This window comes from Vitis vinifera, chromosome 18 (assembly GCF_030704535.1).
Source record: "Vitis vinifera cultivar Pinot Noir 40024 chromosome 18, ASM3070453v1".
NCBI classification, from domain to species: Eukaryota; Viridiplantae; Streptophyta; class Magnoliopsida; order Vitales; family Vitaceae; genus Vitis; species Vitis vinifera.
The window spans coordinates 5,087,507-5,358,378 of NC_081822.1; the positions used below are offsets into that span (position 1 = coordinate 5,087,507).

The following is a 270,872-nucleotide window of genomic DNA, read 5'->3' on the forward strand; positions in this document are numbered from 1 at the left end:
GGAGCTTTTCTTGCATAATCTGGGCCATTAGCCTACAACAATGGACTTCTATTTCAAAACTAAGGGCGACGACAGTAGTGTTGTTTGCTCGGAATCCCTTCACCCGATTGCCAAGAGGGTGGCGATTGTGTTCTCTTCTTTCCCCAAGATGGCTGAGAAAGTCCCCTTCACCCTGAAAAATTAAAGAATGAGATTCTACATTAAAAGTTTTAATAAAACGAGACCCAACGATGAATTTCGGGTTTACAGCAGGCCCTTTAAGGGATAGGATCATAGGACAAACTACAAGTAGGAGTTTGAACTTGGAAGGTCCAAATCCAGACTTTTTCATGCACTTCAACTAAGCCCATCAAAGGTGTTCACTCTCAGTCTCAATTAGTGAATAAAATAAAGAAATGTTGAAATGGGTCTCAAATTCCTAATATTTTCTTATCCAAGAACTCAAAAGTCATACATAATTTTTTTATAATATATATATTATAGTAAAACAATTCCTCTTGATTGTTAATCAAATCATATTAAAACCTCATGTATCTTTAATTAGATTGTTTTATATTTATGTTTTCAAATTAATATTGTTTATATTAAGACTTTCGATACCACAAGAAAAAATGATGATGAATTAATCAGGCGTATATGAATTAGGCCCACATGAAAAAGATGGTATTTATAAGATATATGGATGGTGAAGATGCTCTATCTAACATTAATGTAACCCAATTCTGGATCTAGGTTTCGGTTGCTAGCAGAACTATTCAGGTTCAATGGACTCACTATTTTTGGTGCCAGTCTTCAGTTTAGGCCTTCAAAAAAATTATTATGATTGAAATACCTTCAGTAGTTACAGTTTATAATTTATGATTTGACATGGTTTACCTTCAATTTTGAGGTCAAAATTATAGCCTTTTCAGCCTCTGTCCAGCTTCTAAAGGAACTATTTTTTCTATAGAAACAAATTATTTAAATGCTTGAAGCATATATTGCAGGGTAGGTAGAGATTCAATGCATAGGACCAACCCCCATAGAAATAAGAAACCCCACAAATTTAACCAAGAGCCTTTCAATCATTGGCACTATCCCCTTGCAAGCATCGAGTCAAGTACTTGGGTTCGATTATGTGTGTCTTTTTAATGTCTTTCCATATATATAAATTTTACAGCCACGCATGCAAGGAGAGGCCTTGGCCCAGAAGCAATACACTACTATCCCGAATCTAACTTCATTATACACGGAAAGCTTGAGGCTGAAAACTAGCCTATTATAATATGTAGGCGTGTTGCGGACATGAAAACAAATACAGGTACAGACCAAAGTAAAACCCGTGGAAGAAAGGATTTTGGATAAGAGTATGATAGTTTAAAAAAATAATTCCTAAATTACCATTGTGGAAAAAATAATTCCAAATTTACTGTATTTTAAAAAATTTACACATGAAAATCGTCTATTGAAGAGACAATTTTCTCAAATTTTTATTTTATTTTTAAATAATAATTTGGGAAAAATCGTCTCTTGAAGTAACGATTTTCTTAAAAAAGTGATGATTCCCCGGTGCCCCCCCCAAAAAAAAAAAAAATCATTTTTTCATTCCTTATAAATTTTTTAATTAATGATATATTTTTTAATAATATAATTATTATAAATTTAATTAATTTTATTTACTAAATTTAATATATAAAAAAATTATGATTATTGAGATATTTATCTACAATAATATTTTTTAAAAATATAAATTATGTTTAATATTTAGATATTGATTTTAAAAATATTTTCTTCTTAATCTTCACTTTTTTCTTTAAATTAATTCAATTAATTATAATTAATAAAATTAATTTACTTTGATATTGTTTTTTATTTATAAGATAAATAATATTTATCTAATAATTTTTATTTCTTTTGCTTTGTAATTTAAAAAAATTATTATCAATTTTATGTGAAAAATGCGTTTATAAAAAAATTGTTATTAATTTCTCAAATAATTATTACAAAATAAATAATTTTGTTATATAAATTTTAAAATTAAAAATATTAATTTTTAATTTAAAATTTAACTGTAAAAGGAATAAATATAGAAAAATAAATTAATTTATTATTCAATAAATTAATTTTCAATATGAAGAGATATAATTTTTTAAGTATTAATCAATTTAAAAAGAAATAATAATCATTTGTATATTAAAATATTTTATTTAATAATTATAAATGATAAACAACTAAAGTAATTTGAAAAAATAATAAAATATTTCTTTAAAAAATAATTTAATACACTTAAAATTAGAAATAATTAACTATTTTTTATTAAGAAAAAAATTGAGGAAATATTTTGTTATATAAAAATTTTTATTTGTTTTTAATTTTTAAAGTTATAGGTTCCAAGAAAATCCATCAAATAAAAAAAATCATTTTTTCAAAAACTATATATCCAAATAAAAACCTTGAAATTCAAATATATAATATCATAAATATAAACACCAAGTCAATCCTTAATTATCAAATATTTTTTATATTAAATAATCTAAGTCACCAACTATCATGATTATAAGAAAACCAATAATATTGTTCATATAAATACTAAAAAATCAACAAATATCCCAACAATTAATAAAGTATCAACCATAATAAAAAAATCAATTATTATCATGAATGCAAAAAACCAACAACTTTGTTCATATGAACCATCAACAAATAAATAATAAAAAAAATCAATATCTAAATATTAAACTTAATTTATATTTTTATAAATATTATTTATGATAAATATCTCAATAATTATAATTTTTTATATATTAAAATTTAATAAATAAAATTAATTAATTTTATAATATATATTTATATTATTAAAAAAATATATCATTAATTTTATTTTTTTGTGGAGAAAAATACGATTTCTCCCTATTTTTTTTCTTTTAAAAATCATATATTCAAGAGACGATTTTAGTGTGTAAATTTTTTTAAAAATAAATGTTAGAAATCATATTTTCAAAAGATGATTTTTTTATATATAAATTGTTTTCAAATAAACGATTTAAAAAGGAAATAACGTTCTCTTTCATATTTAGCAAAAACTATGGTAGATTTGAAATTATTTTTTTAACCACGGTAGTTTAGAAATTGTTTTTTTAAATTGTCGTACTTTTATAAAAAATCAAAGAAAGATATGGTTTGGCCCTTCATTCTATTTTAGCTTAAGATTTACAAAATCTTTTTTGAATAAACAACTCTATCTGAACTAAATAAAGTATAACAAAAATCCAATATGATACTTCCATCTGTTTCTAATAAAAACTGAACTCAATCAATGTGATCAACTCTATATATCATAGAAATCAAATTAACTAGATATAAAATGAAAAATCAAACCAAACCAAATATTTTAAGATCCATTTGGTTTGGTTTTTAATTATAGATTTGTATTTGTTTTGAACTTAAAAATTATTAATAGGAGTTTATATTAAATCTTGAGTTTTATTTATTTTTAAAATTATTGAAACCAACTTGAATTTGATATTAAAAATCTATCAAATCCATTTAGAATTGATTTGATCATAATATAAAAATAATGAATTACTTTAATAAAATCTAATATAGAAAAATTTCTCAAATATCAAATAATTATGTATAAATTTTAAAATATTGGTTTGATTTCGTTTTTATCTATTAGGAAATAAGAAAATCGAAAATTGAACTATCAAGGCCAATTTCAAAATTCTCAAATCAAACCGATTTTTTTTTTTATTAAAAATTGAACCAATATCATAGGTTTTGATAGATTTTTTATTTTTTTATTTACTTTACCTAGACCCGAAATAATAGTGGGCAAGTCACATGAATACATGAATCAACACAAACAACCCAAAAGTTAGGATTTGAAAATCGAAAATCTGTTGTAAGCTATAAGCTTGACAGCAAACTGTAAACATTGTCCATGGATTTTTTTTTTTTTTTTTTTTTGTTATTAGAGTACCCTAAACAGGCGGTTAGGGACCTAATAAAATAGCCTTCTTTTTTTCAAGGTACTTGATCAAGAGTTTATTTGATTATGTGATTTAAATACAATTTTTATTTCTAATTAAAAACATATTTTTTTAAAACAAAATAAGATAGGGAATAGTTTTAAAGAATAAGTAAAAATCATTTTCAACTATTAAAAAATAAAATAAAAATATAGAGAAATAAAGAAATAATTTAAAAAACCTATAAAAAAAATGTTTAAATATGAGTTGTCTCTATATTATGTGTGTTTTTAAAATTTCTTTTAATTTCTCTAAATTTTTTCATGGCTAATTAAATAGATTTCAAATAAAGCAGATTTGATAGATAAGATTTACTCTATTTTTTTAAAATAATTTGAAACTAAAATATTGATTAATATTAGAAGGAAATATATAATAGACTAAAACTTATTTTGAGTGACTTTACTAATTTTTTTCTTTATATATCATTTTTTCATAATTAATTTTTTTTTAAAATTTCAATTAGATAAATAAATTCTAAATTAAGTAAAACCAAATTATAGAATTTGTAAATTTATGAACAAAAATTAATGGAGAATAACTTTGTTGCTTCTCATTTGGTCAAAACATATTTTTTTTTCAAATTTTCTTAATAAATAAATAAACTTCAAATCAAATAAGATTTAATATATTTGATTCTTTCACCGATAGATTATTTTTAAAAATAATTTCAAATTTTAAAAAATCAATCAATTATTAGAATTTTACAAATGAAAATTGGTCTGAAATAACTATTCTGATTCTCCTTAACACTTTTATGATTTTTCATGAACTTCAAATAAAATAAGGCTTTATGCATTGTGCTTATTAGTCTAATAATTTTCAAAAAATAATACAATATCACTAAACAGTAATCCGGATTAATGTGTTCCAAGTACTACTTTTATTCAATTCCCTTAAATCATTAGCCACCACATCAAAATTTTAACCAGCTGATTACATCCATATTGATCTTAATAAAAACAAACAGCTTTATTAATTCGATGAATGGGGAGGGGGAGGTTGTCTATTGCTAAACAGACAAATTGCAGTAGCCGGTTTTGAATAAGTTGATGGCGAAGACAATTCCACAAGAACTGATAGCATGTCAGCATGTGGCTGTGTTATCTTCATTCTTTGGAAGACGATTAAAGTCTGATTTTGGAGCAGTAGGAGTGAGAATTTCGGGATAAGGACATCGATGCCATCCACGAATTATGTTTTTGTCATGATTTGGCTGTCTGGTCAAAATAATGGAGCTGGAGGTTGCAAATATCAACGCATGCCTTTTTCATCTCAAGGCTCTGACACAGATATTTATGTCCTTGGCTCCATCCCTGTATCCCACAAAGCTAACCAACCAACCATGTTTTCAGGGGGATATTTATCAGAAAGAAAATAAAAAAATATTAAGTGAGGCATATTTTTCGGACTGGCCCGTGGAAACCACATGGCTGATGTTGACAAGTACTCGATACTCATTAAGGAATTCAAAGTCCCGATGAAGCAAATTCCCTCAATATCTTCCCTGAAAATTTCTGAAAAACCATTCCTCAGATGAAGCAATCACGGAAGCCTTTGATTTGCAACATGCGCGTATTCTCCCTCAGATTGAGGGTAAAGGAGGTTGGAGAGCTACTGACTTTCATAATTATGTAAAATATGCTACTTCTGGAAGAGAAGACTTGGAGCTACAATCCACCGAGCAAGTGGGCTCATTTCCCGATAATGAAAACCTTATTTGTTTTGTTATATCCACCGATCTTGACTTGATAAACATCCAAGTCAAGTACTCAACATCATGGTCTTTTCGAAAGGCCGGTGGCAAAAAAAGTAAAGTATAGGCGTGGGTCAGGCTTGCACCACTTGCAACTCCAATCAACCCAATCAAACAAAACAGCCAACCCACTCCTTACCCGTCACTCTTCTCATTTTCTTCCTTCATTATACTTTTCCAATGTTAATCATCCACTACTACGTAAAATGTCAAAAGAGCGCAATCATATACTACTATCAATTGATTAATATAGAGAAAAAACGCCACCCTCATGCCCGAAATTCAAACTGGACTTGATTACTTTACGTCGGTGGTCAATTAAAGGCCACCTCAAACTCCATCGAACTTGTGTATTGAAACTATGTATCCTCCAAATCTCTCACTTACTTGATCTCAATCAAACACTAGGAACGTTAAGGGAATTAAGCCAAATTTCCAACATGCGAGAAATAAAAAATATAGAAAATACACGTCAAAGAAAAATAATTATACACACAAGACAGTATTTACGTGATTCGATAATTTACCTATGTTCAAGTAGTTGTAAGGATATTACTATTATGAGAGAAGAATACAGAGTACCACATTTTGCTACAATATTTTCTCTCTATATAAAACACGATAACGACACCACAATAAAAAACCCTAATTACAAAAGACGGTTCCACAATGAGTTAAATGGACCCAAAAATCATATTTGGCTATAATATTTTTTCTCTATATAAAACACGGCAACGACACCACAATAAAAAACCCTAATTACAAAAAACAATTTCACAATGAGCTAAACATACCAAAAAAATTTTCTCAAGGGCAACGCCCCCAAACCCCCAGAAGACTTGTCCATGAGACGCAATATTATTCGAGTCAAGTCATCAAATCAGATCAAATAAAACTAAGCTCCATAAAACCCGACAGAAATGTAGTTAGTTCTAGAATGTGCATGAAAACTATTTCGCCATGAGTAGATCTACTGAGAGATGACAAAGTCTAAGAGATGCCTAATTCTAAGTTCTCATTCCGAGCACGCGCTTTGTTTTAACCACCACCGAAGAATCCCCCCGAGCACGCGCTTTGTTTTAACCACCACCGAAGAACCCCCCCCCCCCCCCCCCCCAAAAAAAAAAGGAAAAAAAGTCAAACATGTCTTGTAAGCCGTCTACTACACATTACTTTTTTATAAAGAAAAGTGTTCCACGACTAGCATAAATATGGAGTACTACTGCACCAAGAAAGAGCACCAGATCAGGCTTAACCAGTTCCAAACACAAAGGTTCCTTTGTTTGTGTCTCAACACATCCAAATTAAGCCATGGCTTCCCTATCCTTGTTTTCCTTATTCTGTGTGTTTTCGTTTCTATTGGGGATGGCACATGCACAGCTCTCCTCCAACTTCTATGCAAGTTCATGTCCTAAGGCTCTCTCTACCATTCGAGCTGCAGTAAACAATGCAGTGGCCAAAGAGCGCCGCATGGGAGCCTCATTGCTTCGCCTCCATTTCCATGATTGCTTTGTATTGGTAAGTCTCCTCCTCCATATTTAACTCCTTTTTACTGCATTTTTTTCAGTGCTTGTTCTGGTTACTTCTGACTAGTCTGCAAATTAGATTTGAAATCCAGAAGTCAACCATGATCATGTGGCACTGGTTGACCCTTAAGATATTAATAAACCTCAATAATAATCCCTTCATACATGACATGTCACATGCATACGTGCATAAGGCTGTTTAACAGGAAAATATGTACTAATAACATCTTCATGTACAAATTTAACAGGGATGTGATGCTTCTATATTATTGGACGACACTGCAAGCTTTACCGGAGAGAAGACAGCAGGACCAAATAAGGACTCTGTGCGAGGATATGAGGTGATCGACACCATTAAATCTCAAGTGGAAAGTTTGTGCCCTGGGGTTGTTTCTTGTGCAGATATTGTAGCAGTGGCAGCTCGTGACTCTGTTGTTGCTGTAAGAGACCTACTTCCTTCACAACTACTATATAACCATTAATCGTGACCTTGCAGTCTATAATAGGGTTCAAAGATACAATAATCTGTCTTCCTTATTCTACAAACACCATTATTTTAGAGTATTTCGGAAATACTATTTCCAGCCAGCCTTCATTAGCCACCATGGAAACCTTATCATGGACAAACTTTTAACATAGGAGCTAATTAAACATGGCTATGTATACCGGCGTTTACTGAACTATGATACAAACCATACCAAAAAAAATTGATGTTTTTATAAAATATTTATGGGCTAAGACCTTTCAAATAATTGGTTAATTAACTAAATTAATATTGCGGTTTACTGATTATATGTTTTTTCAGTTGGGTGGCCCAACATGGACCCTGCAATTAGGCAGAAGAGATTCAACCACGGCGAGTTTGAGTACTGCTAACAGTGACCTCCCTGGCCCGGCCTCAGATCTTAGTACTCTTATATCTAGATTCTCCAACAAGGGCTTCACTACTAAGGAAATGGTGGCTCTCTCAGGTATGCTCTGGCATTTGGTAGCAAAAATGATTAGAAAATTGATAAATTAGTATATTTTCTGTTTTAATATTAAAAAAATGATATCATATTTTTTCATTTTCGTTGTCAAATGGGCCGTCTACTTCACTACTTCGTGTCTTTGACCATATCCTTAACTACTCATGCTTTTTCCCCACAAAGTGAAGGCATCACTATCATTGGAAGAAAGTGGAAAAGAAAAGACAGCAAAAAATGACGCTTATTAGTCACCTTAGAAGTCAAAATATTGTTAATTTTTTAGAAGAAGTCACATACGACCTAGAGCAAGTTGAGGCACAAGTACTCAATTTTATATTTGAATTTATTATCCGAAATTCCTCCTAATTTGAAATATATTTCGTTTTATTTTTTTATTTTTAGGAACTCATACCATAGGTAAAGCAAGATGCACAAGCTTTCGGAGTCGAATTTACAACGAGACCAACATCGATGCAGCATTTGCAACATCAAAACAGAAAATCTGCCCAAGCACGGGTGGAGATAATAATCTGTCTGATCTGGATGAAACGACTACTGTTTTCGATAATGTTTATTTCAGAAATTTGAAGGCGAAGAAGGGTCTGTTGCACTCAGACCAACAACTCTATAATGGTGGTTCCACAGATTCCATAGTTGAAACCTACAGCACCAACTCTGCCACTTTCTTTACGGATGTGGCCAATGCCATGATTAAGATGGGAAACCTGAGTCCCCTAACAGGAACTAATGGAGAGATCAGGACCGACTGCAAGAAAATCAATGGATCTTAGTCAATTTATGAATGTCTTTAATGTTGTACTACTTCAATAATATTTGGAAGTAGCTTATCACAGGTGATTTGCAAAATTTGCCTTGCTTATGACATTTGTATAATAATGTTCATCAACTCAAAGGTTTATCCCAAATAAAGTTTTTAGTTGGTTTTGGATCATCTGAAAAAATTAAATTTCCGTGCGCCAGACCATTTGCACCATAATTTTGAATGATTAAAATTATTTTTCAGACTCTTTTGATTACAACTAAATTTAATAACGAGAAAAAGAAACGAACGGGAACGAAAACACCACAGGGTGAATATTTTTGTATTTATTTTTTAAAGAATTTATTTTTTAAAATAATACTTTTTAAAAAAATCCTCCTTTTCTTTCACCTAAATTTGCGGATAAACCCGAGAGCAGGGTCATCCCACGAGGAACACACACTCGTATATAAATATATACATGGAATATCTAAAAATAAGTAAGATAAAGGAAAGGGTTGAATCATTTATGATACGGACGACAGTAAGGCCCATATGATAATTGATAGCTTGAATAAGATTGGTGGTGTTAATGTGAAAGCTTCGTCCTTCATCTAATTCAACCCTACCTAATAGTGCAACACAATGCCGGGGCTAGATTTTTGTCGCTAAAAATTAAACAAGTCTGACTCAGCGGGCCCACTATGTGTGGACTTTGGAGCACCATTCAGCACACTGTTCTGGGCCTCTGTCATCGTCACCGGCTGTCTCTCTTAAATTTATCATTATCTGAAATCCCTCCCGTAAGAGCTATTTATGATGTATGATTTGACATGTTTTACTTCTAATCTTGACTACATACTAAAAAATTATCACTGAAAGGAATTGAGAAATACATAGGATCTTTCCTTTATAGCCTCTGTCTAACTTGGAAATGAACTAATTTTCCTATAAAAACAAAGTAATTAAATCCTTGAAGCAGATATTAGTGTAGGCGGAGATTGAATGCAAAGGAGAACCATTATCAAATGAAGGAACCTCTCAAATTTAACCCAGAGCCATTCAATCGCTGGTCATGTTCCTTGACAAGAATCGGTTCACCTACTTGTCTTCCATTATATGATTCGTTTTAATGGCTTTCCGTACTCTAGTGTTTCCACACCTCAATCAAAATATTGTCTTCCATTATCAAATGAAGACATTATCAAATGAAGGAACCCCTCAAATTTAACCCAGAGCCATTCAATCGTTGGTACTGTTCCTTGACAAGAATCGGTTCACCTACTTGTCTTCCATTATATGATTCGTTTTAATGGCTTTCCATACTCTCAAGTGTTTCCACACCTCAAACAAAATATTGGTAAGTCATCTTTACTTTACAGTCGACAATACTATTCATCACCCCCCTAGGGTAATTTTAGGAATAAAAAACACAACTTTCAAATATCAGTCCTAATAGTTTGGGTAGATATATATGTTTTTTCTAACCCAAAACTTCATTTTAACCCCTTCAAGGTTTTGTTTATGTCGAGCCAAACTCCGTTGGGCACAGATTGGGCCTCCGTATGCAGCCCCATCGAAGCTTCCTTATGCATTTGGGTTTGTTACAAGGCATTGCACTAGATGACCAAGAAAATCAATCATCACATGGTCTTTCTTGGGGGGTTGAAAATTCAATCCGCCAATTATGCTAGAAACTGGACTCTCAACTCCAAACCAACACAAACATACAAAAACAGCCGACCCACACTCCTCAGCCGACATCAATGTTAATCCTACACTACTACGTAAAATGTTGAACTCAATTATTTATTAGTATCGAGTGATTAAAGAGGAAAAATATCACCCTCATAACCAAACTTCAAACTGGACCTGGGTTACTTTTATGTCGGTGCTTAGTTAAAGCGTCAAACCCCACCAGACTGGTCAATTAAAGTTTACTAAAGAATATATTTAACTATCCTCTAAATCTTTCAATTAATTGATCCCAACGAAAAACTAGGCACGTAATTACTTTCAGAATTTTTAGCCGTAGGCCATGTACGAAAACTGTTTTGTAATGAGTAGATCTACAGAGAGGAAGACCAAGTCCAAGAGATGCCCAATTTCAAATTTTCAAGTTCTTCCCAGCATGTGCTTTGATTTAACCTACAGCGAAAGGGCATATGCCAAAACTGAAAAATCCAACATGGCCAACTAAGGTGGCTTCGATAGACATTTCTACCTAGAGAAAAAAAGAAAAGAGTTCCACGATTAGCATAAATATGGAGTGCTACTCCACCAAGAGAGAGCACCAAATCAGGCTTAACCAGTTCCAAACACAGAGGTTCCTTGGTTTGTGTCTCAACACATCCAAATTAAGCTATGGCTTCCCTCTCCTTGTTTTCCTTATTCTGTATGTTTTCGTTTCTATTGGGGATGGCACATGCACAGCTATCTTCCGACTACTACTCAAGTTCATGCCCTAGCGCTCTGTCTACCATTCAAACTGCAGTAAACAATGCAGTGGCTGACGAGTCCCGCATGGGGGCCTCACTGCTCCGCCTTCATTTCCATGATTGCTTTGTATTGGCAAGTCTTTCTCCACATATATTTAGCTCCATTTTTCTGGATATTCTGTTTTTTACTACTTGTTCTGGTTGCTTCTGACCAGCTCTCCAATTTAGGTTTGAAATCCAGAAGTCAACCGGATCATTTGGTACTGGTTGAGCTTTAAGATGTTAATAAACCTCAGTCAATCCCTTCATAAAGAGAAAAATATTAGTAACATGCATGCACACATACAGCTGTTTGACAGGAAAATGCGTACTAACAACATCTTCATGTATAAATTCAACAGGGATGTGATGCTTCTATATTATTGGATGACACTGCAAACTTTACTGGAGAGAAGACAGCAGGACCAAATAATAACTCTGTGAGAGGATATGATGTGATCGACACCATTAAATCTCAAATGGAAAGCTTGTGCCCTGGAGTTGTTTCTTGTGCAGATATTGTAGCTGTGGCAGCTCGTGACTCTGTTGTTGCTGTAAGAGACCAACTTCCTTCGCAACTACTACGTATATAATCATTAATCATAACCTTGCAGTTTATAATGGGGTTCAGAAATATAATAATCTGTCTTTCGTATTCTCCAAACACAATTATTTTAGAGTATTTCTGGCCAGGCTTCATTAACCATCACAGAACCCTCATCATGGCCAAACTTTTAATTAACATGGGTGCACGCTAAAACATGGCTCCGTATACCGTTGTCCTGCTGAATTACGATAAAACTCATCCCAAAAAATCTTGATGGTTCTATTAAAGATTAATAGGCTAAGACACTTCAAATAATTAGTTCATTAACTAAATATTGTTGTTGATTGATTATGGGTTTTTTCAGTTGGGTGGCCCAACATGGACTGTGCAATTGGGCAGAAGAGATTCAACCACGGCGAGTTTTAGTACTGCTAACTCTGACCTCCCTGCTCCGACCTCAGATCTTGATGCTCTTATATCTCTCTTCTCCAACAAGGGCTTCACTACCCAGGAAATGGTGGTTCTCTCAGGTATACTATGGCATTTGGTAGCACAAATAATTAGAAATTTGATAAAAATAGTTTTTTTTTTTAATATAAAAAAATGATATCGTACTTCAAGAGTGGTTTTCATTTCCGTTGCCAAATGGGCCCTATATATATCACCATTGTATTTATTATGGAAAATTCCTCATAATTTGTTATATGTGTGGGTTTTTTTTTATCTTTCAGGAACTCATACCATAGGCAAAGCACAATGCTCAAAATTTCGGGATCGAATTTACAACGAGACCAACATCGATGCAACATTTGCAACATCAAAACAGGCAATCTGCCCAAGCTCAGGTGGAGATGAGAATCTGTCTGATCTGGATGAAACGACTACTGTTTTCGATAATGTTTATTTCACGAATTTGATAGAGAAGAAGGGTCTGTTGCACTCAGACCAACAACTCTACAATGGTAACTCCACAGATTCCATGGTTGAAACCTACAGCAACGACTCTACCACTTTCTTTACCGATGTGGCCAGCGCCATGGTTAAAATGGGAAACTTGAGTCCCCTAACCGGTACTGACGGAGAGATCAGGACAAACTGCAGGGCAATAAACGGATAAATTTAAATGTCTTTAAAGTTGTACTTCAGTTAATATCTGGGAGTAGCTTATCACAAAGTGATTTGAGATATATATCTTGTTTATGGCATTTGTATTTTGCTCATCAACTTAAAGGTTCATCTCAAATAAAGTTTTTAGTTGGTTTTGGATCTACTGCAAAAATTAAATTTCTTTGCATGCGACATACTTTGTGCACCATAAATTTGAATGATTTAAAGTATTTTCGTACCCATTTGATTACCACTAAATTATAGCAAAATTTCACAAAAGACTTTCATAGCCAAGCCAATCAGCAGGCCTTCAGAGGGATTGGATGGACAGTTAGCAGTTTGAATTTTTGAAGCATCAAATCCAGACTTTTCTACGCACTTTAACTAAGCCTATTAAAAGTGTTCTCCCTGGCCCCACCTTAAACCTCAGTCAGCTTGTATCTGCCTTCTCCAATAAGGGCTTCACTACCAAGGAAACGGTGGTTCTCTCAGGTGTAATATTAGAAAATTGATAAAATAGTACGTTTGTTGTTTTATTTTTTATTTTTTAAAAAAATGATATCAAATTTCAACGGTGGTCCGTAAGGTTTCATTTCCGTTGTCAAATGGGCCCTCTATGTGTATTTCACCAATATCCTTGACTGTTGATACTATCCTTCTTTTTTTCCGAACTAAAGGCATCACCGTTATTCGAATAGAGTGGAAAAGAGAAGTCAGCTAGTGATGACACTTTTCTTCTATGGTATCTAAAAGCCATTCACTTTACAAGTCAAGTATAATATTGTTAGTTTTGTAGAAGAACTTATCCACGATAGACGAGTTTAGACCCAAGGATCTGCCCAAGATCGGGTGGAGATGATAATCTATCTCCTCTAGATAAAACTACTACTGTTTTTTATTATGCTTATTTCAGGGATTTGAAGGAAAAGAAGGGTCTGTTGCACTCAGACCAGCAACTCTACAATGATGGCTCCACAGATTCCATAGTCGAAAGCTACAGCATCAACTCTGCCACTTTCTTTAGGGATGTGACCAACGCCATGGTTTTAGATGGGAAATCTTAGTCCTTCAACCGGAACTAACGGAGAGATTAGGACCGACTGCAGGAAAGTCAATGGATCCTAGTCAGTTTATGCCTTTTATTTCTTTCTCGTTTTAATATACTACAATTAATAATTGGAAGTAGCTTGTCACAAAGTAATTAATTAAGGAAATTTGTCTAGTTTATGGTATCTATACTTGTTCGTCAACTTAAAAATTTATGTTAAATAAAGCTTTTAGTCGGTTTTGGATCTATTGCAAAAGTTAAATTTCTGTACCATCAATCATGGGCACCATAATTTTGAATGGTTAACGTTATTAGATTACAAGAAAAGGTTTTAAATCATTCTAAGCCCATCAGAAGACCTCTAAAGGGGTAAGATGGACAAGCAACACTTTGAATTTGGAAGCCTCGAATGCAGACTTTCTATGCATGCATGCATGCAATAAATAAACCTATCTACCAAAGTCGTTGGCTCCCCGGTCTCAATTTGCCAGCAACATAAACAAAGGGTGATGAGTCATTATTGATACTTTTTGACTTATGGCCCATATAATAATGAAAGTATGAATAAAGTACTTGATAATAGTGATGATGTGAAAGCTGCCTCTTCCGTCTATTCAACCCTAGCAAATAATGTAGCCCCAAGTCGCTAACAAAACAGTTCGGCCTTAATTAATAGGCCGGTCGGCATTGTTGCATTATGCAACATGCCTTTTTGAGCTTGTAACGAAGATGTGTTCATAGATCTAACTCCTACAGCTTTAAACCATGTACAATAATCGAACAGGTATCTGTCCTAAAATTTTAACAACTATTTATCATACATAACTCCTAAGTTAGTAATATAATTTGTTTTATAGTTCCAATCCCTTTCTTTTATTTTTAATTTTTGACTATTTTTTAGAATAAGAGTGGGGGATATTTTTTATTCTGTTCTCTCTGTTTCATAATAAAAAATTTAAAAATTCTTCGAATTTATTTTCAATAATCATTCTATTTTAGAGCAAGATTTTACAAAATCCTTTTTTGAATAAAAATAATAATTAAACATGTCTTTTTTTACTTAAAAACTGTTTCAAGAACAGTTGAAAAGAAGTCAGACTTTTTCTACTTTCCTTTTTATTTTTTTTGGGTAAATTATTCAATTAGATATGACTTTTAATTTTTTTATTCATAATCTTAAAAAAATAAAAAGGTGATACTCGTTTCTTGGGCTGGTACCCACCTAATTAATATGAATTTTTCTGAGTCAAAATCATGTCAGATGGGCTCAATTAAAAATTTAAAACTTCAACCTAACCTAACCCAACCTATATAAAATATAACAAAAATCCAATATGATAGCAAGTCACGTCGATTTAGGAACCAACACAGAAAAGCCCAAAGTTAGGTTTTTGAAAAACGAAAATCTGTTCTAACTTATAAGCTTGACCGTAAATTGTTAACATTGTACATGCAATTTTTTTTTTTAAATTAGTGTACCTAAATAGGCGGTTAGAAACGAAACAGTGGTAATTGTTTTATATCATATTTCTGAAAAACAATTTTTGAAAACTCTTTATCTAAATTTTAAAATGTAAAAATTTGTTTGAAAAACTAAAATATTTTAAATCTATTTTTAATATTTTTAAAAATAATTTTTATATGTAATGTTTTATTTTTAATAATTTTATATACTTATATAATTATTTTTAAAAATAATTATAAAAAATAAGTAAAAATAATAAAAAAATATTTTTTTGAAAGTATTTTTTTTTAAGAGTAAAAAACATAAAATAGTTTTTTATTATCAAATATGTTTTTTTAATTTTTTATTTAAAAAAATAAAAAATATTTTAAAAAACAGTTATCAAACATATCCATAACCTTCTTTTTACAAATTACTTAATTTTAAGATTCATTTCCTTACAAGGATCAAGAGTTTATTTCATGCTATGATTTAAATTCAGTTTTCATTCTTAAAAATTTATAGTATTATGTGTCATTTTTTTTTAAAACAATTTTTAAAAAAGAGAATAGTTTTAAACTAGAAGTAGAAATGATTTTCATCTATTAAAAAATAAAATAAAATGTAAAGAAATAAATGAGTTTTGTAAAAAAATTAAACTTAGGTTAGGTATAATTTTGTTTTGCCTCTCATCTTCTAATACATAATATTAAATAAAAAAATATTTTTCTTTTCATAAAATAAATTATAAAATGTATAATATTTTATAAATCATATTTACTCTTATATAATTTAAAATTTTAAAAATAAGGTGAAACCAGTATGAAAATTCTCCATATTCACTCTACTCCGCTGTGTTCATTTTTTTTTTTCTTAATTTTTTAGGTATGTAAATAAAGAGTACAATCCCTATTACTCGCAACCGATAAAAATATATCCACTTATAAATCAAGATACATTGCATTCGAGATATAGCAAAGGTCCAATGGGCTTTAAACAATAACTTATTTTCTACTTAAAACTCCTTTATTTTTGTTGGTCCGCAATATTGTAAGACTAGTAGTTCATGAGAAAAATAATCAACAATTGAGACTTATGTATACATGCGCTTGTTTGTATAATACAATATCAATAATATGTTCCAACTACTACTTTTATTCGATTCCCTTAAATCATCAGCCACCACATCAAAATTTTAACCAGTTGGCTAAATCCATTTTGATTTTAGTAAAAACAAACAACTTTATTAATTCAATGAACGGGGAGGGGAAGTTGTCTACTGCTAGACAGACAAAATGCTATAGCAGGTTTTCAATAAGCTGATGGCGAAGACGATTCCACAAGAACTGACAGCATGTGCCCATGTTATCTTCATTCTTTGGAAGGCAAAGTCTACTTTTGGAGCAGTAGGAGTGAGAATTTTAGGAAAAGGACATCGATGTCATCCATATTATCAGTTTGTCATGATTTGGCTGTCTGGTCAAAATAATGGAGCTGGAGGCTACAAATATCAACGCATGTTTTTTTTCATCTCAAGGCTATGATAGATATTTCTGTTCTTGGCTGCATCCGTGTATCCCACAAAGCTAACAACTAACCATGTTTTCAGGGGGATATTTCTCAGAAAGAAAATAAAAAAATATTAAGTGAGGCATACTTTTTCAGACTGGCCCATGGAAACCACATGGCTGATCTTGACAAGTACTCAATACTCATTAAGGAATTCAAAGTCCCGATTGTCAGAAATATAGAATAATTATATTCTATTTCATGATCAAAGAATATACATAAGTGTCTTTATATACAAGGCATATGTGTGTGGTACAAGTAAAGTGTACTATACAAGTAACCTAACTGGGCCTAAAGCCCATAACATAATATACTAACTGGGCCTAAAGCCCATAACATAATATACTTTAACAGCCCCCCTCAAACTCAAGGTGGATGTGAGACCAACTTGAGGTTGTCAACTAAATCACGAGTGCGTCTCTTAGGAAGTGACTTGGTGAAGATATCTGCAAGTTGATCTTTGGAGGAGACGGAGAAAAGCTTAAGAGCACCATGGACAAGATGATAACGGATAAAATGACAATCAATCTCGATGTGTTTAGTCCGTTCATGAAAGACATCATTGTGAGCAATATGAATGACACTCTGGTTGTCACAATAAAGAGGAGTAGCAGAGGAGGTGGACACACCCAAATCCTTAAGAAGCCATCTTAGCCAAATGAGCTCAGATGTGGTATCAGCAAGGACACGATATTCTGCTTCAGTACTGGAGCGGGCCACAAAAGTTTGTTTCTTACTTCTCCAAGAAATCAAAGAAGAACCAAGGAGGAAGCAATAACCTGTAGTGGACCTGCGATCAGTAGGATCTCCTGCCCAATTAGCATCAGAGAATGCACGGAGTACAAGAGGAGACTGAGCTAAGTAGAAAAGGCCATGAAAAAGGGTACCCTTCAGGTATCGAATAATGCGCAGAACAACAGCATAGTGAGTTGATCGTGGAGCAGACAAATACTGGCTCACCTAATGAACAACATAGGAGATGTCTGGACGAGTAACTGTGAGATAAACTAAGCTGCCAACCAATCGTCTGTAAAGAGAAGGATTAGACAATGGTTTCCCCCCAAGGGTGTCAGATGCGCATTAAGTTCAACTAGAGTGTCAACAGTCTTGTTGTCAGTGAGTCCAGCTTGAGACAACAGGTCAGAAGCATACTTGGCTTGAGTAATATAAAGACCATCTGTGGAATGAGTAATTTCAAGACCCAAGAAATAGCTGAGATGTCCAAGATCTTTCATCTCAAACTGCTGACTGAGAAAATCCTTGAGTTCTTGAATGCCACTAAGGTCATCACCAGTTATGATCATATCATCCACATATAGAAGAAGCAAAATAGTGTCTTTATCAGTACGACGAAGAAATAAGGCAGAATCATATGGACTAGCAGTGTAACCCAAGTGAAAAATAGTGGAGCTGAACTTGGCAAACCAAGCTCGTGGGGCTTGTTTAAGATCATAAAGTGCATGTCAAAGATGACAAACCTTGTTTGATTCAACAGAGAGACCAAGAGGAGGTTGCATATAGACTTCTTCACTCAGATCCCCATTAAGGAAGGCATTTTTAACATCCATCTGAAAAAGATCTCATTTACGAGCAGTAGCAACAACTAAGAGAGCACGAACAGATGAGATATGAGCAACTGGAGCAAAAGTCTTTTCATAATCAATCTCATACTCCTGTGTAAAACCTTTGGCAACAAGACTAGCCTTGTAGCGCTCAACGGATCCATCAGAGCGAGTCTTGATCTTATAGATCCACTTACAACCAACCACAGACTGTCTAGGAGGGAGAGTAACTAGGTCCCAAGTATGGTTTTTGGTTAATGCATCAAGTTCCTCTTTCATTGCAATCTGCCATAAAGGGTCAGTAGAGACCTCACGATAGGTTTGAGGCTCGTGAAGTGTAGCAAGGGCAGTGTAACAATGATAGTCAAGGAGGTGTGGAGGAATGGATCTTACTCGGGTTGAGTGGCGAGATGGAATGTCTTGTGGAGGATCTTCAGGCAAAGTAGGAGCAGGGGACCCAGGCTCAAAGTGGGGTAACTCGTCATCAATCTGTTCATCTGCAACCTGTCTAAGAGAAGCATCAAAGATATCTGGAGAGAAGTCCAAAGGAGGATCAAAAGTATTTGTAGAAGGAACAAGAGACTCATCTGGAAAGATTTCTAAAACAGAGGAGTTAGTCAAGGAAGAACGAAAGTGAGAGAGTTCAACAAACAATTGGTGTTCCCAAAAGACAACATTACGAGAAACACGAAGACGATGAGAGACAGGATCATAACACCTATACCCCTTTTAAGTTTCGCCATAACCAAGGAAACAACAGAGTCTAGATCGAGGCTCAAGTTTGTTGTGCTCATGAGGCTGAAGAAGAACGAAACAAGCAGATCCAAATGAGCGAAGGTAATAATAGTTAGGGGGTGACCCAAAGAGACGCTCATACGGAGTCTGATTATGGATGACAGCACTTGGAATGCGGTTAATTGCATGAACGACATGAAGACTAGCTTCACCCCAAAATGGGGCAGAAACTTTGGCAGAAAGAAGTAGAACATGAACAGTGTCAAGAATATGACAAAGTTTTCTTTCGGCTTGACCATTTTGCTGAGAGGTACCTGGACAAGTTAGATGATGTATAGTGCCATAGGCATGTAACAGAGCTTGAAACGCATATTGAGTATATTCAAGAGCATTATCAGATCAAAAGATTTTGATACGTTTGGAGAATTGAGTTTCAACCATTTTTGCAAAATTGCTATATATTGGTAAAATTTCGGAACGAGATTTCATAGGAAAAATCCAATTATAACGAGAATAATCATCAATAAAAACAACAAAATATCGAGATCCACCAATACTAGCAACAGGAGAAGGTCCCCAAACATTAGAATGAATTAACTCAAAAATACTATTAAAAATGGATTCACTGTTATTAAAAGGCAAAGTTGGCTGTTTTCCTAACTGACATGAAGTGCAATCAAAATTGTCTTTAGACACAGAACCCAACAGACCCCTAGACACTAACTGTTGTACCCAAGAAGATGGTGCATGACCAAGACGAGAATGCCAAAGTGCAAGAAAAGGTAAGGAAGAAACTGCAGCCGTTGCAGCAACAACAGAAACAGGAGCAACAGGTGGAAGATGAAGATTGTTCATGGGAAACATGCGCCCAACTCTAGGACCGGTCCCAAGCTCCTGCCCCGTCCTTGGATCCTGCACAATACACCCAGAATAGTAAAAAATAAGGCGATAACCTAGTTCAACTAATTGTCCCATAGAGCACAAATTATAGGATAGGGCAGGTACGTGGAAGACTTCAGGAACAGAAAGATTAGAGGTTGAAACAAAACCTAGACTATTTCCATGCATGGTGGAACCATCAGCTATATGAATATTTAGAGGATGTGGTGCAGGGTCAAGGTTGGAGAACAGGGATGAGTGAGGTGTCATGTGATTGCAGCAGGCAGAATCAAAAGGCCAAGTTTGAGACTTACCAGGTAAAATAGATAAGGTAGTGGAAAGAGATGCATTACCAGCCATACGAACAGCCTAAGCTATGATCTCCTATAGTTCAGTGGATGAGAGGTTGATAGTATATCCAGAAGACTAAGACTCAGCTGAGGTGGAAGCCGTTGGCGGAGTAGGCTTAGTATTAGCAACAACAGCAGTAGATTTGTTACGACGGTAACAAGTCTCAATGGTGTGTCCAGGACGCTTGCAATAGTTGCAGAACTTCTTGTTGGTCTGCTTGCGACGATTGCTAGAGCCAAAAAAATCACCTAATTGCTGAGGTTGCTCTATGAGTGAAGTAGATGGAGTAATAGCCAAAACATTGAGCTTATTCTAGGCTTGAAGGGTTGCAAGACGAGCTTCTTTTCTAACCAACTCATTCACAGCAGTATCAAGAGAGGGAGCAGGACTGCAATTTAGCAGCTGACCACGAATGGGCTCAAAGTCCTTGTGAAGTGACATCAGAAATTCATAGAGGCGAAATTCATCTCTGATGGAAGCATATTGCTGAGCATCTTTTGAGCATGCCCAAGTTGGATCAGAAAGGTCAATTTGGTCCCAAATGAAGCGAAGCTGATCATAATAGTCATTGATGGATTGCCCCGGTTCTTGCCTGAGTTGATGCAATTCAACCACTAACTGATATTTCATGGATCCATGAGTATTGGAATACCTTTTGGTCAACATATCCCATGCAGATTTTGCATCGTCAAAGTTGCCCAATAGATTGGAAATAGAGGGAATGGAAGTGTTCCGGATCCATGTGAGAATCATGTGGTTATGACTATCCCATTCAATCATGCGACTAAGAAAGACAACATCTTCTTCACTTGCTCCCTTGACAGGAATATTCATTGCACCAATACAATAATGTCAGAGCATGCGACTCTTAAGAAAACTGCGCATAGCTTGAGACCAGGGTAAGTAATTTTTATTCCCCTCCAATACAATATTGATGGGGCGAGGAAGAAAAACATCATTTTTATCCATTTAGAGACACAATATGCAAAAACCGACTGCAAAAATGAAATCTACACGAAAAACTGGGTAAGGAGAACCTGGACAGAAAAAGTCAACTAGAAAAGTCAACGGTCAAAGTCAACGATCAACGGCTGGTCAACGGTCAACAACTGAAGCCATAGGATGACGTGGAGATGACGTTAGCAGATCAGTGGATGCTGATGCAGCTAGGGCTGACGTGGCAAAGATGATAACGTCAGCAAACCAGGCCCTGGCGCGTGAGAGCGTGTGATCAACGTCACATAATCTTTGAGCGGCGTGTGGGGGCGCGTGCGGTCTCCGATGGCGGCGAGGGTTCCACGAATGTGTAGATCGGCGCTGGACGATCTCAGTGGTACCTTCAAAAATGAAATCGAAGCAATATTCGCAGCGGTGATGCAAAGAGCAGTGGTTTGTGCAGTGTGAAACTCCTTAACGACGGCAGCTGCAGGTCCGGAACCCAAGGACGACGGTTGGATGACGTCGGAGGTTCAACGGCAAGAGGCTGCGGCGGCAGTTGTGATGGCGGAAGAGTTTAGTGAAAGAAAGAAAGTCACACTAATGAAGACAAGATTGTTAAGAAAATGTCAGAGCAGTGGCTTTGATACCATGTTAGAAATATAGAATAATTGTATTCTATTTCATGATCAAAGAATATACATCAGTGCCTTTATATAGGAGGCATATGTGTGTGGTACAAGTAAAGTGTACTATACACGTAACCTAACTGGGCCTAAAGCCCATAACATAATATACTAACTGGGCCTAAAGCCCATAACATAATATACTTTAACACCGATGAAGTAGATTTCCGTAATATCTTCCCTGAAAATTTCTGGAAAACCATTCCTCAGATGAAGCAATATGGAAGCCTTTGATTTGCAATATCCACGTATTCTCCCTCAGATTGAGGGTAATGGAGCTTGGAGAGCTATTGACTTCAATAATTATGTAAAATGATACTACTTCTTGGAGAGAAGACTTGGAGCTGCATTCCACCAAGCAAGTGGGCTCATTTCCCTATAATGAAAATCGACCTTATTTGTTTTGTTATATCCACCGATCTTGACTTGATAAGCATCCAAGTCAAGTACTCAACATCATGTACCTTCGAAAATAGGAAAAAAACAAAATGTAAAGGACATTACAGGGTGGGTCAAACTATGATTCCTTTAATAATTGTTAATCAAATCACACGAAGAAAAATGAGACATTTTCAGCGTGGTTTAGTAATCAATAGGACACCTACGTTTTCGGAGTATACCAACACTCAATAATCTCGATTAATTAAAATAAATTAAAAGAATTATAATAATAAAATTTAAAAAAAGAATTTCAGTTATGACCACATGCTCTAGAAAACAAAACCCTGTGAATATCTTCCTCGAGTTAACAGTAAACTCTCAAGAGTTATAATGAAGAGTTCGACTTCCGCAAGCTGATTGGGTAGCTCAACCCCTAATATCTCAAGTGAAGTGTAATAATGCTAATTCAAGTTTCATAATCCAACAATCTCTCACTTGAATACTAAAATATAGGTAAACAAGTAAACATCTCCCTTAAATGATTAATAGGTATGATGCACTTAAACAACCTATCCTCACCCTTGACCTACTAATTGCTTTGGTCAACATGTTAACTAGATTCTTACTACCTTATATATTTACAAGTGTTAATACTCCATTTTCAAGTAAAGACTTAATGAAGTGCTATATGTTTAGTCCTAGAATGAAATGTTGAATTCTTAGCAAAATTTATAACACTTTGATTATCACTATCATGCAAAACATCCATCAGTTGTTTGAATCCTAACTTAGCCAACAAACTCTGCAACTAAATCATTTCTTTGCTAGCTTCTATCATAGCCACATACCTTGCTTCAGTTGTAGATAAAACAACAATCTCCTGTAATTGGGAAATCCAACTGATAACGATAATGCCCAAAGTGAATACATACCCTATAGTGTTCCTTCTGAGATCTGTCTTGCCAAAAAAATCAGTGTCCACATATCCTTACAATTTCAACTTACTCGTTCTAAAGCATAAACACTTTTATGTAATACCTCATAAGTACCTAAGTATCCAATTCGATGTTTCTTAATGTTGCTTGCCTGAATTTGATATAAATTTGCTCACAACTCCCACTACATAGGTAATGTCTGGTCTTCTACATACCATAGCATACATCAAACTTCCAATGGTCGAAGTATATGAGACCTTAGCCATGAAGTCTTTTTCCTCATTTGTTCATGGGCAATGCTCCTTACACAACTTAAAATGATTTGCTAATGGTATTCTAACTGTCTTAGCATAACTCATGTTGAATCTCTACAATACCTTACGAATACACTTAGCATGATATAACCATAAGGTGCCCATTTGTTTGTCTTTACTATTCGTCATCCCAAGTATACGTTTTGCTACACTCAAGTCCTTCATTTCAAACTCATTGGACAACTGTTGCTTCTTCAACTTGTTGATTTCATCTAAATATGTGTCAACTACTAACATGTCATAAACATAAAGTAGCAAAATGATATAGTTAGAACCAATCTTCCTGAAGTAACAACAATGGTCTACATTGCACTTGAGATACCCATTATTTTGCATGAAATTGTTAAACCTTTTATATTACTGTCTCGAAGCTTGTTTTAAACCATATAGACTCTTAGTTAATCTGCATATCAAATTCTCTTTACATTTCACTACAAATCCTTTTGACTGTTGCATATATATTCCCTCTTCCAAATCACCATGGAAGAAAACCGTCTTCACATCTAAATGTTCAAGATGTAGACCTTTTGCTACTACAATACTCAAAACAGATTGAATAGTATTCAATTTCACAACTGGAGAGAAGATGTCTATGTAGTCAATCATTTCTTTTTGCTGAAACCTTTTAACCACCGATCTAACCTTATATCTCTTAGAACCATCATGGTTATATTTGATTCGATACACCCAATTATTATGAAAAGCTTTTTTACCCATTGGTAACTCCACTAGCTTCCAAGTCTGATTAAAAATAAGAGATTTCATTTCCTTTTTCATTGCAAGCTCCCCTTGCTATTATGTTCCACCTGACATGCTTCATCATAACATTCAGGGTCACCTCCATATTTCAATAGCAAATAATTCAAATACTTCTTGTTTGGTACATGTGGCATGTTGGATCTCCTTAATGTAAGAACTACGGCTAGATCCTGTGGTATATGATCAACATCATATGCAATGTTTTCTTCAATTTGATTATTCTAACCTGTCTTATCTACCATACTACATTAGGATATCATCTAAGCTCAAAGTAAACAGGTTTGGGTTATATCAGTCTAATGGACTATGTTGCATCTCTATCTTTATACAAAACTTTCTCATTGAATATAACATCCTTACTTTTAATCACTTTCTTATTTTATTCATCCCAAAACTTATAACCAAAATCATCAACACCATAACCCAAGAACAGGTCTACCACAACACACAAAATGTACATGGTCAGAAAGAAAATCAATCATCACAGGGTCTTTCTTGGGGGGTTGAAAATTCAATCCGCCTATCATGCAAGAAACTGGATTCTCAACTCCAAACCAACAAAACAAACAAAAACAGCCAACCCACACTCAGCCGTCACTCTTCTCATTTAATTTCTTCCTCCATTTTACTTTTTCAATGTTAATCCTACGCTAGTACGTAAAATGTTGAACTCAATTATTTATTAGTATCAAGTGATTAAAGAGGAAAAAATATCACCCTCATACCCAAACTTCAAACTGGACCTGGGTTACTTTTTTTGTCGATGCTTAGTTGAAGCGTCAAACCCCAACAGACTGGTGAATTAAAGCTTACTAAGGAATATGGTAAACCATCCTCTAAATCTTTCAATTAATTGATCCCAATAAAAAACTAGGCACGTAATTACTTCCTGAATTTTTAGCCGTAGGTCATTTACGAAAACTGTTTTGTAATGAATAGATCTACAGAGAGGAAGACCAAGTCCAAGAGATGCCCAATTTCAAGTTCTCTTTCCCAGCATGCGCTTTAATTTAACCTACACCGAAACGGCACATGCAAAAAAATCCAACATGGCCAACTAAGGTGGCTTCAACAGTAGACATTTCTACGTAGACAGAAAAAGAAAAGAGTTCCACGATTAGCATAAATATGGAGTGCTACTCCACCAAGAGAGAACACCAAATCGGGCTTAACCAGTTCCAAATACAAAGGTTCCTTGGTTTTTGTCTCGACACATCCAAATTAAGCCATGGCTTCCCTATCCTTGTTTTCCTTTTTCTGTATGTTTTCGTTTCTACTGGGGATGGCACATGCACAGCTCTCCCCCAACTTCTATGCAAGTTCATGTCCTAGGGCTCTCTCTACCATTCGAACTGCAGTAAACAATGCAGTGGCCAAAGAGCGCCGCATGGGGGCCTCATTGCTCCGCCTTCATTTCCATGATTGTTTTGTATTGGCAAGTCCTCCACATATATAGAACTCCTTTTTTCTGGATATTCTGTTTTTCATTACTTGTTCTGGTTGCTTCTGACTAGCTCTGCAACTTAGGTTTGAAATCCAGAAGTCAACCAGGATCATTTGGCACTGGTTGAACTTTAAGATGTTAATAAACCTCAATTAATCCCTACATACATGAGAGGGAGAGGAAAATATTAGTAACATGCATGCATACATATAGCTGTTTGACAGGAAAATGCGTACTAATAACATCTTCATGTATAAATTCAACAGGGATGTGATGCTTCTATATTATTGGATGACACTGCAAACTTTACTGGAGAGAAGACAGCAGGACCAAATAATAACTCTTTGAGAGGATATGATGTGATCGACACCATTAAATCTCAAATGGAAAGCTTGTGCCCTGGAGTTGTTTCTTGTGCAGATATTGTAGCTGTGGCAGCTCGTGACTCTGTTGTTGCTGTAAGAGACTAACGTCCTTCACAACTACCATATATATAGCCATTAATCATAACCTTGCAGTTTATAATGGGGTTCAGAGATATAATAATCCATCTTTCCTATTCTACAAACATCATTATTTTAGACTATTTCTGGCCAGGTTTCATTAACCACCATAGAACCCTCATCATGGCCAAACTTTTAATTAACATGGGTGCACGATAAAACATAGCTCCGTATACCGGTGTTCTGCTGAACTACGATAAAAATCATCCCAAAAAATCATGATGGTTCTATTAAAGATTAATGGGCTAAGACACTTCAAATAATTAGTTAATTAACTAAATATTGTTGTTGATTGATTACGGGTTTTTTTCAGTTGGGTGGCCCAACATGGACTGTGCAAATGGGCAGAAGAGATTCAACCACGGCGAGCTTAAGTACTGCTAACGCTGACCTCCCTGCCCCGACCTCAGATCTTGATGTTCTTACATCTCTCTTCTCCAACAAGGGCTTCACTACCCAGGAAATGGTGGCTCTCTCAGGTATACTATGGCATTTGGTAGCAGAAATAAGTAGAAAATTGATAAAAATAGTTTTTTTTTTAAATATAAGAAAATGATATCGTACTTCAAGAGTGGTTTTCATTTCTGTTGCCAAATGGGCCCCATATATACATCATTGTATTTATTATGCAAAATTCCTCATAATTTGTTATATGTGGTTTTTTTTTTAATTATTATTATTATTTTTGCCTTTTAGGAACTCATACCATAGGTAAAGCACAATGCATAAAATTTCGGTATCGAATTTACAACGAGACCAACGTCGATGCTGCATTTGCAAAATCAAAACAGAAAATCTGCCCATGGACAGGCGGGGATGAGAATCTGTCTGATCTGGATGAAACGACTACTGTTTTCGATACTGTTTATTTCAAGGATTTGATAGAGAAGAAGGGTCTGTTGCACTCAGACCAACAACTTTACAATGGTAACTCCACAGATTCCATGGTCGAAACCTACAGCACCGACTCTACCACTTTCTTTACCGATGTGGCCAACGCCATGGTTAAAATGGGAAACTTGAGTCCCCTGACCGGCACTGATGGAGAGATCAGGACAAACTGCAGGAAAATCAATGGATAAATTTAAATGTCTTTAAAGTTGTACTTCAGTTAATATTTGGGAGTAGCTTATCACAAAGTGATTTGCGACATATATCTTGTTTACGGTATTTGTATTTGCTCATCAACTTAAATGTTTATCTCAAATAAAGTTTTTAGTTGGTTTTGGATCTACTACAAAAATTAAATTTCTTTACATGCGACATACTTTGTGCACCATAAATTTGAATGATTTAAATTATTTTCGTACTCATTTGATTAAAACTAAATTATAAGAAAATTTCACAAAAGACTTTGCAAGAAAAGGTCATAAATCATAGCCAAGCAAATAAGCAGGCCTTCACAGGGATTGGATGGACAGTTGGCAGTCATATGTGTATATATATATATATATATACACATATATGTCTCTTATGATAATAATAGTACGAATAAGATTGATGGTGACAGTGTGAAAGCTTTGTCTTTTATCTGCCCAATAAACCCTAGTGAATAATGCAACCTAATGTTGTATCTAGGTTTTGCTAACAAAACTATGCAAGCTCAACGGACCCACTACATTTGGTGTATCGTGCAGCATACTGTTCTGGGCCTCTGTCTTCTTAATTGGGCGTCTCCTGTAAATTTATTATTTTTTGAAATTCATTCAGTAAGAGCTAAGTTTTATATATAATTTGACATATTTTATTTTTAATTTGACTTCACTCTCTGAAAATTAATATTCCTAAAGTTCGATAAAATGGAATGACAGTCAAGATTAGAATGGGGGAGGATGAGAAAATGACAAAGTAATGCTTCTATTTTTATTTCTTTAGAAGAAAAATTACATTACACTTCTGTAGCTTATATGTTTAAGTAGTTGTTGATGCCTATAACTAACTTGAGGGACTAGTTTTAACAGAAGTGATCAGTTGAAATTGGAAACTAACTCAACTGAGTTCACTAACAGCCCTCCTCAAACTTAGGGTGGACTTGGGTTGACACTCAGTTTGGCACGCATGGTGAGGAATCTAGAGTTAGGAATTGCCTTGGTGAAGACATTTGGTAACTGATTAGAGAAACGAACATGATGGATGTGGATTTGTTTCTGAAGAACTTTTTCTCAAACAAAATAAAGATCAATTTTGATATGCTTAGTATGAGCATGAAGAACAAGATTAACTTAGAGGTATACTGTGTTGAGTTGTCACACTAGATGATCGGAGTTCTGGATGAAGATATGTTCAATTCTTTGAGGAAAGATTGCAACCAAGAAATTTCAGCAACTAAGGTAGCTACACTCCGATATTCCACCTCAATGGAAGATTTAGAGATTGTATGTTGCTTTCGGGAGTGCTAGGAAACCAAGTTTTGACCAAAAAAGAGGCAGTATCCTGATGTGAAGTGGTGATCATCAACATTTGAGGCCCAATCAACATCATAGAATGCTGTTAAGTTGAGGTGTGAGCTGGAGCAATATTGGAGATGGAGTCCATGCTGAAGAGTACCAACTAGATAGTGTAGGATTCTCTTCATAGCTTTCCAATGAGTAGTAAGAGGAGCTTGCATGAAGTGGCAAACTCGGTTGACACTATAGGTGATATCTAGACATGTGATGGTGGCATATTAGAGGGCACCAACAATGCTTTTATAGAGTTGAGTGTTGCTGAATGGAGCACTTCCAAAGTTAGATAGGGACTAGTTAGATACCATAGGTGTGGGAATTGGCTTGACATGAAGCATATTGGTTTTTTAAAGTAGATTGGAGATATACTTGGCCTGTGACAAGTGCATTCTAGTACATGTATGCTTGACTTGGATATCTAGAAAGTAATCAATATCTCAAAGATCCTTGAGGGCAAATTGGTTGTTAAGCTAAGTGATCACATGTTGAACAAACTGATCATTGTTGCGTATGATAAGAATATCATCCACATTTACTAGAGTGTAAGTGGAGTGAGTAGGTGTGATGTTGATAAATAGGGATTGATCGAATTTAGTTGATGAGAAACCAAGAGTGTCAAGTGCTTGTTGTAGCTTTTTGAACCAAGCTTTAGGGGCCTATTTGAGGCCATAAAGATATTCATTTAGCTTGCAGACATAGTTCGGGTTAAGAGGGTCGATAAAGCCTTCAAGTTGATGCATGAATATTTCTTCATGAAGGTTGCCATTGAGAAATGTGTTATTAACATCTAGTTGTCAAACTTTCCATTGAGAAAGACAGTGGTGAGAACAATGCGAATGGTAGTCGATTTGACAATCAGACTAAAGGTTTCCTTAAAGTCAAGTCTAGCTATTTGATGAAAGCCCTTGTCAACTAAACAGCCTTTGTATTTGTTTATAGTTCCATTGGGATTCTCCTTGACTTTGAACACCGATTTGCAGCCGATCAATTTGCGATTAATGGGGGGGGGGGCAAGATTCCAAGTATTGTTTCAAAGGAGAGCAAGATATTCATCAGCCATGGTCTGTTTCTAATGGCTAAGTTAGAGAACTTCAAGGATTGAAGTGGGAATGGTAGAAATAAGATAAGCCTTTGGTTTAAAAATGTCATTCTTGGATCGAGTGATCATAGGATGGGTAGGAAAAGGAGAGAAAGTGATGCTACATTTTGGTTAGAGGTGGCAGGAGGTATTGGTGGGTTGGTTGGAGAAGAGGTTGAAGAAAGGAGAATCATTAGTGGAAAAGAGGTTTGACAAGGAATGGAAGTGGATGAAGAGCTGAAAGAAGAAGTTACCTGTTCTTTGGACTGCAATTTAGCAAATAAGAAGGTATGTTCATCAAAGATAACATCACGGGATATCAATATGTTACCATAAGAGAAGCTTAAACTGAGCCAACCAGTTGAGAATCGATCAAATCAATTGCTTTTTCTTGATCAAGGACCAATCAAGTGTGCAAAAAAATTCTCTTTTTTCTAGGAAGTTTTCATACCTGATTTAGGCTACATTTTTCCTAATTGAGGTATAGTCGAGGCCCAGTCGAATTTAAACAAAGACTAATGATCACCTACTATGCATTTATTATCCAATGACTAGTGAACCAATCAAATTGGAGCTCGACCAATCAAGGCTTATTTATGTTTTTTTAGGTGTCCAACGTTAAAAACTTATAAATAGAAAACTCGTATGCATTTATTAATAAGAGAACACTTACATTGGATTGTCCATCTACCATTTTCTCTCTTTCAAAGCTCTTATTCATTTCTGTATTAATCTTTCACTTACAAATCATTCTTAGTGCACCCTTTGTATTCATCCTCCATTTTTCTGTACTTATTCATTTATTGAGCCAGGATTAAGTAAAGTTAAAACCTAAATTTCCTTTAGAAATGTTGAGTGTTAAAGCTTCAAGTTAAGATTAAACTTGAAGAGCTTAGTTGTACGTGCCCATTAGAAGCATTGAATCCAAGTCATGTAAGAGTTGAAGCTTGGGTTAGAAGCCTTGATCTAGTAGAACTCTTGAAAGGAAATTGAAAAGAGTGGACATAAGTAAAAATTATCAAACCATTATAAAAATCAAGTTTAGATTTTTTTATCTCTATCTCTTTACATTCATTTAGTGCGCTAATTGAAAAAATTTTAAATTCCAATTCCCTCCTCAATGTTGTGTTTGACTCAATTGACCATGTTTTACAAATCTCTTAAACCGATTAAATGTAATAGTTAATTTTGGTTTTCATTTCTTCAATCAAAAACACATATCCATCTTTTAGATTCGACTATTAGATTTGTTAACAATAAAGATTAAACTAAATTAGAAACCAATTAAATGTAATAGTTAATTTTAGTTTTCATTTCTTCAATCAAAAACTCATATCCATCTTTTAGATTCAACTATTAGATTTGTTAACAATAAAGATTAAACTAAATTAGAAACCAATTAAATGTAACAACTAATTTTGGTTTTCATTTCTTCAATCAAAAACTCATATCCATCTTTTAGATTCGACTATTAGATTTGTTAACAATAAAGATTAAACTAAATTAGACAATAATCCCCAAGAATCACTAATACCTAGTAAGAATCCTCCATACCTTATTTGAGGTAAACTAACAAAGAGGATTTATTCCTATCAATTTAAAGTTGAAAACACAATTAAATTATTTCATACACTATTGTTTTTTATGACACTGCCTTTGGATTCTTCACTTTCATGTTAACATCTTTGGATCACACCAAGTTAGCCAAACATCGTGGATGATTTTTCCTTGAAACCCATGTTTGATTGCCCAGAAAATAAAATAAAAAGAATTAAAAAATAAAACTTTTATTCAATATAATTTTAAAAGAAGTGATCAATCTCTCTCCTTACTTCCCGCATCGCAAAAACCTTAAAACAAAGTATATATATATATATATATATATATTATTTAACTTATAAATAATCTCTTGTAAAAGTGTTTATAACTCACCATAACTAAATATGAATCTCATTTGACTAACCAAAATAGCACAAAAGGATTTTTTTAAAAGAAAACAATGAAGAAATTGGGGTATCAATGCCTCGGGTACTTGAGCTATGATTCACTGTATTGTCTAACTAGAGCCAAGATTTTATGACAACCCAAAACTCGGATCGGACAATTGGGTAGGTGTATCGTGTATGCAGCCCCATAGCCAATTCATTCTTTATTTAGGTTTGTTTTACAAGGCATGACACATAGCAAGCAAGAAAATCAAACCCCTACGATTTGTCAGTCATCACATGCCCTCTCATGTAGGGTTGAAAATTGAATCCGCCTATTATGTGTGAAACTGGACCTCGCATGTGCTTTTAATGCTGCCTCGATGATTTTTTTAGCATTACGAATTCAACAACTAACTCAATTTTTAATTACATTTTGCGCATTGACCTTCTTGTTTGCGTTACGGTACCAGTTTATACTCCCTTGGTAGATGTTCTGAAGTTTCATGTCATGTAGATGAGGATCAGACATTGTTCACCTTCCTCAAAATGTATTGACGTACTATGATATTATAAAATCCATTAATTATTTTTTAAAGAAGGCAAATTATATCATTTTTATCACTTATATGTCAATTTTATTGAAACTTCGTAAATTTTAGATTGTGTTCGGTTCCAAAAAGTGTTAAGAAGAGAAAAAATAATAATTTTATCATGTTTGATTATCCTATATAAAATAAAAAATATATAATTAAAATTTTAAATATTTTCAAATTATTTAAATTTTATATTAGAAAGTTAAAATAAGTTAAATGATTTAAAATAGGCTTTTATTTTTATTTTTATTTTATTTTTTCTTTTATTTTTCTTTTTATTTTCTTTTCCTCGTATTTTTTGAACCAAACATAATTTAATGTAATGACATACATATTAGTAACTTGAATGGGAGAATTAAGAAGCCAAAGGGTTAAGGATGTGAATGCAACTAAGCCGATTTAAATTGCAGCATCAGTCAAAGAATTAAGTTGTTAATTAAATTTTTGATAACTCGTCAATTGCTTCCTAAATGCGAAACCTATGTCTTACAATAAAATTTACCTTACTTAATACTATAATAATATGATCATCATTTCCAGGAAAAAATAATTATATATATATATATATATATATATGTTCTGAAATGTTCCTGGCAGGGGACATCACCCTTACCCCCAAGTTGCTGTTTTATATATGGAGCTTTAAAATATTCATCATGTTTTAGTGTTTGAAATGCACATTAATCACAATTTGGTCACGAGATACGAGTTTAATTAATTGAAAATTTGGGATGGGAATGAGCATTTGGGTTTCATCAATACTTGAGTCAAATTAGTATCATGGCTCCCGCTACATGCCCTTGTATCAGTCGCCACCTGCTGCTGATCCAGGATGATGAAAAAATTCTATGGATGTGACGAGAATATTTTGAAGTGTTTTCTTGCATGAAATGATGTCAATGCGCCATTGGAAGGCAATGAACATGTGGTACAAATTAGCAACACATCAAGAATTCAATGTCCGTACAAATCGACTTTAGACTTTAAAAAGAAGAATAAGGAAGAGAAAGATGATTGATATTCATTTCAAACAGCTGGTTGATTATTGCTTTTTGAATACTAATGAACATAAAAGCCCATAATGTTGCAAATATTTACCATCTACGTCATTGTGAGTAATCGGGGTGACCACTAGCAATACTCTATAGATGATTAATTCATTAATTAATTAGGAATACTGTCATCATGATCAGGCAACTTGATTATGTCACCATAAAAAATGGAAGATTTTTTATTCTCGATCTAATGTTCCATGAAAGGAGAAAACCCAAGGAGAGAGTTCTTCATAGAACAAGTTAGCAAACTGGGATTCCATCTGTACTCATCTGCTTCAAGCTAGACATGGGAGTTTACTCAACATTTCCATTATTATTTTGCATCACCTCACATGGGTTAACTAAGATTTGCGCAGATGTAAAACTTTGGTCAATGAATCCCCAACTCAGAAGGTGTATTCAACTTTGAGTTAGTTTTTGTGCAACTTGGTGGAATATATTTTTAAGGGAACAATGCTTCTCACTAACTACAAATTATTTGGACATATAAAACAAAGAGTTGCCTGACCCTATTCATGAGTTTATTATTTATATTCTTTTTCATTTTAGGCATGCGAATGGATTTAAGATGGCGTGTCGCCGACAACAAGGCTACTGCTTAATGGTGAGCCCCTACTGCTATGATTCGATTCAATTTTAAATGTGAATACAACTCAACAGGAACTTAGCAAGGGAGCAAGCCACTTAAGACTTGAATTGCTCTAAGACCTCCACTTAGTACAAATAGAGCTCACACCCTCACCTATTTTCTCCGTCTCGTTGTACTAAATTAAGTGCAATCTGCAGATCATACCCAATCTTCCAAGTCCTTTCCTACAATATGCGTTACCCGTACTATTCTCCCCCTCCACCACCTTCACCACCACCACCACCTCCTCCACCGCCGCCGCCGCCTCCATGCAACCCAGTCACGCCACCACCGCCACCTCCTCCACCTCCACCTCCACCTCCACCCGCATGTAACCATGGCATGCCGCAATCCCCACCCCCACCCCCACCCCAACATCCAATGCCACCATGTAAGTGTGGGTACCAGCCCCCTACACCAACCACAACACCAACACCAGCGCCAGCTCCTTATACTGCTTCACCTCCACTATCACCACCGAATGGAATACCACCAGGTGCACAGCCACCGAAGGGAAAACCACCAGGAGCACAGCCACCAAACGGAAAACCACCAGGTGCACAGCCACCGAAGGGAAAACCACCAGGCGCACAGCCACCAAATGGAAAGCCACCAGGTGCACAGCCACCAAAGGGAAAACCACCAGGCGCACAGCCACCAAATGGAAAACCACCAGGTGCACAGCCGCCAAATGGAAAGCCACCAGGTGCACAGCCACCAAATGGGAAGCCACCTGGTGCACAGCCACCAAAAGGAACACCACCAGGTGCACAACCACCAGTTGCAAAACCACCTTCTCATTATGGTTATCCCCCTTACGGTTCCCCTCCAATTTATGCCTCGCCTCCTTACGCTGCACCCCCAACTAATGGCTCAATCACACCAACACCACCAGTCCTGTCTCCGCCACCTTCCGGAGGCCACCACACCACCATTATTGCGGTGTGCGTCTCGTTGGGTGGCCTCTTCTTCCTCGCGTTCCTCGCAGCTGGTCTCTTCTGCTTAGCTAAGAAGAAGAAAAAGCCGGTGATGGTTCCAGCAGTACCCCCACCCCTCTGTGTTGAAGAACACGAACAAATCCAGGAGACAATCACCACAGGGGCTTATGGGGAGCAAACAGTTACAGGATCAGTTGAGGACGATGCCCAAATTCATCAAGCCGGAGGTCCTTCTGGTGGCCCACCTGGGGTCGCCGGAGCTTCCTCTCATGCTCCAGCCCAACAGCATTGCTAATGCTAGTACATCCTTTCCCCTTCAAACCAAAATCAAGTTGCCAGCATGCATATTGGTTCGATTTCAATTTACAGTTTGTTACACTAGTGATCAGTAATAAACCAAGTTGCCAGCACGCATGAACCCATATTGGTGTGATTTCAATCTGCAGTTCGTCACACTAGTGATTTCACTGATTTGTAATAAGTTCCGCGAATTGGGGCTTCCATGATTGTTTGTATTGTATTGTGCATATGAATTGGGGCTTATATAATTGTTTGTATTACATTGAGATATATTCATGGTGTGTGGATTTAAGTAGCAGAAAGAGGGCATCCTTGGACCTACCTGTGCTCCATGTGCTCCATGCGTCATTGTTGTCATACTGGTATTAAACAAAGTTTATATTTAGTAACAAAAAAAGCAATAGGGTTCATATGCCTGAGAAGTGGATATAATGATAGATGCACTTGACTTTATTGTTTAATAAGACTAAAAGACAATAGGATAGCCGATAGGAGCAGGTAGAGTGCTAGAAAAATGGGAAGGAGGTTCTGACAAGATTGCTGATGAAGGCGATGTCCAGTGGACCTTAATGGGTTTGGTAACTGTCATGCTACAATACTTTGACTAGCTAATTCTAATTAATTTATTCTAGCTTCGCGTTTAAGGAATCAAGACATTGTTTGGGCTGCGACAGAAAGGCGGAGGTTCTCTGCAACCGTATCTGCATCGAAGTTATATCACTTGGAAACGTGGCTGGAGACTGTTGGGTAAGCTCTGATGCATGTGGTTTGGCAGGCATGGATGTAACTTATTTGAAAGATATGTGTCACATGGAATAATTGTGGGAGCGTTGTTGACAAGTCATATTGCCACCATGATTACAGCTGCGAGTCTAAGGCTCTAAGCCGCCGGCAGGAAACATCTCCCTTCTGTTTTTCTCCCACTTTTTCCCTTCTTTTTATCTGTTTTGTCTGTTTCGCTTTTACACTATTTCTGGTGTCAACATTCCAGGCACGTAAAGATTCTCCGGTGGGCCAAGTTAGGGTTAGCGAAAAGTTTAAAATGAAGGATTTTTGAAAGGGAAAACGAAATTTAATCCAAGGCAATAAATTTTATATACTATAAGATAAATATAATCTGGAACGCTAACTAATTGTTAAAAAACGACTTAATATGACAGCGTTTTCACATTGTCACCATTTTTTTAAGCCCATTAATGCTCATAAAGGTCTAAAGAGTGTGCGTCAATTGTCATTAGATGGCCATCAATTAAATAAATTATCTTCGTGAACTTTTTTATTTTAGAGAACGTGGAAGGGCCAAGAAAGTACATACCCTTTTCCTATAAATAAATTTACAACTTTAGTTAGTGAGTTGAGTTGGCATGAGTCGCATGACATCGGCTAACAGATAAGAACAGTCTTTAATATTGCAATTTGTGAGCCAAGTTGTAATGATGATGATAGGTCTGGCTAGTGTTAGAGAATGATTATCTGAGGGAGTGCCTGTCGCCCATCCAAGGAATTGACAAGAGTTATAAGAATTAGAAGCAGAAGGAACCCTAATCCCAGCGCATAGATCTGGGTTGGGTCGCCCTTCAAAGTGCTGCAGCTGGGCTCTGTTATCATCCGGTTGGGCCTACTTTCAAAAGATAGACAGGCCCGTCTCAATCAAGAAAAAACTGGTGGATGGATTTGCAATGGGCACCTTTGAAGTTTCCAATTGCGTGCTATGCACGACTAAAGTGGGTTTCTTTCCGGTCTTGAGATGAAGGAATTCCAATAAAATATGGACAATAAGGTAAGATGGGGGAGTGCAAAATGTGAAAGTAGCTCATAATTCAAGGTATTGATATAAGAAGTGAGAATATAAAATAATATTTTTTATTTATGGATATAGATATAATTAATCAAATCACGCCAAAGCCTTAAATATTTTATATTGTTCCTATTGTTCTTTTCCTTTAAGTTTTGCGCTTGGTATTGTGACAGGTATCAAACCCTTTGTCAAATATTTTTAGAACCAAAGGTAACACAAAAGATTATAAAATGAATTTTAATTAAAAGTAAAATCAATTATTCTCTCATTAGGAAATGATATAAAAAACAAGGGAATCATGAGCTGGCAATATCATGCAAGAAAACTCTAACACACACTATGCGTAATAGTATATATTATCAAAACATGAAAGATTAACTAAATAAAATTTGACTTAAGATGGAGATTGATAAAAAAATGTTTAAAATTTTTATGTAGCATATATATATTTCTTTTTTATATTTTAAATATTAATTAAGAATTTAAGATATTTTTCAATATTAAAATCCATGAGGAAATGGTCACATTAAGAGAGAGGCCGAAGTCATCAACCAAGCAAAATGATGGGCAATTAAGGTTAGGGTTGCAATGAAACTTCGGAAATTAAATTTTAAGGTTGCGATGAAGCTTGATATGGATTGTTTTGTTAGTCCATACAAGTTAAAAGTTTAATTAAGTTATGCAATACTATAACTTAAAAGCTTAATTAAGTTATGCAATAGTGGACCAATATTGTACTAAGCACTTATTTGGGTTACATTTTATGGGGATTATTGACAAGAGTATGGTAATTTAAAAAAAAAAAAAATTTCAAATCTATTGTAATTTTTGTTATTTTCTTTTAAAATCGTCTATTCAAAAATTGATTTATATACCAAAAAAATCGTCTCTTGAAGATATGATTTTCTAAAATTCATTTTTAAAAAAATTTACATACTAAAATTATCTCTTAAAGATACGATTTCTTAAAAAATAAAATAAAATTGTCTCTTCAAAATACGATTTTTTAATTAATTTTATTTATCAATTTTAATATATAAAAAAATTATGATTATTGAGATATTTATCAACAATAATATTTATAAAATATAAATTATGTTTAATATTTAAATATTGATTTAAAAAATATTTTCTTCTTAATGTTCAAAAATTTTAAATTAATTCAATTAATTATAACTAATAAAATTAATTTACTTTGATATTGTTTTTTATTTATAAGATAATAATATTTATCTAATATTTTTTGTTTCTTTTGCTTTGTAATTTAAAAACATTATTATCAATTTTATGTGAAAAATGCGTTTATAAAAAACAAATTTGTTCTTAAATTATTAAATAATTATTTACAAAATAAATAATTTTTTATTTTAATTTTGAAATTAATTTTATTATACAAATTTTAAAATAAAAATATTAATATTTAATTTAAAATTTTAACTGTAGAAGGAATAAAATATACAAAAATAAATTAATTTTCAATAAAATTTTCAGCATTAAAAGATATAATTTTTTAAGTATTAATCAATTTAAAAAGAAATAATAATCATTTGTCTATTAAAATATTTTATTTAGTAATTATAAATGATAAACAACTAAAGTAATTTGAAAATTTAATAAAATATTTCTTTAAAAATAATTTAATACATTTAAAATTAGAAATGATTAACTATTTTTTATTAAGAAAAATTGAGGAAATATTTTGTTATATCAAATTTTTTTATCTGTTTTCAATTTTTAATGTTATAAGTTTCAAAAAAATTGATCAAATAAAAAATAATAAATAAAAATTAAGAAATTATTTTTACAAAAACTATATATCCAAATAAAAGCCTTGAAATTCAAATACACAATATCATAAATATAAACACCAAGTCAATCCTTAATTATCAAAAGTTTTCAATATTAAAGAATCTAAGTCACCTACTATCATGATTGTAAGAAAACCAATAATATTGTTCATGTAAATACTAAAAAACTAATAAATATCCCAACAATTAATAAAGTATCAATCATGATAAAAAAAATTATTTATTATTATGAATGCAAAATTTTATATTCAAGAGACGATTTTAGTATGTAATTTTTTTTTAAAATTCATGTCTTTAAAAGACGATTTTTTTTATACCTATATATATATATATATATATATATAAATCGTTTTCAAATAGATGATTTTAAAAGGAAATAATGTTCTCTCTTCTATTTGGCAAAAATTATGGTAGATTTGAAATTATTTTTTTTTGCAACGGTGGATTAGGAATTATTTTTTTAAACTGTCGTACTCTTATTAAAAATCTCATGTTAGGGTCGTAGCCTAAGTATTTTGATATATAATGGTGGTCAAGTTGACTTTGTATGTGAATAAATGGCTATGCGAATTTCCAAAAAATCAAAGGATATTTGTTTTTGGTTTTCCTTTTTTTTTTTTTTGTTGAAAACAATTTGATGTTACACATTGAGTTGTTTATTTTTCTAATTTTTTTTATAAATTATTATAATTTTTTATTGAATACAAAAATTAGAATATTTAAAAAATTTAAATAAAAAAATAATATATTGATTTTTTTTAATTTTTAATATTTAATAAAAATAAAATATTAAAAAATTTAAAAAATTAATACTTAATACTATTAAACACTATTTAATTTTAAATTATATTTAAAATTAAGTAAAAAATCAAATACCACTTGAATTGATTTCAACTTCTACTATTCCATCATAACTTTTGGGGGATATTGGCGTATGCATCTTCTCTCAAATGGGTGTCCAAGCTCCGTTCAACATACAGTTGAAAGATTATCAATTTCGGGTGCAGACATATCCTTTTTAGTTATCTCCGATGGTGAGACTTGAGGAGGAAAAACAAAACACAAGGTCATTTTGAAACTGTACTCTTCAGCCTTGGACATTAAGAAGATAATCAAAGATTGCAAAGCAGAATACGAGGAGGGAGGGTTGTGGTTTGGTACGTATTTGTGCAGCTTCTAATTTGGTCTGTCACATTGAGGTAAAAGTGATGGCCCCCCAGTCCATAGCAAACAGATAAGAGTTTATCATTGAATTTGCTAGGTTGAGAAGGATTCATCGTTTCAATATAATGCCAATTATTGATTGTTTCCCCGATATTCCAGACATGCTCTTGTTTTCATTTCCAGGATCAATGCATCTCTTTAGAGGCACTATCCTTAAGAAATAGCAATGTTCCTCCAAGCTGGCAGAAAATCCAAGGGGTATATGCTAGCTGTTTCTGAATTTTTGCAGCTGGAAAGTGACTGTAGAGAATGCACAAACTCATAATGACACTATTCCTTCTCATCCCCGATTTCCAAATGGTCCACCCAAGAAACATGTGGCCATCAAACGGGGAATTACATGATGAGAAATTGAAGAGAAGAGTTAAAGAAAAAAAAAAAGCTAACCAAAAGGAGAAAAAAGAGAAAAAAAGAAAAAGAAAGATCCATACCCCTCAATGAGTTTCAAGAAAAGGGGATGTGTACTAAGCAATTAATGCACTGAAGCACGAACCATGGCAGTCCTTCAACGACAACACAAGTTAATAGCATGTTTGGTCCCAGCAACCTTCTGGAAATGGATCCCTCCCACCAAATCTTGATAATCAAAATAAAATAGGTTATTGTCCTCGACTGCTTTGCATGCCCAATCAATTTTGTTTTCGATTACCAGTATAGTTCTCTCATAAACATTTCAATTTTGTCATTGACTTGTTCCTATTTAGCATTTGGTGATGGCCAAACGTGCATAACGTACACACAATCCTAATCTAAAGAAAAAGTATTAATTCTGTTCAAGAAACCTAATCAGGGAGAGCATAACCTTGTTTGAAACCTTGCACAAACAACATTGTCGACTGGTGGTTTAGGCCCGGATGCTTCTGAAAGCATTATGGATAGGTTCCGAGAGTTGCGGTTTGTGCCTACATAAAGCATTATGCATAGGTGGACCTCGGGAATTAGAGAGTTGCCATGTGTTACGTCATCATTACTAGTTTCCCACCCCAAAATTCCCAAAAAGGTGAATGCTACGGTATTAGTTTAATTATTGTTAGTATGTGGTTCATATTAGAGTTAAAGACATATATAAATAAAAATGGACAAATATGGGAGTGAAGACATTTGTTATTCAGATTTGTATTTCTATTGTTGTGGATGAATGATAGGTTGGGGGTGCGGGGGGCGATGTCCCTCGCGGTACGGTTTAGGGGTATTTTTGGAATTTCATTCCAAATGATTAATATAAATACCCTTTTATGTAACCCTAATTCAATACATAGTGAAAGTCCTTTTCCTTGTTCCCGTGGACGTAGGTAAATTGCCAAATCACGTTAAATCTACGTGTTCTTTCTTTCTCATTTTCCCTATTTTTCACCATAAATCATTGCACGGATTACAACATTATCTTATAATCACCACACTAGTCATCTAGAAGGTTTTACTACTTTGAATGGGTGCACAGGATTTACACAATAGAAGAAGCCAAAAAAAAATGGGTCCCCTTCACTAAAGCATAATTGGACCCTTGTAAGTCTAACCATTAATTTGGAACTGGTGGTGCTGCCCTTTTTTTTGAACTCTTATAATGAAGATAATGATTAGAGAGATCAATCTTTTAAATCTCTTATCTTTATCGGTGTCAAGTCAACTGGAGTTAGGTTTGTCTAGCTTCACTGAAGTCAAGCAAACTTCTTTCATTTTTCGTGCTTCTTAAGGAGTCTATCCAGTTGCACTAGAGTTAGACGAACTTCTTTTTTATACAAAATGATGTCCGGATTGGTGATATGAGCACGCCCCTCCGAAACTTAAAGTCAGATAAAAATAGCTTTAGCTATTTTGTGGGAGAGAATGAGCATCGTGCACACATATCTTATTCGTGCTTTTTAAGAGACTTATATAGAACTAATGGCACTACTATTGTAGTGCTGACTATGCACTCTAACCTTTCTTATAATGATGATTGTCCTTAACACGACTGGGCAATCATATCAGATAAAGGCGCTTGACAGGTGTCATCCGTTGACGTGCCAAAATCTTGGACCATACAATTGATTGTCCATTTAGTCTGCCAATGTTTGGGATTGTGTGCAACAATTAATTGACATTAAATTTTGGGTGTAATGGGATCTCGTCTGCCGCTTAAATATCGGGTGTCTAGGCTGACACTCAGAGGTTAGATGCGATTGATCATGCATACCAAAAATCCTAAGGACTTGATTAGACTGATTTTCCCGTCTGAGAGTCCAACGAGCCCAGGTTGTCGATTCCGTCTGACCTTGTGGGAGAGGGGAACCCTCTCACTTCTAGTGTCAGACGGAATTCATCTTGGTCCGAACGGAATGATTCCAAAAGGATTTCATGTCTATCCTGAATGACTAAGGGTCTTGAACTTGAGAGGGACAGGTGGAGGAAACCGCAATCTCTACACTTGCGTGTCCAACAAATTTTCAATTTTAATAACGTACAAGACAATCAAGGAGATGAAAAAATTGATGAAGCGTTTCTCAAACCAATTTCAGACACATACGGCATGTGCAACTAGATATTTTAATCCCAAAAAATCATGGCTCCTTTTGTCGTATTCTTTTGTTTGATGTATGCATAGGATCGGACCACATCTATGTTATTTTGATTCCAAATTTCAAATAAAGACGAGATTTCATTACTAAATTGTCAAGACCTTTGGGACCCATAAACCTTTATTCAAACAATGATAAAAGGCAAATTTTTGTATTGATATGGTTGTTACGATCGAGGAAGACAACGAGATTTCAAAGGATGAGAGAGCACCCCATGCATCAAAATGGCTTCTGGACCCACACTATTTTAGTTCGTCAGTCAAATCTCAATATAATAGAGGGGGGACCTAATGTTGTCGCTATAATTGACTCTTATTTCGACGTCATGTTTGTGCCTTAAAATAACCCGGATTCCTCATTTACACACTGCGGGGAGGGGGAGAGTGAGAGGGACCTACCAACCAAAAAATGGCGGCGGAAGTTCAGCTGAGCAGCAACATGAGGAAAGCTCTCCTGGTTCTGAATTGTGTGATTCTCTCAATTGGAAACTGCGGTGGTCCCTTGGTGATGCGCCTGTATTTCGTTCTTGGCGGCGAGAGAATATGGTTTTCCAGTTGGTTGGAAACGGTTGGGTGGCCCTTGATCCTAGTCCCTCTCATCATCACTTACATGCACCGCCGAACCAAGCAAGACTCCCATGCCAAACTCTTCTTCATGAAACCTCCTCTGTTCGTGGCCTCCGCTGTTATCGGTGTCCTCACCGGATTCGATGACTACCTCTATGCCTATGGCGTAGCAAAACTGCCCGTTTCAACATCAGCTCTCATTGTCGCAAGCCAGCTCGCTTTCACAGCAGCCTTCGCGTTCCTCTTGGTGAAACAAAAGTTCACCTCATACTCCGTAAATGCCATATTTCTGTTGAGTATCGGTGCCGGTGTCTTGGCTTTACACACTAGCTCCGACCGCCCTACTAATGAGTCCAACAAAGAATATTACCTCGGGTTTGTCATGACACTTGCAGCTGCAGCGCTCTATGGTTTCATTCTCCCCTTGGTTGAATTAACCTACAAGAAAACAAAGCAGGCAATAACCTACTCACTGGTCATGGAGATTCAAATGGTGATGTGCTTCTTCGCCACCGTCTTTTGCACAGTGGGGATGTTGGTTAATAATGACTTTCAGGTGCATTTCTCTTTTCTCTCCACTCAATTACCCTAACATATTCAACCAGATAGAAGATTGATAATTTATGTTTGCTTCTTCCTCATTTAATTTTGTAGGCAATTTCCAGAGAAGCAAAAGAATACGAGCTTGGAGAAGCTAAATATTATCTGGTGGTGGTATGGAATGGGATCATATGGCAGTGTTTCTTCTTAGTATCAATAGGAGTCATCTTTAGCGCTTCATCTTTGGTATGCGGTATTGTGATTACTGTCCTACTCCCCGTGACAGAGATCTTGGCTGTTATTTTCTTCCGAGAAAAATTTCAAGCAGAGAAGGGGGTTTCACTGGCTCTCTCTCTGTGGGGCTTTGTTTCCTACTTCTACGGCGAGATAAAGGATAGCAAGAAAAAGAAGAATCCCACTTCCGAGACGGAGCTGCCTCAAACGGTCAATCCATGACAAACAAATATCTTTCTTATTCCCCGGAAGGCAAGGGACAGGATTACATATAAGCATTTACCAGGTAATTTAAAGAAATACTTCGTCCGTATGTTAACAGGCAGTTTAGCTGATTCACCAAATCTGTGTAAAGGAAATGCTTGAATTTCGTTCCTAAATACATGCTTGAATATTGAATTTACTTGAATTCTACAACCGCTGTGAGCGGAACATGTTGAAAATGAGATCATTTAATTGTTCTATATAAGATAATTTCAAGAATGAGCAAGTCTTGTTTTTTTAGTTTTCAATTTTAGTGGTTTATGAAATCACAGAAAAAAGATCATGGGTGTTTTCAAATTTAGAGTTTTTATCTACCATCAACTCAACAACCTCTGATCCCAATAACCACTTGCACTCATTTGGAGGTAGGTGTCAACTACTCTCGTCAACTGCCACAGTATCAAATGAACCACAACAACTATATTTTCCATATTTTGTAGTGGATGATATTGATATGAAGCGAATAAGACGCGAGCTGCGCTCACAGGCTAGGACTTTAATTGGTGAAGCCTCCCAACTCATATAGTCAACTCGCTCGAAATTCAGTTGTTAAAGTTTTCTAATAAATAAAACAGTTATTTTAAAATATAAAAATTTAAATTATATCATAAAATACTAAGGTAAAGAAATTAGAAAATACTAAAATATCAATTCCATATATATCAAGCTTTCGATTTTGATCATTAAAAGTATATAATAAAATTTAAGCCTGTGAATAATGATTACTACTCAAAAAGTGTTATTTGATAGCCTGTAATTAATCCTTTTAAACACTTTTGAGTAGTAGTTTAGGCCTTTTAACTCAATTGGCATGTTAAGGATCCTTTAAAGCAATTTTGATCACTTTGTGTAAGTTTTGGTGTTTTTGTTAGTATTTTGATCACCAAAACAAGTCAAGACTGAGGAGAGCTATGAGGAATCTTGGGTAAAGCTTAGAAGTCATTTTCCAAGAGTGAATCCGGATTGCAAGGAGAAAAAGCAAAGAGAATCTGCCATAAAGCATATTCTTGATGACAGTCGTAGCAGCCACTTTTAGAGCACTTTATGAAGTCCAAATGATGCATGCTATATACCATTTTAAAGCTCAGGAAGTCAACAATCCAATGCTTCAAACGGTGTGCAATTCGGAGTTGAAACGAAGAAGTTGCAGCCATTACAAGCCAATCACTCCGAGCTGAAGAAAACATTTTGCAAAGTGCTGCGAAATCACCCTTTTGTTGCGAAGTGATTTCGCAGCATTTTTGTACAGTAAGGTGTTTCTCCTTCTGACGATGCACGAACCATGCCGCGAGAAGGGAGCTGGGAACCTCAAGGTGGAAGCCAACTTCGCAGCCATGTGAAGATAGCTCGGTGTTGCGAAATAATTTCGCAGCCCTCTTGGGTGTCTGCGAAATTTCGCAGACACCATATTTCTCCTGCGAAATGGTTCCTGAAGCCTCCCGAAGCTTGCTACCGACATTGGGAGATATTTTCCATTAGATTTTTGTTGTCTAAATCCCAAAATACTCCTTGTAAACCACCAATTACATGATTCCTTAGTTTTTAAGTTAGTAAAAAGACTAAATATCTTTGTAACAATTAGTTTTATATTATGTTGATATATATACCTCTCGAGAGCCTGTTCTCAGGGAGGAGTTCCTTTTGTAAACCGTTTGGGTAAGCAAGTAAAGGTCTTTTTCTTTCTACTGCCTTACCTTCTCACTTTGTATTTTCAGTTTATTTCTAAGTTATGAATTCTCTGAGGAGTTTTCCCCAGAGAATGAGTAACTAAACCTCTAATTCCTTGGAGCTAAGGTTGCCGGGGAAGGTTCCAAGTGCAAGAATGCAAAGCTTTGTGGTTTTAGCTAGTAATGAAGAGGAAGTGAAATCCTTTAGTGATTTCTATGTTTTTAGTTAACTTAAAACACCTTGGAGTTACCTGGGCCAACACTTGGTAAGGCAAGTGATTTTCAACCATGGAAATGCACTAGTTTACCCCTTGCGAGCCTCTGGGAGGTGACTTCAGGGTAGGATTTTCTAGAATAGCCAACACTTGGTAAGCTTTTGGACTCCTAGGAGGCATCCATTAGTTATCTCTTGCGAGCTTTTGACGGGTAATCCAAGGTTAAAGATCACCTTGAATGGTTAAGGCTTAGTGAGAGGCTTAAACCATTGCAAGTTGCATCAGTGAGAGAATTAAAGTGAAATCTAATTGAAGGAGTCTCTGTACATCACCGGTTAGAGAATTGACTATGTGTTGAATCTCTAATGCGAGGAAATGAACCATCTGACCAAAGCCGTGTCTTTTGCATGAGGAACCACCCCAGTGAACCTAAATCTCTAAGGAATGCTTTTCTTCCTAAATTATTCCAAACTTCTGTTAAGTTAGTTAGTTTAAGTCTCAACTTTTACCAATCAAAGTTTGTGTTTTACTTCTTAAGCTAACCATAAAATGAAACAAGACCAATTCACTTGGAATTGGTATCATTGATTGCTTGTTAGTCATTCCCAGTGAACGACCCTAGAGCCACTATACTATAGTAGCTTTTTCTTTGCTACCCTAGTGTATGGTGTTATAGGTAATAAATTTTGTTGATCACTTCCTCAATCAAGGAGCACCAGCTGAACACCAATCAGCTGAGACACCAATTGAGCATGAATCAAATAAGATTACGAATATATGGATTCAATATATAAACGAGTGGGATGGAACATGACTCAAATGAATAAGGCATAAAAAAGACAAATAATAATGATGCCAGACTATATATGTGATAATGATGATAGATTGTAGATGGAGATGGATTTCATATAAAAATAAGGATTTTATATTTAAAATTCATTTTTAAAGAATAAAATACATTAAAAAACAGTTAAACATAAATCGAAGACTTTTTTACTTTAAATTTCTCTCAAAAGGAAATTTTATAAATAAAATAAATTTATACGAGTATTAATCGACAAAATTTCAAATCAACAATAATTCTTGCATTTGTATCAAACTTTAAAAGATGTAAGTGAAATTAATCCTATTTTTGGATTGTTATTTATATCAAATCTTCCCCATCTTAATTCCAACCCAAACCAAACTTGACATGGATTGGGTGGAACAACTTTAACAAAACTTCAAGTTGTCATCTCTAATGTTAGTTTGGAATAGAAAATAAAAATGAAACAATTTCATTCTCCTCTATTAATGTATCCAGACTATTTATTACGATGAAAATTAGAATAAAAAGTTCATTAGTATATAAACCAAATCTGCCTATGAATAAAAAAACAGTAGATAAATACTCTAAGGTTACTTTGGAATAGAGAATAAGAATGGAAGAATTTCATTCTTCTTTATTAATGGATCCAGATTGTTGTTTACAATGAGAATAAGAGAATTAGAATAAAAATTTCGTTAGTAGGTAAACCAAATCTGCCAATGAAAAAAAAAGACCACAGATAAATCAAATCTCACTTTTACAATAATTTTGATTCATTCTTTTGTACATGATAGTGTGATTCACTTTCATTCTCTTTCTATTCCACTTTTCTACTTTTCCACCTACCACTCATCCTAGTCGTAATGTGATTATTGTGTCTCGTATCTTTGGTAAAGAGAACCAACCGACTATATCTCAACAAAGCGTCCATCATTTATGCCATGCAGCGTACATCATGCGAAAGAGCCAATGAGCGTTTCACATATGGTATAGCAAAACTGCCCATTTCAACATCTGCTCTCATTATCGCAAGCCAGCTCGCTTTCACAGCAGCCTTTGCATTCCTCTTGGTGAAACAAAAGTTTACTTCATACTTCGTAAATGCCATATTTCTTTTGAGTATCGGTGCTGGTGTCTTGGCTCTACACAATAGCTCTGACTACCCCGCCAACGAATCTAACAAAGAATATTATCTCGGGTTTTTCATGATACTAGCAGCTGCAACGCTCTATGGTTTCATTTTCCCGTTGGTTGAATTAACCTACAAGAAAGCAAAGCAGGCAATAACCTACTCACTGGTCATGGAGATTCAAATGGTGATGTGCTTCTTCGCCACCGTCTTTTGCACAGTGGGGATTGTTGATGCCTCGCGTCCCAGGGATCCACACAGCTGCCAAGTGGACGCGCGCTTTCAACCAAGAATGAATTCTGGCTCAGTCGATCCTGCAAAAGATGTCCGGACACATCCTCCGATGGTTTTGTTAGTCATGGCTCAATGGATCAGGCTGTTGCCCTTTTTTCTGAGTTAGCTGACTTACCTTCTTCTTTGCATGAAGGTTCTTTTATATAGTGTCAGAAGCTCCGCTCCCCTCTTTAATGGCGGGAAGACTTTTTGGCTTGTCATGATGTCCCTGAGGTGATGGCAGAATCATCATCACCTTCCAAACGGCTGTTAGAAATCGTGGGAGGTGACTTGTCATCACTCCTGTCCTTTCGCTCTACAGGCGGCGAAACGTGGGCTATGACAGGTTGTCTGGGGTGACTCAGCATGGCTTACTTTTTATGGTCAATGATCCGGACAATGTATTCGGATAGAATAGAGCACAGTCCGGGTATAATATTTGAGAGTGTCGTGTGTCTCCTTGAGGGACCTGGATAGAGCTGGCGTGCCATGTGGACTCTGAGGGGGTCCCTACAATGCCCCCCTTTTAACCTGGCGATTTTGTCCTGGCAGAATGGGTAGGTTAAAAAAAATGATGACTTTGAAAGTTTGGTTGTTTTTTGCGTTTATTGTGCCATGTGGCGGTGCGGAGGCGAAAAGAAGGAAGAGCATTTATGGCGAGCCGCCATCCTTGGGAATTCCTATGCGGCATGTCGTTTCAATAGCAGCGTGGCTGGGAGTTTGGAATACCGAGGGGTTGTCTCCCTTTAAATAGTAGACCCAGCCCCCACAACTGCATTTCTTCCTTCTGCATTTCTGTTGCTAGTGTTTTCGTTTAGGTTCTTTGTGTATTCTTGCCTGTGAGTGAAGTTCTAGGGCTTTTGCTAGCGACATTCGCGTCGTGAGGGTGACTGCATCGCGGCCTTCGTCCTCATTTGCCAGTTTGCACCAGGTACGTTCTCTATTTCTACCTTCTCTCCATTGGGTTTCTTTTTTATTTTATCTTGCTTGTTAGGTAGGTTGCTTGCGATTGAGGGTCGGTGCTGGTGTTTAGGGATTTTTCCGGGGGGGGGGGGGGGGGGGGGGTTTGCTTTCGTTTTGGGCCTGTTGGGGTTCCTGTTGCCCCCTATAGCCTTTGCGGGTGACTGGTCCTACTTTGGGGTAGAGTCAAGGGTTAGGTTGGGGATGTTGGCTATTTTAGGCTTTCTGGGCGTTTTTTGCTATTAGGGTTATGGGGCCGGGTCCTTCTATTTTACTGTTGGCATTTCGCCATGCAGGTTCCGTTTCGGCCCCATACTTTAAAATGCCTGCGAAAAAGGACGTAGCTTCGTCCAGTGCGGTTGGGCCCAGCGGAAAGAATGCGTCCGGGGTGGTCTATGCGGAGAAGCCTGTTGACAAGCTGAACGTGAGGCAGTTTTGTGAACGCTTCTGCATTCCGAACGGCGTATCCGTTCAGCTTGTGGACGGAGAGGTCGTATCCACCGAGAAATCTGTGGACAACGCTATCTATTTCTCTAAGGAGCAATTCAACGCGGGGCTTCGGTTCTTTCTCCCGTCTCTCTTCAAAGAGTTTCTTCACTTCACCAAGATCCCTCCGGCCTACATCCATCCCAACATAGTCCGGGTGTTGATGGGGTGCAGCATTTTGAACATGTTGTTCAACTTGGATCTTTTGCTGCTGGGGGTCCATTTCATCTACTCCATCAAGAAGGGGAAAACTGACCTCTTCAACTTGTTTACCCATATCCCGTCCCTCCAATTGGTGACTAATCTCCCAGATTCGATGAAGGGGAGAGCCAAAGGACATGTACTAGTCAAGGGTGTTTAGGCTGGACTGTCGGAACATCCGGAGAGATTGTTTTCCCTAAATCGTTCACTGGCGCTCCCGGGGTAGGGTAGATTTTCGAGTTTGTCCGGCGTGCATTTCTTGTTCTTTTACTTTCGTGTTATCAGATGGCTAACTTTTTTGGTTGTGGGCAACGTAGGTAAGTCCAAGAGGGACCGCCTAGTCGAGTGGGTGGAGAAAGCCTCTTTTGATCGCTTGAACAAGCTGTTCGAGATTACTGCTACTAAGAGGCATTATCAGACGTTGCTCACTACTCGGAACCTGTTGGCAGTTGTCCGGGAGCCTCACCCGTACGTCACCAACATTCTCCCTAGGCGATTGCCAAAACGTGTAGTGTCTTGGGAGCATTTTGTGTTGAAAGATTTGCCCTTCTACGAGAGGGCTCGCAAGGCTAACACAAAGGCGCGCCAGGAGCGCCTTAACCAGCAAGAGGAGAAGAGGCAGAAGGGGACATTGAGGAAAGCACCTGGTGAGAAGGGGCGCGACTCTTCCCCAGCCGCCTTCCCCCGGCCACAAAAGAAAAGAAGAAGACGAAGAAGACTCGTGCGCAGGTGCTCTAGATAGTGGCCCCAACTCTTGAGGCTTCGTCTTCGTCTTGCAGGTCCGAGCCCAATCAGCCGGACCACACTATTCCGGAGTCTAAGGAGGTTGAGGAACCTGAGGCCATCACCAGTTCGCCACAGCTTGAAACCTTCCATCCGGGGCCTAGCTTTCCCCAGCCGCAGTCGGAGTTTGTTGGCTTGAGGGTCGTGGATGAGCCAGAGGAAATGAGAGATGCAAACGACCTTAGGGCGGGGCTTTTGCAAAGACATCGACCTTGGCCCCCCCAGTTAAGAAAGTTTGTCCGGAGCAGGGTGGAGAGGACCCGACGCCAGAATTTTGGCTTCAGCTGTGACTCGTCCAGACGAGGTGGGTATTAGCGCAACTTCCACGGCTCAGCCGGATGCCGCAGGGTCTAGCGCGGCGGCAACGGTTCAGGCCAACGCTTCGGGGCCTAGCTCAACGACTGCTGCTCAATCGAGTACAACTGCCTTCGGCAATGCCCCGACTGCTGTGGAGACCCATGCGTCAGAGGGGGTTCCGGATGCGTCGAACGACGAGAAGGCTTCGGACGAAAAGAGCAGTCCTGCTGTTGCAGTTCCTCCAAGCTAGGAGGAAATGATGGAGATGCTGAAAGGAGTGCCATGCTTCACGGATGTAGAGACGCCTTCCACGAGGATGTCAGACTTCTTCCCTTTGACCAAACGTGTCTCTGTGAACATGGGTGGGGACCCTCCTGCTTTTGTCAAGGCGCGGCTCCCTTTTGGCGCTCCTGAGTCCATCGTATCTTGCATTCAACACCTATAGGAATGGACGATTCCAGAGACTGTAGAAGTGGTAAATACTTCTTTGCTGTTTTTCTCTTCTTTCTTAGCAGTTGCTACTTTTCCATGTAACATTGTCTGTTGTTTTGTTGTTGCTTTGCCCATGTTGTAGCCGGCATCCACTACATGATGTGCACACGCGAGCAGCTTTTCAAGCGGCTGGAATTGGTGGAGGCCATGCATGCCTTTATCTCCCAACATCCGGGTGGCATCGAGGAGCTGCGCGCCAAGTTGGAGAAGGTGGAGGCCGAATTGGCCGCTGCTCGGAAAGCTGTGGCGGATGGGACGGAGCAACTAGGTCGGGTTGAAGGGGATAAGGAGACTATCCGGGCCGAGGCTGACATCCTGAAGAAAGAAAAGCAAGCCTTGGAGGGCTAAGTCAATGCAGCTGGGCAGGAGAACCTCCAGTTGAAGAGAGAGACGGATGAACTCCTGGATAGCCTTGCCGCCCAGAAGAAGGAGTCAGAGGATTTGCGGGAGGGTCTGGCGGCTCAAAAGGAGAAAATGGAGGCTAGGTTCGCCGCTCAGAAGAAGGAGATGGAGGAGGAATACCAGAAGCAGGCAGACGAGATGTATTTCTTTGGCTACCGTTGTTGTATGAAGAAACACGGAATTATGCATGATATTCCTTCTTTCCTTTCTGATGAGGAAGATACAACACCTGGGGGTCCGTCCAGCTGAAACTTCCTTCTGTACAGACTTTATAATTTTTCCTCTTTGTTTTGCTGCACATGGGGCAGTTATTTTTGTAAAGACACTTTTTACTTATTTATAAATACATTACATTTCTTCTGTTTTTTGCTTACTCCTCATTTCCTTTCATTGATAATACTGCTTAAGATTGGATACATTTCATGGACGGAGCAGCGAGGTTCCATCTAGCTTCTATAGATGATAGACTCCACTTTCACTTGTCTTGGACACAATGTAAGGGTCTTCCCAATTTGCTTGGAATTTTCCTGCTCCCTTTTCAGCAGTGTTCTTGAAAACCTTTATGAGGACCAACGTTCCACCTTTGAAGCTCTTGGGTCGTGCCTTGCGTTTGTAGTGAGCTGCCGCCCTTTGTAGGTAGTCGGTCATTCGAATGGATGCGTTCTCTCTCACTTCATCCACCCAGTCCAAATTTCTTCCTAGTTCCACATTTGCATCACCCTGTCGTCCTACCTCAATCCGGATAGTGGGTAGGCCTATTTCTGTAGGGATGACTACATCCATACCGTATGCGAGGGCGAAGGGAGTGTTTCCTGTTGGTCACCCGGGTGTGCTTCGATAGGCCCATAGGACGCCGGGTAACTCCTCTACCCACTTCCATTTGGCTTGCCCGAGCCTCTTCTTTAAGGTAGTTACCAGGGTTTTGTTTTTGCCTCTGCCTGTCCATTGCTTTGAGGATAATGTGGTGTGGAGTATAAATTCCAGATGTTAAGTTCCGAACAGAAATTCCAGAAAGTGATGCTATCAAACTGCGGGTCGTTATCAGCTATAATGGTTTGAGGGATTCCAAAGCGACAGATGATGTTCTTCCATACGAACTTGGTGATGTCTTTGTCCTTGATGCTAGCGTATGCTTCATCTTCTACCCATTTACTGAAGTAATCTGTGGTGACGAGTAGAAATTTCTTCTAGGCAACTGCGGCTGGTAGGGGTCTTACTATGTCCATCCCCCATTGCGCGAAGGGTCAGAGGCTAGAAATTAGTTTTAATGTCTCAGATGGTGCATGCGGTATGAGGGCATGCCTCTGGCATTTGTCACACTTCTTGACATAAGCTGCCGCATCTTTCTCATCGTGGGCCAATAATATCCTTGCGAGTGGGCCTGATGAGCTAGAGATCGACCTCTAGAATGATTGTCGCACACACCCTCATGTAACTCATCCAATACATACAAGGCTTCCGAGTGATCCAGGCACCTAAGGTAGGGGCCTGTGAAGGATCGCTTGTAGAGGTGCCCCCCGATTAGGGTGAAACGGGCGGCTTGTACTCAGATCTTATGTGCCTGCCTGGGTTCTTCGGGCAAAGTTCCTATTCGGAGATACCTTATTATGACTTTCGTCCATTCTTAGCCGTCTGTTTGGCTCGCCTCAATAGTATTGCAAGTGGAGGCTTCTGTGATGGAGGGGTCAGTTTGCACGTGTATGGGCAATAATATGGCCTCTTTGATGGGGAGGGAAACGGCTATCCCTGCCAGGGTGTCGGCACGTCCATTATCAGCTCATGGAATTTTTTTCGATTGTTCATTCGACAAACCGTTGCAGGGTGTCTCTTACTTTAGTCAGATATCGCGCCATGCGTTCATCTTTGGCTTCGTATTCCTCCTGGACGTGTCTTACCACGAGTTGGGAATCACTGTAGATTCGAAGCTTGGAGACAGATAAGGCCAAGGCAAGATCTAATCCGAATAGGATGGCTTAATATTCTATTTCATTGTTAGACGCGAGGAATCCCAGTCGAATAGCTTGCTCTAGCTGTTCTCCCGTTGGGGATTGCAGTAGGAGCCCTACTCCGGATCCTGATGACCGAGAGGCTTCATCAACCCGCAAGGTCCACCACTCTTCTTCGCATGGTTCTTTGCGTTGAGCAGGTTTTTGAGAGTATTTTAGCATGAAGTCAGCCATTACCTGCCCTTTCATGGACAATCTCGGTTGGTATTCAATTTCGTACTCGCTCAACTCTATGGCCCATTGAAGCATTCTTCCGGTCAGGTCCGGCTTGTGCAGGATGTTGCGAAGGGGCTGGTCGATCAGCACGACCACTGGGTGGGCTTGGAAGTAAGGGCGGAGCTTCTAGGCGGCACTTCGAATGGCCAAAGCTGTTTGCTCCATCTTTGAGTACCTTGTTTCTACGTCAGTCAATGCCCTGCTAACATAATAAATAGGTTTTTGCTCCTTATGCGAGGGGCAGTGGAATAAAACAGCACTAATTGCCCACTCTGATACAGCCAGATACATATACAATTTTTCTCCAGGGAGGGGGCTGCTTAGAATGGGTAGTTGTATGAGGTAGTGCTTGATTTTCTCGAAAACGCTCTGGCAGCTGTTCGTCTACCCGTTCGCATCGGCTTTTCGTATTGCCAAGAAGAAGAGTCGCAATTCATCAGTGAAGCGGGCTATGAAACGCCCTAGTGCGACAAGCTTGCTTGTGAGGCGATGTAATTCATTTTTGCTCCTAGGGGGTGGTGTTTCCATGACTACCTTAACTTGATCCCTCTTTGGCTGACCATGAACCTTAGGAATTTTCCAGCACTTACGCCGAAAGCGCATTTGGACGGATTCAGTTTCATGTCATACTTCCTTAAGATGTGGAAGACTTCTTGTAAGTGAAAGGCATGTTCACTTCGGGTTTTGCTCTTAACCACGATATCATCGATGTATATCTCCACTGTGCGGCCAACTAGAGGTTTGAAGATCTTCGTCATCAATCTCTAATAGGTGGCGCCATCGTTTTTAAGTCCGAATGGCATGACTTTATAACAATAAAGCTCATGCAGCGTTATAAAGGCTGTCTTTTCTTCGTCGACCGGAGCTATGGGGATTTGGTGGTACCCGGAGAAGGCATCCAAGAAGGAGAGCATTCCCTATCCGGCGGTGGAGTCTACGATCTGGTCTATCCGTGGTAGAGGGAAACTGTCTTTTGGGCATGCGTTGTTGAGGTTGGTGTAATCGACGCACACTCGCCATTTGCCTTCTTTTTTGGGGACCACTACTACATTTGCTAACCAGTCCGGATACTCCACTTCTCTAATAAATCCGACCTCCAGCAATTTGTCAATCTCATCCTGGATAATTTTTTGCCTGTCTGGGTGAAAATGTCTAACCCTCTGTCGGACAAGTCTTGTTGTTGGCAAGACGTTAAGCCTATGAGAGGTGATTGAAGGGTGGTTCCCTTCATGTCAAAATGCGGCCATGCAAAGACGTCATGGCTTTGTCGGAGGGCGTCGTGGATGTCTTGTGCTTCTTCGGGTGTCAAGAGGGAACTGATATGTGTGAGGTGAGTACTTTCTTCCGATATCTTGATTGTCTGCAAGGGATTCACTGCCGAGGGATCTTTGTCCTCCGGATTCAGTAATTGTTATTGGTCAAGTGCGCTGGTGGGTTCAGGGAGGGGCTCGTCGCCCTTGCTGATCCCACCTTCTAGCACTATCTGATAGCACTGGCGGGCAGCCAACTGGCTACCGTATAGATTGGTTTGTCCATCTTTAGTAAGAAAGCTCACCATCTGATGGTACGTGGAAGGGATTGCTTTCATATAGTACAACCACGCGCGTCCTAAGATGACGTTGAAGGGGGACAAATCTCCTACCACTGAAAATTGTACGTTAAGGGTGACTTGGACTGGCAGCACAATGTCTCCAAGGGAGGTGGTTGCTACGCCATTAAATCCCAACAAGACCCACCCAGGATTTTCTAAGTCGGATAGTTCGAGACCCATTTGATTAACTACTGATGCCTGCAAAAGATCGATCGAGCTTCCTGGGTTGATTAGGATCTATCTTACATCAAAGTCTCCCATCACCAGAGATAGGATGAGGGCGTCACGGTGCGGTTGTAGTATTCGCGTGGGATCTACGGGAGGAAAAATGATTGTCCCATCTACTGGCTGGGCACTTCCCTCAGTTGCTCCGGTCTAAATGGTATTGACGCGCTCGCGTACCGATGTCGCCCGCAGCAACTTCTGCCTCTTTCTTTTGGAGTTGTACTCCTCATCCAGAGGTCCTCCATGAATATAATTGATGATGGCTTTGGGGGAGATTGGGGTCCTGAGGGACCCGGAATCGCGATTTCGGGGGGTATCTCTACCTCTGGCATCTGAGCAGAGGTATTGCTTCAAATGTCCCACTTTTATGGGCCTTTCCACCAAATACTGGAGACTCCTGCACGTCTTCATAGTGTGACCATGCTCCTTATGGTAGGCACACTTCTGGCAATGATCTCTTTTGGCTGGGTCCGTTCTGAGGGGTCCGGGCCACCTGAAGCCGGACAGGTCCTGGATCATAGGGAGGAGTTTCTCATATGATATGGAAAGGGGTGTGAGTGGTGGCAGTTCTGGGCGACTGGGCTCTCCCTGCCTTCGTTCGGACGGCCTTGACCGGTCTAGAAGTTTGGAACTTCTTTCCGCACCGGTTCTGTATGTCTGCCCAGCAACCAAAATTTGTTGGGTGGCCGCACGCACGTCGTCTTCCAGCATTGAGTATTTGCTCGCGCGCCGGAACAGGTCATCCATTGTCGTGGGAGGCTTCTTAGCGAGCGACTTGAAGAATGGAGTGCCTGGGCATATGCTTCGTTTGAAGATCTGAAGGACAACATCCATGCTATAAGCCTCTACTTGTAACACAGCTTGACCGAACCGTTTCACTAATTCTCTCAAAGACTCATTCTCCTGCATTTTTATGTTTTGCAGAGTGCTGATGTTCTGTTTATGCCGAGCGGAACACAAGTATTGCCCCACAAAAGCTTCCGACAGGTCCCTGAAGTTATCAACAGAGTTCGGGGGTAGTCGGTGAAACCATGAGAGAGCCTGACCTTGTAGGCTGGTGGGGAATACTTTGCATAGCAACGCGTCGTTTCCTATATCGAGAGTCATGAGTTGTCGATAATGCATGATATGGTCGAAGGGATCGCTGGACCCATCATACGTGGAAAATTTTGGTACGAGAAATCTCCTTGGGGAGTCGTAATGAATAATATGTGAGCAAAAAGGCATGGAAAGCATGTCATCCAGCCTCTTGCTGATGGAGCCAGTGGGTGGCTCATTTGGAGAGTTTCTTCCAGCTTGTCGTACCGCTTGGTGCGGGAGGATGTTCTACACAACGAGTGCGATCAAAGGGTTAGGGTACGCTTCCCAAGTTGTGGCCACTGGTGGCCTTATCTTCCCAGGCTCCTGTGGGCCTAGCCTTGCGCGCATCGCGTCCGACAGTTGGGGTCTCTTGTCGCGTTGTCTCTTTGATGAGAGATGAGTAGAATCTAAGCTTTCATCCTGGGGAGCTTGGTGCATGGGCGTGGGCCGTTCTTGAGGTTGATTATTGCACCTCAGGAATGACCCCCGCAATCCCAAGATATATCGATTCTGGATCAGGCCTCGAATTTGCTCCCTGGCCTCTTGAGCGCTGGCCATGAGAAGGCCCCGTCGATGAAGCCTGGATGCGTAACACAGTGTTTTCTTCTCTCAATCTCGTTGTTTCTTGGAGGAGAGCCTGCATTTGTCGCTTACTCTCCAACTTTCGTCTTTCCATGGCTTCACGCCATTCGAAATAACCTTCACCTCCTCTAGCCGACGAGTGGCTCCTAGAAGGTGTGGACATCTTCGCCGTCGACTGAGCAAAGTGTTCCCACAGACGGCGCCAATGTTGATGCCTTGCGTCCCAAGGATCCACGCAGCTGCCAAGTGGACGGCGCTTTCAACCAAGAATGAATTCTGGCTCAGTCGATCCTACAAAAGATGTCCGGACACACCCTTCGATGGTTTTGTTAGCCATGGCTCAATGGATCAGGCTGTTGCCCTTTTTTCTGAGTTAGTTGGCCTACCTTCTTCTTTGCGTGAAGGTTCTTTTATATAGTGTCAGAAGCTCTGCTCCCCTCTTTAATGGCGGGAAGACTTTTTGGCTTGTCATGATGTCTCTGAGGTGATGGCAGAATCATCATCACCTCCCAGGAGGCTGTCAAAAATCGTGGGAGGTGACTTGCCATCACTCCTGTCCTTTCGCTCTGCAGACGATGAAACATGGGCTGTGATTTTAGTTATCTCCGTCGGTGAAGCTTGAGGAGGAAAAAACAAAACACAAGGTCATTTCGATACTCTACGTACTCTTTAGGCTTTACCTGGACATTAAGAAGATAATCAAAGATTCCAAAGCAGAATATGACGAGAGGGAGGTTTGTGGTTTGGTACGTATTGTAGCTTCAGATTTGGTCTGTCCCATAGAGTAAAAGTGATGGTCCCCAGTTTAAAGCAACGAGGTAATTTTATCATTGAATTTGCTAGATTTAGAAGGATTCATCGTTTCAATATGATGCCACTTATTAATTGTTTCCCGGTATTCCAGACATGCTCTTGCTTACAACTCCAAGACAAACGCATCTCTTTAGAGGCACTGTCCTTGAGAAATGGTGATGTTCCTCCAAGCTGTGAGAAAATCCAAGGGGTTTTTCCCGAGGATTCTCAATGTGTGGCCCCGTTGGGTTGAACTGTCCGGGTTAGAAGGTGGAGTGGACTGGGTTGGCTCAACCATCTCGGAATATGGATTCTGCGTCAAGGGTTCGGCTGCATCATGTTGGAGATGGACTGATTGGCCCATGTTTTTGTAAGGGAGTCGAATCTCAGAGACTGGGCCTAGATTGAGAAATTGCAACCATGCAATAAAGCCCGTGTGACGTGCTCTTGGAGATCAAAACATGATCCGTATAACAAACAACCTACTGCCGACCTACACCACAGATCGTGGTGCTGGCCACCCGTACGGTCTAGAGACCACATGTACAAGCTCATGACGCTATTCCTTCCTATCACCAATTTGGAAATGGCCCACCTAAGAAACATGTAGCCATGATCAAACGGGAATCCCATGATGAGAAATTGTAGAGAAGAGTTAAAAATAAAAAATAAAAAGAAGAAAAAAGAAAGGTCAATACCACTCGATCAGGTTCCAGAAAAGGGCATGTGGAATAAGAAATTAATGCACTGAACGCGAACCATGGCAGTCCCTCTATGACAACACCAGTTAATAGTCGTGTTGTGTCCCCACCTTCTGGAAATGCCATCCCTCCCACCAAATCTCGGTAATCAAAATAAAATGGGTTATTATCTTCAACTGCTTGCGTGCCCAAATCAATCACGTTTCCGATAAGCAGTATAGTTAGTTCTCTCATTAACATTTCTTCAGGATCAAGGATATTATTGATTTTCATTGACTTGCTCCTATTTTGCATTGGTTGATGGAGATAAACACACACATATTAATCCTGATCTTAAAAATTGGTATTAAATCTGTTCAAGGAACCTAGTCAAGGAAAGCATAATCTTGATTGAAACCTTGCACGCACAGCATTGTCCACTTGTGGTTTAGCCTGGATGCTTCTGAAAGCATCATGAATGGATTCCGAGACTTGTGGTTTATGCCTGCATGTTTCTGAAAGCATCGTGGATAGGTTCCAAGACCTCATCATTACTAGTTTCCCACCCCAAAATTCCAAGAAGCCACCAAAATACTCCTTTGAATGGCTGCACAGGATTTACACACTAGAAGAAGCCAAAAAAATGAGACCCTTGGCTGAAGCATAATTGGACCCTTGTAAGTCTTTTACTAGAAGAAGCCAAAAAAATGGGACCCTTTGGCTGAAGCATAATTGGACCTTTGTAAGTCTCTTAATAGAAGAAGCCAAAACAATGGGACCCCTTGGCTGAAGCATAATTGGGACTCTTCAGGCACATACGGCATGTGCAAATATCTAGATATTTTAATCCCAAGTAAAATGATGCTCCTTTTTTCGTATTCTTTTGTTTGACGTATGCATCAGGATCGGACCGCATCTATGTTATTTTTTATTCCAAATTTCAAATAAAGACGAGACTTCGCTACAAAATTGTCAACGCCTTTGGGACCCATAAACCTTTTCTCAAACAATGATTAAAGGCAAATTTTTGTATTGATATAATGCAACTAGCCAACCATATGGGTGTAAGGATGAGCATGCAATCCCATCAAAATGGCTTCTGGACCCACACTATCTTAGTTCGTGGCAGTCAAATCGCAATATAATAGACGGGGAGTGTTAGATTTTCTTAATGAGGTCCAGAAGTCTTGTCCATAATCTTTAGGAATAATACTAGACTTTGTCAAATGGGTCTAAAAATCTAACCCATAATATTTTGACATTTCCGTCTATGTAATCATGGTTAGGTCCCTAATTCTTTAACCTCTATTCACACACATGTATCATCGTTTAAGATTGATTAAAAGTTTAAAAACATCACAACTTATTTCAATATCAAATTTGATTTTCGAATTCCTGAACTATCAACTATAGAAAATATGTTTTGATTCTTCATTTATTTTTATATTTAATATATGTCATTAAGGTTTTAAGCATATTTAGATTGATTTTAACACTTATAATTGGTATTAAAACCATTTTATTGTCTCTACCTTAATTATGTGCAACCTAAAAAAATTGATTATGTGCCTTAATTATTTTCTTTTAATCCTTATGGTAAAAAAAATTTCTTACGAATTTGGAAGAAAACTGTTTGTATTATGCTTTTGAAAGATGAAGAAGTCAAGTTTTGGGCATGAAAAATGAGGGCTATTAATATCCAATCGATCCCTACCTCCCCTTACAACTTTTACAGTGCAATGGCCTAGCTATACCCCTATTGATGGGAGCAAGTTGTAGAGTTATGATTGTATGTTGTCCATATTATAGAGATTTTGATATAGTGGTTTATAGTTTTGAATCATTCTTTACAACTTGTAACAATTGTATCATTATTCCTTTTAAGAGAAAAGGGGTATATAGTGGTTAATATGTCCTTGTCAACACCCTTTAAAATCAAATCCCACATTTTCTTCATAAAGTAATATAGATTAGGTACGAACTTCCAGTTTTTAAATCTGGAAAGCTATCAAAAATTAGACATTTATACCAATAAAAAATATGAAAATTTTCCAGAAATTTAAAATTTTGGATATTTTGTGAAAATTTCATAAATTTGGTATTTTTGTGAAAAAAAAAAATCATATTTTTGGTGTTTTTATGAAAAATACATAAATTTGGCATTTTATGAAAACCATTTTGTGGAATTAAAATTTGGATATTTATGTGCTTAAAATCATGTCTTTTTTGTATGTATAATTTATTGTTTTCATTATATATGTAATTTGAATTTTTACTATATAAATTTAAACAGTGTTCATATATGTAAATATTGCTTATGGTTGCATGCAATTTATATAAACAGTTTTGTGAATAAAATTAAATATCTATTGATCTATATAATTTTAATTAATTAGGGATTAGCCACAACATCTTTAATTATGTAAAATTATATATTAAGTACTTTAGGATCACATATATAAAAATGACATTGATTGTAATTAATCATATTTAAATATAATAAATTTTATCCTTTATCATATTTGTATTATTAATAATGATAGAATATCAAATTATATTCTTAATTTACCTATAGGAATTAGGAAAGGAACATAATTGATAGTTTTATCATAAAGTTAGATGAATCTAATTGAATTAGAACTTTAGTACACATACAAGTTTTATGTCACTACTTCATATTTTTGAAACATGATTTATATTGGTAAAACATGATATATATTTATTAACCTCAAATTACTATTATATAAGCATGTATGTTTAATATTTATGCAGTTATGCAATCTGTGAATTTTTCCGATATAAGATGTGATATTCTTGAACTAAAGGGTGACAACTACAAAGTATGAAAGGAAAGAATTCTCTTTCATTTGAGGTAGATGGACATTGATTATGTTATTAGGAAAGACGAACCAAGCATTACCACAACTAGCACTGTAGATGAAAAGGCTCTTTATAAATGATGGGTGTGATCCAATTGCCTTAGTGTGATGTTCATAAAAAACAAAATCTCTACTGGTATTCAATGTTCAGTTGATCAACATGATAAAGTTAAGGCATTATTAAAGGCTACTGATGAACAATTTCAAACTTCAGATGAGACACTTGCCAGTACCTTGATTATGAAGTTTTCATCCTTAAGGCTCACCAGTGTAAGAAGTGTATGTGAACACATCATGCAAATGAGGGACATTGTAACTCAACTAAAAACTCTTGAGGTTGAAATGTTTGAATCTTTCCTTGTGCACTACATACTGAACACTTTTCCACAACAACTTCTGACCATGTGTGTTCAAGAGGTATGGAGGTTGGTAATGGAAATTGGTGAGAATGCATTATTCGCAAAACAAGGAAATAACCAAAACCAAGCCAAAAAAAAAAAAAAAAAAGGAAAGGTAAAATACTGCCCCAATGAGAAATAAAAAAAGAATCCAAGTGCTTCATCTGCAAAAAGAAAGGACACATGAAGAAAAATTGCTCCAAATTTCATAAATGACTTGAGAAAAAAGGTAAACCAATCTCATTTGTTTGTTATGAATCTAATATGGTTGATGTTAAGCATGACACATTGTGGATTGATTCTAGTTCTACAATCCATATTTCAAATACCTTGTAGGGTACACAAAACCTAAGGAAGCTAGTGGGAAGTGAGTAGTGCATCTATTCAAGAAACAAGATGCATTCATATGTAAAAGCTCTTGGAACATGCACTTTAGTTTTAAGTAGTGGTTTTGTTCTAAATTTGGAAAAGACATTTTACATTCCAAGTTTTTCTAAGAATTTGATTTCAGTTTCAAGACTTGTTCCTTTTGGTTAGTCCTTTTAACTTTTCAAAAACATCATTTAGTTTATTTTATAAATCTAATCTTGTTGGGAATGGTACATTGTCTAATAGTCTTTTCTTTATTAATTTGCAAAATGATACTACTCATAATGTTATGCATCTTCACACTGGTGTTAAACGATGTGTTATGAATGAAGATTCCTTTATGTTATAGCACCGAAGATCAAAACATATCTCAATAGAAAGAATTAAGAGATTAGTAAATTATGGAGTATTTAGTACTTTGGATTTTACTGATTTTGATATTTGTATGAACTTCAATAAGAGAAAATAGATCAACAAGTAAAAAAAAATGTGCTAAAAGGAGCATAGACATATTGAAGATCATACATTCAGACATTTGTAGTCTAGACATGGACTCATATGGTCTAAAATACTTCATCTCTTTCATAAACGATTACTCATGATACATGTATCTCTACTTGCTTCATAACAAGAATGAAACATTAAATGTTGTCAAGTTTTTAAGGCCAAATTAGAAAATCAATATGGAAACAAATTAAGATAATGAGAACAAATAGAGATGGAGAATATTATGGTAAATACACTAACGATGGACAAACACCCGGTCCATTTGTGAAGTTTCTTCAAGAGCATGGGATAGTTGCCCAATATACCATGTATGGTTCTCCATACTAGAATGGCATAGCAGAAAAAATAAACTGAATGTTATTGGACATGATACAGAGTATGCTTAGTAGCTCCAAGCTTATTAAATCCTTGTAGACTGAAGCTTTTAAAATGACAATGTATATATTGAACCGAGTCCCAACTAATGTTGCCCTAAAAACGTCATTTGAATTATGGAAAGATTGGAAACCGAGTTTGCAACATATACGCATTTGGGGATGCCCATTTGAAGTAAGAGTTTACCACCCACAAGAGAATAAACTAGACCTAAGGACCATTAGTGGATTTTTCGTTGGATATGCAAAAAGGTCTAAATGGTACATATTCTACTATCCCACAACACTAGGATTGTGTAATCAAGAAATGCAAAATTCCTTGAGAATGACTTGTTCAATGAGAATATCAAACCTAAAGCATAGTCTCTGAGAAAGATCAATCTTCCATTTCAAGTGAAAGGTTGGTTATTATTCACAACACCTCTCAAGTTCAAATGGGAGTTGAGCAACCAATCGTTGAAGTTCCACAAGCTATTGAGAATAATCCAATAGATTAAGTTGTTCAGGAAATGCCAAAAATTGTTGAACAACCAATTGAACAACATAATCCTCAGGAAAATTTTGATTCAACATTAAAGAGATCTACTAGAGCAAGGAAATTAGCAATTCCTAGTGATTATGTTATGTATCTAAAATAATTGGATTATAACATTTGAGCCGAAAATGATCTTGAAACATTTTCACAAGCCATTAGTTGCGAAAGATCAAATTTATGGTACAATGCCATGAAGGATGAGATGAATTCTATGGCATCTAACGAAGTCTAGAATCTTGTTGAGTTGTCTGATAGTGCAAAAGTCATAGGATGTAAATAGGCTTTTAAGACAAAAAAAGACTCATTGGACAATATTGAAAGATATAAAGCAAGACTTGTTGCTAAAAAATTCACTTAAAAGGAAATAATCGACTATAAGGAGTCCTTCTCTCCTATATCTAAGAAAGATTATTTTCGTATTAGTATGACATTGGTTACACATTTTGATTTAGAGGTACAACAAATGGATGTGAAAATGGCTTTCCTTAATAAAGATCTAAAGGAAGAAGTTTACATAAAACAACCAAAAGAAATTTCCTCTAGAGATGGTGAGCATTTGGTGTGCAAGCTCAAGAAATCCATATATGGATTGAAACAAGTCTCCCGTTAGTGGTACTTGAAATTCCATGATGTTCGTTATCTCTTCGTGTGGGTCTGTAGAGAATAGTATAAATCAATGTATATACCAGAAAGTTAGTAAGAGTAAAATATGTTTACTTATTCTATATGTGGATGACATTTTACTTGCAACTAATGATAAGGGTTTGCTACATGAGGTAAAACAATTTCTATTTAAAAACTGACATGAAATATTTGGGTGATGCTTCTTATGTCATTGGCATTAAGATACATAGAGATAGATTTTGAGAAATTTTGGGTTTGTCTCAAAAAACCTATATCAACAAAGTTTTAGAGAGATTTTGGATAAAATATTGTTCACCAAGTATAGCTCCTATTGTGAATGGTGACAGGTTCAATTTGCACTAGTGCCCAAAAAATGATATTGAAATGAAACAAATGAAGAACATTTCATATGTTTCTGTTGTTGGAAACTTAATGTATGCTCAAGTCTACATAAGACTTGACATTACATTTTTTGTTAGGATGTTAAGAAAATATCAAAGTAATTCAGGTACAAACCACTGAAGAGTTGCAAAAAATGTGTTAAGGTGTTTTCAAGGGACGAAGGACTACGTACTTATGTATAAACGGACTAATAATCTGGAGGTGATTAGCTACTCAAATTCAAACTTTGTTGGTTGTGTTGATTCACAAAAATCAACTTCTAGATTCATTTTTATGTTCGTTGGTGGAATTGTATCCTGGAGGAGTGCAAAGCAAACTTTGTCTACTACTTCCACTATAGAGGCTGAGTTTATATCTTGTTTTGAGGTTACCTCGCATGGTGTATGGAGGAAAAGTTTCATTTTTTAACTTAGAATTATAGATTCAATTTCTAAGCTATTTAGGATATATTGCAACAATTTATGTGTAGTTTTTATGGCTAAAAACAATAAAAGTGGTAGTCGAAGCAAACACATCAACATCAAGTATTTAGTCATAAGGGAACATGTTAAGAAGAAAATAATGGTTATTGAATACATCAGCACTGAGTTGATGATAGTTGATCCTTTGACAAAAGGCATGCCACCATTGAAATTCAAGAATCATGTGAATAGAATGGGACTTCATTCCTTTATATGATTTTCGTTGTAATAATGAATGTTATTTGTGATGAAACTTTATTAATGTGATAATATTTTCTCTTATTTGTTTCTAATTTGTATACACATTCATTCATTTGAGAAATATTACTAATGTTTGGACCTGAAATAAACCTTAGGCTTATTCATTAAGTAATGAAGGCAAGTGTTTAAGAGACATGATGCATTGTGATACATGGAAGATAATACTTGTTTCAGAGAATCTATTGTCATGATTTGTGTATTTTGTTTCTTACTATGGTGAATGATGGAATATATAGACCAAGTGGGATAATATTAGATTTTCCTAAACAGATCTAGAAATCTGGCCTATAATCTTCCATTAATTTTGGGAATAATGCTAGACTTAAATAGGTCTAGAAATGCTGTCTCTATTATTCTAGAATTTCTATTGATTTAGTTTTACATTTTTATTGTCATTAACAACCATAAATAAATTATGGTATTGACTCTGTGATGGGCAGGGTAAATATAAATAGAGCCTTCGTGGTTAGGTCTCTAAGCTTTTGACTTCGATTTTTATTCAAATACATATACACTATTGTTTAAAATTGATTAAGAGTTTAGAAGCACCTCAACCCATTTGAAGATCAAATTTGATTTCTAAATTCTCAAATTGAGGTATGTTCCTCTTCTCCTTTATTTCCGCATTTGATATAGGCTACACTGGAAGGACCCAGTGTTGTCTCTATAATTGACTCTTATTTCGTCGTCATGTTTCCGCCTCAAAAAACCCCGATTCCTTGTTTACACACTGCTACCAAAGGGGATAGATTCCTTGTTTACACACTGCTACCACAGGGGAGAGAGGAGGAGAGCTACCAACCAAACAATGGAGGTTGAAGCTCAGCTGAGCAGCAACACGAGGAAGGCTCTGCTGGTTCTGAGTTGTGTGATTCTCTCAATTGGACACTGCGGTGGTCCCTTGGTGATGCGCCTATACTTCGTCCGTGGCGGCGAGAGGATATGGTTTTCCAGTTGGTTGGAAACGGCTGGGTGGCCCTTGATCCTAGTCCCTCTCATCATCACTTACATGCACCGCCGAACTAAGCAAGGCTCCCATGCCAAGCTCTTCTTCATGAAACCTCCTCTGTTCGTAGCCTCCGCTGTTATCGGTGTCCTCACCGCCCTCGATGACTACCTCTACGCTTATGGCGTAGCAAAACTGCCCGTTTCAACAATTGCTCTCATCATCGCAAGCCAGCTCGCTTTCACAGCAGCCTTCGCATTCCTCTTAGTGAAACAAAAGTTCACCTCATACTCCGTAAATGCCATATTTCTCTTGAGTATTGGTGCTGGTGTCTTGGCTCTACACACTAGCTCCGACCGCCCTGCTAATGAGTCCAACAAAGAATATTACCTCGGGTTTTTCATGACACTTGCAGCTGCAGCGCTCTATGGTTTCATTCTCCCCCTGGTTGAATTAACATACAAGAAAGCAAAGCAGGCAATAACCTACTCACTGGTCATGGAGATTCAAATGGTGATGTGCTTCTTCGCCACCTTCTTTTGCACAGTGGGGATGCTGGTTAATAATGACTTTCAGGTGTATTCCTCTTTTCTATCCACCCAGTTACCTTTAACACATTCAACCAGATAGAACCACCAAAAACAAAGATTGATAATTTATGTTTGCTTCTTCCTCATTTAATTTTGTAGGCAATTCCCAGAGAGGCAAAAGAATACGAGCTTGGAGAAGCTAAATATTATCTGGTGGTGGTATGGAATGGGATCATGTGGCAGTGCTTCTACTTAGGAGCAATAGGAGTCATCTTTTGCGCTTCATCTTTGGTAGCCGGTATTGTGCTTGCTGTCCTACTCCCCGTGACTGAGATCTTGGCTGTTATTTTCTTCCACGACAAATTTCAAGCAGAGAAGGGGGTTTCACTTGCTCTCTCTCTTTGGGGTTTTGTTTCATACTTCTACGGCGAGATAAAGGATAGCAAGAAAAAGAAGAATCCCACTCCGGAGACGGAGCTGCCTCAAACAGTCAATCCATGATAAACAAATGTCTTTCTTTTCCCCACAGAAGAGGGGGGACAGGATTCGCATATAAGCATTTACTAGGGAATTTAAAGAAACACTTCATCTGTATGTTACAGGCAGTTCATAACCAAGACTAAAGTGGGTTTCTTTCCAGTTTTGAGATGAAGGAATTCCAATAAAATATGGACTGTAAGGTCAAGGCGTGCTAAATGTGAAGTCGATACAGAGTGGGAAAATATGACATATTTTGAGACTTAATAGTCATATCCAATTTCTATTATCTATAATATTATATAGTATTATAAAATAATCTCTCTCATCCTTGGATATGGTTAAACTATGTTAAAATTTGAGTATTCTGTTTATGGTTGGTTTTATCTCTGTATGTTCTTATTACAGCTTCCACTTAACACATCAACTTAGTATTAAAACCTTGGTTGAATATTTTTTAGAAGAACCAAAGATAATAGAAGATTGTGGTCCATGAAAAAAACCCTAACACACACTATCAATGTACAATAGTGTATACCATAAATAAATAAAAAAGAAGAAATATTCACTTAAACGAAATTTTTAACAGTAGAAATGGTTGAAAAATGCTTCCAATTCCTAAAGAATATTTTAAATATTGATTGGGAACTTGCAACATTTCCCAATATTAGAATCAATAAGGAAACGGTCTTACTGAGAAAGAATTGAAGTCATCGTCATCCAGGCAAGATGATGGGCCATTAAGGTTAGGTTGGGATCAAGAGAAGCTGGATATGGATTGTTTTGTTAATCCAGTATAACTTAAAAGCTTAATTAAGTTATGTAATAGTGGACCAACAGTGCACTTTGCACTGATTTGGGTTACATGTTAGGGTCGTAGCCCAAGTAGGTTGATATATGATGGTGGACCAACAACTGCATGCGAATGAATGGCTATGTGAATTTCCTAAGACTCGGTTCATTTCAACTTCTACTGATTGCATCGAAACTTTCGGGAAGAATTGGCGTATGGATCTTCCCTAAATGGGTGTTGACGCCGCCAAAATAGGCACCTCCAAATACATGGCCTTAAGCCACCTACAGCATAGCCGCCCAAGACGCAAGCATCTGTAGCTATCCAAAACGAGCTCGGCTAAAAATAAGTGCCTGCATATGAGATATGACTCACATCCAGGACTGGCAGGTTGACCGAACTGACCCTCAAAAGAAGGCCTCACCAACTCTTAAACATTATCGGAACAGGCTGGCAGGCTTTAACACATGCCCTAACCATATAAACGTAAAAAAAAAAAAAAAGAAAAAAAAAAAGAAGAAGATCATAATAAGACAAAAAGGGGAGAAAGAAATTCTCTCGTCTACAGGTGTCGAAGCTTCATTCAACACAGAGTTGTAAGATTACCAATGTTGGGTGCAGACCTATCCTTTCTAGTTATCTCCGCCGGTGAAGCTTGAGGAGGAAAAACAAACCACAAGGTCATTTCGATACTCTACTCTTTAGGCTTTACCTGGACACTAAGAAGATAATCAAAGATTACAAAGCAGAATATGAGGAGGGAGGTTTGTGGTTTGGTACGTATTGTAGCTTCAGATTTGGTCTGTCCCATAGAGTAAAAGTGATGGTCCCCAGTTCAAAGCAACGAGGTAAGAGTTTTATCACTGAATTTGCTGGATTTAGAAGGATTCATCGTTTCAATATGACGCCACTTATTTATTGTTTCGGGGTATTCCAGGCATGCTCTTGCTTACAATTCCAAGACAAACGCATCTCTTTAGAGGCACTGTCCTTGAGAAATGGTAAAGTTCCTCCAAGCTGTGAGAAAATCCAAGGGGTTTTTCCCGAGGATTCTCCATGTATGGCCCCGTTGGGTTGAACCGTACGGGTTAGAAGGTGGAGTGGACTGAGTTGGCTCAACCATCTTGGAATATGGATTCAGCGTCAAGGATTCGGCTGCACCATGTTGGAGATGGACTGACTGGCCCATGTGTTCTGTAAGGGAGTCCAATGGGCACCCATGCAATAAAAGCCCGTGTGACGTGCTCTTGGAGATCAAAACATGATCCGTACAATACAACTTACTGCCGACCTACGCCACAGGTCGTGGCGCTGGCACCCGTAGGGTCTAGAGACCACATATTCAAACTGATAATTACAGTATTCATTCCTGTCACCAATTTCGAAATGGCCCACCCAAGAAACATGTGGAGCTTTCACCCAAAATATTGCGTTTTAAAAAAAAATTTCAAAAAATAAAGTTGTTTTAAAAATAATGTACGATGTAATAAATATATACCACATAAGCTGTCATGGCATAAAACTGTAGTTGATGACTACGGTTTTATTTTTTTAAAATGGTTAGAAACCGTAGTTACCAACCACGGTTTTAACTTTAAGTTTAAAGCCGTAGTTGGTGACTACGGCTTTGACATTTTTTTAAAATGGTCAAAGTCATAGTTACCAACTACGATTTTAACTTTATATATATTTATATATAACTTTAATTTTTTTAATAAAAATATTATATTATTTTGATTTTAAATATACTTATTTCATTATTTTAAAAATAATAATATATGAAATTAAATAAATGATATTTTTAATTTGATATAAATATATTTTTAAATTTTATTAAAATAATATATTCTATATTTAATATAAATATATTTATTTAATTATATTTAAATATAAATAAAATATAATAAATTATGAAAGCCTATTAAAAAACAAATAATATAAATTATTATATTAATTAATAATTTTTTATATACTATATGTAAGTGGTATATAATGTCACATGTATATAAGTTCAATTAAGTTTAAAATTTATCATATTTTAATTTAAGTTCATAATATTATATCGATATGATAATAATTTATTTATATATTTAAATAAATATGCTAAATTTTAAACTTAAATTAAAATTATATATATATATATATATGTGTGTGTGATATTATATACTATTTACATATAATATATAAAAAAATTATTAATTAATATAATAATTCATATTATTTTTTTCTCCAAATAGGCATTTATAATTTATTTATTTTAAATAAACATAATTTATTATATTTCATTTATATTTAATTTTAATTAAATAATTATATTTATATTAAATATAGTGTCAATTGTTTTAATAAAATTTATTTATATATTTAAAAATAATGTGATAAATTTTAAACTTAAATTAAACTTTTATATATATATATATATATATATATATATATATGTGTGTGAGAGAGAGAGGTATTATATACCACTTATATATAATATATAAAAAAATTATTAATTAATATAATAATTTATATTACTTTTTTATTTTTCTAAATAGGTATTTATAATTTATTTATTTTAAATAAATATAATTTATTATATTTTATTTTAATTAATTAATTATATTTATATTAAATATAGTGCCTATTGTTTTAATAAAATTTAAAATATATTTTTATATCAAATTAAAAATATCAATTATTTAATTTCGTATATTATTATTTTTAAAATAATAAAATAAGTATATTTAAAATCAAAGTAATATAATATTTTTATTAAAAAAATTAAAATTATATATAAATATATATAAAGTTAAAACCGCAGTTGGTGACTACGGTTTTGACCATTTTTAAAAAAAAAAATCAAAGTCGTAGTCACTAACTACGACTTTAAACTTAAAGTTAAAACCGTGGTTGGTAACTACGGTTTCTAACCACTTAAAAAAATAAAACCGTAGTCACCAACTACAGTTTTATGACATGGCAGTTTATGTAGCACAGACGCATTAGATCGGTCATTATTTTCAAAGCAATTTTATTTTTTGGAATTTTTTTTTAAAACACACTATTTTGGGTCAAAGCTCAATGGCCATCAAACGGGGAATCACGTGATGAGAAATTGAAGAGAAGAATTAAAAACAAAAAATAAATAAAAAGAAGAAAAGGAAAGGTCAATACCCCTCAATCAGTTTCAAGAAAAGGGCATGTGTTATGAGCAATGCACTGAAACGCGAACCATTTCAGCCCTCCAAAGGACAACACAAGTTAATAGCCCGTGTGGTCCCAACCTTCTGGAAATACGATTCCTCCCACCAAATCTTGGTAATCAAAATAAAATGGGTTATCATCTTCAACTGCTTTGCATGCCTAATGAACATTGTTTTCGATTACCAGTATAGTTAGTTCTCTCATTAACATTTCTTCAGGATCAAGGATATTGTTTTCATTGACTTGCTCCTATTTTGCATTTGTTGATGGAGATACACAACGCACACACATTAATCCTAATCTTAAAAAATGGTATTAAATCTGTTCAAGGAAGCTAAGCAGGAAGAGCATAAAACCTTGCATTCACAGCATTGTCGATTTGTGATTTAGCCCGGATGCTTCTGAAAGCATTATGGATAGGTTCGAAGCCCTCAGAAATTAGACTAATGCCATGTTTACGTCATCATTACTAGCTTTCACACCAAAATTCCAAAAAGATAAACGCTATGGTATTAGTTTAATGTTTATCTCATTGCCACCACACTAGTCATCTAGAAGGTTTTACTGCTTTGAATGGCTGCACAGGGTTTACACAATAGAAGTAAAAAAATGGGGCCTCTTCGCTGAAGCATAATTGGACTCTTGTGAGTCTAACCATTAATCTGGAACTGGAAAGCTGCCCTCTTTTATTTAACTCCTATAATGAAGATAATGATCCGAGACATCAATGTTTTCAACGAAAACTGGATCGCTACACTTGGATGTCCAGCAAATTTTCAATTTAAATAATGTACAAGACAATCAAGGAGGTGAAAAAAATTGATGAAGCGAATCAACAGTTTCTGATACCAATTTCAGGCACATACGGCATGTGCAAATATCTAGATATTTTAATCCCAAATAAAATAATGGTTCCTTTTTTCGTTTTCTTTTGTTTGACGTATGCATCAGGAACGGAACATATCTTATATTATTTTGATTCCAAATTTCAAATGAAGACGAGATTCCATAACTGAATTGTCAACACGACCTTTGGGACTGATGAACCTTATTCAAACAATGATGAAAGGCAAATTTTTGTATTGATATAATACAACTAGCCAACTGTATGGGTGTAAGGATCAAGGAAGACTAGGAAATTTCGAAGGATGAGACTACAACCCCATCAGAATGCCTTCTGGACCCACACTATTTTAGTTCGTGGCAGTCAAATCGCAATATAATAGACGTAGGGAAGGACCCAATGTTATCACTATAATTGACTCTTATTTCGTCGTCATGCACCGCCTCAAAAAACCCGAATTCCTCTTGGCACTGCGACTTCAAGGGAGAAGGAGAAGGAGTAGGAGAGGGGAGAGGGGAGAGGGGAGAGGGAGGGAGAGCTACCAACCGAACAGTGGAGATGGAAGCTCAGCTGAGCAGCAACATGAGGAAGGCTCTGCTGGTTCTGAATTGTGTCATTCTCTCAATTGGAAACTGCGGTGGTCCCATGGTGATGCGCCTGTATTTCGTCCGTGGCGGCGAGAGAATATGGTTTTCCAGTTGGTTGGAAACGGCTGGGTGGCCCTTGATCCTAGTCCCTCTCATCATCACTTACATCCACCGCCGAACCAAGCAAGGCTCCCATGCCAAGCTCTTCTTCATGAAACCTCCTCTGTTCGTGGCCTCCGCTGTTATCGGTGTCCTCACCGGCTTCGATGACTACCTCTACGCCTATGGCGTAGCAAAACTGCCCGTTTCAACATCTGCTCTCATTATCGCAAGCCAGCTCGCTTTCACAGCAGCCTTCGCGTTCCTCTTGGTGAAACAAAAGTTCACCTCATACTCCGTAAATGCCATATTTCTGTTGAGTATCGGTGCCGGTGTCTTGGCTTTACACACTAGCTCCGACCGCCCTGCTAATGAGTCCAACAAAGAATATTACCTCGGGTTTGTCATGACACTTGCAGCTGCAGCGCTCTATGGTTTCATTCTCCCCTTGGTTGAATTAACCTACAAGAAAGCAAAGCAGGCAATAACCTACTCACTGGTCATGGAGATTCAAATGGTGATGTGCTTCTTCGCCACCGTCTTTTGCACAGTGGGGATGCTGGTTAATAATGACTTTCAGGTGCATTTCTCTTTTCTCTCCACTCAATTACCCTAACATATTGAACCAGATAGAAGATTGATAATTTATGTTTGCTTCTTCCTCATATAATTTTGTAGGCAATTTCCAGAGAAGCAAAAGAATACGAGCTTGGAGAAGCTAAATATTATCTGGTGGTGGTATGGAATGGGATCATATGGCAGTGTTTCTTCTTAGGAGCAATAGGAGTCATCTTTAGCGCTTCATCTTTGGTATGCGGTATTGTGATTGCTGTCCTACTCCCCGTGACAGAGATCTTGGCTGTTATTTTCTTCCAAGAAAAATTTCAAGCAGAGAAGGGGGTTTCACTGGCTCTCTCTCTGTGGGGCTTTGTTTCCTACTTCTACGGCGAGATAAAGGATAGCAAGAAAAAGAAGAATCCCACTCCGGAGACGGAGCTGCCTCAAACGGTCAATCCATGACAAACAAATGTCTTTCTTTTTCCTCGGAAGGCAAGGGACAGGATTAGCACATAAGCATTTACCAGGTAATTTAAAGAAATCCTTCGTCCGTATGTTAACAGGCAGTTCAGCTGATTCACTAAATCTGTGCAAAGGAAATGCTTGAATTTGGTTCCTAAATACATGCTTGAATATTGAATTTACTTGAATTCTGCAACCGCTGTGAGCGGAACATGTTGAAAAGGAGATCATTTAGTTGTTCTATATAAGATAATTTCAAGAATGAGCAAGTCTTGTTTTTTTAGTTTTCAATTTTAGTGGTTTATGAAATCATAGAAAAAAGATCATGGGTGTCTTCAAATGTAGAGTTTTTATCTACCATCAACTCAACAACCTCTCATCCCAATAACCACTTGCACTCATTTGGAGGTAGGTGTCAACTACCCTAGTCAACTGCCACAGTATCAAATGAACCACAACAACTATATTTTTCATATTTTGTAGTGGATGATATTGATATGAAGCGAATGAGACGCGAGCCGCGCTCACAGGCTAGGACTTTAATTGGTGAAGCCTCCCAACTCACATAGTCAACTCGCTCGAAATTCAGTTGTTCAAGTTTTCTAATAAATAAAACAGTTATTTTAAAATATAAAATTTTAAATTATATCATAAAATACTAAGGTAAAAAAATTAGAAAATACTAAAATATCGATTTCATATCTATCAAGCTTTCAATTTTGATCGATGAAATATAAGCCAATGAATAAGATTACAAATATATGGATTCAATATACAAACGAGTGGGATGGAAATGACTCAAATGAATGGGACATAAAAAAAGACAAATGAATGAGACATAAAAAAAGACGCATAATAATGATACCAAATTATATATGCAATAATTATGATAGATATTTAAAATTTATTTTTTAAAGAATAAAATACATTATAACACACTTGAAAACATAAATCGAAGACTTTTTTACTTCAAATTTCTCTCAAAAGGAAATTTTATAAATAAAATAAATTTGTATGGGTATTAATTGACAAAATTTCAAATCAACAATAGTTCTTGCATTTGTATCGAACTTTAAAAAATGTAAGTGAAATTAATCCTATTTTTGGATTGTTATTTATATCAAATCTTCCCCATCTTAATTCCAACCCAAACAACACTTGACATGGATTGGGTGGAACAACTTTAACAAAATTTCGAGCTGTCATCTCTAAGGTTAGTTTGGAATAGAAAATAAAAACGAAACAATTTCATTCTCCTCTATTAATGTATCCAGACTATTTATTACGATGAAAATTAGAATAAAAATTTCATTAGTATATAAACCAAATCTGCCTATGAATAAAAAAACAGTAGATAAATCCTCTAAGGTTACTTTGGAATAGAGAATAAGAATGGAAGAATTTCATTCTTCTTTATTAATGGATCCAGATTGTTGTTTACAATGAGAATAAGAGAATTAGAATAAAAATTTCGTTAGTAGGTAAACCAAATCTGCCAATGAAAAAAAAAAGGACCAGTAGATAAATCAAATCTCACTTTTACAATAATTTTGATTCATTCTTTTGTACATGACAATGCGATTCACTTTCATTCTCTTTCCATTTCCACTTTTCCACTTTTCCACCTACCACTCATCCGTCCTAGTCGTAATGTGATTACCGTGTCTCGTATCTTTGGTAAAGAGAACCAACCGACTATATCTCAACAAAGCGTCCATCATTTATGCCATGCAGCGAACATCATGCGAAAGAGCCAATGAGCGTTTCAGAACCTTATCCAGGACTCATTTCCCCATACTACTGAAGCTTAATTTGAGTTTCCCCATCATTTCGCTGCATATGATACTGAAAGGGTCGCCAGTAGGATTTCTGTAGTCCAGGAGTACGGGGTCACTAATCCACTGATTTTGTCATCAATTTCAAATCTGACACAACTTCCACTACACACAATACAAAAGGCACACGAGTTTGAAGTCTAATCATAAACTTATGATAAGAACGAGCTCCAGATCTAACCTATCATTTGCCATCGAGTAGAAATTTGATTCTGCTATGTATTAACTACCAATATCAGGTAGTGACGTGTAGAGCATAAAATTCAACATATGCGGCCCGGCGTTCTCTGAAACACCCACGGCATGATTGGCGGGACTTTGAACTAATCTATTCAGTCATAATAATGCCATCTGTAGGTTTTCCCCATGATCTGTTCATCATAATCAGAAATGACTTGGATTCCTAAATTCATACTGCAGAGTAGAGATGCTCCATTCTGAATTTATGCTTCACTTTGAAATTTTAGAACCAAAAACTAGGTAGAAGAGTCCAGTATGCAAGATTTGGGAAGAAAGGGACAAAATTTGAACAAGTAACATTTTTATTAATGAAAAGAACCAGTTGTATACAAAAATTATGCATGTTGAACGTACAATGGACAATTATTAAACCCAAAAGGTGAAGCAGCTCTGAGCTAGGGGTTAAATCACTGCTAAGTGCAATTGCTGATGGCAAGAGATACCTTCCATCAACACAGAATTCCTGCAAAGGATAAAGATGGCAGCGCTCGCTATCCATCCCTTAAAGCCACCAGGTAGGTCCTCAGCCCATGGTTTTACTCAGCAACAGAAGAACCAATATGAACAGAGACATTTCAAGCATAAACCTAGGACCCGTTCCACGTTCAAAAATTTGCTGCCACCTGTAAGTTCAACCAGTAGATAGCTGCTGATAAAGCCTGTTACCCATTTCCAGAATCTCCATTACATAAAGAAGACTGGACTAAAAGGAAAGAATGATATCCAATGAAAAATTTATCCAATTGTTGCATCTTAAATTGTATAACACAAGCTTAATTGTTTCATGGCAATACTAGTGAAATGGTTCACAACACTACAGGATAACCTATAATTTTAAAATCAGTTCAGGATGAGAAATGATGCTGAATGAACATCACTACATGAAAACAGAAACAAACATCAGAAGCACAAACAATGTTGGTCAGATCAAATCCACAAGATAAAACCCACAACATAATATACTACTAGTTTTCCTAAAAGCCTGGCCTTCTCAAAGGACTTAATTGTGTCAATTCATTATTCATGCACAGATTCAAATACAGCTGGTAGCTATGGAAGGTCATGATATAAGAAACAAAAATGATAACCAACCATCCAAACTCCTGACTCGTCACATGGGGTTCTTTTTAGGAAGAAAAAAAAAATCTCCAGAAGCAAGTGCAAGAAAACAGGGCCAGTAAGCAGGGAAGAAAATATAAGAAACTGAGAAAATAAATAAAAATAAAAATAATAAAAAAGTTGGACCATCAACCCTAAGCTTCAAATTTATCTAATTAAATTAAGCAACCATTCTCAATAGAGTAAAGCTAACAAGTCATTCCTTATTATGCTTCTAAACAATATGGTCAAAACTAAAGCATCAAAGGCTTATGGATTGCCACTAAACTTGCACTTCCAACAATCTAATGATAAAATCAATATTTTACCATATTGGATTATTAGTTTTGAAAAAGACTTATGATATGGAACAGTAAGGCATCAAGAGATAGAAGCGAAAGTGCAGCAAAGTAAGAGACAAGAAGGGTCAAAGAGAGTGACAGTAAAATCAAGGAGAGAATTTTAGGAGCGCAGAAATTTCTCTTCTTTTCTTTTTCTTTAACAGGAAATGGATCACTTTTAGATAACTCCAAATCAGTAATACCCACATTAATAATCCCATGATGATATAGAAGTCTCCAGAGATGACATATGTCATAAAGAGATGATAGTCCTCCTTCCCTCTCAATCCAGCTGAAATGAACTGATGTCATTACCACTTCAGGCAGGGATGTCAATAGCACTTCAACACATTTTTAACTCAACCTTTCAGTCCCAAAGTGCTTGGTGGTAGGTGGTTTGCTCACCAGGAACGGCAAATTTTTTTCTAAGGTTTTAACAACAATCTGAAGTTGGGCATGTCATAAGTGCCTCAGATATACTGAAATCAGCTCTCTTGGAGCCATCTTACTATACAATCCAAGTTCTCAGCAGTAGGAAGGCCAAACTCCACCATAATAGAGAGGCAACAACTTCATTTTAAACCGCCTAAGCCCTGCTCTCTCAACTTGAGCAAACGTATTCAAATCAAGGCATTATGTCAAAGGTGACACCTACAAGGGGGTATAGGAGGTCATTGAGTTGTGAAACAACCATCCTTCTTCAGTGCACATAAAGAAAGATCGATTCAAAATCTACCACGGGCAGGTATCATGTTCCATAGGAACTGGGATGATTTGAGTATTTTCTTGAAAATAAGTGTTGTTATCTGAATGTTATAGCACTATGACATGGGCAAAGACATAGGCAGAATGAGCATATGTGAGAATAAGGACCTAACAATGCATCATACACAAGGTGCACCAGGTGTCATGTTAGTCGTCCTAAGATGTGCACTCTATAATTAGCTATGTCACAAGTTGACTATATGACATGCAATGATTAGTCCACGAGGACTTCTCATAATACAACACCAACACTAAGATCCTGCATTTGCAAGATGTAAACCCTAGGTGATAAGAATTGTCTAAGCAATGTGAAGCTTATATATTGCAAAGATAACATTCCATTTCTTTGATTTCATTGAATTTCACTCATTTCCAATTTCCATGAATAAGATGTAACAAGATATGTTACAAGTTAACCAAACTATAAAATTTCATTCATATTCTCCATCTTGTAGGTCTGGACTAGCACATCAGCAATTAATGAAGACAAGTTCAGAATTTCCATAACCAACAAAAGACCCTTGACTCACATATCTAGTTTTTGTTCCAAAGAGCACAAGTTTAGTACAAAATGAAGGAAAACATACACAAAATTACAAATTACCAAGATTTAGAGTTTCGAGTTTTGAAGACTTGAATTTTTTTTTAAGAAAACAATAGGTTGGTTATTTTTTAGTGTTAACATTGATTTTGATTACTTTCTAATTCAACACATGTTGATTTGGTTTCCTACAGCTTGTTTATGTGAAAACACATCCATCAGGGGTTAAATAGCCATGCTGAGGATGAAGCATAAAGGTCCAAGGCTAGAGTAAAAGAGGAACAATGGGAAATGGAAACCGCAATGAATTTGAGTAAAGGCAAAAATTGATGAGAATGAGAAACTTACTATGTTAGCTTGGATTAGGAGATGATATGGTAGCACTTTACTAGGTACTAGTGATCCTTGGTATCACTTAATCACTAGTTATCTCAATTCATTATCTATCCTAAGACAAATCTACAAGAGTAAGGACAAGGTTAAGACTTGAACCTTAATGGGATTTCATTCATTCGATGGTATTTATGAATCAAGATTAAAAAGGAAGAACCAAGTTTCAAATGAAATTTTGAGTTATAGAACTCAGATTGATTGCAAGTGTCCATGTGTCCCAAAAACCCTAAGATCACCATAAACTGAAAACCCTTGTTCACTCATAGCTCCATTCCCGAAATTGGATTGTGAAGCCCCTACACTCGAATCATTTGAATTAAAAATTAATTGTTGTTTTCCTTCTTAATTAGTTTTCTTTGATCAATTCAATTTACCAAAATCATTACATTCATGGTTTCACCTTAGATTTGGATAAAGTAATCACACTAGATTAGAACTATCAAATTCCAAAACTTAGTCCCTGAGAACGATACCCAAAATAGAATAAAGTCGTGATAATCCTTCCTCTAGTTTTTCTTAACCAGGGTTATCATGCACTTAGGTTATCGTATTTTGCAACAATAGAAAATCACGATCATTTGGTTATCCCATTTTTTTCTTGGTCATCCACATTTTTTATTGCTGAAAAAAAAGTTTTTTTTATATGTTTGAAAAACTAAATGTTCAAAACTTCTATTGTGATGTTCTTGAGTATGCTAAATATCACCAAGTGTCTCTAAGTAACAAGAAATTTTTTGTCTCATTTAGCTTGATCTATATGGATGTTTGGGGACCTACTAAAAGTTCATAGCATTTCCTAAGTAAGTTGGTATGTCTTATTTGTTAATATCTGCATTTCATTTACTTGAGTATATCTCATGAAACAAAAATCCAAAGTTAGCAAAATCTTACCCATTATCAGTGTATTGAGATGAAGTCTAACAATGATGTAGTCCTTTTTAAATGTATTATGGAAAAAGATAAGATTTACACCTTTGTAGTCGGATTGAACATTGAGTTCGATCCTATTCAAGTGCAAGTGTTAAGAAAGGAAGAAGTTCCTTCACTCAATGAAACAATTGCCATAATTCGTGAAGAAGAAGGACAAAGAGGAGTTATGATAGAGCCTTAATCGACAGATGGTTCAATCTTGGTTACAAAAGATGCAAATCTCAAAGCTATGAAATCAAACCAATAGTAGTTAAATGCCTATTTTAGTGGAGTAGGAGGAAATAATGGGCTATCAAAAGGATCAAAAGCAAGTAATAAAGACTCTCTATAGTGTACCTATTGTAAGAAGCCACAACACAACAAGAAGAGGTGTTGGAAACTACATGGTAAATCCTCAAATACTCAAAATACTTCTTGGATAGCAAAGAGTAATCAAGGAGGAGGGCAAGGACAAGCACATTTGACCTCAACACAATTAGGAGGAGAAGGAGAATTCTCTAAAGGGTAATTTGAGTCCAATAGAGAAGAGATTGAGAAGCTGAGATATTTCTTGGGGAAATTAGAGAGACTTACAGGTGGTGCAAGTACTTGTTCCTTGTCTTTTTCAGGTAATTCTTAGCCCCATGCACTTAATGTGTCGATCTCAAAAGGAACTTAGGTAATAGATTCTGGGGCTATGAATCATATGACCCAATCTTCTCATGGGTTTGTCTCTTATAGTCTTTGTCTTAGTAATAAGAAAATTGCTATTGTTGATGGAACATTGGTTACAGTTGTTGGTCAAGGGAATGTAGTTATAAATCATAACTTTATTTTTAAAAATGTTTTGCATGTGCCAAAATTGTCCACTAATCTAGTTTCAATTCACAATCTTACAAATGATTTGAACTATATGATGGCCTTTTCTTCTACACTTTGTAAATTTCATAACAAAGCATGGGAACAATGATTAGATTTGCTAGGAAAAGAAATGGGTTCTACTTTTTTTGACAAACCTATTGGCCAAAATAACACTAAGGATCCTATTATGATGTCTACTTTTTGAGTCTTCTCTTTCAAATAAAAATATAACACGGTTATATCACTTCCATCTTAGTCATCCTTCTTTTAGTATTCTTAAAATTATGTTTCTTGGTCTGTTTAAAGGAGTTGATTTGAGTCAATTTCATTGTGATGTTTGTGAGCTTGCTAAACATAAGTGTGTTTTTTTCCAATATGTAATACAAGAGCTTCAATACCTTTTAATCTTATTCATAGTGATGTTAGGGGACCTTCGACAGTTCATAATTGTTGAAATTTGGCATTCAAAGTTAGGGTTTTAATTTAGGAAAGTATTTTAGGAATAAAAAAGGAGAGATCATTTAGGATATTTCCTTAGGATTCAGTTTCCTAATTTTAGGAGAGAATCAAGCTAGATTGATATTTACTTATTCAGTCATTTTGTGTATATATATGTGTATGGTGTGTACCGAACAAGTATCAATAAGAAGGAATTCAGAAATTCTTCATGGTATCAAAGCCAGTTTTCTGAAACCCTAATCCCTTCTGGCCGCCTCTTATTCAGGCCATCATTCATTCCGGCCAAGTCTCTCTGGCCATCTCTCAATCCGACCATCTCTCTCTCTGGCCATCTCTCATTCCGGCCATCAGTCCCTGTTCTCAGAGCCAAGGGAGAAAACATTTTTCGGTCGGTCGAATCGTCGTCAGAAAACATTCACCACCGGCGACTTTTCCCTGCGAACTTTTCCGGCTACGTCTTTTTCCCACACCGCAAGGAGCGCCTGGAGGAGATCTCCAATTTTTCCCAAAGCACCGGAGCCAGAAAACCACCCACGCGCCGGCCACGCGCGTTTTTCCGGCCGGCGACTGCATCTCACGCGCCAGCGCGTGAGGGCGCATGAGCCACTTTCCGGCGACGCGCTTCCTCTTCCAGCCTCGCCTGACACCGACTAGCCACCCTTCATACCTGTTCTGCCATCCGAGCCCTGCACGTGCCTCTTTTGGGGTTCTTTTACCTCCGCGGGCCCTCCAAATAGTTTTCCGGCGTCCTCCGGCTATTTTTTTCTCAACCCCAATCCCTGCACGTGCCTTGGGAAGTGTTCTTCTACCTTTCCGGTAGTGCCACGGTTGTTTTTCTTTTCCATTAGGCCGGTATCTCTGATTTTCTCTCTCTAACCATATTCGGCTGTCTTCCTCATCTCCATGACAAAATACGGAATGGCATCATCACAAGTATCCAGCGTCACGGCACCAGAATCAGGGGGCAGTTCTGAAATTCCAAACCTTGGTGGCAGTGATTTCTCTCCTATTCTCATCACAGGACACAAATTAAATGGCCATAACTATTTACAGTGGTCACAATCTGTGTTACTGTTCATTTGCGGTAAAGGAAAGGATGAGTACCTCACTGGAGAAGCAGACATGCCAGAAACTGCAGAACCGGGTTTCAGGAAGTGGAAGATTGAAAACAGCATGATCATGTCATGGCTTATCAATTCCATGAACAATGACATAAGTGAAAATTTTTTGCTGTTTAAGACTGCAAAAGACATCTGGGATGCAGCCAAAGAAACTTACTCAAGTTCTGAAAATACTTCAAAACTTTTTCAGGTTGAATCAACCCTACATGACTTTCACCAAGGAGAGTAGTTAGTTACTCAGTATTACAACACACTCACAAGGTATTGGCAGCAACTTGACTTATTTGAGACTCACTCATGGAAATGTTCGGATGATGCAGCAACATACAGGAAAATTGTGGAATAAAAGAGACTGTTCAAGTTTTTCCTAGGACTAAACAGGGAATTGGATGATGTTAGAGGCCGAATCATGGGCATTAAACCCCTGCCAAGTCTCAGGGAGGCTTTTTCAGAGGTTAGGCGTGAAGAAAGTAGAAAGAAAGTGATGATGGGATCCAAAGAGCAACCTGCCCCAACATTGGATGCCTCTGCCCTTGCTGCTCAGTCATTTAATAGTAGTGGTGGAGATCGTCAGAAACGGGATAGGCCTTGGTGTGATTATTGTAAGAAACTAGGCCATTATAAGGAGGCTTGCTGGAAGCTTCATGGCAAACCGGCTGATTGGAAACCAAAGCCACGGTCTGACAGAGATGGCAGAGCACACGTGGCTGCCAACTCTAAGAGCAGCACATCTGTTCCCGAGCCGAGTCCATTCAACAAAGAGCAGATGGAGATGCTACAGAAACTATTAAGCCAAGTTGGCAGTGGCAGTACTACCGGGATAGCCTTCACTACTAATCGAGGAGGAATGAAGTCGTGGATAGTGGACACAAGTGCTTCTAATCACATGACAAGAGATGCTGCCATTCTTCAAAATTACAAGCCAAGTAATGGTCATTCATCCGTCCATATTGCTGATGGTTCCAAGTCAAAAATTGTCAGGACAGGTTCCATAAAACTTACTAAAGACTTGTATCTTGACTCTGTCCTTCATGTTCCAAACTTGGATTGTAATCTTTTGTCCATTAGCAAATTGGCCCGTGATCTCCAATGTGTTACTAAATTTTATCCAAACTCGTGTGTTTTTCAGGACTTGAAATTGGGGAAAATGATTGGCAGTGTTGAACTGTGTTTCGGGCTCTACCTCCTCTCATGTGGCCTCTTCCCAAACCAAGTCTCTCAAGCAAGTTGCGTACAGTCTCAGAGTATGTTAGAGTCTTTCAATTTTGTGTCAAATTCTAAGGTCAATAAAGATAGTGAGATTATAATGTTACACTATCGCCTTGGTCATCCTAGCTTTGTTTACCTTACAAAATTGTTTCCCAAATTATTTATCAACAAAAATCCAGCATCTTATCACTGTGAAATTTGTCAGTTTGCAAAGCATACTCGAACATTATATCCTCAAATCCCATACAAACCTTCGACTGTTTTCTCTTTAATACATAGTGATGTGTGGGGTCCCTCACAGATAAAAAATATTTCTGGCACTCGATGGTTTGTGACATTCGTTGATGATCATACACGGGTAACATGAGTTTTCCTTATGAAAGAAAAGTCAGAGGTTGGACACATTTTTCAAACCTTCAATCTTATGGTTCAAAATCAATTCAATTCCAAAATTCAAGTCCTCAAGTCAGATAATGCAAAGGAATATTTTACTAGTAGTCTCAGTACTTATCTTCAAAATCACGGCATTATCCACATAAGTTCTTGCGTTGACACCCCACAACAAAATGGGGTGGCTGAACGCAAAAATAGACATCTCTTGGAGGTTGCCCGGTGCCTTATGTTTTCCTCTAATGTTCCAAACTATTTCTGGGGGGAAGTCATTCTCACAGCTACCTATTTGATTAACCGTATGCCATCAAGAGTGCTTACCTTTCAATCCCCACGTCAACTTCTCTTAAAAAAATTCCCTCACACCCGTGCAGCCTCTTCTGATTTACCACTCAAAGTATTTGGTTGCATGGCATTCGTTCATGTGTATCCTCAAAATCGTAGCAAATTTGCTCCTCGAGCCAATAAGTGCATTTTCCTAGGGTATTCTCCAACCCAAAAAGGGTACAAATGCTATTCTCCAACCAATAAAAGATTTTACACCACCATGGACGTCTCTTTCTTTGAACATGTCTTCTTCTATCCCAAATCTCATGTTCAGGGGGAGAGCACGAATGAACATCAAGTTTGGGAGTCTCTTCTTAAGGCTGTACTTTTTTCTCACTCAGAGTCACCAAATCCTTTCCAATCTGCGCCCACTGAGTTGTCCACACCCATGCCGTCATCAGTCCAGCCAGCCCAGCCCACAAATGTTCCTTCTCCCATGACCATCCAGTCTCCCATGCCTATTCAACCTATAGCCCCACAACTTGCTAATGAGAACTTACAAGTTTACATCAGGAGGAGGAAAAGACAGGAATTAGAGCACGGATCACAGCCAATATGTGGCCAATATATTGACTCCATTTCAAGTCTACCTGAAGAGAACATAGGTGAGGATAGGGTTGGAGAGGTGTTAATTCCCAGCATTGATGATTCTACTCTGCCGATTGCATTGAGGAAGGGTGTTAGGAGATGTACAGATCATCCAATTGGGAATTATGTTACATATGAAGGGCTATCACCATCTTACAGAGCATTTGCTACTTCTCTTGATGATACTCAGGTTCCCAACACAATACAAGAGGCATTCAAAATTTCAGAATGGAAGAAGGCAGTACAAGATGAGATTGATGCACTTGAGAAGAATAGGACATGGACTATCACAGATTTGCCGGTTGGGAAGAGGCCCGTGGGGTGCAAGTGGATTTTCACCATAAAATACAAAGCAGATGGATCAGTCGAGAGATTCAAGGCTCGTTTGGTAGCTAGAGGGTTTACACAATCCTACAGGATAGACTATCAGGAGACTTTTGCTCCTGTTGCAAAACTGAACACTATTAGGATTCTTCTCTCATTGGCTGTCAATCAAGATTGGTGCTTGCAACAACTAGACATAAAAAAAACGTTTCTAAATGGTGACCTAGAAAAGGAAGTCTACATGGAAATACCACCTGGTTTCGAAGGAAGTATGGCAAAAAATCAGGTTTGCAAACTCCAAAAATCCTTATACGGCCTTAAACAATCTCCCCGAGTCTGGTTTGATAGATTCACAAAAGCAGTCTTAATGCTAGGCTACAAACAAGGTCAGGCTGATCATACTCTATTTGTCAAGAAGTCTCATGCCGGGAAAATGACCATATTGATAGTCTATGCCGATGATATTATTCTATCTGGGAATGATATGGAGGAATTACAGAATTTGAAGAAGTATTTGTCAGAAGAATTTGAAGTTAAAGACCTTGGAAATTTGAAATATTTCCTTGGTATGGAAGTGGCTAGATCAAGGAAGGGAATTGTAGTCTCTCAAAGAAAATACATACTCGATCTTCTTAAGAAGACCGGTATGCTTGGATGCAAACCAATTGATACTCCTATAGATAGTCAGAGGAAACTTGGTATCGAGAAAGAGAGTACATCGGTAGACAGGGGGAGATATCAGCGACTCGTCGAGCACTTGATTTATCTCTCACACACTCGGCCAGATGTTGGCTTTGCAGTGAGTGTTGTAAGTCAGTTCATGCACAACCCCACTGAGGAACACATGGAAACAATCTACAGGATTCTTAGATATTTAAAAATGACACCAAGGAAAGGTTTATTCTTCAGAAAGACAGAGAATCGTGACACTGAAGTATACTCAAATGCGGATTGGGCAGGAAACATCATTGACAGGCGGTCCACTTCTGGATACTGTTCTTTTGTCTGGGAAAATCTTGTTACCTGGAGGAGTAAGAAGCAATCAGTTGTAGCCAGAAGTAGTGCAGAAGCTGAGTATAGAGCACTAGCACAGGGAATCTGTGAAGGGATTTGGATAAAAAGGGTTCTTAGTGAACTGGGACAAACGAATTCATCTCCGATTCTGATGATGTGTGACAATCAGGCAGTTATAAGCATAGCAAAGAACTCCGTGCATCATGACAAGATCAAGCACATTGAGATTGATAGACACTTCATCACAGAGAAGGTGACTAGTGAGACAGTTAAATTGAACTATGTTCCTACCAAGCACCAAACCGCAGACATCCTCACCAAAGCTTTACTTAGGCCTAACTTCGAAGACTTAACTTGCAAGTTGGGATTATATGATATATATTCTCCAGCTTGAGGGGGAGTGTTGAAATTTGGCATTCAAAGTTAGGGTTTTAATTTAGGAAAGTATTTTAGGAATAAAAAATGAGAGATCATTTAGGATATTTCCTTAGGATTCAGTTTCCTAATTTTAGGAGAGAATCAAGCTAGATTGATATTTACTTATATGTGTATGGTGTGTACCGAACAAGTATCAATAAGAAGGAATTCAGAAATTCTTCAATAATATTTCTAGGACTCGTTGGTTTGTCTCCTTTATTGAAGATTGTACTCAAGTGTCATAGGTTTTTCTCTTAAAACAAGAATCATATGTTAGTTCCACCTTTCAAAATTTTTTCCACATGGTGAAAAATCAATTTGGGGTTGAGATAAAAAGAGTTCGGTTTAACAATGCTAGGGAGTATCTTAATCCTTCAAAGAAAAATGAGTACAACAAAATGGTGTGGCAGAACGGAAAAATGATCATCTTCTAGCTGTTTCCTAAGCTTTTCTTTTCCAAAAAATTATTAAGGAGAAGCTATCTTAACCACTACACATTTGATTAATAGGCTACCTATTTGAGTTCTTGATTATAATAGTCCCATGCAACTATTTTCAAAATTTTTCCTTGACTTCAAAACAACAAATCACCTGGTGCCAAGGTTCTTTGGGTGTGTATCTTTTGTCCGTATTCACTCGAACTACCATGGGAAACTTGATCTACACAAGAAAGATACGAGTGTTATCATCCTCCAATAAAACAGTTCTTTGTCTTTGTAGATGTAACATTCGTTGAAACTGGAAATTACTTTCCCAATCTTATCTTCAAAAGAAAACATCATTTATGGAAGATAAGAATAGAGATTTTTTTTTGCTTGATCTTTCATCCTTCCCATCCTCACAAAATCAAAACCCTCCATCTTCTTCTTCCTCAAGTGTTTTTGTTCCTTTTAGAAAATGAGTTATATCCAAATACTCCTAATCCGGTGGCAAAGGATAAACAAATTAAGAGTGCTACTTGCCCATTGCAAGTATATTCAAGGAGAAAGGAATCCCTTATTCAACCAATGCAGGGTCATAATTTAGAACCAATCTCCGATGCTGATAATGTTGAGGTAACTCCTAATTCAGAAGATTATGAAACTAATGTGCCAATTGATGATGATTATGATCTCCCTATTGCAATAGAAAGGGTGTTAAGAGGTGTACACAATGGCTTGCATATCTTTTTTTTTTTTAAGAGATTATATTAAGAAAGGCAAAAAGCACATAAGAGTACACAAGTCGTATACAAGGAAAAACAAGCAAAAAAAAAAGGTACAAAAAAATACACTCTGCCTCATCCAAAACCCAACCAATCTATGAAATCAACCACATGTGAGTATCCTCCATCTATATACACCCTAACCCACACAAAGAAATTGTTAAGGAAAATATTTTTTAGTCGCTTATATGACAATTCTTCACAATCAAAGTATCTCTTATTTCTTTCCTTCCAAATAGTCTATGAAAATACAAGAAGGAGTAGCTCTCCAAGCCTTAATACGTCTTTTATCTACCAAATAACCATGCCACCCTAGGACAATCTTCTTAACCAACTCAAATATAACTCACCGAATACCAAAAAATGAGAACACCAACTGCCATAAAAGTCTCACTTTTCACAATGGAGGAGGATATGACCAATGGATTTTAACTCTTCTTTATACAAAGCACACCTATTGGCCAACTTCCACTCTCTTCTTTGAAGTTGATCCAAAGTCGAAACTTTTCCCCAGCAAGCCTCCCAAGTGAAGAAACTCATCTTCAAAGGAATCCATGAATTCCAAATTATCTTTAAAAGGAAAGGGATGGTACCATCTGTCTCCAACAAAGAATAAAGTTCTCTTACAAAGAAAACCCCCTTGCTATCTCCCTTTCAAACTACTCTATTTCATCTCTCCTCACCATTTGCCCCTAAAGTTCAAAAAAGAACCATTCCATGACACCCACCTCCAAATCATTCAGGTCCCTAATGAAAAGGAAATTCCAATTTCCTCATTCCCCAGGTTGCTTCCAAAAATCAGCTACCCATGCCTTTTTAGAATCAAATGACTTGCTTATCTATTGTCTCATTTGAGGAGATATTTAATGATCATAAAAAGTTTTCTTATCTAACTCAACACTACTACTATCCCAAAAATTGTCTCTAAAGCATTGAGAATTAAAAAGTGAAAAGAAGCTATGAAAAATGAGATGGATGCACTTAAGCAAAACAAAACATGGGACTTGATGGAACTGCCTCAAGGAAAAAAGCTAGTGGGATGTAAATGGGTCTTCATTGTGAAATACAAGGCAGTTGGATTACTTGAACGATATAAGGCAAGTTTAGTGGCTAAGGGGTATACTCAAACCTATGGAATAAGATATCTTGAAACATTTGCTCTTGTTGCAAAAATGAATATTGTAAGAATCCTATTGACTTTAACAGCTAATCGTGGATGGAGTTTGCAGCAGTTTGACGAAAAGAATGTCTTCTTACATGGCAATCTTGATGAAGAAATCTATATGAAAGTTCCTCTAAGGTTTGAGTCCGAGAAAAATAAGGTGTGTAAATTGAAAAAGACACTTTATGGCTTAAAACAATCTCCTAGAGCTTGGTTTGGTAGAGTTGCTAGAGTAATGAAAGCTTTACGTTACAAACAAAGTCAGGATGATCACACATTGTTTGTTAAACATTATGCTTCAAGGTGAGTTACAACTTTATTAGTTTATGTGGAAGATATAGTGATAACAATAGATGACTTGCACGGAATAAAGACATTGAAAAGGTGTTTATTGCAATAATTTGAGATTAATGAACTCGACAAGTTAAAATACTTCCTCGACATTGAAATGGCTCACTCCTAACATGGGATCTTTATATCTCCTAGATAAGGAAGAATAGAGAGATCTAATTGAAAACTACCCACATTTGGATTCATTCCACCTCAATTTGTCATCAACTTCCCTTTAAATCTCTTTCTTTCCTTTCCATTTAAAGGATTAATTGGTAGCTAACTAAGTCCTTGCTTTACAAAAGCTTTAGGCTTAGTTTTTTTTTTTTTTTCTTATAAGCAAAATCTATATATATATAAACAACGCCTAAGAAAAGAGTGTACCATACCATGTATAAAAAAGGCACCAACAAGTAAACAAAAATGAAGAGAGAACGAAAAAAAAAAAAACCTATCATTAGTTAGATCTAAGTTAATCAACAAATCATATCAAGGTCATTGAATGATTATCTATATACACTCTAACCCTACTCTAAACCTAAGACAAAACTTATAAATTTATACCAAAACCTCACAAAAGCACAATTAAAATCATTGAATATTGAGGCTTAAAACATCTTATAAAGGATGTACCAAAGGCCCATAAAGGTCCTAAACCCATTAACACCTTTTAATATTTGAAGCTCAAGCCCCAAGGTTGTAAGCATCAATTGGGCGAGGCTTGAGCCTTGATTTCTCTATACTGGGTTTATAGCCTCAAAGCTAATTTACATAGCCTCACTTAAAGGCGAGCCTCAAAGCATAAGTCTCATTAGTCTTTTAAAACACCGACATTACAACATAGTAGTACAAGTTTAGCCCAATAAAAAAGCTTAGCATGGAAATAATGCATTACAATCAATTGGAACTAAATAGCTCAATGACTCAACATTTGGAATTCAGTACAGTTGATTGAACAAATTTACTGTTTCATAACCGAAGAAAAGTTTTGATGCCAAAACTTTGTAGTGAGATTCATCAAGAAAAGAAAATTTCACCACCTTCTAGTCTTAATCATAGCACCTTATAAAGTTAACAATGTCTTTATTTAGGTAACAATTGCGGATGTATATCAAAAATGATTCCTGGCCTTCAATGGCATACAAGGTAGCAGCCACCAACTAAAATAAACTTCTCCAAACTAATTGTATTTTGCATCACCTATTTATTTAGTCCAAAAAAAAAATGTCCACTGAGGATGGTCCAGAATCCTAATCTAAATGTAGCCCAAAGGCCACACACCTTGATACATATTTTACAATGGAATGAACATTCTAAAGCAATAAATCTTGAACATTTTCTTAAAATTTTGGCATGTTCACAGAGCAACATTAATAATTTTGATTTCTGCATTAAACAAAAAGGGAAGAAAGAAACCAGATTGATTTTGATTTCTGCATTAAACAAAATAAAAGAACTCCATATCTCTTCCACGCATCCAAAGACTAATGTTAACTATCCTTGCTGACAAGTTAAAAATAAATAAAGCATCATGTTATCAGCAGAAACAAATAGGACAAAATAAGTACCAATTTCCTTCACCAGATGTGCTGCTGTCATGAACTATTTCTTCCTTTGCAAATTCCTCTAAGATAGCACGTTGGCGTTCATTTATTGCCCTAGAAAATAAAATAGAGTATGAATGAGATAAACCAAAATTCATACACTTGTTAGACCAGCTTCACTATGTATTGTATATGTGAAATTAGATATAACACAATCTCTCTTTTGGCCACTGAACATTATTATCATGCAGATTCCTTCAGTTCTCAGGTCACTAAAAGTAGTCATTTAGATGATGCATATAGTGGTAATATCATTCAATGGTCAAATCAGAACCTAGGCAAATTCTAAGGGAAGGGAATTGATTGGTTAGAAACAAATCAAGGAAAAAGATGCAGCTCAGTTCTGTTATGCTCTAATAGCTCTAATCTGAAATGATGAATTCCTATAACCACATCTAAGAAAAGAGAGGAGTAGTTTTCCCAGGGAAAAACAGATCTCCTTGTCACAGCATCACTCAAAAAGATGATACCATCATAACAGTCAGTACCTAAAACTGAAGAACTAGCCTTTTCAAGGTCAGCTTCATTGAAGTCCTCAAGCTTGCCTCAATATCAACCTCGTTCAAACTAAGTCAGTTAAAGCAACTAAAAGAGGCCTTGCTTTGTAACTTAGCTTTTTCTTTTTAATAGGTAAATTAAGAGCATATATGAAAAGCGCTTGGACAAAAGCACATCAAAAACACCAAAAGGCGAGCAAGAAAGAGAAGGGAACAGCAAATACCAACCACCCCAACAAAACCAACCCCCCTACACCCCTAGAAAGCTGGATTGCCCCAGCAGGTACACCCAAAACCAGGAGCCAACCCAAACCTAGACCAATTGAGGCACCTTAATCAGGGTTGTATCCCCACTGCTCCTCCCTCTTCCTCTTGACTGTCAGAGGAGAACTATCATATTTAACCGAGCATTCTAGTTTTTGCATTCCCCTCATAAGAGAGCTAATCTCCTTTTCAAAACCTGCAATGGCATCCCCACAACACTACAAAAATTTGCCAACTTACTGAATAGGCTGTTGGAAAAAAGCTCCTCCACAACCATAGGTAAGCCTCTTAAGAAACTCCTTTCCCCACAAATGCATCGGTAATCCTAACACACCACCAACACAAACACCTTCTTTGAAGCAACCAACATCAAGTCTTCAACAGTCCAACTATAGTCTCCTCCCGTCAAATAGACTATAGTTGTGTTAGTTTTTTTTTTATGATATTCTAATTTATAGCCCCAATTGGATCATGCATATTGAACATGTTAAAAAGGCTTTTGAAATATTAAGGCATCACAAATTTTTCATCAAGCTTGGCAAGTGTGCTTTCGGCCAGCAAGAAGTTGAATATTTGGGTCACATTGTAACTCCACAAGGTGTCAAGGTGGACCAAGGGAAAATTAAGGCTATGCTTAATTAGCCTAGACCCACTAATGTTTCTGAATTGCGAGGATTCTTAGGTCTTACAGGTTATTACAGAAAGTTCGTTCGCAATTATGGAGTTATAGCTCGACCACTCACCAACCTCTTAAAAAAGGGGCAATTTAGATGGACGGAAGAAGCAGAGGATGCATTCAAGGCTTTGAAGCAAGCAATGACTTCTACTCCTACCCTTGCTATGCCTAATTTTAATGAACCATTTGTCATTGAATCTGATGCTTCAAGTGCTGGCATTGGAGTAATGTTAACTCAACAAGGAAGACCCATAGCATTCATGAGCCGAGCCTTGGGAATCACTAAGCAATCATGGTCTACCTATGCCAAAGAAATGTTTGCCATTGTTCAAGCTATTCGGACTTGGCGGCCTTACTTGTTGGGCCGAAAATTCTACATCCAAACTGACCAACACAGCCTCAAGTATTTACTGGAGAAACGCATAGTGACGCCAGAACAACAAAAGTGGGTATCAAAATTGTTGGGCTATGACTATGAGATCACTTACAAACTGGGAAGAGAGAATTTTGTTGCTGATGCTTTGTCAAGATTAATAGGCAGCCCCAGTCTTAATACTCTTTTTGTCTCTCAAACAACTTGTGGAATGCAATCAAGAAGGAAGCCAACGAGCATCCCTACATGGTCCGAATTGGCAAGCTTGCCACTGCAAATCCTGGAGCACCCTACAAGTGGCAGAATGGTATGGTATGTTGCAAAAACCGTGTAGTAATTCCTCTTAATTCCCAACTTGTCAATCAGTTATTGCAGAAATTCCATGACTCACCATATGGAGGACATTCTGGGGTATTGAGAACATACAAGCGATTGGCACAACAATTCTATTGGCCATCAATGCATAAGGTGATTCAACAATATGTAACCTCATGCACTGTTTGCCAAAAGTATAAAGTAGAAACTTTATCTTCAGCTGGTCTTCTTCAACCATTGCCCATCCCTTGCCAAGTTTGGGACGACATCACCATGGGTTTTATTGAGGGATTACCACCATCTAATGGCAAAAGCACTATTTTTGTGGTAGTGGACCGCCTGAGTAAATCAACTCATTTTTTAGCTATGTCGCATCCTTACATGGCAAAAATGGTAGCTGAAAAATTTGTGGAAGGGATTGTCAAGCTTCATGGCTTGCCAAAATCAATTATTAGTGACAGAGATGCCATTTTCATAAGTCACTTTTGGCGTGAATTCTTCAAAATGTCGGGTACTGAGTTGCACATGAGCTCTGCCTATCATCCCCAAACCGACGGTCAATCTGAGGTAGTTAACAGGTGCATCGAGCAATATCTTCGCTATTTTGTTTCTCAACAACCTCGAAAATGGAGTTCTTTTCTTCCATGGGCTGAATTTTGGTACAACACTACATACCACTCCTCTATTGGGATGACCCATTTTCAAGCTCTCTATGGGAGACCACAACCAAGTATTTCGAACTATCAAGTTGGAGCATCATCTGTGAATGAGGTGGACCAGACATTTGTATCTCGAAATGCCATTTTACAGCAGCTCAAGATCAATTTACATGCAGCAGTTAATCGAATGAAACAAGTGGCAGATTAAAAAAGAAGGAACATGGAATTCCAAGTGGGGGATTTGGTTTTCCTTAAACTCCATCCTTATTGCCAGCAAACTGTCTATAGGAGGGCGTATCAAAAGTTGGCCAGTCGCTTTTATGGCCCATACCAAATTGAAGAAAAGGTTGGAAAGGTGGCTTACAAACTCAAGTTGCCTGAAGGTTCCTGAATTCACCCTGTTTTTCATGTTTCACTGCTTAAAAGGCGGGTAGGGGAGACTAAGGTCACAAGCACTGAGTTGCCGCCCTTAACTAATGATGGTGAGATTATTATGGAACCTGAAGCTATTTTGGATACTAGGTGGGTTAAGAAAGGGTCTAGTTTTGTTGAAGAAAGCCTTGTCCAATGGAAAAAGCTTCCAAAAGAAGATGCTACGTGGGAAAATACCCAGGAGCTGCGCAACAAGTATATTAACTTGAACCTTGAGGACAAGGTTCAACTGAAAGAAGGGGGCAATGATAAGCTAAGAAGATCAACGTGAGTGCCTATCAAGAATCCAAGGTACAGGGGTTGAGCATGGGACCATGGGCTGGCAGATTATGATGTTATTTTGTTTGCAACATAGGAATCAGTCAATGGTCAATAAGTTGTTATTATGTTATTTTGTTTGCATAGGAATCGGTCAATAAGTGGAAAGAATAATTCCACCATTGTTGGCTATTTTATTGTCCACTAGCCGTTCACTCCTTTTGTTTAGTGGAGTAGTTGAGTCCTTTATGTATTTAATCATTTTAGACATGGAGGACAAGGGGACGGCAGATAATAAAATCACAAGGTTCATTCTCACCTCAAGCAGAATATTATTTTAAAGATCTTCTTTTTTTTCTTTATAGCTTTGACTGGGACCACCTATCAGAGAAAACATTGGTCGTCCCCCTTCTGTGTTTTCACAAGAACGGCCATAAGAAGATTGTCCGTTGTGACGTTGCTAGAGGTTGGTTCTTGCCTTGTACTCAAAACTTCAGAGATTTTACTGATAGCATTCTCTAGCTGATGTAGTTTATCATTAACACCCAGCACCATTCTGCTCAAATTAGCTTGAAGCCCCCCAAGACCCACTTCTAAATTCTCGATTCTTTCTTTGTTGGTGGCCATAATGTATAGCTCTGATACCACTGATAGGAGGTCCCAGTCAAAGCTATAAAGAAAAAAAAAATCTTTAAAATAATATTCTGCTTGAGGTGAGAATGAACCTTGTGATTTTATTATCTACCCTTCTCTTGTCCTCCATGGCTAAAATGATTAAATACATAAAGGACTCAACTACTCCACTAAACAAAAGGAGTGAACGGCTAGTGGACAATAAAATAGCCAACAATGGTGGAATTATTCTTTCCACTTATTGACTGATTCCTATGCAAACAAAATAACATAATAACAACTTATTGACCATTGACTGATTCCTATGCTGCAAACAAAATAACATCATAATCTACCAGCCCATGGTCCCATGCTCAACCCCTGTACCTTGGATTCTTGATAGGCACTCGAGTTGATCTTCTTAGCTTATCACATACCCTTTCAACTTCAAAACATTTCAGACTTGAATAATATGAGAGATGAAAACAGTAGTAAATCACCTTTCAATCTCCAAGAATGCTAGCCTAAGATTTCAACTAGTCCAAAACCGGCATTTGGCCTCAAGAAACATCCCACTTACCCACCAAACACTTCTTGAGGAACTCCAAATTGCTCATAACCTCCATTGTTTCACTTTTAATCCAGACTGCCTCACCCATCCACCTCTTACCTTTGTTCAGCACCTCTGCAAAGGAAGCATGCTTTGAAGGGGTTCCTCATCCCTTCTCCTCCAACCGCCGAACAGTCTCCTTAAAACCCTGTGAAGGCCTAGGCACATGGACAACTCTGATGCTCCTTAGTTTGAGGCAAAGATCTTCCATCCCCCTAGAAGTTCCACATGTGCCAAAATTGTCTACCAATCTAGTTTCAATTCACAATCTTACAAATGATTTGAACTATACGGTGACCTTTTCTTCTGCAGACAAAGTTGAACAAAGCATGAACCTATCAGCTTTGTTGCTGCAAAGCTCCAACTTAAAGCCCCTTCCACCTTCATTCCACACCCTTCTAAAGGACTCTTTATACTTCCCTTTGTAGTAAGCTTCCACCCCCTTTAGGAACCAAGAAAGACCCCCTCTCTCCAAATTTGATCCAAGAGGAAAACTCTCATCCCCTCTCCGCAATCTTCCCTACCCCCTTACCTTTGACTGACTCCAATCAAAATCCTTTTGGATTTTGGATTTCGATTCCACTCTAAACCAGCATTTTCCTCCATGAGATTCCATCTCATAGCAAAATCCTAAATTCCTTCATTCCTTCACCGCCTCATGTGTGAGTAGTCAATGCCTACACATAAATTTTTACTAGTTAAGAAATAAAACTAAGAATGGAAGTAGAAATAGGTGAATCAGTAGAGCTAAGAAGAAACAAAAACATTGTCCACTTTTTCTTATTCAATGAACTGCCAAAATCTCTGACAAAGCATCAATGCAACAGGTAAGAGGACCAAACATAAATTGAAAATGACTACTTCAATGGTGCCACAGCTCAATTTTCTTATGGTGACACTGTCGATATTCTCAGCAGCATCTGCAAGGTTCAACTCTTGAGCAAAGTCAATTGCCTTTCAAGGTTAGCCCATTCATCAAGCAGGCACAACTAAAGCTTAGGTTCAGCTCTTGTAGACAAACAACTCTACTGAAAATTGACTCAATTTCAAGCAGTTCTCAAGTGGCTGCAAACAGCTAAAAGTTATTACCAATAAAAAAAAATGCCCAAGTCCAACAAACAAAAACCTAAGAAGCAATCTTAAATGTGTTTTTTTTTTTTGATAAGTAAAGAAGAGTATATATTAGAAAAAGACGCCAAAAGAGTGACCCAAGGTATACAAGAATGTTACACCTGCCCTCAAATAGCTCAAACAAAAAAGAAACTACAAAAAAGGAGGTACCATCACAACCCTACCCTCAAAGGGGGCCCAACCAATTAATGAAACTAACTAGTGTCAAACAACCATCATTTACAAACATCATAGTCTCCAACCACAGAAAGCACACAAAAGAGTCTTTTAGCCTTTGGATGGAGAGCACATCATCTTCAAAAGCAATTCTATTCCTTCCCTTCCTAACCATCTAAAAAATGCATAAAGGGCTCACTCTCCAAACTTTCTTGTGCTCTTTGCCCAAAAATGAACCATGTCGATCTTAAATGTTGAAATTAAATATAATTGCTAAACCCATTTGCATAACTGCCTTTTTCAGGGATATCCTTTCTAAGAAGTGACATGTAAGAAACCATGAATAAAATACCTTCTCTGGAAAATATTTCCATGCAACTTCAAAGGAAGACCTTTTCAACATCTAACTCAAATTGTAAAAGTGACATAGGAAACCATATTTTTTTTCCCCTTGTTTTTTAATTTTTAAAATTTTTAATTTTTTTACACAGTTTAGAAATATGATTCTAAATTCACCATTGTTGAATCCAAATCAATAGTAAAATAACTCCTTCAATAAAACCAATTATGAGCTGAAACTTTCCCCCGACACTCATTAAACAAATTAAATATAAGTGCAAACCTTGGGGGTGAGATTGTCATTCACCTTAAAAAAAAGGGATAGAGACAAGCAAACAGGATATTCAATACATTTCAGTAACAGTCTAACAGAGACTTCATAAATAGTAAGAAAGAGCAAACTCTTACGTGGGGAAGTTAATGCGGAAACGCACATACTGATCTCCATGGTCTACAAGAAGACCATGCTTTGGCAATCCTACCATGATTTACATGAAAAGAAAAATTAGCTTAAGTAAATTCTTGAAGTAAAAAAATAAAAATAAAGGAAAAAGGTTAATCTATACCTTTTCCTCTTAGTACCAAAAGCTGTCCAGGCTGAACCCCCTTTGGTATCTGAGTGGACAATAATGCAAAGCAGGGGAAAAAGTAAATCATTTAGAAGGAAATAGTTAATAGTGTTTAGTAAAGGAATATATAACAAAAGAACCAACACAAAGTAAATTATCATTAGTTGAATGATTGAAGAGCTTACTGGAGATAATGAAAGGAATGAAAGTTTTGAAATGGTGGTGGAACTTAATGGAAGAAGGAAAAAATGAGAAGCCTAAAAATCCACAGCAATTTAAGGGAAGAAGAAAGGGGTGCAAAGCCTTATAGTCCACCTAAACTTAAGGGAAGAATAAAAGCTTAAAAACCTAAAAATCTGATATCCCTTATTATATAACACTCCAGATGAACCCACTACAGGCATCATTTTGGTTTGCCTGGTCTGAACCAAGAAAAAGGGCATAATATTGGATCAGAAATCTGGGTCCAGCTTCAAGGCAGACATCTGCAATATGATTCTGAACTGATTCACCAAAAGATTCCAGTTGAAATTCAGGTCAATTTTGTCCACAAATGAGTCATAAACCACCTTGTTCAACCCGGTCCGCATCTCAAGGAAATAAGGTGCTAAAATAACCATGAAAAGAGCAACTATTCGACTTTTTCCACCATACTATAAACCATTTAGGCTACTGTTCAAATATTTTCTCTTTTCTTCCCTTCCAAAATGTCCAAAGGAATGCATGGAAAAAAAAAAACTTCCAGGATGGTTTCCCACAGGCCCAAAAGCCTTGACACTCAAATCCAATGATAATCCCCAGAAGATGGGAAACCAAACTACCCCATTAGACAACAAACACTAACACTAGAAAAAATTTCCCAGATTATTCCGAGCCAGATTTACTCATTATATATCATGTATTGACTTACCAAGGATCAAATCCAACTTGTTTACTAGGTGACTCCCTTAATAGGTACACCATCATAAAAATAAGAGAAATAGCAACTAAATTGCATTTCATTCACTAGCCAATGCACACAAGGAATAGATAAGAAGATTGTTTTCAACCTGGTGTTAGTCCTCCCTATATATCAAATGTCCCTCATTAGATACTCTCCCTCCAAGAACTAAGTTCAAGAGCTGTATGCACATCATCTGTGTCCTTCGGTGAACCCTCATTTGGTGCCACTTCAAGTGCATTTCAGGAGATTTTGATGTAAAAATGCTAGTTAGATAAATCATAAACTCTACAACTAATAAAGGTCAAGGAAACATTTAGTTGTGCAGTTGTTGCCAAAGGCAAAAGGCAATTTGAAGGTGATAACACTGTACTTTTCCCGATGGGGACAAAAAGTTACCTATCAAAAAGAAAGGAAAAAAACTGTACTTCGCCTAAGGTGCAAGACAAAATGTAAGGAGATACTTTAAGCAAAGTAAGGCAATAGAAAATATATGTATATTTTTATCTGTTTAATGGGGATCAAGCAATCAAATCATCCTTTATGCATAATTTCTTTGTGTTTATCTTCAATTTGTTTTGGCCATTTGGCATCTTAGTATGCACCGTGTATACTCTTGTGCGCTTTTTTGCCAGGCGATTTTAATAGAACTGATATTTTCCTATAAAAAAAATTTATATTTTCATCCACTTACATGCATATTAAAATGAAAAAAACATCATCCTTAAGCATCATCATCATTATAACATTCAACAATTAACACTAGAAAAATTCCATCTTGTGTTGTCTTGTGGAATTAACAAAATAATGATAATTGCTATTATAATAGACCACTTTTCCATAATCCATATTCTAACTTCCTAACATCAAAAAATCAAAATGAAACAAGACAAGAGACAAAGAGAGAGAACATCCTATATATAAACTTTATGCATCATAATCATCATTTGAAAAGAGAGTGAACATCCTAGAGAAGCTTTAGATATCATCACAATCATCATCGAAAATCAATATTTCTTCACTTCCATCAACACTAGGCTGATAATTCTCAATGTCACCATCATCTCAATTCATCACCCTCTAGATTGGCCTCCTTCTTTTCAATATCCAATTATGAAGTTGTAGCCTTTTTTTTTTTTAATCAAAAACAAAATATTTATTAATAATAATAAAGGTACAAGTGAACAATGAGAAGTCCTTCCCTCAAAAATACAAATCCTAATCAAAGTAAGACAGACACCCCACTATACAAAACTATACACAAAGGCAGTCCCCAACTATCACAAACTTTTGAATCATAAACCGAAAGCTAGTTGAGTTAAATAACATTAAATGGAACTCCTCTAAAAGAGGTAGTACAGGCCCAAAGAGAGGAGTATAAATGAAGTAAATCCCACAACATCTCTTCCGATCTCCACTTTTCCTCAAAAATCCTAGTGTTTCTCTCTTACCACACAATCTACAATAACATAAGGCAAGCAATTTGCCAAAGAGTCTTGCCTCTAATTAAATTCCCCAATCCTCTAAAAGAAATCATCATCATATCTTCAATACTCCAAGGCAGAGCACAATCCATCCTTACTAGACTGAAGAGTTTGTGCCATAGCCCCAAAGTTAACCAACAATGTAAAAAAAAATGGTCAATTGATTCTCCATTTCCTTTGCATAAAATGCACCAATAAGGACTAAGAGATTTGCAAGGTCCTTTCAACTATAGCATGCCATTGGTGTTTACCTTCCTATGTGCTACTAACCAAGCAAAGGCCTTAACCTTTGAGGGGGCTTTTGATTTGTACAGAAAATTGGCCGGAAGGAACAACATAAGATTTGAGTATTTGGACACAACCAAGAAAAAAAAATTTAACTGTGAATAAACCTGAGGAGGATAAAGACTAGGCTTGTGCATCTACAACAAAAGGAGATAAGTGCACTGAATTAAGGGAAGACATGAGTCTTTCAAGAAGTTCAATTTCTATATTAGTGAAATTGCAACAAAAATTAAAATTCCAAAAGAACAGAAAAGAATTACCATGAACAGTTGAGATGGTTAGGTTTTTCACTAAGATAACCCTATAAAGACCTAGGAATTGCGAACACAAAGGAAGCTTTTTTTTGATAGGTAAAGGAGTGAACACAAAGGAAGCTTACTAGTAAAATGGTCAAGGTACATTCGGTATTGAAGTGTATAATTTGCACCCATGAAATGAATGAAAATTTTATTGCCTATTCGCTTTAAAGGTTATACAATTCTTTCAAGGGGGATCATTCGCTACCTCAAACCCCTAGAACTCTTAAAAAAATAAAGCCAAACGGTGTCCTATTAACTAGAACAAGGAAACTTGTCATGGATATGCACCATTTTGTCTAGCTAATCCCCTCTTGACCAAACCCATTTTGGTTAGGACAGTAATTAACTCTCAGTTGACATGGTCATGCCTTCTTGATGTCCATCTTGAAAATAACCCCCATGTTATTGTTCTTCAACCTTGAATCAATGGCTTCATTGGCAATAAAAACTATATCCAAACTTTGTTTGCCCTCCACAAAAACATGCCAACAGATTAAAACCACTTTTCCCACCACTTTTTGAGCCTATTTATCATAACTTTAGATAAAAGCCTATACAATCCCCCTACTAAGTTGATGTGCCTAGAGTTTTTCATGGCATTTAAGCTTCTTTGATAAGTGCTTTGGTCAAAAAATTCCATAGAGAAACCCATCACCTCGAACTTTACAAAGTCCTAACACAACTATCAAAACACCATAGCGAAGCCATCTGGTTCGGAAGCCTTATCCCTACAATGATTGGAAGGGGCAGCAAAAACCTCCTCCTCTAAGAAAGGCTTTTCTGGTCTCCTAGAATCACCACTCCCTAAGACTTCAAAGCTCATTCAACTAATGTTTGATATCCAGTTTCCTGATTCAAAAAGCCCTTAATCTTGGCTTCCTCAAACAACCATTCATCATCAATTCTTACTTTCGTCAAAAAGTTCCTTCTACAAAACTCATTGGTCATTTTGAAGAAAATTTAGGTGTTTTAACCCCTTTTCTTAACCAAATTTCTTGTGAATTTTGTCTCCACATAGTTTTCATAGTTTTTTCCATCGAAACCCACATTCTTAAGTCCTTTAAAGCCACCCTTATGGCCTCTACCTCTTTAACTAAAAGTGTAGTTTCTCTATCCTTGGAGCAATGAATGAGAACCATATATCATTTTAACTACAAAAGCTGTCTTGCTTAGTCCCTTCTATAAGGGGGTTTAATTGCAAGTTAGCAAAATTATGACCCTGATCACAATCAGGAAACCAAATAATTTTCCTATTCTCCCCCAACTTCTAAGCCCCCATCAAAATTCTATGAGGATCTTCTAGGTATTAACATAAGGATAATATAAGTAAGAGCGGTACATCAATGACTAGCAATCATTACTAAAGGAAGCACAAAGTCAAAGGGAGGCCCTGAAAATGATAGGTAAAAGAAGCAAGGAGTGACTTGGACTCATCAAGAAAATGGTAGAAGCAATATGTGGATGTCACAAAAAACACAAAGGATACACAACATTGAGCAACTTATAGGAACTAGGAACATATAAATCTGCAAAAAGAAAAGGAAAGAAGAACATAGTCTGATCATCTGATAATATTTATTGTCAAGCCATACACATTAGCTACAGTTAGTTGACTAATAACTAGTTCGTTGCTATTGTCTGTAATGGTTAATAATCTAAAAATTGACTCTGGACGGGAGCTCAAACAAGCTAATCAGGAGGCCGATTACTAGGCTAAGCTTCTAGTAGCTATTTCTACCCTCACCAAACTCAGATGGAGGTCCAGCAGTCGCAACATATTCTTTTCCTTGCTTCTTCTATTGAGCATATATTCCTCCATGTACTTTCAAATGAGGGATTTCCCATCTTTCCTCAAGTCTCTACCTTTTTCTTAGTAATATATCTTTTATCTGTTTCTTATCTTTAGAAAACATATATCCAGTTCCAATTTACAAACAATAAGATTATGAAGGGAAATACAACTTTAATTTTGAAGTACAAACTTTGGAAAGCACCATGCATAAAACAAAAAAGATTAAAAACAAACCAGGGGAAAAAAAAAGGATACTGCATAACTATGGATAGATGTATTTTTTAAGGATAAAAAGTGCATGACAAGGATCAGTAGTCCTCCCCACAATCACAAAAAACCTGAACAATATATGACTTCTCCCCCCATTATTGGACCAGGTTTTGCATAACTACCACTTATTATTGGAGCAGCAACTTTTCTTGATTAAAAAGGCCTTAATATTGCCCTTAATTAAGACCCGATTCATCCATAATAGATAAATGTGTAAAACATGTAAACAGTTTTGTTCCAAAGAAAATGGAATTAGAAGCAAACGTAACACTACATTAAAGGATGAGAGAGGAGAGAAGGAAGGCAATAGTCATACTTTTAATTGCATCTTCCCAGATAGAGTTGGCACCTCAACTGTACCACCAAGAATTGCCTGTAAGAAAATTTGAACATCAACTTATCAACCAAACCATGTCAATTTGAGCACAAATATATTATGTTATTAAGAAAGCATAAAAGGAAAATATTTTACTAAACTTGAACTTAAAATTTTCAACAAGATCCCATAATATAATGCCAATCAGATCTGTAAGTATTATAAATGAAAAACCATGACTGAGTGACTTCAGAACTGTTGTTAACTTGGGGGCCCCATAAATGCAATTTTTTGAGGATGATATCCTCTAACATTTGTCTTTGATACATCACTATTTACTTTGAGAAAAGGTAAATACATAAAGTTTTGACAATTTTTTCCCCTTTGAAATTGTGTGCATGATCCAAGAACGGACATTCAGTTTCGGTAATATCCTTTAGTATTGTGAAGAGAGAGAGAGAGAAAAGGGAGAATCCCTGATTATCGTTATTGAAAAACTGTAAAGAATACACATTGGACTTGGGTATATATATACATGCTAGTGGGACCCACAATACAGTAAGGAAAGAAAAGGAAAAGGAAAAGTAAATAACCTAAATAACTATACATTATCTAACACTCCCCCTCAAGTTGGAGCATATATGTTATATGCACCAAGCTTGTTACAAATGTATTTAATTCTAGGACCTCTGAGAGATTTAGTAAAAATATCTGCTAGTTGATCATTTGAATTGACAAAACTAGTAGTCACACATCATGATGCGATCTTCTCTCTAATGAAGTGACAGTCAACTTCAATGTGTTTGGTCCTTTCATGGAAGACTGGATTTGATGCAATATGCAAAGCGGCTTGGTTGTCACAGATGAGCTTCATCTGTTCATCCTTTCCAAATCTCAACTCCCGAAGAAGATGTTTCAGCCATATGAGTTCACATGTTGTCAGAGTCATAGCTCGATACTCGGCTTCAACACTAGATCTGGCCACTACATCTTGTTTCTTACTCTTCCAAGATATTAGGTTACCTCCAATAAAAACACAATACCCGGAAGTGGAACGTCTATCTGTGGGTGAGTCAGCCCAATCTGCATCTGTGTAACCAACAACTTAGGTATGACCTCTGTTCTCGTACAACACACCTTGGCCTGGTGTGCTTTTGATATATCGAAGAATGCGGATGGTAGCATCCCAATGGCTATCACATGGTGACTGTAGGAATTGACTAACAACACTTACAGGAAAAGAAATGTCTGAACGAGTAATGGTGAGGTAGTTCAGTTTACCTACAAGTCGCCGATATCTCCCAGGATCTCCTAAAGGCTCCCCCTGTCCTGGTATAAGTTTGACATTTGGATCCATAGGAGTGTCTACCGGTTTACAGTCTAACATACCGGTTTCTTCCAAGATGTCTAAAGCATACTTCCTTCGGGAAAGAACCACACCGAAACTGGATTGAGTTATCTCAATCCCTAAGAAATACTTGAGTTTCCCCAAGTCTTTAGTCTGAAAATGGGTGAAAAGGTGTTGCTTTAGGTTCTGAATATCATTCTGATCACTACCTGTAATGACGATGTCGTCCATATAAACTACCAGATAAATACACTGCCCCGAAGAGTTATGATGATAGAAAACGGAATGGTCTGATGTACTGTAGAACATGCCAAACTCCTGAACAACAGAACTAAAACGGCTAAACCATGCTCGAGAAGATTGTTTCAAGCCATATAGAGAACGGCGTAACCTGCACACTAAACAAGACTCCCCCTGAGCAACAAAAACAGGTGGTTGCTCCATATAAACTTCCTCAGCAAGATCCCCATGAAGGAAAGCATTTTTAATATCTAACTGATAAAGTGGCCAAGAACACATAGCAGCCATGGAGAGCAATAGACGAACAGAAGCTATCTTGGCAACAGGAGAGAAAGTGTCACCATAATCAGAACCATAAACCTGAGTATAGCCTTTAGCAACTAAGCGGGTCTTAAGGCGATCAACCTGACCATCAGGGCCAACCTTAACTGTGTAGACCCAACGACAACCAACTGTAAATTTACCAGAGGGTAAAACAACAAGATCCCAAGTGCCATTGCAGTGTAAAACAGTCATTTCATCAACCATTGCCTATCGCCAGCCTGGATGGGAAAGAGCCTCAGGGGTGCTCTTGGGAAGAGAAACAGAAGATATAGCAGAAACAAATGCAGAATAGGGTGAAGATAATCGATGGTAACTCAAAAAATTGTAAATGGGATGAGGATTACGAGTAGATCGATTACATTTCCGAAGAGCAATGGGTAAGTCAGCAGAAGGAGGCAAAGCTGGGGCAGGAGAAGCCAAAGGGATAGGAGGTGAGTCAACAGGTACCCCGGTCAAAGAAGGAGGAGCAGCAACACGATGACGGCGATGATAAACCTGAAGTGGGCGAGAAGACACTGCATCAGGTGGGAAGATAATGGGAAGGGGTAAGACTTCAGAAACAGGAAGAGACTCAAAGGTGGAGAAAAACGGTGAGTCCTCAAAGAAAGTGACATCAGCGGAGAGAAAGTAGCGATGAGTCTCAGAAGAATAACAACGATAACCCTTTTGAAGTCCGGAATATCCCAAGAAGATGCATTTTGTGGCTCTGGCAGAAAGTTTGTCCTGTCCAGGAGTGAGAATATGAACAAAGCAAGTACAACCAAAAACACGAGGAGGAAAGAAATAAAGTGGTTGGTCAGGGAAAAGAAGGGAATGAGAAATCTGATCGTGTAATATAGATGAGGGCATACGATTAATCAAATAACATGTTGTAAGAACAGCGTCCCCCCAAAAACGAAAAAGAACATGACTATGTAGAAGGAGAGTACGAGTTGTCTCAACAAGATGTCGATTCTTACGTTCAACTACCCCATTTTGTTGAAGAGTACGAGTACAAGAAGACTAATGAATGATCCCATGTTGGGACATAAATGAAGTAAATGGTGCAGAAAAATATTCACTGGCATTGTCACTGCGCAACACACGAATAGAAATATTGAACTGAGTTTGGATTTCAGCATAAAATTTCTGGAAAATAAAGAATAACTCAGCTCGATTTTTCATTAAAAATAATCAAGTACATCGAGAATAGTCATCAATGAAAGTGACAAAATACTGAAATCCTAAAGTAGACGCGGTCCGACAAGGACCCCAAACATCAGTGTGGACAAGTTCAAAAGGAGACTTTGCCCGATTATTCAAACGCTTTGGGAACGAGACACGAGTATGTTTCCCAAGTTGAAAGGACTCACACGCAAGCGACGACAAAAATGAAAAACTAGGGACCATTTTCTGGAACTTCGATAGACTAGGGTGGCCCAGGCGACTGTGGATGAGGATAGGAGCATCAGTGGAAATGCAAACTGCAGGTGAAGGCGAGGTGAGGTGATAGAGGCCTTGAGACTCACGTCCTATGCCAATCGTCTTCCCTGTACTCCGGTCCTGCAAGGTCACAAATTTATCATAGAAAGTGATAGAACAGTTAAGAGTGCGAATTATTTTGCTGATGGAAATAAGATTAAAAGGACACTCAGGGGCATAAAGGACAGAATGGAGAGATAGGGAAGGGAGAGGATGAGCGAAACCAAAACCTTTAGCCATAGTTTGGGAACCATTAGTTAAAGTAACAGTAGGTAAGGCAGATGTAGTAGTAATAGAAGAGAAAAGATCCTTATTACCAGATATGTGATCAGAAGCTCCAGAATCTAGAATCCAAGATCCAAGAGAAGATGTGTGGGTAAGACAAGCAGAAGTATTACCAGTCTGGGCAACAGAAGCTGACTTGGTGGCCTGATAGTGGAGATAGTCGTCATACTCACTGTCAGTGAGGAAAATACCCTGAGATGTGGAGGAACTGGGAGGCTGAGGCGACTGAGGATCAGATGACTCAGCCACGTGGGCAGTGCGGGGAGGCCACCCATGTAACTGATAACACCGATCACGAGTGTGGCCAAGCTTATTGCAATAGGTGCAATGAGGACGTTGGCCTCTACCTCAGTTACCACTGCGTCCTCCTCGAGAGTTAGTTTGAGAAACTAACACAGAAGAATCTGAAGTGTTATCAGATGGCAAAGTCTGAGTGGAGGAGTTACAGAGGAGGCGAGCAAACACATCATCCAAGGATGGAACGGAGGAACTGCCAAGAATCTGATCGCGGACGGTCTCGAGATCTGGACGGAGGCCAATAAGCGTAAGAACCATGAAGAACTTGTCAATCTGTATGTGTTGATCCCCAACATCAGTAGTAAGAGGCATCACGGTCAAGAATTCCTCCTTAAGAGAGGCAATCTGGCCAATATAAGTAGATAAATTCATGTCTTGTTGTTTGACATTGACAATAAAAGAAGTCACCTTATAAAGACGTTGGATATCATTCGTGTATAGCCCTTTCGCCTGATTCCAAAATTTAAAGCATGTTTTGTAGGCCCGAAGATGATGCAGAATCTTAGGATCAACTGATTGCCATAACACACTATATATCTGTGCATCTATCTTCCTCCATTGTACTTTGTCAACCTCAAGGATATCCGCCTCCTGCGTAACAAGGTGATCCTCATAACCTTGACCCATAAACCAAAGCTCCACAAAGGCAGACTAGGACAAATAATTTTCACTGCCAACCAATTTCTCCGAAGTAATCATAGGAGATCCAGATATGACAGAGGAAAAAGTGGAACTTTTAGTAGCCATATCTACTTATCTGGTGAATGAAATACGTTTGGATCGAAGAGAGCCCTAATACGGCTTATCGCGGACTTCCTAAGACACGTGCAGGGCTCGGGGTGGAGAGGAAGTCACCGGAGGTCGCCAGAAAGGTGGTTTAGAGGGCCAACGGAGACAAAAAAAAACCCCAAAAAATGCACTTTTAGGGCTCAAATGACACAAGCGCAAATGGAGGGTGGCTAGACGGCGTCAGGCGAGGCTGGAGGTGGAAGCGCGTGGCCGGAAAGTGCCCCACGCACCCTCACGTGCCGGCACGTGAGATTCAGGCCGCCTGAGAAGAGACGCGCGTGGCTGGGATTCTTCCTCTGGTGCTTTGAGAAAAGTTGAAGATCTCCTCCTTGCACACCTGATGGTATGGTCGGTGTCGAAAAAGGACTTCGCCGGAAAGTCACCGGCGGTGAGGGTTTTCCGACGGCGGTGAGGGTTGATCGGAAGCTTTAGGAGATAGGAAGGGTGACCGGAATGAAACACGGTCACTGAAAGATTTCCCATAATGGATTCACGGATAAACCGGAAATAATTAGGGTTTTTTTCTCCCTAGGCTCTGATACCATGTGAAGAGAGAGAGAGAGAAAAGGGAGAATCCCTAATTATTGTTATTGAAAAACTGTAAAGAATACACATTGGACTTGGGTATATATATACATGCTAGTGGGACCCACAATACAGTAAGGAAAGAAAAGGAAAAGGAAAAGTAAATAACTTAAATAACTGGGACCCACAATACAGTAAGGAAAGAAAAGGAAAAGGAAAAGTAAATAACTTAAATAACTATACATTATCTAACAAGTATGATCACGGGAATCAACTGAGATAGATCCTTAAGGTGGACATCTAGCAGCAACTGCCACAGAACCACTCATATGCAGCTTCCCTAAACAATTATACCATGCCCTTACAGATAAGAATCAAACTACAATTGCCTCTTCCTGACAGTAAGAGGTTCATAGTTTCATTTGAATGCATCAAGATAAACAATAAAAATCAAAAATGAAAAATAAAAAATAAAAATAAAGGGAGGTACAATTGTTTCTATTGAGTTTCAATCAGAAGCTCCCAAAGAGTCTATTTTGTCAAATAAGAAGCCAAACAATTGTGACAGTTATGTGAGGATTCGGTTCTCACTTGTGTAAAGCTGATACTAGATTCCACATAAACATCTGCACCATCTCTGACAAAAGTACGATCTTTAGCAACCTAAATACCAAGACAAAATGTAAGTCTAAAAAGAAAATGAGAATAGGTGTCTTTTGAGCAAAAACAAATTGATCATATAATTATTCATAGTCCACATCTTATGAAATAATGTGATTTCTTCAAATTGAACCATATTTCAGCTGGAATTACACATATGTAGCCCAAAGGGACTGAAGTACTCCCCATAAAAGTTCTTGCACTTCATCAATAGCATATTACAGCTGATAGACCTCTCATACAAAGAATGTAATCTCCCATGCATGGAAAGAATGTAAGTAATTAACCACCTCAGAAATCATAGCTTCAGGGAGTTGGGATGGGAAATTTCTTTTTATGGACAAAATATTAAATTTTAAGGTGGAAAGAATTTGTAAGTTAGTGAAGAATGTTGAAAAAAAGCAGCTTCTAAGCAACAACTAAAATACCAATTAACATAAGCCCCCCTTTTTTTACTTTTGATCAGAAACAAGAATGTATTAGAAATGGACAAACTGAATACATGAGAAGGATAAGGAATCCTCCCCTGAGTCACAAAAGCTAAACAAAAAGAAAGACCTACTTTAGCATGCTAATAAGACCTATACATCAATGTAGAACCAAAAGAGAAATATCAGTACAAAACCTCTCAATTGAATGAACAGCATGAAATTTGATGTCAATCAAGCTGAATTTGATGCAATATAGGAAATGAAAACAGTATGAAACTGGATAAATGAGAGCATGCAGCAAACATTTGGTATGACGGTACCTTCATTACTTTTCAGATTATTAGGAATTTAGGTGATCTAAATAACGAGTAAGGAAATCATATTCAGCCATTTGATAGACAAGGGAATTTGGACAGAGATAAAATCAGAAGTTCCACTGATGGTGTGCATCAGATAATTTTGGACTCACATAGATCAACATGGAACTTTAGGGAAAGAAATGGTTCATATTATTCATTGATTAATACTAGGAGATATTTTGACTGTTGTGTAGATCAATTTTAAGAGTTGTTACTGTTGAATTATATTCTTTAACACCGTCCCTCACATGCAGCCTCATACCCACAAGTGGAAAGACACACAGGTCCACAGGAAAACAGCTACAATCACCCTCTTTTGGCCTTACACATGGGCTTAATAAATTAGCGAAATAAGCATATGGTGAGGCTCAAACACATGACCTCCCACCAAACATACCATGTTGAACAACCAACTTTCCTAAAAGCTTAAACTCATAGGATTTGGGTCCACAATGTATATCACTCTTTAACAATTACAAAACAAAGCACATAATTGAAGAGGACTTTGCTCAAAGCAAAGATTTAGAGAACAGTAACTATATTTATTTCTTAAAAGGGTTAATGCATCTTTAGAATTGAAGGATTTGGCAAGTAAATACAAAAGTAATATGTTATTTATACCATCATTTTGTACCACCTGCTGACATGTAGAGTGCACTCTATATTAGAAACACAAGAAAGTGATATAATCATACAAATAAAATAAATATAAATATTTCTTTACTTCCAATGACCACCTACCACATCAGAAGGTGGTAAAAAGAGTTGGTATAAGAAGTTTGAGTAGCAGTTTCCATCCCCAAAATATCCATGGGTCTATTAAGGCATGATGCATAAACAACAGTCTACATGTGCATTAATATTTTCCTTTATGCTTCAGCAGGTTCAATAAGTAGAATCAAGTCCAAAAGAAATTTGGTTTCTTGGTTGAACCAGGCCAAATTGATGCCCAATTATGGTAGGACATCTTTAATTCATTCAGTCCCCCCCCTCACAACCTCGTGACTATATTGCCCTTAATGCCTCTGAACCTCAACCGATGAACTTACAGAAGTACAATTTTCCTACGACAGTTTGCTAATATGTAATAGCAATTGCACATCATCTCATTGCATCTAACATTTAGCATGCCTTGAAAAAACAGAGTGAAATAGGTAAAGTTGTGCCTTTAATTTTATGTATAAGTTCCCAGGTTCAACTCCTCGTCCTCCAGCATTACCAACTTTTGGCACATGGATAGTATCTCCAGAATCAACACCTAATCCATTTAAAAGAAAAAGAACAATAAGATAACTAAATAACTCTAAATAAAATACCATCTATGTCTCTAGAGCTAAGATAAAGTATTCAAGGGGAAGTTCTATAACAAGGGGAAAAATGTCCTCGTTCACCACATGGGACAATTTGTATCTAGACTCCAACATCCATGTGTCTGCAGTTATATTGCATTTCAATATTTTGAGGGGCACCATTTAGACACCTTGCATCCATTCCAAACACAAAAAAATGTCCCTCCTTGTTATAAGAAGATTCATATACTGGAAATTATGATATGTACAGGAAAAGTTATTCAACATTTTGCACTAAACTACCTAAGGCTGTCATGTTCATATTTTATGAAGCAAGCACAATGTAAGCTTGAAGATAGGATCCTCAATAAAACCACATGATAAGAAAACATTTGTTAAGCCAACGCAAAGTAAGTTTACATAAATACTAATGTCGACATCAGGATCTCAGATAACTAGAAACTTCAGTGCATGACGATATCAAGAATAAGACTAATCTTTTTCGCATTTACTTATCAAAAAAAAAAAGAGAGAAGAATGAGACTAATCTTTTTACAAACTCATTCTATCAACAACAAGCATTTAAAAACCAACCTGCTGGTATAACAACTTCAACATCCTTAACACCTTCAACTACCCCTGATCCTCTGCATGTTGTACAATGCTCCTGCACCACACACTCAAAATCACTCATGTGTCTTTGGATCTAGAAATTATTCTCAATGTTAAGCAGTATACATATCATACCTTAACAATTCGCCCCAAGCCTTTACAACTACTACATGTCGATGTGAATGGAGGAATAGTAACCTAATTAAATTTGGACAAAATATCAGATATAAAAATATTTGAAGAGAGAGCTTGAAGCACTTCCAGAATGGTTAGTAAAAGAAATTCTCCTCACAAAGTGAACCATTTCAAATGGATTCTTACTAATCATCACTAATGTGATTTTTTGAAGCACTTACTCTCCCAATGCCTTTGCAAATTGGACAAACTTTTGTCTTGGCATCAACAGGATGGCCACGCCCATCTGCATGCAAGACTAATTTCTTTAAGAAAAGAGAACAAGATTTACTAAATTTTTATGAGCGAATTCAGATTTTAGATCTAAAATCAAAGTAAAACCAAATTGGCAGAAATAAAAGCAGTCCCTAAGATCAAGTACAAAATGAGTTACCCAAACAACATTCCATAATTTTAGCCACTTTGTATACATCTCATTCTTAAATGATCTTGGAATATACTAAAAAATAGCACCTACCTAAGAAGATAAATCACAAGCCTCCTTAACTAAGACAGCCGGCATTAATCAACCTTCTCCTTTTTAACATCCACCAAGAAAAATTCGACAAGTCATACATTTAAGACTCAAGAGAAAAGGATTCCATCTAAAAACCAAAGAATCCCAAAGGTTTCAAACATGGTTCCAAGCCTGGCGGCACAGAATTATATCCTACTTAACGAAATTTGAAATCAATCCTAACCGCTTCAATAGCTATATAAGTCCTTCCCACCAATCAGCTCTATAAAGGGCCATATCCTCTATTATTATTATTATTTTTTTTCCTGATAAGCAAATAAAAACATATTAAAAGCACCTAACAAAAAGAGAATGCCTCCAAAATACATAGGAAGTATGCAAAGGACCCATAAGACAAAAAGGAAATACAACCAAAAGCCTTAAGAGTTTTGTTTTTTTTTTTTTTTTGATCAAAAACCAAAGATGAATTAATTAAAGATAATAAAACATAAGAAGGATGAGAAATACTCCCCATGAAATACAAACCTGATCAAAACACCCATGAAAACCTCTGTTTTACAAGGAGATTTGTACAAAAAAAAAAAAAAAAAGACTACAAAGTTACAACTCGAAAGCTTAACTCAACTCCTCACCAAGTAAGCCCAACCCTAAGGAGTACATACCGAGAGCCAACTAAACTGAATGGCACTCAAAGGGAAATGTTTGAAAACAATATGCCCAAAAAGATTTAAGAAGAACTTTCAAAACCCTTAGTTTTAATTGGTGCATCCTTCATAAGGGGAGTGAAGAGACGATTGATTATCTCTTTCTACATTGTATATTTGGTGTTATGGCACAAGCTATTCAGACAAGCTAGGATGGATTGAGTTCAGCCTAGGAGTTATGTGACATGACAATCATTTCATATATGGATTTAAGGAGCAGCTTTAGAGGTAAGACCCTTTGAAAGATCATTTGTCTCACTCTGCTTTAGATCGTGTGGCAAAAGGATAAATGAAGGGCATCAAAGATGTTATGGGATCTACTTTACTTAAATTCTTTTTTTTTTTATTAGAAACAAGAGATGTATATATTAATGTTAAAGAAAACATGAGAAGGATGAGAAGTCTTCTCCACAATTACCAAAAACTTAAATCAAAATATGATTAAACTCCTTTACAAGGAATCTATTTTTGTTAGATAAAAAAAATGCATTATAAATAAATGAGGGTATACACAATGTATCTAAAGTAGCCACTAGACCCAAAAGGAAGCGCAAAAACACAAAAACGAACAAACGCACTCTACAAAGAGCCCAACCAATCCACAGATCCTAACATCAATAAAGAGTCATCCCCAATATACAATTTAACCCAATACCAAAAAAGGTTCAAGAAAGAATTTTTAATCGTTTGATCTAAACTTTCACAATTATCTAAGGTTCTCCTATTTCTCTCCCTTCATAATATCCAAAACACAGATAACGGAGCAACTTTCCAAGCCTTTTTTCCTTTTTTCCCAACAAAAGAACCACCCTGGTTTAAGAGAAATCCCTTAACTAAAGGTTTACACTACAACACAATATATGAAGAAATCATTTCCTCAAATTCTAACTAAGCTCCTCTTAATGATGTCCAAACCCTTTTGATTTACACACCAAATGTCAATTGAGTAGAATGACATTGAGAAGAATGCCTTTAAAAGCCCTAATACATGAGGCTCAAAAAGAGGAATATAAGTGAAGTACATCTCACCACCCCTCTTATCATTCTCCATTTATCCTCAAAACTTTTGATATTTCTCTCTAACCACACAATCTAGAGCAATGTAAGACAAGCAATTTGCCAAAATATCTTCTCTAGTAGAGTTCTCCAAACCCCTATATGAAATGGTTATTATATCTCATATACTCCTAGGTGGAACCTAATAAATCTTGACTTGTTTGATTAGATAATGTCAAAGCCCAAAGTTACCAAACAATGCAAAAAGAGATGATAAATAGACTTTTCACTCCCCTTACATAAAATGCACCAATTAGACCCAAGTGATTTGAAAGATCTTCTCAAATGTAGCATGTCGTCAGTATTTACCATATTGTGTGCCACTAACCAAACAAATGTCTTAACCTTAGATGATACTTTAGACTTCCATATAAATTTGGTTGGTGAGAAGAGAACAATATTATATTTGTTGGACAAAGCAATGAAGAATGATTTGACTAAGAATAATCCTGAAGAGATCAATGACCATGCTCTCTCATATCTGGGTCGGATGGAGATAAGTGCACACGAGTGAGGAATGACATGAGTCTTTCAAGGTCCTCAATCTCTAAATCCATAAGGTTGCAATAGAAAATAAGATTCCAAGAAAAAGAAAAAGAGTGGCCAAAAATATATGAAATTGTGAGACTTTAACCATGACGACTCTATAAAGACTTGAAAATTGTGAACACAAAGGATGGTCCCCCCACTACAAATCCTTCCACAAACAAATTCTCACCCTATCACCTACCATAAAAACGAGTGTAACTTGAAGAACCTAGAACACTATGCAATGGTCTTCCAAGGACACCGATGTGACCATTAGATTCCAAGAAAAAAAAAAAACATGGTCAAGAATAAGTAAAATTGTGAGATTTTTAACTATGACAACTTTATAAAGATTTGAAAATTGTGAACATAAGGATTGGTCCCCCTACCACAAATCCTCCTATAAACAAATTCTCACCCTGTTACCCACCACTAAATGAGTGTAACTTGAAAAAACTCGAAACACTGAACAATGGTCTTCCAGGAACACCAATGTGAACATCAAACTATAATGTTGGCATTCTATCCATCAAGATGTGTCCCATAAATGCTCAAAATAACCTAGTCTCAAAGGCCAAAGTCATTTTCCTAAGAGAACACAATTCCTTAACCCAAATCCTGAACCTTCAAACTCCTTAGGCTTGCTTACACATTAGGTCCCAACTAATGAAATGGTCTTTTTTACCTTCCCCAACTCCTAACCAAAGAAAATCTCTTTGCAATTTCTCAATCTTAGATGCTAATAACAATGGAATCTTGAGAAAAAGATAAGAATTAGTTAAGGATCTCAAACAAGCATGGCTGAATTACAATTATTATACTCACTAGAGGCAAAAAGGCCTTTTTCCATCCATCCAATTTCCTCGAGACCCTATCAATCATTGGATCCCATCTATTCTTCTTTTTAGGTCCCTTGCATTGACTGTTTTAAACGCATTCCCCTCAATGTCATTCAACTCAATTGGTATTCCATGTGTAGACCAATGGTGTTAAATAAGCAATGAGAGGAGCTTAACCCGAGTTTTACTTGTATAGTGGAGTTTTTTTAATCTTGATTGGATTTGTGTATTTGTGGGGAAGGATTCCCTATCCTTCTTATGATCTGTTTATTCATAATTAATACATTACTTGTTTTCAATCCAAATGGAAAAAATAACGATACTCCCACTACTTAAAGCACAACTACTCAATAAAAGTTACGCAAGGACAAGTCCAAGAAACCAATTAGAAAACCAGCTTGAAAATACCATTGAGACTAGAGGTACAAGTTAGAAAAGGGTTATCCTTAAGGGATTCATTTGAGTGTTGCACCCTTGCGTAGGACTTCCATCTGCAATCTTGCCATATTATCCAAAAAATGCATAGAAAAGTTGTGCCCCAAGTCTTCTACTTTTGCCCACAAAACTCTCATGTTGATCCATTAGCAACTCTTTCCCTAAAGAAAGAATGACCTAAGAGATGCCAAAGAAAGAGAAAAAAAAGTTCCAAAAGCCAAAGTTCTCCCATAATGGATAAGAAAATATGTTTAGCTAGTTCTTCTACATTTTAATACATACAGCAATTACTTGTCAAGAAACACACTCTTCTTCTAAGCTAATCCACAGGTTAGGATCCTCCCACATGCAAACTCCTCCCATGCAACACTTTTGAAAAGTCTAAGAGCCCCACACTTTTTAAGGGAATGACACTCCTGTATCCGTCCAAACCAAATAGAAAGATTTCACAAAGAATTTCACGCTCTTACTATCCTTCCAAACCAAACTAATTAAATATAACTATATTAAAAAGCATCAAAAGAACAATGCAACAAAGCACGCAGGACATATACAAGCCACACCAAAAAGCACAATGAATCAGAGAGAACACAAAAAACAACACTAAATCTTAACAAGAGCCCAACCACTCTATAAAATCAAATAAAGACATGGAACCTATCTCTGTGTACATCTTTACCTATGAAAACAAAATACTAAGAAAAGAAGTCTTCAAATAATGGTCCAAATGCTCTTCATTGTCAAATGACCTTTGATTCCTTTCCTTCCAAACAATCCAAAAGATACACCATGCAATCCTAAATTGATAGTGCATCTATTCCTAATCATTTACCAGAATAGAAAAAATTATTTTTGCAAGTGAAATTTAACCTGTATAGATAGAAAGATTGTAAAGCACTTGTCTACCCCTCTTATCCTTCCTACAAAGGCCCTTTTCACTACATTGAGATTACAAATGGTGGCCCCAAAAGAATAGGAAGAAAAGAGAGAGCATTTCTTTGTGATTTATTTAAATAAGCTCAAACACCATTTTCAATTAAAAGAATTAAAATAAAAGAACAGACATTATGAAATATCATCAGATATTACACTCAAAACAAAAGGCTTTGTTGGGTTGTGAACATTCCCCAAATATAATGACTATAAGATAATACAGTCTCCACTCACAGCAGGAATCACAGGGGATATATGCATCAAAAGAGAGATGCTTTGTGCATCCTTTAGCAGCTTCAGAAAAAGAGAGTGACAGCTCCACCTGCAAGTTCAAGATCAAACATGGTACAATATTATTATCTTAGAAACCCAGATGATCATATTCTTATGATAATTGGGGAGAGCAAACATAAAAAAAAAAAAAAAGATTGACCTGAATATCAGTTGCAAAATTTTCAGTCTCATGTTCAAAGATCTGTCAGATATAAAAAGATTCATAAGGTGAAGATTCAAGTATTTGACAGATTAGAGCATTTAAAGTATTGGACAAATCAAAACAAACAAATGCTATGAAGTATCAACAAGGATGATGAAAACAAGATAAATATGGAGTACCTCAGCGAAAATTTTACGGAATGAATCAGAGAAATGGCTTCTATAAGCATATCTGAACCCATCTCCAGCAGCATCTTTTACACTCTCTGAACTCATAGTACACTCCTTGATTGAGCAAAAGATACAGGGAGTTATTTAGTCAGTTTGAAACCTTTAACAGAAGGAACAGGCTTTTGATATGCAGTGAATTTCAAGCTTCAAGCATTTCAACAAAGAACCTATTGCCCCACTACTACATGGTTCTTGAAAAAAACAATGCACATCAAGGGAGCAAACAAAATTCAAAAAATTTGCAACAGTGATTGCATCAGGAATAAAAATATAAATTTGCAATGATACAAATGGGAAAGTGTTGGTACCCTGTCATATTGTGCTCTCTTTTCGGAATCTTGCAAAGTCTACAATCACCTTCCACCACAAACATGTGCACAAAATTATCAAATAGGAGAATAAGTGCAAAATATCCCAGAATGTAATAGTTGCAATATGAGTAATAAAAGGGGAAGATAAAAAGTCATTGCAGAATATCCAAACTACAGGCATGAGAAATGAAACAAAAGGTATTCCTTCAAACAGCTACAAACCTCATAGGCATCTCTTATCTCTTGAAACTTCCTCTTTGCATAAGGATTGTTCTTGTTTGCATCTGGATGGAACTTCTTAGCAAGCTGCATAATGTTACAAAACTCAGGAACTTAATTGAAAAACAATAAGATATTTCAAACTTTGATGACACATAAATGGGTCTATATGTTATTCCAAACCCCAAAACCAAAAAGACAAAAAAAAAAAAACAAAACAAAAATGACATACACACAATTTTTTATCAGAAAATGACATACACACAATTGATAAGTAGTTTTCCATAAAGACGCTGTTTAGCACAATTTTGGTAGTTCAGAAGAACTTCCTAGCTGATAAAGTACTTTATTTTTTTATAAGCACATGACAGATAATGTATGTAAATATATAAAAGGGAGAATACAAAAAGGGTTGCAGCTAAGGCAAGCCCAAGTACACAGGGAGTATACTAAGGCACCAATCAAAAAGAACATCCAAAGAAGGGCACAACCCCTTCACACATCTACTTCAATCCTAACTAATCAATTTTTTTATAGATAATCAATCCTAACTAATCAATAAAATCCATTATTGTCGTAGAAGGCACTTCTATACAATGACCAACACATTCCAAAAAATTACACATAAAAAAAGGATTTGGGAACTGATAAAGTACTTTATAGCGTGCATAATTACACATTTGAGCACTCACAAAGAAATTTGGGCCATAGAACCTCTTCCCGTCAAAACCAGGGTTCACATGATTTGTTTAGAAATGATACTAGGTTTTCAAACTTCCCTTTTTTTCTTCATTTTTGAATCTTAACCTCTGCTCACCACTCCTCCCGTTAAGATACTTTCAATGCTGCAATGAAGTTTTTAATGGCAGAAATGTAGCCAAATACAAAAGTTTCCTGAAAATAATGTAGGCTGTAGCTAACTCAAAAAATAGCCCAATCACAACAAATAACAAAATTCTTCACATGTAATGATGCTATATGAAAATTACAAAAACAGAAAAGAAACAAAAAAGAAAAAACCATCACTCAAAAAATCCTTTTCCATGCCATCAATGATGCCCAAAATATAGACACCAGATGCCCAAAAAATACATTACCACATGAAAAGCCTTCTTGATTTCATCTCGACTGGCATTCTGAGGAACACCCAGAATTTCATAGTAATTCCGTTCAGTGGAATAGCAAATCCCTGGTGACGTACAACAAGATTACGGAGCAAAGAGAAGATACAAAAACAAGCTGATTGTCTAAATCTTTTATAAATAAATAAATAAATAAATAATAATGATAATAATAACTGATTGAATATGATAAATATCATCATACAATCAATTCAAAAAGGCAGTTTGTAGGTTGTGTGTGGAGGAGAAGGAGGAGAGGAGGGAAACCTGTAGCATGAATATACCGCGTTGCTGATGGTATTCCCATGGTTGCAAAATCAGAAGGCTTCCCATGAAGAACGTTGTAACCGTGCAAAACTGGCCAAAAAAAAGCATTTGCATTTGCAGTAAATCATAGCATGAATCACAAATTTAGACGTGGCTAAAAAATCAATTTGGAAGAAATTAACATGCAGCCCTAGAAAGGCATGTGTTCATGGACCGAGAAAATAACAGTCTCTATAAGAATCCGCCTGTGCATAATATAATGCTTAATTATAGGGATTCTCAACCAACTGGAAAAAGCTTCCAGAATAGCGCTTTCCAAGAACCCAAACTAACCCAAGCCGCAGGCTTTGCTGGAGCCAACGTACAATAAAATCGAACTTAGAAACATTTTAAAGCAACCGATTCAAACAAATGAGCGACTCAAACAATGGTTGGAAAATTTCAAGACAAGTTCAGGAAATTTTGAAAATGGTTCAAGAAAAGTATGAGAATTTTGAAAAGGGGCTCAAGGAAAGTACAAGAAAATTTCAAGAGAAGTTTAGAATCGACCATTGCAAAGTACAATACTGAAACATAGGGATACCCGATTATCTGGAAAAGCCTTCTGGAATCATGTTCTCCGTGAACCAGAACCAACCCATGCCATGGGCTTTGCTGAGGCCAATTTACAATAATATTACAGCAACCAATTTGAATGAGAGACACAGACAATAAATCCAAAATAAAACAAGCGAAGTTCAAGAAAATTTGAGGAAGATTCAAGAAAGTATGAGAAATTTTCAAAAATTTTGAAATGGACGTCAAGAAAGGTACTAAAAAATTCCATGAGAACTTCAACAAATAGATCAGTGTAGAATATAATGCTTAAAATATAGGGATACCGAAGTGACTGGAATAGGCGTCAAAGATCATGCTCTACAAGAACCAAAACATATTGAAACAGATGAGAGGCTCGGCCAATGCATCCGAAAACTTCAAGAAGATTTCAAAAATTGTTGAAAATTGTTTAGAAGTAGGACAAATTTTGAAAAAAAAAAAAAATTCGAGGGAAAGTACGTGAATTCGAGAAAAACTTAAGAACGCTCAAATTCCTTAGTCCTTCAAAAATATGTAATCAAAAAAACTTACTTCTCTGGTGAATCAATGCAGGAACCCTGCAATGTTCAATCGGCAAAAAATCTATGGCCGATGTTGACTGCAAATGACGCTTGCACTGCAAGAAACGTGATATTAATCGCTGAAATATCGCCAAATTATAAAAGTAATTGATCAAAAACTTTCGATCATTCACGCACCAACCCTAGCCATCCGAATCTGCCCATTCTAAGTCGAGACTGCAATAATTTTCCAATGAATATTCAGAACCAGCAGTCTAATTGTTAAAAAAAAACCACCGTATTAAATCGGAGGAGGGATTGAACTGTGTATTTGGTGTTTGAAAGGAAGAGAGGAGGAGAAGATCGTGATAAATCTTGATATGGCGGCTTAGGGTTTTAATATAACGGTAATGTGTAATATTTGAAGCAGCTGGCTCCCTGGAGTATCAACGAGGGATGAAACACCATTTAGACGGTGCTGAAATAAACGGTGTCGTTTTATCTTCTCTAAGATGTGCAGCTGGATCGATGCCAGCACCACCTTTTATAGCGGCTTACCGACCCATGCCCATGGATCATTGTCTACGACGAATCCCCGCTTTTCTGTCTTTTTTTTTTTTTTTTTTATATTGAAAAGTAGGTTTTGAACAATTAATTTGAAAAATATAGAAAGAAGAATCACTTTTATACATCTGATTCATCTTTATTTATTTAAAAACTATTTAAAATATATACATTTTTTATAATTTAGATAATTATTTTTTAAAATAATTTTTTATTTGTTAAGTTCAATGGACAAATTTCCATAAAAATTAATTTAAAATCAATAAAATTAAAAAATTTAAAAATTAAAAACATAATTAAAACTAAAAAAAATTCAAGATTAAAAATATAAAAATATAAAAATAAAATATTAATTTTTACTTAACTAAATCACACTAATAAAAAATATAAATTCTAAAAAGAGTTTGAGACATAATGGGAATCAATAATATATATTTTTGATTTGGAATTTTTTTGGATTTAATTAAATTTAATTTTAAATTTTTTATTTTAATTGTATTTAATTTTTAAGTATTCAAGTTTTATTTGTATTTTTTATTTTTAAATTTTATTATTTTATTGTTGATATTTATTAATAAAATTTTATTCAATTTTATTAAAAAAATATATGAAAAGATGAATGAATTTATATAATACATGATATAAAATTATTATTAATTAAAGAATTATAAATAATTTTATTATAAATAATTTTTGTAAAATGGTTTGTATTTTATATTATATAATAAAAATTTTATAATATATTTATTTATAAAATATTTTTATATAATAAAATTATTTTTTAATAATTTAATTTAAAATACATTTAATAGTAATTATAAAAAATATTTTTAATATTAAAAAAAAAATAAGTATTTCAGACGTTAAAAACACTAAGGTGGTGTTTGTTTTTTGGCTGAATAGAAAAAGTTAAAATATTTGGTTTTTTCTATTCAGTTAAAAGTAACATATTGATATCATCTAACATAATAAAACTGAACCTATTGATAATAAATTTATTTTACCTATGTTGGATGATGTCAACAAATTACTTTTAACTGAATAGAAAAAGTCAAATATTGGTGGTGTTTGTTTTTTTACTTAATTCTAAATAGAACCTTAATACTTAATACTATTAAATATTAGGTTGTTTGTTTTTGTAATATTTTATTTTTATTAAGTATTAAAAAGTAAAAAAAATCATTGTGTTATTTTTTCTATTTAGAAAAAGCCATATATTTTGGCATTTTCTATTTAGTAAAAAATTTATAATAAGTCATGAAAAAGTAAAAAAAGAAACAACCTAAATTATAAAACTAAATGGTTTTAAGCAAAAAGCCAAAAAAACAAAGGAGAATTGTGTTTTGGGCCCAGCTGGGCCCAAAAATTAACAAATGGTCCATCTATGTAACAAAATTAATAGAAAGGCTATGAGATTTTGAGTGACCTATATACCCTTCTAATTTCCAAGTCAGATTGCTGTAAATTAAAAGGGAGAATTGTGTTAAATTTAAAATGCCATGTCACCTTCCCTTCTGTCAGTACTCTCGATGAAACCTCTGAACTGAGCGGAGCTTATCAATGGCGTCCCAAATGGCGATCCTCCCCAGAGCCCGTAAAACCCTCCTCAAAACCCTAAACGACCACAACAATCCCTTTAAAGCTTCCATTTCCACCTTCACATTCCTCTCCCTGGAAGCCCAACTCGCCGAGCCCAGCCTTCCCCCGCCATCTCCCACTCCACTTCCTCCCAACCCCGCCTCAGGGAGCCCGCTCTACAAGTATTTTTTATGGATGGATCTTTACTTTATTATATCAGGATGCTGCAGACAGGAAAAGAATCTATGGCTGATGATGAGTCATATGAATTGGTTGTTGGTATGCTGTTTTTGACAGACCAGATTGATGCTGCCTTGAGATATGTTGATTTGACTTTGAAATCTGGTTATATGTTGTCAATGAGGGTTTTTGCTGAGTGTGTGAGAAGTTGTGTTAACAAAGGCAGGCTGGATGCTTTGGTGTCTATTATAGAGAGGTGCAAGGTACATGACTAATTAGAATTTTTTTCTAGATCATCTGTGTTAGGAGGAACACTTTCTGGTTATGTTTCAGTTTCTTACCTCGCTTCTCTGGAGTGTGTACCAGACAATGGATCAAAATAAAGCTCTTTCTCCCTCCTGGAACATGTGCATCTTCATTGCAGATATTGCGATGCAATAGGATAATAGCAAGTTAGCTTTTTATGCCCTGTAATTCATGGCCAGATGGATTGCTCGGGGTGAGAATGCAAGGGGTCATGTTCTACTCTCTGTGGATGAGGGGCTTGTTGTATCAACACTTGGAACTAGTGGAAGGACTTACAATTCTACTCTTGTAGATGCATCATGGGCGATCCTACGAGATCATTGCGTCAAAAGAAGGCACCTCAACTAGAATCTTATCTTGCAAAAATATATGCCGATGCAGCATTGGGGGATTTGCAGAGAGCATTCAGCACTCTGCATAAGTTTGAAACCGCTTATAGGAACTCCCCCAAAGAAGCAGAAGAGGATATATTCTCACCTTTTACATCTTTACATCCTTTGGTAATGGCAAGCTCCAAGAAGGGTTTTGAAACTTTGGACACGGTTTGTCTTCTTATCTGTAAAAGTTTCTGTTCTCACAATTCATTTCCTTCTTCTTTTTACTAGGGGGACATCCCTCACATTCATTCCTCATTTCCCTTCGTACACATTCAAATGCCTTGTGGTAGCCCACTTATGTTGCATAGGAACCTAAATTAGGTTTCATTTGCACCCTTTTCACTCAGCCATATCTTTGGAATGTGGTTAACCCGCCCATATGCACTCCTTTAGTTGCATTTATGTGCAATTACTCCAAGTGTACAAGGCCTTTACACCAAGTGTACAAGGCCAATGTACTAAATGTACAAGGGTGTACAAGGGTGTGTACCTTAAGGTAATTCAAGTGATTTTGAAGAACTTAGTCATCAACATTTTCCACTCGTCGTGCACATTCCTAACACATATCGGTTGACAACACACTCCTTCCACGTATATTATTTGATATCTACCATGTTAGTTCATTGTTTTAGCTTCCCCACATTACTTATGCGTAGGAACCGAAACGAGGGTTAAGGTTTTCCACCTTTTCCCTCATCCACGAGAATGGAAACATTGTTTCCCCACCCATATGCACTTGTTCGGTCGTCCCTTCGGTGGATTGCATAACTGTACAAGCCATTTACACTAACTGTACAACCCAAATGTGCTAACTGTACAATTGTGTACAACCTTACCTATATTGAAGGATTTCAACTTTTTTTGAAAACAATCGTTGCTCATTTCCTTGTTCTTTTTACTAGGGGGACATCCCTCACATTCATTCCTCATTTCCCTTCGTACACATTCAAATGCCTTGTGGTAGCCCACTTATGTTGCATAGGAACCTAAATTGGGTTTCATTTTCACCCTTTTCACTCACCCATATCTTTGGAATGTGGTTAACCCGCCCATATGCGCTCCTTTAGTTGCATTTATGTGCAATTGCTCCAAGTGTACAAGGCCTTTACACCAAGTGTACAAGGCCAATGTACTAAATGTACAAGGGTGTACAAGGGTGTGTACCTTAAGGTAATTCAAGTGATTTTGAAGAACTTAGTCATCAACATTTTCCACTCGTCGTGCACATTCCTAACACATATCGGTTGACAACACACTCCTTCCACGTATATTATTTGATATCTACCATGTTAGTTCATTGTTTTAGCTCCCCCACATTACTTAGCGTAGGAACCAAAACGAGGGTTAAGGTTTTCCACCTTTTCCCTCATCCACGAGAATGGAAACATTGTTTCCCCACCCATATGCACTTGTTCGGTCGTCCCTTCGGTGGATTGCATAACTGTACAAGTCATTTACACTAACTGTACAACCCAAATGTGCTAACTGTACAAGTGTGTACAACCTTACCTATATTGAAGGATTTCAACTTTTTTTGAAAACAATCGTTGCTCATTTCCTTGTTCTTTTTACTAGGGGGACATCCCTCACATTCATTCCTCATTTCCCTTCGTACACATTCAAATGCCTTGTGGTAGCCCACTTATGTTGCATAGGAACCTAAATTGGGTTTCATTTTCACCCTTTTCACTCACCCATATCTTTGGAATGTGGTTAACCCGCCCATATGCGCTCCTTTAGTTGCATTTATGTGCAATTGCTCCAAGTGTACAAGGCCTTTACACCAAGTGTACAAGGCCAATGTACTAAATGTACAAGGGTGTACAAGGGTGTGTACCTTAAGGTAATTCAAGTGATTTTGAAGAACTTAGTCATCAACATTTTCCACTCGTCGTGCACATTCCTAACACATATCGGTTGACAACACACTCCTTCCACGTATATTATTTGATATCTACCATGTTAGTTCATTGTTTTAGCTCCCCCACATTACTTATGCGTAGGAACCGAAACGAGGGTTAAGGTTTTCCACCTTTTCCCTCATCCACGAGAATGGAAACATTGTTTCCCCACCCATATGCACTTGTTCGGTCGTCCCTTCGGTGGATTGCATAACTGTACAAGCCATTTACACTAACTGTACAACCCAAATGTGCTAACTGTACAAGTGTGTACAACCCTACCTACATTGAAGGATTACAACTTTTTTTGAAAAAAATCGTTGATGGTGGTGTTTACTTATTGTTGGTAAGTGTTATGACAAACAATTTCCGTCTCCTTCTATTCGCCTTGTTATCTTGGGTAACAACACATAATTTCAATAAGCCAGTTTGTTGCCTTTATGAAAAACTCTCATTTGATGTTGATGTGAGGACAAATTTCTTTGAGGTTTCTAATTCAACAGCTTCATGCAAAATCAGATAGTTAATTCACATTTTATGGCTTTAGAGGTTTATTTTCTCATAATTTTCATCCTTCCAATATTCTTAAATTATTAGTATGTTGACTTCTTTTGTTTGTAAGACAGATTTATGACTCTGCATCAATGGAAAATTATGTGCACAGTATTGAGTGACGGATAATAGGAGAACTTAAACGAGTACATGACCGTGTCAAATTGCATCTTTTCATGTTCGTTTTTAGATGAAGCAAATAAATGATCTTTTATCCTTGAACTAATTGTTTTTCCCTTTATGTGTGCAGGTGGGTAGATTCTTGAAGTGGGAGCTTTGTCACGATTAATACAAATACTTCAAAATAAGAGGCTTAACATCATATGAAAGATGAGAAGAGAACAAACAGAGAAGTCTAGATGATCAAGATAGTTTATTTTATAGGAAGTCAATCTATGTTAAGAGTTGGATAATAAGATACCAACCTTCTTTTAAGTTTTTACATTGTAACTATTTTCATCAAATAGTATCATATACGTTTCGGGACATGTAATTATGCATTTCATTCCAATTAAAATTCCAATGTATTGAACTTAAATTTTGGTTATTTTGCAGTTTATCAGCACATGTTTCTTGTTTTTAAATTTTGTTTTCCCTCCGTTTATATTGGTTGTTGGACAAATAATGTCTCATTCTCATTTCATGTCGTTCTCCAAGTTTGCTGAAGAATTTCTTTACTTGCTGATTTTGAAGAACTTACTCATTTACTTTTTCCAATATTCAGGGACATTCCTCACACATATTACTTGAATGGTGCCTCATTGCACGCATTTTATGTGATGGCTACCATGTTAATTAATTTTATTAGCTCCCATACTAATGATGCATATGAAGCAAAACGAGGATTAGCTTTTTCATCCTTTTCCCTTATCCATGAGAGTGGAAGCATTGTTTTCCCACCCATATGCACTTGTTTGGTCGTCCCTATTATGGATTTCTCCAACTGTACAAGGCATTTACACTAAGTGTACAAGGCCAATGTGCTAACTGTACAAGGGTGTACAAGGCTACCTAACTTAAGGGTTTTCAAACGATTTTCGAAAAATTCTTTGCTCATTTATTTTTTCAATATTCTTTCAAACCTCCCTCCTTCCTATATTCATCCTCCTTACTTTCGAGTGACATAGTATCTTCTAAAAGCCTTGATTTATGTAAGTGTTGTATGTGTGCATAATGTTTTTTTAATTATTACCATTACTTAAGTTTTGACATAATGGACATGTTGATCTATTAGTTATTGTATTTAGAATCTTGAAATTTTATCCGAATGCATTATATAACTGGATATAATTGGAAGGACCCCTTCCATATATGGTTGCATAATTGAAGTAACCCCTAGCCTTAGCCTTTATGTGAGGGCAGTGATAACTTTCGAATGGTGCCTTCCATTATCCCCTTCACCGGCCCTGTCTCAGGCCCTTCGGACATGGATTGAAGGCAAATCAAATTGAAAACTTACAAAGCGATGTCATTTCAATATGCATGATTTCTAGTTCATAATTTAACCCCATTTAATGCAAAACCACAGTCATACACTGTTGACTCCCCAAGAGGCAAGGACCTACTTGAGAGATAATGAGTCGGCCACCTCGACCGGTACACGACCGGTATCCGACCGGTCCACGACCGGGAAAGTGTAACCGGTCGACCGGTGACCTACCTGGACGCCCTGTCGCACACACCCTCGCCTGTAACAGCCCATGAGATGGATCAGGCGAAAGATGGAGGTTGTACTATATCATACAAAAATTTTTTGCACCCACATAATTTTTTGACATACTTAATGTTTTGATTTTGGAAACAAATAGTTAAAAAAATTGCACTTGGGCCCATTAAAATGATAATCATTAAAAGTAAACGTATAATTCACATAAGACAAAAGAAATCATATATATATATAGTCAGCTGAAATATAGAGGAAACATAGACATATATATACATAAACATAGACATATATATATATAGTCAAGTGAAATATAGAGTAAACATAGACAACAGACACAAAGATGGCAATGATTTGCATGTACTTATGCTAATCCTATATAACTATCGCTGCTATCACGACTTAGGAGGTGGTGGTGGAAACACGGATCGGATGTAAGCCATCATGTCCTCATGCTGACTGTCCTGGCGATCAAGCCTCTGGAGGATATGCGCAAAGGTAGCCTGCTGCTGATCCATGCGATCCTCAATACTCTGAAATCTCTGCTGCATAGACTGGAATTGCTCGGTGAAGCCTGTCTGATAATGATCCATGCGATCCTCCATAGAGTGGAATCGCATATCCTTGACAATTGCTAGCTCCTCAATCCGAGCGCCCAGTGAGCTGATCTGAGCACCTAAATCAATCCAAGCCTGACTAGGTCTGTATGGAGCTTTATGAGGTGATGTTTGCGCCTGAGGTGGATCAGTGAATGATGGCTGCGAAGATGTTCCGGCTGTGTGCATTGCCTCAAACGTCATCCCCCCTGATACCGTCGGCCGCAACTGGCAGCCCTCGGACTGCTGTGAAGGTATTTCAACCTCAGTCTGTGTATGCTCATAATCTCTCTGAGGGGCAACCCCACCCTCCATCTCCCCAATCTCCGCCTCCTCCTCAACGGCAGGGTGTGGTACTGGTCGCTCCACTTTCCTAATCCATGCTCCTTCGGGCCCCTTCTCAAACTTCATACGGGCCAACGATTGCTCATCATATGTGTCATAACTACTTGGGGCCTCAAAGTCCTGCTCCTTGCTCAAATCAACCCCCGCATCCTTGAATACTCGTGTCAGAAAACGGCCATAGGGGAGAACACGTGTGGAGCTCTCGCAGCATGCAAGCATGTGCATCATCATCACATATCCAACGTCAATCCGTCTCCCCCTCATAATCGAATCAATGATAAATGCCTCCAGATATGATACCTCATCTCGGTGGCCGCCTCGTGGCAAGAGAATGTATAGGATCATGTGGTGAAGGATGCGAGATCTGACTATCAGGCTATGTGCTGATGGTTTGCCCATCCCCCGCGCATCAGCAAGGCCGCACATCCTCTGTATCGCCTCTGTAGGCTCGAAACCCGCCACAGTGGGCCAACCCTTAGACTCATATACCCTGAGTCCGACTGGAGCGATGTCTAAAATGCGGCATATGCTCTCCGGGTCAAGCTTGATCTGCACACCTTTAACGGTCGAAACAATCGGCCCTCCGTGTCCATATGTCACTCGTGAATAGAATGCCCTCACTAATGTCGGAAATATCGGCTCCGAAATAGTGACTAATGGCAGCCACCCCATAAGTGCGAATAGTCCCTCAAAGTCGAAATGTTGTAGTTGGGAGAAATTAATATTTCTCCCTGGAACAACCTTCCTATGGGAAAACTTCTGCTTGTACCTTTGATATTCCTCCATTGAAGTGAAAAGACCGGTGTCAAACCTTGCCTTTCGGCGGGCCTCCGCCTCACCGGGCTGAGATGGCTCAGCAGGGCGCTTGCCCTGTGCCCTAGAGGCAGCCGTTTCTCTTCTAGGCGGCATGAGAGAGTGAAACTGAATGGGACGACGGTGGTAGAGAAATAGAGGAGCAGCTCAAAGTGATAACAAACCGAAGCAAAGGAGATTGGCGCGCTGGAACAGGTGAGAAACCGCCTTTGACGCGCGCTGATCAAGGACCCCTTCCAATACACACGGCCGACCTCCCAAATATCATTCCACACCCTTCAAAACCCACTCCGAAGCCATGAAATACCTGCAATGCCGTTGAAAGTAGGTTTCCCACCAAGCTGAATACCCAAAACCCTTGAAGGCTGACAATGTCAAAATGCCGCGCGGGGGGTATTTCAAAAGACAACCCCACGAATCCCTCGCTCGCTCCACTCGCGGTTGACCCCCTCTGTAAGTAAGAAGCCGAACAGTCGCTTTGGCTTGGAAAGTGTTAGAGTTGCTTTGACTCTTACAATTCCGAGACTCTATAACAATGATATGAAATTGAATTTTCATTTATAATTGATTTAAATTGAATACCTATGACTGCAAACATATATATATATATATATAAGTGATAATTTAAATTTATAAATAAATAATTAAATAATTTAAGAAAATTTCATATTGAGATATAAAGTTTTCTTAAATTGTTGGAATAGTAGAAGATAATTACATTTTGTAAATTAAACTAGATAATATAAAAAATTATTGGAAATTTGTTTTTATTTTTTTATTCTTTTGGGGTTGGCTTAATGTTTATTTTCTATTTTAAATCTTATTATTGAATATAATAATATTGATTTAATGGATATTTTGTTTTTATTCTTAAAAAATAACATTTACGACTCCTAAATTTTTAAAAGTAATTAACATGTTACAAAGTTAATTGTAAATAACCATTTTAGGATCTTAGACTAACTTAATATTTAGTTTTTAATCAATTTCTTTATATGATATATATATATATATATATTTTGTGTACAATTTATCTACATACCCTTTTTTTTTCATGAAATTTCGGGATAAAATGACATATTTTGACATTTGGAGATGGTAAATTATTGATATTGTTAAAGTAAAACTTAAAGGTTTAAATCCAGATATAATTTAATAGATTTTATTATTTTCAAAAATATACATGAAATAAAATAAAAGTTTTTCATAAATTTTGCTAAATATATAAAGTCTATTTGGTAACTATTTTCAAAAACAATTACGAGAAATGACTTTTGAAAACTAATCTAAGATGTTTTGTAAAACAAGGTCAATTTAAGAACCAAAAATAATTTAAATCTTTTTTGTTTTATTTTTTAAAATAGCTAACCTTTTTTCTCTAGCTATTATATGTTTTATCAATAATTACAGACAAAACATCAATTTTTTCATAGCAAAAACAATGTCAACATATGTTCGACCGGTCGACCGGCAAACTTCAACCGGTTGATCCCCGGTCGCAAGACATCATTTCATTTTCTCTCTCTCCCAGTAGCTGTGTGTGACCGGTGGTCAACCGGTCGAATACCGGTCGGAACTATTTTTTACATTCTCTCTCTCCCAGTCGCTGTATGTGACCGGTTGAGGATGGTGGCTTCCCGGTCGTGTGTACACCATTGACCGGACGTTATCCGGTCGAATACCTGTCGAGGGTTTAGTAACCGGTCGACCGGATTTGTTTCCCCGGTCGTAAACCCAGTCGATACCCGGCCGCGACAACTGTTATCTTCTTTTTTTTCAAAATGTTTTGTATGAAATTTTTCTTGCTGACGTACTACCCCTCATACAGTGTCTCCTCCAAATGCAAGTTATCAAAGTGAAAATACTTATGTAAGATAGATGGATAAATTGTTTTTTATTTGTCAAATAGATAAGCCATAATATTCGCAATACATTGTCATGTGTATGTACTGTTTCCTGTATAATGTACAATCAGCTTTAAAAATCCTCGTCACATCCTATTAAAAAGTGTATCTCAAACTGCCATGAATCGATGCCGATGCGCATTATGTGATGAAAGCAATAATCTGCCCAGTAGCTTCAATCTATACTTCTTCATCTTGGCCTGCACTCATTCATGTTTAAAAGACATATAAGGAAAGGTTAAATAAGTTGCCGATGCTATGCAATTTTTATATAAATGATGGCATAGTGAAAGCCTATATGTACATACCACATCGATCGATTTGGAGAGTCCCCCATTGGACCAGTTGTCCATGAATTTCATAATAAAAACGCCGCAGTCATTGCTAACACAAAGAGTAATGTGTAAGAACTTAAAAAGCGTGAAATGGGGAGTATAAAATTTGGAAAATGCTATGAAATCAAATTAAACTTAATTGTGGTAAACACTAACTCATTTGGTTGGCATGGTACGTCTGGCATGACAAAACTGTACATGTTCAAGTCTACAGCAACCATTTGTTTCTTGTCGGCAACAAGCATTAGAACAACCTTGGCCTTAAAGAAGCAAAGTAATTGACATTCAAACTTACAGTATGCTGTACAATGCAACTAATATTAAGGGAGTGGAAGGAACCTTACCAATTTTTGTTGTATTCCAGTCATACAACTCCTTTTTCGACCAGGCCGAGAATCCAGGAGCTGGATTCGCTTATTATGCAAGTCATAGACATAAAGTGTCCAATGGTTTTTAAAAAGGACCGGTAAGTAGACCTTCATGATGCCACATACAATGGATTAGCAAATATAATGGGTCAAGGAGATCAGATGATGCCACATAAAACATTGGAATGCAAGTCTGACCTGAGTAACATGCTGATACGAACCATCAAAGGCATACATATATGGATCAAAACGCGCAACAATTGCATCGTGCGTCAAATATTTTGCATTGGAACGAATCACCATGTCCTGTATATCAAATGAACGTAGTTAATGCATGGAAACATGTGCAAACGTGTGGACATGTTATCATAACAAGGGAAATTCAGATGTAGGGGCCATTAAAAGCATTCGTTACAGCTATGTATGGGGAGAGAAATAGTTTTGTCCTTGATTCATCATCGAATTGCAACATTCGGCAAAATGCATCCACGACCTAATAGAAGAAATGATTAAAATGTAATCGATATTCAGATTGACTAATGAGATGTTACATCACATTAAAATTAAAAATAATTGTCGGTCTAGTGGAAAAATTGAAATATTAACATCATTGCCAATCCAAGAGTCTCCCTGGAAAGACGCGAGGTTGCCTCTGGTTAAACTTGTGTCGTGCATGGAAACAAGCTCTTCGCTGCCAACAAAACCATATATGTTAGGGTAATACCATTTGTTGCATGTGGAAACACTTGAAATTGGAGTAGTATATGATATAACATGCCTGGGGTCCAACTCCCCATCAAATACAGTTGCAGCTGCCGCTTTTAGGTCCATCTTTATGGCAGAATGTCGCGTTTGTGCCTGCGCTATGAATGGTGACAATACATTGGGAGCCATCCGACGGACTCTCCGTTGCCTCCCAATGCTATGGGATGGGGCCACAGTCATAGAACGCAAAGGTAAGGGGTCAAGGACGACAACTTCGTCATCAGCTGTTTGTTTGGAGTATCAACAGATTAGTTAACTGAACCCCAATACAATTTGACATAATTTCTACCACTAATGCAGTAATGAATGTGGCCCAAAATGTTACCAATAATAGGTGGATGGCGAATAGGAGTGTCCGGTACTTGTTCGGTGGAATGGGTTGGCATGTCATATCGGGCAGCGGATGAATCAGGCTCGGAATCAGGAAACTCATCCGCTGCATAGCCCGAGTGAGCAGCAGTAGGTGAATGTACACTTCTTTTTCTTCGACCATCCAATCTTTGGATCAGACCACGCATGATGCCAAGCTGGTGCTGAATGCCCTTTTGATAAGAATTTATTTGGCGTTCAGCTGCGTAGTACTTATCCAAGATTTCCTGTCACATGAGAACGAATTGGCATAGGCAAATTTAATTTCAAACTACTTAAAAGAAAATTGGTTAGAAGTTATTAACAATATAGCGATGATAACCAAATTGTTATGTGATTCAGATGGACTCAATGCATAAAGTAACAAGTAGTTTTAGCATACATTACTACTTGTCGGTCCACTGTCATCCTCGACATGTGTACGGGGCGGTGACGATTCAGCAAACGCCTGCATTATGAGAACATCAGGCATGTTAAGAACATAGAAACATTGGAGGTATTCACATTGCATGTAAATCAATATATAACAAACTTCATGCCGAATCAATGACTACCTCGCCATGTCCAAAACTCCCAAACTCACTTATCTCAGCAGATAAGCGCTCCTTTATCAACTCATCTGACCATGCTGAGAGTAGGGGCGCTGTCATCGGAACATGAACGGAAGGAATTTTGAATTTCATTACGTAATGGAGCTGCACAATGGAAATAAACATATGTATAATTCTTACTTGTTGGTACTGATGTTAAAAAAGTCAAAGTTACCAATTAATGAATGTTAAAGCAGGCCAATACCTGGAGGAAAATAATGCAACCATGAACCCAGACGCTGTTCCCTTGCTTAAATCGTCTTATACCCTCCACAAGCTGGTCAACAACAAATTGGCCCCAATTAACATCATTTCTGAAACCATCTTCATGGATGGTATGCCACAAGTTTCGGCATCCATCAATCCTTGAGGTGGGGGCTAATAGCGTCGCACAAGCGTAGTAAATGAAGCATCTACGGAACTCCTCCCCAATTGGTAAGTTGAGGAGTCTCTCCTCACATGTGTTGAGGGTACCGAATGGATGATCAGACGGGGTAGTAGCAATATCTAGAATCCGGCCAGTCGTCGGGAGGCCAAAGACAAGGCCGACATCAGCAGCTGTCAGATCATACCTTATGTGGGATGTAATCTCAATGCGTTTGTACCCAACATTAAAATGGGCAATCAGCCATGTACAGAGATTATGCCGGATCTCCTTGCAATTTAAGTGAAGAAGACCTCCAAATTGAAGGTCTCGAACCACGTCCAATTTCTCAGGAGGGAGCCTGTTGCATAGTTTTAGAAACCGAGAAGATGAACAACGTGTGCATAATCTGGTGGACTGCATTGAAATGGTTGGAGGTCATTAGTAGTTTACAAATGAATTTTATATATGAAAAAATTAACATCAATAGGAATACGTAAGCGTTGTGAATAAAGCAATAAAATTGAATGAACAAACAAACATATTCATGTGGGATCATAATTTACGATTGGATGTTTATGTTATTCAATCTTTAACATCAAAAACAACTATAGGTCGTAAGTTGGGAAAAATATGAAGTATCCGAAATAACTTATCAATATTTAAAAAGAAGAAAGAATGCATCACCTCCGTAGTGGCCATAGAAGAATGAAATGATTGTTGTAAGATTCAACCTTGGAAGAACGGGCACCTGGAAATGCATGTTATAGTAGTTAATGATGACGTGGAGAAACTAATAATAAAGGGAAAGGTCAATTGACTATTTGGACAATTAATCTTTTTGATTAATTTGGTAATGGTGTTCCATAATCATAGTTGTAAGGGAAAAATAAATGAAATACATAACAATATGACATTTTACGATAACGCGTTGAGTTTGGAAGGAAACACGTGTATGATCGATTATCCAACCAGCAACCAGATAAATTACTAGATAATAACCATATGGACAACGTGTGTAACAAGTATATCTAATTGAGGACAAATTGAAAGACAATTTTTATGACGTCTTAGAAATTGATGGCACATTAAAATAGGTGCAAGCAGAAGATAATGTGATAAGAGGACTAATTCACAACTTGGAAATAAATAAAGGGGTAGTCTCGCTTTATTGAAAAAAAAAATTTTGTCACCCCAATACGTAAAATAATGTAACAGAAATTGTCATCCTTAATGAGGCTCCAAATAATAAATGCTCGATAATGTAGAGACAGAGATGGAATTAAATAACAACTAAAAAGAAACCACATTCAAAGTGCACTTTCAATTAAGTTGGTTATTGAAAGCAACTCTAACTAAGAAAATTTCCAAAATAGTGCATCGTGCCTATAAATAGGGCAATACAGAACAACGAGAGTCAACAACCCCATACCATATACCATACAACAGCATGTATGGAATGATACAAAATGAGGAAATTGTACAACCAAATAAAATGCAAATGTCACGGCAATGGATTATTACATTTAGAGCGGTTGTGACCTATTCCATTGCATCGAGAGCAATGAATTGCTCTCTTATGACAAAACTGTGATTCAATGCGCAATCGTCGGGGTCTTCCTGGAGGGCGTCTCACATGAGGGGGTTGGCAAGCAGGAAAGGAGTTGCCCGCGCAATCTATAACATATCCTCGATCGTCACAAAGTTTCGGCATATCGTGTGTTGGTAATGGTTGAAACTGACCCGAGTAAATCAAATCTTGCATGGAGACATGAAAACATGGGTCAATATAGTCATACACGTCGTGTCTCAGTGTGCGGATGACAGCACATACGTGTGCACATGGCAAACCGGACATTTGCCATGTCATGCAAGTACACGTCCGTTGATTCATATCGACAACCAAATAAACCTCTCCAGTAAACACCTTAAACGTCCCTCCCAAATAGGGTAGCACACTAATCGGACCAGACCTCATGATATTTGACATTAACTTCTCTTCAGTTTTCGGTCCAACCACGCTCTTCCACTTTTGTGTATCACGCATATGGCTGTCCAACATGGCTACAAGTTTATCCATGTGCATTAACAATAAAGTATAAATTGTTTGGTGACGCTCTTCTCTTAACCACGCATTGAACGCCTCTGCAATGTTAGTTGTCATTTTGTCCCAGCGCTTTTTAAGAAACTTTGACATTGCCCAATGTTCGGGATTGTTTTCCGCAACCCATTTTGCTAGGTTCTCATTGAAGCGCACAAGTTTTTCAAATGCCTCATTGTAGTCTATTTCCAACCTAGCATACGCAATGCTGTCCAAAAGTAGCAAAGCATCTTCTTTTCCTTTCTTTCCTCGAATGGTTTGCTTATTGAAGAAGCTAGAAAAGTTTTCCTTCACATGTCGATAACAATACGCATGATTTCCTGTCCCAAACAACTCGGAAACACTACGCAAGATTCCCTGATGTCTATCTGATATAATAACAACTTCTTTACCATCTAATACCCCCTTTAATTTATCCAAAAACCAATACTTGTCCTCATAATTTTCTGAACTTACCACACCAAGGGCCAGAGGGAACATTCCATCATCTGCATCATATGCAATGGCAGACAAAAGAGCTCCCTTATATGGACCGCTTAGGTGGCACGAATCAATAGCCAATACAGGTCGACACCCCATGATGAACCCTTGAATTGAAAATGCATGGGCAATGAACAATTGCATGAAGTGACCTTCTTGGGAAGTGTACTCCGCAATTGTGCCCGGGTTTATTTCTCTTAGCCTATGGCATAACCAAGGGAGAAACGTGTAAGAGTCGCGTGGTACTCCATATATGCGCTTTTTTGCCTTCTCTTTAAGGTGCCATGCTTGGTTATATGTCAATTGAACCCCATGATCACGTTCAAAATCCTTACAGATTTGACGAGGAAGATAGTCTGGAGTGGTTCTAAACACATCTTCAACAACAACCGCACCTCTCTTTGAAGAAACCTTCACCTTAGATGAACACTCATCCTGAGCTATATGATTATGATTCACTTGGTAAGTATGAACTCGCAAGATGACATTTCCCTCGACAGCGTGAGCTGTTATCTTCCAAGGACAACCATCAACCGAACACTTGACAGACATATGCGTAGGGGAATTTTTCTTGTACTTGTATTCAAACCTTCCACCTAATGACATTTGGTAAATTGCATTGCGAAACTCCTCGGCATTTTTAAATGTATGTCCCGACCCTAATATTGCCTCACGAAAACGAATCGATTCCAAAGGGATGTACTCAGTATCTGCAGCACGCGACGCAAAACCTCTTGATAGCATCATAGTGTTACGAATTGGATCGCATGATGCATTAGAGGACGGGAACGTGATAGGTGGATCTCTGCATTGACATATATTAACATAATTAGACTACGTGATGTGTAAAATTGATATTCACAATTTTTTAAATAAACATTGATGTTAAAGTCCATTACCGAAATGCCAACTGTGAATTCGGGATATTTGCTTCAATGGCTTCCACAGAGGGTAAGTCTACTAGGTATACATTTGCAAAGTCATCACTATGGGAAACCACGTTATCCAAATCATCCTCATCTTCTAAATCTTGGATGACTCTGGGATTGAACTTCAACGTGTAGTGCATCTTCATCACGTCAAGGGAAATGTCAAATTTCTCCATGATTTTTTTGGTGAAATCTTCAAATGCCATTCCTTTATATATGTGAATACCTTTGCTTCTTCCACCCAAGTATTCCCATTGCCCATCATTTTTTTGGACAAGTTTGCCACCCACAAAAATGTAACAATATATCCTATTAGTTGCGTCCATTAACCTATACAAACATAGCACAAATATCATATTATAGATCAAACAATTATGCATATTATAGAAAATGGCCTTCATATTTTCTCTCATTTGCCCTTTTGCTTTCAAGTTCAGACTATTACTAGTCGCCATGTCCAGATTATCACGCATCATTTATGCATATACTTTTCCAAATGTTACTTCACTTATTCTATTTTTCACTGGTTGGTCGACTCTTACTCTGTTTTTTGCAGATTGCTATGACCCTCTAGATCCCAATAGGAACATCACAATTACTTTTCAGACTTATAAATGGACACATCATGCCAATGTCATTACTGTTTTGGCTCATACTCAATAGACAACTTCAAATTTAACTTAATTTCAATTTGCTTCAATTGTATGCTGAAAATAATATTGCATTTGCTGCATTTGATATTTAGCAATTGTGAATAGTAAACATGGAAAGAGGTATTTGGCCACTACAATGATTGTTGGAAACCATTCTGGATTTCAACGAGAAATCCCTTAATTGGTTTCTTATGTATTCACTCCCTTAATATTGGATTTCAAAAATAGAATTAAGACTCATTAAACTGCCTTTGAACTGATCTGTTTCTTTATTTCGCATTTATATTCATGTTAGCTACAGATTTCATGAAGTTCGAAATGATAATCTATCTACACATACTAGGTATCCCACAATATCTCATACTAGAGGGTTCAAAGAACTTGGGTTTTTTTCGAAAATAGGTAACAGGCGAACTAGCGAACTCAACTAGATTGCCGCACGAGGAAGTAAATAGAATGCTCAATGATATAATTTGAACGAAAGGACAAAAAATATGTTTGCAAAAGAGAATCTATTTGCATTTACATATGATATATTAGAATAAAATTGCACCTATCAAACTAACTTTTCAATTCAATATGCAATGCTAAACCAAACAAACATAACTGAACCAAGTAAAATGCATGGAAAATCAAAATATATTTTTATGTCATCTTCAGCATCACAATTATCATGAATGGCAATCGAGGGTTCTCATATTCATGGACAAACAAGTGAATCATGGTGACATCACAGTTTAATAAAAAGAAGTGATTTTTCCATGTCAAGGCTATCAATCATGTAAATCGAACACAAACATAATTATCTAAACAATAACTTTTTTCATACCACGACATGCATATGCAATTAGCCCATGCGGATCCTCACTATTTCAAACTGTGAGCCATGTCTTAAAAAGACCATAACCCACGCCATGTCTTAGAGCCAGTTACGGGGTTTAAGCTTTAAGCTTAAAATAAAATACTACTTTACCTGATGGTCAGAGAAGCTCCCTCCTCAATGCTCAGCATGGGACGACACCCACGGTGGGGATTAATGGCACACTGAAATCGCCAGATAAATTTGGGCAATGTATTTGGGCTTAAATGAATTGGTCGGGATAGCCGAAATGAAGCATAAACTGAAATTGTTGAACCTACTAACCTCAACTCTCAACTACTTCGCCACGGAACCCAAATCCGGTGGTGATCGTCGACAACAATGGATTCACAGAGGTGAAAAACTCCACCGTCTACACCTAAAATCGGATGGCCGGGAAACTCCACATGAAGATAGGATTAGGGCATTCTTTGGGCGGAAACGAGGGAACACTCAGGAATGTGAAAACGCCTCTCAATTTTGGGGAAAACGAACTGGAAATCCAACGTCGATTTTGTTTTTAATCGGATGGTCGGCAAACTCCAGATGAAGAGAGGATTAGGGCATTCTTTGGGCGGGAACTAGGCAAACACTCAGGAATGTGAAAACGCCTATCCAACGTGGATTTTGTTTTTTTTTTTTCATTAGCCAGCCAAAGGGCATTTTCGGCATATTATAAATTGTATAGCCTTCTTATCAATTTTGAGACTTTGACTGGGTGTTGGGCTTAATTTTGTTACATAGATGGACCATTTGTTAATTTTTGGGTCTAGCTGGGCCCAAAACACAATTCTCCCAAAAAACAAACACCACCTAAACTTTTTTTATTCAATCAAAAAAACAAACACCACCTAACTATAATTATTAATTACTACTATAATAAATAAAAGGGTATGTGAGGAAATTATTATAAAAGTACATATATTTAAGGCGGGGAAAAAAGGTACCATGATCAGAGTGGTGCAACACAAATGTGAAGGCGACTTGAAGGACGGCCGGGAAACTGCGGGTCTGCGACGGTGATGCCACTGAAACAACTGCCATGGCATTTCGATGCCTCTTCTTCACTCTCAGACGGTAAGCACTAGCCGCACGCATCACCTCTCCCTCTCTCACGAACTCACCCTCTGGTATATACAACTCGAAAACCTGACAAAATAAATAAATAAATTGCAGTTACGCATACTCATCAAGGAGGTCTATTTCCTCAAAAACCACGCCAATGGATGAGGCAGCATGTACCTGTAAAAGGGATGACCTCACGAGCAGGATGTTGAAGCTCGTATTCCCTAGGCGAAGCGCCACCGCGGTGCTTCAGAACTGGATCGATCAAGGCCATAAGGTCACCGCTTCCGACCTTCGTAATGTTTCCAGACAACTTCTGAAATCCAAGCGCCACAAACACGCACTCGAGGTTCCATTCTTTACGCCTTTCCAAAAAATTCGGTGCTTTAGGGTTTAGCATGGTTGTCGTTAGGAATTGTGAAATTGCAATTCAGCATCTTGACTCATCCAATGCCTACATCGTTTCTTAATGGAGTTGAAATTTGGTCTATCTATCTAATTAACTAGTTCTGATGCTACCATTCGAATGGCGGTTTTTTTTTCCCTTTTTTGGATGAACCTGGTAGATACAATGCGTATGACTGATTTGCCAGCCCATTGATCATCTGATTGAATATCATTCCTTTTTGAAATTTAACTAAACCCAAAAGCAGAACGGGAATCGTGGGAAGGGAAGGGCCCAAGAGAATGAGGAAGTGGGAAGAAATTTTGAATTCCAATGTTTGATCCTACTTATGTTGTCATGAGAAAGGATTCAGAGGGGATTTAGTCAGAATATAGAATGCGTGAATCCCTTTCAAAAAGGTGGAATTTGGACAGCGCTCAGTCTCAACACTTGAAAATATTTCTGTTTCATATCCTGCCTATTTTTTTACCATGGTCTGAGGATAAATCACACTAACAGAAAATAGCTTCATATTTAAATTCCCCTGAATGCAAACATGAGCAAGTAAATAAAATCCAATTCTTTTTGCTCCTTTGTATTGTTACATTTCCCTTAACCAACTATTTGGTTCCAAACGCAATCTAACTAGTTCATAGTTCGTTGCAATTTCACCATATTGAACTAGTGGAGAAAATATTGGAACTTGTGTGTTGAGTTTGCAAGAGTTGAAAGTGTGCAGTTACTAATAAACAAGACTAAATTATACAACTTTGGATAGCAACACCATTTCTTTCCATACAAAAACTGTGTTTTGTTAGTGAGGTAAGATGCCTCCGAGAAAGATAGAGAACTTGTTCCAAAGGGGTAGAAAGACTAGGAAACCTTGCACTTCAAACCAACTTCAAAAACCATCTCATAAGGCCTTTAAGGGGTAAATTTCCCCTAAAGAAAATAAGGATACCATATTCCCACTTTGATGGACATATGGTAACATATGGTCAGATTTGATGGAGTTGACTTACCACAGCATATAAAGCCCCAGTCTGTATTTGATGCCTGGATAAAGTCAATGGTTTGTGAGTGTGACTTCCTTGTGATCCTTTATATGAGAAGTAGAGTTTTGAGCAATCAAGGAAGTTCTTGAAGCATCTTAATAATAAAATGACCAACTGAAACTTTTTACAAATTCTTCCTTTGAAGCTAGTGCTTTAACAATTGGAAGAGGCTGAATACATTCTTGATGAGTGCAAGTAATATTCTAGTTCAGATGTTGATATGCCCTCACGTAACATGTTTTTTGGATGCATTTGTAAGAGTTGGGTTTACCTTATGATTCAAAAGAATCATGCTGGCAATATTTAGGAACTATGGGTTTCTTGAAGCTGAATAACTTGGTCCAACTACTAGGAAGAAAAGGAAAGTTGCTACATGAAATCCTAAGCTTTCTCAGAGATCTAAACACCATTGCTGCTCTTTTATATGCACATTCTTAAGATCAGTGATTACATTTAGGGTTGATGTATTTTTATCAACCTGTTTTTTTCTTCTGATTTTACCTATCAAAAAAAAAAAAATATTTTTGTTTTATTATTCAGGTGTAAAATCATGTCAGTTCCTTGAATCTGTCTGCTTGAACGTTGCCTTGTCACATCTAGTGATAGGACTAAAACAACAGACAAAATTAAGCTTTGTGTTGTTCAGATCCCTAGTTGTCATTGGTGCATTTTATCACTAGCCATTTTACTTAATTCTTACTGTTTGTTCAGTATTTCATTTCTAGTGTTCCCCACAGATATTGGCATGGATGGAAGCTCAAAACCGATTTCAGATGTCAGCAGCTGATCATGCCATCAGATTGGAATTAATCATAAAAATCCAAAGTTTAGCAGAGGCCGAAGAGTATTTTGAACATTTACCCAATTCCTCTTCACGGAAAGCGGCATGTCTACCTCTTCTTCATGCTTATGTAAAAGAAAGGGCTATTGAAAAAGCTGAGGCTCTCATGCTGAAGCTGAATGACCTGGGGCTGACTGTGAGCCCTCATCCATTTAATGAAATGATGAAGCTTTATATGGCTACATCTCAATTTGAGAGAGTGCCCACTGTGATTCTGCAAATGAAGCAAAACAAAATACCCTTAAATGTTCTATCCTACAACCTCTGGATGAGTGCTTGCAGTGAGGTATCTGGGCTTGCTTCAGCAGAGATGGTTTACAAAGATATGGTGGATGATAAGAACGTGGAAGTGGGGTGGAGTACCCTTTCTACTTTAGCCAATATCTATCTGAAATCTGGACTTATCAAGAAGGCCAATTTGGCCCTAAAAAACGCAGAAAAGAAGCTATCTGCTCATAATCGCCTTGGTTATTTCTTCCTTATTACAATGTATGCCTCTTTGAGCAATAAGGAGGAAGTTCTTCGGCTTTGGGAAGCTAGTAAAAAAGTGGGAGGTAGAATCACATCTACCAATTACATGTGCATATTGTTGTGTTTGGTAAAGCTTGGTGATATTGCAGAAGCTGAGAGAATTTTCAGGGAATGGGAATCCAAGTGTTGGAAGTATGACATTAGAGTCTCCAATGTCCTTCTGGGTGCATACATGAGGACTGGATCAATGGACAAAGCTGAGTCATTACATCTTCACACATTGGAGAGAGGTGGGTGTCCAAATTATAAGACATGGGAGATTCTTATGGAGGGATGGATGAAAAGCCAAAATATGGATAAAGCCATCAATGCCATGAAAAAAGGGTTTTCCATGTTGAAACATTGTGATTGGAGGCCAAACCATGGTCTTGTAACGGCCATTGCAAGGTACTTGGAGGAGCATGGGAATGTTAACGATCTGAATCAGTATGTTAAAGTTATTCACCAATTAGGTGTTGCAAAATTACCATTGTATAAATCTTTACTCAGAATGCATCTGCTCTTTCAAAGACCAGTCTTTGACATCCTTAAAATGATGGAGAAGGATGAAATTGAGATGGATGATGAGACTTCTGCCCTTGTTCAAGCCTTCAAAGTGTAAGCAGGATTAGTGCTGTACGAGGTATCTTAATGACTTGCTATGGATGCCAGAATTCTACTTCCTGGATTGTATTGTTTTTTGGGATCAAAACCTTCAAGCAGGGAAAAAGGGATAAGCGAGGATGACAGAGGAGAAGATGCTATAAATGAGGAAATGAACTATATTGGTCTCAAAGGAGTTGGTTCTCTGTTGTTTACATGGTAATGTAATTGCAGAATAGTTTAAAAATATTTCACATGTTTTTTATTTCAAAATTATTAGTAAAAGCTGAAGTTCCTATTATTATTATGAACAACATACAGTCCTCAAAATGACCATCATTTTTTATTGTCAATAACAGCTGAAGTTCTCATTATTAACATGCAGTACCCAAAGTATCTTATACAAACCACATGCAGATGCCCTAAAGCCAGCTCATTTGGAGATAGCAGTAAAACTTCAAGTCAATGCAGCCATCAACATCTTGTGGAATTCTTTGGTGTGCACTAGCAATTTATCTTGAGGTGGCAAACATTCTTTGATAATAGGAAGCTTGAGGAATTTCTGGAACCATGCACCGAGCAAAGGCGTCATCTCTACATCAATCATGTTTACACCAGCAACTTCCTCATTCATTCGAGCCCAGCATCCAATCCAGCCAACAGCAATGTCTAGAAAGCCTATTGTTTCACCCCCAAAAAAGTGCTTCCCCTCCAGAGCACTCTCCAGAGTTTTCAGATTCTCTCGAAGCTCTTTTGCAGCTTGCTCCTGCTCCGCCCCTACCTTGGAAAATGCTTTAAACATTGTTGGCACACACTGAAAAGGGAGAATGATCAAATATTGATTTAAGTGAGGTCAGTAGTACTTCGCATGCAGTTTAATTGGATAGAAATTTTGTGCTTGCTTCTCCTACAACTTAAAATTTATTCACTCACACAAAGAAACTGTGGTGTTCTAAGAGTCTAGGAAGATTTTGTGGTCCATTACGACAAAGTTTTAACAATTGAATGGTGCTAGAATGCAAGATTTGGAGCCACCCATGGTGGATACAAGAGTTTAATCCTGTAATATGTGAAAGACAAAAAGGAAGGTATTCATTCCTGTACCTTCTCATCTGCAAATTTCGCCCAGAAAGGGATCTTGTGGTAAGAGTGGATTATGCTTCCAAACTTCATCTATGTATTCAATTATCACTAGTGATTCAGCCAAAGGCTTACCCTTGTGCACAAGAACTGGAATCTTCTTATGAACAGGGTTGTACTGCAAAAGCATAGGACTCTTGTCTAGGAGATGGTCTTCCACATACTCATAATGGATTTCTTTCAGCTTCAAAGCCCATTTAATTCTCAGGGCAAAAGGACTTGCCCAATACCCAAGCAACTGCACTCCATCTCCATTTCCAGCCATTCTCGGTTTCTAGTTTAGCAGGCGTGTATATGTATATATTACATCTATACACAATGGAACCTTATATGCATTATTTTTTTCAATGTCATTTGTCCATATCTTTACACCTCGATCTCCTTGATTTTAATCATTGTTCAGTGACATTGACCTTATCATACATATTTAACAATCTAGATCTTTGGTTTGGTACGTATCACTAAAGTCCTTGTTGTGCGATAATACCTTAATATTTTCCATATATACGTATAGAGAGATGTTTGGCAAACTTACCACAAATTTTTTGAAGCCTTGTTTGACTCTATTCCAAGTAGTCAACATCAATAAAAAAAATTGGGAACAACTTGACTGGGGGTTGTGTCCACTACTCCAAAGGGGCTGAGAAGTATTCTCCAAAAGGATAAAAAATGAAAAGGCTATTAATTTTATTATTTAATTTATCTTGCAAGATTTTAAAAACCCAATATTTATGAAATATTTAAAAGTTTATATATTTTTTAAACTTTTTATTATGTATATACAAGTGAATTCCTAAAAGAAAAGTAGCGAGCTTATATGTTTTTTAGTTTATTTCTTTTTCTTTTTTTTTCTTTTTATTATCTTTTTTTCTTCACATACTGTGAAATCAAACTCCACCAAATGCAATTCGGGGTCCTAATGATTATAATCAAGCTTATGCATCCGCTCGATAAAATTGAAAATAAAAGGTTGATAACCTAGAACAGCCTCTCATCATTCACAACCATATTTTTGAAAAATCTTAGTTGTCCGCGGTACAAACAAATAAGATTAAAGTAAAAAAATATAAACAAATTGAAATTAAAGTATAAATAATGAGACCTAAAAATATATAATAATATTCAGGTTCTTATTGTTTATACTCTAATATGATTTGTTTATATCTTTATATCTTGATCTCATTTGTTTGTATAAATGTCTGATAATATTTAATGATTCAAACATTTTATTTGATGAGCATATATATATAATGTTTTTTCAATGAATAGTAAAAAAATACATTTTAATAATATATATATATATATAGGGTCTTATTGTTTACATCATAATCTCATTTATTTATATCTTCATATCTTAGAATAACTCACATATTCTTCAGTATATGTAGAATTAATTAAAAATAATAATAAAAATATGTAAGAACGAACAATTTTTATTGAAAACATTCTTTTGATAAATTCCCTAAACTTTTATAGTAAATGGGCTATATATAGAATTATGATTAATCAAATATTGCAAAGCCCCACACTTATTATTGATCAATCTATACTAGCACCATAATCTCAAATTAGGGGGTAGATTAAAATTAGAGATTTGACTAATTTAATTGTATTATTATTCAACGATCTAAATCTTATCATATATATTTAACGATTCAAATACTTTATTCAATAAGTTATATATATATATATATATATATATATATACCACAATTTGTTTTAAGTCTTTCACTTAAATTTAATCTCTTAAAAGGCACTTAGCACAGAATTAGACAAGCTCTCAACACACCGGCTACACGAGTATGAATCCAAGATGGTCAAGCAAGTCTCATCTCTTACGGCAAGTTTCAGCCGTGAATTGAAGGACATGTTCAAAGAAAATGTTATGAAAAATAATTCAATTCTGGAATATATGAAAATTAACTTAAAATTAAAATTTATATATTTCTAAATTATTTAATTTTTATATAAAAATATATATATACAAAATAAACTAAAAATAATTTATTAACTTTATTTACTTATTTTTCTTCACATTTTCTTTCATTTTTTACTTTTCATCAATTTTCCTTAAATTTTCTAAAAACCAAACATAACCTAAAAACATAAATGAATATAAATAATAGCTAAAAACCATGCCACTCCATATGGTCGTGGTTCTCTCTGATAAATTTGCAAATTGAGAGAAGACCAAATAGATATTTTAAATTGATTTGAAACCGTCATTTCCCAATTTCAGAAAGAGTTGTTGATAATTTAGCACCACATTCTGCAAATACAGGCAGACTTCCTAGTACATAAATAGTATTATTAAGCCACCAGCATAATCGAGAACATTATTTCACTAAATAGAAAATCCCTGATGCAATCTCAAGGCTCCACGTTCATCCATCGCCTGTAAGATCATTTCATGCTTGGCTTCTCACAAAAATTTCAACATAGAAACAACAACAAAAACTTTGGCGCAGTTATTGCAGAGATGCCAGTGCCAAGGAAACATTCCGGGAGATTCGATCATGTATAGGTTCCTGCATGAAGGAATGAGTATTATATTCATATATTTTTTTGTTTTGATAAGATAACAATGGTGCCTCTTTTGTTTACCTCCATCAATGGTATCTCAAATTTTGAGTTCGTTATTGTCTCATACAAGAAAACGTACCTGTCATGAGATCATTAATCAGTGGTAACCAATATATGACCGAATGAACTATATTCACCTTTCTTTTTTTTTTGTAGATAAGAACAAAGAGCATATATATAAAAAAAGGAAACACCAAAACAGCGTCCTAAAATACATAGAAAGTATACATTGCCCAATGGTTCACTCAAGTGAGAGAAGAAGAGAAACAAAAAACATCACCTGCTCTCATTTAGAACCTAATCGATCAATAAAGTTAAAAAGAGAAATAGGACCCACGTCTACAAATACCCTAGAACAAGACCACAAATTACAAACAAAATAATTTTTCATCATTTGGACCGAAAACTCTGCATTATCAAACACTAGCATGTCTGTTTCCTCCCAAACTGTCCAAAAGATACATAATAGGGTCGCCTTCCAAGACTTTTTGCAAACTTTACCTACAAAGAATCCATGCCACCTAAGGAGTGTCTCCTTGACCGAAGAAGAGAGAACCCAAGACACTCCAAAATCTGTCTACCCTCAACAAATGCATTTTGGGATTCAAATATCACTTTGCCCATTACCTTCTCAAGTCTATTGGCTAAAACCTTAGCCAACAACATATAAAGGTTGCCCACTAAGCTAATTGGCCAAAAATCTCTCAAGTCTTCAACACCACTTTTCTTTGAAATTAGAACCAGAAAAGTAGCATTCAAGGACTTGACAACTCTGCCCCCCTCATGGAAATTGCTAAAAAAGTTCATCACCTCTTCCTTCACAAACTCCCAACTAAAAAGCCAAAACATCATAGTGTACCCATCTGGTCCCGGTGCTTTCTTCTTGCCTAGGTCTGAGAGAGAAACGAAAACCTCTTCTTCCAAGAACGGATGCTCCAGCCTTGCAGCCTAAATGCCTCTTAGACTCTCAAAAGTCAATCCACCAATGTTGGGTCTCCACCCACCTTCCTTGGTTAAAAGGTTCTGAAAAGCCCCAACCACACCATTGTTTATTTCATTCTCCTTAGTAAGCCAACTACCATTCACCTTAACCTTAGCCAACCAGTTTCCTCCTATGGGCATTTGTCATCTTATTACCATCACCCTCCTTCAACCACACTTCCTTTGATTTATGCCGCCATGAAATTTCCTCCTTAAAGACCCACTTTTTATAATCCTCCCTTGTCTCATTTCTGGCTTCAACCTCTTCCAAAGACAAGGTTGTAACCCTCTCTTCTTCATCATAAAAAGCCACTTGGTTAAGGGTTGCTCCCTTTCTAGCTTCAATAATGTCGAACACATCTTTATTCCAGGATTTCAGAACTGCTTTTAAAGATCTCAGTTTTGCAACCAAAACAAAACTATAGGAACCATTAAAATTAAGACCCACCCACCAGTTTTTCAGCAAATCTTTAAAACCCTCCTCCAACCACATATTCTCAAGTTTGAACAGAGAGGGTCCCCTCCTCAGGGCCCCCCCCCCCCCAAACATCTTGAAGAATGGAAAAGTGATCAAATACCTGTCTAGGTAAAACACACACTACAACGCCCCATTGAAGAGGTTATCCCAATCTTCAGACACCAAGAAAAGATCAAGTCTAAACTAAGACTGATTATTCAACCCGCCACTCCAAGTGAAAGGGTCCCCCTGCAAAGGGTATCTCTCTGCTACAGGTCCTCTATGACCTCTGAAAATCTCCTCATGGCTGGGGAAAGGCCGCCTCCCCTAATGCGCTCCCCAGAAAACCTAATCATGTTGAAATCACCTCCGATACACCAAGGATCACTCCATAACCCCCTAATTCCCCCAAGCTCGTCCCAAAAACTTTCTTTGTTCCTCCTGCACATTGGGTCATACACCCTAGTAAAGATCCACAAAATACCATCCTCGCAATTTTTAAAACGGCACAAAATTGAGAAAATCCCTGCTGCCAATCCAACTAACTTAAGCACCCTATTATCCTAGAACACCAGAATTCCTCCTGCTGCACCTCTCAAATTGACAACACCCCAAGGCTATGTACAAGTCCACTAGACATCTCTTAAATTTTAGTTTCCTGCAAACAAACTACATCCAGCCTTTGCGACTTGACTAAGGAAATTATTGAGTTAATTTAGACAAGCATCCATGGAAATTTAAAATAATAATAATAATAATGAAATCGAATAGCAATTTGATTACATGCATGTGCACTTATCCATGTTCCCCTGTCGATTGACAAATTCGCAGCATAATCACCCTACCAGTTACAATATGGGCCAGAGAAACACACAAGAATCTTTCCTTCAGCCTAATCAACTAAGGTCAGATCTACTATTTCTTGGTGTAAACGGAAAGGATTTCCAGCTGCACAACCTTTTTTTTTATATATAGATAAACCCACAAAAATATATTAGATAAAGGGTGCTTGAAAGGCGACCCGAAGCATACAGGGAGTATACAAGAGTTACCTAAAAACAAGAAACAACAAAGACAAGCACTCACCCATCCAGCTGCACAACCTACAGTCTACAGATGATGATATTTGTTGAAATTTGGCATTCAAAGTTAGGATTTTAATTTAGGAAAGTATTTTAGGAATAAAAAAGGAGAGATCATTTAGGATGATTCAGTTTCCTAATTTTAGGAGAGAATCAAGCTAGATTGATATTTTCTTATTTAGTCATTTGTGTATATATATGTGTATGGTGTGTACCTAAAAGATCAATAAAGGAATTCAGAAATTCTTCATGGTATCAGAGCCAGTTTTCTGAAACCCTAATCCCTTCTGGCCACTTCTTATTCAGGCCGTCATTCATTCCGGCAAAACCTCTCTGGTCATCTCTCAATCCGACCATCTCTCTCTCTGGCCATCTCTCATTCCGGTCATCAGTCCCTGTTCTCAGAGCCAAGGGAGAAAACGTTTTCCGGACTGTCGAATCGTTGTCAGAAAAACTTCACCGCCGGCAACTTTTCCGACGAACTTTTCGGCGACGGTTTTTTTCTACACCGCAAGGAGCGCCTGGAGGAGATCTCCAATTTTTCCCAAACCACCGGAGCCAGAAAACCATCCACGCGCCGTCCACGCGTGTTTTTCGATCGGCGCGTGAGGGCGCGTGAGCCACTTTCCGGCGACGCGCTTCCTCCTCCAGGCTCGCCTGACGCCGACCAGCCACCCTTCTTACCTGTTTTTGCCATCCGAGCCCTGCACGTGCCTCTTTTGGGGTTCTTTTGCCTCCGCGGGCCCTCCGATCAGTTTTTCCGGCGTCCTCTAGCTATTTTTTCTCAACTCCAATCCCTGCACGTGCCTTGGGAAGTGTTCTTCTACCTTTCCGGTCCATGACAAAATACGGAATGGCATCATCACAAGTATCCAGCGTCACGTCACCAGAATCAGGGGGCAGATCTGAAATTCCAAACCTTGGTGGCAGTGATTCCTCTCCTATTCTCATCACAAGACACAAATTAAATGGCCATAACTATTTACAGTGGTCACAATCTGTGTTGTTGTTCATTTGCGGGAAAGGAAAGGATGAGTACCTCACTGGAGAAGCAGCCATGCCAGAAACTACAGAACCGGGTTTCAGGAAGTGGAAGATTGAAAATAGCATGATCATGTCATGGCTTATCAATTCCATGAACAATGACATAGGTGAAAATTTCTTGCTATTTGGGACTGCAAAGGACATATGGGATGCAGCCAAAGAAACTTACTCAAGTTCTGAAAATATTTCAGAACTTTTTCAGGTTGAATCAGCCCTACATGTCTTCCGCCAAGGAGAGCAGACAGTTACTCAGTATTACAACACACTCACAAGGTATTGGCAGCACCTTGACTTATTCGAGACTCACTCATGGAAATGTTCTGATGATGCAGCAACATACAGGAAAATTGTGGAACAAAAGAGACCGTTCAAGTTTTTCCTAGGACTAAACAGGGAATTGGATGATGTTAGAGGCCGAATCATGGGCATTAAACCCCTTCCAAGTCTCAGGGAGGCTTTTTCAGAGGTTAGGCGTGAAGAAAGTAGAAAGAAAGTGATGATGGGATCCAAAGAGTAACCTGCCCCAACATTGGATGCCTTTGCCCTTGCTGCTCGGTCATTTAATAGTAGTGGTGGAGATCGTCAGAAACGGGATCGGCCTTGGTGTGATTATTGTAAGAAACCAGGCCATTATAAGGAGACTTGCTGGAAGCTTCATGGCAAACCAGCTGATTGGAAACCAAAGCCACGGGTTGACAGAGATGGCAGAGCACACGTGGCTACCAACTCTGAGAGCACATCTGTTCCAGAGCCGAGTCCATTCAACAAAGAGCAGATGGAGATGCTACAGAAACTATTAAGCCAAGTTGGCAGTGGCAATACTACCGGTGTAGCCTTCACTGCTAATCGAGGAGGAATGAAGTCGTGGATAGTGGACACAGGTGCTTCTGATCACATGACAGGAGATGCTGCCATTCTTCAAAATTACAAGCCAAGTAATGGTCATTCATCCGTCCATATTGCTGATGGTTCAAAGTCAACAATTGCCGGGACAGGTTCTATAAAACTTACTAAAGACTTATATCTTGACTCTGTCCTCCATGTTCCAAACTTGGATTGTAATCTTTTGTCCATTAGCAAATTGGCCTGTGATCTCCAATGTGTTACTAAATTCTATCCAAACTCGTGTGTTTTTCAAGACTTGAAATCGGGGAAGATGATTGGCAGTGCTGAACTGTGTTCCGGGCTCTACCTCCTCTCATGTGGCCAATTCTCAAACCAAGTCTCTCAAGCAAGTTGCGTACAGTCTCAGAGCATGTTAGAGTCCTTCAATTCTGTGTCAAATTCTAAGGTCAATAAAGATAGTGAGATTATAATGTTACACTATCGCCTTGGTCATCCTAGCTTTGTTTACCTTGCAAAATTGTTTCCCAAATTATTAATCAATAAAAATCCAGCATCTTATCATTGTGAAATTTGTCAGTTTGCAAAGCATACTCGAACAGTATATCCTCAAATCCCATACAAACCTTCGACTGTTTTCTCTTTAATACATAGTGATGTGTGGGGTCCCTCCCGGATAAAAAATATTTCTGGCACTCGATGGTTTGTGACATTCGTTGATGATCATACACGGGTAACATGGGTTTTCCTTATGAAAGAAAAGTCAGAAGTCGGGCACATTTTTCAAACCTTCAATCTTATGGTTCAAAATCAATTCAATTCCAAAATTCAAGTCCTCAAGTCAGATAATGCAAAGGAATACTTTACTAGTAGTCTCAGTACTTATCTTCAAAATCACGGCATTATCCACATAAGTTCTTGGGTTGACACCCCACAACAAAATGGGGTGGCTGAACACAAGAATAAACATCTCTTGGAGGTTGCCCGGTGCCTTATGTTTTCCTCTAATGTTCCAAACTATTTCTGGGGGGAAGCTATTCTCACAGCTATCTATTTGATTAACCGTATGCCATCCAGAGTGCTTACCTTTCAATCCCCACGTCAACTTTTCTTAAAACAATTTCCTCACACCCGTGCAGCCTCTTCTGATTTACCACTCAAAGTATTTGGTTGCACGGCATTCGTTCATGTGTATCCTCAAAATCGTAGCAAATTTGCTCCTCGAGCAAATAAGTGCATTTTCCTAGGGTATTCTCTAACCCAAAAAGGGTACAAATGCTATTCTCCAACCAACAAAAGATTTTACACCACCATGAACGTCTCTTTCTTTGAACATGTCTTCTTCTATCCCAAATCTCATGTTCAGGGGGAGAGCATGAATGAACATCAAGTTTGGGAGTCTCTTCTTGAGGGTATACCTTCTTTTCACTTAGAGTCACCAAATCCTTCCCAATTCGAGCCCACTGAGTTGTCCACACCCATGCCGTCATCAGTCCAGCCAGCCTAGCACACAAATGTTCCTTCTCCCATGACCATCCAGTCTCCCATGCCTATTCAACCTATAGCCCCACAACTTGCTAATGAGAACTTACAAGTTTACATCAGGAGGAGGAAAAGACAGGAATTAGAGCACGGATCACAGTCAACATGTGGCCAATATATTGACTCCAATTCAAGTCTTCCTGAAGAGAACATAGGTGAGGATAGGGCTGGAGAGGTGTTAATTCCCAACATTGATGATTCTACTCTGCTGATTGCATTGAGGAAGGGTGTTAGGAGATGTACAGATCATCCAATTGGGAATTATGTTACGTATGAAGGGCTATCACCATCTTACAGAGCATTTGCTACTTCTCTTGATGATACTCAGGTTCCCAACACAATACAAGAGGCATTAAAAATTTCAGAATGGAAGAAGGCAATACAAGATGAGATTGATGCACTTGAGAAGAATGGGACGTGGACTATCACAGATTTGCCGGTTGGGAAGAGGCCCGTGGGGTGCAAGTGGATTTTCACCATAAAATACAAAGCAAATGGATCAGTCGAGAGATTCAAGGCTCGTTTGGTAGCTAAAGGGTTTACACAATCCTATGTGATAGACTATCAGGAGACTTTTGCTCCTGTTGCAAAACTGAACACTATCAGGATTCTTCTCTCATTGGCTGTCAATCAAGATTGGTGCTTGCAACAACTGGACATAAAAAATGCGTTTCTGAATGGTGACCTAGAAGAGGAAGTCTACATGGAAATACCACCTGGTTTTGAAGAAAGTATGACAAAGAATCAGGTTTGCAAACTCCAAAAATCCTTGTACGGCCTTAAACAATCTCCCCGAGCCTGGTTTGATAGATTCACAAAAGCAGTCCTGAAGCTGGGCTACAAGCAAAGTCAGGCTGATCATACTCTATTTGTCAAGAAGTCTCATGCCGGGAAAACGACCATATTGATAGTCTATGTCGATGATATTATTCTATCTGGGAATGATATGGAGGAATTACAGAATTTGAAGAAGTATTTGTCAGAAGAGTTTGAAGTTAAAGACCTTGGAAATTTGAAATATTTCCTTGGTATGGAAGTGGCTAGATCAAGGAAGGGAATTGTAGTCTCTCAAAGAAAATACATACTCGACCTTCTTAAGGAGACCGGTATGCTTGGATGCAAACCAATTGATACTCCTATGGATAGTCAAAAGAAACTTGGTATCGAGAAAGAAAGTACACTGGTAGACAGGGGGAGATATCAGCGGCTTGTCGGGAGCTTGATTTATCTCTCACACACTCGGCCAGATATTGGATTTGCAGTGAGTGCTGTAAGTCAATTCATGCACAGCCCCACTGAGGAACACATGGAAGCAGTCTACAGGATTCTTAGATATTTAAAAATGACACCAGGGAAAGGTCTATTCTTCAGAAAGACAGAAAACCGTGACACTGAAGTATACTCAGATGCAGATTGGGCAGGAAACATCATTGACAGGCGGTCCACTTCTAGATATTGTTCTTTTGTCTGGGGAAATCTTGTTACCTGGAGGAGTAAGAAGCAATCAGTTGTAGCCAGAAGCAGTGCAGAAGCTGAGTACAGAGCTCTTGCACAGGGAATCTGTGAAGGGATTTGGATAAAAAGGGTTCTTAGTGAACTGGGACAAACGAGTTCATCTCCAATTCTGATGATGTGTGATAATCAGGCAGCTATAAGCATAGCAAAAAACCCCGTGCATCATGACAGGACCAAGCATGTTGAGATTGACAGACACTTCATCACAGAGAAGGTGGCTAGTGAGACGGTTAAATTGAACTATGTTCCTACCAAGCACCAAACCGCAGACATCCTCACCAAAGCTTTACCTAGGCCTAACTTCGAAGACTTAACTTGCAAGCTGGGATTATATGATATATATTCTCCAGCTTGAGGAGAAGTGTTGAAATTTGGCATTCAAAGTTAGGGTTTTAATTTAGGAAAGTATTTTAGGAATAAAAAAAGAGAGATCATTTAGGATGATTCAGTTTCCTAATTTTAGGAGAGAATCAAGCTAGATTGATATTTTCTTATTTAGTCATTTGTGTGTATATATGTGTATGGTGTGTACCTAAAAGATCAATAAAGGAATTCAGAATAGACCTTTGGATACTGGGTCGTGATTTTAGAGGTATTTCCCCATCAAAACTCAGCACAGCTGAGAATGATATTCCACCCTTATTCTTTTATCTTTGGCGCACCTTTGATACTCTTCCATATTCTGTTTTTTCTTATTAACATGACTGTTTTTTCTTATTTATGCAAAATGTACTTACTAAATGTGGTGGCGACTCATTGCTGATTAGAAACCCACAATGAACACAAACTTAAGAAGAAAACATCTTACCACCCCTTTCCATGAATAGAAACACAAATAGGCAATGGTTACCGGAAAAATGTTATTCTAACTTCAATATTCTCTCTACTTAAAACATTCATCGTGAGATGCCTGAACTTGGTGGACATCTCAAGTGACCTCGGGTTAAGAGGTTGGGCATTCAACCCAGCCAAAGCTGAATAGGGTTTCAGAATCCATCCCAAAGTTATGACATCCTGATTTCTCACGTAATTGTGTCTATATGTGCATGCACAGAGAGGAAAAATAAGTTACATGGCAAAATTTAAAGTTGCAACAAGGCTATATGCTAAAATAGTCCCTAAATGAATCCAAATTTAGAGAGCTTATTACAATGGGAGATCCCCTCCTAATGATTTGTCATTTTACACCATATCAAGGAGCATCTAACAGCATATTCATTCAGAAAATGAACCAAAAGGTTCTACTTTAACTTCTAATTGTACACTATTGAATTAGTGACAAGTTACAAGCTTTCTATGCACAGCCAGTAGGCTTCCAGAACATGAGCTTGCTTATGGTCACCACGGCAATTTGACATAAAGACTGGAACACCAACAACTAAAAAATTCCAGGGTTCAAAAACAACAAAAGCAAATATGGTTCTACAGCTCAGATAACTATATGCATTCTGATGTCACTGCTCTAATTCTTGTATATAGTTACAACAATATGCTTAGAAGAAAAAATGAAAGATCATGGAGGGAAAAGAACATAAAAGCACTAAGGTGATGGATGGTGATGATGGGAGAAACAGCTATTATCAGGCCAAAAGACACAATGTTTTACACTCATTTTATTCCTTACACTGTAATTGTAGTTAAAAGGTGATAAAAGACATACCGCCAAGCCAATTCACTAACAAGTTCCGTGGGAGCATCAGGAAGAACCTAAATAATTGTATTGCCAGGGTGAGATTTACTGTCTACTTCGACATAAAGAAATACAGAATAAACAATGAACTTGATGTGACTTACCTCATCCTCATATGGATTACAGTGCTCTCTGAACCACAACCTCAAGAACTCCTAAAAATATATTTAATGTTTACTAAGTCAGAAGATTGCTCTTTGAACCATAAGGAGTCTAAATAGTTCTACAATCTATAGTGAAAATTTAAGGAACATATGGAACATGACATTAGAATACATCTACACGATGATAAAAGTAAGTAAATACAATGCAATCTCAAGAGGTTGGCAACCACACCACCTTTCCTGCAGTAGCACATAAATGCACAAGTAGGTATACTAGAAGAATAACAAGTAGACCTGACAGAATAAATAACACACCTTGTCAACATTTTCAGGTTCAATGCCGTTCCTAAAGCGTTCCTCATAAGAATTAGCAATCCAATATCTACTTGAATCAGGAGTATGGACCTGAAATTGACACATAGACATCAAATCTGCTCATGATAATGTGACTTTAGAGAGAGAGAGAGAGAGAGAGAAAGCACCAACCTCGTCAATCAAAAGAACTGTACCATCAGATCCCTTTCCAAATTCATATTTTGTGTCTACCAATATCAGGCCATGTTCCAAAGCCACATGCTGCATTCTCAAAGGCATAATGAATCAAGTTAAACTGATAACTACAATAAAAGATACAAAACAAATTACTCCAAAAAGGGCAAATTTTGACTAAACAAACTTTGTTTAACAATCTTGAAATACATGACAGAAATATAGATGCAATAGTAGCATTCAAAAGTAGTTGAAAGGGAGCCCCGCATAACAGCTAGTAACCAAACAATCAAACAAATTGTAGTGCATCAACTCATTCTCATAGCTGACCCATATCAGCTACCCCAATGAAAGTGTGAGATGACAAAAATTCCTGGCCACGAAGTGTAGGATAATATTTTACACATTTAAGGGTAGCCACCATAGAGTGTTAATGAATGCTGACTCACCAGTCTAATGAGTGCTGACTTTACTTTTGTTTTTTATTTTGATAGTTAAGTAGCAAGTGCAGAAGTCTCAACAAGCTATCCAAATTTAAACTACATATTTACTTCAGTAGTCATGTATGTATCCTTAAATTTGTATCATGTCTTTAATAACAAAAATATATAAACAGGTTGCTTCTCCTCTCTATCAACTATTTGTAAATTTCCTTTTCTTTTCCCATGTATTTTGCTTCCACACGTCCCTATCTTAAAAATATGAATCCTTTATATAACAAGCATCACAGATAATAACCACAACTATTTCAAAACTTGAAAACAAGGTTAGAGATTTCATGATTCTAGGGGGTAGAGAAACAATCCTCAGTTGTTTGATGCTTGACAAACTCGTAACAGCAGAGCAAGGAGAAGATAGTTTTAGTTTAACCATGCAGAGTGATAAACATTAAGAAACAAACCTACACAAAAGTAGAACATATATTTCATTGTTATGAAATAAGTACACAGAAGGACAAGAAATCCTTGCCCAAAAACAAAATCTAATACATAAATTCAATCACCCATTTCTTTATTATTCACCCAAATAGGACAATCACAGAAGCTCTCTCTACAAGAAAATTGGATAAACCCCTAGCTTTGGCCAGCTTTAGGCCTTCTAACAAGGATAGAATCTCTGCCAAAACAGATAGACCCAACTCCAGCATGTTTAGAGAACATTCTCATTAGCATTCTATGATAATTCATAAAAGTTCCTCTAATTCCTAACTAAGTTACTTAAGGATCACCGATCAAAATTCAACTTGATGCAACCTACTAACATTGGAGTCCATATAGAGAGTTTAAATCACCCATTATCACTACGTTATTGAGGGGGAGGTCTACAGTAGAGAACCAAACCAAAGGTGGGGGATAAAAAGCAATAGTTGTCAAAACCTATGATGACACTTGTTCACATTGTACACAAGCTCTCTGGTTTCTGCAACCAGTTTGGGTATTAAGTAATACAAAGTATACGATACCTTCTCTTAAGGAAAATATAATAAAATTTTTACCTCTTAAAACAATTTTAAGAGCAAATAAGTGTAGCAATATCTGTCTCTAGATTTTGGACATTGGCATTTCCAGCATCCCATATCCATTGCAAACTGTGGGATTCCTGTCTGTCTATGCTGATCATAGAATATAATACAGTTCAGATTGCAGGACACTTGAATTTTTTTTTTCCTACATTTAGATGACATAAAATGAGTTGAAACCTACAGCAAAGTAGTAAAACTTAATATATACTTTCACTTTTATTTTATTCTCCATTGTCATCGTTTTTTAAAAACTTAACCTTTTACAACATCTATTGTTGTTCTAATGGCTCCTAGGATAAAAAAAAATCATGGGCTAGTTGAAGCAGTAAATGGAGAAAAGCCTGTGGTGATTATATCCACAAAATATTTCTGAAACACTAAATTTGAACAGAAGCATGAACATAAGGGAAAGAAGATTAGTCACCTGACCGTATTCAAATAAGCTTAATGCTTTCCTACTCACTTCATCATAGTCAGCTTGAGTCATCAACCCAAGTTTAACTATCTGCAAGGAAAATGCATCAAATGTTAGCCAACTGACATGGCTGAGAGGAGATTAAAACAACAATATCTAACAAAAAAAAATTTGATAGTTATAGATAGATATGTATATATCTATATATTAGAGATAAAAAAGGGCATTGTCAATCCACGTTTTGTAGGATATATATATATATAGAGAGAGAGAGAGAGAGTATATATATATGCTAGTTTTTTTTATCAAATGCTAGTATTAGTTTCCCTTGCATCCAAGTTTTGTTTAATAGGTATGTACTCACTACATACAGGTATGTCATCTTTGTCGAATATGGATAACCAATACAAAATAAAACTAGTATTCCCATCAAAAAAAAAAAAAATTTGATAGGTCGGTTATTCCCATCAAAAATTAAAACTCATAATAAATTTCATATCAAATTTCAAACAACTAACATTAACATTTTAAAAGGCTATTGAGGGAAAATCTAAGCCTTGGCCCAAGGTGAGGTGTCATGAATTAGCCATAAGGTTACAAACCTCAACAAAATGAGGCCTAAGCCTCAATTATCGTGTACTAAAGCTATAGCCTCAAGGGTGTTACTTGCTAGGCTTAGGCTTGAAATATTCAATGGGCTTCAATAGGTTTCAAAACTTTGTGAGCTTTTGATATATATTTTATTAGAAGCTTGAGTTTCAACATTTAATGGGTTCTAATGAGTTTTGGGTTTTGAGGCTTCTAGAATACAATTTATAAATCTTTTCCCAAAAAAAAGATGTAGTTGAGTTGTATTTAACCCTATAAATAAAAGAAGAAAAAAATATTAAAAAGTAGAAAAGTGATAGGTATCTAATGAAGAAAAAAATACTAGCAATGTTATTGAATTTCCAGAAAAAGGGCCAAACTGATACAGAGATAGCTATTCGAAAGGCTATCACTCTCCCACCAGACACACACACCAGCCAAAACAACCACCCCCGCTGCCGCTCCCTCTTCCACAAATTCCCTCTTTCCTCCATAAGCTATCCCAGCCTGCACTTAGACCGTTACAACTAACTGCCAGGTGGTAATACACTCTTTCTAGAATACATATAACGTATAGGAGGCCTATCAAAAAGAGATTGAGAAAAGATGGATGAACCTTATGAGGACAATAGAGCAATTAGATATAATGACAATTCCTTAAAAATCCTACAATTGATAGTGATGGTGATGCTAAAAACTATTTGTTAAAGTCATCGAAGATAATTGAATTTTAAAAAAGAGAAAGAGGAACTGAATAGAAACTATCGATATTGATTATTTTATTATAACTTTTATGGTTTTTTCCAATAATAAAAAAAAACTTTTATGGTTTTCTTATCATTCTATTTTCAAATGGTTTTTTTTTTTTAATTTGTTTATCTAAGATGAGACTTGTGCCTAGTTGCAACTTGAGGTTTATTCCTTACATCATTTCACTATAATATCTCAAGTCCTCCTTTAGCCTTTTAAAACATTGCTTAGCATTTTAAGAGATCATACTGGAGCAATTTGTGGTAGCTCAAGAAAACAAGTCTGAAATAATTAGTGAATATTTGGTTAATCTTAAGTCAGTCTAAAATGGTTTGTAATTAGTTGCAAGTACAACACAAATGGTTGAATACGCATTCCAGACAAAAGACGGGTTATTTATACAGCAGCTTGTAGTCAACCACAACGACATCAAGATTACTTCAATATCTTTTCATGGGAACAATTAAAACTAGGGTTGTCAGTAACTACATATCAATTGGCTAGAAGAAAAACAAAAAACTGACAAATTATGCAAACATGAACAATATAGTCAAACCTCATCAGGAGCTATGGGGACATCATGATCTGCAGCCTTGGTTGTAGGTGTGAGTATATTTGCAGGAAGCTTTTGGTTTTTTACCATGCCTGCACATTTTAACAGACTATTCATTAGTTCAAAAATATAAATACAAAATAAAAACAAATGAATTGAGCGGAAGCACACCATCTGGGAGGGCATTGCCACAGTAGTTTCGGACACCATTCTTGTAGACAGTCCATAATGATGTATCAGTACTTCCAGTCACATAACCTCTGACTACAAATAAGTGGCAAAATTAATATCCACAAAAATGTTGATGGCTTTACAAATGTATATGCAAATGGGATGCAGCAAGAATTCTTATAGTCAAATAAGTCGAAAGCATGGAAATCATTTTGCACTACAACAACAACAATTACGTGATCATGACCCATGAACCTGAACCTAGAAAACATATATTCTACATAACATTCCCAACCCAACAACCAAAAAAAAAAAAAAAAAAGGAAATCATTGATCAAAACAACAAGAATATAGATTTTAAACAGAGACTTCAAACAGTATGTCCACCGGGTTGACCTATAATTAGTTCGCAGGTTTGGGCATTTCATTGAATAATTTCCACCAGTTAAAATAATTACAACGATACACATAATACAACAATATTGTGTTCCTTGCTTCATTCAAAAAAATAAATAAATGAAGCCGATTTTTAACTCTAATTTTCAAAATAAAGCCTGAAAAAAGGAGTTACAATCTTCAAATCAAGAACTAATAATTCTCATCAAAAGTTTATAAACAAAAAGGTTTATCTGATTCAAGCAAACCATTCTTAAAACAAATGCAATGTGTGTTTGTAACTTTTGCTAATGAGACTGAAAAACACTAAACCTCTAACAACTCACCAACAAATTCAACAGGAAAAACTGAACATTTCTTTGCAATTGTGACATTTTTATCAGGAGCCGACACAACTGCATTTGGAGCTATGTGCTGAGTTTTATCAAACCACCACAAACTTGTCTCATTAAGAACCTGAAAGTTGCAAGGCCAACCAGGTAAACACAATTAAGTCCATCGTTATGGTACTAAATTGACATCACTGGAAAACATCTATACACGCCATGGTGAGACTATTCGATAAAATTTCTACCAAGCTTTTATTTTGGCATACTTGATCCAACTAATTTGATTAATAACACAACTACTTAATAAGAAAAATGGCGGAGATAAACCTGGCCTTTGAATGGAATAGAAGCAAGAACTCTATCAAATGCACTCTGGCGATCTGTTGTGACAAGGACTAGATAATCCCCGCCATCATAGACATCTCTAACCTGTCAAATCAAACGGATGGGTCATTTGTCCAAGTTAAAACAGTAACCCCTGTTTGATTGATGATAAAACAATATAAAGAAGAAATTAAAAATGAAAAAAGAGAAATATAAATAAATCCACTTTCAATAAGCCAAATAGTTGCACTAGGTTCAGTCCTCTAGTCATTTGTCTATCGTAGCCCTAAACAATGAAACATCTGAATTCAAAATTTCAGGGACAATTTGGTGGCGGATATATAAATAATCCTTTATAAACGTTTATAATTTCGAAAAAGAAAACAATCTATATAGCTCTTGAGAATCTACCTTTCGAAAATGAAAACAATTTATTTTCTGCAAAGTTTTGGAAAACAGAATTAAAAACGAAATTATCAAACATGTCTTGCATGTCATTTTTCCCCTTCTCCGCTACCAGAGAAACCAGTCAGTTGTCTTCTATTTTCCAGCACTTTCTTAGCAAACCGAACCAATAAATTTTAAACAGGAGATAAAGAAAAATTCAAAGTTTCGAGGATTCAATTAGGGTTTAGGCGGACAAGCACCTTGCCTCTAGTTTTAGACTTAAGAGCGGGAACTGTGAGATGAAGGTTCGTTTCGGAGAGACAATTGGAGAGCGAGTGGCGAACGGCGCCGATAACCTCTTCTTTGCGATTACTGCTGATTAAGGCATCAAGAGATAATTGCTGAGATTGGTGCTGTTGGCTTGACATTGTTAGGAATTTAATCCATCTTGGCCCTGTTTTGCAGTAGGATATGGAAGACAAGACGTTGCCGCTGAGGGTTTTGGGATGGTTTAAGCCTGGTATGCACTGGGCCATTTTCTCTCTGTGGTTGCGTCAAGAAGCTCCACGGGGGCATTTATGCTTGCATTTTTATAGAGGGCTGATGCCTAATAGGCCCCAGTCCATCTATTGGACCGCATTAACCTGAATGGACTTGGACCGACCCGTATTTTGTAACAATGCCGCTGTAATAATGGAATCAGCAAGTAATCAAACATAGGTTAATTTCCGTCGGATTCTCTGAGTTTTAGTGTATATTATTTGTTAAGAGAATTGTTAAATAAACGCACATAAAATCTTTCTACCCAAAATTATTTTAAATTTTAAAGAATGTTAAATAAATGTACAAAAAATATCTGTACCTAAAATTCTTCTAAAAAATAAATTTCATCAACAAAATACATCTATAGAAGTTTTAATTGATAAAATTAAAAATTAATAATAATTAAGTGTATTTATATGGAGCCTTAAAGATATAAGTGAAATTACCACATCAAATATATAATACGATAAGTAGTCATATCTTTTTTTTTGTTTTCTCTTAATTGTTCGTGTTCTTCATTGTTGTTGTATATTAAAATAGGGTTAAATATGTGGTTTAAAAATTTATATATATATAATTTTATATATTTAATAAAATAATATAATTTTCTATTTATAATTTGAAATGTTTTAATCATAGATATATTTTTCTTTTAAAAAAAATAAAAACCAAATACAAGTATTATTAGATATAATATTTTAAATTTTTTATTTTGTATAATATTAAAGGATATTCTTAAGTATGGCATAAATATTATATTTTATTTTCTTTTATATTTCATTCTTTATATATATATACAAGGACAATTTTAAATTTCATTATATTTGGATTCTGAATTATTTATGATCATGAATTTTAAGATAAGCAACCATTTATAGTTGATGAAAATTAATTTGTATTTTAATGGGGATTCTCGATAGATATAAAAAGACCCAAAATTCTATATCAAATTTAAATTATTTATGATAGTAAAATTCAAGGTAAGTAATCATTTATAACTAGTAAAGTTTCTAATTTGGTTTATCTTGCCTTTTTAGTATAAAAAATTATTTTTTGTGAGTTTTTAAAATATGTTTATTTCTAAATTATAGTTTTATCCTAAAAATATTTTTTAAGGAGTTTAAAAACTTGAAAACTCCCCTAATTGAATATAGGGTTTTTGAAATATTTTACAATTGTGACTTTTCACCATGGGAGACTACGAATTTTTCAAATATAAAATGGATTTATTTTTATTGAAAAATGGTGGGACTTCAATATCAACAACTAAAAATCTTAGAAGTGCAACCACTCTAATATTGGTGAGTAAATGCATTTGGTCAAGTAACTTAATTTTTCGTCTTTTCATATTTAGTAAACTATTCGAGAGATTATTTATGGGTTTGACGTTATAGCTTATGGGTTATCGTTATTGCATGAAAATTAATTGCTCTTAATAAATATTTAATTTAAAAAATAAAATAGAAATTTGATAATCAAGTATTATTTTGGTTTCGTTTATGAAATACGAGCCAGACATCAAATTTATTTCAAAAATTTTATTTCAAGATCTCATCGTATGTAAATTGTATAATGAATGGAGAATATTAAGTGAAATATAAAATTAATTTGGAAGAAATTTGTTGGGTGGCAATGTATTTTTTTCTCCATTTTCTTATTACAATTGTTAAGGAGATGAAAGATGCAAATATTCCATCAAAGTTGACAATTAAGTCAATGAAAACAGTTTGCTTCTATTTTAAAAAAGAGGGTTTCTTAATCATAAAGAAAGTGGCTTTCTTAACCATTAGAAAAGTGGTTTCCTTAATCATTTTTAAGAACAAGCAAAAAGTAAAATATTACGGTTGGAAAGTTAGAGATTAGAAAAATACTAAAAATCAAAATTTGGATTCTATTTTGAAGAATATTTTTTGTTATTTAAAATAAAAAATTAGAAAAATATGTTTGATAATAAAAAATTGGTTTATGTTTTTTGCTTTTAAGAACATAAAACGTGGTGTTTTCAAAAAATATTTTTTAATTGTGTTTAGATTGTATTTGCTTATTTTTTAAAAATTGGTTTAAAAAATAATTATATAATATATAAAATAATAAAAAATAAACCACTATATATAAAAATTATTTTTAAAATATTAAAAATAAGTTAAAAATATTTTAGATTTTCAAACAAATTTTTGCTTTACAAAATATGAAAGAATAATTTTCAAGTATAAAAAACCACTTTTCAAAATTGTATTTGTTATTAAATAGATCCTTAATGTTTTTTAAAATAAAAAATTATTTGAGGCTTGGAGTGTCATCAATATATTTTTTTTTTTGCATTTTAAAAATAAAATCTATTTTAGTGTTTTATTTTTAATAATTTTAGTATTTATATAATTATTTTTAAAAGTAGAAAAATAATTAAAATATATCATTAAAAACCAAAAAAGAAAAGCAGAAAACACCTTATTTTGTTTAATTAATTTTTTAATTATTATTATTTTTTGTTTTTAAAAACAAAAAAGCTCTTATGAATCTTAAAAACACTTCCAAATATATTATTGAACTTCTCCCCCTCTCACAATCCAAGTCAAAAAGTCAAGTCTATGGGTAAAAGTAAAGTTTCCAAATGGATTCTTTTTCAAGAGAAAAAAATATTCATACATATTCCAAACTTAAATTTTACTAGCAAGAAATTATTATTTTCCTTTAAAAAAATAATATACCATGAATAGAATAGTTAATTTATGGTAAAATTAAATATACGATTTTATTTTTTTATATTTTCGGAATAATTTAAAATTAATTTTCTTGCGTAACCTAACCCGTTTACACACACGTGCGGCACGCGTGACGAAGGTAAATTGGTAAAACACTCGAGGCTAAGACAAAAGTCACAAAACCTCGCTCGCTGGTCTGTGCGCAATTCGATCACATCGATCCTTAATGGGAACCGATTCTTCTATTATTTCTAGGGTTTTGGTTTTCACTCTCTGATTATATTCCCTTTCCACGATTACGTAATCTCCGATTCCGATCGTATATTTTCAGTATATCTCTCTCGTATACCTATCTTTTCCGTTTATGAAATCGGCAGAGCATTGTGTCTCTTCGCGGGTTAGTAGATTTGCGCATTTTTTGTTAAAATTTGGTGGTTCGATTTTCGTTTTTCTTTTGATGATTTAGATAATATGTGGTTAGATTTTTTATTATGTTGAACTTATAATGATTCGTTTGGTTTCTGAGAAAGTTTACGGATTAAGTAAAGAAAAGGATTGAGTTCGGAATCATAACCTTTTTCTTTGTTTGGGACCCGGGAAAACTAAAGCCTCCACTAAGCGGAGCCTGATGCAATGACTTGGCTTAGTGAGTTGGAGTTTATCATTCCCAAGAAACCTAAAGGACAGACAGTGATGGATTGAATGATTTACTTTCTTTTTCCTTTATTTTCTCGGAAAGTAAACGGGGGCAAGGGCATGTTTGGATTGATTTTTCTTACTGAGCTGTTTATGTTTGACATTGGAATGGAGAAGTTTTTTTATAACTTATTAGTGAATGATTCAATATGGTGTGGTTTGGTTTTTGATGAAATTGTAGGTTAATCCCTGTGATGGCGTTGATGAGGAAGAGGAAAGGAAGTGAAACTGATACATGTTTGAATCAATCTGGGGTTTTGTCATCATATCCTCGCAATTCTGGATCGGATTTGTCAGTTGTTAGGTCCCATTTTTCATTGGAAGATTATGCAAGGTTGAGGAAGAAGTGCAAAGAAGATGTGGGTAAAGTTGAACCTGTTGGTTCGTGTAAAAGTCGACTCACTGGTGCTGCCACCGTGCCTCCATGTGGGATCTCGTCATTGGTTCCATCTGGAAGAGGTCTTAAGAGGAAGATAGGGTGCATTGATGTGGCTACACAAATGGGTAGGAAGAACAAAATTGAGAATGACTATGCTTTGGGTGAAACAATTGGTCAGGGTAAATTCGGGTCAGTTTGGTTGTGCAGGAGTAGGATTAGTGGAGTTGAATTTGCATGTAAGACCCTGAAGAAGGGAGAGGAAACGGTTCATCGGGAAGTAGAAATAATGCAGCATTTATCTGGCCATGCTGGTATTGTGACATTGCGGGCAGTGTACGAGGATCCTGAATGCTTTCATCTTGTGATGGAATTGTGCTCTGGGGGGCGATTGGTGGATCAGATGGTAGAAGAAGGGCAGTATTCAGAGCACCGGGCTGCTAATATATTAAGGGAATTGATCTTGGTGATCAAGTATTGTCATGATATGGGGGTTGTACACAGAGACATAAAGCCCGAGAATATTCTTCTTACAGCTGCAGGAAAGTTGAAACTTGCTGATTTTGGCTTAGCCATGAGGGTCGCAAAGGGTAAATATCTGACACCTACATGCAATGAACCTGCATGTTCTGCTTATTTTTTTTGCACTGATTTTCATTTCAGTACTTAATAATTTAGAGGCATTTGCATGTCTTACATTGATGCTGTAGATAATATCAAGCTTTCTTAAATCTGGTTTAGCTATGTACAGTGGGTTTGCACCATTATGGACACTTATTGCCATTGCTATTACTATAGTTTTCAACTTGTAAAATGATGATTTGTCATCACACATCACAAACCCTTGATTTTGATAACTGTTGCTATGTGTATGTGGATAACTCATCTTTGATAATAAACCTGTTGAGAGATGTATTTTTCACTAGTTCTTTTTATAGGCTATATTTTTTCCCCTTTTTTGTACCCTACCAGGGATCAAACCTAGGACCTCCCACATCCCCCTTTGCCACTTAAACGAGGCATAAAAAAAATGTATTTTTTCACATTTATAATTAGAAGATTGTTTTAGATACCTTATGATTTTGTAATTGCGGTACAATGTCAATCAACCTTTCTGATACAAGATGATGCTAAAAAAAGATGCCACAAGTGATCTTATATTTTGTCTAAGGATCTGCTGGTTACTGAAATTTTGTGATGATGACTGTTTTTCCCAATTTCTCAGGAAAGTAACTAATTCTTGCCTGTAATTATCTCTGTGGTAAAATGCTCTTATCCGTGTGTTTATTGTGTTATACTCTTGATGACATCTACTTGCCTACTCAAGGTTGTGGAAATATGCTTACATCTCAATATGCTTACATTTTAGATGTTTCTATTCATGATAATATTCAGGATAGGGTTGCTCCTTTCTCCCCAAGCCCAAAAGAAGGAAAAAAAAAACCCTACAAACATAAGTGAATGACCATCATTTTCCTCTGTGTACTTTGGGGTGCTTTTTTGGTGTCTCTTTTCTTAATACACTTTTCTTTTTACCTATCAAAAAAAAGGTGAATGACCATCATTTGGAAACTTGGGTCCATTAGAGTCAAAGTCAGTTTATGTGGAGATCATGAGGGGTAGTAATTCTATTTTCTTCTGGGCCTACTGGTTGATGCTATCTTTGTCCAGCTGAGATCCTCACCTCAAATGTGAGTGTTGAAGATGATTTATGGGAGTTTACAGCCCATATATTTAGAAAGCTTCCCAAGCCAATTTTTTTTTTTTTATCAGTAAATGAGAATAGTATTGAAAAGCGCCAAAAAGGACGCACTAAAGTACACACAATGTATACAACGGCAGCCAAAAAGCGCCAAAAAAAGGAAGAGAAAACAAAAAACTACTCCCTCCCTCAAATCGACCCCAACCAATCAATGAAATCATGGAACCTGCCTTTTATTCTGTTGCAGAATTTGAAACCTCTATGTTGCATGTTCCCTGATTTTTCATTTTGGAAAGGTGTGATCTGGGATTTGTAATGGATTAATAACTGGAAGGTTTCAGTAGCAAGAAAATCATAATCACTCTGAGTAATCCATGATTGGGTTTCTAGCATGGGATTAAAAAATGTGTTGGTAGAAAAAAAATTTCAGGTTTGGTGTAATCTTAATTCTTAAGAGAATGGTTTGGTGCTCCATGGTTTAAGCTTGCACTATCTATATGCAAACCATTGAGAAAGGTTTCAGCATGCTAGGGCTTGCAAAAACCGAAAGGTGAAAATGATATGAAAACATGCACTTTTTTTTTAAATATAATTTTTGGAAACTAGTTTTCTAAAAATCTCTTTAAAAATGGCTTTGTTTCAAGGAAACTTCAAAGATGTGTTCACATTTTCATTTTTCTATAAAGAAAGGCACTACTGAAAAGGATGTTCCCATAGTTTTTTGAGATCTCATTTTTTGAGTTTTGTGAAGTTGAAAATCTACTTTTGCAAGCAATAAAGAAAGGCCCTCAGCAAATTATTAGGTCAATGAAAACCTATCTTTAAAAAAAAAAAAAAATGAAACACCCTCAGCTCTTCAAGATCTTATATCCCAGATTAATCTTTTAGGCCTGGCAATTGGGGTTGTGTTAGGGATGGTTGGAGGTTCTTGTGTTGAGTTCCAGCAGGGAAAAAAATTTTACCCATCAAGAGAGATCTTATAACCCAGATTGAGTTTGATATTTAAATTTTTTTTTTTTTTTATGCTGAGTTATCCATGGGAAGTGGCCCAAGTCTTCTGCAATGATCCACCTATACTAGGGAGGTGAATGAATTGCATTGTTCCTTTCCCCAAGAAAATTAATCTTATGATTTACAGTATCAATAAATTGGAAGTGATACATGAGTCATCAAAGGGTTAGTTAGAATTGCAGTCCTGGAGGCCTTGGTTGCAGTGCTTAAGAATCCAAGTTTGTGTTTATTTGGGACCTGTTTCAGGTACAAGTGAAGATTTACAGTGCTATGGAGATCACATTTAAAAAAACAATACAACAAATGCAATAGATTTGGAGTATATTATATACATGGTGTACATTTTGGAATCTCAACATGTTCTATTTTATCTTCCATGATTCAGCTACAGAAAAAAGATATTTAACATGAGAAAATTCATGATTGGAATGTTTGGTGTTTATTATTCTACTTGTATGATATGATTTTTCATAGTGGATATTAATTTTTTTTTTTAATTTGTTTCTACTATGTAAATATTATCACAAATTTGCATGTATTGTAGTGAATGCACTGCCCCAACCCTTTAAGCCCATCAAAAGGTTTAATAACTTTTCCTTTAAGCTGCTTAGTGTTTCCATTACAGAACTTATAAGCTTTACCATTTTAATGATTTAGACTTGGCTGTGAAGAATAATGCTTTTGTGTGCCTTGCACTTGGATGGGTAGCATATGTATGTTGTTTTGCTAACTGAGATTACGTCCCTAACTTCTAAGAGGTCATGTTTTGACAGGAAATTTGCCCCATTATTTTCCGTACTACTTTTAAGTTATGCAATAGCTTTGCCTGAATCTTATTAAATGAACATTATTAACCACAGGTCAAAGCTTGTCTGGTTTGGCTGGAAGTCCTGCATATGTTGCTCCAGAAGTTTTATTAGGGAATTATTCAGAGAAAGTTGATATCTGGAGTGCTGGTGTCCTCCTACATGCTCTCTTGGTTGGTATGCTCCCTTTCCGAGGTGATTCATTACAAGCGGTCTTTGAGGCCATCAAGAATGTAAAGCTTGATTTCCACACGGGAATATGGGAGTCAATATCTAAACCTGCACGTGATCTGATTGAGCGAATGCTCACAAGGGATGTTTCTGCAAGGATAACAGCAGAAGAAGTACTAAGTAAGTTCCCAAATCATTATTCATAAGCATATGCTGTCTGCTTTTATTGGGTTTTCTTTACCCCTTATTTTATCTATTTTTGCATCACGTCTTTTGACAAAGTTCTTGATGCTAAATGATTCATAGCACTGAGTAATAATTTGATGGGTTTGTCTCAGGACATCCATGGATTTTGTTCTTCACTGAGCGTACATTAAATACACTGTCCATCAAGTCCAAAGTGAAGAGCCAACAGGTTGCATCTGAGCTGTCAGATAGACGTAGGATACGAGGTGGCCCTTTAGGTGATGCTTTGGGTCCAGTTTCTTTTTCTGGAAGTTCAAGTTGTAAGTCAGAAGACCAGGATGACGCTGGCTTAGTTGATGCACTGGCAGTGGCAATTTCACATGTGAGGATCTCCAAACCAAAGAGGAGCAGACTCTGTGAGCCAGCCTGCCCAGTACAGCAGCAGTGTTCTTCTAACATGAAGGCTAACAATCTATGTAAAGCATTTTGATCCTTCAACGGCACCAGCTGACGGACTGACACCACTGATATCATATCTCCACGGTTTTTTTCAGTTGGGGATCCGAAGTTGACCTGTCATGATGCAATTTTAATGGTTGAAGTGAATGACCACGAGCTGACATATAACTGAAACAAAGTGGTAACTCGGGCTTGCAAACCTTGGAATTTAGACTCAATTGTTTGATTTTTAAGTTTGCTGCGTTTAGCTTAACAATAACCATAACCTGATCAATGGGTGGTTCATGTACAAATTTGTAAATAATATGAATGAGGGTTTGCGTTGACTTGTCCAATATTTTGGGTTTGGATAGTAGTGTAGTAATGTGGTTCAATGAGATAGTTGTCAAGTAAATGGGTGATGGAAGAGATCAGGTATTTATAGATTTGACCATCGAGTAGATCCAGAATGTGGACCACCTCCTCAGCATAGCGTGGGCAGTGAAGCGAAGGTGATGAATTCCTTTCTCTTCTCCCCTCGCATTCTTCTACCTTCACTGCCATGATTCTTTGTGGTTTTAGAGGTGGTGGCGGTGAGGAATTGTTTGCTTCACAGGTGCAATCAACGTTGGGCCTGTGAGCACCAAATAACGACGCTATTTTTGTGTGGACCTTTAGCGACTCTCAGCACGGTCCTGTAGAGGCCGTATCTGAAACACTAGATCTAGACAGAATATGAGAATCAGAATCAATTTCATTTATATTCACTGATGTGTTTTCAATATTTTTTTAGCATATGAATCTATATTAAAAGTATGAACAATTGTATAACATAAGTTCATTGAAGGTGGAATATAAGTCTTTTCATCTCATACCTTACCTCTATAACATAATGTCTTTACATGATGACACAGAAAATGCCTTTTCATTTCGTACCTCTAAAACATGGAAGATATATTTTCATTTTGTACCTCTAAAACATAATGACATTGGTCATTACTATCGTCGGACTATAAAAGTAAAAAGTGTTTTATAATTAATTATTTTCTTCCCAAAATACCTCTATTAATTTATTTAATATAGTATAACTATTCAATTTTCACACTTTTTATTTATAATTTATCATTAAGTTATCAAAATTTAACTTACCTTTATTATCTATTTATTATAATTATTAAAATCAAATTAAAACCATCCAAGTGTAACCTATCCTAACTATTCCTTTTTAAATGAACTCTATTTATTAATACCATAGAGCTATTCAACTTCAACTTCTTTATTTATTTATAAGTTATCATTTAAATTGTTCTCGATTATTTATAGTATTTGAATATTAAAAAAAATTAAATTGAATTACAATATTGAATCCATCTTGTTCCATTGTCACACTTTTATCATTTTTAGCTTATTTTTTATTTAAAAATATTAAAATTGTTTAGTTTTTGGGAAATTGTGGTGGATGAGTAGCCAGGTGTCCTTCACTTTTTAAATTATTTTTTATTTTAATATGAGTAAATTGGGTATTAAATATAATTGAGTAAAACTTTTTCTTTTGATCATGGTTGTTAATATATTTATTTCTTTTGTTTTCATTATGGGTTAAAAGGGGAAATCTTTGTCAATATTTTCTCTTATAGTTAAATTATAATTTTTTTTATACATTTTATCTTTTCATTATTTAATTGAGAAAGGACTCTTGGCCGTACTATTGAGGCTCTAAGTAATTAAGAATAGAAAATCACTCATCTTGGGTGGACTTAACAGTTGTATGCTTTTGATAATTATCCATTCTGCATTTAGCCACCCAACATTTGTTGTGGGTACACTAGATGCATGATGCATCCTTCTCAGTCCCTTGGTATTTGGGAAAAAGGTCTTGGCAATGCTCTAATGCCCATACTAAATGCATCTTGCTTGATTCTTTCATATTGAGATAAGGTAATTTCAATACTATAATACCTACATTAATTATGGATTAAATTGTTTTATGACGTGTTGAACCTAGTTCCCATACCACTTTCAGGGGTGAACAAACCCATTAAAAACTATTGTAACCCCAAATGGTAGAGAGTCGATATCAAGGTACCAAAACTTACTATTGAGGTAAGTTATTGGGGAAGATAAACTTATTATTCTTAAAGTAAGTTTTATTTGTTGAACGATGATTCATCCACTTGACACTATTGGATCACTAAGATCATTGTCATTCTTATTTGACAAATGAGTTTTATCTCTTTTTTGCCTTTGCACTTAAGTATTAATCTCGATCCAATCCAAGGAAATCTTTACCTATCTTTGTTATTTTTTAGAAAGTTTACACCTTATAAAAGCTCTCCGTCCGACACAAATTTAGAATTCTAACCCTTCCATTGTAGTATCCCAAACTTAAAATTCTAGCTCCTCTATTATAGTATCTCACTAATGGCTTAAGCTTCCCAAATGATAACATTATTTGACCTCTGACTAACTTGTGAATAACTTTTAATATTAAATCTTATTTATTTATTTTTATTATCAATTCTAATTATTGTCATTCTCATGGTTGTGTTGGTCCTATTTGCATATAAACTATAAAAAATATCATCAAGTCATTATTATTAAATGTTACAAGATGTTAGAATGAAAATATTCAAAGATACTAAGATAACAAAAAAAAAAAAGGCTAACATAAATATGAATATATACATACATACATACATACATACATATATACATATATATATATATATATATATATATATATATAAATACATATTTTATGAACTAAAATATTATGAGTTTTTTATTCACATGAACATACTCTCAATTAGTAACAACAAAAAATTTTGGATTTATTTGATAATAGTTTACAATGATTTTTGAGAATAATTTTTAAAAATGGTTTATAATGTTTTATAGAACAAAAACCTCTATGAAAATTTGAAAATTTTGTTTTTACATGAAAAAAAGTGTGTTTTTAGCATCTGGAATAAAAATATCAAGAAATTGATAGCACACTTTTCTCGTTAAATATGTTTTAAAAATATTTTTTTATATATATAATAGTTTATTTTTAACCATATTCAAAAATTTTATAATTATTTTTAAAAAAAATTCATTGGAAAAAATGTAAAAAAAAAAAACCAAATTATTTTGTAATTATTTTTTATAATTAACCCAAAGTTGAATGTTTTAAGAGATAAATAAGCAACAACTTATGATGGTCCATGCTCCTATGTCGAAACATGTTTCCTTATAAAATTTGAAAACATTTGCCCCTTGGTATTTGGTATTTAAATTCCGTCCAAGGGCTCCAGATTCCACACCGTAAGATTTTGATTATCTAAATCCGGAGCCAACGGTGGATTTCTGGCTTGACAACATCACCGTCGGCATTAATCAATAATTCTATATATTCAACACTAACGTACTGATTGGAGATTGAAATTGATTCTTCTGCTTCTAGGATCTCTGTTCTCTTGCTGCCTTTCTTCTCCATGGCGTCCACTTCACACAGAGGTGCTCCCTATTATGGCGCTGATCCTTATCGATCCAGGTACTCACCGCAACTTTCATTCCTTTTGATTCCCGAGAGAGGGAAATAAAATTTTCCGCGATTTCTCATAAGCGAAACTTAGGGTTTCGCATTCTTCTTATTTTATTTGTTTATTTATTTATTTTTATTTTGGGTGGTGCTCCTTGACTGCAGAGAAGGTCTTACCACGAGAGCGGCGGCTGGTTCTGATGAAATTCAATTGCGTATTGATCCATTGAACGCAGATTTGGACGATGAGATCACTGGTCTCCGGAGTCAGATTCGGCAGTTGAAAGGCGTAATTATTTCTCTCTCGCCCTTTTCTTTTCGAGATATTCGTTGGATGGAACTGGCAGTATTGTGATCGATACATGTATTTCTGGAGAAAATGTTAAATTCTTATTATTTGCCATTTTTGGTTCGGCTTGGTGCATCTGTTCTGCAGTCTATTAATTGTAGGAAAAGAAGAGAAAAGAAAATTAGATTTTGAGTGGCATATATTTTTTCAGGAACAAGAAAACAAAAACCTCATTGGGATCAAAAGGTTCAGTCAAGCTATTTTCTATATTTGTAGTTCGTATTTGTTCTTTGCTTTCACTTGTTTATGCTGTGATTTTGTATTTGATTGCTTAAAATATTTTTGAATGACTTAAATTTGATGAATAGATATTTGTATGCTCTCCTGCTCGGTTTGGTACCAGCTCATCTGGGAAAAGATCAAATCTGTGTTCTTCCTGATAGAGCATCATTTTGAAGATTATCAAGACCTCTAATTGTCACTTTTCTAGAAACCCAGGACCAAATTATTGTCTTCGTATTGTCAACTCTCGGGGACAAGTTTTAAATCCATGTATTGTTAGAATGGTTTAGAAGTTGCATGCACTTCCTCGGTTAGGAGCCCTCATTTTCTTATCATTATAATGTTTGAATAAACTTATATATGTGTTTAATCTCATTATTCAATTGTTGTCTTAAAACTTTATTATCATTTTTAAATTTTCTTGGCTCTTATTAAACTACGATTATGCAGGTTGCACAAGAGATAGAGTCAGAAGCAACATTTCAGAATGATCTCATCAATAAATTGGTATGCTATATCAACTATCCCTTTGCTTGGAGGTTTCTTGTTAGATTCTTTGTTACTGAATTTTGGTCTAAATACTTCCTGTGAGAAATCTAGATATTTTGACAATGATTGGAGGAATCATTGCTTTATCATATCATCAACATGTTGAATTATAAATTAAGTCATCTAATTTGATGATAGATCTGCTACATGAAATTTCAACTCAATATTGTAGTGTTTAGCACTTATTTGTTTCTTTCTTCCTTTCCTTTCCTTAAGATTCAAACAAAGCTATTAGGAAAATTTAGGGAATTTTTTCTGAGCATTGGGCAACAAATAAAATACCTACATATAATTGTACCCGATAACAAATAACATACCTATGAATGTCCTGCTATTAATGCCTGAATGTAAGATTTAATTATCTGAGGTGTAAAGCCAATGGTGGCATCTTTCTCCTTGACTTGATGTTATTTAATACCAAACATTCACCTTACTCCATATGTTTGTGAAACTCTTTGATCTTTGTAAAAGTAATCTTTTATTCTGTACAGTAGGTTCACAATTGAATGAGCAGTTGGAGGTGGCTATTAAAGAGAGTTCTATATGACAAAAATTGAATGGAGTGTAGGACCTAAAACCTTTTGCTTTGCCTATGTTACTTTTCATGGAAAAAGGTTTACCTATCAAATAGAAAAAAACAATGTTTTTGGAACTAGACTAAACATTTAATCAGAAATGTTATTGGTTCATGGTTCAATGGTAAGACCGGTGGTTGAAATTTTTTATAATATTTTATTTTTTATATTTGATATTTTAAATGATAAAGATAAACATAATTTAAATTTTATTAAATAGAATATGTATAATGTTTAAGTACGAAGATATATTTAAGATGAAAAGAAAATTATATTCAAATTATTATATTAATTAATTTATATTATTTTCATATGTATTATTATATAATTATTATAAAAATAAATATGAATATAAATATTAATATTGCTATATATATATATTTTAGTTTACAACAATATTGATTAAAAAGATTGCATAACTTGGTGGTTCAATCCTTGTTATTACAATTGGAGGTTTGTGGTTCAAGTCCTCTAAAATACAAAGTTTCTTTTCCTTACCTTACAATCAATCCCACATCGGAAGAATATGAATTGCTTGTTGGTGGGTTAGGTCATAAGTAATGTTGGTTGAAGAGGTGATGGGAGCCAATATCATTGTGGTCAAACAAGGTTTTCAAGGAATCGAACGGTTTGTCTAGCTTGATGACCTAATAGTTGGTGTTGTTGGTTCAAATAGTTCAACATCGATCCAACTCATAAATGGTTCACTTTAGCCAACTGAATTGGAAAGGCTGCGGGTTGATGGTCTAACTAAAGAGGACGTTGGTTGACGATCTGGCTAGAGAGGTTGCCGATTGACAGTCTAATTGGCTAGATTGGCTGATCTAGTGCAGTTTTCAAAACCTTGGAAAAAAGAACAAGAAAAAACTAATGAAGTCTCTACTAGTTTGCCAATAAAGTCTGTCTGTTGGAACTTTGGAAATATAAGAAGCGCTCATGCATGATTTAAGCCTAGGGTTGTAATTTTGCGGGTTGGATCAAGTTGATGGCTAACCCGAACATAACTTGAATTGAAAAATAATTAATCTAGGAGTAACCCAACCTAACCTCTTACTAGATTTATTCAATCCAAGGCCAACCCAAGCTCGTTTTTCTAAGTTAGAATTGAATTCGATCGATTGGATTAGATTTGGATTGTTGTATAATTCAAAATCCATCCACAATGTTTTTAATTTTTTTGATATATTTATATTAAAATTTAAATAATAAATGGGACAAAGTTTTGAAATAATAATAAAAAAGTAAAAAAAAAAAATTGTAAACCTACCTTTTTGGAAAAATGAAAAGGTATACGATATAATTATAATTTGATGTTTTTCCTTAAAAATTAAAAAAAGAAAGATAATATTATTGTATAAGATAATATATAAATATTATAAAAATATTGAATCAGGTTTGGGTTAAGCTTAAATTATCCAAACCTTGGCTCGAATCCAATCTACATTGATTTCAGGTTGAACAAACTTAAAGTAAACCCCATTCGACTATTAAAAATGATTATCCATGTTTTGCCTAAAGGTCGAGTACCTATCCAAGTTGCACCCTTAGTTAAGCCTACCTCAACTTCCCCATAAGAGAAGAGTTACTCACGAGAGTTTGGGGAAAGTGTTCAAATGTAAAAGTTTATTTATAAGATCATGGTGATGTTTGGAATAATAGTTTGCCTAATTGGGTTGGATTAGAGCAATCACTTATATTGCTCATGTTCCCCGTGTCTGCTAGGAAAAAGGTAGGTATTGGATGGAAGGTGTTTTTTATTTCTATTTTTGGTTTTATGTATTCATTATTATTTTTTAAAGAGAATCTAGATGGTCTGTTGGTGTTAATTCAAACCTGGTTCAAAGTCAGTATTGATTATTGAATTGAGAGATCTTGAGACGGATCTATTGTGGTATCGTGGATTGATATCGAGTGATGCTTACAATACGCTAGTTAAAAGTTCAAATACACACACACACACACACACACACACACACACACACACACACACACAATTAGATATGCACAACTTAATAAAAATATATTTAACATATTTGATGTTTAAACAATCATAAAATATGCTTGGACTGTATACGATACTATTGAGAATTCAGAACTCTACTTTGCAAGTGATTAATTTTTTACTTGAAACACATAATTTCTCAGTCATTTTCACATTGAATGATGTGACACTGATATGACTTTGGAACTTACACAGGCTCAACACCATGGTGCAAATTTGGCCATATCAGTCACAACTTGGTCATAATTACACTATGACTCGGCTGTATTGACTGATTTTCTGTTGCATTTGGAAAATCTTATATTGGGTCTTGGTATTGTCTCAGCAATGACCATTCTGGAAAGATCCAGCCAATGCTTTGAACCTTGAATTAAGTAGCTTTTCCAAATTCTAGAAGGAAAAAAAAATGTTAATGAGCCTATTGTTTCTTTTTTAATTTTAGTCCATGAATCTGTGGCATATTTTTTGACTAGTTTATCCATGATTTTTGTCATATAAGCATGGGAGGTGGATTATTCTTGCATATATGCTAGCAATTTAGCATCCTTTCCCCCTGATGTGACGGCAGGACTGCATTCTGAAAGCTTTATTTTCTCTGGTCCATAACAGCAAATGACCCTGGTCAGAGCTGAAGCAGGGGTTAAGAACAACTTAAGGCAATTGAAAAGGAGCATCATCCAGGAGGGATCAAGCCATGTCATCCATGTGGTTCTTTTTGCACTACTTTGTTTCACGGTAATCTACCTGTGGTCTAAAATTTCCAGAAGATGAAGAGTATTGAGTTTGTTGTGCCCCTACTCTACCAAAGAATCTGCTGATTGGACAAAAGGCTCATTCTGAACTCTGGCCAGAAGTTGAAATGCAGTTCCACTGTAAATCCTTCCCCAATTACCTTGTCAGTTGTTATAACATTTTTAAAAAGCTTAGTTTAATCTTCCAATACTGCAGTTAGAATTCTAACTTTTGCTTGGCAAAGGAAAGAATGTTATATATTAAACACATACTAGAGTTAACTAGTCTGCGAGTAATGATCTCTCTAATGAGGAAGCATTGTTCAATTCTTATTAAGCTTTGTTATGCAAATTTATCTTGTGAATGGCTAATAAAAAAGAGGAAACTAGCATACATAGGAACTGGATTTCAGCTGCAACTTGGTAATAGCGCCCTTGGAGGTTTCTGTCAACTGACTTAACCTTGCTTGGTTGAGGACATTGCGGGCCTCCTCTGTCTTCCTTTTGAGTTGTCTTGCTTTTGGTTATACAATTGTCATCATTTTTTGGATTAACATAATGTTTTTATTTTATTTTATTTTACCCTTTGATCCAACCTTTTTATATCATGTACCTGAAGAAAACTTTTGAGAAGGAATTACTTTTTATTGGCTACTGGAATCTAGAGGGTTTGAAAGGGTAAACAAATGATGGTCTATATGCAGTTCACTTCTTTCCTTTATTTTAACTAGGTCAATGCTTGCCTTTAAACCTCTAGTGTTTCTGTTTGTGAATTTTTCCTCGTATCAAGCATTATGAGTGAGCTGTTTTGATGTCTAAATTGCTTGCAATTGCTGTTGGGTATCATTTCACTCAAAAACTGAAGCATCCAACGTTTTCAAAGTAGTTCATGGGATCACCCAAAATGGGACATGGAAGCTCAAAGTTATGGTTTATCATACAGCTTGCTTGGACAATGACAATGTTCTCAACTGTAGGTGAGTCTCCTGCAAGTGGATGTTGTTCTGAAGCTTCAAATTTTGCAGTGTTGTAACCTGATGCTATCCTCTAAATGTTGATGCTTCAATCTGATTCTTTGTCTGTCATTCCTAGTTTCTGGACTTCAGATCCCAAGCAAGTCAATGAGCTAATCTCTGCTAGGTTTTTGTAGGATCAGTCATGTCTACTATACGTGTTTCTCTATTTTACAATGGAGATAATGCATATGGTAACTGATCTACTACTGTTTCACCATCTTAGTCTTCGTTAATGTATTTCCTGTTGCACCCATGTGATAAAAACCTTGCATGTGATATACTTGTACCCTTACATCCCCTACAAGTGGAAGTTTTATAAACAACGTGTTTGGGATTTCCATTTTTTCCGTAAGACATTATTTTGAGTAAAGAAGAAAAACTATTTAGAAGCCGAAGATTTCCATTTTTTCATGGGACATTATTTTGAGTGAAGAAGAAAAAACTATTTAGAAGACACAGATTTCCATTTCGTCATAAGACGTTATTTTGAGTAAAGAGGGAAAAAAACCATTTAGAAGAAAACATAATTTAAGATTGTTGTGGTTGAAAAGTAAGGATGACAAAATTTGATAAGATAACAAGCATGTGACTTGAATCAATTGAGTCATAAACATGTTTGGTTGAGATATGATTAACTCAATATAATTATTAAGTAAGAAGATCTGATTATTAAATTAGTTAAATGAGTTATATGACATATTACCTATTTAATAATTAGGTAATATTTAAATTAATGTTTTCTATATGATTATTATTTTAGATTTGGATTAACCTATCTAGTATAATATCTAGACTTTGATACAATACAAACATAATCTATCACTCTGAATTGTCATCCCGATATCTGTGTGATGTATGTATATAGTTTGTTTTTAGTCTATCAAATAATGATTTTTAAGTGAACCTTTGAATTTATTGAGGAAGGACTTTTCCATTTTCATATGTGTCGAAGTAAAGAGTAATAATGTTATTAACGTCCTATTTGGGATTTAGGATTGATTTTAAATCCCAAGATTCACTTTCTTTTAAATCTTTTCTTAGTAGTATATTTGATAAAATTTAAGGAAAGTGAGGGAATCCTGCTGGTCATTTTAAGTAGGTAAATGGAATTTCCTAAAAAATGACTTCCTTCTTTAATGATATTTAAAAATTTTCAATATACTCTTGAAATGGGTTTGCGGCCAAAGTAATCATTATTCTTTTTTTAAAAAAAGAACCAAAATAGGAAAATAATTGCCAAAGTTGTTTTGAGTGTACATCATCAACCTGTTCTTTTACTTTTCTACTCACGTAATCATTCACGTGGGTTTTCTTATGTTGATGGGGGTGGTTTTAAAATTTTTTAAAACATCCTTATAATCATGTACTATGATTTTACAATTTTCTTTAGTTATAAACTAACTGTATATTTTTAAACCACACCTAGTTTCAATTTTCAATTGTTAGTATTATGATTTTAAAATTATTTTTAAAATTTTTTATTATAATAAATATAAAATTACAGTCAGTAACTATGGTTTAAAAAATATCCTAAAAATTATAGTAATGGATTATGGTTTTACAATTTTATTTAGAACCATAGTTATTAATTATAATTTCACAAATATCTTTAAACCACATTGTGTTACGATACTAACTATTAAAAATTGTAACAGGTGTGGTTTAAAGATATTTGTGGATTCATAGTTAGTAAATATGATTTTTATAATATTTTTTAAACCATAGTTACTAATTGTGGTTTTATGGTTGTTATAATAAAGAAGGTTTTAAAAATAATTTGAAAATCACAATACTATCTATTGAAAATTGAAAAACGGGATGTGATTTAAAAATATTTTTGAAACCATAGTTAGTAACTGTAGTTTTAAAGAAAATTTTATAAATCATAGTTTGTGATTTTGGTTTTATGGTTATTATATTAAATAAGATTTTAAAAATAATTTGAAAATCATAATACTATCTATTGAAAATTGAAAAATTGGATGTGATTTAAAAATATTTTGGAAATAATTTTGACATATTTTTAATTATTTTTTACATACATAATTTTAAATATATATATATTTCAAGATTTTTTATTTTTAAATAATAATAATAATAATAATAATTTATTTTTATTTTTTGGAAAATGGTGTATTTTTTTTTCTAAATCACTAAATTAAATTAAATTTTATTGAGGTTTACAAAATGAATAAAATTTAAATTAATGTTTTTTTACTTTTTTTTAATAGTCAATAAAGGTGATTTTTTTGGAAAGATAAAAAATTTATGTCATTTTTATCAATTTTCACACTTCCTCTAAGTCTTGGGCTTAAATAGTGAACTTATACAGATCAAAACTTAATTTTTGGCCTGATCCAAAACACAATTGTCCCTTATTATTTTAGGCTTGGATTAACTTATTTAGTATAATATCTAAACTTTGATACAATACGAACACAATCCATCAATATGAATTGTCATCCCAATATCTGTGTGATGTATGTATATAGTTTGTTTTTAGTCCATCAAATGACGGTTTCTACGTGAACCTTTGAATTTGTTGAGGAAGGACTTTTCGAGAGTGTTATGCCTTGCATAGCACATGTTTTTTCCATCTTCATATGTCTCAAAGTAAAGAATAATAATGTTATTAATGCCCTATTTGGGATTTAGGATTGATTTTATATCCCAAGATTCACTTTCCTTTAAATTTTTTCTTAGTAATATATTTGATAAAATTTAAGGAAAGTGAGGAAATCCTGCTAGTCATTTTAAGTAGGTAAATGGAATTTTCTAAAAAAATGATTTCCTTCTTTAATGATATTTAAAATTTTTCAATATACTCTTGAAATGGGTTTGTGGCCAAAGTAATCATTATTTAAAAAAAAAAAAAAAAAAAAACCAAAATAGGAGAGTAATTGCCAAAGTTGTTTTGAGTCTTCATCATTAACCTGTTCTACTTTTCTACTCACTTGATCATTCACGTGGGTTTTTTTTACGTTAATGGTGATGGTTTTAAAATTTTTAGAAACATCCTTAAAATTTTAAAATTATAGTTACATATTATGGTTTTATAATTTTCTTAAGTTACAAACTAATTGTGGTTTCAAAAATATTTTTAAACCACACCCAATTTCAAATTTCAATTGTTAGTATTATGATTTTAAAATTATTTTTAAAATTCTCTTTATCATAATAATCATAAAGCCATAATTAATAACTATGGTTTAAAAAATATCCTGAAAACCACAATCATGGATTGTGATTTTACAATTTTATTTAAAACCATAGTTACTAACTAAAATTTCACAAATATCTTTAAACCACACTTTGTTACGATACTAATTTTTGGAAATTGCAACAGGTGTGGCTTAAAAATATTTGCGAATTCATAGCTAATAAATGTGATTTTTAGGATATTTTTGAAATCATAATTACTAATTGTGGTTTTATGGTTATTATAATAAAGAAGATTTTAAAAATAATTTGAAAATCACAATACTAACTATTGAAAATTGAAAAATGGGATGTGATTTAAAAATATTTTTGAAACCATAATTAGTAACGGTAGTTTTAAAGAAAATTATAAAATTCATAGTTTGTGACTTTGATTTTAAGGATATTTGTGAAACTTTTAAAACTACAATCACCAATCGTGATTTTTTTACACAAAAAAAGATTCATATGGATGATTACGTGGATATAAAAGATTATTTTGACAAATATTTTGGAAATGACACTATTCTCACTGTTTTTTCTTCAAAATGATTATTTGGACTTAAACTTCTTGGTTTTTTTTTTTTTTTTTTTTATTTAAAAAAGACTCATGTGTAATAATATTATTCTCACTATTTTTTTCTTCAAAAGAATTATTTTGGACCTAAACTCCTTAAAATGACTAACTTTAAACGCAAGATATTTTTTAGCAAATGATTAATATTTTTTTATTTATTTGATAATAATAATATTATATATTATAAATAAATTTTATAGAATATTATTAATATTTTATATTAAATTATTATTATTTCTTATTTTGATGGATTTTTTGGAATGTATGTTTGATGCTATTCATTCTAAAAATAAAAAAAAATTTATTAGTATATTTGTTCGAAATCAATTAAAATAAAATTTGACAATAAAAAATAGAGTTTGGAAACATTTCCTATTTTTTAATTTTAAAAATAAAAACAATTTACTTTCTATTTTATAACACTTTCTAAAATTTTAAAAATTTGATGAAGTGAAAATTTTTAGAAAAATTGCGATTAATTTTTTATTTTTAATCTAAAAAAAAAATACTAAAATACATTTTATTTCACATTAGAAGGCTAATTACATTTTTTTTTAAATAATTACTAAAATAACTTATTGTTATTTTTTAAAATTTAAAAATAAATACAAATAATGTTGTTCAGTTGTTCTACTCGTAAAAATCACATAGTTAATTTTATTCATATTTCTTAACCTTTTAATTAAATTTCAAATAAATTAAACCTATTTAATCAAAATTTCAAGGGAAATGAATAAACATTAACCTGAACTAACATGTCATCTATTTTAAAATGCAAAATCAAAAACTTTTTTATTTTTATTTTTATTAATGAAACCGAGATTTATATTTTATATTTATTATGTCTATTAATTAATTTTTATTTTTATTTAAAGTTTTGTGATTATATTTTTATTGATTTTGCAACACTTGTGTAGACCCCCCCCATGAGGCTGCGAAGCAGGGGGAAGTTTCCTTGCTTTTTCTTTTTTTTTCAGGCGACTGATGAGAGGTTGGCTCGGGGCAGAGAAGTGCGGCTGATGGGAGAGGCAGCAGGGAGGCTTGCGGGAGAAGCCAAAGAAAAGCTAAAAAGAAAAAGTTGGCTTGAGAAAAGAGGAGATCGGAGCGAGGGTGAGGAAGAAAAAAGAACAGAGGGCGCTGCAGGTGGCGCGGGGATTTTTCGAGAAAGGAGCTAGCCCGAGGAAGAAGGAGCGCAGGTATGGTTTCCATTCAGCTGGACCTCTTTGCTTCCATACCATTTTGTTACGATTTCTGGGTTTGCTAGTTTGTCTTCCTTTTATTTATCCTGATGTATGAATGTGAGCATTGTGGATTTCATTATTTTCTTGGATGTTCTTGGATGTTTTGAGCCAGCATGCCTTCATTTCATGGTTGATTTTTAGCTTGGTTTTTAGTATATTTTCGGGGTTCTATTTTGGCACTCGTGCTCTTGGAGATGAAAATCTCTGGTCCAGAAGCTCTCTACCAGCTTATATCATGGATGCCCCAGCATCAGGCCACTATTCATCTGTACTATTTTAGACTATTTCTTGCAGAGAACGATCCGGAAAGAAGTTGAGCTTGCTGCTGGTATTCCCTGATTGTACGCGAGGCTCGCATGCATGGCCGCATGAAGCATTACACCTCCCACCTCCTCCATCATCCTCACCCATTTTCTCTCTAAACTCTCCACCCCTTCCATGTCTACCAGTCACCATGCATGCAAAACTAAACGTGGAAGCCCAGATAGCTAAGCCGGGGATGAATGTTGGTCGCGAAGGCTACACAAATGGCGGAGCTCCAAACGGTACGCGCCAATGACAGCCACGCGTGGCCCCCGCGACGCCGGCGATGGTGGCGTCCTCCTCACGGATGGCGGGCGCAGTGTCTTCTGAACCGCCACTAGCGCCCACGCCGAAGGTCTCCATGCCGACGACGTTAGGACGATCCCAACTCCGGTGGCTGCGGCGTCCATGATGGAGGTTCCTAAATGGAAGGTGGCACCCAGGCGTAGAGGCAGATTTTTGTTAGAGATTAAAGATCTGGGCTTCATGATAGTGGATTTGGGCTTGGATTTGATGGTGAATAAGTTTGAGTCTTCTTATTGGCAGACGTGGGCTTGAGATGAAGCCCAAGTCTAGGCTTGATATGTTTAGAGGTCCCTGGACTTGTACATCCACCTTAAGATTGGCCCATATCCATCCAAAAGCCCCAGGCCCATTTCCTAACCTCCTTTCAAAGCCCAAGGCCCATCTCCAACCTTTATCCCATTTTCAAAGCCTATTATCATTATTCTTAGCTTTATTACTATTATTATTATTATTATTATTATTATTAATTCAACTTTTAAAAGTTTATTATTATTATTATTAATTCAATTTTTAAAATCTTATTATTATTGCTATTATTAATTCAACTTTTAAAATCTTATGATTATTATTCAATCATTATTTTTGTTATTATTATTATTATTATTGTTTATTTATTTATTTAAAATTCCATCATTAAGTAATTCTTCAAAATCCCGATTTCTAAATTCAATTTCTAATTTCCGGAATTCCAATTTCCATATTTATTTGTTTAATCCTTATTATTTTCATTATTATTATTATTTCATTTGTTTATTATAAAATTCAATTTTAAACAATTCATTAAAATTTCTGACTTTCAAATTTAATTTCTAATTCCAAAATTCCAATATTCACATTAATCTATTTAATTATTATTATTTTGATTATTTATTTCAAAACTCCACTTTAAATCAAATTCTTTAAAACTTCTGATTTTCGAATTAAATCCCTAATCCCAAAAATTCCCATCTTCCCATTAATTTATTTAATCATTAGTATTTTATTTATTTATTTCAAAACTCCATTTTAAATCAAAATTGTTTAAAACTTCTGATTTCCGAATTAAATTCCCAATCCCAAAAATTCCCATATTCCCATTAAATTATTTGATCATTAGTATTTCATTTGTTTAGTTATTTCAAAACCAAATTCTTTAAAACCGCTGATTTCCGAATTAAATTCCTAAACCCGAAAATTCTCATATTCCCATTAATTTATTTAATCATTAGTATTTTATTTACTTATTTCAAAACTCCATTGTAAATCAAATTCTCTAAAACTTCTGATTTTCGAATTAAATTCCTAACCCGAAAATTCTCATATTCCCATTAATTTATTTAATCATTGGTATTTTATTTATTTATTACAAAACTCCATTTTAAATCAAATTCTCTAAAACTTCTAATTTTCGAATTAAATTCCTAATCTCAAAAATTCCCATATTCCCATTAATTTATTTAATCATTAGTATTTTATTTATTTATTTCAAAACTCCATTTTAAATCAAATTCTTCAAAACTTCTGATTTTCGAATTAAATTCCTAATCTCAAAAATTCCCATATTCTCATTAATTTATTTAATCATTAGTATTTTATTTATTTATTTATTTATTTCAAAACTCCATTTTAAATCAAATTCTTCAAAACTTCTGATTTCTGAATTAAATTCCTAATCCCGAAAATTCTCATATTCTCATTAATTTATTTAATCATTAGTATTTTATCTCCATTTTAAATCAATTCTTTAAAACTTCAGATTTACGAATTAAATTCCTAATCCTGAAAATTCACATATTCACATTAAATTAATCACTAATAGTTTGTTTATTTATCTTAAAATTCTATCTTAAACAATTCTTTAAAATTTCTGACTTCTAAATCTAATTTCCAAATTCAAAAATTCCAGCATTCTCATTAATTTATTTAATCATTATTTTCGTCCTTATTATTATTATTCCATTTATTTATTTCAAAATTCCATTTTTTAAACATTTTTTTGAATCCCAATTTTTGAACTTAATTTCCGATTTCTAAAATTCTAATTTCTTTCAAGTTTGACATCCTAAAATTCCAACTCTTAAATTTAATTCTCAATACTCCAATTTTCAAATGAATTTCAAAAATTCAACTTTCTCTCTAACAGTTTTAATTCTCTTCGGGTTTCAAATAATCTTCGATTTCTCTTGATTTTATATAAGCATGAATGCTATTTTCATAATTCCAGAATAATGGAATCTGTGATATTAATTCCTGCAAAAATGAATGGGCTTTGGTGGGGGCCCAACATACGTGCTTTCCTCATGATTGATTGATTGTTTGATTGATTTAATTGCCATGCGTGCTTGATTTTATTCTGCTCTATGGCATGCCCGAAATTATCCTTTAATTGTGCACTAACCTCACTTTTTGATAAGCGCATTGTGGCTCGTCACCCAGGTACGTATCTATTCCCATTCCGATATTTCCATATACATGTTTTGATTCTCCTATGTGCATGATAGTTCCGGGTATTTATTGTTTTCCTCATCTTGCCATGATTGCTTCGTTTTATTAGTAGAGACCCGACTTTAGGGGCTTAGAGAGGTGCTACGGTCTTTATCGTACCTTCCCGATGAGTAACCTGACCCCCGAATCCGATCCGGTTTTCACAGACCACTTTTTCCTAAACAAGGAGTCACACTTAGGGTTTTTCTTTCTTATTTTGTTTACCCTTTAAAAATAAAACAAAAATAAGTGGCGACTCCAAGTCATTTTTTTTCTTAATCAAATAAAATCATTTTTCTAACAAAAATCGAGTTCGTCATCGAATGGGAAACGCATGAGCCGAAATGCGGGGTTCACAACTTGTTTAACTTTTTTTTTTATTAGAAAGAAAATCACACAAAGCATGAAGTTAACAGAAAAAATCTATTCAAAATTCTGCTTTTTGCTTTTAGTTTTCCATAATAAATTAATTATTTGATCTAAAATTACGCAATGACTTAAAAAATCATTGAGACGGTTGGAAGTTGTACAGATGGAATGCGTCATTAGAGACATCACAAATGGTCCAAGTGTCCAACATGGCATGCGGAGGATGGGTAAGTCACTAAAAAAGACTTAATGAAGTTAACAAAAAAAATTTATTCGAAATTCTGCTTTTTGCTTTTAGTTTTCCATAATAAATTAATTATCTGATCTAAAATTACGCAATGACTTAAAAGATCATTAAGACAGTTGGAAGTTGTACAGATGGAATGTGTCATTAGAGACATCACAAATGGTCCAAGTGTCCAACATGGCATGCGGAGGATGGTAAGTCACTAAAAAAGACTTAATGAAGTTAACAAAAAAAATTTATTCGAAATTTTGCTTTTTGCTTTTAGTTTTCTATAATAAATTAATTATCTAATCTAAAATTACGCAATGACTTAAAAGATCATTAAGACAGTTGGAAGTTGTACAGAAGAAATGCATCATTAGAGACATCACAAATGGTCCAAGTATCCAACATGGCATGCGGATGGGTAGGTGGTGTTTGTTTTTTTGGTTTTTTGCTAAAAATCATTTAGTTTTAGAATTTAGGTTGTTTGTTTTTTTATTTTTTTATGATTTATTATAAATTTTTTACTAAATAGGAAAAGTTAAAATATGTGACTTTTTCTAAATAGAAAAAATAACATAATGATTTTTTTTACTTTTTAATACTTAATAAAAATAAAATACTACACAAACAAACAACTTAATATTTAATATTATTAAATATTAAGGTTTTATTTAGAATTAAGTAAAAAAATAAACACCACAAGTCACTAAAAAAGACTTAATAAAGTTAACAAAAAAAATTTATTCGAAATTCTGATTTTTGCTTTTAGTTTTCCATAATAAATTAATTATTTGATCTAAAATACTTAAAAGATCATTAAGACAGTTGGAAGTTGTACAGATGGAATACGTCATTAGAGACATCACAAATGGTCCAAGTGTCCAACATGGCATGCGGAGGATGGGTAAGTCACTGAAAAAGACTTAATTAATTAAGATTATATGGACCGCTTTTATTCAAATATTTAGAAATAGAACCCCTTTCCTTACAAACCGAGGAATGTTCCTTTGGTCAAGAGAAACACGTGGCCGCGTATCATCGGTGGGAAATTTTTTTAATCACGTGGCGCTAGTGAGGGACGGTGGTGGGAAAGGGAAGATTCCTCCCTTTGATGGGGCGGAGAAAGAGAGGCTGAGAGACGACACCAGGGGCTTATAAACGTGGGGGGGATGCCTCCCCCAAAACTAGCGGAGTTTGAGTACTCAGAAAATTGAAACCAGGGAAAATGGGAAGCGAGGGTGGCGTAGCCATGAGGAAGCCCAGATTTCTATGCCTCCATGGCTTTCGAACCAGCGCTGATATTCTCCAGAAACAGGTCGGAAAGTGGCCGGAGTCGGTTCTCGGACAAGTCGACCTCGTCTTCGCCGATGCCCCTTTTCCCTCGAATGGAAAATCTGATGTTGAAGGAATCTTCGACCCTCCTTATTACGAGTGGTTCCAATTCAATAAGGTCATATTCTTGTTCGAATTTTCTGAAATCTATTTGTATTTAATAAATATTTTAGGTCTTTTTTGAAGGAAAATTTGTGGGTTTTGGTTTACGTCAGGAGTTTACGGAGTACACGAACTTCGATGAGTGTCTTGCGTACATTGAAGATTATATGATAAAGCACGGTCCGTTTGACGGGCTCTTGGGTTTCTCGCAGGTATTTGTTGTCTGAGGTTTTTGATCTTCTGTTTGGTTGCCGAGAAAAATGAAGGGAAGACGAGAATTTTGACTGCCAGTTTTTCCTTTTTATTGCCTTTTTTTTTAAAAAGCATTCTTGATTGTTTCTAAACAAAAATGCAGTTTAATTCACCGGGTTTTGAAAACGATGAAATTTGTCGATTATATGTTTCCTTAAGAATGGCCGATTTCAAGAAGATTAATCTGCCACCCATTTTTCTAGATTATATAATCTTTTCTGCTTTTATAGCAGAAAATAGTCATACGTGGGATCATGGTTTATGTTGACTGTGTTTCCAAGAGAACATAACCCATGAAGCCAAATAGTTTGAATTAGGTATAATGGAGTGGGGCGTTATGATTTCTTTGGTCACAGATGATGAAAATTTTAGGTCTATAATATTGATTTCTTTTTTGTTTTTCCAGACATTTTTCTTGGCAATCAAATGAAATTAGTCATAGAACATTTATGTTACAAAATTCATATTTGATGGCTCATGTGTTGTTGTTGATGAACACTTCAGGGGGCAATATTATCAGCTGCTCTACCAGGGCTACAAGCTAAGGTATATGAAGTTGTTAGTTGGTTTATTCTGGATTTTTGTCTTCTAATTTTCCGAGAAATTTGATTGTTGGCCAATTTGGTGTGTTGTATTTCTTGCAGGGTTTGGCCCTCACAAAGGTTCCTAAAATAAATTTTCTTATAATTATTGGTGGAGCAAAACTGAAATCACCATCACTAGCTGAGAAAGCATATTCATCTACAATTCAGTGCCAATCTATCCACTTTTTAGGTATTTCTCTTTCTTCATCTGTTTGTATGGTAATAAAAATATTTTCCTTCATCAAATCTTGAACTCTTTTGGGTGTTAAATTTGTGAATTTTCTATCAAGCAGACAGCAGTATGAATCAAATAAATAAACGAGGAAAATGCTATAAAGAAGATGACTTATAACTCCGCTTTAAGACCTTATTAATTGGTAGATTCCAAGTTCTTGTCAAACTTGGCTGCAGACAAGAATGCAGTTGACCAGTCACTGCATGTGAGTCTCACCAGAATTTAAATGTAAAATGACCTTTTTAAATTCTCTCTTTCTTTCTTTTGGAAAAATATCTTTCCAGTCATCACACATTGAAATTGGTAGTCTAACAATGAAGATTATTGCCTTCTATTTGGACCATGTGAGGCATGCTAACTACTGACTTTAACATAGGTATTAATAAAAACTTGAAAATTCGTGGGTTTTCATTTTGGACCAATTCCAGCTTTGGTTTGAATATATACTGAACATGTGTGATTTAAATTTAAATTTTCTCTCTTCTAATCACCTATGTGTTGTTAAGCCCCAGTGTGAGTGTAACCAAACACAATCACATTTGTTTCTGAAATTCTGTATCCATAGATACTGAAATTTTGTACTGGTAGGTGCCAAATTAACTGCCTATTCACCTTGTTAATTAACTAGTGGTGGATTTTTAGTTTCTTGGTGTTTTTTCTTGGACACTTGTAAGTGAATGCATAACAGATTCAATGTCATCTTATCACTATATTTAAAATTAGAGTTGATCCAATGCTCTTGAACCATTCTAGTTGTAGATTTTTATGTGAGGTATCATCTTTTATGTGTGAAGCCAAAAGAATAAAAAAAAATTTGTTCCTAAGGAGCCATATAAACTTACTCTTGTTGTTTGGTTGTTAAGGAAGACAAAATTTCATCCCTAGTAAAACCCAAGGGGTTTTGGATGATCTTTGAAGTATGCTTGTTTCAAATTTTTTGTCTTAAATTCAAGATGAAAAATCACTTTCCATTGTCACATTACTGGTTTATCTTAAGGTTCAGCATTAAAAAAGTTGATTTTTTTTTAGTTCTAAAATTTTAGCCCTCTCCCTTTCATTTTTTCCTTTTATTGGAATTTTACATTCATATCATATAATTGCTGATCAGTTGTTCCACTGCTTTTGGGGTCAGAGGTGTCTACCCTAAGACAGCAACCAATTCCTGTTTTGGATATATTACTGCCTACTTGATCATCTTCCAGTATCATTTACAATGACTCTCTTTTGCAGGAGAGACTGACTTCTTAAGGCAGTATGGGATTGAACTCCTGGAGTCATTCGTAGACCCTTTGGTGATTCATCATCCCAAGGGCCACACAGTACCTAGACTTGGTAATTTACTGAAGAGTGAATACTGTTCCCATTCATTTTCCACATCTTATGTATATACAGCTTATTTATAGAATTATCTGTTCCTCCATTTCCTTTTCAGATGAGAAGAGTCTGCAAATCATGCTTGGCTTCCTTGAAAGGATTCAAAAGATGCTGCCAGAGAAGGAAGAAGAAGTGTGCTAAAATGGAGGATTTTTTATTTTTATTTTTTGGGGCATAAAAAGATAAATTGTTCCTTTAGTCAATGCCTCTTCAATATTTATTACCCTGTAATAGACATTTTAGTTTATGAAGGGGTTAATTTATTGCCCAGTAATAGAAATATGAGTTTATGATGGGGTTAATTGAGAAGGATTAATCAGTTGTACCTTTGAATTTGTTCTTCAATTCGGCTTGAATATGATCAGGCAGTTACCGTTCAATTAAAATCGATGGGGGTGGCAAATGATAGAAATCTGAAGAATTTATAGACCTCGAAGCACAAGAACACGAGAGAAAATATTTTGTCCTACCACCAACAAAGGTGAGGGGAATTATTCTTGAAGTGGGTAATTTTTGGATGGCAACAAGCCCAATGGAGGGTGTGCCATGTATGTAATTGAGCCATCCTACGTGGTGTTGCGCCTGGTCCGTATTCTCGGTTCTACTTCTAGTGGAGCGAATATACACTCGGGAGAGGAATTCATATTTCATGTTAGGACTTGGGACATAGGAGTGTTATGAATCAGCTCCAGCAAGCAAAAGCCCATTTGGTTATCTTATCCGGTTTTCAGTTTTCAGAAGCAAATTCATTTTAGGGCTTTGGATGATTTTTAGAGTTGCATATGAAACGGACACGTAGGTGGTGGAGCAAACAGATAAAAAAACATTGCACCTCACATCATGCAATTGAACCAATTACTAAAACACCTGACAGTGTCCCAAGTAACGAGATTAGACGTTGGTAGCGTGAGACATATTAATTAGCAGTCACCGCTCGGCCATGTGCAGACACTAAACACTAGACATGCAACCTCAATTAAGCGTTAAAAGAAAATGTGGTCATTTATAGGCAGAAGCATTACAATGAGATGCCTGACTCTGCCCCAATCACTCCCTGTTTCTCTTCTTTCAATCAATAAAACACACGTTTTCAGATCGGTAAGCCTCTATTTCTCTTCTCTATTAATTTCTCTTTTTTCCTTAAAAATTCCTCTGCGCCTGCTTACCATCTTCATCCCCCGGATTCTTGTTTTGGATTTAGGGCTTCTCCTATCCATTTTGGAGGTCCACAGTTGGTTCCTTTTGTTCGACGTCTGGTGTGTTCACGCGAATGGGGGATAGAGGTGTTTCAGCGCTACAGAGCTTCCACAATCAAGATTCTATATCGTATCTCTTGCAGCGGGAAGCCGCCGAGATTGATGAGACCCTCATGGGTCCTCTTGGTTTCAGTGTCGATCAGTTGATGGTCTCTCTATCCGTTTCTCTGTAAATTCATTATTTCTTTGCTGATTCTTGGGATTTTGTTTGAATTGTTGTTTCCTCATGGGTTTTGCAGGAACTGGCGGGGTTGAGTGTCGCTACATCAATTGCAGAGGTAGTACCTTTTTCTATTCTCTTTTTGGCCTTTCTCTCTTCAGTTTCGTGTTATTTGTTATAGTTGAGCACAATCCATCATTACCGTTAGGATCCATGCACCTGAGAAGGAGGAGGAACAAGGGAATTGGTATTGGGTTCAAATTTTGTTTGTTTAGTAGGCATTGATCGGTTGTGTCTTCATGGATTTTAATTTCACTGAGATATCCATGATGGTTCAATCCCTGGAAATTCAATTGCCCTATTATGTTTTTCTGACATTTGAATTTAGGCTATTGTTTTTTTGTTGGTTTTAAACGAGTTCAGTTAATTTACTTAACACTTATCTATAGCAAGGTCAATGTGGTATTCAATAACAATCATTAATTTTTGTTATTATGGTGATTACAAGAGTGTTTAAATACCTTCTGAATCACAATGGAAAATCTTCATCCCCTTCAAATATCTTAAACTGCATCCCCCACTTTTTTTTCTTGTTTGGGGTTTGGTTGCTCCTTCTATACATCCAGTGTACTTGGGTTTGGCCTCCCTTTTAGGCACCGGCTGGATATATGAAATTTTTTTTTGATAGATTCTGGGTTGATATATGAAAATTCTGATGAAGAGTGAGAAGGCCATACAAAGCCTTAGTCCTAACTGTTGCGCTATGTGTATGGAGAGTAGGGAATTGATTGACCATCTTTTCTTATACTATGACTTTGGGGCTATGGTATAAGCTTTTCAAACTAGCTAGAATCAATTGGGTTACTCCTAGGACCATAGGTGACATGATGACCATATCCTTAGGGTTTGGCGAGTACAACTAGGGCCAAAATTTTGTGGCAGGTTGCTTGTCTCACTCTAATTTGGATAGCATGGAAGGAAAGAAATGCAAGGATTTTTTAGGATAGGTGGAGAACTATAAAATCCATATGGGACCTAATTTATTTTTATTCTTCTTTTTGGGCCTCAACAACTACAGCTTTCATGGGGACTCCTCTCAATGTAATTCAGCTCAATTGGAATTCTGAATGTGAATCCTAAGGGTCAAAATAGTTAACCTTGGCATAAAGATTCAGTCTATAGAGAGTAGATTAGTCCTCATGGGTATATTTCTTTTGGCAATATATTAAGGTATAGGTCTTATTTTGCAATTTATGGAATGTATCCACTTGCTCTGTTTGACTGGAGTCTCATATCTTTAGAAATGATTCCTCATCTTTCACACGTACTTTTAATTCCTTACCAATAAATTGTTGTTTCTGATTTAAAAAAATATTACAATAAGATGACAGTTGGATCATTTTCACTGGTTGTTCAACTCTCTGCTGTGCATTAAGCAACCCATTATTTGGTTCTGTTAGATATTGAGAAACAAATACATGTTATATGGCTCCTTCTACATATGAAATTATTTTTCTCTTTTTGGCAGGTTTACAGACCCAGTGAATATAACCGTGTTCTGGCTATTTGCGGACCAGGGAACAATGGTGGTGATGGGCTGGTGGCTGCTCGTCATCTACATCATTTTGGATATAAACCATACATTTGTTATCCTAAGCGTACTCCCAAGCCTCTTTATACTGGTCTGGTTACTCAGGTATAGATATAAATTTAATTTGACTTGTCCTTCTACCATTCTTAATATAGTTTTAAAAAAATTCTTATTTGACATAATAATTTTGTAGTTGGAATCGTTGTCAGTACCTTTCTTGTCAGTGGAAGACCTACCATTGGACTTGTCAAATGACTTTGACATTCTGGTGGATGCGATGTTTGGATTCTCCTTCCATGGTAATCAATTCTTTTCTCAGTGTCTGCTTATTTTTGTGTTTGTAGTCATCACACTGCTGAAAATAAGAGCATACAAAACTCTTAAAGCTCTATTTCTTAATATCTATTTTTAAGATCCCTTAACAAAGTAAGCTTATTGTTTTGTATTCTTCTAAATTATATGAAAGAAGTGCATTCTTTACCATATCTTTAGGCTATGCAACACGAATCTTGATGTGCATTCCAACCAATCTAAACCATGTCTTCTTTCAGAGACTGAGATCATATACCTCCAATTATAACATCCTTTTTTTTTTTTTTTTCAATTGGAAAGGTGGTACAGATGAACTTTGGATACCTCTTTTATTTACTCAGTCTTGTATTTGTTTTGGCTTCTCTCAATGTCCAGAGCCAACAGTCAATTGTTCTCACTGGTAGAATAAATATTCTGCTCTGTAGTTTCTACAACTTCTAACCATCTCAATCAGTCCTCTTTTGCTTCAACACTTATCGGGGCTATTCTAATTGCACCCACTTATTGTCTTAGACTACTTGGTTTATCCATTCCTCATTTATGTCAAATCTTTGTTTTTGCTGACCTGCATACTGGTCGAGAAAGAAGAACATGGATCCATCATTTCCTGATAAAGGATTTTGAACACATCTAATTCTCTAGCAACAAATATGGGGAGAAATGCTCCTGAAATTCTAAATTTACCTGAGTAGTAAGAGCTGAATTCTATTTCCTGGTTGCTAGCCTCCAGAGTTGATCTATTATTACAAAGTCATTTTTTTAAGTTAATATGCCCAAATTTCTCTGGTTAGCTACTCTCAGAGAGATTTCAATTCAAGCGTAGAGAAGAAAGCATGGTACTTTATGTTATCTGACCACATCCTCAAATCCTTCAGGTGCTCCAAGACCACCTTTTGATGATCTGATACGGAGGATGATTTGTTTACACAACTATGGCCAAACACGGCAGAAACCACCTGTCATTGTCTCCATAGATATTCCATCAGGGTGGCATGTTGAAGAGGGAGATATTGATGGTGAAGGCATTAAACCTGATATGCTGGTTTGCTTCAAATTGACACCTTAATTATGCTTTCTTGAACTCAATTTTTTGGCATATTGCAGTCATAATTCTTAATTATCCTTGTTGAATTATGTTTCTTCTATTTTCAGTAAATGACATTACTGATGTGGCTTTGCTATTTTGAAGGTTTCTTTAACTGCTCCAAAGTTGTGTGCCAAAAAATTTTCTGGTCCACACCACTTTCTGGGTGGTAGATTTGTTCCACCATTTATTGCGGATAAATTTAAGCTTCACCTTCCACCATATCCTGGAACTGCCATGTGTGTTCGAATTGGAAAGCCTCCACAAATTGACATATCAGCTCTCAGAGAGAACTATATTTCTCCAGAGTTTCTTGAGGAGTATGTGGAAGCTGACCCCATGGATCAGGTACCAGTTCAAGTAGAACATTATGGCAGGTTTTTTATTTTTTTTTATTTCTTCTGGGTTGATGATGTTAGATATCTACTGAGTTAATGCCTAATGGATTAACTTGTATTTGATAACATATTTATTTACCACATCTTTCCGTAATCAATAGACAAGCCTCATTGTATCACAATTAAGTCATTAGTCATCTTGCAGTTTCGCAAATGGTTTGATGATGCAGTGGTTGCTGGCTTGAAGGAACCAAATGCCATGGCCTTGTCAACTGCCGGCAAGGATGGAAAACCGTAAGTTTCTCCTCTTTGCAGGTTTTCATCATTCATGGACAGTAAGATATGTTGGGTGATTACTTATAAATCAGTGAAGTATCTATATCAGACATAGACATTCAATATCTTCCTGTAAACACTCCCAAATTTAGTTTTCTTCTGCTGCACTGCATTAATTAAGCATCCATTATGGAGATTTACTATGTTTTGAACCCTTATAAAGTCTTCAAGTGGATTATTTAGTTCATTAAATCTTCTGTCTTACACATGCTATATGATGTATTTTGAATAGCCAGTCCTTCCAATATACTTTCATGTACCTGCATCTGAATTTTGTAAAATTATTTAACCATGTAAAATCTGCACTCCTTTTTTTATTAGAAATCCAATTACTCCTACCCAGGCTAATACGGCATATATGTATTAAGACTGAGGGTTCCTCTTTATGAAGATACTTGGTAGTCTGCTGTTAAAGTTTGGTGGAGATCATGGCCCAGATCTGGGTTCTATTTTTACTAGAACCTCAGAGGCCATTCTCATTGTCCAACTTTTAACATGCTAAATTTGACTATTTCCAGAAAGCATTATCTTTGTGTACCCTTCCAAGTTTATAGACGTTTCTGTAGGAACAAATACAAAAATCTTTCTTTTTTCTTACTTTATCAATATTGTTCACCTTACATTCCAAATGCTTTTTCTATCTCCTTTCAAGATCCCGGTTTCAATAGCTTTGAGGATTGAAAAATTACAAGGAGATTTTCTTTGGTCAGGTTGTGTGGAAGGTAAAAAGGATCATTTGGTCAGTTGGGACTTAGTCTATAGGCCAAAGGAAGTTAGTGGTTTAGGATTGGGGAAAATTTCTCTGAAGAATCAAGCATTATTAGGGAAGTGGCTTTGGAGGTAACCTAAGGAAAGTTCTGCCTTTTGTCATAAGGTCATCTTGAGTATCTATGAGACACATGCTAATGGATGGGACACCAACAATATGGTCAGATGGTCACATCGTTGCCCCTAGAAGGCCATTGCACATATGCTTGAAGTTTTTTCTATATACACTTGCTTTGTGATGGGTGATGGGTTTAGAATCCGTTTTTGAGAAGATTTGTGGTGGGAGGACAAACCTTTGTGTTTACAATTTCCAAGTCTTTTCAGAGTCACCACTACTAAAAACTGTACTATCTCAACTATCATGAGTAATAACGCTTCTTTGTCTTGGTTGTCGCAATCTAGCTAATGTAGAGATTGAGGATCTTGAAAGATTAATGTCCCTACTGTCTAATATCCATTTGACTCCTTTTGTTCTAGATGCAAAAACTTGGGTACTGTCCTCTTCAGGAGTTTTCTCAGTAAAATCATTTTTTTCAACCTTATCCTTTTCTTCAAACTCAATTCTGTTCTACCTAGCTAATTTTTTGTGAAAATCAAGAGTCCTTTCTAAGGTTAGGACCTTTGCATGGTTAGTGGCACTTAAGAAGGTAAATACCAATGACATGTTACAATTAAGAAGACCTTTCAAAGTCCTTAGCCCTCATTAGTGCATTCTATGAGGAGTAGTGAGACGGTTGATCATCTATTCCTGCATTGTCCGATTATTTTGGGATTGTGAAATAGGATTTTTTCACAGGTTGGGATGTAGTAGATTCCGCCAAACAGTATTTGTGATATGATGGTGATCTCCTTCAAGTGTTTTGGGAATTCAATTAGAGGTAGGGCTCTTTGGAGGATTGATGTCTCTCTCTATTGTGGATTGTGTGGTGAGAGAGGAACGCTCAGATTTTCGAGGACACTTAGAGGATGTCGGAGTCGTGGGATTTGCTACATTTCTATGTTTCTTTTTGGGCTTAGCGTGCAGACATTTTTAAACCCTACCCTTTGAGTATTATCCAATTTAGTTGGCTTTCGATCTAAACGCATTAGGGTTGGGTTACTGGGGTTGGTGTTGTTATACTTGTATAGGCCTTTTTGATTCTTTTTTCTTTTTTTGTATAGCCTTCCTTGTTTTGTGGAGCCTTTCTTAGTTTCTTTTGATTAGGTTTGTATTTCATTGGGAGGACTTCTCATCCTTTTCATGTTTTTATTATCAATGATTACTTTTGCTTGTTTTTGATAAAACAAAAAATAAAATTATTCTTATATATGAATTTTTTTTTACTTCTTTATTTACCATATATCATCCTACTTTGGTGTAGGTCATCACGGATTGTACTGCTAAAGGGGGTCGATAAGGATGGTTTTGTCTGGTTAGTACTGTTCTATAAAGTGATAGTAATCCATGTATTATGTTGCTTTTCTCCAAGGCTGACTTTTCCTTATCTTGCTCCAATGTTGACTTTTCCTTATCTTGCTCCAATGCTGACTTTTTCATATCTTGCTCCAATGCTGACTTTTCCTTATCTTGCTACTGTTCTTTTATATGCAGGTACACCAATTATGGAAGTCGAAAGGCACACGAAATATCTGAAAATCCTCATGCATCACTTCTTTTCTACTGGGATGGTCTTAATCGACAGGTAAACCATTCTTGTTGAAGGATGCTTTTTTACATTTTGGTTCTTTATGCAAAGTAAATCTTATATAATTGATGGAGCATACCTAAAAAGCAACTCTGATATGCACTTAATCTGTCACCATATGTACTTATCTGCTTCAGCATCTCAGGAATTGACAACACTGGTAGTTAAAGTAATTGTTCAGGCTTTAGGAACATTTTCCCTGTTTTGGAATATTTTATGTGACAAATGACTATCAATCAAGGCCCTAGCTCAGGATTATCTAATTTGGGGGCCATCTTTGTATTGATTTTGTTGGCTCATTTTGAGTCACCTTATCCAAAAAAATGTCATTACTGTTGGAATGATCCAAGTTATCCTTTAGATTGAGTTCTTTATGTCATTATGGGTCTTCTTGGTTAAGGTCCACTTGGATCCCCACTGGTGATCTACTCAGTGATGTGCACTTTTTGATCCTTGGGTTAAATTGATTAGGAGAATAAACCAAAAAACATCCTTTCATGGAGTTTCATGCACTAGGCAGTCACCTTTTTGTTGTGGTCCATGAAGTTGGATTCTTGTGGAGTGTGATGCAGAGGTAGAGCACTGAATAGTGACAGATGCTCCAACTGAATCATGGAGTTGATCATGAGCCTTAAGAGTGGGTTTGGATTCGATACAGTGCTATACTTATTGCCTAAATGCATTGCTCATGGGAGAACAAGGAAACATATTGCGTATTTCTCACCTTTTAGAATTGCTCACATTATTTGATTCAGCCTTGATTGGACTCCCCCTTTCCCCCTCCCTAACATCCTGGTGCTCCCTCCTTTTCCTCTCCCCACAGGGTCTCTCTCTCTCTCTAAATTTAGAACAATAATAAATATTTGCCATAAACCTATTCCAGTATTTGAGGTAATTTTTCCTTTTCTTTTTCTTTTTCGTAATTACTGTGAACAAAAGAAACCATCCCTTGCCCCCTCCCTAACATCCTGGTGCTCCATCCTTTCCCTCTCCCCACAGGTCTCTCTCTCTCTCTAAATTTAGAACAATAATAAATATTTTCCATAAACCTATTCCAGTATTTGAGGTAATTTTTTCCTTTTCTTTTTCTTAATTACTGTGAACAAAAGGAACCATCCCTTGCCTTGTGGTACATTGTTCAAGGAAAGTTTCTCCCTCAGTAAAAGAGTCCCAAGGATCACGTTTCTCCCTCAACAAGCTCAAGGGTTTGGAGTGGTACCATAGCTTATGGTCCAGGCATGAGGTTAGGTTAGATCAACACACGCACACACACACCTATCATTGTATCAGATTGCTATATCAATCTCAGTCTGGGTATTTATATACACTCCAAAACCCTTCCTGTATTTCAAATACTGCAGATTACTATTGTGTATTGTTCCTGGCCCTGTAGGCTGTAGACCATTTCCAATCCGTAATAGAATATCTATTGCCAACAAGAGCACAACTTGATTAACCAACAAAGGCATATCTTAAATAATCATCCTGGATGAACCATATGTAACATCATCACGATTTCTAGGTAAGAATTGAAGGACCTGTCCAGAAAGTTTCTGAGTTGGAGTCTGAGCAGTACTTCCATAGTCGTCCACGAGGAAGTCAGATTGGAGCTATTGTTAGCAAGCAGGTTTGTTTTTACTTACTTTTTATGTTAAAATTTATTGGATCTACAGAACTTATGAACTTAATCTTTTGGGTTTTTTTTTCCTTCTTTTCGTCAGAGTACTATAGTTCCTGGAAGGCATGTTCTCCACCAAGAATACAAAGAATTAGAGAACAAATTCTCTGATGGGTTAGTGGTTTAAATTTTTAAATCTTTTGCGACTTGCAAGGCCATGTTGATAAACAGTTTATGCATATCTTTTGCTGAACATTCTTAGTTTAACAGTCCCTAGTCAGGTTTCCCACAACCACGTTCTGCATAAATTTTACTTGAGAATAGAATCAGTCTTTTGCATTCATTTTGTTTCATTTCTAGATCTGATTCAAAACCAGGTTGATTCCACATCACAATGTACAAGAAACTAAAATTTCTTTTTGCCTTTTAAATCATGATTCTTGATTGACAAATAAAATCCTTTCGTTTTTTCTATATGCAGAAGTATGATTCCAAAACCTAAATACTGGGGAGGATACAGGCTGAAACCTGAGCTTTTCGAATTTTGGCAAGGACAGCAATCTCGCTTGCATGACAGGTTGTTTAATCCCATTTCTTTCTAAAATATCTATTGAACTGCCTGGCATGGAATAGAGTGGGAATTCAATCTGCCTTCATCTATCCATGCTTTGGAACTTTCTATAGGATACAAATATAACTTGGTTTAGATATAGATTGTGGATCTGATGCAATCAGGTTTAGGTTGGATTGAGGGCTACAACTTGGGCAAGTTGGACAGGTTAGAAGGTTAGCCTGCGCTAAAACCAACCAGAGGTTGGGTTGGAAATTCCTCACCCATGTTAAACTCGTGAGCAATATGGGTTCTTGTAGGTTATGAAACAAATCAATTATTTTATAGCCTATAAAATGTAAGTCATATTGTGAAATAAGATATTAAAGCTAAATATTTCGAATAAATCCTTAGTTACTAATTTAACATAGATAATTATTCATAAACTCAAACTTCAACTATTAAAAATACTTAAACAATTAAAGACAGACAATAAACTCATTACTCTATAATTTAAAACTAAGAAAGGCTATAGTTCTTTCTAATCATTTCTATGTTTTTTTATAGTTTAATAAAACAATATATAACATAATTGAAAATGAAGAAACAAATCATGTGTGGCTTCCACCTTTGGCAGGTTGCCAGAACCTTCAACCCATGTTAACCTCATATTTTTCAGGTTGGTATTTTTTTTAACCAAGTTTGACCCTAACTCATTCAAATCTTACCCACACCAACCCAAATACTGGATTGGACATGTTGCACTCGCCCAAATTATAGCCCTAGTTGGATCCAGATCTTGCTAGTGGATTTGAATGGACACCATATTATACCTCCTGCACCTGCAGATGAAAGAGGTTGTTCTTTCTGGGCCAAAATTAGACCTTTATGTTGTGGAACTTTCTTACCGTACTGGGTTTGGTGGTTGCTTGACCTGATTCTAAGTTCTGTATAGGTTTTGGATGTCAATCAGTCAATGCCTTATGAACATGGCCTGTAGTCTGGGCTCAGCCCACTTGTAAAGCAGAAAAAAAAAAAAAAAAAAGAAGCACAAAGAAGAAAAATGTTATTAAAATTATTCAACAATCTGAACCTCTGCCTAAACAATATGGTTTGAATCTGGATTTCATAGTAGACCTTTGCGATGCCCTATTGTCTGGGACAGTTACTTGAGAAAAGAAGGAATGAGTCGCAATATAGGAATTACAAACTAGAAGGGTGATGCAGAAAAATATGGTAAACATAATATGGATTAATAGTTTGTAAATGGTTGACAAACTTGAAGAGAAATCTATTGATATGCGAAGCCGAAAGAGATGGAAAAGATTAGGAAAATGTTGAAGTATTTGAAGTCGGTCATCTAAAATGGAGAGAACTTGTGTTTCCCAGAGATGCTAAAAGTATCTCAGAGGTTTCCTGAAGTTGAATTTTCCAAGAAGTACTGCAGATGTTTTCCATTGTTTCCAGAAACAGAATCACTGGTTGTGGAATTTATTATGCTGGAGATAGTTTCTTGGTTTTAAGAGTTGGGACTTCATTGGTAGTTTATGAATGTTTTCTTGACAGGTTGCAATATTCACCTGAAGAGATCAATGGAAAACGAGTATGGAGAATTGATCGGTTGGCACCCTGACTAGTATCTCAAGCATCTTCATTATGAAGTCTTACCTGTCATGGCATCCTTCCATTTGTGCGTCTGTTGCAAGGTGCTTCTGTAATGTAAAGATATGTCGTCTGTAAGGATGTGCGATGTAATACAGTAATAGCTTTATTTTTTATGCATTGGGCAAAGAACAAACTGTAACCCAATGAGCACAATGCACTTGCTTTAAAACCCAAAATATGATTATAAATCTGAGACCCACCCATTTTTCCCAAGGAAACAGCATGATTGGGTCCTATTTCTGTGGCCTATTTTGCAGGGCATTTTCAACTTAATTGTTTGTCTGCTTTGAGACTTCATTGTGATGTTAATGGTTTCCCAAGAGAATGAAATGGATACAAATGGGATGCAGTAGATTGTGGGAAGGATGGAAAATGGAAAAAATAAACTCCAGCAATTGTCATAATATTATAACATAACAACATTCCATGCTCCACTCTTAATAGTATGCTAATAGTAATAATTTAATGTTTGATTTGTAATAAACATTTCAATAATCTTCGGCATGATACTTAACAAATGCTAAAAAAAATAGTGCGATCATTGCCTATATTATTTTATGATTCAACTTATAAAAGCCCTACTGTAGCTACTTTTTCATGGTTCTACTCCATCTCATGCCGTTGTCTTTTAGGTATAGTGATGTTTTTTTTCTAATCTTCATCCTGTGGCAAAAGGAACTCCAACTACTTTAGGGAGAAAAAAAATTGTAAATTGGGAAGATAAAAGGTTTGACTTAAAGTAGTCAATGCAGAACAGCCCCCCAAGGGAGTTAGATGAATAAAGAGAGAGGAATGGTGTAAAAAGACAAAGTGGTAAAGATGAGGAGAAGAATTTATGAGAGTTAATAATGGTAAGTAGCTTTAGTGGTGGATGTTAAATTTTCCTGGTTATATTCATATGTCATGATTAGGCACTGAGATGTCTACTGTTGATAACCGTAAATAAAAGTCGTTATTTTCATCATTGTCTTTTAACGCTATCATCCCCATATCCCAGTGTGAATTTGGCAATTTGCACCTTTTCAAAATTAAAAAAATGGGCAAGCTGGTGGACCAAAAAAAAAGACTCGGGAGTAAAATAATTAATGAAGCAACGTTACATTTTGTCCCAAATCCAAGAAGAGCACAAACTTGATGCTAGGCCCTTTCCGTTTTCTTTGTAAAGGGGGAAAAGAAAGCAACAAACTCTTTCTAATCAACATGAAGCCCTTTTGTTTCTCTCTTTTTACAAATAGGCTAAGCTTTTGGAGGTTTCTTTTATGGATGCTTCTTGATATTAAATTTTGGTTAGGTTTGAAAGAGGTTGAGGTAGATCCTTGCCAAACTGGGCTCCACCATGCAAACATCAGGAATTTCTTTTCAAAACTTCTTTTGACCAGCTGAAGTTGAAACCTGACACTCTACTTTTTCTGAAAGGCCATATTAGATGCAATGTGACCACACCACTTCCATTTGAAAGGGGTGGGTTTTTTTTTTTTCATCTTCTTTCCTTTCTTTCCTTTCTTTCTTAATGAGTGGAATATCAAAGATTTCAGAGGTTAGATTGAAATTCAAAGGCACTGTGAGCTGGTGTTACACATCACCCCCCAAAAGATCCAAAAACTAGAGGTGGGGGAGGTGGTTTGAGTTCTAAAGGAGAAATGATTAGAAGATTCCTCCTCTCCCTTTCATGTCAATGCATCTAAAAAGCCTATGACACCACTCATCAAACCCTTGGAGCCTCTGTTTGCTTTAATATTTTCACAAGTGGGCGAAGCTGTGTTTGTGATCAAACTCTATGAGTTGCAAGCATCTGAATTCCATTCGAGGGAGAGTCCCTTTTGATGACCATTGACCTCGGATAACATCACTGTTCGACAACCTAATGAGCAACCACTAATGGACATTGACCCAATTGCTCAATTTGTGGTGCCAATGCCCACATCCCAATTGCTTTGGATGATGCTATGGAGACTTGTTCGCTAAGGCCGCATTTCTTTTGCTAATAATTTCCCCCATAATATCATTTTCAAAGAGTTCAGATTGCAAGAAAAAAACAAACTTTTCATCAGCAGTACTTTCCATTAGCATATGCCCACAACTTGAACATTATAGTGAAAATTCCCAATCAAATTGGCAAAAAATATGTCCTGATTGCCCAACCTTTGGAGTAAAAACACTCCTACAACATTTTTTTGTGAGGCTTGGATTAAATCTAGGAAAGCAGGGACTGAATTGGGTAGGGTCATTATTGGGGTGGGGGATAGGTACAATTGTTGAACCTCAGGGGGGGGGGGAGAAGGATTCTGGATCAGGATCTTTCACTGCCTTTTGAATGTACAAAAACAGCTTTCTTTTGAATGTACACAACTTTCAAAATGGGGTTCAATCTATCTTCAAGAGGCAAATAATGGTGTCCATCAACAAAGGGATGGTAATGGTAATGGAAAGATGGTGAGGACCCCCACATAAACCTAGAATTTCAAATGGGCACACAGACCCCAGTAAGAGTCTCAACTCTCACGATAACACATGAGAGGGAAATCTCACTTACCCCTCACTCACTCTTTATCATCCACTTTATTCTGACCCCATGATTGAGCAACATACCTAATGACACTATTAATGTGATTAGATAGGTTTTTAGGTGGAGAAGATCCCTCCGGTGGACCCTTTGGATTTGTAGATCGATTTCCCAACCCTTGCATGTGCAAAACATGTACTGATTCTGCTCAGTAGCATGTCATTGTAACTGGGGTTTTTTTTTTTCAACCAAATCCATAAATGCATTCCCTGATTACATTGATGATTTAACAATGGTTGCCTGGTTAGCATTTTACATAGATTTGAGCATCTGACCCACTTTGTGGTGGCACATAGCATTGGAGCAACTGGAGAAATAGGTGTGGCATATACGCCAAGAACCCCTAGGACCAAGAGAACGTGCTAAGGTAGGTTGTTTTTCCTCTGCTAGGATCCTAAGAAATGGCCCCAGTTGAGGTTCTCAAGAGTGAAGAATGAAGTGAATCTCAGTGGAAGCTATCCCAAAATTAAGTTGGGCATAAAATAAAATATTGGGTGATGCTTAAATTTGAAGCTGGGATTAAGTGGATAGTGTAGGTGTCAGATGACAAGTGGAAAATGGAGGGGTCACACTCACACGCTGATATTGATGGATAAACTATGATAGCCCCCAATTTTTCTATTGGTTTAGTTGCAGAACACAGAGAGCCCTCAAGAAACTGAGCCTCTGCCCTGATGGTTTTGGCACCGTCCTTTGACATTCAACACAGCCTACTACTACTTCCTTCCCAGAGATTTCCATCATTTGTCAAGCAAATCTAACCACAATTTGGCCTTTCTTTGAAATTTGACACCATAGATATCCTCGAATTGGATTGACTCTTTATTTGACAATTGACAATATGGCAAAATCTAAATTATGTAAAGAAAGAAACTCCTTTTTTTTGACAATTGACATCATGGTAATCCAAATCATGCAAGCGACTGAGACTGAACATATCAAACATCTTGATACCCTCTTCCCCAATGACGTTAAAATTAGGTTTCTGTCACGGCCCAGTTTTGTTTGTATACTAATCCCATTTATTTTTAGATAAAACAATGACTAGACAGAAGAAGAATGGGTTCACTTCTTCTGAGTTGTGACCCATATAAAAAAACAAGAGTGATAAGAAAGGAAAAGAAAAGAAAAGCAAGATCATTCCTGGAAATGGTGCTGGGAAAAGAGAGTATAAAAATGAAAAATAGAAAATGGAAAAAGGAAAAGAAATGAAGTGGTGGTGCAGCAGAAGAAAGCATATATAGTTTAGTGGTTGACCTGGTGCTTAGTTAAGGAATAAGAATGTGGTTAACAGGAAAACTCCCAACTCTTTTTGGTTGCTTGACAACACCACCCACCACCCACCGCCCACGACTGCCCACTGGAGAGAGACCCTGCCAATTGTTTTGGTACTTTGTACGTTACCTTCACATCCCCGCCTGCCCACCATTTATAATAACACTATGCACATGGAAATATTACTAAATTAACGATTCTAAATTATCTCTCATATCCAACGGCTCAAATAAAATGGAGGCGGGAGGCATAGAATATATATATCTATGACAGAATGTAAAATAATAAGATTAATGTATCCCAACTCCCATGCCGTACACGTGGCCCACCAACTCAATGATCAGGTGGTGGGTCATGGCTTCAGTTGAGTATTTACCAATCACCCTCACACAAGTTGGAGCTTGTTATTGCTACGCCTACCCCATCCCTCATATGTGTACCTACTACTCTGCCATCTTGGGTTCTTCTGCAGATTTCCTTTGCACCTTACAAAAGCCTTTCTACATTATTTTAGATTTCAATCATCTTTCAATTCATTTTCTTTTCTTTTCTTTTCTAAATTATTTTTGTCACAAATTCAGTGCCTGTATGTACGTACACATACATAAAGAAAATGCAAAATATCTTTTATATCTTGGTAGCGTCTTCAGATTGAATCAAATGATTCTTTTTCATGGTTTTATGTTTAGACTTGGTTGAATGAATTTCTGAATGTACATGCCATACTCCCATTATAACGACATAAAAAATATTAGTTTCATTTAATTGGTAATCAAATATTTATTATTAAAAAAAAAAAACAACACACACACTCACACGCACACTCGAGAAGCACTGGACTTCATTTATTTGGCTCAAAATCCATGGACAACCGGCTTCTGTAGTCTCTCTTTCCTTATAAATGATCCATCATACAAGGGTCAATATCCGGTCCATCCAATTGAGTGAAAAGGCCTCCCTTCAATGATGGATTGAATTATCCAGTAGGTTAGGATGGCCCACTTAAAAGCTGCATTCAATCCATCGGATGGTTGAGATCAAAAGATGCCTGCCCTGTCCTTGTTGTAACGTCATTTTCAATTTTATTTTTTTTCCATCGCTTTTTCTCTGCGGACAAGTTTGCGTTGGTTGGAAATTGGGGGAAAAAATAAAAAGGAAATAAAACTAAGAAAAAAAAAAAGGAATAAAAAAAAACATAGGATAATAGAAAAAGCAGAGGCTCCCATTCTCCGCCGATGGTCGTCCATAAGACTGTAACCAGCGTAAGCAATATGGATAAAAGCATAGTAAACAAAAAGTACCAAAGAAAAAACTCAAATATAGTATTATCACGTCTGTTGAACACTTGAACTCAAGAGGAGGAGCTTCTTATCCAGGATTAGGAGTGGCCCTCGGTGTGGGCGACCGGGACCCAAAATAAGAGAGTGATGAGAGAAGGAGATGTCCTACGCCCAAGTATGGGGGTGGTCCACTTGTTTCATATACTGTACATGTGGGTCGACAAGAAAGAAAGCCGAGCTTTGCTTCCCATCACTTATTCAAGTGCACAGTCAGATCCCACTTTGATGATAAGCTTTGCTTTTTCACCCTCCTCCCCTTCCCTCCTCTTCCTCCTGCTGCTGCTGCCACTCAGCATACCAACAAACAAGCCAGATTTCTCTTCTAATTATGACAATAGATAGACGGATAGATGAGGGGAGAGAAGCGAGAGACAGAGACTCCTTTTGATGTTGGCTGCCTTATAACGCAAACGCAGGGGGTGTGACAAGTCATACAAGTGAGGGGTCCCAGACCCACCCCTTGGAAACCAAATCAGCATCGCATTGTATGCCGCAGAGCACAAATAATCGGAGAATGTACAGGACCAAACTTTTTACCAAGGTCATACGGTTCTACAAACAAAAATCCGTTGGACTTGTATACCATTCTCCTGTCTTAGGGTTAGATGAAGCAAAAGGGAAGGCCCCTTGAGTACGTGAGAAAGAACATTAGGATCATCCTTCCACCCAGTGGGTTAAAAAGTAGGGGAATTCCAAGCATGGAACCCACACAGTGGAAGAGGGTCCGGCAGCGTGTACTTGTTCAAGCACTTCACTCACATCATTAATGGATCTCACTATCAATTTGATCATTCCGCATTCCGGGAAAAATATCAATATATCTATATAAATACTCACACATATAAGTCTATGAAATGAAATGAAATAAAATAAAATAAAAGACAGACAGCCACCCACTGTATCTGGTCCAAGCATATTTGGCATTTATTACCCATCTCACATTGCTAACAATAACAATAATAAATTCAACAGTCAGGTGCTAGAACAACACATCTGAGAGGGGAAAAAAGGAAAGAAAAGAAAGAAAAAAGAGAAAACAAACGTCTAGAGAAAGAGAGAGTGATGTATCCTTCTGGGCATTAGTTCTCATCAGCTACAGCTTAAACTAACTAGCATTTTTATAAAGACCAACATACTCGATTTCTTTAAAAAGTGACTCCTCTACCGCGGCATGGAAGAAAAGTTTTCTGAATTTCACCTTCCAATTCTTCAAAACCCATCTTTGCTTCAACGTTAGATAATAAGCAAATTGATCCAATGTCCTCACAGACAAATAATCAATCTTTGGTTGCAGCCCAACATCCCTCCCCTTTCTCCACCTCAGGCAGCCTTCTTTTATGATGAAATGAATATGAAAACAGAAAGAAACATAAAAATTTAAAAGCGTACCGATACAACAACATTGGACTGGATGGTCCAATACCTCACAGAGACATCCATCTTCCACATCAACCACCCCCCACAGCAGCATCATCTGGAAGAACCAGCACAGAAAAGAAAGGCAGTCTTTTAGTGCCTCTGCTTTAAATGGCATTCCAAAAGCTCAGGCCTAGACTAAACAAGGCCTATTCATCTTTGTTTAACAAGGCATGCAACAACCTTCTTGTAGGTTATAAAATGTACCCACTGCATTCAATCCCCCGCAAAAAGTTTCTACTTCCTCCCCAACACTTTTTAAGATCAGGGGAATGACTGTCCTGTAAAACCTAGTTTACAGAATTGTCACAAATTCGGGTGCATCAATCCTTGGCCTTTCAAGAGAGCGATACATATATAATATCTCAAAACCATCTTTATCCTCCTCGTTCTCATTCCTAATCACTTCCACCACTAGACCAGGCATTGCTCGTGCAATCTCCTCACATCCTTGGCGAGATAATCTACAGGAGGACATCCAGAGGAATCTCATATTGTAATAGTGGTGTAAACCAGATCGCAGAGCCGCATCTCCAAAGGGGCTATCTCTGATCTCAAGTTTCTGCAATTTGGGGCAGCCCTCAAGCACATATTTCAGCCCCATGTCACTGTCTCCAGCAAAAGCAACTGACAGGGTCCGAACTAATTTCCCATATTTTCCAATATAACTGAAAGCTTTGTCAGTTAGTAAACCAGATATGGCAAGCCTTGTGAGCTTCTTACAGTTCATGACAATGGCTCCAAATCCTTCATCCATGGGTTCCCCTGTAATATGGTCAGGCCGGTGCCGGCCCATTATACAAAGACGAAACACCACCAGGTCAGGGCAGTTTTTGGACATGGCTATCACAGCTGCATTTGTCATCCGCTGGCAGAAATACAAAATAGATTGCAGCTTCCTACAGCCCTCAGAAATTGCTTGCAGACCCACTTCAGAAACAGGGCCCTCACTATCCTCACGAGCATCAATGGGGAAAACCCTAAGCTCACGTAGCTCCTTGCATGTTGCAGCAACAGCCTGAAGTCCTTCATCACAGACTGAATCAAGAACCTGCAGAAACAGAAGTGAGCTTCAAAACTAGATTTTCTCAAAAAGTTTACATGACATCATATAGAACACATACCCAGAAAATCTGCAGTTTATGGCAGTGGCAGATGACTGATTTGAGCTGTTCTGTGTTAATATTGGCATAGCTGAAATTAAGAGAAGTGAGATTAGCACAAACTGGATAGATTGCAGGTAGGTAATCCGGTATTATTTCCCTAAACCCTGAGAGACAAACTAAGGATTTGCAAGCTGCAAAAGCTGAGATGTAATCTGGTTCTTGATCACCCTGAGCTACAATGTCTGAGGAGCTGAATGAACCCGAACCAAGATGTGTGAGCTGCGGAGCTCGAATCATTAGGCGATATAGTTGCCCAATTGAAACATACCGATTCAACCTAAGCTTCCTCAACGAAGGAGATCTAGCCACCAGACGCTCCAACGCCTCAAAATTTATAGGGCATTCAATGCAGTCAAAAATCAAAGATTCAAGGCAAGTACCACTCTCTGGGAAACAAGAAATCCAATCCACCTCATCATCAGTAACCTCATCCTCAATCAGATCAAGCACTCTGAGTTGCCTGTTCATTCATAATATAAAAGGTCACTACACAATTAAGAATACACATCCTGTCAGTTATAGGATCGCATTCGATTTTCAAGCAAGCTAAATTCACAGTTTAGGCACTTTTTAAGTAATTTGATTCAAAATAATAAACAGATCGAAAACCATCAAGAAACCTTAACCATAGCAAAACAATAACAGATCTAAACCTTCCTTTTCTATAAAGATGAATCAGACCGAGCGAAGCCTAGAAGTTCAGCGTGCACTAAAACCAACACAACTTAGCATTTCGAACCGATCTAATCAAACATTTTTTCGCGAATTAATAAAACCCTAAGGAAAAAAATAATCGGTTTCCTTGCGAGAAATCTAGGGAAAAGAAATGAGAACTTAGAATCTTTGAAACTCAATTCAACCCGAGCCAGTTGTGACTTGTGAGATACCCAGTATTGATTTCTTTTCCGAGGATTTCCCGGCAACCCAACCGGTCATTTCCGGTTGTTTAGGGCTTTCTTTGTAAGAAAGAATGGCTGATTAGATCTGTTTATCATTAAATCTTATGACAGCCAATTCAACTTAAGCCTGTTAAAAACCACCAAGTTCTCTTCAAAATTCCCACCATTTCTCCGCTAACCAAACACTGGATTTTAAATTTAATTAATTAAGGCGAAAATTGGACACACCTGCACTTGCTTGCAATCCCGGCTAGTCCACTGGTACCGAAGCCGTCACAACAAACGAGCACAAGCTCTTTAAAGGCAGGGAAGGACTGAGCTAGAAGCTCCAAATCCCGATCGGTAACAAACATCCGCTTCAGGTAAACCTTCTCGAGCCACGGGTAGGAGGTAGCCATGGCCGTTACCCAAGGGGTGAAGTAAGCACCCCAATTCGGAGGCATCAGGTTAAAGTCGGCGAACCGCGGCTTCCCCTTGAGCACCACGGACCTCACCCGCCTGAACCGCTCGATCGCGCGGCGAGGCGACACGGCGTAGCAGTTTCCGATGAAGAGGTCGGATCGGGTGAGCGCCTCCGCACGGTACCACGATTTGCAGACCAGTGAGACCGCGTTCCTGTCGCGACGAGAGGTGAGGAACAAGAGCACGTTCTCTAAAACATTCTCGAGAACTTGATCCGGGGACGGCGACTGGAATTCACCGGTGAGGACTCCGGCGATCTCCCGTCGTCTCGTATCGACCTCCGGCTCCGGCATTTCGTTTCGATCCTCACTCATCTCACACTCCGATCTGCTTTCTGATCAGATCATGGAGAGAGGGGGAAGGAGGTAGGTTTTTGGAGAGAGACAAAAAAAAAAAAAAAAAAAAGAATAAATCAAGAGAGAGAGGAGAAAAAGAAAGAAAAAAGAGAAAGAGGAGATGGAGGGAGGAAGGGAGGGAATGCGGTGTGTTTGGGGAAGGAGAGATGGGAGGCTATGGAAAATTTTTAGTTTAATTGGTGGCAAGGCAGAGTGCACAGTTCACTCTGCTGTCAGTGTCTCTGAACATTGGGATTCTCCATGCCCTCTCTCATCTGCGCTATCCAATGGCTCTCCACACTCCTCCTCTATTATTTGGGGTTTTTCTTTTCACTACCTTTGTCTTATTTTTTTCCTCTTCCTATTTCTCAACTCATTATTATTTTATGCCTTTCCAAACCACCCCTTCCCTCTTCCTCCATTTACAATTCGGTGCCTGTCTTTTCTAGTCTTGCATTCTAATCCTCAAATGCCCACAATCCATTCCCTGCCCCCAATGCTTTGTTTCATCCCCTTGAATTTTAATGAATTTCCGGATCCCACATCTTATCTAATACCATAGTTGTTTGTGGTGGTCAAAATTCTACTTCTCCCCCATTTAAAACAACTCAAATCTCCTATCTTAAGCTCCATCTATCATCCTAAAACTATTGTTTCTGCGACTTCCAACAGTACAGTCCACGCAAGTCAACCTAACTCAATTATTATACCAACATCGAAATCTGCCCATAACAATATGAAACCAAATTACATCCCCAATCTGCTATCGCTTGTTTCCATCCTCTCCGATGTCTCCAAATAAAACCAATAATCCAACATTAGTCCATTGGCTTAACAACAAATCAAATCATGTCATGTCACACATCAAACCTAAACAACTTTGGTATCTTCGATTGCAAAGGCGTATGAAAATGTATATGTAAAATAAATACATTTACAAATACTTGTGAGGACAAAAGCAATTGGATAGCTTAAAAAAACGGCATTTGAATTGATAAGGCATTTAACATAAATAAGTATAAAGAATGATCTGTCAATGCCAAACTTATAAATACATCAAAAATAAATTTTGCCATTTACCTGAAAAGATGTCGGTACAATATTTTGGTTATTTAATCATATTAGAACATTATAATTTGTTAAAATAACTTAAAAAGTATGGATGAATAAAGAGAAAAAAAATTAAGAAATAAAAATTTTAATTTGAAGTTTAAGTATATATTTTTTTTAAAAATATCAACCTATAAAATAATTATGAATTTGAACATTGAAAAATCTTAGGTTTGGATTAGTATATTTTCAATTTTTTTAAATATAAATTATCGTACAAAGAAATATTGACTTATCTCATATCTTTGAAAATTAATTTAATTAGTTTGAAAAAAATCATTATATTTTTAATGTAATAATAAAAAGAATTTGAATTTAATATAAAAGTTACTATTATTTTTTATTTTAAAAAAATGGAAAATATGTCAAATATATGATAATTAATTCTTGATAATCAAAACTTAATAATATGAAAAAATGCTTCATATAATCAAATTTAATTTTTATTTTATATTTGACACCCGATATTAGAATTTCAAGGAAGGGTGTTGTAGAAAAAATCCACAAAGCAAATGGAATATTTATGAATAGTTGTAAAGAGAGGGAACTTTATAGAAAAAGGGTTTAACATTGAGGATTCACAGGAGATGGTGAGCAGAGACCCAACGTGGGAAGCACCGTCCAGTGGAAAAAGAGAGAAAAGACGCGTGTAGTTGGGGCACTGCAAAGGGGCGTGGAAGCCGCTTCTCAATAGCCAATACGGTGTCACCGGGGGCTAGCGAGGATCGAAGAAGGGAAAACAAAAATGAGAGAAAAGGAAGAAAATTAGTGAAAATCGTTTGCAATGCCGAGGCTAGCAGCCATTTGTCTTCATACATTGGGATCTAATCTCTATAAATCACCTCTCTCTTATCTCTTTCCTTCAACATGTATGCAACTTCCTCTCTCTTTATTACTTGTTAAGTTTGGCTCTTAATCAAAATCCCATCATAAGATGTGACTCCCATGGTGAAACATGGCGTTTCAATGTCTTTCGAGTGCCTTATATCAACTTAATATTAACATTTACCTTCTAATATCAGAAACTTAGGATCGAATCCTGGTTTTGTTTTGTTACCAGTCAGACCACTATTGGAAAAAAAAAAAAAAAAGTTGAGTCTGTTAAAAAACAGATGATCAACAGAACGCAAGCTCGTCTATTAAAAGGAATTGGTGAGGTCAAGACAGTGCCATTTGAGGTTGATTGTTAAAGGGGTCATGTGTTTATTTACATATGGGAAAATGAACAAGTAACTTAACTTCAGACTTCAGTCAACGGTTGGAAGTCTTCTTACTGGATGCTCTATTGATTTTTTGCATTTTCACAAGCGTCTGACCTTCTTCGTGCTCTGATGGTGCGGTCCATTTCAAATTTAGAGTGACATCAGAGTTTGGAAACGACTTCTTTCTAAAGATGTGTAAGCAGTCCATACAAGCGATTTATAGAAGCCTTACTTTTCTGATTGTTATTTCTTTTCCTGATGGGTTTTTTGTGATGGTGGGTTCCTTGTAAGTGATTAGCTTCTTGTGCGAAATGTATTGCATATTATCAACATCAATTGTCAATTCGTAATACGAGGGTTTGAAGTAGTTCATAATATTCTGATGATTCCCAGTCCGTGCTTTCAAGGTTTCTAATGGCTTTCTCCATCTTGGAGGAAAAAAGAGAGGCATCATTTTTTAAAACCATTTTAGCTTTTATCAAGTATTCAAAGGCATTCTCATGTTTTTCTCCCTTTGTCGGTCCATTGTCTGTTTTACTGCCTCAATGCTTTGTATGAGGACAAGCAAGAGAAGTAGTTGAACAGTTGTGAAAAACTGCGAACCGATGAATGATTGAAGCTAAATGGAAGCAGCCACTTAGTGGAGAGTTTTATATCCAGATGAGTGTGAGGTTGGGGAGCATAGCGACAAACCATATATGAATGAATGGGCCAGTGGAAAATGGGAAAATATCCATAACTTTTGGTCTTCAAATCTCTGCCTTAGCTTCACAACTCATTTTCTACAAAAATTGAACATGGGCGGTAGCTTTTTTGGTGACCTTTGTCCATATATTTGTGATGGTTTCTATAATGTCATTGATTCCAGTAAGCACCTTGTCTACTAAAGGGCCTTCTCTTTATGGTCTTATAACTACTACACAAAATGAGTCTCAGAGTGATTATGATATGAGATGAAGAGCTAAAGTAGTAAAAGTTGAACAATAAAAGCAGTGCTTTGAGTCATCCTTTTCTGGTATAGCCTTTTTAGCTATGCTACTAAAGACAGCAGCTATGCACTATGGGAGAACGGGATGGCAGAATCAATGCTAGCTGTTAAAAAAGGTTCCAAAAGTGGAAAGGTCTGCCGGAAATTCCCCAAGTTTAAATTATTTTTATTAGGAAAGTTCTGCTGAAGATTGATAATTCTCTTCTAACATCCCATTTCCCACAAGGGAATGAGAAATAAACCTTGTGGGATGAATTTTTGCTGATGAAAAGCATGCATTTGCGGGCTATACAATATACTTTGTGTTGGGGGCTGCTCTGCATCTGAGCTTGCTTTATGCTCTTTTTCTTCTTTGGAGCTCAGACAGCCCTGTACTTCATGGACTTTAGCCTCGGTGACTGGATTCCATATGAACTCGCATATATGTGCTTGCTTTTAAAGGTGAGAAGTTATTTTCTTTTTGCAACAAAAATCATGAATTCGGATGGGAAAGTGCCCTCTTTTTCAGAGAAAAGAAGCTATGGTTAACCTCTGAAATTTTCCCTGAGGGAGTTACAGACTTGTACTAAAGAGTAGCATGATCGTTGGGTAAATTCTGCCAAGACATAAATAATATCCACAGACAAAAAGCCCAGACACAACTGTAATGAACAAATGGAAGTCAAAAAAAGAAAACACCCCATTGCTAAGTCGGGAGATGTTAATTTTGGTGCTGCTTATGCGTACATTGACTCTTACGCTAGGTGTCTAGACCTGCCTCTGCCTTTGCACTCTCGCCCATATGAAATGAAATAAAGGAAGGGTCGAATCAAAGAGTCATATCACAAATTATAGAAAACAATAAAAATGTCCAGAGTGCCATATGCCTCTTGTCAAAACTTGTTTCCCCTAATGTTTTGAGTAGACTTTGGCAGTGGGTGGGGAAGATTTTTTAGGAAAATCTAATCACTGTTTGCGATAAGAATACCAGAGCTTTTATTTGTTTTTAACTCTCTACGTCAAAAAATGTGGAGAAAGAAAAAGCCGCCAAACAAAACAGTTTTTCTATTATTTTATACAGTAAAAGTCTATTGAAAACCAAATTTTTTTGTTGAAAGGTGAACTAAATTCCTAATTAGCGTGGATTTTTTTTTTATAAAACTATTATATAGAATATTTCCTAAATCGATATATTATTATAATATTAAACTTTCTTATAAAATAAGAAATATTATTGAAAATATATCTATAAAAATTTTATATTAGGGGAATAAATTATGAGATGAAGATATACTTGTAAAAATTATACAAAATGGATAAAAATACCAGGAAAAACGGGAGATGCTTGATGGAGTAGGAGAGCCCGTGATAGGGTGTAAATAAAAGGAATGAGGAAACATGAAATGTTTCATGAATCTTATAGTTATAATTGTATTTCATTCTATACTCTATAATATTTTTTATGAATGTAGGCATAATTGACCGAATTGCATTAAAACCTCATGCACCTTTATGTTTATTATTTTATCTTGGTGTTATTGATCTAATGTTGTTAGTATTAAAGTTTCCAATGGCACAATAATTTTTAACTTGTTTTTAATACTTTTAAGTATGTTTTAACAATAATCTTATGTTATGACTTTATTTTCAATTATTCCATGTGTTTATATAATTATTTTTTCAAATAGTCCTCATAAAACAAGTAAAAACAACTTAAAATAACTAAAAAATCTTATCACAATGTTTTATGGTTAAAAAGCACATTCTTGTGAATTTTTATTTTGAAAAATAAAAAGTTATATCTGAAAACAATTGTTGAACAAACCTTTAAATTTTCAAAATCGATAAAACTCAGTATGGCCTAATTTTCAACAATTAAGTAGGTTAGTTCGATTTGAAATTTTAAAATTTGTTTCTTATTTCTTGAGATATAAAATGTGAACCACGCAGATATTTTAAGACTTTCATCTTTTGTAATTTATAATCATTCAATGTATTATAAGTTTCCTATATTTATTATTATAATTTATATTTTATAGATCAAGTTCAAGTCATCCATTATTATAAACTATAGTCAAGTTAATTTTGAAATATATTTATTATATTTTGAATTATATATTTAAAATATATGCTAAACTTGTCAAATTGAGGGACCATTGATTGCGGTTTGATTTATAATGTTGGCTTCTTGTCTTTTAGCAAAAAGACTTTTTAATGCATATCCGATTCCGAACATAATATTTTTCTATTATAAGCACATTTCAAAAACAAATTTGACTTAACCCATAAATTATGTTTCATTAAATCAATCATCTAAATAGATTGTCTTTAAATAAGCTTGGTTTGGTTTTATTTTTTATCATTAAATATAAGTTTGATTTTGATTCAAGCATGAAACCAACCCTATCTATTCGATTAATTTTTTCACTAAAAATCATTTTTAATTAATTTCACTTATTTTTTATTATAATAAGTAAAAATTAGTAATTATAAAGTAATTCCATAAATGAAAATGTAATAATAATTGTAAAAAATGATATTTAAAATATGTTAATCTTGCCTTAATTACATAAAAGAAAAAAAATGTGTAGTTGAAGATATTTAAAGAAATATAAAAAACAAGTAGAATTAATAATTAATCATGTGTAAATGTTAATAATAATAATAATAAAAAAACCCTACGTTTGTACTTTGTGAGTTTGTGTGACGAAGCAAAGCATTTTCGGTTACAAACTGTCTAGGCAATCCATGTTTGGCCAAATATTTGGACACGCATTGGTCGAACAAACTATATTCAAACAGACTATGTAACAATGTTGAGATAAATAAACGGGCTAATCAGCATAAAAGTTCATTTAGGTAGAAAAGAAAAAATATGCATTAACATGGGCATGAGCAAAGTTAAAAAAATCCAACAAACCGATCCAAAATGCATTAATATGGGTATAAGTAGAATTGAAAACACCGACAAACCAATTATAATGGTTCGGTTTTTAATAATAAAAAAGGTTGGTTTGATTTAAGAATTTTAAAAATTGACTTTATCAGTTTAATTTGATTTTATTAACCGATAAGAATTGAACCAAACCAATATTATAAAACTTATATATAAATGTTTGATTTTTTTTTTTTAACTATTATATATTATAGTAATTTATTGATTTTTATATTATGATTAAATTAATTCTAAATATATTTAATACATTTTTAATATCAAATTTAATTTATTTTCCATTTATTTTAAAAACAAATTAAATTTAGAAACTAATATAAAGTTTAAAGTAAATATAAATTTATAACTGTGTTGATAATTAAAAAATGTCATTAAATTGAGTCGAAATCGATTCACAAAAGTCAAACTAAGCTGATATAAAAAGATTGGTGTTGTTTTTTCTGGCTTTTTGCTGAAAATCATTTAGTTTTAAAATTTAGGTTGTTTGTTTTTTACTTTTTCATGACTTATTATAAACTTTTTATTAAATAAAAAAAGTCAGAATATGTAACTTTTTCTAAATAGAAAAAATAACACAATGATTTTTTTTTATTTTTTAATACTTAATATAAATAAAATACTATAAAAACAAATAACCTAATATTTAATACTATTAAGTATTAAGGTTCTATTTAGAATTAAGTAAAAAAACAAACACCACAGTTTTATTTGGTTTTTCACTTCAAACCTAAATCATACATAAAATAGATTATATTTGTTAGATTATTTTTTATTCAAAAATCAAAAGAGCCGACTTTATTTACACCCATACCCCCATTAACATCACATAACATTTAACCGTTACAAGTGCATAACTTACTGACCCACCACGACGCATTTAATGGTGGAATAAAGACTCCACAAAAGATGTTGAGAGTTACAATCCCAGGCTTATAGAAAATGTGGGAAGGAATTGAATATTCCCTTGGAAAAGCCATGCTCGAATTGGCAAGGTGGGTTGAATCGTTCAGGTAAGGCCTATCCAAATACACGCACCACTCAAAAGACAGAGGATGCCCAGGTAGCGAGTCTTAAATAAGGAAAGTGTAACGATTAAATGCACAACTACTTTAATTTCATGAAAAAATAAAATAAAAAATCCAAGACCGATGCGTATTTGTGAGCGGACATAAAAGCGGTTTTTATGTGTGAACTTCAATGTACATGTTTGTGTTTTGTGGTCAAAACGTTTGTATATTTTGAAATCGTAAAAATAACAATTTATTTCGTTTTTTATTTTTATAAAATGTTTTGTAAAACCATTGCACCAAATTCAAAATTTCGTACATATTTTTTAAAAACATTTTATGGAGCATGTATTTGACATGATTTTCATTCTTTAAATAAAAATATGTAGTATATTTTTGCTCCAATTCAAGATAAATATTTTAAAATAAATATGATATGTATATTGAATCAAAATCTTATAAACTTAAACTTTTTTAAAAATTGATAATTTAACACGGTATTAAAATTTCCTCTAAGGGTATGAGGTTGTGTGTGAGAGTGAATTTAAATCCAAATTTTATAAATTTAAATTTAAAAAAAAATTAATAGTCCTTCAAATATATAACCCTTTTTGTTTCATTATCAAACAAAAAACTAAAGTGTCAATTAATATTTTTAGTTTTACTATTTCCAAAACTATAAATATAAATATTTTCTTAGAAGTTTCTTTTTTTAAAATTTAGTATTGAAAAGTACAATTATTGGAACTTTTACTTTTTAAATGAATAAACGTTAAAATAAATTGAAGTTCAATTTAAATTTATAATAACTATAGTTAATAATGAGAATATTTTTATTTTAATTCTTTTTCACCACCCTTATATTTATTTTATGAAAAAATTAAACTATATTTGTTTCTTACAAATTTTGACAAAAAAAACATGAAAGAATGAAAACGGACAACAAAAGTAGAAGAGAAAAATATGTTGAAAAAAATAAAAAATAGATTAAAATCAAAAAGTTATTTTTACAATTTTATTTCAATTAATTTTCACTATCCTTATATTTATTTTTGAAGATTTTAAATTATATTTGGTTGACAAAGAATTTGAAGAAAGATGCAAATAAAATAAAATAGATAACAAAAGTAGAAAAATAAAAAAATTTGTTGAAAAATAAAAAACAAATTAAAATCAATAAATTATATATTATTTTTGAATAAAAAATTAAATATTATTAAAATATAATAATTTTTAATTAATTTTAATTATATTTGAATTTCTTTATAATATAAGAAAGTTATTAGTCATGGTGATTTGCTTGAAGGTCTGAGACCCAGAAATAGCCTGGTATTGGATGATCTTAACTGGATTAGTTGGATCAGAATGATCATAATACAAAGTCATCATCTTATTAGGCATGAGGTTAGCAAAATAAAGTCTTACTTCTTCTTCTTCAACTTGTTGGCTCCATAGCATTTTATGGGGAGAAGGAGCTTAACTAGATTGGGTTTTCTAGTTAGGAATTTGGGTATTATTTATATATATATATATATATATATATATATATATATATATATATATTTTTTTTTTCGGAACCAAAAGTGAAAAAAGTGCAAAAAGAATATGGGAGGAAAATTTAAAAAAAAAAAAAAAACGAATTTCAAGTTAATAAATTATTTTTATATATTTTTAAAATTCAAGAAAAGTGAGTTTTGACCCATTAATGTGAAAATATATGAAAAAAATAATCTCAAATAATTTACATTAATATTATTTTCATTTATTTTAAAATAAATTGACTTTTTAATTAATCATCTAATTATTTCCTAAAATGTCCATTTTATTTGTTATGTCATCAATGATAATTGACAACTAGACTTCTTCACAAAGATTTTTCAATATTTTATATTTATGATTATTATTATTTGAGATTTTTTTTCCCTCCAAAAACAAACACCTCTTAAAAAAGTTGAGACTTAATTTTTTTTTCATGAACAAACATCTCATAGTAGAAGCGAGGTAATTTGAAAAGTATGGACAATAGAAGTGGCAAAAAAAAAAAAAAAAAAAAATAATAATAATATTAAAAAAAAATGAAAACATTTGGGTTAAGTGGTATAGTCTTAATTAATGTTAATGACATGAAAAGTAAAAATGATATTTTAGGAAATAATTAGATGACTCATTAAAAAATATATACATTTTAAAATATTTTTAAATAGATGAAGATAATACTAATTAAAAATTTTAATATTTTTTTTATATATTTTCATAATAGTGAATCAAAACATATTTTTTCCTATGATTTATATTTTTTATTATTAAAAAATGGATAAGTTTTTAATTAATTATAATTATATTTAATCATTTAACGTGTAAACTTATTATTATAATCCCGAGAAACAAACATGACCTTCAACTTGAACTTAAAGTCATCGTATATTATAATTTTTGTTGTCCGTGAGAAGCCCAGTAAGGCTGAGCGGGCTAATTTTCAACTTTCAAACTGGTTAACGGGCCGAATTCAAATGGGGATTCAACCAGCATTGAGTGAATAAATTCAAAGGTGTGGATGGTTTGACCTCCTAAAGAATCTTCCCAACGAATCAAAACAGCCAATATTTCTAATATCACCCACACGGCCACGCGAAGGGCTTAGCGTTTTCATTTAATTTTAGGTCTAATCCTCTGTAGTCTTCAGGAGATCCAAAGATGAGCCAGCACCAGGGCCTTGAATCTCATGTTGCCAAACCAGAGTCCGATTACCCACCCTCAGCAGACTACGCTCCCTACCCAAAGCTCGATCCAAACGACGTCGCCCCGCCCAAGGAGGACTGGACAACAGTTACCATAAGTTCGCAAACGCCTCACCCCGTGTCGCAAAATTCGGGTTCTCCGATCTCTGAATCTGCGTCAGAAGGTCCGGCTCCGATTGCCCGCAACTCTGCCACCACTATGCCTGTTGAGTCCAATCCATACATCTCCTCATCGCCGGCGCCAGCGTCATCTATGAAGAGTGAGTATTTGATAGTTGCATGTGTTGGGTGATCCAGTTGATTTTTTTGTTGAACTTTTTATTTCCTAGGGTTTTGATGTAATCAGTGTGGAATTGGAACATGTGAACCTCAAAGAAAAGAAGTTTTGAATATATCCGTTTTTTATTTTTCCAGATAAGATGGATTCAGTGAAGGATGTGCTTGGGAAATGGGGGAAAAAGGCAGCAGAGGCTACAAAGAAGGCCGAGGATCTTGCTGGGAATATGTGGCAACACTGTAAGTTCTGGATCGTATATTTGAATTCTTATGTTGGTCGTGTGATTGATGTAAAGCATTCTATTTTCTTGAACTGTTGGTTTCAGAATGTTTTTGATATTAGTCTACAGCATAGGTTGGAATGCCTGTGGTTAATGTGTGTCTGGTTGATCTTGTGCATGCCTTTGAAGTACCTAATCCAGTGGCTGCAGAAGGATCTGTGTGCTAAATCAAACTTTTGATGAGCTTATTAAAGCCTTAAGTCATGTTAATGAAGACAAATCCTTTTCTCCAATAGTTTGATACTGGGAATTCCTCTAGTGGATGGGCAGATTCTTGACCATGATAAGAGTGTGCATTGTTCTGTAGCCAATTATACCTTATGGCACTACTAGTCTAGCCACATATAAAAAAACTTGCACATGATGCATATGATTAAGGAAATCTAGAGAATTGGAGACTCACTTAATTTTGGAAACTTAAGAGTGCTTTGAAATCCATCTCCATTTTGGATTTTTGTACTTCTCTAATTTTCACACGTCTTGGTGCAACTTGAGATCTGCTAGAGATTCAAAGTGTCTTGCTTGATCCTTATTTTGTGATTTGCATCTCAACCCTAGTACCAAAATCCCATATTGACTGCTCTTGGGCATTTTTATTTGCAGTTCTTCATACATGCTATGGAGATTATGAGACATTGGATAGTTAACTAATTGTCACCTGTCTGCCTGAGTATTTTGTTGAAGTTGAATCCATGTTCTTATGCATGGCTTGTGGCTATTATTGTTCTTTGAGTCAATTTCTACATCTTTGGTTCTTTTGGAGCTTGGATTTGAAAGTTACTTGCTTCATTGCTTTGGTTGACCATGCATAAAAAGTTAGACTTTGGCTACTCGATATATATATTTCCAGTTCAGTTGAGCATTATCTCTTTGCCTTTGTTAAGATTATTCATGTTGTTTCTCACAATTCACACACACATACATTTTATTATAGTACTAGTAGTAATAAAAATTTTCAGAAATTTGAAACTATTTATTAGTTTCATATTTCATGTATATGCACCGTCAATCAGTGCACCAATACCTTCTTACGTACATGTTCCAACCTTTTCTTGAATCAATGAAAATGGGTCATATATAGGCTTTGTATGTATGTATGTATTTATGTATATGGGTGTATATATACGCAGACGTATGAAAAAGTGTGCGCCTGCGCATTTATGCATATAGTTCATAATAGCACCAGTAGTAATAATTATTTACTTAAAATTGAAGTAGTTTATTAGCTTCTTATTTTGATGTGTATTCATTGTCAATCATCGCATCAATGCCTTCTCAGCATATTTACAAACTTTTCTTGGATCAGTGAAAATGGGCCCTAGTTTTGCTGATGCTGCTGTGGGAAGAATTGCTCAGGGAACAAAAGTTCTTGCAGAAGGTGGTTATGAGAAGATCTTTCAACAAACTTTTGAGACTGTGCCTGAGGAGCAACTTCAGAAGTCATATGCATGCTACCTATCCACATCTGCTGGTCCGGTTATGGGAATTTTGTATTTGTCAACAGAAAAACTTGCATTTTGTAGTGACAGTCCTCTGTCATACAAAGTGGGTGAGCAGACTGAATGGAGCTATTACAAGGTATGCTTTTTTCTGTTCTTATTTTGTTGTGTGTGTGTCTCATTATTTTAAACAGTAACTTCTAAAATAGAGAGCTGAAAAGAACATTTAAACATAGCCTTAGATTAGGGAATCTGATTTCTAAATTTTAGATACTTGTCTTTATTGTCATACCAGGTGCATTATTTAACATTTCTGGGTTTTGCTCCATTCTCTTGACTCTGGCTGGTATCTGACCTTAACACCCAAGCTGATTCTAATTTTATGATCTAGAATTGCTGAAAAACATTTGGTAAAAGATTCACCCATTGCAATATGGCCCAATCATTCTTGTTTGGACTAGGAACTAGTTCTTCATGCCTTAATGCTTGAAAATAGAGTCAACTTCATGAAACCATTATTAAAGGAAAAAAAAGGGATCTTGGAGTTTCCATGATGCTTAGAAAATTAAATACTTAGCAACAAGTTATCATTTTTGTAAGAAGTTGAGTTTCAATTGTTCAATCCTTCACATCTAAGATTAAAATTTTAAAGTTCAAATAAAAGAAAGTTTTGAAACGATCTTGCTTGGATTCTTGATGTGTAGATGAAAGAATACAGTCTCTTGAAATTATGATATTTTTCTATGTCTTGCCATATGAAAAAAAGGAAAAAATCATAGTACTGCAATGCTACCATACACTTGTAATCAATAACCATACATTATGACATGCCTACTGTGTTTGTATATATTCTAGGTTCCAAGTTCCAACTTACCAATTCCAAGTTGGTAAAATTTTAGCCCCAATAGCGATTTCATGCGACTTCAAATATTTTAAAATTTTTGTGTGAAAATTTTTCCTATGGCATAGAAGGGATATAAATGTTGTTGGATTGTAATGACAAAGAAAGTAGTGTAAAAAAAAATAAAAATTGAATTTATGATCTTGCTGATTAAAACCTAAACAACTTTTAAAGTAAGCGAAACAGACTCCAAATGTTTTCTTTTAGTGATCTTATTGGTAGATTACACTTTTAAATCATTTTTAGATATTCTCCTTTATAATGGTTACATGTTGATTACCTCCTTCTCTAGGCTGTGTCCCAATGAAACCCCTCATAAGCAGTCAACCCCTGGAAGTGGTTTAAATTATGCATGTGACAATCATGTGGCTAAATTATTCATTTGATTGACCATTTCATTTCTTAGAGCAATATTCAGGTTACTATGTAACTCGCATTGCTTGGACTGTTTAACTAGGCTTAGAACTGATTTTGTTTATTTCTTTGTTTGTTGATTGATCTGATAAACTAAGCCAGGTCAAGGTTAGTTTAAATGGCTATGGACAATGGAGGTGGAGGTCTGTTGGATAAGGTTTAAGTGAGGTCTTATGGAAACATAAAAGTCATGATGGGATTTAACAATGTTGGTGATGAGGCTTAGGTAATCAGCAGGTGACGTGGTAGAACTTGCTTTTGATACACTTGGCCATGAAGGGTTTTTATGAGTACAGTGATATGTTGTAAGATGATGGTAATCTATTGAATACAGTGAAGTGGAAGGGCAGCTCCGATTAAGTCAATTAGGGCTTGTGTAAAAAGATGCCTCATTAAATTTTGCTCATCATTGCCATCATAGAATTTTATTAATTTAAAAATTTTCAAGTACCCATAAAAAAGGAATCATTTGAATCTATTGTCCAATAGAATTAAATTTTTTCCACTCATTATTTTTATAGTTTTTTTCTCTAATTTTTAATAGGTAATTTAATTTTTAAATATATTATCAAAGACAATGGAAAAGGCCTTGTATATTATCCAAGACCAGTGAGAATAGTTTGAACGAAAGTCTCATTAGTTTTTTTTTAATTTTTTTTTAATAAATTAAAATTAGGTTCCACTCAAATGGAATTGAAGAAGAAGACTGTTTTTATGTGGGCTGATTATAGTATTTTAGATGTGGGTTTAGACTTTAAACCTTTGATAATTTTGTTTTCACCATTTTTTCTTTCTCCCACATAATTGAAAGTGAGAAAATAAATTTTGAATAAAATATTTATCACATTGATATACACTAATATTATTTATACATTAATATAATAAATGAGAAGGCCTCATTTGGATTTCTTATATTCTGTCTTTGGTGGAGTTAGGTGTTTATTTTCCTGTGACAATGGAGTTGTATTAGTATGTATAAATTTCAAGGAGGATATGATGGCCATAAGTGATGTAGTGTGTGTGATTGTGAAGGGAGATGGGGCAAGTGGTGTGAATCTACTTCAATGAAGGACCAATGGTAATGCCCATAGTTGTTAAAAACTTACAACACATGATATAATATATTTTCAATGGAAATTGATAGGTATTGCCAAATATATCTTGAGTGTATTTTATGATACATATGCGATAAATAATATGATACACGATACATACATCTTTAACTATATTTCATAGTTTCTAAAAAAATAAAATTTGATTTTTTTTTTTTTTTCTAAAGTAACTATTATATTAATGTACTTTAAGTGTAGAAATTGATTTAAAAAAAAAGGAGAGAAAAAGGTAAAATAATTCTACATGAAAATGCCACATTTTTTGTCAAAGGCACGCATACAAAATAAAATAAAATAAAATAAATTTAAGAGATAAATAAATTCATTCATGCAATGTATATTATGAAATTGTCATTTGAATGATTTGAATGTTGACATTGAACATGATGGTGATTGGTGATAAAAGTCTTATATTAATATATTAGTTTTTCTTTTTTGTTTTTTGGATTTTTTAAATTATTTTTTTAGTGGGGAGGGAATGATGATAAACATGGTAAGTTTGAACCTTGGAGATGACACATAGAGATATGCCTTTCAATTATACAAATAATACATATGCCTAGTTAGAATTTGGAGCTACAAATTCAAAAAGCTTATTTTTGGGGATTTTGTAATGAACCTATACATTAAACTTATATTTTATTAAATTGGACATAGCACAACTCTAGTGTTTAATGTGGCCACATGGTATACACAGTTTAACTCTTTAAATCCTATTATCTTTTATTAAATTGGTTTTATATTACCCTAGATTTCATACTTCTAGTATATGTGTATCTCATATATTTATGCATAAATTTATTTATTTATTCATTATGTAAAAAAAAAAAAAAAACCTACTTTCAATGCACAATATGGAGAAATAAGAAAATGATACATATAATTTACGAGTTAACAACTACACTAATGATTGGTAAGTGTTGGTGAGGAGGGAGAGGATGTAGTGTTAGTGGAGGCTAATGTCATAGAGATTAGCTTACTGTGGTTGCATGAAATCACAATGGAAGTGTGCGTTGACTTCAGGGTAGTAACTTTGATAATATGAGGCTGATGAAAGTAAAAGCAATGCTGGTGAGGTATAGTTGCAATGAGGGGTATAGTGGTGAACAAACATGGCTAAGGAGTGATGGAGGTGCTGGTTGTGAATGGTGGTGTGTACAACTGTTACTAACAAGCATAGCAAAAAAAAAAAAAGAGGGACTACAAGAAACTACTTCCTCCATCTGTGAGAACCCCACTAATGAATAAAGTCAAATTAAGTACAATGGACCTTTGTCTATATACAACTTTGCCCACAATAAAAGATTACAAAGAAAAACGTCTTTTAGTATGGATTGTAATGCTCCTTGTTTGCAAATAATCTTCCATTCCCTTCCTTTTAAATCATCTAAAAAGTGCACAAAGCTACTTGCCATGCCTTTTTTTTTTACAAAAAATGATATATGTCATCCTAGGAGAGTCTCTCTAACTATAGAGGATATCACCCTAGACACTTTAGATAGAGAAAACAACGATTCTTATAAAACCTTTGTCGTGACATAGTAAAGGAGAATGCAATTAATGTATTCTCCCTTATTTTCACAAAGAAAATACCTTTTTGCCTACAACCATCCTCTTCTTTGAAGTTGTTCTAAAGTCAATACCTTTCCTTTGGTTGCCTCCCAAGCAAAAAAACTCACTTTAGATGAAACTAAGGAATTCCAAATAACATCCACTGGAAAGGAATTGACCTCCCTAGTTCTAGGATTTCATTGTGATGTTTTTGATTGTGCTAATGGGGGAGATGTTAGCATGCACCTTTGTTTTTATGGTTTGTGTTTTGCACTTTTATTATGGCTTGTACGCTTATTTTGGACATGATGACATGGTCGATGCTTTATGCTTATCACTTAAACATATATTCTTTTATTTTTGTCTTATCTTGCCTATACTTTGTATAGCTCCTTAAAATGCACATATTTAGTGGGAGTTTTTCATATTGCAATCCTAGGTTTGGTCATCATAAAAAGTTGGGGGGGCGGGGTGCATTGGTGAAGATTGTCAGCCCAAGATTTTCCAAAGGTAAGTAATGAAATATTTTGATGACGAAAAAAATAAATGATTAGGAATTAATGGTTTTACAAGAAGAAGATGCAAGTCAAGCCAAAATATCAAGATCAAAGCTTATGAATTAGAATTTTTTTGAAGTCTTTTGAGCTAATGTAAGGCTAGGAGAAGGATGTACTAAAGAAAACAATACCTTATTAATTTTTCCTATGCATCAAAGATGGATTTAAACCTCTTCCCACTAGAAAAACTTTAGGCTTGAAAAACTGGCATTTGGCTTGAAAAATCACCCTATCTTCCCACTAGGCACTTTTTGAGGTACTCCAAAATTTTCAAAACCTCTTTTGTCTTGCTTTCAATCTAGATTGCCTCACTCTCTCTTACCTTCATTCAACACTTCTACAAAGGAAACATCCTATAAAGGGGCACTTCTCCATTTTTGTCCAATTGTCGAATAGTCTCCTTCATAGCTTTCAAAGGACTGGGCACAAGAACAACTTTGATGCTCCTCAATTTGGTGGTTAGGTTCTTCCATCCCCTATGAAATCCCTAACTTTTGGGAAAAGTAAGGATGACTTTTTCTTCTCTATTGACAACATTGAGTATAACAGGAATCCACTAACATTGCTGCTACATAACTTGAACTTGTACGTCTTTCACCTTCATTCTACACCTTCTTAAAGGACTTTTTGGACTTCCCTACATAGCAAGCTTGAGGCCCTCTAGCAACCAAGCTAAATCCCTCTCTCCAAATTTGATCCCAGAGGAAAACCTTAACCCTCTCCACAATCTTCCCAACCACTTTACCTTTGACCATCTTCATCTAAATCTTAAAGGATTTCGATTCAACCCTAAACTAACAATTTCCCTATAAGTTTCCATCCAATCTAGTCAAGGAATTAGGGTTTATTTTCATAAAGTGGGAATCTTTACCAACACCAAATCTTGATAGAGGCAAAAAAGATGTTAATGTCTGCTTTCCAGTTGGAGAAAGTTGTTCTTGGCAATATATTTGGTTAGGAAAATTATTTACAAAACAAGATTCTGAAGTTTGGGTTTCCGTTTTTCCTTGTCATTAATCTTTTTGACATTTCAAGATAGAATCTGGAGCTTCATCAATAGACCTTGGCTAACACCTAACCATTTTCCCCATTCTTCCTCCTTTTACCTGAAGTCGAATCATGGTTAATGGAGCATTCTAGTTTGCAAAGTTCCCTCTCTAATCTTATCCTAGACATTGGGATCTTATTTGCCAAACTCAAGGCTCTTTCCCTCTTGCTATTTTTCATTCTTTTCATGATGGCCAAAATTTTCCCCTCAAAACCATCATTTGACATTCACATGAACTTATTGAAAGTTGTGAGGTTGCTAATGATGTCCCTAAAGGTGATGGATTCTTGAACCACATTGCTATAAGGAGATTCCCTTGTTGTGGATAATCCCTTTTCCAATCTGTTCTACTCCCCCACCACATCTGCCTCTCATAGCTTAGGTTGAGAGCTCTACCAATGTTCCATATTTCAAAATCATACTCACCAGTCCAACCGTTGAACCTTTGGCCCTAATAAAAGGCACACCATTTGGATCATCAAGGAACATCTGACTCCCTTGTGTCCCCTTCATTGGATGATTGCCCATATAGAGAGAAGAAGAAGGATAAAAGGGCCCTCACCCCAAAAAGGAAGGAAAAGAAGGGAGCATACTTGGGAAATGGGAAGCCTTTTCCACTAGAGCTTTATTCGTGGTAGCAGATCTTTCCTTCCCTTGATTTCTCTCCTTACTACTTTTCTAAGACCATCCCCAGCTCCTATAATTGTGCTCATGATCACTAGAGTTCTGATCTCTTTATCGTGGCTAGGGTTTTAATCTCCTCATCACCCCTTCCTCAAGTTCTCAATTATTGACTTGTCTTGAAAAATGGGGTCTCCATCAAAGGCCTCTACCAAAATTAGAAAATTATTCAACTATACAGTCTCGGAAATTAGGGAATTAATTCTATGACATTTTCAATGAAATCTTAGAAATTAGGGAGTTAATTCTTTGATATCTTCAATTAGGTTCATCAACACTCACCCTGAAGTTGGTGAGTATATATCATCCATTCCTAACTTGCTAATTACCTTTTGAAATAAGTGACTTGTTAGACCTTTATTAGGATATCAACAAGTTGCCCATCTATTGAAACTTGAGAAGTACAGATTAGTCCATTGCCTAACTTCTCTTTGATAATGTGTTGATCCCCTTCAACATGTTTTGCATGATGATGTTGAATTGAGTTATGAGTAACACTGATTATTGATTTGTTATTGCAATATAGATTCATAGAGCCCTTCCACTTCACTCCTAGGTCACCTAAAATTATTTTTAGCTAAAGTATAGATTCCTCGTGTCATGACTTTGAACTTTGCTTTTGTATTGGACTTGTCAACTACAATTTATTTCTTCTTCATGTACCAAATTTCCTCTAAAAATAGTACAATACCTAGAGGTTGATTTGTGGTTTATTACTAATCTAGTCTAATTAGTGTAGGCTTCCAAACTTAACTCTTCATTTTCCTTGAAGAGTTTTACATGGAATAGATTATGGGTATCGCAAAATTTTGTAACTTGTTAGTCAATCTTTGGGAGTGGATAAACTGGCTTACTACACTCACTACATATGTTATATCAAGTCTCATGTAAGACAAATAAATGAGCCTCTCAACTAGTCTCTGGCAACTCCCCTTATAAGCAATGCATCTTCTGATGCTTTTCCAAGGTTGTGATTTTGTTCAACAAGTGTGTCAAGGCTTACATCCAAGCATCTTAATTACTTTGAGAAGATCAATAATATACTTTTGTTGAGAAATAAAATTACCATTTTTTGAATGAGCCAATTCAATTCCTAAAAAATATGTGAACTTGCCTAAGTCTTTTGTCTCAAATTCTTTGGGCAACTATTTCTAAAGTTTTTAAATTTTTTCTAGATCCTCTAGTAACTCCTCTTGTGTATAGTGCATCTTCTGATGCTTCATCGAGGTTGTGATTTAAGTGTGTCAGGGTTGACATCTGAGCATCTCAATTTATTTAAGAAGATTAGTAATATACTTTTATTGAGAAATAAAAATACCATTTCTTGAATGAGCCAATTCAACTCCCAAGAAATACTTGAACTCGCTTGAGTTTTTTATCTCAAATTCTTTGGCCAATTGTTTCTTAAGTTTTTCTATTTTTTCAATATCCTTTATAATGATTGAATTATCTACGTAAACAATTAAAGTTGTGATTTTACCTGTGGTTGATTGTTTGATAAAGAAATTATGATCCCCTTGGCTCCATCAAAACTTCCAATTTCCCATAATATCATGCTTTGAAGATTTGTTTAGATCATACAATGTCTTTTGTAGTCTGCATACTTTATTAACCTTGAATCTGTTGCTAAACCCTAGAGGTGCTTCTATGTAGATTTCTTCTTCTAGGTCACCATGCAAGAAAGTGTTTTTAATGTCAAATTGCTAGAAAGACTAACCAAGATTAGCTGCTAAGAACAATAATACTTGTACAGAGTTATCTTTGCTATTGGAGCAAAGGTTTCTTGATAGTCCACTCCATATGTCTAAAGTGTTGCCTTTAGTCTCAAGCCTAGCTTTGTATTTCTTCAATGTTCTATCTGCTTTATTTTTTTGCAGTAAATACCTGCTTACATCTTATTGGCTTCTTCCATTTGGGTAATTCAGCAATCTCCCATGTCATCTTTTTTTTTCCATGAGAATTCATCTCCTTATCCATAGCTTTCCCCTTGAACAGTTGGTGGAATTTCAATAAAATTTAAGTGGCCAATGAAGGCTCAATGTTGTGAGGACAATCTATCAAAAAAAAAAAAGAAGAAAGAAATTAGACATATGGTATTGGGTGCATTTTCTAACTCTTTTTCTAAGAGCTACTAGCAAATTTAGGTCTTCAAACATTGGCAATAGAGGAAAATGACTATGGTTAGATTCAGTACTTGTCATGAGTTCGAATTCTTGGGTTTGCACTGGAATAGGGTTCAACTATCTTCTTCTTGAGTAGACCTGCAGTGCCATGACAATAATGCTATCATTTCTCTCATTCTCATCCCCAAATCTACTCTTGTAGGAGTAGATTTGATGACTACTTAAGAAGCAGTATTTGGAATAGGGATTGTAAAATTGGGTAAAGTTCAATTCAGCCTCATCTTCATTTAATGATAAAGACTTTCCCTGAAGATGAGGATTGATAAAGAAAGATTGGTTTTTAGCCAAAGTGACATCCATAAAAACGAAAATTTTCTTGGAAGTAGGGTGATAACATTTGTACCCTTTCTTTGTTGGTGAATAATTAATGAAAATATGCTTAAGTGCTCAAGTTAAACCCCTCAGGAAAGAATCGGATTGCTAAGTAAGCAATAGTTAATACTGCTTCCCCCTAATATGATTTTGACACATTTTTTTCTCAAATAATAAGGCACAGATTACCTCAAAGAGGTGATGATTTTTTCTTTCTGCAACTCCATTTTGCCGTGGAGCATTTGTACATGATGATCCATATGTTATTCCTTCTCTTAGGGTAAGAGGGTAGTGCCTGGTTAAAGTATTCTTTCACATTGTTGGATTTGATACTCTTTATTTGAACACCGAACTGGGTGCAGACTATCTTGAGTTTTTAAGTGTCTGAAACACTTACAGATATAGGATGTGGTGGGAGATTAGGAAATAAAATGGAGTATTGGGTCTGGTCACTCAAAATGGTGGATGGTAGTCTGTCTGTACACTAGGTTACCAGCACATTCTGTTTTTGTTGCATGCTTTCATCTAGTGTCTATAGTAAATGATCTGCATATCTCTGATTGTCTTATTTCCATTAGTTATAAGCTTTGTTTTTCATGGTTACTAACATTTGTATGCCTTTTCCTTCACAATGAATAGGTAGTTATCCCATTACACCAGCTGAAGGCTGTCAATACTTCAACTAGCAAAGTCAACCCAGCTGAAAAATATGTCCAGATCATCTCTGTTGACAACCACGAGTTTTGGTTCATGGGCTTTGTACACTATGATAGTGCTGTGAAAAATCTTCAAGGAGCATTGCAGCACCATTTTTGATGCACATAAACACGAGATGTCCATCTATATTACAGAAGGTGCGTCATGTTGCCAACAAGTTGCTGTAAATAAATATCTTGAGTTGAACATGGAATATCTGAGGGCTGCTCTAGTTTGTTATGGCCTAGTCATATTCAATCCTATATCAACGAAACTCAATGGTTGTGAGTATTGTGATAGGACAAGAAATGGTAATGATTAATTTAATGTTAAAATTATGTTTGTATTGACACATTTACATGTAATAAGTATTGATTATGGTAAAGCCATATGAAACTCATGCCTTCCATTCTTGTTCTTGTTTGAAGTTTGTTTTGTGAGGATTTATGGGAATTCATCCCTTCATCATTTCTTCTCCATTTAACTAATGTGGTTCAATACGCAATTTCCAGCTTCTTGAAGGTCTTATTCAATTATTTCCAGATTTCTGTGATGAGGTTAAAGTTTAGTTGAACAAATTCCCTCTTTCTACATAAACGTGTTGATAGTTCTGAGTCCGTTTCTTCATCAATACGCGTACTACAATAAGGTGGTAGAAAGTTGGTGGGCTGGCAGGTCCTGCCAGTGAAGGTAAAATAAGGTATGCATGTGGTGTTGAAGGACTATAACCGGCAGCAAGTTTGTTCTAGAAAACGTTGTGCCCTCACACACCACTCGAGAGCAACAGATGCTCTAATTTATCATTGCTAGTTTAGATTCCTTTATTTTTAGTAGTTATTTGGTCAGGCTATCATCAACCCACTCAGTTGAGTAGATCCTTAAGTTAATATGATCAGTTTCTACTAATTGCTGCATCAATTGCATTTTTTGAAGCTTGGACGCTTTTGTTACAGGGGTGTGTCATTGTGTGATCATGTGTAGGTTAGATGGGCCGTGGAATTTTGCCAGTCCCAAATTATGGAGGAATATTTTAAATACAAAATATATCTATTAGGAACTGAGTGTAAATTTTAGGCTTTTTGAGCTGATTTGAGTCTCCTTCTAGGAGTTTGATTTTGTGTTATGAAGGATGGTCCCCAGGGTAACATTGGACGAAAGGTCTTTCAACTTTTATTTTTGTGGGTATGAAGACTGATTTTATTCAACATATGCTCTTGCATGGATGGTGTTCATTCACCAGTAATTTTTAGTTTATAGTTGGGTGGTATCTTCACTTTCCTTTGTTTGAGAATCTCTCTTTTAGTAGTATGCGGTTGTAGGTTTCCATGTTGATGACATTCATACTTAGCAATTCTCAGACCCTTGTGCAGTTATGGCCCCCTTGGGATGCAATAATCAGAATGCAAATTTCTCACTTTTCTTGTGTCTCTGTATGGGACAACAAAAACATGTGTGGGCTACGTTTACATCAAACTTTACTCTTGGGATTTGCTTTGTTGACGTTATAATTATCAACATTTTTCTCTTTCACGGAAAGCTCCCCAACAAGTAGCTATTCTAAATAAGGGATTATGCTGCCTTGGGGGAGATATGCAATCTAGGAGAAACTTGGTGAATCTGCTTTCTTTGTTCAGTTCAATTTGTACTATAGTTTGTGGGGTTAGGTCCTGTCTCTCCCAACAAACACTTGAATAGGGACCGCCCTGCCAGCCTATCAGGCGCAAGGTATCCCCTATTTCAATTATGTCAAAAAGGTAGGTCACCGGCAAGATTGTAGACGGCAAACCCTATGCAATGGAGCACAAGAACTCTTTTTGTGGGGAGTAAAGGTATGCTCAATTAAAATTTTTATAAAGTGTTTTTTTTTATTTTAAAAAAGATTTAATAACACAAATTCAAAGCCAAGGTAATGAACCTTGATATTCTTGGGTCAATGGGTTGATGTGAAAAAGTCTAAAGAGGTTTCTTTATTTATTTATTTTCATCGGACGGGACGGTCAATTTTCAGAGTGATGGGAAGTCCTTTGGCTGCATTATAGTTTATGCCTGGGGATGATATACCATTGAAAGTTGGTTCAAAGGCAATTATGAAATAATTTCTAGGACTTACAGCAAGTGGTTTGTTGAAAGGTCGAAATGAATTAGGGTGCATGATTGGGCACTAGGAGGAGGATGTGAAATGTGATAATGCGATAAGTTCAAACTCTGGATTAGCACAAAATATTTGTCGGAAGCGAAGCTGTGTCAAGCAGCTTCCATGGTTGGTCCACCCTTGAAAACTGCCTTGGCCAGCTTGCTTGCTTGTCTTTCTACATCCCAGGTAAATTTAAGTACTAATATTAGGTGGTATTTATTTTTTTAGCTGAATAAAAAAAATCAAAATATTTAGCTTTTTCTATTAAGCTAAAAGTAACATATTGACATCATTTTACATAATCAAACTGAACATATTGATAAGAAGTTCATTTTAACTATGTTGGATGATGTTAACAAGTTACTTTTAGTTAAATAGAAAAAGTCAAATATTTTAATTTTTTCTATTTAACCAAAAAGCAAACACCACCAATAACCTTAATTTTTAATACCCAAATTTTCATTGGAGATATTTTTTATTTTTCGTGTTAACTAAAAGGCTAAAAACTGAAGTTAAAATTAAAAGTTATAAGTTTTAAAAATGATATTAATATAAGACTATGTTTGGTTTTTAAAAGCAATAAGAAAGAAAAAATGATTTTTTCATGTTTGATTTTATTATGAAAAATATATAAAAGAAAGTTAAATATAATTAATATTATTAAAATTTTTAAAATTTTATTAAATATTTATTAATTATGGTTGTGTATTCAACCAAGTAATTATTAATTTACAAGTGACTATACAATTATTTAAATTATATTTTATTTACTTATTAACAAATTTTAATTTGTTTTAATGATTCAATGTTTAATTTAATTTATATGAGATTACCCTTTCCTTATCATTTACGTTTTATCTGAGGAGATTTCCATGAAATCTTTGGCCATCAAACCACTTATATTTTGATGATGGTGAAATACCTATATTATCAAAATTATTTTAAAAAATATTAAAATTTATTTGTGAAATTATTGAATTTTTTAAAAAGTTTTGTAGCAAAATATAACCTTTAAAACTAAAGTTAAGGAGGTTTATTTTGCTACTTTTAAAAATTCTATTGAAAAATCTTTGGAAATTTTTGATAAACTTTTAATAAAATTTAAAATTTTTTGCCAATGATTTTAGTTTATTTATTTATTATTATTTAATTTGATACAATCTAATTTTATTTTATTTCCTTCATGATATTGCTTATATCTACTTATCAAAATCTTCTAATGTGGATATTAGAGTAGAGATTTTAAATTAGTTTGAATAAGGAAATAAATAATTGATTGATAATAACATTTGTTTATACTTCCAAGGTTAAGTGTACATATAGTGGGGCCTTATTAACAACTCATTTATTCTCCTAGCTAGTTTTTTTATTTTATTTTTGGATAACCGTTAATTTTGGTGTTAGTACAGATTCAACAAATTAGAAGTCTTGATTGCAGGCATAGAAAAGGACCTACCATACATTCACCCGAGGACGAAAGATATGAAAGCATTTTTTTTAGGCATATCTCGTCGTGTGCTTGAAGGAATTAAAGCATTTGAAGATGGTGATTAGTGTCTTTGACTGGTCTACACCAGTATTACTGAGCATTCAATTCCTCTACTACGTTCAGCCACCCATCAAACCAATGCATTTAACTTAATTTAATTCAGTGTCACATTTTACCTAAAGATGAAGAGATTTTTGGGCAACACATCCATTGACTTTTAACTATAAAGTCCTTTAAATGGACTCGAAAAAAGCCATCATTTAAGAATTACATTTGAAAAAAAGGAAATAAAATTAAAATTTTGACATTGTTGAAAGTAAAAATATGCAAAGAAACGAAGATAATTATTCTCTCTCAAACATGTCGTATTCGGATTTGAGGCTGTCTTATAAATTTAAGATTGCTTTAAACATGAATAAATAAAGAAAATTGAAGAATGATGGTGAAGTGGTGGTCGGATGCATTCTTAATTGCCCTGCGAATTAATAAGGCGGTGGCCAATTAATTTGAAAAGGGAGAGGGCAGTTAATTACAATTTACAAGAGATGATGGGCTTACCGGGGAGGGTGGACATGGGAGTCCCAGGGGCATAATAAGAGCCCTTACAAAGTGGTGCTCATTCTTCAATGAATCCTGGAGAAGACGACAGAATCCTTTAGCCAATGAAACGACAATTTCAAGAATTGCATGGAATCATTTTGTAAACAAAATCAGCCTCATTATAGGAATCTGAACCTTTCTTGAGTGAGTCCCTTCGACAAGCCAAGCCATTAATTAATATAGATGAAGGAAAAGAAATATGTATATATATATATATATTGGTAGTAATACAGAATAATGAAAGAGATTTTGGTGGTAATTCATATAGAATAATAAAGGTTTTGTTTGAAATAAGGAAAAGGGCCCTCACGGGCTTTATAGAGGAAAAAAAAGGCTGCTAAAAAGCATGGAAATGGAAAGGGAGCGGTGGTGGAGGCACAAGCACACCACACCCATTCCCTATCCCCACCCACCCTCCTTTATATCGACTAGTCGCTATCACCCTCCTGCAATTCTCCCTCAAACGCATTCAAATGAAAAACCAACGGAAATGGAAAACCAAAACGGAACGGGGAGAGGGAGGGAGGGAGAGGGTCATGGACAAGTGGACTGAAAGAGACAGCAACTTCATCATCAACAGCGTCACGGTATCCCTGAGACCCTTAAAAGAAAGAAAGAAGGAAAGAGTAGTACTGTAGTAGTGAGTGAGGGTGTGAAATAAAGTGTGCGAGTGTGAGGGGGAGGAAGCGGTTCCCCGCCAGCTGACATGAGGGTGACTGACGTACGGTGTCAGAACGTCGCGTCATAAAACACGCTTGGCTGGTCACATGGACCCCTTTCTTTCTCTCTCCACCTCTCTCCACCTCTCTCCCCTCCCTGGCTCCTTCTCTCTCTCTCTCTCTCTCATTTTTAATTGTCAGTTGTTGGACTTTTGTGAGTCTCCGAGTCCCAATGTTTAACCTTAAAACTTATTCCTTCTCTCTCTCCATCTCTATAAACCCTATAACTCTAAACCTCTAATACAGCCTCAGCCTCTCTCTCTCTCTCTCTCCCTCCAATCATGCCAATTGCTAAGGCTTTCGGGTACGTTTCCCCATTCCTTCATCCATCTATCTCTCTAAGCTCTCCAGTCCAGGCGCCACTCTTCCTCACCCTGGCTAAGCTTTATTTTTTCTGTAACAGCATAACATGCACCGCTTAGAAGTCATTTCTTTAATCTTATGATAAATTACCTTCCGATCTTCTATATTTCTTCAATCCATATGATTTTTCCATTTGTGAATTCACTTTCTATCAGCAATCTTCTTATTTATTTTAATCTTTTACAGAACTTGTAATTACATATTAATTTCACATTTATGGCATTGATTTCAAACCCTTTGAATGAAAAGTTGTACTATTGTCTAATGAATGCCTCTGTCATGCTTCTAATGAGATGTTATTGCCATTAAGACTGCCTCCCAACATATGATGAAACATTTTAAAATGCATGTGGTTGAATTACCTTCCAATCTTTTGGGTGAGAATTACAAGTGAAAAAAATCCTTTCAAATAAAAAGTAATTGGTCAAAAGTATGGGTGTAATTTGCGAGAAATCTTATTAGAGTGTTTGATTTTTTGGTTTTTTTTTTTTGTTGAAAGTGATTTATTTTTAGAATTTAGGTTTTTTATTTTTTTTATAATTTATTATAAACTTTTTACTAAATAGAAAAAGTCAAAGGTGGTGTTTGTTTTTTTATTTTTTGTTGAAAACAATTTATTTTCGGAATTTAGAATGTTTGTTTTTTTACTTTTTCATAACTTATTATAAGTCTTTTAATAAATAGAAAAAGCTAAAATATGTAATTTTTTTCAAATAGAAAAAATAATATATTGATTTTTTTTTTTATTTTTTAATACTTAGGTGGTGTTTGTTTTTTTACTTAATTCTAAATAGAAACTTAATGCTTAATAGTGTTAAATATTATGCTATTTATTTTTTTAAATATTTTATTTCTATTAAGTATTAAAAAGTAAAGAAAAATCAATATGTTATTTTTTTCTATTTAGAAAGAGTTACATATTTTGGTTTTTACTATTTAGTAAAAACTTTATAATAATTCATAAAAAAAGTAGAAAAATAAATAACATAAATTTTGAAAACAAATTGCTTTCAACAAAAAGCCAAAAAAAAAAAAATATTACCTTAATATAAATAAAATACTACAAAAACAAATAACTTAATATTTAACACTATTAAACATTAAAATTCTATTTAGAATTAAATAAAAAAACAAATATCACCAAAATATGTAACTTTTTCTAAATAGAAAAAATCATATATAAATTTTTTTTTTACTTTTTAATATTTAATAGAAATAAAATATTATAAAAATAAACAACCTAATATTTAATATTATTAAACATTAAGATTTTATTTAGAATGGAGTAAAAAAACAAATACTATATGATGTGTGGTAACTCGAAACTTTATGGCAAGATGTTTTGGGGTATGTTCGTTGTCAAATATAATTGATGTAGTTTTGGAGCTGTATCCAATTGAAAGCTATAACTCAAAAGAGAGAGGCCTGCTGTCCCATGGGTGTCAATTGATCATGATTAACCGTACATAACCAACTATACGAAAAAAAAAAAAAAAAAAAAGAAGAGTTGTGAAGGCTAAGTTAAGTGCACTTATCATTCATTCATTCATTGAGAGCACGAGACAGTACATGTGGGGAGCTGCTTCACTCCACTCTCCAATTTATTGATGTCCCTTAGTCTTAGGCATCTTAATTTAGGTATTGACGTTTACGTTCTACCATACTAAAAATAAACATGCGCTCTTATATATGATCATATGCAACGAAATATGACCCTTTATCATTTCTTTGGGGGTGTCTCCATTATTTTTGATGACCGGATGGTGGAGTTTGCCTATAATTTCCAAGCAAGCCAAAATGAATTCGCTCATTAATATGAATTCAATGACGGGTATCCTTCTAACCCTACCATGCCACTGGGATTTTTCCATGTATAATACCGCAAAGCATGGGGAGGTGGTGGCCAAATCCCGAAGGCTGTCATATGTATAGATATGAGCATAAAAATAATGGAACAAGTCAAAGTAAAGGGTTGTTTGAAATGTGGGAAGTTTTGATTGGAAAGGGTATAAGAGGAGTGAGTGAATATTTTGAGGGCAAAGGGACGTCATGGATGTCGGAGATGGATCGCACTAAGGCAGTTGGCATAAATGCCGACAATTTAATTTTTTCCGATGTGAATCCGTGTCCGAAGTTTGTAGGCTTGTAGCTAAGTCGCCCCCATCTCCTGCCTCTTATTTCTCTGTAATGTTTCCAAATGCTCGATCACCTTTTCTCCACTTTTGTCTATTCCACCACCACTATATGCCCTCACACCCTCACACCACCTTACTTTTGTGTTCTGAAATTGGCATCAACAGACCATTACCATTGCCGAGTTTGAACGTTGAATAATGAGTAATCATATATCCTTGAGCAGTTGGGCTGACAAGGGGCATGATGGATAGGGCATCTATTTCCCAGTTGCCAAACACCACCGCCACCACATCTTTTTGATGACGTGACACGCTACCATTTTCCCCTCTCATTTATTGCTGAGGGAGTGGGGATGGAGCGAAGTAAATTCGCAGGGTCTTAACTTTTACCACAGCGAAAAAGAATCCCACCACCACCAGAAAAAGGAAAAGAAAAAAACCAATGGCGTCGATGCTAGCAGCCAATGGAGCAAAGACACCGGCTATAACCGGTAAACCCAAGGCCAAGAAATGGGGATGGGTTGAGGGCAAGAGAGGACACAATCTCTCATTCAGAAATGGGAAGCATATGAAAACCTTTCAAGTATAAGACACCCCTTTTCTGCAGGCTGGGAATTGATGGCCACACTCTCCTCCTGCTCTTATCTTCTCTTTTGAAGCTCATAGAAACACTCCACATCAAAACAAAAACCTCTCTGTTTATTTTTAATTATTATTATTATTATTACTATTATTACTACTACTACTGCTGCTTCTGCGGCTGCTACATGGGAACAAGATATTATCTTGGGTGATGACGGTGGTGGATCTGCTATGTGGCCGGTGATGTAGGATGATCAACATACTTCTGTAGGAACTTGGAATTAGGTAGAGAAAGTGGAGACAGAAATGGAATTCGAGGAACACGAAGAACAGGAGGAAGATATGGGGATGGCTGTACAGGCCAGCTATGAATCGGTTGGAAACACGGGCAGGCCCAAAATGGGTAGCGGTGGAGGGGAAGGTGCATCCACCGTCAGAAAAGTCGGGAACAGCAGGTATAGGGAGTGCTTGAAGAATCACGCCGTTGGCATCGGCGGCCACGCTGTAGATGGCTGCGGCGAGTTCATGCCTGCCGGAGACGAAGGAACCCTTGATGGGCTACGGTGCGCCGCGTGCAATTGTCATCGCAACTTCCACCGCAAGGAGAGTGAGGGAGACACTTTATACCACCAATTCTCGCCTTATTACCGAACTCCGGCGGGATACCTCCACGTGGCGCCGTCGCAGTACCGGCCCTTGGCGTTGCCGTCGACGTCGGGAGGTGGAGGCCACAGTAGAGAGGACCAAGAGGACGTATCGAACCCTAGCAGCTCCGGCGGTGGCGGTGGTGGTAGCGGAAGTTTGAAGAAGAGATTTAGGACCAAGTTCACGCAGGAGCAGAAGGACAAGATGCTGGCGTTTGCGGAGACGCTGGGGTGGAGGATCCAGAAGCACGACGAAGCTGCTGTGCAGCAGTTCTGTCAAGAGACCTGTGTGAAACGCCATGTTCTCAAGGTCTGGATGCACAATAACAAGCACACCCTTGGTAAGAAACCCTAATTTCATATTCTCTCATAGTTTTTCATTCCACATCTATCACATATCATCTTCAACCGCCGCTGCATTTACACCAGCACTACCACCACAGCAGCCAAGAGAAAGGGAATGGGAAAATTCCAGTATGAAATTCGCTTGAAATTTATTAGTTAGGGTTTTTTTTTTTTTTTTTAATTTTATTTTTTTGGGTTTTTAGTGTTTGATTTTTACTTGTTTTCTCAGTGCTGAGTGTAGGATGGGTAACATTGATCTGGCTTAATCTTAGTACATTAATATTGATGAAGAGCCATTGCTCCAACATTTATCTTCTTCTAAGTTCTAACCCTAGTTTGTTTGCTTAATTTTAAAGCACATTGGGGAAACCTAGCTAGCTTTTACATAAAATGTTTTAAGGTTGTTCAAAATTTCACCTCCATGGTTTGGGTGCAATATTTTACATTTTTATCGGTACATATTCATGTAAGAAGCAAGGATCCCTCTCTCTCTCTCTCTCTCTGAGTGTTGCTGCAAGTTTTGTGGAAAGACCCCAAGTAGATTTCAACGTGTATGGCATGCACAGCTGCGTTTTTTCTTGTTCTCACACCTGTCATCTTCCCCATCTATTCTTCAGCTTTAGCTCCACACCTCTTTCTCGGTTCTCTCTCTCCTATTTATTTCTCTCAACCTCCAATTGCACCCAGTTTTATGAAGTGATGAAGGTGAGGGAGAGTGGGAGAGGTGTGTGAACAGGTATGCACAGGAGAGAGAGAGAGAGATGAGGAATATTGAGCTGAGATGAGAGGAGCATTGCACATACACTGATTCATTTCTTCTTTCTCCATTTTCAACGCTAGCTCGTACCTCGTCCTCCATTAAATGCTTTACCCCTCTCTCTTTCTGTGGTCTGTTCTTATCTGTCTTTTTTACACCCTTCGGTTTCCACTTTCCACCCCCCGTCTTTTTTCTTTTCCGTTAATAGTACTTCATCTTCTTCCTTTACTTAATTTTTTTTATTTTTCTGTGCTGCGCCAACTCCCAATTTCAAATGTTGAACCAACAAACAAAAAAAGTATCAACCTGTTGTTTTTGGCTGCAGTCTTTGCCAGTTGCTTCTCAGTCTTGCAGACGCGCAGTTGTGGTTGTCTTTTTAGATGGGTTTCTTTCTTTTGTTTTTTTGTTTTTTTTTTGGGGGGGTGGTGGTGGTTACTAATTATGAGACGGATTAATTTCTTTATAAACTATGAACTAAGAGATTACTAAATATGTGCTTCTTGAACCTAACATCCACCTATTTTAGAATATACATATATTTGGAGATTATAGATATATTATACATATGAAGAGAGAGAGAGGAGAAAGTGTGGGTAGAAACTGAACACAGCGGACATGTTTGATGTTGGAGAAAGTCTACTCCACTCTTGAAGCTGTCGGAAAGATGAACTCAAGCTCAGTCTCATGTTGCTTTATTCTGTTCCGTTACGGACATGTGGGCTCTCCCAAAGAAGAAAGGAAACAACAATAAATGGGAGGGACGTTACAGCTAATATACACATGGTTGGCTGTCTTGCAACTCTCCCCCTTCCCTCTATCCACATCTTTAATTAGCTATATCTAACCTCACCTTTCTTACCTTTGATTAAACCCTTTTTAGTTCTAACTTTTCTCTTCAACACACTCACATCATCTGCTATTTTATACATGCAAACATCAATTCTAAACCCTTTTCAGAACTTGCACTTGCAGTACTTGGGACCCTGCTATATACATCCACTTCCTTGTCTGGGTATCTATGCATATATATATCTTCAATCAATACGTTTCCCAACTAGGTATGGTACTGACAGAGACCTTGACTTGGTTTTTAGTAATCCAAACTAATGCCCTGGGGTGTTGTCTCAGGCCTCTCCTGACAAGGAAAACTTAATTTAAGCACCATGGGTCCTCATCCTTGTTCAAAACTAAGCTTACAATGCTGTGCTGTGTGCCGTTACTATGCATTATCCTCTTTTGTGAAAACAGCCCCTACTGGGTGGTCAATCACTTGCTCCAGTTTTGGCTATTACACTAGTGTGTCTATATGGAATCAGATTTGCACGCGTTTTAAGAGAAATGAGAACGGAACCGGACATACATATGATGGGTACCATTCTAGAGATAATAGTATGTCATACAAGTCTATTTATTTTTCTTAGTATGAAGCTTCCCCAACAATGGCCGATATTTGATTCAAACACCTTAAGATTGGTCATATTTGCTTGGCCCGCAAAGCTTTTCTAATTGCCATATCCCTGGCGTCAGGTGGATTTGTTTACAACTTGTCGATGGTTTAATTCAAGCTTTCTTAAATTTTTTGAATTCCTCTTCTTAATTTTCCAGTCAAACTGGCTAAACATAACTGAAAGAACTCCTCAAAATATCCTAGTTCTACTTGTTCTTTTCCCTTAAATATTAACTAAAATTTGGTTGTTCCTCACTATACTAATTATTATTGATATTTATTTATTTTCATGTATATCAACATTTTGGTAAGAGGAGAAGAGCTGTACGTTAATGACACAAAGCCATGTCCTCACCCTGGTTATAATTTACCTGGAAATTAAAAGAAAAAAAAAAAGAGAAAAAAGGGGGAAAAAACAAAGACACGGGCAAGTAAAATCTATGAGGATGAATATGAGTCCCATCAAATCTGGGGAAAAGGTTGAGGACTTGTTCCCGTCGAAGAGAGACAAAAGACCATCTAGTGGCTGAATATAAAGTGTTCACTGGAAGTACCCTAGTATAGGGGAGAGTTGTCATAGAGAAGCATCCATTTCTCACTAGCTCCTTTTGCCTGGATGATTCTACTATCCCCCTTTTTTTTTCCAAAATATTTCGCTTAAATACGAAAAAGGAGTGAGTACAAAAGGTTGTGGGTATAACTACGAGGGGGCCCTGGCCTTCCATGGATGATGATGATAACAAATATTAAAGCTACTTTTTGGTGTTTGGGGTTCAGTGTTGTGTTCATGCTCCACCTCATGGACCTGGGTTTTAAATGGCCCCCCGGCCCCCGGCCCCCCCATCTCTTGTATGATTAATAACAAACATTAAAGTCACTTTCGGTATTTCGCTTCCATGTCGGCTTAGTGCCTACTGCCTCACGGGTTAGGTTTTGCCAGGCTCAACACTGAAGCCTGCCTGCCTGCCTCCCTGCCTGCCTCCTCTCCTTGCCTCAACTGAAAGTAGCTACCCACGCTGCTTGGCTCAAATTTCATTTCCCACTCAGCCACTCACACATTTAAGTTGTTATTTTCTTTGAAGCTGGAACATAACCAATTCTAGCACAAGATTTCATAAGCCTCCTTCCAACCCAATTCAGGATGTTCGATGCTCTCTGCCATTACCCGTCCCGTGACCTTCATTAGATGCGTTACTGTAACCGTGAGATGGCCCCGTTTTCTGGGCAGCAGTTGGAGGAATATGTCTACTCAACCCTTCCTCTTCTTGTCCTTGAGTCCAATAGATTCATCCACGGTATTTCCCATAGATGTTTCATCAGTATTTCAAAAAAATAAATAAATAAAATAAAAGATTTGAATATAATACAAAGAAAGTGAATTAGAATCATGCACACTTCATTTTGTAATACCGATTTATTATTTTCTTTTTTATAATGCAATTCTATCCCGCATTCAAGCATTCATCCTTAATTGAACTTTTTTTTTGTTAACAATATATTATTATATCACTGTTAAAATCTAATTTAAAACGTTATTAATTATTTTATTATTTGTCCAAATCTTATCACAAATTTTTATATTTTTAATCAATTATTATTATTATTTTATAAAAATTGTCATCAACATATATATTTATCTGGATATTTCTCTGAAATTGAACCACACCCATGTCTATGAGTCTATCATAGCAACTGTGGTGGGCCGATTCTATGAATCAGAAACATGGGTTGTTCAAGGCCCTTGAGAATAACTTGAAAGACTTTTATTTATGTATTTATATTTTCATTGAATCCACCTCAGCAAATACCTGATCGGGCCTTCAAATTTTGAAGCCCAATTGCTTTTACAGTTTTCAGGAAGCTCGTATACTTGGATACGAGTTTTACTTGGAAACATGTCAAACATGACGGATGGTAGCCACTTAATTATGGTTCTTAATTCTTAAACCCTCTCTATTACAAATTTCAACCATACCACTCCAAAGCAGTTTGGACAGACAAGTCAACTTTAATCCCAATCATCCAACTACAAAATTCAAAGAGGGAAATGATCATTCAAAGTTGGATAGTTTAAAACTAAGCAATGATATCAGATTGGAGGTCAAACCCAACCGTTGAAAATCAGATCAAATTAGCCATATTTGTCAAACTAATCAAACAGAGCTTAATTAAACTGCTCATATTGGGCTTCCAATTCTGGCTCTAATCTGCCAGCTCTACAGGAAAGTACAAATTCATTGAAGTAGAGACCAATAAAAACATTCTGACAGATTGTTATGGAATACGATAGGATATAGGTGGGTTGGCCAGGTCCAGATGTTAAGCTTCTCTAGATATGGTAGTTAAGAAAAGATCACCATTGGTTGGGTAGTGTTACAAGATTGCAACTTGCAACTACTAAGCCGGTACATCAGGTTAGGCCTTTGGAAAATGAAAACTCTATCACAACCACCACCCTGGGACTGAGAATTAATAATTACAGCATTCTCAAATCCCTAGTCCTTCTTTTTGAGGTTATATTTATATGCGACTTACACTAATTATTTTGAAGGGAATTTAATCTTGGCTGTAGTCTGCATATTCATATAGAGTAGGATTACAGTTTGCTAAAGTTGAGGTGATGTAGTAGTGCCAGTGATACAGGACAGTGGCAGAGTGGGATCTTGAACCTATTTAATGCAAGCCATTAAAGAAGTTCAGGCAACCCCACTTCTGATACCAATTTGTACATATGCATCATATATTGGTGAGGTCAATGAATGCGTCTGCTCCAGAGCCTTTGTCCATGTATCCAGGACAAGGACCTGACCCAATCTCATGTTGAGGAGGCCTTTGAAACCCAACCATCGGCTTTAGCGCTCCCCCGGCCACCCAGGAAAATCCAAGCTTCCCTGCAAAAAAGAACTTGGACCACCTTCACCGACCCAACCACCATCCATAAAATTCAAGATCAAATTGCAAACTGAAACAGTAAACTAGATTCATAAAGCTTGTTACCAGTCCAATTGTTTTGCATGGAAAATGTCCTGTTTCACCATGCCATCCAACAGGAAGGCAAAATCCAAACCGTTTCACTGGTTAAATTTTGTCAGAGTTCACCTTCGGAAGGATGCTAGTGAAATAGGGTCAAGTGGCTACATAATAGGCCCCTGACCCTCTGTTGCTTGGGTCATGGGTGTTACCCAATTTACTCCATGTCCGTCCAGTGTCCATGCAGGGATTGTCCTACATCATCTGAGTCTCCATTAAATGGAAGCTCTCTCAGTAAATCTAGTGATTTCCGTTTTCACATTTATCACATTCCTGATCTCATCTTCCCAGGCTAGACACATAAGGTCGTTCTACTGCCCATAGCTTTAGCATAAAATAAACAATAAACAATAAACAAATCATTTCCCTTGGAAGGAAAGGAAAAAAGAGAGCACCAGAATATATTTCTCTGGTTCTACTGGTACCAATGATTTGGAAACACATAGATCATGGTTGAACCTTCACAGATTTGGAAATTGTTAAATTATTGTACCAATGATTTAACCAATGCCTCGGAAGATTTTACATGACATCTTCTGACTAGCTATAAGATCCCTAGTATCATGGAACACATCAAATGCAAATTATGCAATAGCAATAATGCCTCATATCTGTTTCCTTAATCCCCAGTTATGGAGAGAAGACGGAAAGATGAGGATCGCGTCCAAACCTACAACCAATAAAGAAAATTTTCAACCACAAATCAGTGTAAATGACAACCAAACCATCACTTTATGCCACAGCATGTAATTGGAGCTCCCACAATTGAATTGGAACAAAGATAGATCAACGGGGAAATCTCCAAACCCCCAAGCATATGATTTACTGTAAAGGTTGATGGGATCCGATCTCCCACGTAATAATCAAAGGGTCTTCGAGCCCACCGGATTCGGTTCCTTCGATTCAATTACAGCGGTATCTTGCTTTAAGATGCATTTTTGAATCAGGGGTTGTTTATCCCAACTCACCAACAACTTGGGTTCACTCAATTCTCTGAATGCATGAGCCCTTTTGTCAAGTTCAAAGGCAAATTGATGGCAATGTAGCAAGCGCTTGGATTGTACGACCCCCATGGACCTTGATTTCACAAGCCTCATAACAGGCATCTTCACAACCAATCCAGGCTTCTTCTTTGGATCCCAACCCATTTTAATCTCGCTGCCCGAACCAATTGATTTGGATCTAATCACACCATCACTCAACGAACCAACCGCTTCATTCCCCTCCTCTGCACCCGGAACACTGGATACCTTCCTGTTCCTTCTGCTTCCAAGTTTCTTCGTCTTCACCATCTCTCCGCTCCCATCCAACACCTCCAGTGTCATCTGCCGGGACCTCGACGGCCTCTGCACTCGCCTCCTTACATTACCCCAGATCGGCGGCGACTGAACCATCTTTCTCACGTTTCTGAGGCAGTCCACCACCTCAGTCGCCGCAGGCCTCTTCTCCGCCGTTGATCTGACACATCGAGCGGCCAACACCGCCAGCTGCCGGATCACGCGAGGATCCTCCGGCTCTCCGATGCGGGGATCACAGATTGCGGAGAAGTTGGTGTGCTTGATCAAGGGCACGGCCCAGTCCACCACCGAGGGTGGACTGTAGTTGACGTCGATGGCGTTGCGGCCGCTGATCATCTCCAGCAACAAGATCCCAAAGCTGAAGACGTCGCTCTTGGTACTCAAATCCCCCGGCGCAAGATAGCCCGGGTCCAGGTATCCTAACGTCCCCGCGGGTGGCGTACACCTCACCCTCACATCCTCCACGTGTCCCCTCAAAGCCAGCCCAAAGTCTCCAAGCCTTGCATTCCATTTCCCATCCAGCAAAACGTTGGAAGACTTTATGTCTCTGTGAATCACCGGCGGATTCGACGAGTGCAGCGACTCCACCGCCTTCGCGATCTGCGAGGCCCACCTGACTCGCCGCCTCCAACTGGGTGGTCTAGGACTCGAATGAAGAATATCATACAAAGACCCATTGGGCATGAACTCAACCACAATCAATTTCTTCTCGTTCCTGTCCACACTGAAGCCTAATAGATTCACCAGTCTAGGATTTCGAACTCTCGACAGTATCTCGATCTCGTTATCAGCCGGACTGGTGGAATTGGAGCAGGTGGAGCAGTTGGTGCAGCTGGCACACTTGTTATTGTGTTGCTGAGGGCCTATGGCTCTCTTGACGGCGGCGATGAGCTTACCGTGGTGGAGAAGGGCTCTGTAAACGCTGCCATAGCTGCCTTTACCGAGAAAACTCTCAGCGGAGAAGCCATTGGTGGCGGATTCAAGATCAGCATAGGAGAAGTTGGTAATCTGAAAGGGTTTCCGTTTGTTGTCCCAGATGTAGGGGTCGCATGTAGCTATTGCGGACTCTGCATTGCAAGAGAGGTAGCCCATATGTTAGGAGACGAAGAGAGTGCAGAGAGTGTCTTGTGCGTTTAATAGTGGAGAGAGAAAAAGAGAGGAGGAGGAAGAGGTGATGGTGGTGGGAAAGGAGAGCGGCAAAAGCCATTACTGCAGGAAGGGAGTGGGTGGCTTTGGTGCCTAAAGTCGCATCCGCATACTGTTTTACAGCTTTAGAAATGGAAAGAGAGAGGGGGAGAGTTTGAAATTCAAAGTATTTTATTGTTTTTAAGATAAACATGCAGAGGCGTGCGGCGTGTGCGGCTTCGGGGGCGACTGTTTTTCTGGGCGCTGGTCTTAAACTCTTAAATTAATTAGGGGGCCCCCTCATGTTAGATCTCATTCTTGTTATTACCACCACTTCTCAATTCTTTCTTATCCTCATCCCATTATTTGGGTTCATACAAATTAAGAAAATGTGTTTTGCGTTTGATTTTAATTTATAGTATTTTTAATATTTAAAAGATAAAATTTTTTAATTATTTTTAAAAAATTAAAACTTCGATAAAAGCGGAGCAGTCCTACCCCATTCCTTCGTCAATACACGTGGAATTTTAACGCTGACTTGCAGGGGTGGCTGGGTGACAAGGACGTAAAAAAGATTAATTCGATGGCATGTTAACCATAAATGAAGGAAGCGTCTCATGTCTATGTTCTGAGGCGTGAACCAGTCAGTTGCTGTCCACTGACATGGACTCTTACCTACCAATAGCATGTGTGGGAGTTGGGGAGTTTGGTGGGTGTGTGCAACATGGGATCACTGCTCAACCAAACAAAGACAAAGAAGAAAAACCAGAATCTGGTTGGCTTTGACGCCACTCAACACCTTCTCTTGTTACTTTATGCGTTGAGCTTTTGGTTTTTGACTCCCAGAAGCCCACTAGATCTGCGACAACAGTAACTTGGACTTTTGGCAATCCCCCAGGAGGCAGGAGGCAGGAGCCCGGTGGAATTGGTCCGTGCCTGTGGAGGTGGTGGAGGCACCATGATCCTGACAGAATTGGTTTTGAATTTCCTACTCCAAGACCCCAGTCTGGCATATTTGTAAGTGCGCTCTCTGGGTGGAGGCCCTGTGGCTGTGGTTTCAATAAATGTGTTAGTCAATTCAACAAGTGTATCCGGACTTTTCTATCATGATATTGAAACTTTTGTTATTTCATATTTGATTATACCCGTACAAATTAAGTGGTTAAGCGTCCCTTTCTTACTGTGTCGTCTCTCATCTCCACTTCTTTTGTTTTACGGTATTGAAATTGGATTAACTTCAAAAGACCTTTTTCAAATCTTCTGCCCATATTTTCTTTGTTGCCTTTTTTTTTTATTTCAAATTAGCATCAGGTGTGGCCCACCCACCCAACCTGAAGGTGTGGGCGGCTGACATGAAATGTTACCTCAAAATAGCTGACTATTCTAAGTGGATGCCCACTTTCCCAAATAATAAAAATAAATAAACAAAAGGCTGATATCAGTTTATATACACATAATTATATTAATTTAAAATTTTATTAAATAACCATTTTGTACTTTTTATTTTTTTAAGACTATTTAATTCTAAAAATATGAATATATATACATCTTAATAACCAAAGAACCTTCCACAATCATGGCCAAGTCTTTAAAACGCTTGACGAGGACTACCATCATCAAATATGCAGAAGTGAGGTGAGTTGTGTTAAGTTTCACCATGTTCAAATTGAACATTAAAAAAATTTATTGAATAATTATGTTTTTTTTGCAAGTCATATGTTTAGAAGGGTATTCTTCATGCTTCATGCCTCATGCTCATGGTTTTCCATAAGATTAAGTCATTGATGAGATGAAGAAGTGAAAAGAAATTACAGAGAGAATTTCACGCCTTCATCATCAGCTGAAGAGAGCAAGCTTTTCCCTTGTGTTCTAGCTGTTCCAGGGCTCGCATTAGGACTGTACTCTCCATCCCATGAAGCTCTGAGAGAGAAAATTATTAACATTACAACAAATGTGCGGATATGTGTAGGGAGCTAACCACCACCCTAAAGTGGAGTTTAGCAAGCTCCCGACATTTATGTCCTAAATGTACACTCCCATGCTAGATTTGCACTGTTGGTGTCAACTCCAGAAACTCGCATTTCATTTTTGAAGAAATTAAAATAAAGCTCAAGTAAAAGCACTGCTATTCATTCAAGAAGTTATTAATTCCAAGTTCAGTCGACTATTGATGTGCTCAACATAATGGATATGACAAGGTATTGAATCCATCAGAGGACTTGGCAAAACAAGGATTTTTATTTATTAAAAAGAATAACTGAATGGTGTAACAATAAGTTTCACATTTATGGAGATAAGCATATTCATGAAAAACTATTTCTTGGAAGTGGACTTAACGGATCGTGAACTCTCTTACTCTACTGTTTCTAAAGAGGATTTAGAGATTTAGCAGGCAAAAGGATAAAGGGGATCTTTGACCCTGCAACATGGTGAGATTGAGCCTCAAGGTATGAGATGTAAGCTTTCTTAATTTTCAACTTTTAAGTTTACAAATAATCAGATGCCTGCACATGGAGAAAATGACAACTAAATACCAAAAATTATATTTGGTATATAACTAACACTGTCATTTACGAACACAGAGAAAAGTAATCCAGAACCATGGGCTAAGGTAGCAGCAAATTGAGCAAAAATGAGGCCTTAATAAAGTATCTTCTGTGGCAAATGGAACAACAAAAACAACACCTATAATGGAAAATTAACCAAATAAAAAATGAAAAAAAAAAACCTTGAATTGAAAAAATAATCAACAAAAGAAAGGAAACAACTGCTATTTTATTTGAATCCTAAAAAAAGAAGGAAAGCATGAAACAAGCAGATTTACCACTTTCAGAAAGAGATGCTATAATAATAACCATTTTGGGCGCTACAATGAGCTTCCCCACTGTTTTAGGGGGTATTGCATAAATCCAGAGGCATACTCCATTGTCCAACAAGGGACCCTACAAGGGCCCCTTGCAAAATTCCATGAAAACCAAAACATATTCGATCACTGGTCCATGGTGGCTAATTTAATATATTTTTCTATTGAATTTACATAACTAGGAGCAACTAACGGACAAGAGATATGATGAAATGATTTTCATAAATAGCTTGCCCACAAATGGTTGACAAAAAAATAGAGCTGATAGCAAGAGGTATAAGATGTTTTTGAAAGAGAGAATGGTTGGAACTCTCTTCTGAAAAAAGTAAGAAAAAACAACCATTTTTATCTCTTCTGCTAGAAACTTGGGCACATGAAAACAATGTCACTTTTTCCCCCTTTTTTCCCGTTCTTCTCTGTTGCTTGACTAACCACATCTCCCATGTAAATAAAAGTCTAGTAATAAGTTTTTGGGAAAAAAGGAAACCCCATTCATTTTTGAAGAGTGTAACAAGATGGATTGAGAAACAAGGAAAAGCATAAAGCGTGCAGCTTTTTCCTTAAAGTTCCAAATCAACTAGGGTAAAAAGGAGTAGAGAACGAGAAATGTTGTCCCAGAGAGACCTTGATCCTAGGAACCATTTTAATCTTATGTAACTGAAAAGAGAAATGATTAACACACAGCTCCAAACACAAAACACTAGTTCGGAAGACTGGAACTCAGTTGAAAATTTCTTGAATAGTCCAAAATGAAGCAGATTATCTACTCTCTGTTTTCTCTTCTTTTTGTTGCACCCACCCCACCCTGATCCAGCACCCACCAAAAAAAAATTAAACAAACACACACACACACACAAGAAAAACCATCTACCATAATACTTGAATGGAAGAGCTTACACAATCACAAAAGCAATGAAGATTTCTGGGATTATTTCCACAATCTACTTTTACCAGGCTTCAAATGCAATAAAAATTACCTGTTCCTTGAGATTCAGTTCCTGACCGCATTTCCTGTCATAACACTGTCCTCCGACCCATAATCTCTCACCTAATCAATATAAGCAAGAAAATCATAAATTCAACACAAACTACCTATGTTTAAGAACCATTTTAGTTTGTAGCAGTCACATTTTCTTAACTTACAAAGTGCAAAATGATGTCAGCCCAATCTTGAATCTGATGCCAGAGAATAAGACATTTTTTATGTCCTTTATCCATCCATTCAGCACGTCCTGTAAGATTAAAGCAGCATCTAAGAGACTAACATTCAAGTTTATGCATGTAAGAGCACAGTTATTTTCACCAACCAGAAAGGAATGATGTAACACTTGGAAAAACCAAAACACACCTTCTAAAACTAAGGCTGAGAGGAATGCCTCCCTAGCTTCATGACTGAGAGTTCCTATACCATCAGAACCAAAATTTAACGTATCTGTGGACAGGAACTTGCAAAACAACTGAATTCAAAATATCAACTTAGAGATGCAGCTTATTAAACAGATATGGTGGACAACAATAACAATAGTCATTACTACCTTTATACATACTCATTGAGAAAGTACTGCATAATTCAGAGTTTATGTGCAAAAGCTCAGCCACAAATTTATTGCTTCTATGATGGTTATGCATAGCAGAGTTTTGGCTTGAGAACCTTCCAGGTTTGTAATATAAATATAAAGAATTCCAGTCCCTTGAATGATTGCATGGCCAAAATAAAGGAAAACTATTTGCACAGTACACCTGGTTAAGAATGCAGAAATTTGCTAAAGACAAATTACATGTGGTTAACTCTTTTAACCTCACAGCTTTCATACTAGAATTAGAACTTTGAAGTCTTTTATAACCAAATGAATTTGTCCAGCTTTCTGCATTGCATGGATTCAGGAGCGGGTATTGTCTAGGTATCTAATCCTTCCCATTTCCAAATATAGGGATGGGGACTCGACTAAAACGGATACTAAAAACAGGTGCAGACATTTGGACACATAATAATAAAAGCACAAAAAAATCAATTAGAAATCAATAAAAAGTAAAGGTACTCTTGATAGAAATTTCTTTTATTTTCTCTTGTATCCCTATCTTTTTTCTTATGCCTAAATATTCTTATAAAGGTTCTCTTCCAGAAAACTTTCCCTCCCTTCAATGTAATTATATGGTCATGAAGTTAAAAGTACAGAAGAAAAAAAAAGAAGAAATTAACTAAAGTCAAACAGCCAAACCTAAAGCAAAATATGAGTATTTGGAATAGATCTCATACCCACACTCATGTTGGTCATATTGACATTGGTACATTGGGTGAAGTTAGAGAATCTGGGTATCATAGCTATCCTTTAAATCCAATGGATTTTAATTCTCATTCTCTGATTAACAAATATGATACGTACAAAATATTAATTCTTGAACTTAATTGATTCTTTTTCTCAAACTCTTCTAAGTTCAGATAAAAACAAAGACGGAAATCAAACATGTTATTCAATGATTGATAGAATCTCTAGAAGATTGAATGGGTGGAAAAAAACTTTTTTTGTCCCTGAGGATAGAATAACTCTAATTCAGTCTTGTTTGTCTTACAACTCAAATTATTTCTTATCCCTTTCCAAGATTCCAACATCAATAGCATCAAGGATTGAAAAATTGCAAGAGATTTTTTATAGTTAGGGTTTGGTGAAGGTAAAAAAGATCACCTTATCGGTTGAGATCTAGTGTGTAGGCCAAAGGAGTTAGTGGTTTAGGATTTGGGAAGACTTCTCTGAGGAATAGCGCTCTGTTAGGGAAGTGGCTTTGGAGGTTTCTTGATGAAAGGTACGTTATTTGGCATCAGGTTATTTTAAGTATCATGGGGCACATCCTAATGAGTGAGACATAAAAAATATAGTCGGACAGTCACATCAATACCCTTGGAAGGCTATTGCACATATTCTCCAATTTTTTTCTGCACATACTCACTTTATGGTGAGTGATGGGACCATAAGTCATTTTTGGGAAGTTTGTGAAGGGGGGATCAACCTTTGTATTCACAGTTTTCAAGACTTTACAGAGTCAGCACAAATAGAAACCTTTTCAGCTATCATTGGTAATGTTTCTGCCTCTTTTTCTTAGATCTCATTTTTTGCCACAACCTATAATTTGGAAATTGAGGATCTCAAAAGACTAATGACATCTCTTATCCGCATACACTTGTCTCCATCCCTCCTAGATGTGAGAGCATGGACACTATCCTCTTTAGGCTTATTGTCAGTAAATCTTTCTTCTTCGCTTTGTTTAATATATCATATTCAGTTTCTTTCCATCCAACCAAATTTTTATAGTAATCAAAAGCTAAGATTAAGACCTTTGCTTGGTTAGTGGCACACGAGAAGATAAATACCAATGACATGCCATAGTTGAAAAAACCCTCCAAAGTCCTTAGTCCTAATTGGTGCATCCTATGTAAGGGGAGTAGAGAGACGATTGACCATCTCTTTCCACATTGCCCGATTACTTTGGGGTTATAGAACAAACTATTCAATCAGGTTGAGATGGTGTGGTTTTAATCTAAGAGTTTATATGACATGATGATTATTTCTTATATAGGTTTAGGGAACTCTATAAGAGGTAAGGCCCTTTAGAAGATTGTTTGTCTCACTTTGATTTGGATTGTGTGGCAAGAGAGAAATGCTAGGATCTTTGAGGATAAATAGAGGACTCAGAGATGTTGTGGGATTTATTTCATTTCTTTACTTCTTTTTAGGCCTCTTGTAATGACAATTTTAAAGGCATTCATTTGAATGCCATTAAGCTTAGTTAGCATTTGGTATATACACCATTTGGGTTGGGCTAACAATGAGAGGAGCTTAGCCAGGCTTGAGGAGATGAAATCCTTGTACGTTCTATTGTGATCTATCTTTTTGTATAAATCTCCTTGTATAGCGGAGGTTTCTTTGTGTTTTGACCAGGTTTGTGTATTTGTGGAGAGAATTCCTGATCCTTCACATTAACTCTTTATACATAATTAATACATCTCCTGTTTTTTATCAAAGAAAATAAAAAAAATCTTCTAATAACCAAGTAAAATCTTCAAGGTTTTACTATGCCAAAAGATTAAAACAAAACAACTAAAAAATAAAAAGAATGCCTTTGTTACCAATGAGCACTTAAGATAGTGCACCCTACCCTTCACCAAATACTAATACTCTTAGCCAATGGTATCTCTTTATTTTTGTAATCTCTACCATACTGTGCACTGTTTTAGTGTTCTTAAGTAGCTAGCTTTGCCAACCAGACCATACTGTTGAGAAGTTAATCTAAAGCCACTAATGTCATCTAGCCAGCACTACCATTGTGGACATATCACAGTTGGAACCCTAACTTCTGAGTTATGACATGCAGAAGAAATTGCAAAAAGGGCCCAAACTTGAGAAGCATGATGCAGTCAATTGTTGGCTACAAGTGTCAACAAAACTACATTGTCATGTTATATGATTACAGATATGCATAAAGTTCCTCTGTTTAGATAATGTGTGAAAAGGTCAAGATAATGAGATGTGAATTATGTCACTTTGCATAAAATAGGAAAAAACCCTCATCAGTTTGAGATAATGGGACATAGATCCTGTGAATTCACTTTGCATCACATGAAAGAAAATCCTCATCACTCTCCATCACAAAATTAGAAAAGGGCACCCTGAATTGTACATTAGAACAGCAACACAAGTATGGCAAATGGTTGTAGAGGATTGTCAGCTTCATTGAAGATTGGAAAAGGTTGATCACTGGATTTGAGAACTCAGTAAAACCTAATGAGAAGGCAGCACTTACTTTCAATAACAGGATTCAAGAACAGAGAAAATTCTTCTTCCAGTCCTATCACAAATATCTTTTAAGTTTGACAGTAATCAAGAATAAGTTCCTTCCAAAGTTGTACCTGCTTCTCTTGGGTGTCTCTTACTGGCTGCAAAATGAAGAAAAGACAATGAGAATATGTGACTAAGTGAATCACAAGTTCCAACTAAGAATGAAATCATGGAAGGGAGTATAAAATAAATAAATAATATATATGAAGGAGTCATAATGGAAAAGGAAATATCAAGTAAAGGTTCAAAAGTAGGAGAATAAAAAGATCCTGCATCCATGATGAAAAAGGTCTTTGCACCCCAAAGAAAAGGGAAAACGAAAGAAAAGGCATTGGCGGTTGGCACTATTACATCTTTGTGTCAATGTCACATGGAGATCACCAAGCATTGGATATTCTATAGAGTTCCCTATGTCCTATGTCCTATCCCAATATTTGCAGGTGTATAGATAGATGGAAAATTTGATGTAAAGAAAAACTGAAATTGTTGCTATAATATGGAATCAGATCTAGAGTTTATAATTTTTTCACATGTATTCCAATCATTTGTTTGAAATATGATTAAATAGAAGAAAATTCGATTATAGAACATAATCCTATGGATTTGATAGAGCCCCCACATGTCACAACCTTTCCCTTGGGTTTTATCCAATGTCCTGTGTTGTCTTGAAACTTAGATATTGCCTAGATAAGTAGCAAACTTTGAATTGGTGACTGATGGCTTCATGAGCCAGGCCAAGCCAAATCATGCTCACAAGGAGAGGACCTGGAAAGGCTTATGCAATCAACTTAAGGAACACAAAAATCAAGATGAATTAAAAGAGCCCCTTCACCCCACAACGCACCACAGAGAACACATGACAAGAAAAACTTAGGTGAATTAAAAGAGCCCCTTCACCCCATAATGCACCACAGAGAACATGTGGTAGGAAAAAATTAGATGCCTCCAAATAATCATTCCTATTGAACATCTATAAAGAGAAGTGAATTGGAACTAGTTAAGGTCAAAACAACTTAATGAGCACTATAAGTAACTGCAATAGATACTGAACTTCTAATAATGGGCGGAATTTTTTTTATATAGGTACTTTTTTTTGTCCCCATTGGGACTTGTACCTGGAACCTCTCATAAACCCAGCCCAACTTTACAACTTGAGCCAGGTCTCGAGGGGGTAATAATCTGCTGAATTAAAAAAGCAACAATTCAACATATAACAGAGAAAAGAGATTAAGGCAAAGAGTGCAGGAGGTTACGTGAAGTATGGCGGATAATTGAAGAAGTTGGGAAGCTTGAAATCACCCAATTTCTGCATCACTCCAGTACTTCCTCTAGATAATGAAACCTAAAATCTCATTGCTTTAAGTGGGGCAAAAAGAACAAAAAGATTTAGCAACATTATTGTCATTATCATCATCATGATCATCATTATCATAATAGTAATAATAATAAGGTCCTATTTGGATTGGCATCAAACTAATAGCAAGAAGCCATGCATAAAAGAAGTTTTATGGGCATTCCTAAAATGTTGATAATAGCATAATAAGAACATGAAAGAAGTAGTGATGCGAATTTTGTCAAAATTAACAGTATTTCAAAATGCGCAAATCAGCTAAACAAGTTATATACCTGGCTAGTAGACTAATCTTCTTTTGCCCCTAAGGTAAGTAACTTGACAGCAGCCAAAATTTCAAGCCAGTGTTGATTAGCATGTAATCCTACAATGTGTAATTCTCCATAAAGTAACTAAAAATGTGAATCTGATTAATCTTTATGGTGATTTCCAAGTGCTTATAGCAAGCTAAATGAGTTGTATATCTGGAAGCATTGTTGTCAAATAGATCATCCTTCTTTGGCTCCTAGAAAGTAAATTACTAAGCTCCAGTCAAAAGTTCAAGCCAAGGTCAAAGAATATATGATCCAATATATATATATATTCAATAGGTAAAAAATATAACGAAAACATTCTCTGTCATTTCACAAAGATGGTGATCTCACTATTGTTAAATCCTGATCAAAACCTAAAATCCAGGTATTTGAACCATACTCCACAGCACTCAGTTCAAATCAAAAGTCTGAATCCCAACTTGTCCAAATTTCAATTCTGACTAATGAATTTCATCAAAATCCTACAAGTTTTATACAATAAAAGATAGCAATCAACATGTAACTTACATTGAAATTCACCAAAAAGCATAGTACTCCAATTAAATGCAAACTTATGTTAGTACCTGTTCTCTCTTTTGCTCTTTGTGCTACTTCTTTTGGTAGTTCTACTACCTTGGACTAGTAGACATCAAGTTGTAGAGGCCAAAGCATCCAGAAGAATTAATAGACATAACTACTTCCAAGCAAATGGGAGACTAATTAAATATACCTTACATGCATAACCTCTGAATTATACTGAATACCTTACATGCATAATTACATGCATAACCACAAATGCATTCTGCCTCACTTCCCCAACCCACACCCCCACATTGTTCAACCATAAGAGTAATACTACCACACTTCAGCAGTCAACACATAAACTCCTCTTACAGATCAGCTTAGCTGCCATCATGCAATTTTATTTTTGTTCCAAACAAGTCAACACCCTTGCAGATCCTAAAGGGGAAACAACTGGAGACAAAAATCAAGTAAATACATGTCAAACTATTGTTTGGGTATCATCCCAGGACACCTCTCACAATTGACCTCGATTCTTAAGCTAACTATAAAAGGCTAGAACTATTCAAGAACCAGTTTTGATCAATACCCTTATCTTCCACCAGCAATACTGCAGAATCTCAAGGTTCAAGCCTATTCCAAGGTATCCAATTCAAGAATCACCATATCTCTTATATGAAAGCTTGTGTATGGAAGACCCACTTTAGAAGGCAAATAGACTTTTAACTCCCCCATTTTGTTACAAAAATAAATAAAATAAAATAAAAATCAAGGGAGTGTGTTAAAATTGGAAACAAATCAGGCCTACTATTGTAAGTTCAAAGGTGACTATGTATTCAAAGCTTTCAAGAATAGTTGACACCATATGGATAGTCAATGAAATGCCTCATAAAGACCTAAAATAGTAATCAAGATTACTGGAAAGACACACACCAAACTGCAACAACCATATAGAAGAATCATCTAAATGGAGTTTTGGTCGATACCATAATAGGAAAAAGGTAATAGTATGAAGAAACTGAAGCAATTGACACCCAAGAGAAAAAAGAAAGAGAGAGCTTTTCCTACACGGATTCATCTAGCCAAAAAGTTTATGGAAAGAGTCAAACTTTTGATGGTGAATCGAGAAGAACTTTAAAGCAAATATTACACAGGCAATATGCTCACTCTCTAAACAACAAACCCTCGAGTTGCTAAATAGAAGAAAATGGTGATGAATTAAACTTTCCTCTAGTCATATTCTTTCTCCCCTCCTCTTATTCCTCCCTTTTTAAATTTTACCTATTTCCCCCCTAAAATTCATATTCTCCCCTCAAAAAAAAGAAAAAAAAAATCCATAATAATTTTTAATTTAAAAAAAAAAACCACCAATAGCTTTCTTAAAAATTAAACAAAAATAAATAAATAAATAAAACCTTTCTAAAAAAATACACATAAAAAATAAAATATCATAAAAATTTAAAAGTTAAGTGTCTATTTAGATGCACTTCTTATTTTTTTTGTTTTCAAAAGTAGAATGTAGTAATAAATCCTATATAAAATCACAAGTTCTAGCGCAAAAAGTATAGTTTTATGTTATATCTTTAAAAATCACTTCAAAATTTTTAAAATTCGAGGTAGTAAAATTTTTTTGATACCTCAAATTTTTTAAATAATTTTTTAAAACCATTACTTTTCCAATATAAACACCTAAAAGTTCTTATATCCTATATAAGAGTTATTACTATTTTTCTATTTTAAAAATAGAAAACATGAAGTGTATCCAAATGGACACTAAAAATAATGATTAAGAAAAACTCTAAACTCCAATGAAGGGGGAAAAAAGCAAACAGTAAAAGAATCCTCGTAAACTAAAACTAAGAAAATAAACTAAAAATCAAATATTTTTCTTCGTCATTTTCTTTTACCACCTATGAATTGTGAGGACTTCAATCCAATAATGCAATATTTATTGATTAATTTTGTTACTTTTAGTAATTCTACATGTAATAGATACAACTTCCACAAATCTTAATCCCTTAATTTGGATTTGTTATTTAGCCTATGTAGAATATCAAATATTTGGCTATTGATGCAAAAATGTAACAGTGCCAACTTTTTATTTTTATTTTTTTCATTAGAAGGCCTTTTTATCATAGATGCAAGATTCAATATTTTCGGAACCAGACCAATCATTGAAACTAAAAAAATTATTGGAACATGATTCATTGGCTAAACCGATGGTTCAATCATAGTCGAACCATGATGTGAAGATAACATTATAAAACATATAAATGCTTGATATCATTAAATTGAATCACGATAATGATAAATAAAAATGTATTCATATTTTTAATTTAATTAAATAAAACATATATAATATTTAAGTGTGAAAATATATTCAAAATGGAAAGAAAAATCTATTATTTAATTTTATCTACATGCCAAAATTTATATATCCTATTATTTTAAAATTAAAAAATTATTATGTTGTTTAACTTATATTATTTTCATACTTATCATTATAACTAGTCTAGTTTTGAAAACATTACTTTCAAGGAGCAACTAGTTTTTCAGCATTTATCTCTGTGTCAATTATAGAAAGAATCTTCTTAATATCCTCTCAATGTGTATCCCATGATTTCAAATGCTTATCCCTCAATTCCCTTCAAAGAAAAGCCAAAAAGATCAATCAAATCCACAAAGAAAATAACAGCCAATTTTAAGTGGCTTACCCTATAGATGAGTCAGCCTTTCAAAGCAACAACTTCATGATATGAAACCTTAATTTAATTGTTGAACATAAAGAAAGAGCTAATTAGCTTAACTATAATAACTTTGTCCAATCGAAATTAGTAAGAATAAGAGGACAAATTATGTTCAAGTGGTGACTATGTGCTGAAACTGTATAAATTGTAGTAAAAAAAAAGTAGAATTTGGGATTCAATATTCTCCAAATCACATTATGGGAGATATTACGCATTTTTTGGGTTCACTGCTTTTTCCTAAAGTTGTGAGGTCTCTGTGCTTTTGTATCATTTTCTTCCAAAATTGAACAAGAGAACATCAATAGGATTCTAATGTTTTGCCTTCAAAAATTCATTAAAGAACTACACTCATGGGGAACATAACATTTTCCAAGATGTTATTTGTTTTCAAAAAGGTTCATGCAGCCAACCCAACAACTAATCAAATGTTTTGATAAGTTGAGATATAATTTTTTTTTTCTCCTTGTTTAGTGGACAAGTAAATTGAGGCTTTCCTGAATTGAGTTCTTTTTTTATGGAATGAGGAGAAGAGAAGGGAAGAATTTTTTTATGCCTATGTTACTGTTTTGGTTTCAGGAAAATGCAAGCATCACCTTATTTGAGCCAAATAGTCAATTCGTGCACCAGACTGGCTTCTTTATTTTTCTCAGGTTCCAGACAATGGAAAATTTACTCCTCAAGATTTTAATTTCATCGTTCTTTTGATCCTACCTTTTCTCAGCATCCACATGAAGCATTACAATGTGGGGAAAATGCCATGAATTAGCTTAAAGGAAGATTCCTTTCCATTAGAAATTCATAACCATAAGGGAAGGTAATCACTAACCAATGAAAACTCCATTAAATCCAAAGATCAAGCATAGGAAGTATTAAGAATTACCTTGTCAAAAGGACTACTCTTAATGAAGAAATCGCATAATCATAAACCCATCACAATAACATTTTTTTTAGAGATTAAAAATAAATAAATACAAATTTTGCATAAAACCCATCAACAAAATCACATTATTTTTAGTGATTAAAACCCAAATGACATAATTTCTAAATATCTCACAATGCCAAAAAAGGGTCTTTACCAATAAATGAGATCCCCCAGAAAGGGATGTGATCCCCCGCATATGAATTTTTTTTTTACCTATTCTCAAAGATCATTCACAGAACCAATCAACAAACTTCAACAGTAAATGAGATTCACCCAAAAGGGGATTGAGCATCATTCCAACTTTTCTTCCATTTGTAATAGATAAAATATACAAATTGAAAGATGCCCTCAAATAAACAACTAAGCGAAACTACAAACACTGACACTACAAATAATTATAAATCAAATAAATTATATTATTTCTTCAAAATGGAATCGTTGCCCGTGAAAATCGTGCAAAACTGAGAAATATGAGAAGGGGCCGAAGAAAATACCCGATGGAGTCATGCAGTCAGGTCTTGTGTTTGTCATGGGGGGACGACGGCGTGGAGAATGATGGAAACGGCGGCGGCGGCTCCTAGCGTACAGAATGGCGAGAGAGGAACGACGACGGCGTCAAGAAGGAGAAAGAATAACGCCGGTGTCTGGGTGTTAGTTGTTTCTTTAAAAAAAAAAACACCCATTGGGGACCGACCATACCTGTGCGTTAGCGACGTTGCTCAAGAACTTATTGGGTACATTGATTGATAGAGTTCCTGGTGCCAATGATGAATTCGGCTTAAATCTATAGTCACTAATTTTGATGTAATGGTCATAGTCACTTGTTTACCTAAGAATAAACTAGTTGATGTGCAATTTAAACATCCAAATCAATTTAAGTTCATAAAGTGTCAAGCTTCTGATATAAGGGTGACAGTGACACGTAAAGAAGGGAGAAAACATATTAGAAAGGAGGGTGTCTCAATGGTTGAAGATACGGACGAGGACGAGGACGAGGACAAATTACAATGAAGCTACTATTGGGGACAAGGATAACGAGGATGGTGAGAATAGTGAGAGCAAGCACTGGATACTCATGAATAATTAAATGATGATTCCCTTATTATTTACGAGGGTCTTGTGGACATGTTAGCCTTCTGCGGACCTGGGTACGAACACGATAAGGTTACGAGGGAGACCCCATGAAAGGCCTTGGGCTTAAACACGGGCCTATGTGGGACTTTTCTCAATATTACGATAATTTAAAAAAATTATTCTTAAATTATTATAGTGGAAAAAGTTAGGGAGAATTATCTTTTGGGGGTAGATGAACCCTTAAATTAACAAAAGGTCCATATAACTCTTTAAATTGAGTTGAAGGATATGAAATAGTAACAGACAAATATACCTTTTAAGAACATATATAAAATATTTTATAAAATTAAGTTAAATAATTTTTTTAAAAAAAATATTAAATTAAATTAAAGTATTTAAAAAAATATTAAATTATTTAAAAAAAATATTAAATTAAATAAATTTATTTTTAAAAAATATTAAATTAAATAAAAGTATTTTTCAAAAATATTAATTTTTTTTCTCAAAATCAACAAAGGACATTTTTGGAAATACTAAAGGATGATATCCTTCAACTCAATTTCCATACTTTCATTGGGTCTTGGGCTCAATTTGAAGAGTTACATGAACCTTTTGTTAATTTGGGGGCCAATTTACCCCCAAAACATAATTCTCCCAAAAAGTTATTACAAATATATGGTAGTTTTTGCCACCTAAGAGAAAGGGTGAACGGATAATTTTTTTTTAAAATTAAAATCGTCTTTTCAAAAGATGATTTTATTTTCATTAAAAAAAATTAATATTTTTTTAACATTTATTATAAATTAAAAAAAAACCCAAGGGAAATTAATATTTTTTTTTTAAAAAAAATCTCAAATTATAAATAAATAAAAATTCTCAAGGGAACCGTCTCTTAGAAGAGACGAGTTCCCTTGAAAAAAAATTAATATTTTTTTTAAAAATAAATCCCAAATTATATATAATTTTTTTTTCCTCGAGAGAACTCGTCTCTTGAAGAAACCCCTCTTGGCTGTCGACGTGGCCCGAGATAGCCGAAATCGCCATGGAAAGAACGGACGGGCGGCAGCCCTCCTGGGCAAAAAGGAAGGGGCAGCAGCCACACCTGAGCACCCAGCTGCCACGTGGCGTGCTCAGGCGTGGCCAGACCGGCCCCCACCCTTTTTCTTTTCTTTTGTTTTTTTTTGTTTGAATTTTGAGGGTGCTCCACGTGGCACCCCCACCAAGCCATATTTTGGGCCACAATTCGGCCCAATTTCGCGGGCCTTTATTTATTGTTTTTTTTAAACCACAAAGGAACTCGTCTCTTAGTTCCATGAAAAAAATAATATTTTTTCTTTTAAAAATCCCAAATTAAAAAAAAAAAATCCTTAAGGAAACTCGTCTCTTGAAAAGACGAGTTCCCATGAAAAAAAAAAATATTTTTTATTTAAAAAAATCTCAAATTAAAAAAAAAAAAAAAATCGTTAAGGGAACTCGTCTCTTCAAGAGATGACGAGTTCCCATGAAAAAAAATTAATATATTTTTTTTAAAAAAAATCCTAAATTATAAAAAATAAATAAAAATTTGGGAAATCGTTTCTTTCAGAGACGAAGAGATGATTTCCCATTAAAAAATTAATATTTATTTTTAAAAAGTCCCAAATTATATAAATTTTTTTTTTTGGGAAATCGTTTCTTCTTGAGGATTTTTTTTTTATATTTATAATTTGGGATTTTTTTTCATGGGAACTCGTCTCTTCAAGAGACGAGTTCCCTTGAGGATTTTTTATTTTTTTTTTAAATTTGAGATTTTTTTTAAAAAAAATATTATTTTTTTCATGGGAACTCGTCTTTTCAAAAGACGAGTTCCTTGAGGTTTTTTTTTTGGGATTTTTTTTTATTTATAATTTGTAATAAATATTAAAAAAAATATTAATTTTTTTTAATGGGAAATCGTCTCTTGAATAGACGATTTCTCTTTTGAATTTTTATTTATTTTTTAAATGGAAATAAAATCGTCTTTTGAAAGGACGATTTTGGTTTAAAAAAAAAATTTATCCCTTCGTCCTTTCTCTTAAGTAGCAAAAATTACAATATATTTGTAATAACTTTTTTTACTACAATAATTTAAGAATAATTTTTTTAAATTACCGTACTATTGAGAAAAGTCCGCTTATGTGAATGAATAGTACGTGTGAAAAAAAAAAAAAAAACCTTGCCGTTCGTTGGATCGATCAATCCAACTGTCGGTTCCAGTTTTTAATGTTAAAACTGACAAAAGAAAGTTATGCTGTTGGGAATGCCCCAAATCCAAAATTCAAAGTTCATTTGAACGGCGTTTCATTTTGGAAGATGTATTGGTGGGTCCACGAAAGGCTGCGTTTCATAATCAGATGGCGGAAGGGATTGTTTCCAAAACTTTAGTTTAAAACCGACTGAAATTCTGTCTGACCTATCAACCATGGCACCTGCAGGCCCTATTTGAATGCAGTTTTCAATTAAATCAAATGCAAGATGGTTCGGTCAATTCAAGTCGTTTTTTTAAATCCATATTAAACAAATTAAGTGTCTTTTTCGTAACGGCATTATCAGCCCTTTTTTTTTTTCTTTATGGTGGGTTTTTGAATCTTGTGATAGCAAGTTCTAAGTTGTGACTTTTTATTTTATTTTACCATTTTTATATGTATATGGATTTTGATTTAAAATCAGTATGGAATGTGGACATCAATGGACACCACCGGAGCGTTAGGAGGGAATTTGTGGTTGAAGACAATTATGGGGTAGGAGAAATTGTTAGTCATGGTCCATGGATGCCCACCTTATCCTAAAGGCAAACTTGGAAGGAATCAACTTGTCCAGTGAAGTCCCGAAATTGGAAGCATGGTTCACGATTTTGACTTGGAGTTGATGCACCACTGGCCACCATTCTCTACCATATGCATGCCTTGCGCCGATTAGATTACTAATTTTCTTTTCGGCTATAATTTTGGGTGTATATTTTATGGAACGCGTGAACTATGCTTGAGGCAGGACTAAGAGAAAAGCAGTATTTTGGGAATGAAAGTCTATGCATTTTGACTCAGATTGCGTAGGACAAAATTTTGTCATGGCCATGGCCAATTTCTATCACGGCAGAGAAGAATGAGATGAATAGCTAGAAATATTCAATTTATACATAACGAACATAGAAGAAACTAGTGATGTAATTAATTTGAGCACATTCTTAATGGACTCAATGTCTAATCGACATGTCATTTGGATGCAAGATTGAGATCTTATGTTTAGTTTTTTTAAATTTTGAGAAAAAATTAGGAGGGATAGCAAATAAAGAGGAAAACCAAAAGAAAAAAAAAATGGATGTAAAGTTAATAAATAATTTTTATATATTATTTTGAAATTTTAAAGTTTATTTTTCCTTTTTAGATACGATCGAGTTGGGTTTGAGTGTCAGAGTGGGTTGATCTCACCCGACCCAATAAATAGGAAAAAAAAAAAGAAATAAGAAAACAATTTTATATGAGTTTTAAAACTATCCAAAACTACTACTATTAAATAAAAAAAG

The 270,872-nt window shown here is 35.8% G+C and overlaps 21 protein-coding genes and 1 pseudogene across 31 annotated transcripts in view; 15 read left to right on the plus strand and 7 right to left on the minus strand.

The window, feature by feature from the left end:
• The window catches only part of LOC100232945 (uncharacterized), a 12,940-nt gene extending 3,713 nt beyond the window's left edge, over positions 1 to 9,227 (plus strand). Inside the window, exons 6-9 of the mRNA XM_059734263.1 lie at positions 7,076 to 7,284; positions 7,541 to 7,732; positions 8,098 to 8,263; positions 8,663 to 9,227. Coding sequence (XP_059590246.1) covers positions 7,076 to 7,284; positions 7,541 to 7,732; positions 8,098 to 8,263; positions 8,663 to 9,051 — 956 coding nt within the window. The 3' untranslated portion in view covers positions 9,052 to 9,227. The remainder of the gene's footprint in view (positions 1 to 7,075; positions 7,285 to 7,540; positions 7,733 to 8,097; positions 8,264 to 8,662) is intronic.
• A 2,060-nt stretch (positions 9,228 to 11,287) lies between these two features.
• Positions 11,288 to 13,314, plus strand: LOC109121407 (cationic peroxidase 1). The gene is made up of 4 exons (XM_002283971.4): positions 11,288 to 11,591; positions 11,860 to 12,051; positions 12,409 to 12,574; positions 12,776 to 13,314. Exons 1-4 carry the CDS (start codon positions 11,385 to 11,387, stop codon positions 13,159 to 13,161), a joined length of 951 nt encoding a protein of 316 aa, XP_002284007.1. The 5' UTR covers positions 11,288 to 11,384; the 3' UTR covers positions 13,162 to 13,314.
• A 12,590-nt stretch (positions 13,315 to 25,904) lies between these two features.
• On the plus strand, positions 25,905 to 27,931 carry LOC100267701 (cationic peroxidase 1). The gene is made up of 4 exons (XM_059734654.1): positions 25,905 to 26,185; positions 26,461 to 26,652; positions 27,011 to 27,176; positions 27,394 to 27,931. Exons 1-4 carry the CDS (start codon positions 25,979 to 25,981, stop codon positions 27,777 to 27,779), a joined length of 951 nt encoding a protein of 316 aa, XP_059590637.1. The 5' UTR covers positions 25,905 to 25,978; the 3' UTR covers positions 27,780 to 27,931.
• Positions 27,932 to 34,519: 6,588 nt separating this feature from the next.
• On the plus strand, positions 34,520 to 35,931 carry LOC104882493 (uncharacterized). Its single transcript, XM_010666058.3, has one exon. It carries the CDS (start codon positions 34,616 to 34,618, stop codon positions 35,654 to 35,656), a length of 1,041 nt encoding a protein of 346 aa, XP_010664360.1. The 5' UTR covers positions 34,520 to 34,615; the 3' UTR covers positions 35,657 to 35,931.
• Positions 35,932 to 43,173: 7,242 nt separating this feature from the next.
• LOC100262565 (purine permease 1-like) lies at positions 43,174 to 44,872 on the plus strand. The gene is made up of 2 exons (XM_002285683.5): positions 43,174 to 44,171; positions 44,270 to 44,872. Exons 1-2 carry the CDS (start codon positions 43,458 to 43,460, stop codon positions 44,609 to 44,611), a joined length of 1,056 nt encoding a protein of 351 aa, XP_002285719.1. The 5' UTR covers positions 43,174 to 43,457; the 3' UTR covers positions 44,612 to 44,872.
• Positions 44,873 to 67,031: 22,159 nt separating this feature from the next.
• LOC100267723 (purine permease 1) lies at positions 67,032 to 68,672 on the plus strand. The gene is made up of 2 exons (XM_002285682.5): positions 67,032 to 67,870; positions 67,984 to 68,672. The coding sequence occupies exons 1-2, from the start codon at positions 67,157 to 67,159 to the stop codon at positions 68,323 to 68,325; spliced, it is 1,056 nt and encodes a 351-aa protein (XP_002285718.1). The 5' UTR covers positions 67,032 to 67,156; the 3' UTR covers positions 68,326 to 68,672.
• A 4,876-nt stretch (positions 68,673 to 73,548) lies between these two features.
• LOC100245407 (purine permease 3-like) lies at positions 73,549 to 75,095 on the plus strand. The gene is made up of 2 exons (XM_002285681.5): positions 73,549 to 74,393; positions 74,492 to 75,095. Exons 1-2 carry the CDS (start codon positions 73,686 to 73,688, stop codon positions 74,831 to 74,833), a joined length of 1,050 nt encoding a protein of 349 aa, XP_002285717.1. The 5' UTR covers positions 73,549 to 73,685; the 3' UTR covers positions 74,834 to 75,095.
• A 2,097-nt stretch (positions 75,096 to 77,192) lies between these two features.
• Positions 77,193 to 122,230, minus strand: LOC100259253 (chaperone protein dnaJ 1, mitochondrial). Of its 8 annotated transcripts, none has more exons than XM_010666061.3 (19): positions 121,889 to 122,228; positions 121,722 to 121,806; positions 120,594 to 120,683; positions 120,303 to 120,394; positions 119,209 to 119,292; positions 118,984 to 119,022; positions 118,625 to 118,729; positions 118,443 to 118,484; positions 118,244 to 118,331; positions 113,219 to 113,295; positions 112,998 to 113,060; positions 112,845 to 112,917; positions 112,128 to 112,219; positions 110,103 to 110,174; positions 104,243 to 104,299; positions 98,854 to 98,902; positions 98,696 to 98,765; positions 91,930 to 92,019; positions 77,193 to 77,567 (listed from the first exon to the last, which is right to left on the minus strand). In XM_010666061.3, the coding sequence occupies exons 1-19, from the start codon at positions 121,913 to 121,915 to the stop codon at positions 77,540 to 77,542; spliced, it is 1,323 nt and encodes a 440-aa protein (XP_010664363.1). In that variant the 5' UTR covers positions 121,916 to 122,228; the 3' UTR covers positions 77,193 to 77,539. The 8 variants fall into 8 exon arrangements, with proteins under 8 accessions (XP_010664363.1, XP_010664361.1, XP_059590608.1 ...); XM_010666059.3 differs by having other exon boundaries at positions 77,193 to 77,531; positions 121,889 to 122,227; XM_059734625.1 differs by having other exon boundaries at positions 113,219 to 113,283; positions 121,889 to 122,225.
• A 1,827-nt stretch (positions 122,231 to 124,057) lies between these two features.
• Positions 124,058 to 124,587, plus strand: LOC109121644 (pentatricopeptide repeat-containing protein At1g26460, mitochondrial-like). The gene is made up of 2 exons (XM_019216409.2): positions 124,058 to 124,275; positions 124,379 to 124,587. Exons 1-2 carry the CDS (start codon positions 124,078 to 124,080, stop codon positions 124,451 to 124,453), a joined length of 273 nt encoding a protein of 90 aa, XP_019071954.1. The 5' UTR covers positions 124,058 to 124,077; the 3' UTR covers positions 124,454 to 124,587.
• A 7,992-nt stretch (positions 124,588 to 132,579) lies between these two features.
• Positions 132,580 to 138,946, minus strand: LOC104882595 (uncharacterized). Its single transcript, XM_059734266.1, has 14 exons — positions 138,741 to 138,946; positions 138,431 to 138,646; positions 137,173 to 138,043; positions 135,102 to 135,677; positions 134,861 to 135,001; positions 134,689 to 134,754; positions 134,263 to 134,533; positions 133,779 to 134,161; positions 133,588 to 133,665; positions 133,371 to 133,478; positions 133,149 to 133,280; positions 132,961 to 133,064; positions 132,778 to 132,853; positions 132,580 to 132,669 (listed from the first exon to the last, which is right to left on the minus strand). The coding sequence occupies exons 1-14, from the start codon at positions 138,944 to 138,946 to the stop codon at positions 132,580 to 132,582; spliced, it is 3,318 nt and encodes a 1,105-aa protein (XP_059590249.1).
• Positions 138,947 to 141,210: 2,264 nt separating this feature from the next.
• Positions 141,211 to 146,252, plus strand: LOC100252393 (pentatricopeptide repeat-containing protein At5g27460). Of its 4 annotated transcripts, none has more exons than XR_788180.3 (4): positions 141,211 to 141,359; positions 141,459 to 141,696; positions 143,525 to 144,960; positions 145,159 to 146,252. XR_788180.3 is itself a non-coding variant. In XM_002283910.4 (3 exons), the coding sequence occupies exons 1-3, from the start codon at positions 141,325 to 141,327 to the stop codon at positions 144,758 to 144,760; spliced, it is 1,509 nt and encodes a 502-aa protein (XP_002283946.2). In that variant the 5' UTR covers positions 141,215 to 141,324; the 3' UTR covers positions 144,761 to 145,055. The 4 variants fall into 4 exon arrangements, 1 of the variants encoding a protein (XP_002283946.2); XR_788179.3 differs by having other exon boundaries at positions 141,215 to 141,359; positions 145,101 to 146,252; XR_788178.3 differs by having other exon boundaries at positions 141,215 to 141,359; positions 145,127 to 146,252.
• LOC100257522 (glutathione transferase GST 23-like) lies at positions 145,199 to 146,146 on the minus strand. The gene is made up of 2 exons (XM_059734271.1): positions 145,910 to 146,146; positions 145,199 to 145,555 (listed from the first exon to the last, which is right to left on the minus strand). The coding sequence occupies exons 1-2, from the start codon at positions 146,144 to 146,146 to the stop codon at positions 145,199 to 145,201; spliced, it is 594 nt and encodes a 197-aa protein (XP_059590254.1).
• Positions 146,253 to 148,060: 1,808 nt separating the features above from the next.
• On the minus strand, positions 148,061 to 164,292 carry LOC100250537 (phosphoribosylaminoimidazole-succinocarboxamide synthase, chloroplastic). The gene is made up of 12 exons (XM_002285678.5): positions 163,907 to 164,292; positions 163,263 to 163,364; positions 162,933 to 163,062; positions 162,211 to 162,303; positions 162,043 to 162,131; positions 160,158 to 160,238; positions 158,209 to 158,298; positions 158,038 to 158,127; positions 157,723 to 157,773; positions 157,589 to 157,635; positions 148,486 to 148,543; positions 148,061 to 148,409 (listed from the first exon to the last, which is right to left on the minus strand). The coding sequence occupies exons 1-12, from the start codon at positions 164,180 to 164,182 to the stop codon at positions 148,350 to 148,352; spliced, it is 1,167 nt and encodes a 388-aa protein (XP_002285714.1). The 5' UTR covers positions 164,183 to 164,292; the 3' UTR covers positions 148,061 to 148,349.
• A 2,773-nt stretch (positions 164,293 to 167,065) lies between these two features.
• LOC100255718 (serine/threonine-protein kinase PEPKR2) lies at positions 167,066 to 172,633 on the plus strand. The gene is made up of 4 exons (XM_002285677.5): positions 167,066 to 167,288; positions 167,769 to 168,553; positions 171,537 to 171,833; positions 171,992 to 172,633. The coding sequence occupies exons 2-4, from the start codon at positions 167,782 to 167,784 to the stop codon at positions 172,327 to 172,329; spliced, it is 1,407 nt and encodes a 468-aa protein (XP_002285713.2). The 5' UTR covers positions 167,066 to 167,288; positions 167,769 to 167,781; the 3' UTR covers positions 172,330 to 172,633.
• A 2,842-nt stretch (positions 172,634 to 175,475) lies between these two features.
• LOC100260787 (bet1-like protein At4g14600) lies at positions 175,476 to 180,565 on the plus strand. Its single transcript, XM_002285676.5, has 4 exons — positions 175,476 to 175,812; positions 175,966 to 176,089; positions 176,822 to 176,878; positions 180,107 to 180,565. The coding sequence occupies exons 1-4, from the start codon at positions 175,754 to 175,756 to the stop codon at positions 180,266 to 180,268; spliced, it is 402 nt and encodes a 133-aa protein (XP_002285712.1). The 5' UTR covers positions 175,476 to 175,753; the 3' UTR covers positions 180,269 to 180,565.
• Positions 180,566 to 190,927: 10,362 nt separating this feature from the next.
• Positions 190,928 to 194,114, plus strand: LOC100265992 (uncharacterized). The gene is made up of 6 exons (XM_002285675.5): positions 190,928 to 191,383; positions 191,481 to 191,579; positions 192,124 to 192,165; positions 192,264 to 192,393; positions 193,669 to 193,770; positions 193,871 to 194,114. The coding sequence occupies exons 1-6, from the start codon at positions 191,159 to 191,161 to the stop codon at positions 193,951 to 193,953; spliced, it is 681 nt and encodes a 226-aa protein (XP_002285711.1). The 5' UTR covers positions 190,928 to 191,158; the 3' UTR covers positions 193,954 to 194,114.
• A 378-nt stretch (positions 194,115 to 194,492) lies between these two features.
• Positions 194,493 to 205,393, plus strand: LOC100267813 (pyridoxine/pyridoxamine 5'-phosphate oxidase 1, chloroplastic). Its single transcript, XM_002283897.5, has 14 exons — positions 194,493 to 194,910; positions 195,014 to 195,217; positions 195,308 to 195,346; positions 196,757 to 196,924; positions 197,013 to 197,118; positions 198,007 to 198,173; positions 198,321 to 198,563; positions 198,759 to 198,847; positions 201,019 to 201,069; positions 201,249 to 201,339; positions 202,865 to 202,969; positions 203,064 to 203,134; positions 203,442 to 203,537; positions 205,077 to 205,393. Exons 1-14 carry the CDS (start codon positions 194,806 to 194,808, stop codon positions 205,141 to 205,143), a joined length of 1,602 nt encoding a protein of 533 aa, XP_002283933.2. The 5' UTR covers positions 194,493 to 194,805; the 3' UTR covers positions 205,144 to 205,393.
• Positions 205,394 to 211,256: 5,863 nt separating this feature from the next.
• Positions 211,257 to 215,039, minus strand: LOC100245501 (transport inhibitor response 1-like protein). Its single transcript, XM_002283891.5, has 3 exons — positions 214,063 to 215,039; positions 212,894 to 213,395; positions 211,257 to 212,820 (listed from the first exon to the last, which is right to left on the minus strand). Exons 1-3 carry the CDS (start codon positions 214,608 to 214,610, stop codon positions 212,065 to 212,067), a joined length of 1,806 nt encoding a protein of 601 aa, XP_002283927.2. The 5' UTR covers positions 214,611 to 215,039; the 3' UTR covers positions 211,257 to 212,064.
• Positions 215,040 to 224,564: 9,525 nt separating this feature from the next.
• On the plus strand, positions 224,565 to 236,179 carry LOC100233038 (GEM-like 1). Its single transcript, NM_001281049.1, is given in 4 exon segments — positions 224,565 to 224,868; positions 225,023 to 225,124; positions 226,472 to 226,743; positions 236,003 to 236,179. Coding segments are annotated over 4 exon segments (855 nt in total).
• Positions 236,180 to 243,939: 7,760 nt separating this feature from the next.
• On the plus strand, positions 243,940 to 245,385 carry LOC100248818 (zinc-finger homeodomain protein 1). The gene has a single exon (XM_002285673.4). The coding sequence runs from the start codon at positions 244,388 to 244,390 to the stop codon at positions 245,078 to 245,080; it is 693 nt and encodes a 230-aa protein (XP_002285709.1). The 5' UTR covers positions 243,940 to 244,387; the 3' UTR covers positions 245,081 to 245,385.
• A 5,369-nt stretch (positions 245,386 to 250,754) lies between these two features.
• On the minus strand, positions 250,755 to 253,071 carry LOC100253910 (serine/threonine-protein kinase-like protein At1g28390). Its single transcript, XM_002285671.5, has one exon. The coding sequence runs from the start codon at positions 252,692 to 252,694 to the stop codon at positions 251,168 to 251,170; it is 1,527 nt and encodes a 508-aa protein (XP_002285707.1). The 5' UTR covers positions 252,695 to 253,071; the 3' UTR covers positions 250,755 to 251,167.
• Positions 253,072 to 254,254: 1,183 nt separating this feature from the next.
• Positions 254,255 to 266,745, minus strand: LOC100259046 (vacuolar protein sorting-associated protein 25-like; annotated as a pseudogene).
• Positions 266,746 to 270,872: the final 4,127 nt, after the last annotated feature.

Excerpts from the sequence above, each read along its gene's own strand:
- LOC109121407 (XM_002283971.4), top strand. The coding sequence starts at position 11,385 with ATGGCTTCCCTCTCCTTGTTTTCCTTATTCTGTATGTTTTCGTTTCTA. Across the intron at positions 11,592-11,859 it reads TCCATGATTGCTTTGTATTG|GGATGTGATGCTTCTATATT; the intron begins GCAAGTCTTTCT and ends TAAATTCAACAG. Across the intron at positions 12,575-12,775 it reads GGAAATGGTGGTTCTCTCAG|GAACTCATACCATAGGCAAA; the intron begins GTATACTATGGC and ends TTTATCTTTCAG.
- LOC100267701 (XM_059734654.1), top strand. The coding sequence starts at position 25,979 with ATGGCTTCCCTATCCTTGTTTTCCTTTTTCTGTATGTTTTCGTTTCTA. Across the intron at positions 26,186-26,460 it reads TCCATGATTGTTTTGTATTG|GGATGTGATGCTTCTATATT; the intron begins GCAAGTCCTCCA and ends TAAATTCAACAG. Across the intron at positions 26,653-27,010 it reads CTCGTGACTCTGTTGTTGCT|TTGGGTGGCCCAACATGGAC; the intron begins GTAAGAGACTAA and ends GGTTTTTTTCAG.
- LOC104882493 (XM_010666058.3), top strand. The coding sequence starts at position 34,616 with ATGCGTTACCCGTACTATTCTCCCCCTCCACCACCTTCACCACCACCA.
- LOC100262565 (XM_002285683.5), top strand. The coding sequence starts at position 43,458 with ATGGCGGCGGAAGTTCAGCTGAGCAGCAACATGAGGAAAGCTCTCCTG. Across the intron at positions 44,172-44,269 it reads TGGTTAATAATGACTTTCAG|GCAATTTCCAGAGAAGCAAA; the intron begins GTGCATTTCTCT and ends TTAATTTTGTAG.
- LOC100267723 (XM_002285682.5), top strand. The coding sequence starts at position 67,157 with ATGGAGGTTGAAGCTCAGCTGAGCAGCAACACGAGGAAGGCTCTGCTG. Across the intron at positions 67,871-67,983 it reads TGGTTAATAATGACTTTCAG|GCAATTCCCAGAGAGGCAAA; the intron begins GTGTATTCCTCT and ends TTAATTTTGTAG.
- LOC100245407 (XM_002285681.5), top strand. The coding sequence starts at position 73,686 with ATGGAAGCTCAGCTGAGCAGCAACATGAGGAAGGCTCTGCTGGTTCTG. Across the intron at positions 74,394-74,491 it reads TGGTTAATAATGACTTTCAG|GCAATTTCCAGAGAAGCAAA; the intron begins GTGCATTTCTCT and ends ATAATTTTGTAG.
- LOC100259253 (XM_010666059.3), bottom strand. The coding sequence starts at position 121,915 with ATGGGCAGATTCGGATGGCTAGGGTTG. Across the intron at positions 113,061-113,218 it reads TTTGCAAAGGCATTGGGAGA|GTTACTATTCCTCCATTCAC; the intron begins GTAAGTGCTTCA and ends AAATTTAATTAG. Across the intron at positions 77,532-91,929 it reads ACATCTGGTGAAGGAAATTG|GTGGCAGCAAATTTTTGAAC; the intron begins GTACTTATTTTG and ends TTGAACTTACAG.
- LOC109121644 (XM_019216409.2), top strand. The coding sequence starts at position 124,078 with ATGGCTGATGATGAGTCATATGAATTGGTTGTTGGTATGCTGTTTTTG. Across the intron at positions 124,276-124,378 it reads CTATTATAGAGAGGTGCAAG|ACAATGGATCAAAATAAAGC; the intron begins GTACATGACTAA and ends AGTGTGTACCAG.
- LOC104882595 (XM_059734266.1), bottom strand. The coding sequence starts at position 138,946 with ATGGAGAAATTTGACATTTCCCTTGACGTGATGAAGATGCACTACACG. Across the intron at positions 135,678-137,172 it reads TTAAGGTGTTTACTGGAGAG|TCCACCAGATTATGCACACG; the intron begins GTTTATTTGGTT and ends ATTTCAATGCAG. Across the intron at positions 132,854-132,960 it reads GTACCATGCCAACCAAATGA|CAATGACTGCGGCGTTTTTA; the intron begins GTTAGTGTTTAC and ends TCTTTGTGTTAG.
- LOC100252393 (XM_002283910.4), top strand. The coding sequence starts at position 141,325 with ATGGCATTTCGATGCCTCTTCTTCACTCTCAGACG. Across the intron at positions 141,360-141,458 it reads CTCTTCTTCACTCTCAGACG|TTACGCATACTCATCAAGGA; the intron begins GTAAGCACTAGC and ends AATAAATTGCAG. Across the intron at positions 141,697-143,524 it reads GCCACAAACACGCACTCGAG|ATATTGGCATGGATGGAAGC; the intron begins GTTCCATTCTTT and ends TGTTCCCCACAG.
- LOC100257522 (XM_059734271.1), bottom strand. The coding sequence starts at position 146,146 with ATGGCTGGAAATGGAGATGGAGTGCAGTTGCTTGGGTATTGGGCAAGT. Across the intron at positions 145,556-145,909 it reads TAATTGAATACATAGATGAA|TGTGTGCCAACAATGTTTAA; the intron begins GTTTGGAAGCAT and ends CTCCCTTTTCAG.
- LOC100250537 (XM_002285678.5), bottom strand. The coding sequence starts at position 164,182 with ATGGCCCAGTGCATACCAGGCTTAAACCATCCCAAAACCCTCAGCGGC. Across the intron at positions 148,544-157,588 it reads GTTAGTGAATTGGCTTGGCG|GTACGTTTTCTTGTATGAGA; the intron begins GTATGTCTTTTA and ends ATCTCATGACAG. Across the intron at positions 148,410-148,485 it reads TTGAGATACCATTGATGGAG|GAACCTATACATGATCGAAT; the intron begins GTAAACAAAAGA and ends TCCTTCATGCAG.
- LOC100255718 (XM_002285677.5), top strand. The coding sequence starts at position 167,782 with ATGGCGTTGATGAGGAAGAGGAAAGGAAGTGAAACTGATACATGTTTG. Across the intron at positions 168,554-171,536 it reads AGCCATGAGGGTCGCAAAGG|GTCAAAGCTTGTCTGGTTTG; the intron begins GTAAATATCTGA and ends TATTAACCACAG. Across the intron at positions 171,834-171,991 it reads AACAGCAGAAGAAGTACTAA|GACATCCATGGATTTTGTTC; the intron begins GTAAGTTCCCAA and ends GGTTTGTCTCAG.
- LOC100260787 (XM_002285676.5), top strand. The coding sequence starts at position 175,754 with ATGGCGTCCACTTCACACAGAGGTGCTCCCTATTATGGCGCTGATCCT. Across the intron at positions 175,813-175,965 it reads GCTGATCCTTATCGATCCAG|AGAAGGTCTTACCACGAGAG; the intron begins GTACTCACCGCA and ends CCTTGACTGCAG. Across the intron at positions 176,090-176,821 it reads AGATTCGGCAGTTGAAAGGC|GTTGCACAAGAGATAGAGTC; the intron begins GTAATTATTTCT and ends ACGATTATGCAG.
- LOC100265992 (XM_002285675.5), top strand. The coding sequence starts at position 191,159 with ATGGGAAGCGAGGGTGGCGTAGCCATGAGGAAGCCCAGATTTCTATGC. Across the intron at positions 191,580-192,123 it reads GGCTCTTGGGTTTCTCGCAG|GGGGCAATATTATCAGCTGC; the intron begins GTATTTGTTGTC and ends TGAACACTTCAG. Across the intron at positions 192,166-192,263 it reads TACCAGGGCTACAAGCTAAG|GGTTTGGCCCTCACAAAGGT; the intron begins GTATATGAAGTT and ends TATTTCTTGCAG.
- LOC100267813 (XM_002283897.5), top strand. The coding sequence starts at position 194,806 with ATGTGGTCATTTATAGGCAGAAGCATTACAATGAGATGCCTGACTCTG. Across the intron at positions 198,174-198,320 it reads GCATTAAACCTGATATGCTG|GTTTCTTTAACTGCTCCAAA; the intron begins GTTTGCTTCAAA and ends GCTATTTTGAAG. Across the intron at positions 202,970-203,063 it reads GAGCTATTGTTAGCAAGCAG|AGTACTATAGTTCCTGGAAG; the intron begins GTTTGTTTTTAC and ends TCTTTTCGTCAG.
- LOC100245501 (XM_002283891.5), bottom strand. The coding sequence starts at position 214,610 with ATGAGTGAGGATCGAAACGAAATGCCGGAGCCGGAGGTCGATACGAGA. Across the intron at positions 213,396-214,062 it reads GGGATTGCAAGCAAGTGCAG|GCAACTCAGAGTGCTTGATC; the intron begins GTGTGTCCAATT and ends ATGAATGAACAG. Across the intron at positions 212,821-212,893 it reads ATAAACTGCAGATTTTCTGG|GTTCTTGATTCAGTCTGTGA; the intron begins GTATGTGTTCTA and ends CTGTTTCTGCAG.
- LOC100248818 (XM_002285673.4), top strand. The coding sequence starts at position 244,388 with ATGGAATTCGAGGAACACGAAGAACAGGAGGAAGATATGGGGATGGCT.
- LOC100253910 (XM_002285671.5), bottom strand. The coding sequence starts at position 252,694 with ATGGGCTACCTCTCTTGCAATGCAGAGTCCGCAATAGCTACATGCGAC.